This window comes from Ceratotherium simum, chromosome 16 (assembly GCF_057802395.1).
Source record: "Ceratotherium simum simum isolate JZ-2026a chromosome 16, ASM5780239v1, whole genome shotgun sequence".
Classification (NCBI taxonomy): domain Eukaryota; kingdom Metazoa; phylum Chordata; class Mammalia; order Perissodactyla; family Rhinocerotidae; genus Ceratotherium; species Ceratotherium simum.
Genome location: NC_141915.1, coordinates 9,639,577 through 9,927,934, shown reverse-complemented (window position 1 = coordinate 9,927,934; position 288,358 = coordinate 9,639,577). Strand labels below are relative to the sequence as shown.

Below are 288,358 nucleotides of genomic sequence, written 5' to 3'. Positions count from 1 at the left end.
CACGTAGAAGTCCTGATTCTCTGTTAACACTGTCCACTGTATTTCCTTTCCTACGAAGCTAAAGTAATGTGGTGAATATTTTCATGTTGTTCTCAGGCTCTTAACAATAGATTCTAGAATCTTTCCTGGCATGCATATTAAGCTAAGCAGTCTGGAGCTTCTAATTTAAAAATCAGAATTATATATGTGAGCCCGTCCCAGCCTTCTGGAAACTCCCCTTCTATGTAATACTTCAAAGACCAGAGGATCAGCAATTTCAATTGTGAGAATGTATTTGTTTAGATGAGGAAATATGGATACAATTAGAGAAGGAGTGTACTTTCTCCAATTTCTTCTCCCATAAAAGGCAAAGTTTGCTCATTCACACAAATGCTTTTCTGCATATAAAGATTATTCTTAACAGAAACACAAAACCAAAAACAAAGAGGCTGACGATTCTCCTTTCTCTATTACCTAACAACAATTTATCACAGCCGTTGCTATTTCTTAGTATTCTTTGTCTCTGAACCTAAGACAGGTTATTAAATTTAATCTTTTTTAAGCCTAAGCTGATTTTGGATAATGAACCTGTCCTTACCAATCTATGACACTATTCTAGTCTTGAAGTACTTCCTGTTTGCCTTAGAGGACCTGGTACATAACAAGTATCCAAACAAAACTTGAAGTAGGAAACGGATACTGCACTTTATTAATTCCTTCACACCACCCATCAGACCCAGTCACCAAGACAGCCTTTTCACAACCTGCAATTTGATGATGGTGGATGCAGCAAATTCTGTTTTCTGAAGATCACGGAACAACTTTATAAGTACTGCATAGATTATACCTTACAGAATTTATTTTTTAAAAAATAAAAGGAGCTGAGAGGGAGAGTTATAATTATACACGATTTCACATAGCACTAGGAAGTCCCATGTTTAATGCAGTCTTTTTGAGCAATAATGTTAAATGCATTCAAAACTTCTATATTCTGGTTTTCAAAAAAAATGTCCTCCCATAGACAACTATGTCTAAAGCCATGATTCAAATGAATGACTCTTCAAATTTATATTTCATTCTAAATCCACAAGAAAAAAGTGAAAATCAACCAACTCAACACAGGCTTTTTAACTTTTGTTGTTTCCTTTTACATACATATAAATCAGAAATATTTTATAATCTCTTTCCCCAGTGAAGCATCTACCTTTTCTATTATCCTTCCTGTCAGCTTTAACACCTAATGCAACAGAGTTTTGATTATACAGGCTTGTGGTAGAGGTCAAATGTATATAAAAACTAGATGCTTTTTAACATAAAAATTAACATGAAGTAGTTATGAAGCAACAAACACACTTACCAGCTTCCTATAGAAAATGGCCACACTTCCCATTCTAATCTTAAGAATTCATAATTTTTCTACAATAAACATTTATTACTTTTCTTTTTAATCTTTAAAAAAAAAAAAACCTTAAAGCCCTTTGTAGATGAGATTGAGACATTTAAAAAAACACTAAATTACATTTAAGAAATTCTTAGTATTTAGTGTTCTAACATTTCCAGTTACCTTGAAGCATGCATCTGTAAGCAGATTCAGATATAGCATAGATGTGTGGAGGCATCTCGTGACGTTTCTTCCCTCTGTACATTTCAATGATATTCTCAGAGTAAATGGGAAGATTCTTGTAAGGATTTATGACTACACAGAAGAGTCCAGAATAAGTCTAGAATAAAAATAAAATATAGTGTTAAGAAAAAAAACTGCATATATCAGACAGACAGAAACCACACAGTAATTTGAACAGGGGTCCTTTATCCTTTGGATAATTAATCTATCACCAAAATTAACTCTAGCCCATGATGGGCAATTCCAAACTACAAGTAGTTCTCCTACAATAGTTTATTAAACGGCACTCTCCTGGATTAAATTCCTTCATCTGTAAAACAGAAATAATAATATATGCTTCATGACTTCACAGGGGTACCGTAAGGTTCAAACAATCTGTTATTTGCCTTTTCACATTCCTTCTTTCCCAAGTGTACAAGATATCAAAAGTTCATTAATGTAGGAGCCAGCCCAGCGGTGTAGTGGTTAAGGTCACACACTCCACTCTGGCAGCCCGGGGTTCACCAGTTCGGATCCTGGGCACAGACCTATGCACCGCTTATCAAACCATGCTGTGGCAGGTGTCCCACATATAAAATAGAGGAAGACAGGCACAGATGTTAGCCCAGGGCCAATCTTCCTCACCAAAAAAAAAAAAAAAAAAGCTCATTAATGTAGTTTCAGATTCCACATCGCAACTAATCTTTAAGAAAATACCATTGGTTAAGTTTGGGTAGAGACTCCAAGAAGAATATCCACAATTATCTGAAAAGGCGATTATTAAAAAGATTTGCAAAAATGTAAAACTTTTTACTCTTCTAATTTTTTTGTTTTGGAAAATATAGTTTTTTTCATAAAAGATAACTTATGTTAACTTGTTATACATTTATTTAAAATGAATTTATTTAAATAAGTAATAAATGGTTTATTATTTTTAAGTGAATTGATAAATATTTTTAAAATATTTCTTGATTTCTAATACAGTAAATACTGATAAATATAACCCACATAAGCAAAAACTCTTTGGGGGGGGTCCTCAATAATTTTTAAGAGCTGCTAGTCTAGAAGATAGAAACTTTCCTGATCAGTATGATAATCATTACTCAGAATTGACACTATGAACACTTCTGACTTTTGGGTTTAAAATTCACATAGAATGATTTCTGAGAATAATCTACAAAAGTGACCGTGGGAATTATGGAAAAACAAGAGCAGTTAGAATTGCTGCCAGAATCTCCAGTCCTCTGAGGCACTGAAGGCATTTGAAAAGGACACTCAGTCGCATTATGAGGCAGACCTTTTTATTTAAGGTGATGTGGGTAGACCAAATCTAGAGGCAACAGGACACTAAAAAAGGTTGAGGATTGATGGTGTTCAGCATCACGGCCTGCTTCCCCAGGGAACACAAAGGGGAATTCTAACCAACAGCTGTGTTCATGAAGGCTGAAACCTTGGCAGTTACCACCAGAAGGCACTCTAGAGACTACTCTATTTTAGCAGTTACTAATGCTAAAACAAGAGAATGAAAGCCTGCCAGAAAAAGTTAAGTGATCAGAACCACCTCTCTAGCTGTTCTCCTTGTATCTTTCCTTAACTCACAATTGCAGGCTGGGATGTGGAGCACACTTCCTACCTAGGTCAGAGGTTTAGAAGAGGAAAAAAGGCAAAGGCCCCTGCCCTAAGGTCACTGATTTGGGCTGTCTGCCTTACTTCTGAACTGGCCAGATGGACAACTGTCCCTGTTTGCCTGAGGCCAGAGTAATAACTTGCCCCTCCTTTACCGACCACTTAGGTCTTCAGACTGCTGGCTTTCTCATCCGTCCGGCACATACTGCAGAGAACCTTGGCTAGCTCCTGGGCTGCCCACATCACCATCTTGGCACTTCCTCCCAAGCAAGTCTCTTGTCTAACTAGTCCAGCCTCTCTCTGACACCCATATGACAAAAAGGCAGCGAGAGACAATAAAAACAAAGGTTTTATTAACGGTGAGAAAACTAAGGCAAGGCAATCTCAATATTCTAATTTTTTATTGAGTTTAATATACAGTAAAATTAACAAATCATAACTATACACCTTGATGAATTTTTATATATACAACCTCACTTTTTCATTCAAAAATTAGATCACACTGTATCATGAAGCTACAGATTCTGTACTTCACTTTTATAGGAAGCAAATAATTACAGACTGGCAAAAAAAAAGCTCTAAGAAAGATAAAATATACAAATTCAGTTTAACTCCCATAGCATGTATGGCATGGTAACAGATCATAACAATGACACTGTTAATCAGAAATAATTCCAACATGTGTGTCTACCATGTGTTGGGTACTTTTTTCTAAGGACTAGGATTACAAAGATGAGTAAGTCTCACAAATATGAGTAAGTCCTCAAAAAACAAGGCTAAATAATCCTCAGTATTCTGTGATCGCCAAAGAGGGACAGTAATAAATGTTCGGGTGGAAATATTATTAAATTTAAGTGCTTTTAAAGAGCTAACTTTTGGGGCCGGCCCCGTGGCTTAGCGGTTAAGTGTGTGCGCTCTACTGGTGGCGGCTCAGGTTCAGATCCCAGGCGTGCACCGACGCACCGCTTCTCCGGCCATGCTGAGGCCATGTCCCACATACGGCAACTAGAAGGATGTGCAACTATGACATACAACTATCTACTGGGGCTTTGGGGGAAAAATAAATAAATAAATAAAATTATTAAAAAAAAAAAAGAGCTAACTTTTAACTATCTAGAAAATTAGCTCAAATGTTGGGCTCTTGCATAACTCATAATTGAACCAATACTGTATCACTTTTGTCTTCCTCAAGGCACATGGTAGGAGGGCAATACGTTGTTAAAATAATTTCTTTAAGATCTTAAAGTTCAAATTAAACTTCATTAAGTATTTGAATACACAGAAGATATTAAGCACTTCAAGAAACATATACTTTAGGTATGAAGACAAATATACACTAAATAAACAAGACATAATATAAAGCATTAATAAGAGAGTGGTACAAAAAGAGAAAGAGAAAGATGAACAGGTTTTAGAAATAGTAAAGACACTCTGGAGCAGAACACACAACAAACCCCAAGCACTGAAAGTCATGGCCATCTTGTCAGAAACTATAAAACTAGGTACAAAATTCAGACCTAGATGCTCTTTGATGTTCTTGTTAAAGACTTAGGTCAAAAGGAAGGATAAAGGAATTCCTATTAAAATAGTAAGAGCGTAAAACCTGGTGGCAAGATATATCCAAGGTGGAATGAGAAGACTAGTCTAGCTGAAAATCGTTTGTACCGTGGGATGTAAGAAATAAGAGGCTAGAAAATCAAACTGGACAATTTAGACTTTGTGCTCTAGAGGTGATTAGGTATTAGAGGTTCAGGAGAGAAGAGCGATCGAACGAAAGAAGCATTTTTGAAAAAGTATAAATCTGGCAGCCATATGGAAAATAGATTGGAAGGGGCAAGAGGTGAGAAGCGGGAAGTGAAGACGCTGGAACAGACCTGGCACAGTAACAAGGCCTAGATGAGAGAAAAGGCAGTACAGAAATGGGGAAGGGGTGAGTCACAGAGAAAGCTGGATGGAGATTCAACAGCACTCAGAAACTCGGAATACAGAACAACCATTTCAGACACAAGATAAAGATGACTCCAAAGTTTTCAAGCTTTAGAGACTGGAAAAGTTACTGATGGACAGGAAAATAATTTGACTCGTGAGAAAAGATAATGAATCCTCTTTTAACATATTGAGATTGCGGTATGTTAAAAGGGGATTGGACTCATTACAGTAGGTGAGCCCAGTCAAATGCCTAGTGAGCAGCTGGGAATACTGGATTGCTAAAGACAATATTTCAGACTCTGAAGAACTGCAAAGGCTTGAGGGAGAAGTTTGTGTAGGCTTGAGGGAGAAGTTTGTGTAAACTTTAAGACACCAAGTAATGTTATTATATACTTTACCTATGAGAAACAGACAAAAATATTTGCACAAAAAAACTTGCAATTTTTTAAACACACTATGCTGCTTTATGCCTCCAAGCTTCCTGTATGCTGATCCCTCTGCCTGGAATGCCCATCTCCTGTCTAGCACTGAGAAATTTTATTCATCCTTTAAGTGTCAGGCCTCTGTTTAAGAAAGGAGGAATATGTGTATACATTTTCACAGGGTGAAAGGATTAGAGAACCAGGAAACGGAGGCAGGTGCAGACGTACTGCAATGGAGCAGAGATCAGGAACAGGGGACTGAACTGGGAGCATCACATAAACCTACACCCCAACTGCAAGTCTCAGACGAAATCAGACTACCACCCAAAAGGAAAGGAAGAGAAGAAAGAGTAACTCACTCACACCATCTGCAAACACCACACGTGGATAAATTCACGTGTTTGGGGAAAAAAAAACCTATGTAACAAGGAAAACATTATCACCCAGGGGTTTCAGACAAAGAGATTATCTACAAAATAAGCTAAAAGGAAACTTTAGGAAATAGATTTACAGCTGCAACAGAATGTAATACAACATGGACTCTACACATTGGAACAGAAATGCATGAGGAAAAAAAAGAAGTGCCTAAGGCAAGGAGAGACTGTAAAGAAGGGATCATCTGAAACAATAAAAAATTAAAACCTACAGTGGAGGAAAAAAGAGCAGAACAGACATCAGGAAAGCAGGGGATATAGTGGACACATTTATTCTGAGAAAGCTTCCTTCTTAAAGAAAAACAGAACAAAGGCAAAATAATAAAAGAAAAAGAAGGCACAGAGGTAAAACCAAAAAAAAAAAGTACTCAGAGGACAGATGAATACAGAGAGCAGAGAAAGGATAACTAAAATGTTAATCACTATCGCTCCTCTGGGGGGAAAAAAGGCTAAAAGTCTGTAAAAAGAACAATAATCAAAAATAAACTTGAAGAAAACTGTGTGCCTGTGTGTGGGGGGGAGATAATTTATATCGAGTTAAAAAGAATTCATCAAGCTAATAAACACAGGAGTGAAGGCATTAGATGACCACCATTGTACAGCCCCTAATGAAACAATGGATCTGGACAATGCTCACCACTGGCTGCTGAAACCTTTAGGTGAATGACAAGGACACTCCTAATGCACGAATCAGGCTGACAAAACCCAAGTGACTCACTACTGACTCACCGGTCAATCTCAACATCATGAAGTGAGAGACAACCTGGCATTACGTGCCTCCTGAATCTGAATCTGATCAAGCCTCTGGATCCAATTACCAGTTGATAGGAAGCACCATAGGAATGCAATGAACAAAATCCAGAATATGGGAAATTCTACAGCACAACTGACCTTGTTTCTTCAAATAAAAAAAAAAGAAGGGGCCAGCCCAGTGGCATAGTGGTAAGTTTGCACACTCCTCCTCAGTAGCCCGGGGTTCGCAAGTTCGGATCCCAGGTGCGGACATACACACTGCTTATCAAGCCGTGCTGTGGCAGGTGTCCCACATAGAAAGTAGAGGAAGATGGGCACAGATGTTAGCCAGGGCCAATCTTCCTCAGCAAAAAGAAGAGTATTAGCAATGGATGTTAGCTCAGGGCTAATCTTCCTCACCAAAAAAAAAAAGAGAGATTAGAAACCTAAATTAGAAGAGACATAACACTCTATTACAATATATTGACCTTGTTTGGATCTTGAATTGAATAGACCAACTATAACAAACATTTATGAGAAATGAGGAGAATCTGAAAAGTGACTGAATATTTGATGATACAGAATTATTATTTCTTTTTTAGGCAGATAATAGTCACAAATCCCAAAAACTGTTGCTAAGAAGCAAGAAGCTGAGCAGAGCTTTCAGCAGCATGCAAAGCCAAGAGAACAAAACTTCAGAGTTCCAGCCACCCAGGAGGAGGGTAAACACCCTGGGTTTTCAGTCGGGACCCTCATGGCTACACCCCAAGTTAAGATATCCCAAAAACAGACCAGCCTTCACACAGCCTGACTCCCAGCTGGGAAGGATGTCAATCCCTGGCTGACCCATGTGTGCTGTTCCCCCTTGGCCCAACTGCCTGCCCAAAGCAAAACTCTAGAACGAGCTGAACGTCATCCAGAGCCTCAAATTACTGCCACAATTTCTTATATACCATAACCGGCACATAAGGGCAACAGTTATGACTAAAATGCAAGATAATATCTGGATCCCCTGTGAGTCTATTTTTATTGCCTTGTATTGTGATCTTGGATAATAATATGTTCAAGTAATTAAAAGACATGATTGAGAATTTTGGCAGAGAATTGGAAACTATTAAAAGAAAACCCAAATGAAAATTCCAAAACTGAAAAACAGAGTAACTGAAATTAAGAACTCAATGGATGTGTTTAATTAACAGCAAATTAAATATAGCTGAAGAAAGAATTAGTTACTTGACATTTTAATCAGAAGCAAATATCCAGACTGAAGAATAAGAGAAAACAGGATGAAAATAGACAAGAATGTGACAGATATAAGGGGCACAGTGAAAAGGTCTGACATAGGAGCTATTTGAGTCCAAGAAGGAAAAAAGAGAGAATGGAGCAGACACAGTATCTGAAGAGATAACGGCTAAAAATTTTCCAAAATTGACAAAAGACATCAAGCCACAAATTCAAAAATGCTACAAACTCCAAGCAGAATACAGAAAAGGAAATCTCACCTAAGCACGTCAGTGCAAAACTGCTGTACACCAAAGACAAAGAGAAGACTTTAGAAACAGCTAGTGGGGGAGAAATACAGATTACCTTCAAAGGAATTAAAACTATAAGCTGAATTCTCAACAGAAAAAGACGGAAGGCAGAACACAATGCAATGCTATCTTCGTAGGGTTGAAAGAAAATAACTGCCTTTCAGTTCTAAATCCAGGAAAAAACCAACTTCAAAAACAAAGGAGAAATAAAGACACTGTCAGACAAATAGAGAGACCCTTTCTAAAAGAAAAGATGGGAGCTAATAGACGTAGAAAAAAATGAAAAGCAATGAAAGGAAGTAGATAAAACTAAATGGATACCGACTGTATTAAAAAGTAAAAATATCGGGCCGGCCCCGTGGCTTAGTGGTTAAGTGAGCGCGCTCCGCTGCTGGCGGCCCGGGTTCAGATCCCGGGCGCGCACCAACGCACCGCTTCTCCGGCCATGCTGAGGCCGCTCCCGCATGCAGCAACTAGAAGGATGTGCAACTATGATATGCAACTATCTGCTGGGGCTTTGGGGGGGAAAAAAAAAAAAGGAGGAGGATTGGCATGGATGTTAGCTCAGGGCTGATCTACCTCACAAAAGAAAAAAAAAAAAAGTAATACTATCTTGTGGGTTTTAAAATGAAATATATGTAAATACAAATAAACAACAGCATGTAAGTTTGGGAAGGAGGAGTCAGTGGAGGCCAAGAGCTCTGAGGTCCCTTCATTAGCCACGATGGTGGGAGTTCTGGTTTATATCAGACTTCAGTAGGTCCAGGATGCATGTTAGGATAGGTAACCACTAAGAAAACAACTAGGAGAATAGCAAAAATGTATAACTAACAAGAGGTAAAAAGACAGAATAATAAAAACTACCTAATCCAAAAAGGAGATATAAAGGAAAGGTGCTGACAGCACGAGCAGGTGGGACAAAGAGAAAGCAATGAGTCAGATGTAGATTTACACTGAAATTTTAGTCACTACTTTACATGTACATAAGCTAAATAATCTAATTAAAATATTAATATTGTCAGATTAGGGACAAAAATAATAACTATAGGCTGTTTATGAGACACCTACCTTAAGTGTAAAGACACAGAAAAGCTGAATATAAAAGTTTAGAAAACAATAAACCATGCAACCACTAAGGAAAAAAAAGGCTAATACTAAAATAAACTTTGCAAGAAGCATTAATAAAATGAAGACCATTTTATACTGATTCACCAGAAAGATATAAAAATTCTGTATCTGTATACATGTGATAACATAGCTTCAACAGGTATACAGCAAAAACTGACAGAACTAAAGAGAAACAGATTTTAACAGTAACCTACACAACAAACAGATAAAAATAAAAAGCCATAAGGATATATAAAATTGAATGACACCACACATACAGGACACTGCATCCAACAACTGTAGGATATACATGTATTTCAAGTGCACAACAACCTCTTACCCTAATTGATCATATGATGGACCATAAGCAAGTCTAACAAACTTCAAAGGACTGAACTCATTCAGGGTATGTTTTCTGACCAAGGGGGGATTATATTAGAAATAACAAACTACATAAATCTGAAAATTCCCTTATGTTTGGAAATTAAGCAATTTACTTCCTAATAACTCATGAAGTCGAAGAAGACATCCTCATTATTTTGAATTGAACAATATTAAAAACACAACATACTAAAACTTGTAGAATACAGCTAAAGCTCATTACTTAAACCTCTGGTGAGACTCTTTAAAAAAAAAGGGAAGCAGATCAGGAATGAAAGAATACCACTACAAATCCTACAGAGAATAAGAGGGTATTATGAACAGTTTTATGCCAACAAATTTGAAAATTTAGATGAAATAGACAAATTCCTAGAAAAACACAATTATCAAAATGGATATAAGAAATTAAAAAATCTGCAAAGTTCTTTATCTATTAAAGAAAAACTTCCCCACAAAGAAAACTATATTGTTCTTTTAAAAAGAAATAACATCAATCCTATCCACACTCTTCTCAAGAACACACAAAGATGAAATAGTCCCTGATTCATTTTCCAAAACCAGCATAATGTTGATAGCAAAATATGACAAGGACATTAGAAGAAAGGAAAATTTTAAGCCAGTCTCACTCAGGAACACAGATGCAAAAATCCTAAACAAAATATTAGCAAACAGAATCTAGGAATCTAGTAATACATAAAAAGAACACTTGGTCCTTGCAAGGTTAGTTTAACACTGAAAAATATACACAATTCACAATAACAAAACAGCCAGAAAAATCACACTATCATCTCATTAGATGGTGGAAAAACATTTGATAAACTAACAGGCAATCAGGATTTTAAAAATTCATCCATTCAGGATAAAAACTAGGAATAGAAGGAAACTTCCCATAATCTGATAAAGAATATTAAAAACAAAACAAAACTATAGCAAACATCCTTCTTAATGGTGAAATGTTGAAAGCCTTCCCTCTGAGATCAGAAATGATACAAAGATGACTCCAGTCACCACTTCTATTCAATTAACATTTACTGAAGGTCCTAGACAGTGCAATAAAGCAAGTAAAAGAAACGCATAAAAATTGGAAAGGGAAAAATAAAACTGTCATTACACGCAGATAACACAAGTATGTTCACAGAAAATCCAAAAGAATCTTCAGTTAAATTATTATAATCAATAAGTAATCTTAGAATATTTATTTGTAAAAAAAACATAGCAACCGTATTTCTACAATATGGCAACAATTAGAAAACAACATTTAAAACGTCATTTAAATAGCATCTAAAAAAAATCAAATACTCAAAAATAAATCTAACAAAAGATGTACACAGCCTCCACAAAGAAAACCATAAAACATATCGAGAAAAATTAAGAACTAAATGAATGGGTAGGGCCGGCCCCGTGGCTTAGTGGTTAAGTGCACACGCTCTGCTGCTGGCGGCCCGGGTTCGATCCCGGGCGCGCACTGACACACCGCTTCTCCAGCCATGCTGAGGCCGCGTCCCACATACAGCAACTGAAGGATGTGCAGCTATGACCATACAACTATCTGCTGGGGCTTTGGGGGAAAAAAAATAAATAAAATTAAAAAATAATAATAATAAATAAATGAATGGGTATATCCATGAACTAGAAGATAATAAAGATCTCATTTCTCCAAGTTGATCTACAGAATCAACAAAATCCCAATCAAAATTCCAACAAGGTTATGTGAGAGAGTGTGTGCGCGTGCATGTGTGTGTGTGCGTGTATGAAAAACTGACAAGCGAGTTCTAAAACTATATTGAAATGCAAAGGATCTAACAGCCAAAACGAATCCTAAAGAACAACAAATGAGAAGACTTACCATCCTGGATACCAAGACATTATAAAGCTGTAATAATTAGGACAACGTGATATTAGCCCAAAGATAGGCACAAAGACCCATGAAACAGAATAGGGAGTCAAGAACACATTTATGAGCATCTGATTTATGACAAAGGTGGCACTTCAGAGCAGTGGAGAAAGGACTGTTTTAGTAAGTCGTCCCCTTATTAAACTCTCAAAATACCTAGTTTGTGGGCTTCTGTTTCCTGCGGAAAGTTGACTAAAGGCATTATGTAGAAAAGCTGAAGATATGAGTAAAAGATATGTACATCTTATCACCCAGGAATTCCACTCCTAGTTATACACCTTACAGAAAGGCATGCTTATGTGCACCAGCTACATGTCCTAGGCTGTTCACTGGAGTAATGTTCATAATGTTTGTTTCCAAACGGCAAAAATCAAATGTCCAAAAAACAGTTGAGTGAATAAATAAACTGGATCAAAAATCTTACAATGGAATATTATATTCCAACAAAAATGAACAAAATACTCAAACTTTTTTATTTCAGGGCCTTTGACACTCTTAGAAATTATTAAAGACCCCAAAGACCTTTTGCGTGTTATATATATATATGTTGAGTTTTTAAAATGTATATTTATTCATTTTAAAATAACAATAAATATATGTTAATGTAAATAACATTTCACATGAAAAATAACCTTTTGTTTTCCAAAATAAAAGTGAAAAGAAGAGAGGTACTGTTTTACATTTTTGCAAATCTTTTATTGTCTGGGTTAATGAAAACAGCTCAATTTTCCTATCTGTTTCTGCATTCAATCTGTTTGATACATTGTTTTGGTTGCAGCCCATAAAGAAATCAGCCTTACACAGATACTTAGTTGGAAAGGGGAGTAGTTTAACACCCTTTTCAAGTAATTGTAGATGTCCCTCTTTGATACTACACCAAAACTCCACAAGTGAGAATTTCTTAAAGATCAGATGCAATGTGGCACCTGAAACTCCATCAATGAACTTTTCATACTCTCTACATACATCAAATCCATTGGCCTATCTTGCATGTTGAATGAATCTTTTACCCAAGCATGATTTTGTAACATCATGTGCACATCATTTGGAAAACACTGGTTCACTGAATTACGCAAGCCTTCTAAATGATGACATTCCACTATATGACATTAAAAAAAATCACATTCATTAATATTGCTATCTATCTCATCAGAAAGGTTTTTAAGTATTGACAAGCTGTCAAGTTTACAGTGGTAGATACAAGTTTCCCCAAATTCTAATTATCATGTGAAAACTCAGATTTTATCACTGGCAACAAACACGGTCGGCTGTTTTCTCCGAAGTGACAGGTTCGCTTAGTTCATTTTCAAGAAAATGTCTGCCAAATACCCCAGTGTGAGTAACCATAGTTTATCTATCAGTCATTCTATCAAATAAAAATGGTGTTCTATAAAAACCGTAGCAAGTTTAGTTGGCAACTCAAATGACTACACACATGCCTCTCCTCAAGGCAATCATCACAGGTCAACATGCAGAGAAGTGCTTTACGCATACCGACCATTTCATCCCACAGGATATTAAAGAGACGTGTGCTCCAGGGTTGGGATTCAATAAAGTCATTCATTTCTCCTGTTTTATCACGGACATTCTTGAGTCAAACTGGATTACAATGACCACGAGTACAGTTTGGGGTCACTGCCTTCATTCAGGATAAGGTGTCAGCAGTTCTCCCCATCACTGCTTTTGTACCATCAGTACCAAGGTCAATAATGAAAGGGCAAATAACACCTTCATATAGTAAAGAAAATAGTTTTCACCCCACGGATCCACTGAAAGGGTCTTGGGGAAACTCTAGGGGACCACAGACCACACTTTGGGAACTAATGAATTATACCAACACAAAGCAATATGGATGACTCTTAAAAATGTAATGCTGAGCAAAAAAACAGACACAAAAAGCTATATACTATGAGATTCATTCATATAAAAATTCACAAATAGGGGCCGGCCCCGTGGCGCAAGCGGTTAAGTGCGCGCACTCCGCTGCGGTGGCCCAGGGTTCGCCAGTTAGGATCCCGGGCGCGCACCGAGGCACCGCTTATTAGGCCATGCTGTGACAGTGTCCCATATAAAGTGGAGGAAGATGGGCATGGATGTTAGCCCAGGGCCAGTCTTTCTCAGCAAAAAAAGAAGAGGATTGGCAGATGTTAACTCAGGGCCGATCTTCCTCACACACACACAAAAAATTCATAAATAGGCGAAACTAAACTACATTGGTTAGGGATGTATACTTAGTTGATAAAACACACTAGGAGATTTTAAGACACTTCTCAATAATCAATAGACCAGGCATGCAAAAATTAGTAAGACTACATAAAGATTTAAACACAATTAAAAAGCTTAGTCTAATGTGCTATATAGAACTCCACACCCAATCACAACAGAATATACATATTTGGAAACATATAGAACACGCATAAAAACTGACAATATAATACACAAAGCAAGTCTCAACAAAAACAAGAAATTATATAGATTATATTCTTTGACTGCCATGCAATTAATTTAAAAATCACTAACAAACTTAAAAACCAACATTTAGAAATTTTAAAAGTATACTTTTAAATGGTTCATAGGTTAAAGAAGAAATAATAGATATTAGAAAATATTTAGAACTGAGCAATAAAAATACTACATATCAAAACATGTGAGATGAGCTAAAATAGTATTAGAGGAGACATTTACAGTTTTTAAACGGTTTTATTAGGAAAGAGATAAAAATTAATGACCTGGGAAGTTGGAGGTCAGGGAGAATAAATCCAAAGAAAACATAAGGAAATAAATAAACCTGCTAGCAACCTAACTTATTTAAATGAACATACATTGTATCTTACCTATAGAAATATGTCCAAATAGGTCCTACCCAAGTTATTATAGTATCTATATCAAGGCACCTCAATTGATCAATTTCAAATGCCTGGTCAATTCCAAAGCCCAATACATATTTATCACAATCCTAGCTATTTGCAGCCCCCGTTCTCTTAGGATTTTAAAGTCAAGTTCTCCAACTTGAATCTTAGGTAGAAACTGAACTCTTTCTCCACCGTACTAATGGAAGATATGATCCTCCCAAATCCTTACCTCTGTTGTGACCTTAATACTTTGAGAAAAACTCAGATTCTTCTATAAACACCACGGGGGCCATGCTTTGAAAAGAAACTCAGAAATTCACTCAAGTTGTTCCTGAGTTAAGTTGGAAAAAAATCAAACTTAATAAAAGATACTTGCAAACTCAGAATTATCATGAGGAATGGCTACAGATAAACCGTCTCTTCTTCCATTCCTTATCTTTCACCTACAATCTCTTTCCCTTTTCTATTTCCCTTCTCCCTCCTACTTGCAGCAACCAACAAGGTCCAACGTGGGGAAACAAGGTGAAGACGACTCTGGCTCCTTTCCCCATTCCAGTTCCCCACGACTTTTTGGTGTGTCATCACATTTCCAGCCCTTCACAATTCACTGCACCAGGAAACATCCAAAATTGATCAGCCTCTCAAATCTTAAATGTCAACCTTACAAGCTGACCACAATCTCCTAATCTTCCGGTTTTCTCACTCCCTCACTCCCAACACCCTCCCTCCAGGCCCCTTCAACTTGTTTGACGAGGGAGGGAAGAGAAAGGAACTGTGCTAGCACAACAGTGAACAGGTTTCTCTGCCTTCACAGACCTGGGGCAAGCCAACATTCTGGCAAAACCACACAGCCAGACAAAAATGTGGTTGCCTCACACATTCTGTTATTCAGTCTCAACTGGATTCCCAATGCTGCTCTCCAATCATTTTCTTATCCTTGGCTTCTCCTCTTTTCCAAACCTTTTCCATTCTCCTCAGGCCACCTTCCCAACCGCGGTGCCTCTTACTCTCTTACTTTGCATCCTACCTCATACAGAAAAAAAAAATAAGCAAGGAGAAACCATTAGGCTTGATTAAGACTACTCTGGCAAAGGTCATGAATGAACTATTCATTTTTCAGATTTTCCCATGGCCAGCTCCCGCCTATCAGTCAGATTCCAGCTCAAACGCTACCTTCTCAAAGAGCCCTTCACTGACCCGCTGTGGAAAGCCGTTCTTCTACTAACTCTATCCCACAGTCCTGTTTCATTTCCTTATAGGATGTATCACCTAGCCTGGCCTGTTCACCACGCTTTCTCCAGCACCTAGAACACAGGAGGTGCTCAGCAAATATTCACTAAATTAATTAATTCTTACGGGAAAACTAGTTCTGATTTGCTGAAGTTTTGAATTATGCCTGAGCTTCAGCATCACATCCCTTGCATAAAATTCAACCACTCTTCCAAATTCAGACCATTGCAATGTCAACTTTTCTCTCTACTTCTCTTTATTCTAAATCTACATTCTTTTGTACCATCTTCTTTAAATCATTGTCGCCTGTGTCTACTATTCCTTCAAACCTATTTTGTCATTCTAGGCTTTTTCAGTATCTGGCTTGCATTTTTCCTCTCTACCTTATTCCTTATTATTTTCAGTGACTTCTTCTATATGGTCAGCGCCATCATCAGGGATTGCAACATATGTGTCAACTGCTAACCACAGGACAACCTCAACCTCAATCTCACCCTGAACTGCTTCCTCTTAAAAATCTCAGTATTCATCTTTCCCGCTTCCCTGTACCCAATGCACCTGTGCCTGCTCTTCACCGAAACCTCTAAAGCTTACAGCCCCTCCACTTCACACTCCGGGATATACACTGGTTTTCTTCCAGTGTGCTGTCTGTATCCTACTATTAACGCAACTTTTATTCCCATATTAAACTCCCTGGTCTTTCTGCCACATGCTGTCCTCCATCACTTAATTGCACACTAGATTATTTAAAAGTATGTGTTAAGATTTAAAGCAAAGCAAGACTTGGGTAAGCAAGAGACTATCTTTCCATCTTTAATAGAAATGGTACTGTTAAACAGAGAGTATGGGTATTCCACATTCTTGTGTGATTATGACAGTATGTATACTTTACATTAATTCCCAGTCACCACTTCACATTTAGAGGGAATACTTACATAGATAAGTCCTGAATAGTAACGATCCTTCAGATTATGTAAAACGGAAGCTTCGTTCAAGCATGTCAATTCTGCCATATCCTCTACCTTGGAAAATTTAGGTGGGTTCATCTTCTGAATGTCATCTTTATTGACCATTGCTTTCTTTCCATTCTCTGCCAACTCCACCATAACTTCATCTCCCCGCTCTTCTTTGATACTAGCTGCCTCAAAACCATGGCGTTCTGATGGAATCCACACTAGCTTTTTAGCCGTCCAATCAGCCTGAGTGGCAGGGTTGTAGATGACAGCCCTGTCCACAAAGAGATACCTCTCTGGATCTTCAAGTCCAGTTCTCTGTGCCATTGTAAACAGAAGGATCCAAGAGCAACTGCCTCTAAGAGAAGAGGAGGAGGACAAAGTTAGATGTTTAAAAATTTAAAATGATTCACAAATTTTACTTTTCTAAGAAACTTAAAACCTTTGGTAAACAGAAAGCATAAACTTTGAGTTAAGGAGCTGGGTATTCCTCTTCACAGCCATACTAACTGAGTTTCCAAGGTAAATTTCAGGAGTGACCACAAATTATGACTGGTTTTCTGAAGACCACTCAAGACATGCCCTCAGTTACTGAGGGCTGGAAAACAAGCAGAAGAAAAAAGCAAAGTTCCAGTTTGACTCTTTTTCTCTTCATCTCCTCTTTCACCCTCACCACAAATTAAACAGGGAGTTAAGAAGGGAAAGCAGAATAAAGAAAAAGAAAACAAAGATTCATGATAAAAGGTCCGGAGGGTGGCACTGGAATTAGTGTGACCACAAGGATGTAACTACAAAAATGCCAGAAGAGTAAAGCATCAGGTCTAAAATGTGCCTCTCATTCTCCCTTCAGACAACAGGCTCAAAGTTCTTTCTTACAAACACCCCACCTCAGTCCCCCTGCGGCTTCTCTATGTCCCGTGTGGTCATAATGGGATCAGCTGGGGCCACAGAGGACAAGCGTAACTGGGCTTCACACGATAGCCTTTCAAGTATGTGATGGTAGCTATTCGGGTCTCCACTCCCATCCCTGCAGCTGCTCCTACTCCCTCTGTCTCCTCTTCAGCATTCCATCATTCATCAAGACTCATTCCACTACCCTGATCTCCCGACTCGAAACAGACTCCAAAGTGCTTATGCCCCTCTACAGTGTGGGGGCCAGAAGCAAACATAATGCAGATATGGTCTGACCAGTGCAGAAGAAAAAGGAACCGTTAACAACCTTAGGCCACGTTGGGGAAAGTTCCGTTTCTGTGACTTTTATAATTAATGTATCTCAAGACCTAATTGGTTTATTTAGCACTCATTTACTGTTGACTCATAATAAGCTGTCAGCTAAAGCTCCATACACGTTGCTCTAAGCTACCTCTCCTCCTATACTTGTGCAATTGGCTTTTTGGATCAAATGACAAGATTTTACATTCATCACTCACCTTTCTGACGTGACTCATCATTCCTGCCTGACAATATCTTTTTGGAATCTGATACCATCATTAAACACTTTTGTTATTACTCCAAATCCCAAGTTATTACAAATTTCATAAGCATGGTTCCCATGACTTCAACCAAATGAATGCAAGAAGCCAACCGAGTACCTACACTTGCTCTATCTATCAAATCCTTCGGTCTTCTCCCTCCCCCCAAAGTGATAGGATTCTTTGTACGCAAGAGGATAGAAGGCTGCAAGGTTAATCACAAAGTAGTCCAAAGTTGTTAAGAGGTTCTTAACCTTGAGTTCACAGACAAATTTCAAGCTCCATGAAATCACTGAAATGGTAAAAAATGTTGTACACTTACTGTATATATGTGTGTGTGTGTGCTTTTCTAGGGAGAACACTCATAACTTTCTTCAGATTCTTAAAGGGATCTATCTGTAGTCTAAAAGATTAATCACTGATAGTGGGTACAAATACTAGCCCTTTCACCCCTAATAAGAATTTACTAGAATCAAATAGCTAAGATTCTTCAGAAATTATTTGTTACAATGTAAGTATTACAAACACTCATGTTCTAGAGCATGGTTCTCAAACTTGGGCATGTTCATCACAGCATCTAGAAGGCTTACTAAATTACAGATTGCCAGGCCCCATCCCTAGAGTTTCTGATTTAGTTAAGTCTAGAGTGAAGGCCAATAATTTGCATTTCTAACAAATTCCCAGTTGCTGCTGATGCTGCTGGTCCTTGGACCACACTTTGAGAACCATCGCTCTATAGTTCTCTGGCTGCCATGGTAAGCCACTGTATGTTGGGTTAGAATAAAAGGTTGAAAATCAATGTTCTAGACTAATTCATAACCTGACTTAAAAAATAGTTTTAAGGATTATGGACTTGGATAAAACAAAAATCACAAAACAAATGAAACCAAAAAAAAAAGTCACAAAACATTTAACATTAATACTTCTACAAACAAAATTCCTAACAACGTTTCATAACTAAACTAGCATTTGCCTTCTTACAGAAAATATTCATGGGCACAGGTACGTTCTGACAAATGGTTTCAAAAGCCCATTACTTTTAGGGACCGCACTAATAAGATTATTAACAGGCTTTTGTCTTTCCAACTTATATACTACACACTGCTAAGAAAGGAGGCATGGCTTTAAAGTGGGAATCATCCTAGATGAATCTGGAGACGGAGAGCAGGACACATGCTCTGCCTTTAGGAAGGACAAAGTCTATTAAAAGAGAAAATATCCAACTATAACAAAATATGATAACCAGTTACTCTCATTATTCTTAATAGATATGAATTGTATATCCCATAGAACACTTAGGAAACTGTCTTGCTGCCAGAAGGCACGCACACATTTCTTTAATTTTACGCTGGGCACGTAATTACACGCTTAAATTTAGCAGGTGACTAGAAATTAGAATAACTTAACAGGTCACTTCTAAAACAGGTCTTTTCTTAAAAGTAAATTATGTATTTAAAAATTACTTTATCAAATCGGTACATTTTAAATTTATCAGTACTTTTTCTAGGTGGGGAAATTCTCGTAATTTAAGAAAAAACCAATAGATCACAAAAGTGCAATTACAAAATGCTCCCGATTTTGTGGGGGAAAACTACATATACACATATATTTTTTTTAAAGGAACAAATATTCACTGGGTCTTCACTGGGTAGTGGGATTACAAATTACTTTTACTTTTCCGGAGTTTTCTACAACTAACTAAACACTGTGCATATGATTTCCTGTTCCTTGCTATATGGTAAGCATTTAGCCCTGTCCTTGGTCCTCTGGAGGGGATCTACACCTGCTGATCAAATATTACCTGAGTGGTCCCTACCTTCATAGCGAGCTTCACCTTCTCCTCCACAATCAAACACCTGCCATTCCTTCAAATCCTGACCCAAATGCCACCCTTTCAGAAGTTCTTTTCAGGTCAGTCTGGCAATTTAATCCTCAGCCTTCTCCTAACATCTTGTGCTGCTCTTCTGGCAGTCTTCTGGCCCTCCCTTGCACTGTACCAGAGGGCTTAGCAGGTAGTAGGTACTCAAATTCTTGTTTAATTGATAGCGTTCACAAGGCCAGGGAAGATGTTTTGTTCATCTTAACTCTTCACTTGTGATTGCCAAATATGCTGTTTTTCTTTCATTCCATTATACATTTGGTACCCAATCTTGATAATACTGGTATTTAACAGTGAACCACTCCCAAACGCTCTGCCTTGTGCAAATTCTAATACTACAATTTTTGAAACTGCAAACTCTGTTGTTACATATCACTAATTATGGCCAGACACTATTCTAAGCAGTTCACATATATCAACTCTTAATCCTCACAATAGCCCTAAGAGATAGCTATCATTAATATCTCCATTTTACAGATGAGGAACCTGAGCTACAGAGAAAACCAATAACTGGCCCAAGGTCACACAGCTACCAAATCGCAGAGCTGGGATTAAACCCAGAGTTCAGATGCAGACTGCATTCTACAACGATGGAAGGTGAGAGGGAGGAAATTCTGAAGGGCATCTTGTACACCATATACTGCCTCTCTACTAAATAAAAACCCTACCAATTACAGCTTTAAGAGTACAGGCTCAGCCAATGAATACACTTGCACAATCTGGCAAAAGCTTTATATTTTACAGAAAAATAGCTATACTTAGGAAAAAAAGGAATAAATAGAAACCTCTTTACAGGAGACACAACGATAATCTGAAGGCTCTTGGTGTCATTTGAAATAACTGCCTAATTATAGTTAAATCACTTATCTGTATATGAATTAGCCCCCTACAGAGTCAAAGCCCCATCCCCTTCATTCGATTTGGGCACACACAGCCCTGGGGCTCTGTGCAGCCAGGCCACTTTTTACCTCCAATGAAATGCCACACAGTAATTTTCTCAACTGCCTCCCAGGACCTATTATAGGTATAGATACAGGAAAACAATTCAATTTTATGAATATCTTGCATGTTAGAAGCCAAACAAAAATGACGGCTAAATTTTCCATGGTAGAGCATCCCTCTGAGACAGATAAACTGTAACAGTAGTGTCCCAATTTGTGTAACGCTATCATTGAGGTCACTTACGTTACAGATACGTGCAAGCCTGTTAATTTATCAAAATTCTGCTTAACCACATAAGCACAAATACGAACCAAATGCAAAAAGGACACTATGGCTACTTATGGCCTGCACCATCTCTCAGTTAATATCTTTACACTGTGTTCAATATTTCTGAAACGTGGACCCAACACCAGGAATTTTAATTCTTCATATATGATAAGAAAGTGCATAAACCACAGTAGCATATAGTCTTTCACCATAAAACATGTCCTTCAAAATTTCCTCCATCTCACCTTCCATCCCGTCTGTCTTCATTGTAATGATTTCCCTAAGGAGCCCAAATAAAAAGCCAGGCTCTCGGGTCACATCCCTTTGCTGCAAAAGCTCGCGCTATATCGCACAATTACACCATATGCTTTCTCCAGATAAGGACGGGGGAGAACTGAATTTAAGATGCAGAAGTCAGGAGACGCATAAAATGGCCACTTTTCCAGAATCCGAGACAGACAAGGCATACTTAAACATCAAAAGCAAAGGACTAAAAGAATAACTAATAAGGTCAGATTGATGAAAGCAATAAAACAATAAATAAATTAAAGTTTTCCAGAGTGAGATACTATCAAGAATAATGAAGCCTGACTCAAAGATTCCTCAGTTTCAATGCTAAAAAACAAAATCTCGGCAAAGCCAAAGTATTATACTTAGTATTATATTATTCAGCGAAAACAGCCGTCTTTGTTTCATTTGCAGTCTGGATCTACCCCGCCCGCCTTCCCCTACCCTACCCCACCACACCCCACCCCCTTCCATCAACCGCAGTGATCTTGAAGGGAGCTGCAGAGGCCCTAAGGAACAGAGATAACGGTCATAGGCAGAGGCCACGTTACCCAAACCTCACCAGCTCAGCTCATACCCGCCGAGCCGCCAACCTCCTTCCCGAGGCCCGAGTTCCCAGGCAGGCCAGGCTGGGGGCCTCCCGGGTCCCTGGGCCGCATCCGCCCACCACAGGCCCACAAAGCCCCCGCAAATGCCAGACCCCGCGGCTTCAACTTCCTTCCAACCCCATTCCAGTCTGATTTTATGGGATCGGGGTGTGACCCCCAACTGCAGAAGGCAAGGAAGAGACTCTACGGCGAGCCATTTCCAGATCACTTACACAATAAAGGGATCCCGAGCGAGGGCTGACCCTCCCCCCCGGCCGCCCTGCTGCAGCGCGCCCCCGCCACATTTCCCGCCTCGCCCCCCCAAACCGCCCGGGCCTCGCCAGGCGTCCACCCCCGGCCCCGCGGTTCACAGAGCGCGTTCTGAGCCTGCCCCCTTCTGCCCCGGCACCAGCGGAGCCCAACCCTCCAAACGCCGGCGGCCGGCTCCTCAGACCCCCACCCGCCGCGCGCTTCCCGGGCGGTACAGAGCCCCTGCCCGCCGGTCCCTCCACCCTACAAGCCCGGGGCGCGCCGCCGCCTTCCGAGCCCTCGGCGAACCCCTTACCGCGCCGGGTGTGCCGGACCCGGCCTAACCCACCCAGGGGCCCTTCCCGTCCAGCGCCCTGCACCCCCAACCGGGGTCGCGCTTTCCAGCCCCCCCCCCCAGGTTTCTCACCCCTCCTAGGAGACAGAGAGACTCGCGGGACACTTTGGGACCCACCAAGGCACCAGGCCCCTCCAACCCCGCGCCCCCAAAGATCCCACACACGAAGTACCAGGTCCCCACATCCCCACCTCCAGATCTCCGTCCCCAGCTCCCCGGGGGTCGTCCTCCCGCACACCCAGGCCCTGATCCCTGCAGGGGTCTCACTCTCAAGGACCTCATTCCCCGCCCCTCCAGGGGTCTCTCCACCCACTGGGGGTCCCGTTACCCCACCACCCTCCCCCAGGTCCTCCCTCACACGAATCTAACTCGCCCGCAGGACAAACCCTCTGCCCAGAGCTCCCTCTGTCTTCCCCCAGCTCCCGCGTCGGCTCTTTCCCTGCTCTCCAGAGCCGCCCCGGCCCCCAGCCCGGATCCTTCTCTCCCCCACAAGCCATCGCCCCGTCTCCGGCCGCCGCACTCGGACCCGGGCAGCCGCACCTCTCACCTTCAGCCGAAGATGGTGGCGGCGCACGTCCCAAGCCGCGACCACAGATCCGGCGCCTCAGTCCCAAACCCACCGCTGCCTCCGCCGGGCTCCTTTAGCACTGCTGCTCGAGGCTGCCCCACCCACTCCCACCGTCATTGGGCCAGCTCCACGCCCGTCACCGCCGCCCCCAGACCCACTGGTCCGTTTGCGCGCCCATCTCCAAGAGAAGACGTTAGCAACCCGAACGAAGCTACCTTCGCGAGGTCCGCTCCCTCCACCCACCTGAAATCATGCTCATTGGCTCCCGCTCCCAGCCCCAGCCCGCCGGGGCCCCAACCTCATAGGCTGCCCCGAACGCCCGTCATAGATTCCAGGAGGTGCGGCCGAGGCAGTCGCGGGCGATTGGCTGGCTCGGGCGGAGATGGACAGCTGAGGCAAGCTGGGCGGCCGGCGGTCCCGCGGGGCAGCGGGTGTGGACCCTGCAGGGGCCTGGGCTGTACGGACAGTAGGGCAGGTGTGCCGCGGCGGGAGTGCCGAGTTCCGCCTGGACGCGTCTCGCTCTGGCGTCGAACTGCCGCGGCAGCCCAGTCGAGCTCCCGGCCGTCTCTTCTGCTTGCCGCAGCCGGCGTGTCCCGCAGCGGGACCGGCCTCCACCGCGGAGTCGCGGGCCCCCGGCACTGCCTGCGGGGGCGGAGCGGAGCGCAGTCCAGAGGCCTTACGTCACCCCCGGGGCTGCGGGGGTGGGGGCCCCGGCTCACCTGCAGTGGGGGAGGGGAGGCAGGACTCGGGCTGCAGCTCTGCCCATGCGCACGGCTCTGCGGGGGCTGAGGGGGGGTCCCGGCTGCGGTCCGCAGTCCGCGCTCCAGCCACTGTCGCGACCCTGGGCTCTGGGCTGACCCTGCCGAGTCCCGCTGAGCGCCGGGCCCCGGAAAGCTTCCTCCGCTGCCGCAGTTTTGGTGTTTACGAGGGGAGGGGCCTCCTTACCTAGCCTCCTGGCTGGGCTGAGATTCCAGAATGAGAAGCGAACCCGCCTTGGAGAGAAGATTTGGGAAAAGGACTTCAATCATTCGTTCTTTCATTCATTCACTCACTCATCAAATAGAGCTCCCTACATGAGAGGGACTATGAGGAGGTTCTGCAGGGCTATCGTATCCTCTGGGGCCTATAAGCTTTTCAAAGGCCTTAGAAAACGTTTAAGACCTGGAAAAAAAGTGGCTCCAAAATAAGGAAAGGAAACTGGAAAAATCGAAGTTAAATATTTAATGAGATGTCTGCAGAATCTAGCCAACTGCAACACAATTCAAATAATTATATCTAAATATGATAAAATTTAAATCTCAAGAATAAAATGAATGATTTGTTCATACAAAAACTGAAAATTATCGAAATCCTTTCAAAAAATTTTACAGCAAGATGTAGTTATTTCATGTTGGATATGGGTGCGTTTTAATACATGTGATATGATGTAAGTGGCTAAGCCTAGGAAACTTCCAGTCTAGTACAAAGTGAATAAAGCAAAAAACAAAACAAGGCAGGAAATGATAAGGAAGGGTTGGTGGAATTCAGAGAAGGTTCCAAGGCAGCTGAGTGCAGAGTCTTTCCTGGGGAAGTCAGAATCAGGTTCTGTCCTTTGTCCTAGTGCATCTGGTCCCCCACCCTCACCTGCCTGCTGGGGTAGGCTGCCCCTTGTCCAGGTGTCTTGTGACTTGGCTCCATGAAGAAGTCTGTGCTTCTTAATGCAGTCTGCACATGGAATATGTTAGCTGTACAATATATGAATGGTATTCCTCTTCTGAATTAAAAATATTCTTTTAGAGAAGACCAAAGACTCCATCTCTAAGCCCTGAGTCTTAGCTTTGTCATCCACTGAAGTCGTTTCTGAATGTAGTGTTCCATGCTTAGAGCATCCACGTTCAAACAGCCTTGTTAGCCACCAAGTCTGCGGTTTCTCATAATTTTAAAACAAACTCAGTGGACCATCAGAAGACGAGGGCAGGAAGCTCACCAGAATTAAACATCACAAAGATGTTAGTCTTGATGAGAAATCAATAATAAAGAGAATGTCCCCAAATGTATCTCTAGCCCTGGAGTCTCTCCAGCACTCAGGCTCTATGTTTTCAACTGCCTGCTAGACAACTCCTCCTGGATAGGAGGGAAACTGCAAAGGCAGCATGTCCTGAACCTATTTTCTTCCCACTTCCACTTCCTCCCACCAGCCAAACTCTCTCTTTTCCCAACTTCCCTTTGTCTGTTAATGAAAGCAGTCTTGAAACCTCTTTGAATCCTTCCTCTCTCTTGTTCTCACATTGTGTCCCCCTCCACCTCTATCATCCAGTCAGGCTCTTCTGACTCCAGTCTCGTCTCACGCCACATAGCTCCATCCCAGAATCTGTTGCCATTTTGATGTGGAAAACACAGGATTTAGAACCAGATAGACCTGGCTTTGACTCCATCTCTGCCACTTACTAAGTCTTTAACCTTTGACAAATTCCTTAACTTCATCTCCAAAAAGGAGATACCAATATATACCTAAAGGACTCGTTCAATGAATATGTAACAGGATGATTTACTGGAGGAAAAAAGTAGCATTATGAACACAGATTGAAAATTGTCCTTTTTTCTAATCTACAAGTTCATTACAAAAGAGTAAGAAATCTTTCCCTTCTCTCTCCACAGTAAATTTTGCTGGCAGTCTAGGCTGCTTTTACCCCCAAAAGAAAAAGTTCACAGACCATTGTTTTGCAGAGTCTAGGTCAGAAGTCCAAACTGGTTCCCTCAGGGTGGTTCCGGCCCATGAATCTATTTTGTTCTAAATTGTTTTGTTCCATCTGTACAGCGCTGATATGGAGCTTTTTTTTTTTTTTTTAATTTGAATGAATTCCAACATTTAAAAATCAAGAGCTATCCAACATCATTAACCATTAGGGAAATGCAAACCAAAACCGTAATGAGATACCACTTCACACCCACTAGAATGACTATAATCAAAAAAGACAGACAATAACAAATGTTGGCAAGGATGTAGAGAAACAGGAACTGTCAGTCATTTCTGACAGGAATGTAAAATGGTGCAGCCACTCTGGAAAATAATTTGCTAGTTCTTAAAAAGTTAAACATAAATTTACCCTGTGACCCCCAATTCTACCCTTAAGTATCTACCCAAAAAACAAAAGCAAAAAGTAAAACATACATTGACACAAAGTCTTGCACATAAATGTTCATAGCAGCAGTATTCATAATAGCAAAAAGAATGGAATGTCCGTCAACTGGTGAATGGATAGGTAAAATGTGGTACATCCATACGATGGAATACTATTCAGCAGTAAAAAGGAACAAACTACAGATATGTGCAACAACATGAATGAACCTTGAAAACGTTATGCTCAGTGAGAGAAGTCAGACACAGAGACCACATATTGTATGATCCCATCCATATGAAATATCCATAAAAGGAAAAACTGTAGAAACAGAAAGTAGAACAGTAGTTGCCTGGGGTAAGGGCTGGGGTGGGGAAAGGAGGGACAGCACAGGAATTAATAGTAAATATACATGAGGAATCTTATTGGGATGATGAAAATGTTCTAAAATTGATTTATGGTGAAGTTTGCACAACTTGGTAAATTTACTGAAGAAATCATTGAATTTTATACTGTGAATTACATGATTTGCAAAATATACCTTAATAAAGTAACTTATTAAAAATAAAGAAAAAAGAGCTATCACATAAAAATCCAGATTTCCAGCTTTCCTTGAAAAATTGGAAGATCTGAAAATTCAGCATCAATTTTTTGATGCCTTAGCTGCTACTCGTTTTTAGACAAAGCATATTTTCCCCAGTGTGCCTCAGTCGCCACTACTCCCTGTTGTCTCTTATAGCCAGTCTGCTTTATTCATTGACATTCTTTGCCTGGTCTTTTTAGGCATTTATTTCAGTTTTCAGTCCCTGTCATGCCTGTTGAGGGATTTCATGTCAGATCATTCCAGAGAGGTAAGAAGAAGGGTGGTATTTCTTAGAAGAGCTGTTTCCCTGACAGGAGGTTTGGAGCGTCCATGAGAAGTATAGACAGGGGCCCCCTTTCAACATGATTCCTGGAAGTGGTAGGACCTTGGGGCACAGACTACTGTGATGACCATCTCACAGCCCACCTGAGGCAATAATACTTGACAGATATGAAGGATCAGTGCTCAAGTGTGGCACTTGAAACAGAAGGAGTAATGGTAAAAACAGAGACAGCAATGAGCTGAGAAAAGAGGAACCTTCCAGAATTTTCTTGGGCCCCTTAAGCTCTGGAGTTCTGGGAAAAAACCATGAGAAGAGGTTCCTGAAAATTACTAATTTAAGATTTCTCGCCAACCATGTGGGATAAGGCTAAATCAGATTTAATTTGACTTAGAAAAATGAAGGCATGAGAGTCCTTGCATCCTAATGTTGTAGAACAAGTCATACCTGTGGCAAAAGCTTATTGAGTATCTTTTGTGTCTAGAGGGATTGTGCCAGGTGCTGAGGAAATGACTATATCCACATAGGTGTAGTCTCTACCCTCGAGGAGCCTACAGTCTAGTGGGAAATACGAACAAATAGGCAGATAATTATAATAGAGCAGGGGTTCTTAATCTGGAAGCCATGGAAACCTAAAGGGCTTTAGGGGTTCTATGAAACCTCTGAAACTGTCTGCAAAATTTATTCTGTGCTCTTTTTTTCTGGAGAGAAGATCTACAGCTTTTAGCAGATTCTCACAGAGGCCTCTGGTCCCAAAAGGTTGAGAGAATGCAATGTAGGATGATAAGAGTACTGCATTATGGGAAGTGCAGCAAGATCCAGGGACACTTAACCCAGAATGGTTAAGGGGAGATGGTGGGGGAAGTTCCAGAAAGTTTGCTTAGAGAAAGTCATGTTGAAAATATAATCTGAAGAAAAAGACATTAACCAGACAAACAGAAAAGGAAAATTCTTTCAGAGAAAGCAGCATGTAGAAGAGAGAATGCAGGGCTTTCCAAGCTCGAAAGAAGTTCAGAATAGCCAGAGCAAAGAGAACAAGCACGGAGGAATGGTGAAATCTGGGACTGAAGATGGAGGCAGGGGCCAGACTGTACATGTAAACCATAAGGGAGAGTTTAGATTTTACCCAGAGGACAATGGGGAACAACGGGAGAGTTTTAATCTGAAGAGTAACATCACCAGGTTTGTGTTTTAGAAGCATCGCTCTGGTCATAACATAGAGAATGGATGGGGCCCGCCCCTTGGCTTAGCGGTTAACTGCACGCACTCCGCTGCTGGCGGCCCGGGTTCGGATCCCGGGCGCGCACCGACGCACTGCTTCTCCGGCCATGCTGAGGCCGCGTCCCACATACAGCAACTAGAAGGCTGTGCAACTATGACATACAACTATCTACTGGGGCTTCGGGGAAAAAAATAAATAAATAAAAATTGAAAAAAAAAAAAAAGAGAGAGAGAATGGATGGAAGTGGAGTTGGGGGAGACCAGTTAAGAGGCTGCTGCAGCAAACAGTCCAGCAGAGATGATGGTGACTTGGTCTAGGAAGGGAGCAGCAGGCTGGAAAGACATTGTGATGTCAGACTGTGATGACTGCTGTTGCAAGGATTAAGTGAGTGTTTAACGTGCGAAGCCAATGTGTGAAGATATTAAAGTGCCTGGCATAGTGCATAAGGATATCCATAATGCCTAGCACGATGCTTGACACATTATAAGTGGATTCTCTTCCTCCTTCTTCTCATGGCCCCCTGAATTAAAAACAATCTCTTGGGGCCAGCCCGGTGGTATAGTGGTTAAGTTCATGTGCTCTGCCGCCTGGGGTTCGCTGGTTTGGATCCTGGGCGCAGACCTACGCACTGGTTATCAAGCCATGCTGTGGCAGGTGTCCCACATATAAAGTAGAGGAAAATGGCCATGGATGTTAGCCCAGGGCCAATCTTCCTCAGCAAAAAGAGGAGGATTGGCAATAGGTGTTAGCTCAGGGCTAATCTTTCTCACCAAAAAAAAACAAAAACAAAAAAACCCTCACTGTATCCTGTACACACTTTTATAAAAGCACATATAAAAACTCCTTACACATTTTCATCTCCATCCCTGTATCTTCCCTCAAGACCAGTGTTGTCCAGTAGAAGTAGAATGTGAGCCACCAATGCAAGCCACGTATGTAAGTTTAAACTTTCTAGGAGCTACATTTAAAAAGTATAGAGAGGGGCCAGCCCGGTGGCACAAGCGGTTAAGCGCGTGTGCTCCACTGCAGCGGCCCGGAGTTCGCCGGTTCGGATCCTGGGCATGCACTGACGCACCGCTTGGCAAGCCATGCTGTGGCAGCGTCCCATATAAAGTGGAGGAAGATGGGCACGGATGTTAGCACAGGGCCAGTCTTCCTCAGCAAAAAAAGAGGAGGATTGGCAGATACTAGCACAGGGCTGATCTTCCTCACCAAAAAAAAAAAAAAAGTATAGAGAAATAATTGAAATTAATTTTAATAACATATTAACCCAATATAAAAAGAATATTACATTTCAACATGTAATCAATTAAAAATCATTAATAGAATGTTTCACATTCTCCTTCTTGTACTAAGAGTTCAAAATCTGATGTGCATTCTAGACCTATAGCACTTCTCACTTCAGACTAGTCACATTTTAAGTGCTTAACAGCTACATGTGGCAGGTGGCTACCATATAGGACAGCACAGTGCTAGGCTCTAAACTTGTAGGCAAGGCCCGTGTGTTCAGCTTGTATGCCCAGGAACTAGCTTAGCGCTTGATATATAGCAGATGTTCAATGTATGAATTGTTTGTTGGATAGAAAGATGGCAGGACGCACGGACGGATGGATGGATGGATGAGGAGATCCCTTCCAGCTTTCCAGGTGTCATTTTAGCTGAACCTGAAAGGTAAGCAGGATGGCAACAATTGAGGGTAGTAAGCTGTAAGTGCAGCGATGCAAGGAACCAAAGCATGGGCAAAGGAAGGAAAAGTGATGCCAGGAAACAGTGGAGAGTAATAGTGTTTGGTTAAAGTATGGGATACATGCTGCAAAAAGAAGGTAAGCAGGGATCCTGGATGTTCCTGAAAGCTGACACCAAACTCTATATACATCTGGGGATTCTCAATCTTCCGGTGTAATTTCTGCCAGTAAATATTCAAGGAACAAATGAAAAGAGAAGTGAGAGGAAGAGTTAACAGAAGAGAAAAGGATAACAACAACAACCAAAAAGGAAAATGTTAGCAAAGTGGTAATGATTGCTGGTGTGAATATTGGCAAATAAACAATAGGAAAGTTTAGTAGAGGGTCCAGATTGTCATCATCCTGGTGTTTGATGGAAAGAGGAACTGGTCACTGGAGGGAAACAGTTGGAGAAGTCTGAAGTCTGGTCAATGGTTAGAGATGGAAACAGAGTTCTTGGTCTCTGAGTGTCTGCTGGTCCCTGGCAGATCAGGCCTGGTGGGAACGTGGAGAGCCATGTGTTGGTGCAGAGGGCCCAAGTCTGAAATCACCTGTTGTCATAGGATGCAGCATTGTTGCCACCTGGACTTTAAGGATCCAGGGATGGTTTACTTTCTTCACATCAGTCCTACTCACCAGATGTAGAGAAAATCAAGAAATTGGATTTGCTGAAAATGGATATGATTCTTCAGGCAAAAAAGTGTGTGGGCATCTCACTGGAGATTGTCTTGAAAATCCAAATCAATCTATTCTTCTTTTTTTTTTTTTGATGGGGAAGATTGGCCCTGAACTAACATCTGTTGCCAATCTTCCTCTTTTTGCTTGAGGAAGACTGGCCCTGAGCTAACATCTGTGCCATCTTCCTTTATTTTGTATGTGGGTCACCGCCACAGCATGGTTTGATGAGTGGGGTAGGTCCGCACCCAGGAGCCGAACCCATGAACCCGGGCCACCCAAGCAGAGCACACCGAACTTAACCACTACACCACCAGGCCAGCCCCAAAATCAGTCTATTCTTGAAAGACTTTTTGTTTTTTTGCCTTAGGTATTTTTTTTTATTGATGTCTTAATAGTTTATAACATTGTGAAATTTGGGGTTGTACATTTTTGTTTGTCCGTCACCATATATATGTCTCCCTTCACCCCTTGTGCCCACCTCCCACCCCCATTGCCCCTGGTAACCACAATACAGTTTTCTCTGTCCATGGGTTGGTTTATATTCCACATATGAGTGAGATCATACAGTGTTTGTCTTTCTCTTTCTGGCTTATTTCACTTAACATAATACCCTCCAGGCCCATCCAGGTTGTTGCAAATGGGACGATTTTGTCTTTTTTTATGGCTGAGTAGTATTTCATGGTATATATATACCACATCTTCTTGATCCAATCGTCAGTCGAGGGACACTTGGGTTGCTTCCACTTCTTGGCTATAGTGAATAATGCTGCAATGAACATAAGGGTGCATAAGCCTCTTTGGATTGTTGATTTCAGGTTTGTTGGATAGATTCCCAGTAATAGGATAGCTGGATCATAGGGTATTTCTATTTTTAATTCTTTGAGGGATCTCCATACCGTTTTCCATAGAAGCTGCACCAGTTTGCATTCCCACCAGCTGTGTATGAGGGTTCCCGTTTCTCCACATCCTCTCCAACGTTTGCTGTTTTTTGTCTTGGTGATTCTAGCCATTCTAACAGGCGTGGGGTGATATCTTAGTGTTGTTTTGATTTGCATTTCCCTGATGATTAGTGATGTTGAACATCTTTTCATGTGCCTATTGGCCATCTGTATATCTTCTTTGGAGAATTATCTGTTCATTTCCTCTGCCCATTTTTTGATCAGGTTGTTTGTTTCTTTGTTGTTCAGTTGTGTGAGTTCTTTATATATTATGGAGATCAACCCCTTGTCAGATATGTGTTTTGCAAATATTTTCTCCCAGCTGGTGGGTTGTCTGTTCATCTTGATTCTGGTTTCATTTGTCTTGTAGAAGCTCTTTAATCTGATCAAGTCCCACTTGCTTATTTTTTCTTTAGTTTCCCTAGTCTGGGTAGGCATGTCATCCGAAAAGATTCCTTTATGACCAATGTCAAATAGTGTGTTGCCTACTAAGATATCACCTCACGCCCGTTAGAATGGCTATAATCACCAAGACAAAAAACAACAAATGTTGGAGAGGATGTGGAGAAACAGGAACCCTCATACACAGCTGGTGGGAATGCAAACTGGTGCAGCCTCTATGGAAAATGGTATGGAGATTCCTCAAAGAATTACAAATAGAGATGCCCTATGATCCAGCCATCCACTACTGGGAATCTATCCAACGAACCTGAAATCAACAATCCAAAGAGGCTTATGAACCTTTATGTTCATTGCAGCATTATTCACTATAGCCAAGAAGTGGAAGCAACCTAAGTGTCCCTCGACTGACGATTGGATCAAGAAGATGTGGTATATATATACCATGGAATACTACTCAGCCATAAAAAAAGACAAAATCGTCCCATTTGCAACAACCTGGATGGGCCTGGAGGGTATTATGTTAAGTGAAATAAGCCAGAAAGAGAAAGACAAACACTGTATGATCTCACTCATATGTGGAATATAAACCAACCCATGGACAGAGAAAACTGTATTGTGGTTACCAGGGGCAATGGGGGTGGGGGGTGGGCACAAGGGGTGAAGGGAGACATATATATGGTGATGGACAAACAAAAATGTACAACCCAAAATTTCACAAGGTTAAAAACTATTAAAACATCAATAAAAAAAAATAGTGTGTTGCCTGTATTTTCGTCTATGAGTTTTATAGTTTCAGGTCTCACCTTCAGGTCTTTGATCCATTTTGAGTTAATTTTTGTGAATGGCGATAGCAGATGGTCCACTTGCATTCTTTTGCATGTCGCTGTCCAGTTTTCCCAACACCATTTATTGAAGAGACTTTGAGAGACATTTTTTATCAAAGGCTTTTCTTGTTTAAAACATCCTGCATGATACTGGGCAAGTCCTTCACTTCTCTGAGCCTTAGTTTACTTGTGTGCAAAACAGAAACAACAATACCTACTTCGCGGAGTCGCTATGAGGATTAAATACAACGAGGTAATACTTATAAAGGTTTTAGCACAAATTATCAGTCAGTGATGTCACTCTTTATTATTACTATTATATTCCTCATCAGTATCATTACCTTTTGAAAGAACTTATACGCAGCCTATCACAGGAAGTTTATGGAGCTCTTCCGTTATTTTCTATAGATGTATATTGATGAGAGTGTCAATCCTGGCTTGGAGTTTTACATGACACATGAAGAATACATCACCTGCAGAAGAAGAAATCATCTGAGGTTATTAACGTTCTTATAAAAAGTAAAGAAAAAAATATAAGATAGAAAAACAATGCTAACTGGAAGTTATATACACACACACCACACAAATAGCCTTTATATAGAAAGGTCCACTCTGATAGACAGATACCTCTACACACTTAGGAGCATTTGCTCTGTATATCTAAGCAAGAGAAATGTGAAGGGTAAGGGATAATCCCAATACTCAGCAGTGCAACTTGACTGCACACAGGGCCTTCCACAGTAGGTAGTATGGCGCGATGGATAAACGTCTGGACTCAGCAATCAATTAAATTGGATCTACCACTTACAACTATGTGACTTTGGCCAAGTGATACAACTTCTCAAAGCCTCAGTTTTTTCATCTGTAAAATGGTGATGATGATAGCACAGATGAATGGGATTGTTTTAAGGATTAAATAAGATGATGTTTGCAAAGACTTGGCCCAGCATTTGACCCCTAGAATGTCTTCTCAATAGAATCTAGCTATTCATAAGTGCTCAAACTGGAATCTGATCAAGCCTCTGGACAGAACTACCAATTTACAGAAAATACAGAGGACAGAGGAACATGTTCAACCATACCAGAGGAAAGCAATCAGCAAAATCTAGACTGTGGGAAGCACCATAGGACAAAGAACCTGGTTTCTTCAACAAATACATTCCAAGGAAAAAATAAACAGCAAAGAGAGGAAGCTATGCTATGGATTGAAAGAGATTTAAAAGACATATCAACCAATTCCAATGTGTAAACCTTTTTTGGATCCTGATTCAAGCAACCAAACTGTAATTAATATATGTATGTATATAATATGATACAATGAATATTATATGCATATTATATAATATGTAATTTATGAAACTAGTAGAAATTTGAATATTGACTGAATATTGGATGATTATGAACTGTTATTTTTTTATGTGTGGTGATGGTATTGTGGTTATATAAAAATAGAGAGTCCTCTTCTTTTGAGATGTACTCTGAAATATTCATAGATGAAAGAATATGGTGTCTGGGATTTGCTTCAAAATAGTATAGGAGAGGAGAGGTGGAGAGGGTATAGATGAACGGAGTTTGGCCAATTGTTGAAGTTGGGTGATGGGTACAGAGGGGGTTCATTATTATTTGCCTTAGTCCAGTTGGGCTTCTGTAACAAAATTCCATAGAATGGATGGCTTATAAACAACAGAAATTTATTTCTCGCACTTCGGGACACTTAGAAGTCCAAGATCAAGGTGGTGGCAGATTCAGTATCTGGTGAGAGCCTGCTTCCTGGTTTACAGACTGTTGTCTTCTAGCTGTGTCCTTACATGGCAGAAGGGGGAAGGGAGCTCTCTGGGGTCTTTTTAATATAAGGGCACTAATCCCATTCATGAGGGCTCCACCCTCATGACCTAATCACCTCCCAAAGGCCCACCTCCTAGTTCCATCACACTGGGGTTAGAATTTCGACATATGAATTTGGGGGGGACACAAACTTTCAGTTCACTGCATTACTATTCTCTCTACTTTTGCATATATTTGAAATTCTCTGTAACAGAAAATTTAAAAATTATTTTTGTTGATATGATTTCTACTGGGAGAGCTGGATTCCAGAGAAAAGGAATTGAGATCCTAGAGAAATAAGAAACTCCTCAGCGTGATTTTCACAATGCTGCATAATCTGGTCTCAACCTACGTTCTCACTTTTCCTGCCGCTTCAATGCAGCTATTTCTCCCAAGAATCATCTCTCCTCGGTCTTCTCTGTCCACCTTGTTTCTTTCTTCCCGTCTTCTCCCGTTTGCTTGTCCTGTTTCCCGTTGGAAGGCCCTTTCTCCACAAATTCACCTGGCCAAGTCCTCCTGGCCCATCGAGGCTGAGCTCCAAGTTCACCTCCTCCCTGAAGCTTCTCTGAACACTCCACCCAAAATTCCTTTGGATTCCTGCTGTGCTTAAAATTGCTTTGTTTCCTGCCTGTTCATGCTTTCCCCTCTAAATTAAAATAGAAGCCTCTTCAGGGCAGAGCTCACCTTACCCTGAGAGCAGGGCACAGAGCAGGCCCTGACAAATATTTAAGCAATAGCAAATATTGGTTCAGCTTGTGATCCCAAATCCGCCTCTACTACCTTTGCTGTCTCATCTCGTCCCTGTCCTGGTGACCCAGCAAACTGGATTAATCCCGATTCCTTGAATGTACCCCCATCCTTTCCCATCACTCAGATTTGGTCACCATACTTCCTCTGCCAGGGCCTTCCCTATGTCTCCACCTATTGAAATTCTGCCTGTTCTTGCAGGCTTGTCTGATGTGCCTCTTCCCCCAAAAGGCCTCCCTTCTACTCCCCATCCCACCTCCAGCCCAACCTAATGTGATTATTTTCTTCTTTTAATTTCTAAAACAGTGGGTTTAAATTCTAACACAGTTTTGGCAGGAAAAATTACTGACCGCTTTGAGAATCTCATGGAAGCTATGGACCCTCTTTCCCCTCCCCATAGGCACATGTGCACACACACAATGTCATAGCTGATTTTGTTGGGGAAGCTCATGGACCCAGCTTACATTCCTGCCCAGGTCCCTTCGTTATAACACTGATCATAATCTTTCTGGTGCTCAGGTTATTGTAAATGAGACATGTTTTATTCTAGACTATGAGCATCTTAAAGGGAAAACCATGCCTTGCTTGACTTTTCATCCCCCATAGCACCTCGAGTGATGTTGCATACGTTGTGGGTTCTTGAAAAACATTTGTTGCACAGAGTGAAGTTCAACTGCTTAGATGATGGCTGTAGATTCCTGTTTAATAATCCTGTAATTAATCAACCACATGCTTTCTAAAAGCCGTTTTGGTTCATGTTAGCTTTTCCAATTTGTTTCTTTACTTCTCTTCTACTAGGGACTTAAATTGTGGCCTGACCAGGGAACAGAATCAAGATGTGGTTTTCAGATTTGTGCACCTGCCGAAAATCTTAGGGTATCTGTGAGGCATCTGTGACAGAGGCTGGAACACCAATTTATTGTTTATTAGACTGGGCTAAGTCCTTGATATCCTCTAGCCCAGCACTCTACTTCACCCAATAGTGGAGCAAACATAAGAACTGCCAGGGCAAATTACATCCCACAGGGGTGCTGGGATGCTGACTGGGCTCTCTCAACAATATTCTACATGAGGATGGATCTCTTGTCTTGGCAGACAAGATCCCTTGGAAGGAATCTGGCCACAGGTGCTTGGGAAGCCATGGAAGGGACTGCAGGGTGCAGTGTGTCGGGGAGCCTTGCCGAAGCTCTCTGGTGTGAGAAACACCACTGGGGAGCTCAAGTAAAGGCCCTCATTCCCCCCAAATTTACACTCAAGTTGCCTGGTTTGTTGTGCAGTGTTTTTGGCACATTAGGAAATGTTGGTTCCTGCTCTGCCCTTAGATGTGCTCATCAAACGAGATTTCCCAATTTCCTTCTATTGAAACATTGATGGTTGTGAGCCCACTGATAATAACCCTATTTTCCATGCCAGGTATACAAAAGTTGGCTGGCAGGTGGGAGACACAGAGGCCCTGCCCAGGAACCTAGCTTTCTCAAAGGAGCTCCTGACCCTGCGTCTGCCCTTCAGATGGGCATGTGGGAATCACAAAATCTAGACCTCTACAGATGGAAGAAGCTGCAGAAGCGACCTAGTTCATCATTTCACAGATGAGGTAGCCAGTTGGAGACATGCCCAAGAACACACAGCAAATCAGTGCAGAGCTAGGACTCAGCCCTAAGTCACCTGCCCACTCTCCATCCAGGATGCTCTGTGTCATCATTGCCAGCCGCAGAAATTTTGTGGTGCACCTACTGTGTGCAGAGCTCCTACTGTGTGTGGAGAAAAATAATACAGAGCATTTCAGGAAAGGATGTAGAATTCAGAAGATGCTGCTATGTCTAGGTGGAGGATTGGGGAGGGATGGAAAGAACTCATGGAAATGGAGCTTGTGCTCAGCTCAGACAGAAGTGTGGGGAGGAAGGGGCACGGTGTCAAGATGATGGGGAGTCAGATCTAGAAGCCTGAGGGAGATTTAAATAGAAGGATGCACATTCTTCTCCCTACAAATCATAGATACCTCCAGTTACCTTCTCTTCCCCATAATGCCTTACAGCCTGTGAAAATGCCTAAAACCTTTTCCAGGCCCCCAACTGGAGGGCCAGAGGTTCTTGGCTCATGCTATAAGCAGGTAACCTCCAGACAATGTCCAGCAAAATGGTTAAACAGAGACACTTTGGAGACACAGCCTGTGTTCAAATCCCAGCTCAGTAGTGACCTGACCTCGGATAAGCCACTTAACCTCCCTGGATCTCCATTTCCTTCCTAAGTGTCAGGGTCACCATGTGGGTTCAGGAGCCACTGTACATGAAGTGGTAAGCATGGTAATGTAAATGATGGCTGTTATCATTCTGGTACTTTGCTCCTCTGTCTCCCCAGTCCTGGCTCCTGAGTCAACAGGAAGTTGGCCTAGAGACAGATGAGCTCTCCTGGAACACACCTGGAGTCATGACCTATTAAGAGTTTCTCTATCTCTCTTCACAGCCACATCTTTCATTTCGGGGAAAATTTGGAAGAGCTAAATTGGGAACGGAAAATTTACATCTGACAAAAGGTATGTGCAAACACATGTTTGCAAATGAGGTCAAGGTTTCAAAATATCCCTTCTCTGACAGATGAGTCAAGGCTCACACAGTGGTCTTACTATTTACCACGCATGACAGCACGTTCTCTCAGCGACTGATAGGGTCCTTTGCCAGGAGTTATATTGGAGGGAGTTACTCATTGGAAAATGTGGCTGCATTGCCCAGACTGAGATCTGAACTTGGACTTCCAGGGATTTCACCCAAAATAAGCTGAATTCCTCAGTTATAATTGTCAAAGAAACACAGCCAAGGAAACTGTGTGCCAGACCAGCACTGGTTCCTGCTGGGAAAAGTGTGGGTCCACGCAGGGGATGCTCATGGCTTTTAGCAGGAGAGCTTGGGGCACTGGGCTTGTCTCACCTTCACAGTATTTATCGTTACTGCCAAGGACTATTGCCAATTGGTCAGTCATTCATCCTTTGATTCAGTTATTCACTCATTCCCTCAGCAACTATTTTATGATAGCCTAATAATAACAATAGCTAAGAAATGTTTAGTACCAGGCACTGTACTAAGCACCTTATATGCATTATCTCATGTCATCTTTCCAACACCCCTTTGAGATACCTATTATTATGTAGCAGGGTCGAATATTTTAGCTCAACTGCAACTGAGATGTGTGAAGAAAATGAGCATGTTTTGTTTTGTTTATAACTAATCAGACCTTCTTTCTGAGTCCCCTGCCCCCTCCACTCACATGTGCTGGGGGTGGAATGAACTAAGTGGCTAATCCAGTTGAAATCTTTGTCTGATCTGATTATTGAAATAGTCCTTTTAGGTAATGCTCAGTCTCAGACTGCCCCCCTTCCCCTACCCCGTCTGCTCCCTCAGATGGTGTTGGGGTGTGTGGAGGAGCATATGTGGCTCACTCCATTTTGTGGTGAGGAGAAGTTTTGGAGTTGTTGGTGTCATGTTCTCTGGCCTCTGGGGCAACGTCCAGTATTCTCTCATTTGATATCTCAGCACATCATTCTCCTCCTCCTGTTGCCTACCTAAGAAGACCATATTCCTCCACCCAGTTTTCCAGGTTCTCTCCAGTAGAAGTTGGATTCCCACCTTCCAACTTTCTCTCATATGTTTCCAATTTGTTCCTCAAGGCCCAGCTTAGATCTAACTATACCTTAATAAGGCCTTTTGGGCACCATAGCCTGATAATTCCCTTCTCTGAACTTATGGGGTCATTATATCCGGCAATTAATTCTGTACTCCTTTGAGATCTCTCTTTTCTCATTGTTTCATAAAATTACTTACATGTCTTGATGTTATGTAATTTTTTAAGCTCCTTTCGGGGGCATGGATGATGCCTTATATTTTGTTGAATTACCCAAGTCTAATTCAGAGTCAAGTACAGAGAAGGATTGCAGATGTTCACAGACAAGAGGTTCACATTCCTAGGATGTGAGGAGCTTCTGAAAACAGAGAAGAAAATAACCAGTAACACCATGGAAAATGGGCTAGAAATGTGAATAGAAAATTCACAGAAAAAGAAATGAAAATGGTCCTTAATCATATGAAAAAATGCTCAAACTCGCTTGTAATAAGAACAATAACCCTTAAAACTACCCAGATACTATTTCTAACCCATCAGATTGGCCTAAACCCAAAGTTTTACAACACACTCTTGGCAAGGTGGTAGGGAAACAGGCACAGTCAGCATCACTGGGGAACTATATTTCGTTATGCAAGAATCTATTGCATTTATGCTGGGAGGAAAGATTTGACGAGATAGTTTAGTGTCTTCGCTCTAACCTGAGCACTTACCTTGCTCAAATCCTCCCTGTACCTCGAAGTTGTGTCCATCTCCAATGTTGTCAGCAGCACAGCTCACACACATTCATGGCGTTAGATGTAGTCACCATTGCTTCAAGGCAAAAGTTGAGGAGAAGTGTTTCCCTGGGGCCTGAATGGTGTTAATCATGAGGGAGGATGTTTAGGGCCCAGCATCACACTGTGCCATGCTGAGTGCTGGCGGCCTAGTGTCTAGGGCACCATGGATTCTTTAGTGAGTGTACTGTTGTGTTTGTGATGTGTGGAGCCTCTAAGGCATGGATTCTGGAGCAGGGACCCTGGGTAGGAATCCCTTTTGTCAGGTTCTAAGGGAAGTCCTGCTTTGGAGTCATCTCCAAGGAAAAGAGCAAGGTGGAGAAAAGTATGTAGAGAATGTAAGAAAGAATGTGTCTTTTTTTCCCCCACAAAAAGAGCCATACATTTTGTTAAAAGTATCTATAGAGAGAGAGAAGGAATAGGGTAAAGAGATAAGGATAGAAGCTGGACTTTCTGAATATACTTTGTTTGTAGATACGACTTTGGAACCACGAAAATATTTTACATAACCATATAAAATTAAAGTTTTTAAAAATGGTCACCACTAAAAATCTAAAGTAAAGGAAAAAAATGAACCTAACTCTTTATCCAATTTGAGGCATAACCACACAGAGAAAATCTATTCTGTGTAACTTTAAACACAGAAATTTGAGTGTACATTCCTAGTGGGATACACCCTAAGGACAAAAAGAACTGTCAAAAAACAAAGGAAAGAAAGAAGAAAAAAAAGAAATCTTGAAGCATTTTCAGTAGTCATATTGTTGGTGGTAGTGTTGGTATTGTTATTCTGATACTGTTATGCATATACTGTGGCATAAAGCAAATGAGTAATTCTGTTATATTGTCAAGAACCAGGATTTTCAGTGTGGGGGAAAAGCAGGTACATATGCAAGATAAATGAGGTTAAGTAAAAACTTTGTAGTGCTGAATTTGAACTGGAAGTTTCAGTAAGAATTAATGATAATATTTTGTCATTAAAAAAAGTATTTCCTAGCTCTGCCCACTGAAAAGGCCTAGAAACAATGAGCACCCCCCAGGGCAACGAGCACTCCTTAGTCGCTACAAATTGTGGTCTACAAATAGTATTTTCCAGTAATGAAACCAGGGCTCTTTGGAGAAATGGCTGAGTCCAGGTCTGAGGCAGGAAATACACAAGATGAGTTTGGAATATCTTGTCATAACAGAAAGCAAGGAAACAAAGTATCAAAAGCTACTAAGTTGTGACAAAAGGACTCAGGAGCTAACTTGAAGAAGCTCCCTCTGGCCAAAGATGGGAGGCACAATTTGAGTATCATAATGATAACAATGGCAATGAATCGAAACATATTAAATATGTTTAAATACATGAATTCATAATGAATAAAACCAAAAAGCGAATTCATCAGTTAACTTTGAAGAGAGCAAGGGAACAATGTCATGATTTTGGAAACAGATAAATAGAAGTAAAAAACAAAATTAGGCATTTATCTTGCCTTTCCTATACAAACTGTACCTCAGGATAGCCAAAGAATTGTTGAGGGAGACGTTTTCTGTTTATTGCTTAAGTATTACAGTTAATAAATGACAAAGTAATGATGGAATTGGAACATCGTTGCTATATACCCCCTGAAAATATCAGGTCTAGGCAATAACCATCATTGGATGCTGATGTCACAAAAAGAAAACCAACCTGACGTGTACCTCCTGGTGGAAGTACATAATCCAACCTCCAAGCTATTCTTGTCAAAAAATCAAACCTAAATCCGATCAAGCCTTTAGATCTCAGTACCAATGTACCGGACATACAGAGGACAGAGAAACGTGTTAAACATCACCATAGGAAAGCAATCTAAAAAATCAGACTGTGGGAAATCTTATAGGACAACCTGATTTCTTCAACAATAAATTGCAAGGAAATTAAAAAGAAGGGAAAAAGAGAGATCTGTAGATCAAGATCAAGAGACAAAACATATCAGCAAACATAATATATGGACCTTATTTGGAACTTGATTCAAACAAACTGTAAAAAAAATATATGTATAATGATGTACACCTGAAATTTATATAATGTTGTAAACCAATGTTACTGCAATAAAAAGAAATATATATGTATATGTCAAAACATGCACACACACACACACACACATATATATAAAACAACTGGGAAAATTTGAACACTGATTGGATATTTGATATTAAGGAATTATTAATTTTTTTTTTTTTTGTGAGGAAGATCAGCCCTGAGCTAACATCCATGCTAATCCTCCTCTTTTTGCTGAGGAAGACCAGCTCTGAGCTAACATCTATCGCCAATCCTCCTCCTTTTATTTTTCCCCAAAGCCCCAGTAGATAGTTGTATGTCATAGTTGCACATCCTTCTAGTTGCTGTATGTGGGTCGTGGCCTCAGCATGGCCGGAGAAGCGGTGCATCGGTGCACCGGTGCACGCCCGGGATCCGAACCCAGGCCGCCAGTAGCAGAGCACGCGCACCTAACCACTAAGCCACCGGGCCAGCCCAGGAATTGTTAATTTTTTAGGTGTGATAATGATATTGTGGTTATTTTTTAAAAGAGTACCTATCTAGAGATACATACTGAAATATTTAAGACAAAATAATATGGTATTGGGACTTATTCAAAATAATCTGGGAGGAGTGCGTAGAGTTATAGCTGAAACAAGATTGTGAGTTAAGAATTGTTGGAAGCTGGGTGACAGATGGGTCATGGAGGGTCATCATACTATTCTATCTTCTTTTGCCTATGTTTGAATTTTTCCATAATACAAAGTTAAATAAGATCTAAAAGGTATTTTTAATTGCAAAAATAGTGCATGCTTTTTGAAGGACGTTAAAATAATATAGAAGTGTAGAAAGAGAAAAGGTAAAATCTCCCTCACTCCTCCTACACTCCAACCTCGGGAATAATCACTATAAACAGTTCAGTAGATTCTGTGGTAATATTTGTCAGTAGATTCTGTGGTAATATTTGTACTACTGCCCACATATGGTCACCATGCTACTCTGAGGAGGGAATTTACTCCCTCATCCTGTTGATTTCAGGCTTAGCCATGTGACTTGCTGGACCAATGAACTGCAAACAGAAGTGACTAAAGTCACTTCTGAGGAGACCCTTCAAGAGCCAGCACAGGGTTCTCTTTTCTCTCTGTCAGGAGAGGAGTGATGTCCCAAAAAGTTGGATCCCAGAGCGAAGACCACAGAGCCACAACCAGCACACCAGTGTACATGACAAGTAAACTTTTATTGTGGTATACATGCAGATTTTTGTGTCATTTATCACTGGGACCTAACCTCACCTATCCTGATTGATACAATATCCTTCCATACCTTTTGCTATGTATCTATGAACACAATTTTTTTCCACAAATGTTATACATATTACTCTTCAATTTGCTTTTTTTTTTTTTTAAACTCAATAATGTATCGTGGGCATTTGAGTCTACTTTGAAATAAAACTAATCTGAATTTCCAAAGGCCCAAAACCAGTTTCCTAATGCCAGAAACTTCTGTTTCTTTAACATAGGGGTCAATGGAGAGGTTCTCCAGTAAAAACTCAGGCAGGAAGTAAGCTGAATGTGTCAGAGTGTGAATTCCAACATTAGAGCCCTCCTTGTTACTGGAGTACTGTAATTGGCAGTGAATTGTGGATGTGCATGATTCCACATGCTTTTCCTGCCCAAGGAAGGCAGGAAATCTATGAGGTTGATAAAATGCCTGTCTTTCTTTTTGTAATCTCGCAGGCATTGCCTGTGGTTGGAAGTGAAATCCTGGATTTCCTCAACAGCTTGGAGTCAGAGGATCTGTTGCTGTGGTTATGATTACAGCTGAAGTGCTGGAAGAATTGGCTACTTAGTTTCTCGGTTATGCTATCAGATCTGAATTCAAATTGGCCTCCTGGGCTCCCTCTATCTGATAACGGCACCACTATGCTCCCAGGTACTGGAAACTTCAGTGCCACCTTTCACTCTGTAATCCATTAGCATATGAGCTCCATAGAGGCAGGGATTTTTATCTGTTTTGTTCACTGCCAAGTCCTCAGTGTCTATAACATTGCCTGACACGTAGTAGATGCTCAATAAATATTTCACGAATGAATGAATCTTAGCAGTTGTCAAGTCCTGTGACTTCTTTCTCTATAATTTATCTTCTATCTATCATCTTCTCATTCTCGTTGTTATTACCTGTGATGGATTAAAGATGGTCACAATTTTTTGACAATGTTCCCATTGAGATGTGGGTTATATGTCCCCGACATTTGAATCTGAGTGGACTCTGTGACTGCTTGAACCAATAGAATGCAGTAGAAGTGATGTTGTGCCAGTCTCCAGGCCCAGGATTTAAGAGGCTGGTGATTTCTACTTCCTGTCTCTTGAAACTCTCACTCTCAAAGCCCTGGGCTGCTGAACAGGCCCTGAGACTGCATGAAGAGGGAGAACAGCCCAACAGAGACCAGCCTTCCAGTTATTTCTGCCAAGGAACCAGATATAAGAGTGATGCTATCTTGGACCCTCCAGACCTTCCAAGCCTATGGAATACCACTTAGTGACTCCAACTGGTGTTACATGGAACAGAACAGTCATTCAGCTGAGCCCCAAACCAATCCTACACAATTGTAGCTGAGACCAAATTCCTGATCTACACAATTGTAAGATATAATAAAATCGTTATCATTTTAAGCCACTACGTTTTGGGGTGATTTATAAATGCAGCAATTGGGCCAGCCCCGTGGCTTAGCGGTTAAGTGCGTGCACTCCGCTGCTGGCGGCCCGGGTTCGGATCCCGGGCGCGCACTGACGCACCACTTCTCCGGCCATGCTGAGGCCGCGTCCCACATACAGCAACTAGAAGGATGTGCAGCTATGACATGCAACTATCTACTGGGGCTTTGGGGGGAAAAAATAAATAAATAAAATCTTTAAAAGAAAAAAATAAATAAATGCAGCAATTGGGCCGGCCCCGTGGCTTAGCGGTTAAGTGAGTGCGCTCCGCTGCTGGCGGCCCGGGTTCAGATCCTGGGCGCGCACCGACGCACTGCTTCTCCGGCCGTGCTGAGGCCGAGTCCCACATACAGCAACTAGAAGGACGTGCAGCTATGACATACAACTATCTACTGGGGATTTGGGGGAAAAAAAATAAATAAATATAAATGCAGCAATAAATAACCAGAACATTTCCCTACTTGGGACCTTACAACTTCTTACCTGGAAAACTGATCCTCTCATCAGTCTTCCGCCTTTCCAACCATGCCCTACACTGCTCAGTTTGTTTTCATAAAGAAACTGTGTGGGGCTCCTCCCTTAAAAAAAAAAGTCATTGTCAACGGAATACAGTCCAATCTCTTTAGCCTGCCCCCATTGGCCTTCCAAGATCTGTCTCTGAACTCATCTTTCCAGGCTCTCCTATCCCTCGCTCACATTTCTTATGTTCCAACCAAATTCAACTGTTGGCCTATCCCCTTGACACTCCATGATTTTGATTTTGTTCACGCAGTTCCTCCTCCTGGAACATCCTTCACCTCATCCGTGTATGTCTACATCCTACTTGCCTTCCAAAGATATCCAAGAATGTCAATCTCCCTAGTGAAAATGACCTCTCTCTCTTGAATTCCCACAACATTTTATCTGGGCCTCTCATAAAACTTACCCTTTTCTGTTAAAAAAACATTATAATTTGGAAACATGTCTTTAACATTCCTCACAGATCAGGGACTCCTTGAAGTCAAGGTTCATGTCTTATTTACTTATTTTAAACTCATTATCGAAACCAGCAAAGAACCTGGCTCTTGGCAGATCCTTAAAAAATATTTGTTGGACAAACAGGTGGATAAATGGATGAATGGGGCCCAGTCTCACTTCTCTGTTATCAGAGGTAAGGAGCAACAACACTATACCCTGTACTTTATAAACTACTGGTTCCATTTCCTCAATCTAGAACCGTGTCGCCAGGCCTCAAGTTCTCTCTCTCCATTTCTCGGCTCTATTTTCTTCTGTCTTAGTTTGTTTCAGAGGCATCTCTCCCAGGTGGTGGCACAGATGGTCCCTAGCAGCCTCATACTTACACTCTACCAGTTTAGCAACCCCCGCGGAAAAGAGCGCTTCTTTTTCCCAGTAGTTCCAGAAAAAGTCTAGGGATTAGGACTCATTAGACACAGGAGGCCTTTCCCTGAGCCAATCACAGTGGCCAAGGGGATGGACTGTCCTGATGGCCCAGTCCTGGGTTTTCAGGAGACCCCAAGAGCTGGAGCTGGAGGTGTTTATCCTGAAGGAATGATGGTGTTGTTACCAAAGGAATGGGGAAAGGAAGTTTGACAGGGAAAACAACAGATTCCACCCTATACATCCCGGAAGGAGACACCAAGCTCTACATAAAAAGAGTGCTTTTCCTCAAGCCTTGTGTTGGGTACCTGTTCTGCACCCTTTAAAGGGAACTGTCCCAAACAGGTAACAGGGTATCCAGGGCCCATGATAGCTCCACCCCACTGGCACTGCCCCCTTCCCCATCTCTGCTCCATATCCAAGCTACCTTTAATTTGTCTCTAATTTGCCCTTTCTCACCAATCATGCCTTGCTCTCATCTTTCCTGGCTCACTGTCCCTCTTAGCATCCATGAGCATGAAACACAATAGCTGTTTACTGCCACATCCCTGCCCAACCCCACATGTAGCATCCCCACATACTTGCATCCTTGGGCTGTTAGCGGCGATGAGGCAGACAGCCTATCTGAAAAGTAAAGAGACAGAGCCCTGGTGATATTGCTTGAGCCCCTGAAGGCAGCCGTACCTGAAGCCAGCTATCCCTCGGTTGTGGGTTGAATTATGTCCTCCAAAAAAATATGTTGAAGTCCTAACCCCAATACCCGTGAATGTGACTTTATTTGGACAGAGGGTCTTTGCAGATGTAATCAAGTTAAGATGAGGTCATACGGGTGTCCTTATAAGAAGACACTGGTCCTTATAGGAAGAGAAGAGACATAGAGACAGACACGTAGGGAGAATGCCATATGACGATGGAGATGGAGATGGGAGTGATGTGTACAAGCCAAAGAATGCCAAGTATTGCCGGCAACACCGGAAGCTGAGAAAGGCATGGAATAGAATCTCCTCTAGAGCCTCCAGAGAGAGAGAGCGCCTCCAGAAGGAACTAACCTTGCTGACACCTTGACTTCAGACTTCCAACCTCCAGAACTGTGAGAGAATGTTTCTGTTGTTTTACGCTACCCAGTTTATGGTAATTTGTTAGGGCAGCTGAGAAGGAAACCTGTACTACACCTGTGTTTCTCCTTTATTCTCACACTACTACCAAACTCACCATACTTCTGACACCAGATGTGTGGGGTTTTCTCCACACCAAGCAATTCTCTGACACCAGCTGGGTGTCTTACAATTCAACTCAATTCTGACACTACCTACGTGGCAATAGCGTCAGATCCCACAGGTTACCGGCTCAGTCCTTATCTGAGGACTGCCCTCTCTCCCCCAAATTCAGATGTCAATTGCAAGTCCAGGTTGTCACCTGTGCTCCTGATGGACTGGCTATAGATCGGAAGTTCCAACGACCCCTTCCTTGGGTTCGATTAATTTGCTAGAGTAGCTCACAGAACTCAGAGAAACATTTTACTCACTAGATTACTGGTTTATTATAAAAGGACATAACTCAGCAATAGCCAGATGGAAGACATGCATAGGGCAAGGTATGGGGAAAGGGCTTGGAGCTTCTATGCCCTCTCTAGGCAGACCACTCTCCCAGCAACTCCATGTGTTCACCAACCCAGAAGCTCTCCAAACCCCATCCTTTTGCGTTTTTATGGAGGCTTCATTACATATGCACGATTGGTTAAATCATTGGCTATTGGTGACTGGGCTCAATCTCCAGCCCCTCTCCCCTCCCTGGAGGTCAGGGGTGACGGGATGGGGGATGGGACTGAAAGTTCCAACCCTCTAATCACAAAGTTGGTTCCCCTGGCAACCAGCCCCCATCCTTAGGTGACCTAGGGGCTTTCCAAAAGTCACCCCATTGACTAACAAAAGACACCTTTGTCCCTCTCATCACTTAGGAAATTCCAACGGTTTTAGGACCTCTGTGTCTAAAAGGAACTGGGATGAACAAATATATACTTCTGATTATAAATCACAATATCTCAGCAGCCCTAGGAAACTAATACACTCTCTCGTTCGCATCTCCCTTCCCCATGAATTCCCTGGTTGCTTAAGCAAAATTGTTTCTACTACTTACAGCTAAAATCCTAAATAAGACAACATGTTCCCTACTCTATGTGCTGAGGATGCAAAGACAAATTAGATCCTGTCCCTACCTTTGAGTCATCCATAAAGTGGCTCTAAGCCTAGCACCATCTAACACTACTGGGGCCAAAACCAGTGAGAAGGACGAGAAGAAACCCAAAGCCATATTGGGAAGACAATTTCTGACCCTGACTAATGAAAGTAATTTATCTTAAGCACAGTTCAGACTCTGACCAAAAACACGAATGGCTTCCCATCCCATACAAGAGAAAGGCCAAACTCCTCAGCCTGGCACTCAAGGCCGCAGCCTGTATTTCCATCATCTTCTACTCTACTTGGCTCCTTCCTCTCCACCTCCTTTGCTCCAGCCACATCAAATTATTAATTATTCCCCAAGGACACCATATGCTTTCAAAAGTTGTTACATTCACTCATAGTGGCTCTGTCTACACATAGTCCTTTCCTCTATCTCAAAGTCCTACCCATCTTTGTTGGTTCCTCAGGGCTGTCATAATAAATTACCACAAACTGAGTGGCTTAAACTGACAGAAATTTATTCTCTCATGGTTCTGGAGGCTATACTTCTGAAATCAGGGTGTCAACAGGGCCACGCTCCCTCGCAGGCTCTAGAGGAGGACCCTTCCTTGCCTCTTTCTAGCTTCTAGTGGCTGCCGCTAATTGTTGGCATTCCTTGTCTTGTAGACACATCACTCCAATCTCTGCCTCTGTCGTCATATGACGTTTTCCCTGTATCTGTGTTTGTGCCCAAACTTCCCTCTTCTTATAAGGACACCAATCACTGGATGGGGGCTCACCCTAATTCATTATGACCATTATATGACCTATAATTCATAGGACTGGAGTAAATCTTTTTGGAGAACATCATCCTTCAAAGCCCAGCTCAAATGTCACTTCCTGCAGGAAGCCCTCATCACCTGCCTACAGCACGAATGTCTAGGGCTCCTGAGCTCCACTGCAGCCATATCACGTTTGGCCCTGCAGTAGAGACACTTGTGAACTGACTTACACTCATGAACGACAGGACTAGGATTCAAGCCTCGTCTGCATGGTCCAGAGCCCTGGCTCAGTACCTGTTTTGCTAGTCAGAAATAATCTATACATGTTTCTCATTTTGAATTGAGCTAATAAGGAGAAAATTGATCAGATGAGGGAGAAAGCAGCTGTATGGTGCATGCTGGCATGGTTTTTAAGCCATGTGAAGAAAGAGAATAAAATTAAAGCCGTCCTGATAAGAACTGAAATGTGGTCACAGTTTTCTCTATCCCTCTTCTGCAGCTCGTCTACCTCAGTTCCCTACTTGTAACAGTCAAGAGTTTTGGTCTCTTGCATCCTCTAGATAAGAGGGCTTTGAAATGCTCTGAGGAGCCGAGAAAAGTCTTAGAGACTCAAGAATGGCCCCTGCCCAGTGGCCACACTGACCTCGAGGCTCAAGGACACTGAAAAATCCCCCCCTCCCTATGGTTCTGTGACAGCCTCCAGCCCCAGACTTTGACTGCTCAATTGAAACACAAAATCAAACACACACCAAGAAGACCTTCTGTGTCAGACTGTCCAGTGGGGCAGTCTGGGTCCCCATGGTGCTTCATGGAAAATTGTTGCCCAGTGACTGGGCCCGGATAATGCTGATCCCAGCGCTAAGAGGAAACAGCACGACTGGCCCAGAGCCCGGCCTCGCTCCCTCCGTGGTCTAAGCACTTGACAGAAGTGGAGCTACTGCAGTCTGCCTCGAGACAGGAATAACACTGCAGCCTCCTACTCCTCCTGAAATAGCTGAGAAATCATCGCCTGGTACCTTGACGCCTGTCTTTCAGGGAGAGAGTTTCAAAGAACAGCCCAGCACAACATAGCTTTATTTATTCCTCTTCGTTAGAATGTCTCAATTAGACCCCAGATCAGGCTTTGGGGCCCAGGTTCCAGCAACATCTTATTTAGGGTTGCTGTCTGGTGTTCTGGTGGTTCTTGCTGAAATGGGCAGTTGATGTAGGGACCGTTCCTAAATCAGAGTCTGAGAGCGACTGGCCTCCTTAGGAAAACTACCAAAAAATTCAAGAGGAAAAGGAAGTATTAAAAACAGTCCTTATATAGCACTTACATGGCCTTATCAAGCACTATCTTAAGCACTTTACATAGGTAGGTGTTGCGGTAGACTGTATTATTGTCCCAAATATTCTCTGTCCCTCCTTATGAGAGAATTATATCTCTTCTATCATGTTGACATCAAGCTTATCCAAGAAAATGTAAACAGAAGTGACATATGCCATTTTCAAGAACAAGACTTAAGAGCCATCGTGTGGATCCACCATCAACCACTCTTTTCCTGCTGCCCTGGAAAAGAGTAGAACAGGGCACTGGAACAGGGCACCAGCAATGTTCCGGGTAAGGGCTGCTCCTTCAGTCTGGTCCCAGGGGGAAAAGCCACAGCCAACTTGAAATGGACATGTGATATGAGCAAAAAATAAATCTTTGTTGTTGGAAGCCACTGAGTTTTTGGAGCTGTTATTGCCGTACAACTTAGCCTAAACTGACTATTATCAACATCCTCATTTCACAAATGAGGGAACCAAGGCACCCAGAGATTGTGCAACTTGCCCGAGGTCACACAACCAGGATTCAAATCCAGAGAGTCTGGCTTCAGAGTCCATGCTCTTAACCACTTCACTATATTGCCTCTGGAAATGTCTTTGTTGTTTTCTTTCAAAACTCCTTTAGCTGGCAAGATCCCCATGTATGTTCTGTTTTCCTTCATTTCCCGTGGAGGTAATTAGGAATAATCGCATATCCTTTGGTCCAGGTAGAAGAGACCAGGTAGAGAGACCCTGTACAATAAAACATAACTGGTCATTGAGTGAGCCGGACTCATTGGTATGCAAAACAGAAAACAACTTTATTTTTCCTACACTGCAGTCTTTCAGGAATTAACAAACAATTTCATTATTAGAGATTTAAAAACTAAAATCAACTCTAGTAGCAAAACTCCAATCTCTCAACCATTTGAAAGCTTCTCTCCTGCCCCATGTTTGGAAATTTGCAACAGGGAAGGGGTCATGGTTGGCTTCCTCCTGACTTCCCTCTTCCACACCTTCTCCTCTCACATTACTGCCTCAGGCTCTTGTGGAATTAGAGTTGGGGGTGGGATTAGGGGGATAAGAGACAGGAAAAGTCTTGCCCTTTGTGTGTGGCAGGTAGGCAAACGCCGGCTCTTTGTGACAACGGCTTCTTTTATGAATTCCCCACAGAGTCTCCCGCTGGGGATACCCCACAGTACCCCTTTCTGGCCCCGGGAATGTACTACCTGGCTAACAATTTAGGACTTAGCCCTCCTTCCCACCAGCTTCTGCATCCAACCTCCTTCTGCTGGGGTAGCCTGGCTCTCGGCAGAAGGCCCTCTCACATGGAGTCCTTTTTTGGTTAAACAGCTTTATTTCGATATAGTTGGCATACAATAAACTGTGCACATTTAAAGTGTACTACCTGATAAGTTTTGACTTTTGGAGAGGCCCGATGAACCAGAATCAAGATAATGAACATTCTGTCACTGCCAAAAATTTCCTCATGGCCCTTAGTGTCTCCTCTCTCCTGTCCATCTCCCACTCCCAGGCAAACTAAGCTGCTTTCTGGCACTATAGATAAGTTCGCATTTTCTAGAATTTTATATGAATGGCATTATACGGTATGTACTCGTTTTTGTCGGGCTTCTTTCACTAAGCACAAATCTTTTCAGGTTCATCATGGAGTCCCTTTTCAAGAGAATCTAAGCCTGGCCACCTTCCATGGGCACACAGGGCCCATAGGAAAGTTCGCTCATCCATGTCTTGTCACACAACACAAGTGCAGCCTGTTCCTAGGCAGCGGACCCCAGCCACTCCACCTTTATTTTCCAGGTGTGGCAGGCTCCAGCGCGAGGCCACCCCAGCCACATAGGCCAGGCTCTCTAAGCACTTGAAGGTCCACTTCTCTTAGCTTTAGGATAGGAAAGGCACCCCCTCTTGCCCTTTGCACCCAACCCTGATGACTTTGGGGAAACCCTCCCTTTCCAGTCTCCTAGTGGATACCTCAGCTCCTCTCGCACAGCCTCCAGTGGCTGATGCTCTACGAGTCCCCCGACTGGTTTTGGATCACTCTTTCGTGAGTTCCGCGTAGATGGAGGCTTTCTTTACAGTATGTGGGCACCTAACATCTTATGTTCTCAGATTGAGGGCCTCAGCTGAAACAGAGACCACAGGAAAAGTTGCATGTTAATACCCTGTGTGATAACTTGGAGGTTAAAGGATGTCCTTGCCTAGAACTATCCCTCACCTTGATGCCCCAAGTGGACTTGTAACCCAGGTGTCCCAGACTTCACCAGTGTATGAAGTCACGCTGTCCTTTAGTGTCCAAATCACAATAGCCCAGGGCCCCAGCCTCCCTGACCATGCGCTTTCACCAGGTTCTCCACCGCAAGTTTTCTAGGACTCCAGAAGAAATGCTCACAAGAGCTACAAATCTGCCCTGACCTCCACTTCCACCCCATCAGCCCTGTGATTCTGGGTCACTCGCTCACTTGCTTCTCCACAAGGACCCCTCCTCCGTCTACAGCCTGAATCCTCTGGCAATGGCTACCCTCCCTTCAGTAAGGCTTCACCCCAAGCATGGCTCGGACACCTTCCTCAAGTGCCCCCAGCGAGGCTGAGCCAGACTTATTTATTATTTAAAACCAAAAACTTGGAGGTAACAGAAAGGATGGTATGGAGGGTCTTCACAGAGCTTCCCTTCTTAGAGTCGCCAGATTTAGCAAATAAAAATATAGAACGTCCAGTTAAATTTGAATTTCAGATAAACAACAAATAAATTTTTAGCGTTAAGTATGCCGCGTGCGATATTAGGAACCATTCAATATTTGGGACATACTTATGCTAAAATATCATCTGTTGCTTATCTGAAATTCAAATTTAACTGAGTGTTCAGCATTTTATCTGGCAATTCTACCCCCTTTGGTGTCTTTCTGTGGCCCTTGATGTGTCCCCCGTTGTAGAATTCAACATAACCTCCCACAGTGGGAGTATCCTGGAGAAACCCTCCCTTCCCAGGGTCCAGGCTTTTCAATCTTCAAGGCTTCAAGAACAAGAAACAGTTTTCCCGCTCAGAGGGTTTAAGGCTCCTTCCAAGTCCCTATGTTGGGCCCCAGGATGACTGATCATGAGAACTTTCACACCTTTCAGGGGAAACCCCACCCACACCCAGAAGAATGTGGTCTTGCCCTTTGCCCCCGAAGGGTATCAGAACAATACTCTGGAATCAGCACATTTCCTAGAGTCTAGGTTGAACACTTGTTCTAGAATAACCCTGTCTGGGGGAATGTCAGTGGGAGAGTCTAGTTTGCCTCAGGCCATGCCCGTCTGGCTGCCTTTACAGGACATCTGTCAGCTGCAGTGAGGATACAACTCCAGGTATCTTTCCCAGACCTTCAGCTAACTCCCCAGTCTTGGACAAGACCGCATCACACTACTCCCCAGAAGAAACAATAATTTTAGAAACAGCTGTGATGTGGCTCGCCCATGAGAAGACACTCATGTACATTTCATGAACAGAAGTGAACCTCACCATTTGTAGCAAGGTAACGCATTTATTTCACCTTTGCAGAATCAAAGGCCCACTAAAGCATTTTCCCTCAATCTACACAGCAAGTTGCCCTCAGGCTAAAATCCCAGCCTTCACCTAAACAAGAGAACTGCATGTGCATTTAAAATGTCAGTTTTTCCTACACAGAGCCATCAAATTTTCATAAAATCTAGGAGTTCAGTCTTAGCCAAGACCTCATCTTCTCCCCTACCCAGTGAACACCACTACTGATTCATCCAATTGACAGATTTTAAATCTTTGGATGCCTTGCTAGGTGTTTTGGTTCAAAACATAACTATGCTTCAGTTACGTAGCTCTGCCAGCACCGAATTCTTCAAAAACAAATGAGTTTTCCAGATAACTGAGGCTTATCTCTACAAAAACCGACACTTTATTTTAGCCCATTTTGATTGGAATCTGTCAAAAATGTCACAGCACAGTACTACACAGCTTTCTAAAGTTTTTGTCTCCTTTGTCCTCAGGCTACCAGACGGTTTAACTTGCTGCTAACGGTCTGCCTCTAGCAGCCCCCTCCTTGGTTTTTCACTCTGTTGAGAACGATGTGTTAAAAAAGTAAATAGAATTTCCGAGTCTAAAGACTTTTCTGAAAAATAAAGCTCTGGTCTTTAGTGTGGGACTTTGTGAAGGTTATTCCAGGGGCTCAAAGGGTTTTGCTTTGCTTTGTGGCTTAATTTTAGATTTTCATCGTTTTGAAAGGTTAAGATTTCTTCCCTTCCAGATCACTGAGATGTTATTATCATGAAATCTGCAAGTTCCTTAAGAACGAGCTTGGGCAAGCTATAAAAGTTAGAGCCGTTGCTAAGGGAACCATGCAAAGCTTGCTTAATGTATAAACCTGGTTATTATGTTTAAAATTCAAGTAGCAGCCAGAGATTCCTAATGGGAGAGTGAAGACTGCTTTTGAAGAAGAAAGTGGAAAATTACTCCTCTCTCCTGGGAAAGAGAAGCTCCTGAGGTTCATCGTTTGTGGCCTAGAGACAAATTTAGGCAACCACTCTTTCTTTTGTGTTTCTAACGGTGGAAGAAAAGGAAACCCACTCTTCCAACAGCAAAGTGGGAGACGAAATACAAACAGGCCTCTCTTCCCCACTAGCTGTTTGGCTGACTGAGGAGGGAGAGACTGAAAGAGCAGAGGAAGTCCACAACTATGATACCAGCTCTAGAGCCTTAAAGCACAACTCTGAGATAGAGAGAACTAGCCAAGAAGTATTTGGACCCTGAAGCATGAAGGCAAGGAAAGAGATAAATATCGTTTCCTTCCGTAAAAGGAAATGGGTTTTAAAAAATTAAAATGTTGAGATTGAAGGACAAATTAAACCGTCCCTGGTTGCTTGCTATTATCTCCTTCCCAGACTCCCTCCACCCACCCACCCTTCACTTTCCATCCTGATGCCACATCACATGGGAGGGGGACCACATTAGGTCAGAGAATCTTAGATTTCAAAAGATCATCTAGTTTATCATACTTAATTAACCACTGCAGAGACTAAGGCGCACAGATGTCCTCATTAGGGAGGAAGGCAAGTTCTAACTCCTAACCCAGGATGTTTTCCCACTGCATCATTGAAGGCAGGAATATCCCTGAAAAATTCGGGAATTTTCTCACTTAATAGTGCCCCCTCAGAGCGATAAAGAATAAAGTTTCCAAAGTGTGTTCCACAGAACACTAAGCCAAGAGATGCTCCAGCAATTCCACTGCTGGGTATATACCCAAAATAACTGAAAGCAGGTACTCCAACAGATATGTGTACACCCATGTTTATAGCAGCATTATTCACAATGGCCAAAAAGTGGAAATAACCCAAGTGTCCATCAATAGATGAATGGATAAACAAAATGTGGTCTATACATACAACGGAATATTATTCAGCTTTAAAAAGAAAGGAGATGCTGACACACACTGCAATATGGATGAAACTTGAGGACATTAAGCTGAGTGAAATAAGCCAATCACAGAAAGACAAATACTGTATAATTCCACTTACACGAGTCACCTAGAGTGGTCAAATTCATAGAGACAGAAAGTGGAAGGGTGCTTGCCAGGGGCCGGGAGGAGGGAGAATGGGGCGTTATTGTTTAATGGGGACAGAGTTTCTGTTTGGGAGCAGACAAAAAAGTTCTGGAGATGGATGGGGGTGATGGTTGCACAACAATGTGAACATACTTAATGCTACCCAGTAGTAAATTTTGTTTTATGTATATTTTACCACACACATACACAAAGAGATGTTCCATTAATTAGTGGTATCACCAGACAAACCAGTCTGAGGAGGTCTGAACACTACCCACTCCGACCCCCCTCACACACAGCCTCAGCTTTGGCAAGCCACAGTGCACATTCAATAAAAGACTTAGAGAAGCCCTAAATCAAAGACAGTTTAATTCAATTTAATCAAGCATTTCCTCAACTGAATACAGACCCTTTTTATTTTCATGGAACACTATTAATAGCCCACATCCATGGCAAACACTTCGGGAAATGCTGATAAAGGGCTTCATACTGTTCAAAGTACTTCTTCCATCAATACCTCACTGGATGCTGCCAGCAAGCCTAAAAGATAGTCCCTAACAGTGAGACCTCAGTAATACTTATGGACTATTGGACAATCACTGAGCTTATTAATTGTCCCCATTTTACTGATGAAGAAACCGGGGCCCAGAAAAGTCAAGCCCTGGCTCAATGCCCCACAAAGCTACCGTGCCAAGATCAGTGGGAAAGACCAGCCAGAACCCCCGTTTCCTAGACCCTGGTCTGGAGTGTGGCCTCCAACCCCCGTGCTGATTTCCTGCTCCCCATCTGGGGTGCCAGACATGTGAGCAAGTTCACTAAAGACCCTCAGAGCCTGGGGGCTGCTGAACAGCAGGTTGGGGACACCAAGGGGGACAGAAGGCCTCAGGGAATGCAGGCTCCAATTTCTGACATCATAGAGTCCTTAAAGGCCAGCATTCCCAGCCTCAGTTTGCCTTCACTCTTCCTTTCTCCAAAATAGGGCCAGGGTTGTTCAGAGATTTCCTATCCCCTACAGCAATTCCTGAATTTTCCTAATGTAAGACTCATCTGGGGTGTTGATTAAAATACAGATTCCAGTGAAGTAAGTCAGATAAAGACAATACTGTATGATTTCACTTATATGCGGCATCTAAAAAAACCCAAAACTCATAGAAAAAGAGATCAGATTTACAGTTGCCAGAGGCGGGCGGGGTGGGGGTGGGGATGAGAGGTGGAGGAATTGGGTGAAGGGGGTCAAAATGTACAAACTTCCAGCTATAAGATAAATGAGTCCTGGGGATGTAATGTACAGCATGGTGACTACGGTTAACAACGCTGTATCGTATATTTGAAAGTTGCTAAGAGAGTAGATCCTAAAAATTCTCATCACAAGGAAAAAAATTATTTTTTTTCTTAACTATATAAGTGATAGATGTTAACTAAACTTATTGTGGCAATCCTTTTGCAACATACATGTATGTCAAGTCATTATGCTGTACACCTTAAACCTACACAGTGTTGTACGTCAATTACATCTCAGTAAAACTGGAAAAATAAATAACTAGTGCTTCAGTATCTTTATCTATAAAAAAATAAGTAAATAAATAATAAAATAAAGTACAGATTCCCAGGCCTTTCCCCCAGAGATTCTGTCTGAGTAGGTCTGGGGCAGAACTTGGGAATATTTGAGTAGCCACGACCTTAACATTAAAAGGGACCTTAACGGAACATCCTCTGGTTTAGATCCCCGTTCCACAGATATTTCGGCTGAGGTTCAACAGAGCTGAAGTGATTGTCCAAGTTCACACAGCTGCTTTTTCTAACCTCTTTTAAAACAGACACAAAAGCAAAATACTCCTTTCCTCAAGGAAAGATGCAGGTTTGTCAGTTTTTAAGCAAAAATTGATCTGTACGTTCCCCTCTATTCATCCCAGCAAACCCGACCCCTGTTCCATCCCTCCCTGCCCAGTGGAGACCATCCTTCTCTAGGTTCCCCTGCCCTTCTCCTGCTCTTTTGGGCAGGTCCAGCCACCCCAGAAATTGTCCTGGCTGCCATCTCCCTTGCTACAGACCCAGCTCTGACTGCAGCCTTGACCCAAGTTGCTTTCTGAGCACTGATGGAGACCAAATGGTGTTTGGCTTTGCTCGCCCACCCCATTTCCTTCTGAGCACACAACTATCTCAGGCTCTAACTATGCTGCAAGAGGGAGCTGGCAGCCTCGAGTTCTCCCTCCCCAAGGAGCTCACCCCCACCCACCCCCGCCGCGGAACCTGCCTCCCCAGCCCAGCACAGGAGACGGATGAGCCACGACGAGGCTGGGCACACACACAGCATTCCGTCGTCACTTGGCAGGGCCTTGTCAAAGAGCAGATGGAAAAGTCTGAGGACACTCAATTCCCCAAATTCCTTTTCTGAGAGCTCCACTCCATCTCAGCTTCAACAAGTTAGTCTTCTCAAATGAGTTAAAACCCAACTCCTCCCTACCCACATTTGCACCAATTTTCTTTACTTCTTTACATCATAGGTCACAGGAGGGGGTACTAAGAGATCAGTAGATCACGGGTATGTTGTGGTCCACTTAATTGTCTGCCTGGTTTCCCTGGTGAGGTCACTGCTTATGATCAGCAGGGCCCAGGGTCATAGCTTCTCTGTTTGAGGGGGTCTTAACGGGCCAAAGGCTCCCCCCCAGGGGGTGCATGTGGCCCGAGAGTCCTTGCCAGCAACAGGCTCACGGCTTGCAGTCACAGACCTAGCTCCAAACCCTGGCTTTCCGGCTGCTGAACCCCTTCGGGGCTGCTTCCATATCTGTAAAATGGGGATGATAGTGTCTACTTCAGGGGGTTGCGGTGGGAATTAAACAAGATGCTGTGTGTAATGTGCTTGGCACACAGCTAAATGCTCAGTGAATTGCAGTGATTATTGTTTCCTGAACTCTCAGGACACTGTTGTACCTTTCCAAGGCTCCTCTTTGCCACAAAGAATGCCACCAAGTATACCGAGATGGGACCTGGACTCTGGCCATCACAGAGCAAATAATGGCCATCCAGAAATATTTAACTAAATAAAAATTTACTCCACACACACAAAAATAATAATGGCCTTTGGGGGTCTTAATTTGTGGGATTTTGTGTAAAATAAACTTGGAGGATCTAAGAATACCTGAAATTTGACCCAAGAATGTATAATTTGATCTATATTGCTAAATTGCTTTCTAGAAAGGTTGTGTCAACTTACACTTGCACATACAACGTAGGAAAATGCCTACTTCCCTATCCCCTCCTCAACACCGCCTATAGCAATATTTTTTAAGGCATTGCCAGTTTGACGAATGATCTCAGAGTTGTTCTGATTGGTGAATCTGTGATGATTGGTGAGGTTGAAGTTTTTTTTCATATTTATTAGACATTTGTATTTCTTCTTTTGTGATTTTGTTATTCATGTCCTTTCTTTCCTTATTTTTCTGTCTTCCTCATTTTTTATTAAATTACTATATTAACTTACAACTGATTTCTTAATTTATAATCATTATATATCAAAAATATAAATCTTTTATCTGTCGTATATGAGGTAAATTTTTTCCGACTTTGTCTTTTATTTTATTGTATTTCATGCATTCCAAAGTTTCACATTTTTAGGTAGTCAAAGCCATCTTTTTTTTATGATTTCTGCTTTGGATATGACACCAAAGGAGACGTTTTTTACCCTAAGATTATATAAATATTTACTTATATTTTATTGTAGTACTTTATTATTTTCTTTCCTATATTTATACATTTAGTCCATCTAGAACTGTGCTGTTCAACATGGTAGCCACCAGCCACAAATGGCTATTGAAATTTCAACCAATTAAAATAAAAAATTCAGTTCCTTGGTGCCCTGGCCCCATATCAAGTGCTCAATAACCACATGTGACCAGTGGCTACCATTTTGAACAGCACAGATACAGAATATCTCCATCATCAAAGACAGTTCTATTTGACAGCACTGATCTAGAATTTATTTTGTGAATGATGGGGAAGGGTAGGGAATCCAACATTTTTCAAAATAGTTCGAGTAGTTGTTCCAACAAAATCATTTGACTAATCCATCGCTTTGATCCTGATTTGAGATGCCACATTTATAACCTTTGTAAGTCTAGTAATATATACTTGGACCCATTTCTGTACTTCCTCTTCTATTCCTTTATCTATCTTTCTAATCCTCACTAAGAACGCACAATTCCAACCACTGTGATCTTATAACATATTTTAATATTAGTAAAGCAACAGCTTTTCTTTCCTCATTATTCTTCTCTAAAAAAATTCTTGGCAATTCTCACACTTATTTTTCCAGACAAACTTCAAAATCATTTTGTAGTTTGGAGTTGGATTTATACCCATATAATAACTCAACTCATGAATATTTATCTGGCCCCTGTTTTCTCAACTTCCTCCATTTTCCATCAAACTCTATGCTCCCACTAGACTTGGCCGTTCACCCTCCCACGAACACGCTCATATTCTGTCCCCTTGTCACTGTGCACTGTGTCCTCCACCTGGAACTCACTTCCCTGCCTGGTCCACTGGGGACTTTAACTCGTTCTCTTGGTTCAAAGCTCCCTGTCTCTTTGAAGCCCTTTCTGATGCCCCCAGGCAGATTTAGGTGCTTCTTCTCCTGCTGTACTTTGTACATTCCTCTTAATGATTTTGCATTTGTTTACAAGTTTGTCTTCTCACTATGAAAAACAATTTGAGGACAAAGACAATGGCTTTTCAATTTTGAATTCCCATAACCTACCACAGTACTTTGGCTCAAGGTCATCACTCAACAAAAATGTATTGAGTCAAAGAGCATAATACGGGCAACTCTGGAAAAGTTGGCTGTGGTGTGCTGTGGAAGGCCTCAAACACAGATACTGGTGGGCTTTGAGCTGGCTAGGACAGAGCTGTACTGTGTTCATTTAATCTGGCAGTGATGCGATAACTGAATTGGAGCGGGGAAGCAACAGAAAGCCAGGAGACTAGCTAAGAGGCCATTATAAGAGTTCAAGGCAGACAGAGTAAAGGCCTGAATAAGGGTGGTGTCTGGGGCCTGGAAAGGAGGCGACATTGTTGAGAGATGACGCAGGGTTAGAACTGTCAGGAGACAGAGGGTGGACAGAGCCAAAACTGTGACCAGGAGTCTAATAGGATCTTTCTGCAATTTATTCTCATGAAATTTTCAATACCTGTGTGTTGTGTCATTCACAAACATTACAATGAGATTTTACTATAAAATCTAAATGAATTATTATAATGTCACCAATGATTGTTCTAGAACTAGCTGAGTTACTCTGTCAAGTCACTTAACCTCTTTGTAACTGCTTCCTCACCTGTAAAATTGCTGTCATCATGGTACCTCCCTTACAGGGCTGTAGCGAGGATTAAATGAGTTGCTACTTGGGATGTGCTTAGAGCAATGTCTTGCACATAGTAAGCGCTCAATTACTGTTGGCTATTTTAAAAACAATTATTCATATATTTCCATCTGGAGAAGCACCCATCTATCCTTGCACCTAAGGTAGCTCCCTACTTGTGACAAAAAGTGACCAGTCATCCGATGCCTCATGGAGCCTTACATGGGGCAACTCATCAAAGACTTTTTGAAGGCGAAATTCTCTTACATGGATATGTGTATGCAATCGGGAGAGACACTATCCTTCCCCCATCAAGTCAGGTTTATTCAAGGATATCATAACCTCACTCTGTTCCATGGTGTAACTGGTAAAAATTGGTCTCTCTGTCTCCTTTGAGGGGCGATGTAGGTGCAGCTAAGCAAAGAGCTAAGGAGATCTTGGGGTGTGTAGGGTGTGATTAGAGGAGGAAGCGCCATGTAGATGGCGAGTGAGGGGAGGCTACCCCAACTGAGACCCACTCATGTCCCAGAGGCACGGCAGGACACTATTTTCCCACACGGCTCCCATCGTCCACAGGGAGAATGTGAGTTGAGAGGGAGGAATTGGAGGTCGAACCTGTCTTGTTCTTCCTACCCACAGAGAAGGGTGCAGGAGGAGCCAGAAACTCCTACTGCCAGCAGATTTTAAAATCACAAGGGTTCAGGTCAAAGGCATCTCATCCTGGACACTGCTTTGTGGACCCCTCGGAGTCTATGGGCCCAGTGCAGCTATTGGCTATGTTGGCTTCATTTCACCCATTTTTACCATTAATCCTGCCATCTTGCCCATAAACAAAGTGACATGTGCCAATGTGTATAGTATAGCTCTTATCATCTTAAGAGAAGAAAACGTACTCTCTCAGGATGTCTATTATAGATTTTCCCATCTTGTTCACAACGGAAGTGAGCATAGCGTAGTGTTTATTATTGATTCTGTTCTCTTACCCGGATGAGAGTGAGAGGTGCCACTGTCTTTATCAAAGCTTCTATTGGTCCTCCTTGTGAATGGAGGTTAGAATGGCAATGCCCAAAGCTGTATCTGTCGAGCTATTCTGGAACTCTCTCTCTCCATCCATTCTGCCCTTGCCTTCAGACTTGCCTGTCTCAGTCCTCTAGGACAGGATTCTTAGGCTTTAAGGTCTTCGGTTAGCATCACTATGTTTGTGAGGGGTCACACTAACAGTTAATGCCTTTGTGCTGGAACAAGGTCTCCACTGTGCCTCTCTGGGTGAAAACAAAATCCCTGAGACACAGAGCTGACTTCCAGAAAAGGCTCCCGTGCTAAGTCAGCCAACAGACTCCAGAGCTAATCGGAACCAGATGTGAGCTCTTTCACTGAAATATATTGCAGGTCACAGATTTATTTTTTGAGAGCACCTATAATAACAATTAAAATCATAAAATGTGTTTTCCCTAGATATTTTCTCCTAGTCAACCAAGCAATATAGTCTGATAAGTTGGGGCTAACCTATGCCAAAATCAACATATTTGCTTTGTTAGAAATCTGCAGAATGTGTCTGTCTGCGGAGGTGTGCTCTGGTCAGGCCAGGGACAGCCGCCAACATACAAACAGTTTCCTAAAATATCCTGTGCATGCAGGAATGATAAGCAGACTCCATGGATTTGTGGCTGAGAGGTGGAGAGAGAAAAGCCTGGGGGAGAGGCATAGAATGAGTGGCATCAAGCATAATTCATGTAATGTGGCAGATACTTCCTCCGTTTAAAAAATGGAGTCTACCGAGAGTTCACGACTGCCGACAGCCTTCTCCATACCAGCACCACTGCCAAAGTTCAAATGCTGGGCTGATGTCCACCTCTGGGAAGAACCGCTAGCAAATTCCCGGGCTGTTCTTTCATCTAAAGTCTTCTACCAAGCACATTAGTGTTTTGGAGATGATGTCAGGCCTTCCTAGGAGCTGATTCTCTGCCCCTGCATAGCCCCCTCAGCCAGGTGCTGCCAATCGTCCCCACTTGGGTCCCAACTCCAGGCAAAGTGGCCTGGCTTCCAATGAGAAGCGCCAGTGAACAGGGGCCTCACACCTCATGATTACCCTCCGGCCCGACTTGTTCATTTACTTGCTGGCTCCCATTTCCATTCCAATACCCGTATTTCCCAATAGTGGATTCTCAACGCCCCGAGTCATAGCCGCTATTCTGTGTTTTGTTGTTTTTACATCCACTATCGTCTTTGATGTTCAGTTTCTATTCTCCCTGCTTTTGGTAACAGTCACTTGTTTCTATGTGAGGAAATCCTGGCAGACACCACTTTAATAAAGTGATTAAAGTTAGCATCATCAGTATCATGGGACAAATCAAAATCATGTGCCACCCGAAAGAACGCAATGGGAAGATCATAGATCACTTCTGTGATATTCCTGCCCAAGATTCATAATCTGAATCTAATCGAAGAAACATCAGACAAACCCAAATTGAAGGACATTCTCTAAGATTACTGGCCTGTAATCTTCAAGATCCTGAAGGCTGAGGAAACACTAAGGACTATTCCAGACCAAAGGAGATTAAAGGCAACAAGTGATTATGAATTGGACCCTTTCGTTTTTATAAAGAAAATTACTGGGACACTTGGTGAGCCCTGAATGGTGGAAATGTAACAATGTTAATTTCCTGATTTTGTTGATTGTATTGTGGTTACATCAGAGAAGGTCCTTGCTGTAGGAAATTCACACTAAAGTACTCAGGGGTGATAGGGCATCACATTTAGCATCTTACTCTCAAATAGTTCAGGAAAACAGGGTGTTTTTACCATACTTGCAGCTTTTGTGTAAATTTGAGATTGTTTCAAAATTAAAAAATTGTTTTAAATTATCTAGTAAAAATTTTGCCTCTAATCCCTGACCCCCATCTCCTAGCCTCCCCCAATAACAGATAACCATATTCTTTAGAGATTTTCTTTCTAATGTGTCTTTAAGAATGATAAGCCAATGCCCACAACCTAAGAGGCACTCTTTAATACAAGGGTCTCTGAATCACAATCTGCTATAGGATCTTGAAAGTTTGCCAGGGTGCAAGATCCAGTTCTGGGTACCTTGCCCCTCACCCCATCGCTGTGGGGGATCCCCAGCCTGGGGGTGTGGCACACCCAGCTCACAGCTGAACTTACCCTAGTCAACAACTTGTACTCTTGGTCAGTTCTCTTTCTCTCCTCTGTCATCCAAAGTCACACGGCTCTGCAGAAATCAAGGGGATTCCTGCTCAAATAGCTCATGTACCCAAGACCACCAACCTATGGGAAACATATATGTAACAACCTCATTTGAGGACATTTAGATCTTTTTTGAGAGTGATATTTCAATGTATCCAAACTTTGATTAACATCAGGTTACTTCAAACAAATACAATCACCAATGAATACGTTCTCTGTGAAGACAGAGAGAGATAAGGAGGGAAACTGGGACTGTGAGAAAGAGAAAAAGGTTCAGACAAAATTTCATGCACAGTCTGGGCGCCGGTGGCCCGATGGGTCTCCTGACAATAGTGGTCTCCAGTTAACTTTTTATGCTCTAACCTGTGGTGTAGAAAGAGGAAATCTCTCCTTTCAAGATCGAGTCACAGGGGCCCATCCCACAGCCTCTTCTGTAGTAGAGCTTTTTTCCTGACCTCATCCACTGTAATTTCTCATCAGCTCTCAATTCAAGAGTAAATTATTGTTCCCCAGGAAGGAATTCCGGGTGTACATTCTCTCCAGTTGGAGGTCCGTCCCTAGGACAGGCTCTTGTTACATATACTTCATGTTTTACAAGTTCCTCTCACAGACATCCTGTTATTTTTCAGTCCACAGTTCCTCTCTGTGGCTCTCATCATGCCCGTGGCTCTGATTCTTCTGTCAGTTCACACTGCTGTCATCCCCTGGCTTGGAATGAACTCGGCCTTTCAGGGACCTCACTCCATAGGGAAGCAGGGCCTCTTTTGTTCAATTATTCATTCAACAAGTGTGCTCGGGATGCCCACTGTGTGCCAGCACTGGCTAAACGCTGAAGATACGATGGGGCAACAAGATGGCACCCATGCCCGCACCCTCTTCCTGGAGCCTGTTGAAGGGCATGGGAGACAAAGATTTAATTTAAATTATATTTTTAAATATTTAATTACAGTGGTAGCAAGTGCCATGATGTAGATATCCAGGGGACCATAACAAAACATATCATATCAGAGGTTCCTCACTTTGTCTGAAGAAGAGAGATCTGAGCTGAGGGAAGATGATGAGTGGGAGTTAACCTGGAGGAGGGGCAGTGGTAGGAGAGGGAGGCAAATGTGGAATCATTGAAAGGTTTCCAACAAACAAGGTAACCTGATCCAATTTACGTTTTTAACAGGTCATTCTTAATAAGAAGATCAACAACCCAATTTAAAAAATGAGAAAAAAATCTCATCACAAGAAAAAGAAAATTTGTAACTATGTATGGCGACAGATGTTAACTAGACTTATTGTGGGGATCATTTTGCAGTTTATACAAATATTGAATCATTATATTATGCACTTGAAACTAATATAATATTATATGTCAATTATACCTCAATTAAAAAAAATGAGCAGAAGATTTAGATAGACACTTTCCTGAAGAAGATATTTGGATGGCAAATAAGCACATGAAAGTTTGCTCAACATCATTAGACATTATGAAAATACAAATTAAAACAATGAAATATCCCACTAGAATGGGTATATTCAATACTGACAATACTAAGTGTTGACAAGGATGTGAAGAAACTGGAACCCTCCGTCATTGTTGACGGGAATTTAAATGACACAGCCATTGGAAAACGGTTTGCAGCTTCTTAAAAATTTTAACATAAACTTACCATATGACCCAGTAATTCCACTCTTAGGTATATACCCAAGAGAAATTAAAACATACACTCATCCCTTGGTATCCACAGGGGATTGATTCCAGGATCCCCGTGGATACCAAAATCCACTGATGCTGAAGTCCCTTACATAAAATGGAGTAGTATTTGCATATAACTTTCACACATCCTCCTGTGTACTTTATTTATTTTATTTTAAAATTTCCATTTCTTTTTTTTTTTTTTTTTTGTGAGGGAGATCAGCCCTGAGCTAACATCCGTGCTAATCCTCCTCTTTTTGCTGAGGAAGACCGGCTCTGAGCTAACATCTATTGCCAATCCTCCTCCTTTTCTCCCCCCCTGAAGCCCCAGCAGATAGTTGTATGTCATAGTTGCACATCCTTCTAGTTGCTGTATGTGGGACGCCGCCCCAGCGTGGCTGGAGAAGCGGTGCGTCGGTGCGCGCCCGGGATCCGAACCCAGGCCGCCAGTAGCGGAGCACGTGCACTTAACCGCTAAGCCACCAGGCCGGCCCCCTCCTGTGTACTTTAAAGATTTTATTTATTTATTTTTTCCCCCCAAAGCCCCAGTAGACAGTTGTATGTCATAGCTGCACATCCTTCCAGTTGCTGTATGTGGGACGCAGCCTCAGCATGGCCAGAGAAGCAGTGTGTCGGTGCGCGCCCGGGATCCGAACCTGGGCCACCAGCAGCGGAGCGCAGGCACCTAACCGCTAAGCCACGGGGCCGGCCCCCTCCTGTGTACTTTAAATCACCTCTAGATTACTTATACCTAATACAATGTGAATAGTTGTTATACTGTATTGTTTAGGGAATAATGACAAAAAAAAAGTCTGTACCTGTTCAGTACAGATGCAACCAGTGTAGGCCTTTCCGTCTGTGGTTGGTTGAATCCTCGGATGTGGAACCCAGGGATATGAAGGCCGACTGTATGTCCATACAAAGACTTGTAGCAAGTGTTCATTTTTCATAATAGCCCACAACTGGAAACAACCCAAATGTCCATCGGCTGATGAATGGATAAACAAAATGTGGTATATCCATGCAATGGAATGTTATTCAGTAACAGTATGAATATGATAGCATGAAGTACTGATACATTCTACAACACGGATGAACCTCAAAACTACTATGCTAAGTGAAAGAAGCTAGACTACAAATGACTACATATTGTATGATTATATTCATATGAAATTTCTAGAAAATACAAAACTTACAGAAATTTGATCAGTAGTTGCCTGGGGCTTGGTGTGGGAGCAAGGATTGACTGCAAATAGGCACAAAGGAAATTTTGGGGGTGATGAAAATATTCTAAAACTGGATTCTGGTGATGGTTGTACAACTGTATACATTTACTAACTGGTCTCACTGTACCTTTAAAATGGGTGAATTTTATGTTATGTAAATTATACCTTAATAAAGCTATTTAAAAAGAAAAAAGTCATTCTGAGGTGCAAGGTACAAGATAGACCATTTAGAAATCTCGGAATTCCTTCTCTTGTGCTTTGTCCCTTGGATTCTCACCTCCAGAAATCAAATCTCCCTTAAAAAATAAACACAAAACCACCTCTCCATAGAAAAACCCAGAGTAGTGGCACCTTCTTACACACTCTGATTCAGCAGACACAGAGACTGATACGAGGAACTCCCCACAATTAATAAATGTATTCAGGTTTTGTTGACCTCACAGTTTGTCTAAAAACAATGGATGGGCACCTGCTTTATATTTGGGCAATAAGGGGTCAATTCTAGTGTATTTTGCAAAACAAAAATGATAGAAAACAACTGGCCTTAAAGGTAAATTGAAAACTCCATCTTTGGAGACAGAACATTTTCCCATCTTTTAGATTACAGTCCTCACTCTCACTCCCACAAAGTTTCACAATTCACAGGGTCTCTTCTCCACTCCTCCTTACACTGGTATTCCTCACCCCACTTAGCAGAGGGAAGGCATGGTGAGCCTATATTAAGGATCTGGCGATGGAGTTTTAGAAAGTCTCCATTTCCTTCTTCCCTCTCACTGTCTGTCTCTTCTTCCTCTCAATTCATCTTTCCAACGTCTTTTCTATTTTTGGTATCACATCTTTTTCTCCTGGATTCTATTATTGTTGGGCTGTCCTTAACAATTGTGGGGCCTGGGCCAGGAGCACTAATGGAGGCCTGGCCTGTTATATTTCTAAATATTTAGAAATTGCAAACCAAAATGTCAAGCCATTAAATAAAATATGTTCTTGTCTCCTACCTTGACATTTACCTTCATAACAATCTTGGAGGCCAGGTTTGAATTTAGAATTTGTATACTCCTTGGAATATCATGCTAGAATATATTCTCACAGAGAGAGCCTGCCCATCCTCCAATCCCCAGGCCACAGCCCACCATCTATCTCTTCCTACCCCCAGCTCCGTCCCACATGGTGCAAAGCTGTGCACACCCCAGCCCACATATCCAAGCTCCTCCTGACTACACTACAAAGGGCCTCACCTTGGCCATCCCTCCAGCCCAGGGGTGTGCTCTACTCTGGTAGCAAGATCCCCCTCTTGAGGAGATGGACCCAGGGAAGAGGCCAGTGTAGGCCCTGGGAATGGGCTTGGGGCCATTTGGGCAGGCAATTTTGGAGTCCTGATACCAAAAGTGTGGTCTAGTAGGAAGGAGGAACACAGGACAAGTCTTGACCCAGAGGAACCCTTTACCCTTTGGGAGAAGCAGGGTGGGAGGGGGGGGCCTGTTGCCCAGGTTCAAGGGCAGTACTGATGGTCCTGATAAATCTTAATAGATTTCATGATATCCATTCAGCCTTGTGATTCTGGAATAAACCCTGCTTAGTTATGGTTTTTAGATACTGCTGGATTCCATTTGCTAATGTTCTACATAGGAATTTTCCATCCATATTCATAAATGACATTGATCTCTAGTCTTCATTATTTGTGCTAACGTTGTCAAGTTTTGATAGCAGGGTTATGCTAGTTTTCTAAATTGAATTGGGAAGCTCTCCATCTTTTCCTATGTTCTGTAACAGTTATTTTGTTCCTTTTAATATGTCAGGCGTTTATAAAAACATTCTCATTATAAAAAATTCAAACCATACAGAAAAAGCAAAAATTCCCCTTGACTCTCCCTTCAAATCCTAATTCCCTCCCTAGATAAGACCACATTATCCATTTGCTGTGCATTCTTCCAGATCTTTTCATTTCCGTACATATATGTACATATAGATAATTCGGTAATTTTCTTTTTTACATAAATGGGATTAAATTCTACATACTGAATTGCAATATTTTGTGTTTTTTGTTTTGTTTTTACTTAAAACATTTATGTCTTGGAGAACTCACCGTGTCAGTACATATAGACCTAGCTCACTCTTTTTAAATACTATATAATAGTCTATAGTATGGATATATTTATTTCAAACTATTTCCCATTTGAGGGACATTTTAAGTGGGTTCCAAATTTTCTTCATTATCATGCTGCAGTAAACGTTTTTTCATAGCACTTATCACTGCCTGACTTTATCCTATTTAGTCGTTTGTCTGTTAGATTGCTCATTTGTTTATTGTTCTGTCTGCCCCCACTAGGACTTCAAGTTCTTCAAAGAAAACACTTTTTCTGCCCTGTTCTTGCTGTGCCTAAAATTGTGTCTGGTACACAGTAGGCACTCAATAAATATTCACAGAATAAATGGATGAATGAAAGACCATCTTTGTAAATGGCTCTTTGGGCATACGGACTCTTATTTCTTCAGATCAGCTACCTAGAAGTGGAGATGTCAGTCAAAGGTATTTAAAATTTCAATAGGTATGGTCAAATCAACCTCCAGTCTGACCAATTTATACTCTCACAAATAATATACAAGAGAATTCACTTCTTCACACTCTTGCCAACATTCGTTTTTAACAAACTTAACTTTTTATCCAATTTCTGAGTGAAAAAATATATCTAACTGCTGCTCTAATTTGCACTTCTTTGGTTACTACTGAGGTTGATCATGTTTTTGTTTCTTGGCCAACGTGGAAATTCTTATTTGTGAATTACTTTCCTATTTTTGGCCCTTTTCCTACTTAGTTGCTTACATTTTTCTTATTGACTTGTGGCAGATTTTTATTTATTTGAAAAAAATTGGGGGCCTGCCCAGTGGCATGGCAGTTAAGTTCACGTGCTCCGCTTCGGCAGCCCAGGGTTCATTGGTTGGGATCCTGGGCACGGACCTACTCACTGTTCATCAAGCCATGCTGAGGCAGTGTCCCACATAGAAGACCTACAAGGACCTACAACAAGGATATACAACTATGTACTGGGGCTTTGGGGAGAAAAAAAAAAAAGGAAAAAAAAGGAAGACTGGCAACAGATGTTAGCTCAGAGCCAATCTGCCTCAAAAAAAAAAAAATAAAAAAAAAAGTACTCAAAGAAAAATATTGTTAAATATGTGGCCAATATTTTCTCCTAATCTGTTGCTTTTTTGTGTGTGTGTGAGGAAGATCAGCCCTGAGCTAACATCCATGCTAATCCTCCTCTTTTTGCTGAGGAAGACCGGCTCTGAGCTAACATCTATTGCCAATCCTCCTCCCCCCCCCCCCCAAAGCCCCAGTAGATAGTTGTACGTCATAGTTGCACATCCTTCTAGTTGCTGTATGTGGGACTTGGTCTCAGCATGACCGGAGAGGCGGTGCGTCGGTGCGTGCCTGGGATCCAAACCTGGGCCGCCAGCAGCGGAGCGTGCGCACGTAACCACTAAGCCACGGGGCCGGCCCCTAACCTGTTGCTTTTGACTTAACATTATTTACAGTATCTTTCTAGTCTGCATTAAATACATTATATTTTAATGAGTCAAACTTATTAGTCTTTTCCTTTATGCTTTTTTTCCAATTTCAATCTTAATATCTGACTCACCTCTGTGAATAATGAGAAATTTATTATATCATGAAGAGTACCCTTTCAAATTGATATTCTTTAAATACTTAGACTTTTATAAATAAAAGGACAGAAAGAAGCTATTTTTCTTGTAATTATAGTGGAATATGGCTTTCTTTATATGCCAAATAAGGGATTTATCCCATGCACAATATCACAAAGCATTTTAACCTATTGGCATTATCTTTCATTTTAGTCTTTCTCTTGTTCACAAATAGACTCATAAAGGATGAAACTGATCTGCCGTACTAAGTAAAAGCCAGCTTCAAGGCAGGGGGCCTAGAATACAGAGAAAGATGGGCGCCTACATGGTCCACAGGAGAGCAGGCTCCCATTCTGGGCAGAGTCTGATTTCCACTGCCTCCTACATTCCCATCATAATCTGGTGTCTCCCAATTATGTTTGCTTGGGAGGACAGGGAGTTAAAACACGGGCTAGGTCTTGGACTTGAAGTCTGTTGCATTTTTAGAGTCAGAGTGTTGGCTCCCTGGTCTAAACTTTTAAACCAGTAAGTTGAACTTCTTTTATTTCTCTCTCAACAACACCGCCATCCCAATCTAAGTTAGTGCTCGGTGCTCAAGAAGTATATGTCAGCAGCTCCTCCTCCTCCCTCTCCTTCTCCTCCCGGATAATCAGTAGCGCTTTTGAGACAAGCCCAACTATTGGGGTCAGTGGTTCTCAACTGGGGAATGCACATCAGAATCACTCGGGCAGCTGAAAAGAAATAGACCCCTGAGCTCTAGCCTACATTTGCTGAATCAGAATCCCCAGGGGCAAGGCCAGGAATCCTGAAATGTTTAAAATCTCCCCAGGTGATATTGACGTGCAGCCAGCGAAGATACAGTCAGCCAGTGTGACTAAGTCTACAGGACAAATGACCCAGTTTCTTCAACAAATACATGACATGAAAAACAGCAGGAGAGCAGAAAGTGTTATAAATGAAAAGACTTGAAACATGTCAACCAAATGCCATGTATAGACATTGTCTGGATCCCAATTTGAAGAAACTAAAAATAGGCATTTTTGAGACAATTAGAGAAAACTGAACAGATTATTTTATATTAAAGAATTATTATTAATTTTGTTGGATGTGATATTGGTATGACAGTTGTGTTAAAAATCCTTATCTGTTAGAGATAAATACTGACGTATTTATAGGTGAATTAATATATCTGAAATTTGCTTTTAAAGACTCCAGAAAAAAAAAAAAAAACATGTGGCAGGAAATGAGGAAGCAAGAATGGCAGTGTTGTCAACTGTTGAAATTGGGTGATAGGTACTAGGGTGTTCTTTGTACTATTGTCTCTACTTTTGTACGTGTTTGAAGATTTCAATAATGAAAACATTTTAAAAGAATGTCAGGATTTGAAGACCCGAGCTCCTTCCGAGTGTGGTTTTCCTGACCCTGCCTCACCTGGGCCTTATCAGCATCAATCTGGTGGTTTCTTATTTCCTCTGGGAAATGTATTTCCTTTGGCGTGCACCTGATTGGATCAGGAAGCTTTGTACAAGCTTTTCCTGTGTTCCCTCACCTGCTTCTTCCCCCTCGGAGGGAACTGAGAAAATAAATCCAGAGGGGCGCTTTGCTGCCGTGTTTCACATCTGCCATAACATAGTGAACCCCGGGTCAGCGCTGGAGCAAGAAGCCGCGTCATCAGAGCGTCAGTGAGCAGCTTCCCTCTTTGACCTTCAAACCCAGCCCATATTGCCCCCTCCGTCAACTCTATCGGTGTACAGGGAAAGAGCACTGGATCAGAACGACAGGGATGGCAATTCCAAGCGCAACTTGAGCTGAGCCTCTCACGGGAGGGAGGAGTGTGGCCATTAAATCAAGCAAGTGAGACGAAAAGGCAAGGCTTTCTCTCCCCGGCTGAAACCATCAGAGGGAGAAGAGCAAGAACCGTTGGAGTCTGGCCTTAGTGAAGAGGGAACCACGGGGTACCTAGAAACTGGTTTCTCTATATTCTGTCTTATAACTATTGTTTTTCAAACTTGGTTTTCTTGATTTTTAACTTATGAGTTGTGTGTGTGTGTGTTTACTAAAAACGATGAGAGGAAAGGTGATTTTATGTCTATCCATGCTCTGACTGCAATCAGACTGTTCAAACACCACAACAAAGTCCCACGGGTGGCACTTTTACCCTCAATTCAGGCAAAGTACCTCAGAGGCAATCAATAACCTCTTGACCTCTCAAGTCTCAAGTCCAAGTTCCACTAAGTCAACAAACGACACACAGTACAAAACCATTTCTCTGCCCTCTCTCACTTGGCCTCCTGGCTCTCCCTGGACTTGCCAATTCTAGTTACCATGGCCCAGTTTTCTGATTCAGGTTGCTTCACTCCCTCACGACACTAACCTCGTCTTCCACTCTCTTCTATGTTCAAATTCCTTTTCCTTCTGATTTTGCTCAAAAGAAGGCGGAAAGTGGAGTGGTGGGATGGAGGGAGACCTGAATCCACAGGCTACTGACTTTCTGGGTTGGAGACAGGCCCATTGTTCACTCTGCCATCCTCCTTTTGTTTTGTTTTTTCTTTCCTTCCTGCTGGGCAGAGAAGGCTGCTGTTCTCTCTCAGCTGGCTGATGTCACCTCATCTTTGGGCCAACCACTATCTTGTGCTCTTAGTAAATGAAGAACGCTTTGAAACCCATTCCTTGGCAGCCCGTGATGGAGGGCGGGGGAACACCACGCTGCTACGCCAGCATCAAGGAGTGTGCTGGGGGCTCTTCTCTGCACGACCTGAAGCATCCTCCCAGAGTATGTCTTGGCAGCTTTAGCCTTGACCTCCCAGGAAAAGACAGCCAGCAGTGAGGCCCTTCATATTCAGCTGGTGTGTAACTCAATGGTGGTGCTTAGGCACGTAAGCTCTGGAATTGTATTCCAGCTCCCTCGTGTAGTTAGTGGTTATGGGACCCTGGCCAAGTGATTTAGCTTCTCTGAGCGTCAATTCTCTCATCTTTAAAGCGGGCAGAGTAGTAGAACCAAATGAAATAACATGTCTTCAGCACCCAGAATGGTGTGGGCGCAGAGTAATTGTTGAGTAGCATTTCTACTATGAAAACAATCTCATCGGGCTTTATAAAACTTCTCTACCTCTTGATTTTGTGGCTGAAGAAATTGCGGTTGTACGAAATTAGGAGTATTGAGTAGGCGGTCCTGGTAATTCAGGGCAGAGCCAGATGGGAGTCAGGATTCTGACTCCCAGACCAAGGCTCATCCTTATCAGCCAGCTAGACTCCTCAGCCCCCTGGTTAGTGGCTTTGTTTGGGGGACCTGAGGCTGCCCCAGGTTGGAGTATCAGGAGCTGGTGGGCTCGGGTCAGATACTCCAGAAAGAGGCAGTCTGGTTTGCAGCTGTGCACACATCAGGTCACCAGAAAAGCTCGGGGGAACAGATATACATCACATCACGTGCCTGAGACCTACGCCAAACCATTGCATCAGAAGGTACTGCGCCTGGACACCAGTAGTTTGTCAAAGCTCCCTCGAGTTTCTCGTGTGTAGCAGGGTTGAGCTCCCTGTGTACTAGAGGCAACGCCGGAAGAACCAGTCTCTGTTATTTAGAGCGAATTAGAAGACAGAGATCACCAGAGCCACATTGTACCCAGAGTGTGCTCTCTCTGAGGATGGCTTCTGGACACTGTGCGAGAGGCTGGCTGCCTTCCTTGCCCTTGACGTTGGAGGTTCAGCTGCTCCTGTGAACAAACATCCTCAAGTTTGCGCCCACCCCTCAGAGTTGGTCTAACTTTGCTCCATCTGTCTTTGCTTTAGGCTTGCGCCACCACCCTGGCAGGTAAACGGCACCACCTCTGAGCCGTGAGTCTGGAGCTCGGAGAAGATGTGGGCTGGAGGTGTAAATCCCGGAAATCTTGACTGCCTCAGGCTGGAGGTAGAAAGTGAAGTCCCCACAGTGGCTTGTAGGGATCACCAAGATTTAATTGGGTCTCTTATAATCTCAGGAGTTGTCTTCCTGTGCTGCCATTTTTGCCACCTTCAGGGCCCTGGAAGGCTGGGGCAGCATCTCTTGCTAGGTCAGGCCAGTTGAGGAGGGCAAGCCACCAACACTTGGAAGGGCAGGTTCTGGGAGCAGGGGGGATCTTGTCTGCTGTGAGTCCACGCTTCTTTGAAACCCGCCCAGCCTCAGGCGCTCATCTGCACCCGGCCAGCTTCACCAGGGCTGCAGGGGTGCAGGGAAGAAGGGGATTCTAGGAGAAATGAGCAGAGTCAGAAGAGGAGGCCTTCTGGGGGTGGCCACCATGGGAAAGACTTCAGGGGAGCTATGAGAGAGGAAGGGGAGGGGGGCGGGAGGAGGGGAGGGTCAGAGGATCAAGGAAGGGAAATGGCCAGCAGATCTCTTCCCCCACATTCCTCCTGGAATTTTTTCGTTCCCTTGGTTATAGAGAATAGCAATTAGCAAATTCAGTAAAAAGAGCCAGAAATGGAGATTGTTTGAGCATTTGGGGGCCAACATGCATTAGCGAAGGAATGTGACCAGAACTATATATAACCCCTCTCTTGGCCCACCCACCTGTCCGGCCAATTGAGCGATGGTCTGTTTGTTCTGGGCTGGTATGTAGCTCATTTCACTCTGGGAGCCCACCATCCGGGCCCGAGCCTTGCTGCCAGTAGCTCTCGGTGACCATATATGGCAAAATGATATATGTGATAAAAAGAAGCCAAATTCTCCAGTTGCGTCAGCCCCCACAGCACGCAGGCTGCCTGGCTCGAAATCCCTTCCAACCCCACTCCCTGCCCCCCGCCCCCGACCCTTGCTCCGGAAACCAAAGGGGCTCAGCGATTGGCTGGGGGAGTAGAGGGGGCCGAGGGGGCGGGGCCTCCCTCCCTTGAATGTCTTCCACGACATTCTCAGGCCGGGACTGACTTCAGCGTGTGTTTGGGGTGGGGAGGATGATTAGCGAGGGTCAGAGCTGTGAGTGTGTTTGACCCTGGCCTTAAGCCAGGAAGATTATAAGAGTGATAACTCATTCTTTCCAGAAAACAGCCTGGTGAGGTGCCAGTGTGTGTGTGGGTAGGGAGGTAGGGGGCACAGTCCCCCCTCAATTCCAAGGAAAAAATGAACCTGCGCTCCCCAACATCCCTACAATTCCCTCGAACCTTATCCCACAGGAGAAAAGTTCAGTCTAGATTGATTTGCTGGGGGAAAGAAAAAAACCCATATATATATATATATTCCCCTCCTCCAATTCTATCTTCCCCTCTGCCCTGCCCCCAGCAGCCAAACCCCACGGCTGCAGTCAGCCCTGAAGCGAGTTCCCACTCTGGGCCAGGCGCCGTGCTGGATGCTGGGGGAAGGTGACCAACACAGGCAAAATCCTGGCCCTCAAGCAGCTGACCCTGGGGCAGAGATGAGGCAGTGGCCATTGCTGCAGGGGGCATCCAGCTCAGACACAAGGCCTCAAGGAGACTCCTGGGAGGAGGTGACACTTGAGCCCAGCCTTAAAGGACAAGCAGTAATTTGTCTAACAACGGATGGGGATTGGGAACAGAAACCCTAGGCTGAGGAGAGAGAGAGGACAGGAGCTGGGTGAGTTCCACGGAGGTGTGGTGAGGTATGAGGCTGCGAGGTAGGCAGGGGCCAGAGCAGGGAGGCCTTTTCCAGGACCTCTGCCTACCTCACAGCTGAGCCCACCGCCCCTGAGCATATGCATATACTCATACGCCAGGTCTGGCACACACACCAATATCCAGTGGTGTACACACACGCACACTTAGGAATGTGCACAGAGATGTGTGCTCATGCCCACCCATTGCCACATCACATAAGCAAGGAAATTTAGCAAAAGGGAAGAAAAGAAGACCAATGTACAAATGAGAACCAGGGAGGGGAGGCAGGCCTGGTGAAGACACTCTGCTAGGAAGAGAGCAAGGAGAGTGGGAAGTGTGTGGGCGAGAGAGCCAGGGGCTGTTGTTGGAAGGGGAGGGACATTCTAGTATGTTCTGGGCTCCCCCTTTGGGGAAGGCACAGGCAGGAATGGAGACAGCTGGTCAGCAGAGGTGGTGGTGGGGTCCGAGCACAGGCTAGTAGTGCAGCCTCCCCCCACCGACAGCTCAGCTCGCAGGATGTGTGTGCCTGTGTGTTTGTAGAAGGTCAACACCTCCTCTCCGACACCCCACCCCCCACTTTTGCCTGTGGGAACTGTGGCTCTTCCTTTAGCTCCACATCTCTGAGCTGACCACAGAGGCTGGGGCGCTGGCTGCAGGGGTCTCTGAGAAAATGCTCCTCTGTGGCCCAGCAGGGAAATAGGGTCTGGGGGTATTGTCTGGTTTTCTCCCCTCCAGGGTGCATACATTGACCAGATGTGTCTTTTGACATCCTGGAAGGCATGAGAGCCTGTCCTGTACGGGTGACTGTCATCACTGAACATGCCTTCAGACACCTGTGTCCACTGAGCATTCAGAGGAGAGGATAAGATTTTAGAACACAGCTGGCCCCGTGGCTTAGCAGTTAAGTGTGCACGCTCTGCTACTGGCGGCCCGTGTTCGGATCCCGGGTGCGCACTGACACACCACTTCTCCGGCCATGCTGAGGCCATGCCCCACATACAGCAACTAGAAGGATGTGCAACTATGACATACAACTATCTACTGGGGCTTTGGGGGAAAAAAGGAGGAGGATTGGCAATAGATGTTAGCTCAGAGCCGGTCTTCCTCAGCAAAAAGAGGAGGATTAGCATGGATGTTAGCTCAGGGCTGATCTTCCTCACCAAAAAAAAAGAAAAAAAGAACACAGTTTAGTCACTGCTTCCACCAGGCCGCCCGCCCTGGCTCCCCAGGGCTAGGCCACGTACCCTCCTGTGTGCTCACTCAGACATTACAATGCAGTGGGATGTGTCCAGGGGGAGCAAGGTGCAAAGTGCAATGCCTCTTATGACCTTGCCTGGAAGTCACACTTCGTCACTTCCACTATATTCCACCTTGATAGGATATGGGAGGAGACTACATAAGGGCATGAATACCAGGGGGTGAGGATCTTTAAGGGCCATCTTAGAGGCTGGTTACCGTAGTCACTAAGTTTAGGGTAATTTGTTATGCAGCCATAGATAACTAACACAGCAGTGGATGCCCTTGAAAGGGTACTTGGGCCCAGGGTGACGGGCAGATAAGGTTGGGTGCCACTAAACTCTGGGTCTCTGCATTAGACAGGATTCTGTCCATTACTAGAGAAAAAAATTCATTTCAAACTAAAGTATAGAAAGAAATCTATTGACTCACATAACAGAAAAGCCCAGAAATAGTGCTGGTTTCAGGAGTAGTTGGAACTAAGATTTCATGAGAAAGTACACATTTAATTGCCAAATGGGAGGCACGGTCAAGTCAGAGGTGTTTGGAGGAGGAAGAGGTCAGTAGAAGTGAGGATGATGGGTCATGGAGGTTCACCGTACTATTCTCTCCATTTTTGTACGTTTTCAAATTTCTACAACCCAAAGTAAAAAACCACAACAGAAAACCAGAATGGGCATGCTTCCCAGGAGGGTGTCACTTTGTTGGTCTGTCTGTCTTCACACACATATAGTCAACTACAACCACCTGCACATCACAACACTCTCAGAGCACAGAGTGATTCTCTGCATTGAGTTGCCCCGGAGAATATCTGGACACACACACCCCTTCCCCAAAGTCCCCAAGACTTTCCAGATCACAACCCCTATCCACCAGCCCCCTTCCTATTATGGGAAGTCCATCTTCCTCTGACCCCCATATCTGTTGCTTCTATTTGCTGCTTTTCAGTAAATCAGTCCAAATTGAGGGCCCCTGCCTTGCCAAAGTGGTGGGCCACTTGGCTTCTTTGGATGCAGGAATAGATTCTGAGGACAAGGATGGCATCTGTCCTGTTGACTGCTTTATCCTCAGTGCTCAGGACTGGCTTGGCACACACCAGATGCTCCATAAATATTTGTCGAATGAATGAAATATTTTCAAGAAAAAGGGAGTTGTTGTAAGGAGACAGAAGGTTGAGAACTAGTACTGGACATCAGAATGGAAGCAGCCCCTGGGATGAGCAATAGTCTGCTGCCGATTTTCTCCCTCCTGGTGTCTCTGCCTATGCGTTCGCTCCATTCTACTTCCTCTCCCTCTGCTTCCTCTGCCGACTTGTCTCCACTCACACTACCGCAGCTTGCCACAGCCCCGGCTGCCACCTCATGGCATCCTTCACTGCTGACTTTCAAGTCCCGCCTTCCAGGGACTTGATACTGACCCTGACTCCCTTCTCTTATATATTTAACCACTTCCCCCGAACTAGATCATTCCCATCAACATGTAAACATTCCTTAGGCTCTCCCATTGAAATGACAAACAAACCCTCTCTGAACACACATCCTCTTCCAGTTCCTGCCTTCTTTCCCTTTACAACCAGCTTCTTAAAAGGGTGTCCATATTCCGTTTTCCTTTCTTCACCTCACGCTCAGTTCTTACTCATTTCATTCTGGCTTCTACCTCCATCACTCCACTGACACGAGTCTGGCTCTGGCACCAATGACATCCTAGTTGTTCACATCTGCATCTTACATGACCCCTCAATCACATGAGACGCAGTTGGCCAATCCCTTCTGGAACTCACCTGGCTTTTCCCCCTTCTCTCTCTGGTTGATCCACCTCAGCCTCCTTTGCAGACTCATCCCCCTCTCTCAGGCTGGTGGCATGTCTTAAGGCCAGGCCCCAGGGCCCCCGTGTTGTCCACACTGTACTCTCTCACTGGGCAAATCATTCATGTGACTTAGTTAGGCTCTTCTGTTGCTACAGATACCTCTCTGACTCCTGAGATAAACACTATCCATACTCCTCTCCTTCCAAGAACGTGTTAGCACTTCCCCTTCTCCTTGGGACATGGTCGTGAATATGAGTATAAGTGACACATGTCACGTTAGGGTAGAAGCTTTAAAAATCAGTATGCAATTCACTATGTCTCCTTTTTCTGCCTTAATCACAGTGGAAGCACATATTGAGATAGAAGTTTCGTCAGCCTAGTCCCTGAGTGTCTACAACGAGCAAAGCCTTCTTCATGACCTATTTTGGATATGTAGCATCGTAAGAAATAAATGTTGTTGAATTAAGATACTGAGATCTGGATTCTATCTATCTACTTACAATGTCTTTGTTAAGTTTTGGTATCAGGATATTGCTGGTCTTATAAAATGAACTGGGAAGTGTTCCCTCCTGCTCTGTCTTCTAAAAGTTTGCGTAAGTCTGGTGTTATTTCTTCCTTAAATGTTTGATAGAATTCACCAGTGAAAATATCTGGGCTTGAAGTTTTCTTCATAGGAAGGGTTTTGATAATGAATTCAATTTCTTTAACAGATAAAACTATTTGGATTTTCAATTTCACCTTGTGTCAATTTTGGTAAGTTGTAATTTGTCAAGCACCTTGTCCACTTCATCTGTGTTGTCAAATTTAGTGGCATAAAGTTGTTCGTAATATTTTATTATTCTTTTAATTGTCTTATTATTTTTTAAATGCTTTTTAATGTCTATAGCCTCTGTGGTGATATCTTCTCTTTTATTCTTTATATTCATAATTTATTTTCCCTCTATCTCTTTCCTTGATCAATCTAGCTAGGAATTTACCAATTTTGTTGATATTTTCAATGAACCAACTTTTGGCTTTGTTGATTTTCTGTTTGTCTGTTTTGTATGTCACATGTATTTGCTCTTGCCATTATTATTTCCTTCCTTCTACTTATTTGCTTTTCTTTTTCTAGCTTTTTAAAGTGGAATCCTAGATCATTGATTTTATGTCTTTCTTCGTTTTGAATAAAGCTAAATCTTTTCCTTTAATTATCCCTTTAGCTGTATACCACAAATTTTTATAGATTATATTTTCATTTATCATTCAGCTCAAATATTTAATTTCTAATTTTCCTTGTGTTAAAAAGAAGACAACGGGCCCAAAATGGAGTTGCTTATGCTAAGCCCCACATCACCAAACTGAGACTTGACTTAATTACAGTTTCTGCTCTCCCAGAAATGAAATTTTAAACCAACCAATAAGCAATCGCCTGATCAGCATTAGTTAGGTCATCTGCCTGATAGACGCTGCCCTTCCCTAAAGGAAAGTGACATGCAATAACCAACCCATTTTTTTGCCTAGTGTGACTTCCTTGTTCCTGCGCCCTTTTGCCTAAAAAAGTCTTTCATTTTGTACAGCTCCTCGGAGCTCCTTTCTATCTGCTAGATTGGATGCTGCCCGATTCATGAATCATTGAATAAAGCCAATAAGATCTTTCAAGTTTACTCAGTTGAATTACATTTTTTAACAGGAAGCAGATGCAAGAATGACATGAAGGATGAAGGGGAGTGAGGGAGCAGGAGTAGGTGGGGAGAGTCTTCAGGTCTGACACCTGTGAAAGGAGAGAGGGAAGGAAGAACTTCAGACTGCAGTGCCACTCTGAGAGTCTCAGTCAAGCCACAGAGAGCCCAGGGCAAAGCCTGCGCGTCAGAGTAGTCCTGTGTCAGCAGAGAAGAACCGCAGTAGCATCCCCGCTGTGCTCAGTCACTGGCTAGGAGCTACCTGGGGAGGGAGCAGCCTTGGTGTGAACACTCAGGCTGATCTGGAGGTGCAGCAGTGGGGGGTGTCAGCCACCCACATTCCTCGCAAGAGGGTCTCTTGGAGGGACAAGTGAGTAGTGCCCCTCCATGGCCACACAATGCCTCCCTAAACTAGATCATGTTCCTTTGATACATGTTGTCATAGAACGATGTTCCTTCCCTTCAGAGAACTTAGTTCCATTGTAGCTATACCGTTTGTGAGCATTATTTTTGTTTAAGGTCTTTCCCTCCTTGAGAACAGGGACAATGGACTTGCTCACCATTGTGTCTCCATGCATAGCGGTGTGTTCAATAAGTGCTCCTTAGAGAAAAGAAAGAAGGAGTGAGTGACTAGTAACTAATTCTGTCTCCAGAAATTCCCTAGTAGCAGACTGGCCACCTAGGGCCTGATGCCGACCCAGTCCAATCAGCTATGTTGGGGAGGGGAGTTGTGTGGCACAAATCTGTGTGCAACAATGGATATTTCTAGAATGGGCATCTCTGAACCTCCACAAGTCTTTGTGTATTTTCTTTGTAAAGGGAATGACACTCCTCCACCTGACTTACTCCACAGACTGGTTCCAGCTGTGAGGAGCAGCATAGATGCCTGTGAGTCCCCATCCGGCCCGAATGAGTTGTCCCCAGGAAACAGCTACAGGCCCTACACCTGAGGCTTTTATATGCACATAAATGGTGCCCCCTTACTATCCCCTCTCCTTCTCCAGAAAACTGCCCTTTGTTCCATTTTCCCTGAGGTACTTCAGCTGGGACAAAGGCAGCCTCTCAGGGCCAATAACTTCTTTCTGGAGCTTACTAACATGGGAGGAAAATACAGCCTCATGTCAGGAACATGGGCTCTAGATTCAGATCCCAGCCCCTTCACTTCCACGCTGCAGGACTCTGGGCAAGTCACTTAACCTCTCTGAGCCTCATTTTTTCATCTGTAAAATGGAAATAGCAAAATGGCAAAAATGAAGGCTGTTATGAAGGATAAGCAGAATGTCTGTAGCGAGGACTCTAAATGTAAGGCACATTAGCCTATTAAAGGCCCTGAGAAATCCTGCAGTAAAGAAACCCAGCTTTCTCCAAACTTATTGGACAATAGGTTGGCAAAGCCCAAGAGCACACAGGATCCTAGTGTTCTATGGAAACATAGAAAAATGTTCTATACGCGAGAAACACTGCTCTAGAGAATTTAGCTTTTAACTTGAGAACGCTGTGGACCTTCAAAACTATCACAGATGAGATCCAGATGGCCTTGGGCTCCTGCAGAATCGTTCCGAGTTGAGTTTGGGGGTTATGTCTCTGGATTTCATCGAAGGATGCTGGAATGCTCTAATGCATTCCATGACTGTTGCTCTGCAGGGATGTTGTGGATGAAATTGTGTGATGCACCTCTCTTTAATGTTAAAAGGACCCTTTCTCTCATAAAAACTAGTCATGGTCATAGAGGCATGGAATGTTTTAAGTGGGGTGGACCCTAAGGTTAGAAGCCTGCTCATTCCACTCTTCATTTATAGACGGGAAAACAGGCTCAGCTAGAAAGTGACCTGCCCAAGGACATAAGGAGGTGGGAGGAAGTGCCCAGAACTCAGAACCAGCTGTCTGCTGCACATTGGATGGATGGTGCTGGACTCTGAGGGAGATGACGTCTCCTCAGTTAGAAACGGACATATGAAGGACTACCTGGTAGGGACTGGGAGGTCCCTTGGCTCTTGTCTCCTTCTCCCGACATGGGTATGTAGAAGGAGGAGAGGGGAAGGATTATGGCTGAAAGTCAGGGGTTAATAGGCCTGAGTCCAGATGGCAAGCAGCCAGGCCAAGGCACAAACCAAGGACTGCTTCCTCCCCTTTCTGGTGATTCCAGGGATGAGAAGGCAGGGAAGGAACTTGCAACAGATGGAAGGGAGACCAGAAGAATTTGGAATGGGCCCAAGGAGCACAGCTCAGAAAATGAGGGGTAAACATTTTCTGCTCCAAGAGAACATTATTCACAAGAGAAAAGCAGGGACAGGGTCCTACCGGGGTAGACTGGTGGGCTCTGGCTTACATATCTTGGCTGCGACCGATCATACCAATTCACGTTTCTAAGACAACTGGAGACCCAAATAGGAACAACAGTAATAGTGATAAGAGGTGGCTGTTGCAGCCTGGGCCAAGCCAGACAAGTTGAGCTCAAAGATCAGAAGTTTTGAGGCCAGTTCTAAATTTAGAGTCCAATTTCTGAGGGAGCCAAAATGAGCTCTCCCTGCATGAAGTGTGTCAGAAGAATAGAAGATACAAATCCCAAGGAGCAACTAGTACAGAGGGGGTGGGGAGCCCCCTTTCAGCCAGGGATGCTAAGAATGAGATCAACCAGGCTTCTTTTTTCAAAAAAAATTTAGTGTCTTTTCAAACTAAGAGCTTTGAAAGAACTGTGTATCACATCCTCTCTTCTCTCTTCCCTGATGCTTTTTAAAAATTTTATTACTCAGAAAGACCCTCAAAGCAACTCAGGGTATATGTGGAGGCAGCAAAATTCAAGCCTCCATTTCCCCATCCACACCCAGCCCCCGCCTAACCCCGAATGGACCAGGCCTCACAGCGGGAAGAGTGCAGGTTTCCCACCAAGGAGGGCTCTTTCTGTTGGCTCAAGCCAAGTCATCTCCTCATTAGACGATTCATGAGATTGACACCCACGCCATGGTGCTGCCAACGTGCCCCACAGATAAGTCACCAGAGCCTCAACTTTCCTGGTTCCCACCACGAACATTCTCATTGTGCTTGAATGGACTAGGAGTCCAAAGACTTGGACTCCTGGGCCCCGCCCTCCACTCATTCTTTTGCCCACTGACCTCTTACCCTCTGCCTTAGCCATTTGCTTTGCTAAGAGAGCCTAGAGGGTTAACTTCTCAGAGCCACAATTTCCTCATCTGTAAAATACCGAGTTGCCAATTTGCGTCAAGTCCACCCTTGTGATGTTTCCTGCGTTCATACCCACCCCTCTGCTCCCACATATGCTATCTAGGTCAGGTCTTCATCACTCCTGCAGGAGTCTCCTCACTTATTGGGCTGCCTCCATTCATCCACAGGGCTGGCTTAATCTCCCTAAAGCACAGTCCTGATCAACTCACTGTCCTGCTCCAAACCTTTCCATGGCTCCCACTGCCTACAGGATCAAGTCCAAATAGTTGAGCTTGGTGTTCAAGGTCATCCGTGGTCTGGCCCCAGCCTACCTTTTTTGCCTCATTCCTGTCTACCTACTTCTTCCAGCAAACTGAACAATTATAATCCAGGTTTTCGTGTCTCTGGGCCGTCACTCACATCCATCATTATATCTGAAATGTCCTTCTCTACATTTCTGCATATCTGATCTTTACTCCACTAACCCCCCACCACAGCCTAATTATTAGCTGTAGGACCTTGAGCAAATTATCTAAACCCCATGTCTATGTAAGATTGTTTCCAAAGGCGGCCACAGAAATTCCTTCCGTCCTGCATGCCCTTTACAATGTGACTTCGCCACTCCTCCCATGTCAGTTTCCCTTCCACTTGAACCTGGGCTCGCTCTGTGACGTTCACTGACCAATTGAATGTGGTGGACGTGACGCTATGTCTCTCGCGGCTTCTGTGTTTGCACTCTGGGAAGCTGGCCGCTGCCTAAGAAGTCCTGGCTATCCTGCTGGAGAGAGAGGTCACATAAGGGACAGCTGAGGTGCCTCAGCTGACAGCCAGCCCTGAGGCCCCAGTTATTTGACAAGGCCATCTTGATCCTTTTGCCTCAGCCAAAAGCCCGGCTAACATTGTGGAGCAGAGCTGAGCTGTCCCTACTGAGCCCTGCCTGAATTCCTGACCCACCAAATTGTGACAAAATAAAATAATCACTGTTTTAAGCCGCTAAATTTGGGGTGGATTGCTATGCAGCAACAGATAAATGAAACAGTCTCCTCACTTACAAAATGGAGATATTAATGGTTTCCTGCCTCACAGAGGGCTGGGAGGATTAAACGAGTCAATCTATGTGAAGCACTTAGAACAGCGTCAGTGCGTTGCAAGCGCTCAATAAACTATAGTTCCTCACAACCTGAAATTACCTTGCTCATCCCCAACCCTTCCCCCAAGTAGTGCCAGGCATATAGGAGGTACCCAGTAAACCCAGTCGAATGTCAAATGTCCCCTCCTTCATTGAGCCTTCTTACCTTCCACCAGGGGGAGGTTAATCCCCCTGCCCTGACCCCCACTGCACTTGATCAATGCCCCTGCTACAACATGGATTCCATTCAACCCTGAGCTCTGGCTGGTGGTCTCCTTTGGATACTGTGAGCTCCTTGAAGGCAACGACTTGCCCATAATACATGGGCAATAAATGTTTGTTGAATGACTTAATGAAAAATGGGAACAATGCCAGCTGCCCTATCAGCCTAACCAGGCTTATTGTAATTCAAGAGGAGGTGAATAAAGAAGCACTCAGGCACCTGTGTGCTTCCTCCAGAGGAGCACCTCCAGCTGCAATTTTGCTGCTTCTGTGTCTTCTGATTCCATCTGTGTGACCTTTATCCTCTAGAGCAGGAGAGAATCCAACACAGAACTCCTGGAGGAAGTCTCCCTATTTCCTGCCCTAGAGCTGGCTGACCTTGCACGCAGGCCGGGGAAGCAGAGGGTGTGATGTCACAGACCTGGGAAGGAACTGATGACCCCCAAGTCCGTTCCCATTGTTGATGGATGCCTGAAGTTTCACTACTAGATAAAAAACAGCTGATTCCTAAGCCACGCTTCAATCAGATATGAGTTTCGTATCTCTAAGACGTGCATGGCCCAAAGAGACAGAAGAATGTGAAAGAACGCAGGGTTCCATCTGCTTCAAAGATCTTTAGCTTTAGATAGAAATGACTTGACTAATCTTAAAAGCCAAAGACATGCAAAATCAAATCAGGCAGTCGAGCTTCCTGGGGAGGGGTGTGATATATAACTTAGATCTAGGCATCCTAGGCCCTGTGGCACCTCCTTTAAATTATGAGGTCATTGACACGACAGTGATAGACCGGGCGGAGTGGTTGTTCTGTAGGCTCAGAAGAGTGGAGAAAGCAACCCCCTGAACGGTGTGAAACAAATATTATAGTTTCCTTGGTGAGTGAGCACCTTTAAAGATTCAAAATTAAGCACAGAAAGTTTAAAGGAATCCACATCACGGTATTAATGTTTTTATGTAAAAGAATCTGTGCACATTTGGTATTTATGTATTTATAGCTCGACAGGATTTGGCCTATTTAGAGTCAAAATCTTGAAATCCCAATTGAAAATTAGTAAGTATGTAATTGATTCAGATTTATAATTTTAAACTGAAAACTTCTTAAACTTTATATACAGTATTGGAACATTTAAGAGAACTCAAAGTTCACCATATTTGTAAGTTTAACTTATTGGATGAATAATTTAAATTTAAATACTTGGAAAGGTTTTGTTTGTTAAGTCAGACCATTAAAGTACATAAAAAGAAACTGAACATAATAAATGTTTAAGTGCAATTTAAATGTTTAAAGGAGTTTAACTTGGTAACTGGAATCAAACATCCAAAATCCTTTTAAAAGTGATAGTTAAAATACACTGGACACAAACAGAATAAGATTTGTAAGCCGAAGCTTAAAGAAGAACTAGGTTTTCTGAACTGTGATTTCAATAAACTAAATATTAGTTTTAAAAGTCAGTTAAATCTCTGAATTGTCTTGGTCTAGAAAATGAGATTTATGGCAATGTCGGGCTTGTAGGACTGTTGAGAGGATTAAATGAGACACTGGGTTTAAAGTGTCTGGCACTATAACTGTTACATGCAGAGCTTTCAATATGCCATGCCAGCAATTGTTAGTAGTATTAACTCTTTCTTCCAGGAGAGTATAAAAATGTTCTGAGATAAGAGGGATGTTCTGAGATACAGGATGTGACACAGAACACAGGTAATCCTGGTGGTGGGGATAAGACACCCACCACACACCTTTGCCCTTCGGTCCCTCTGTGGCTATAGCAAAGCTCAGCCTCACCTTGTCTGGGTCTCCCCAAAACGCAGCAGACTCCTGTTCAGATCGTTATCATTATACCACCAAGTGTCCCCTCTGCCGGGGCCCAGGGGAGGCATTTCTCTCAGTTCACTCTTTCGTTCACTCATCCATCCATCCTACACATATCCATTGATGTTTGTACCAGGCACCATTCTAGGCGGTGGGGACACTGCAGTGAACACAGATGACAACCCCTGTCCTCACGGAGCTGACATTCTAATAGGGGAGACAGACATTACACAAAATCACCAAGTAAATTACGCTGTATGTTAGAAGATGATGCGCTTATGGAGAAAAATCTACAGGGCAAGGGGGTGGAGTGCCAGGGGTGGGGAGTGCAATCTTAAAATGGGTAGCCATGGTAGACCCCACTGAGGAGGAGACATCTGAGCCATTTGAGCCAAGATTTTTAAGGAGGCAAGAGTGAATTCTGCACACGGGGAACACCAAGTGCAAAGGCTGTGAGGTGGGAGTGTGCCTGGAGTATCGGAGGAACATGGAGGAGGCTGGTGAGGCTGGAGGAGTGAGCAAGGGGGAGGGTAGGAGATGAGATCAGACGGTGACAGGGACAGGGCGCTGACCAGGGAGGGCCTCGTGGCCTTTGTAAGATCTTTGGCTTCTACTCTGAATGAAGTGGGGAGCCATTGGGATATTTTGGGGACAACTGGAGAAATTTCTGAACTGTGTATTAGACATTATTTAATCAATATTCGAATTCATGGGTGTGATAATCTGTAATTCTTAAGTGTCGTTGTTCTTAGAAGAAACATGCTGAAGTATTTAGAGCTGACGGGTCATGACGTCTGCAACTTATTTTCAAATGATTAGGCAAAAAAGAAAAAACCCTAGCTATTTGTAATAGTTATCTATTACTGAGTAATAAATTATCTCGAACTTAGGGGCATAAAACAATAAGATCACACACATTTTATGAGGGATTGTGAGATTACCACTGTTTATTTTTCACTTCTTTACTGTCTTATAAAGTATATTAATTCAGTCTGTAATGTTAATTGAATTCCAATCATGTTCAAGGTACTGTGTTCAGAATTGTAGAAATCCAAAAAAGATCAACATAGCTCCTTCCATTAAAGAATATATACTTCATTCATTTTATTCACCCAACAAACATTTAATGAGCACCTACTATGTACTGGGCACTGCTCTGGACAATGAGGACACATTCTGAATAAGACAAAAACTATTCCCGCTCTCATGAAGCTTAAATTATAGTGGAGCTAGTTAAACAACCAACAAATAGGAAAATTACGTGGTAATAGGTGCTATAAAAAATATAATGAGCTTATATACTAGAGAGTGATTGGGTGGCTACTTTAGATTAGGTCGTCAGCGAAGAAAGAGCTCTCTGAGAAAGTGAGGTGACAAAAAAGAAAAAAAACCCAAAAAACCCAATAATATCTTTATCTCACATGATTTCTGAGGATGGGAAATCTGGGAGCAGCGTATCTGGGTGATTTGGCTTCGGGCCTCTCGTGAGGTGCAGTCAAGAGGTTGAGCAGGCATCTGATGTCTCGTCTGAGGTAGGAGGATCCACTTCCAGGATCCACTCACATGGCTGTTGGCAGGAGGCCTCAGTTCTTCATCATGCAGACTTCTCTGTAGGGCTGCTTGAGTGTCCTCATGGCGTGGCCGTTGGCCAGAGAGAGAAGAACCCAGAGAGAGAGAAAGGAGGAAGCCACAGTACTTTTTATGACCTGGTCTTGGCTGTCACACACATTCACTTCTGCCATAGTCTAGTCTTCAGAAGTGTCGCTAAGTCCAGCCCACACGCAAGAGGACAGGAATTAGTTCCACCGCTTTGAAGAGCAGAGTATCAAAGAATACTCTTTGTAAGTGCTATACAAGATTTGTTATTGTAATAATAATAATTATCAATATATTGAACTCTGCTGGTACCTCCCATGGAGGAGAGGTTCTACATAGACCTTCCTCTAACCAGTCCTCAACTCTCTCTCTGTGATTAGGGGCCTGAGAGGAGCCTGAGAGGACAGACGCAGGAAAATTTTGTGGGGAAAGAGAGAAGACTGGGCAAAACCTCGGCATGAGAACAACCCTTAACCTCTCCCTTCATCACATTTGCTGTGCCTCAGGCACGAAGAGGCCACCAGGGGTTACCTCCAAATTCTCTGGGATTCCAAGGATGGCTTGGCAGCACAGCTAAATGGGCATTCCCTCTCTGGCGCCTCACATGTCACACTTGTGGGTACTGCAGGCACTATAAAGATTTGACGAAGATGATGTTGAAGATTCTCACACGTTTGCTGTTGTTTATACGGCTGAATCTTCCCACCTGCCTGTGTATTCACTCCTGATGCTTGTTGATGAGTTAAGGATCACAATTTTGATGCGAGACTGGCATCATGATCCCAACCACCAGGCTTCTCACGAGCAGAGTGAGACAGAATGAGGGCTTGTGAATTCATTCACTCACTAGAATGACAATGATAGAAAATACTTAATACTTCCCATGTCTCAGATTCCGTTCTAAATGATGTACATATATTAACTGATATAATCCTCAAAGCAACCCAGTGAGCTGCTATTATCTCCATTTTACAGGTGAAGAAACAGAGGCACAGAGAGATTAAGAAACGTGCCCAAGGTCACAGAGTTCAGAGTCTGATTCCAAGAGTCTGCGTTTAAAACCACCATGCTGGATCGCCTCTTAAAAATTGCACAATTCATCTTTAACATTTTAAGATGTCGAAATACAAGCAGAAGGTGGTACTTAAAGAGTATATACATCATTGAGAGTAAACTTTGGGGGACTAGAAAACCCAGGTATTGCAGAACACTAATCAGGCAGGAACCTAGGAAATACCCAGGTCAAAAGTTTTCAAACTGGATTCTGAAGAGTCCCAGCCTTCCTGAGGTGTCCCAGGATCTGCTTGTCAGGAGCCAGGGGGATCTGCAGGCCCTCTCTACCCCAATTCAACCACAGCTCCCCACTGGGATCTGTTTTGCATATCGTTCCTCTGCATAAATCTGGGTGTGCGTGGACCCCAGCATCAGCTCCAGATTATCAGCGAAATTTGTGAAAGACTTTGAAATAGGTAAAAATATTATTGTGTTTCCTTTCAATGGTGGTGTCTCTACAGAACCCTTCTAGGATTATCTGATTCTACAGGGGTTTGTATCTTTCTTTTCCTTTTCTTTTTCTTTACCATTTTGCAACTCTGTAGAGACAGAAGTTAACTTATGGAGGTGATGCAAATGATTTCTGTTCATAGAAATTCAAATGAATTTTGTACAGGGAAGAGGCAACTGACTTCTGCCCTGTGGCAGAGATCATTTTTGTATCTATTAGCAAATTAATTTCAGCATTCCAGATTGTCTCGAAATGTGTCTGTTGTTTGGATTCTCCTTTGAACTGGGTTTTAGATCATACTGGTTCTCTCAATTGATGAGTTCAATAAAATCTTTAAGACGTATCTATTTTGTGTTTACATGGCAGTCATAATTTTACTTTAAAAAAAATTATCCTTTAGCAAGACGGTCTCCCCACCTGTACTCCGGCCTCCCTCTGTTCTTGCATCCTGTCCAATCCATTCTCCACACAGGAGCCAGAGCCACGTTTTCCAAGGGCAAATCTGACCATGCTCCTCCCCGGCTTAAAACTGACATGCTGTGTAGACTGCTGAGAGCAGTGCTGGTCTGGCTTCTGCTGAGATAACGGCATGCCATCAGCCTGAGTCGGCCACCTTGCCTTGCGTCAAACTGTGAGACAGCCCCCAAGGAAGGCGCTCCGTGTAGGGGACGGAAGCCATGTGCCCACCTGATTAAGCCCAGATTTCACCAGCAGCACTCAGAGACTTGCCTTTCTAGCACAGGACAGAGAAGGTTTCTGAGGGTTGGGTTTTTTGTTTTTTTTTTTTTTCCCAGATTTAAAGATCTACTCCCTTTTTCTTCCCCCAAACCTCATTCCCCAGGTCCTAGACTCTGTGCCAAATTGGGTTTCTAAGCCTGTCACTATAAAACAAAAAACAAATAAACTTCTATTCAGAGTCCAACCTTTGGTCTCTTATTCTTTAATTTTTTCTTTTATAAAATTCTCCAGTGCTCTTCAGTCCCCTTAGAATAAAACACAGATCCTTGGAAAGACCTACCCAAGAGGCCTCGTGGGATCAACTCCGCCTGTCTCCTGTCCTCACTCTCTGTTCCAGTGACACTGCCTTCTGACTCGTCCCTTCCAGACGCAGGGGCTCCCCATTTTGTGTTAGGAAAGCCCTACTCTCCCTCTTCCTCCTCCTCTTTCTCACCATTGTCTGGCTTAAAAAACACCTACTCATCCTATAAGTCTCTTCCTAAAGATCACATGGCTTCCTCAGAAAGACTTGGCTGGTTCCCCACCTCCATCCTCTTAGATGATCTCAGCACCCAGCACTTCTTGACAGCTGTGCAGTGATAATTATTTAACTATTTATAACTATCAGTTTAATGTCTCTCTTTTCCAAGAGACCATAAGCTCCAAGAGGCAGGAGCCATATCAATCAATTACTATTCTGTCCCCTTTGCTTCTGTCAATGCTTGGCATATAGGAGGCACTTAATAACGCCATTATTTGTTGATTGACAGAAGGGTTCTTAAGCCCAGGTGTGAGGTGGAGGATGGGGAAGACGGGTGGGAATGGAGGATGGCACATGTGGGGGCTGTGAAGTGAATTATGGGTACGGCTGGGATGCCTACCTGTCTCTAATTCATGGTCCAGCCTCCTTCCCTTGAGCCTGGGCAGCCTGTAATTGGGTACCGTATTTGTCAATCTTGAACTGTCCTAGGTGGTTTCTTCATCAAATCCTGGTTTTTCTTCTGACCATTCCTTGCCAGTTGGCCTCCTTTTTGCTAATTTGCCATTAATCTCTGAAATGAAAATGCTCCCAGAGTATCTCAAAATGTAGTAGTTCCAAACAGTCTGGCAGTTTCTCAAAAGGTTAAACAGAGTTACCATATGAACCAGCAATTCCACTCCTAGGTATACATACCCAAGAGAAATGAAAACCTCTGTCCACAGAAAAACTTGTACAACAATGTTCATAGCAGCATTATTCATAATAGCCAAAAAGCAGAAACAACCCAAATGTCCACCAGCTGATGTCCAGATATATAAAACGTGGTATATCCATACTATGGACTATTGCTCAGCCATAAAAAGGAGTGATGTACTGATACATGCTACAACACGGATGAACCTTGAAAACATCATGCTAAGTGACAGAAGCCAAACACAAAAGACAACATATTGTATGATTCCATTTATATGAAATGCCCAAACAGGCAAATCCAGAGAAACAAAAATTAGATTGCTGGTTGCCTGCAACTAGGGATTTGGGAGGAAATGGGAATGACTGCTAATAAGTATGGAGTTTTTTTGGGGGGGGTTGATATAAATGTTCCCAGATTGATCGTGTTGATGGTTGCCCAACTCTGTCAATATATTAACCACTGAATTGTACACTTTAAATGAGTGGGACTGTATGGTGAGTGAATTATATCTCAATAAATCCGTTAATTAAAAAAAAGCAGGGGCCGGCCCGGTGGCGCAAGCAGTTAAGTGCGCACGCTCCACTGCGGCGGCCCGGGGTTCACCGGTTCAGATCCCGGGTGCGCACTGACGCACCGCTTGTTAAGCCATGCTGTGGCGGTGTCCCATATAAAGTAGAGGAAGATGGCCACGGATGTTAGCTCAGGGCCAATCTCCCTCAAGAAAAAAGGGAAGGATTGGCATCACATGTTAGCCCAGGGCTAGTCCTCCTCACACACACACAAAAGCAGTAGTTTCTAATCTTGTTGGGTTAAGATTCTTGGGAGAATCTACTGAAAGATATGGCCTTTCTCCTGCCCCCACCCCAGTCCCCTCACTCATGAAAAATCCATCTGTGCATGCAAATAAAAGCTTCATAAAACATCAGGAGACTCCCAGACTGACTCAAGTCCATTTCTTGACTCTCTAGAGGGCTATATGCCCCAGGAGAACCCTGCCTTGATGAAACTATGCCTAGTAAATGTTGGGTCAGGTGCATATCTGCATGATTTCTTTCCATCCTCGCCTCTTCTTGGCCTTTGACCACCCTTGTCACAGTCCCTCTTCTCTCTCCCTCGCCTCCTCTTCCTTCTCAAGCTGTTTTGATGTTCCTTCTTGATCAGTGTGGTAGGCAGAGTTTTAAGATGACCCCCATCACCTTCACACGTTGGCGTTATTCCCATGTTATATGGCAAGATGGAGATTATCTGGATGGGCCTAACATAATATCATGAGCCCTTTAAAAACTAAGAGTTTTCTGGGGCTGGCTGGTGGCGTAGTGTTTAAGTTCATGTGCTCTGCTTTGGTGGCCTGGGGTTTGCAGGTTCAGATCCCAGGCATGGACCTACACACCGCTCATCAAGCCATGCTGTGGCGGTGTTCCATGTACAAAATAGAGGAAGATTGGCACAGATGTTAGACAATCTTCCTCACCAAAAAAAAAAAAAAAAAAACACTAAGTTTTCTCTGGTTGGTATTGAAGAGAAAGTCAAGGGATTCAAAGTGTGACAACGATTCGGTTGCTGGCTTTGCAGATGGAGGACACAGCACATGACGAGGAATGCGGTGGCCTCTAGTAGCAGAGGGCAGCCCCTGGTTGGGAGCCAGCAAGGAAATGGGGACCTCAGACCCACAGCTGCAAGGAACTGGATTCTGCCAACAACCTGACCTGGTTTGGAAGTGGATTCTTGCCTAGACTTCCCACGTAAGAGCCCGGACCCACCTGATTTTATCTTGATTTCAGCCCTGAGTAGAGAGCCCAGTTGAGTCCACATGGACTTCTGACCTACTACTGTGAGATAACAAGCGGGTGTTGGTTGTGCTAATTTGTTGTGCAGACTGGAAAACTAATGCAGTCAGTTTCACACCACTATGCAGCTGGCTTTCATTCTGTTGGATGTTTCTAGATCCAGCTCATTTCCTCATAAAATTTCTAAAACGGGTATTTGCCCCCTGGGGGTGGTATCATGCTCTGGATGCCTCCGAGCCTGGCTCTTATCATTCCCGACTCTGTGGTCTTCACTGGGAACCTTCTCAACTTCAAAACGTTAAAAGTTTCAAAGAGTTAAAGTGAAGAGGAACATCAGGTCATTCATTGCAGGTGAGGAGAGCTGAGGTGAGGCCCACACTCTGCCAGCCTCACAGTCCTCAGCCGGTTCTTACCTCCCAGGAGAAAAGCAGCTGCCTGAGGCAGGGGCCTTGCGGGCCTCCGCCGCCTTCAGCACCCGGCTTTGCACACACGGCACTTCTGATAGACATTGCTGGATCAAAAGTCCCAGAGCAAAGGAGCTCGCTCAGGTGCCTGAGTGATCAACCCTAAGACGGCTTGAAATGAGAAGAGGAAGGTTCCAGAGCCCCTCAGCTGGCTGAAAGCCTTGTACACAAGATATACGACCCCAGCCTGGAGTCTGGGAAAGGGCTGTGAGGTAAAATCGTGTGAGGGAGGGGATTCCAAGAGCCAACAGCTAATCCCACAGAAGCCCAGACTCTAGCTACTCCAGAGAGACAGAGGTCACTCCGAAAAGCTTTCAACTTTGTTCTAATCCCGTCCTCACCAGCAGCCCCCAAGGACATCAATTGCTGTCTGGGGGCTGTGGGATGACGCGGCATATGTGACAGACACGGGGATGTCCCTCTACGGGCTTCTTGCAGACGGGGCTCCTCCACACCTGAGGCCCAACACCTCCCTTTCCTCCCTCCCTCCGTCCCGCTCTCCCTCCTCCCTTCAGGAAGAGCTAGCAGGTTTGGAAGCATTGAGAGTTCTGGCACTGACAGCGACTCTCCGAAGGTCTTCCCTCCTCTTGCCTCCCTTTGCCCATCAAACACCTGGAGGCCTGCTTCCTGCCTTTGCTGATGAGAACCATGCATTTCCGGAAGCAATCCGTTATTTCTGCCTTAATGAGCTGGTGTTTTTCTTGCTGGGAAAACTCCAGTCAGGCCCTTAACTCCATCTTCTTTTTCTTGGAATGTGATCTCATGCATCGGGGAGCCCAAATCTCTCTTGATTGGGCAGTCTTGGGCTTCTTTATGTGGGTCCAGGGCCCAGGGTGGACACGCTGAGAGACGGGGGGTAAGGAGTGAGGGTCTGTCTGTGACTGCTGCCTGCCCCCACTCCTGATGGGACGCCCTCTCTCTCAGGCTCACGAGAATCCCTGGACCTTCTGGATTTGCTCTGCTCCTTTCTGTGGGCTTGGGAATGAGTTTGTGGATTTGTGGCTTTGCTTATAATCAAGAAATCTGCCTAGACTCACAGAATTTCTTTTGCCCCAGGGCTGGGCCCCTTATGAAACCTGAAAAATGCAGTAATATCAGAGTGAGTTATACACACGTGGGCAAACATGTGTATGTTAAGCTTGTGTGTGATCACAGGAATTCTAAGAGTGACTCTTCACCATTGCCCATTTCAGTCAAGCAGGAAACCTGACACTCCAAGGCAAGGAGGAGCCAAGGAGGGAGGGGAAGAGAGGGAGGGAGAGACAGGGCCTCTGGCTCTCTGGCAGGGCCTTGGGGCGGGGCTGAGCACCCCCCCACCCCGTCCCCCCAGGAAGTGTGTTCAGTCCTTACAGGCTGAACTTCTCAAACACCACCTCACAGACACAGCGGAAAAGAGTAGGGGATCTGGGTACACGGGGATTGGGGGAACTGTCTGTCCTGCACCCTCTCCTGCCTCCCAGGACACAGCTCAGGAGGCTCAAAGGCCAGGGGAAGCTATCTTAGAGGCATATCCTTCACCCAACAGACTGTTTCTGGAGGGCCCTGACATCTCCTTCCAGTGAGAGACTCTACCCACTCCCCTGAGAACCCCCCACCACCCCGCCACCCCCTGCTCAACTTGCTGGTCCCAGGTACGCGAGATGACCTCTGCTCTCCATTCTCTTCCAGAGAGACGTCTGTCCATTTGGCTGGGGCCAGCCAGCTCCATTCCCTCCTCTTTTCCTCAGCTGTGAAACAGAGATAATGGTAGTGTGGAGGCTTGGGGACTGGGCAGCTTGGCTAGGCTGAACTGTATTTCCCAGAATTGCTTTTCCTGGGTGTTGCTGGGGGTGGGGAATCACAGAGAGACCCCCGTGGGAGGTTTGGAGGGTGGAGGGGAAGCGGCAGCCGCTCTGTAGCTCTCACACGTGGCGCCGCTCTGCCGGCTTACCTCATCGGTGTGAGGCAGCAGCGGCTGCAACTGCCCCACCCTCCCTGGATCCTCCTTCAGCGGCTCCGACCCCTGGGCGAGGTGTGTGCTCAGCTCCACAATGAGGGGGCCTGGCTTCTGCAGACGCCCACACCACCAAGCTCAGAAGCAACAAGAACCGACATGGGTGTCTGTCCGTCCTCATGGACTCCAGCTTGTGCATATGGATTCTGACTTCCTCTTGCTCTCCCCACTTTACATCCACATTTCTTTCCCAACAACCTCCCCCGTGGGCTTCAAGCTCCAGAGTCAGAAGTGAAGACATCAGCTTTGCAGAGACGGCTTAACCAGTGCCCACAACAGTCTAGGGTCAAATTCCTGTAAGAAAGTCCTTTGTATACATCTATATCTATCCTCTGGGGGTTCTGCTTCTCTGATTGCATGCTGACTGGTACAGGCTGTATTACTGATATGCATTACCCTACATGGTAGGAGATGAAAGGAGCCAGGTCCTTCGAAGTGTTTAGTTCACTATCAAGCAGTAGTTCTCAAACTTGAGCCAGCATTGAAAGCACCTGGAAAGCTTATTAAAACCCAAATGGCCGGGTCTCCCCTCTCCCCCACTCTTTTTTTTTGTGAGGGAGATCAGCCCTGAGCTAACGTCTATGCTAATCCTCCTCTTTTTGCTGAGGAAGACCGGCTCTGAGCTAACATCTATTGCCAATCCTCCTCCTTTTTTTCTTCCGCAAAGCCCCAGTAGATAGTTGTATGTCATAGTTGCACATCCTTCTAGTTGCTGTATATGGGACGCCGCCTCAGCATGGCTGGAGAAGCGGTGCATCAGTGCGCGCCTGGGATCCAAACCCGGGCCGCCAGTAGCAGAGTGCATGCACTTAACCACTAAGCCACTAGGCCGGTCCCCACGTCCCGCGTTTCTGATTCTCAGGTGTGGAGTGGGGCCTGAGAATTTGCAATTCTAATAAGGTCCCAGGTGACACTGATGCTGCTGGTCCAGGGAGCACGCATTGAGAACCACTGCTGCAAGGTGGTGTACACAAAGGTGAGGGGTTACGGCTGCCCACAGCAGGATCCCAGCAGAGGAGGCTGCAGCAGTGCCGTCCCCTGTAGGTAACGAGGGCCCTCTAGGATCATAGGGCCAGGGAGGAAATGAGAAGCCTTGTTCGGGCCTGCTCTTCAGCCTGGTTTGGAGGGAAAGCAGTGCCTCTGCCTTCTGAGAGGCAGCCTGGCAGAGGGAGCCGGAGCACAGGCTTGGGGCAGGCCGACCCAATTTGAATCTGGCCCTGTCATCCATTCGAATCTGGCCCTGCTGTCCATGGCCAGTGTCCTGGGCAAGTGTCCTATTAGGTAAGACAGGGATAATAGTGCCGCACAAGTTTTCACTGGGATGATGGACATGAAGTGTATGCTCAGTAAATGCTGCTTCCTTTGTCACTAATACCCCACTGGTCTCTGACTTGACTTTTGTCATTGATGATTTAGAAATGTGCAATTGAGTTTTTGACCCTAAGTGCAAGACTTTACATTTATCTCTATTCAGTTTAATTTTGCTGTTTTTTTTTTTTCTCCCCAAAGCCCCAGTGCACGGTTGTATATCCTAGTTGTAAGTCCTTCTATGTGAGCTGTTGACACAGCATAGCAACTGACAGATGGGTGGTGTGTTTCCACAACCAGGAAACGTGAGAGTGCCGAACTTTAACCACTAGACCATCAGGGTGGGCTCTAGTTTTGCTGGTTTTAAGCCATCATTCCAGCCTGCTAAGATGCTGTCATTTGGCAGCCTGCCTGCAGTTCCTACACGAGCGTTGCTGGCACCATACTGTACGGTTTAGCGTCCATGGCGGGTAGGGAGGTAGGAGAGCAGGGCTTGCTCCTGAGGTCATGGAAGAGTTCTTGACTTGCCACCTTTGTAACTCTGACTTGGAAGCTGCCTTCATAGTTTCTAGTGAGTCTTTGCACCCCAATTAGAAACACCAACTTTTAAAAAACTTTGTGAAGTGGTAGAAAAAAGAAGGGTCCTGTGTACTCACCCCGCTGGTCTGTTGCCCATGTGAACACGCACTGTGTGCAAGTCCAAAGCCTCAGAGATGCCAGACCCAAGATCTGGTTTCTAGTCCCTGGGCAGCCTAAGTGACCGGCTTTGAGAGGAGGTGCTGTTAGCGGTTCTCCCCTCGATGGACTCTCTTCCCCGTGAATAAACCACCAAAAAAGAGAGAGAACTTAGGAACAAACTTCTTATAGAATTTAATGTTTTCAGGGATGGGATGGACCAAACCCAAGAGGCAAAATGCCAGGGTGTTCACCAGCAGAAAGGCACAGGGGTCCCAGAGGGCTGGGCTGGGCTAACTGGACTGTAAGCTTACCAGGAACTTATTCTCTCTCAGTCCCTCTCAGAACATTCTGCAGCCATCGCTGCTCCTTAAACCCGAATTGACTGTGGCTCCTTCTTCTTCACCTCTGCCCAGATGTCTGACAGGTCTTGGATAAACTGCTGGATCTAATAAGGCAAAGTGACCGGAGTTAACCCCATTCAGCAGGAGGCCACCGCATCCAAATATGGAGCATGTCTGGGCGTAACCCATAAGGAGTCACTATTTTGCTGTGACTGACTTCTTGAGGCCACTTTCCCTCATTTGACAATGACTCTAGTTGAAATGGAGTATCAGGCTTAGCAGACCAGAAGCAATAAGTAGAAATGGAGTTGGGAATTCCTAGAGGCAGACACAGTGATACCGTGAAGAAGTAAGGCTGACAGTCTAACAGAAGGTTGAAGAGAGGGAGAGGATCATGATCAGACTCTGGGACTAGGAGCATTTAGTAGGCAGGGGCCATCCGTGTCAGGGGAAAGGGCTTTCCACAATTTAACAGGCTTCAATGCGGTCATTTACTTGAAACCCAGAACTGATGCTCATTATGATAATCTTGAGTCATTAAGAGAAGTTTAAATTCTATTTGATAGCTTCTGTTTTAAACAACAGGCAATCAGTATGACATAGCAGAAAGAGACTTGCCTCTGAAGTCAGGAGACCTGGGCTCCCAACACAACTCTAGGGAAATCACTTCATCTTTCTAGGACTTGGTTTCTTCATCTTTAAAAAGGGGAGAGGGAGGGAGAGGATCAAGATGGCCGAGTAGGAAGATCCTGTGCTCACCTCCTGCCATGGACACACCAAAATTACAACTACATACAGAACAACTATCTCTGAAAACGACCTGAAGACTAGCAGAACAGATTTTCCACAACTAAAGATATAAAGAAAAAGCCACATCGAGACAGGTAGGAGGGGCAGAGATGTGATCTAGTCAGGACCCACACCCCCAGCGCTGCGACTCACAAGTGGGAGGGATGTCACAGTCGTGGAAGTCCTCTCCAACAAACGAGGGGCCTGAGCCCCACATCAGGCTCCCCAGCCTGGGGACCTGCACCGGGAAGACGAGCCACCATAACATCTGGCTTTGAAAACCAATGGGCTTACGTCCAGGAAAGCCAGGGAGCTATAGGAAAATGAGACTCTGCTCTTAAAGAGCAGGTGTACAAACTCACTCACTCCAAGTCTCAGCACAGAGGCAACAGTTTGAAAAGTGCCTGGATTATATGTGGGAGAGTTTCATTGATTAATTTTAGGGCATGTGCCGGAGGGGCAGGGATCTGTTGGAACTTTCTCCAGGGATGGAAGCACTGGTAGGCACCATTTTTTTTTTTACTCCCCTTCTACCTAGCTGCCCCAGCTCTGGCAGGCACCATTACTGACACTCTCTATCTATCTTGCTGGCACCGTTCACCCCACTCTGGCATTCCCCTGCAGACTCACTCCACACAACCTGCCTGCCTTGGCTGATGCTCCTCCAAAGTGGCTCCTGCCCTGGTGGGACCAGCCCCATACACCAGCGTGCCTGCAGCAATCACAGCACAAGCACCAACAGAAGGGTACATGCAGCCTACACAGGGGACATATCTGGAGCATCTGGCTCTGGTGACCAGGGGGAATTGTGCTACTGGGCCTCACAGGACACCTTCTACATAAGGCCACCCCTTCAAGACCAGGAGCTATAGCTGATCTACCTAATACATACAAACAAACACAGGGATTTAGGCAAAATGAGGAGATAGAGGAATATGTTCCAAAAGAAAGAAGAAGACAAAAAAACTTCATAAAAAGAACTAAATGAAATGGAGATAAGCAATCTACCAGATCTCTACCGAACTCCAGAGAAGAATGGATGAACATAGTGAGCACTTCAACAAAGAGATGGAAAATATAAACAAGAACCAATCAGAGCTGAAGAATATAATGACTGAAATGAAAAAAATACATTGGAATCAGCAGCAGATTAGATGATGCAGAAAAACAGATCAGCAATCTGGAAGGGTAGTGGAAATCACCCAATCAGAACAGCAAAAAGAAAAAGGAATAAAAAAAAAAAAAAGAGGATAGCTTAAAGGACCCCTGGGACAACATCAAGTGTACTAACATTTGCATGATAGGGGTCACAGAAGGAGAAGAGAGAGAGAAAGGGAGAGAAAACCTATTTGAAGAAATAATGGCTGAAAACTTCCCCAATCTTGCAAAGGAAACAGACATCCAAGTCCAGGAAGCACAGAATCCCAAAAAAGATGAATCCAAAGAGACCCACACCAAGACACATTATAATTAAAATGTCAAAAGTTAAAGATAAAGAGAAAATCTTAGAGGCAGCAAGAGAAAAACAACCAGTTACATTACAAGAGAACCCCCATAAAACTATCAGCTGATCTTTCAGCAGAAACTTTACAGGCTGGAGGGAGTGGCGTGATATATTCAAAGTGCTGAAAGGAAAAAGACTTACAACCATGAATATTCTACCCAGCAAGGTTATCACTCAGAATTGAAGGAGAAATAAAGAGTTTTCCAGACAAGCAAAAGCTAATGGAGTTCATCACCACTAAACTGGCCCTATAAGAAACGTTAAAGGGACTTCTTTAAGTGGAAAAGAAAAGGCCATAACTAGAAATAGGAAAATTATGAAAGTAAAAGTCTCACTGGTAATGGTAAACATACAGTAAAAGAAATGAATCAACCATCTATATAGCTAGTATGAAGGTTAAAAGACAAATGTAGTAAAATCATCTACATCTCAATAATTAGTTAAGGAATACACAAAATAAAAAAAATGTAAAATACATCAAAAACATAAAACGTGGAGGGAGGTAAAAATGTAGTGCTTTTAGAACACACTCAAACTTAAGCAACCATCAACTTAAAAGAGGCTGCTATGGGGCCGGGCCGGTGGCACAAGTGGTTAAGTGCGCACGCTCCACTGCAGCGGCCTGGGCTTCACCGGTTCGGATCCCGGGCGCGCACCAATGCACCGCTTGTCAAGCCATGCTGCAGCAGTGTCCCATATAAAGTGGAGGAAGATGGGCATGGATGTTAGCCCAGGGCCGGTCTTCCTCACCAAAAAGAGAAGGATTGGCAGATGTTAGCTCAGGGCTGATCTTCCTCACACACACACACAAAAAATTTAAACCAAAAAAAAAAAAAAGAGAGAGACTGCTATATACATAGGTTGTTATATGCAAACCTCATGGTAATCACAAACCAGAAACCTATAATAGAGGCACCAAAAATAAAGAGAAAGGAATACAAACATAACACTAAAGAAAGTCATCAAATCACAAGGGAAGAAAGCAAGTGAAGAAGAAAGGAATAGAGAAGAGCTACAAAACCAAACATAAAACAATGAACAAAATGACAGTAAGTATGTACCTACCAATAATTACTCTAAATGTAAATGGTCCAATCAAAAGACACAGAGTGACAGAATGGATTAAAACACAAGACCCATATATATGCTGCCTATAGGAGACTCACTTCAGATCTAAAGACATGCACAGAGTGAAGTGAAGGGATGGAAAAAGATATTCCATGCAAATGGAAATGAAAAGAAAACTGGGGTAGCAATACTTAGACAAAAAAAAAAAAGGGCTTTAAAACAAAGATTGTAACAAGAGACAAAGAAGGGCATTACATAATGATAAAGGGGTCAATCCAACAAGAGGATATAACACTTGTAAATAGCTATGCACCCAATATAGGAGTACCTAAATACATAAAGCAAATATTAACAGACATAAAAGGATAAATTGACGGTAATACAATAATAGTAGGGGACTTTAACACCCCACTCACATCAATGGATACATCATCCAGACAGAAAATCAACAAGGAAACATTGGTCTTAAATGATGCATTAGACAAGATAGACTTAATAGATATATACAGAACATTCCATCCAAAAACAGCAGACTATACATTCTTTTCAAATGCACATGGAATATTCTCCAGGATAGATCACATCTTGAGCCACAAAACAAGTTTCAATAAATTTAAGAAGACTGAAATCATATCAAGCATCTTTTCTGACTGCAACAGTATGAAACTAGAAATTAATTATAAGAAGAAAAATGGAAAAAACACAAACGTGGGGGGCTAAACAAAATGCTACTAAACCACCAATGAGTCATGAAGAAATCAAAGAGAGAATTAAAAAATACCTTGAGACAAATGAAAATGGAAATATGATGTTCCAAAATCTATGAGACATAGCAAAAGCATTTCTAAGAGGGAAGTTCATACTGATACAGGCCTACCTCAAGAAATAAAAAAAATCTCAGATAAACAATCTAACCTCACACCTAAAGGAACTAGAAAAAGAAGAACAAACTAAGCCCAAAGTTAGTAGAAGGAAGAAAATAATAAAGATCAGAGCAGAAATAAGTGAAATAGAGACTAAAAAATCAATAGAAAAGATCAATGAAACTAAGAGCTGGTTCTTTGAAAAGATAAACAAAACTGATAAACCTTTAGTCAGATTCATCAAGAGAAAAAAGAGAGAGGGCTCAAACAAATAAAATCAGAAATGAAAGAGGAGAAGTTACATCTGACACTGCAGAAATTCAAAGGATCATAAAGATTACTACGAACAATTATACACCAACAAATTGGATAACCTAGAAGAAATAGATTAATTCCTAGAAACATAAAATCTTTCAAGACTGAATCAGGAAGAAATAGAAAATCTGAACAGACCGGTTACTAGTAATGAAATTGAATCAGTAATCAAAAAATGCCCAGCAAACGAAAGTCCAGGATCAGATGGCTTCACAGGTGAATTCTACCAAACATTTAAAGAATAGTTAATACCTATCCTCAAACTATTTGCCAAAAATTGAAGAGGAAGGAATGCTTTCAAACTGATTCTATGAGGCCACGATTACCCTGGTACCAAAACCAGACAAAGACACTATAAAAAAAGAATATTATAGACCAATATCCCTGATGAACATAGATGCAAAAATCCTCAACAAAATATTAGCAAACTGAACTCAACAACACATTAAAAGGATCATACACCATGATCAAGTGGGATTTATCTCAGGGATGCAAGGATGGTTCAATATCCGCAAATCAATCAACGTGATATACCACATTAACAAAACGAAGGATAAAAATCATATGATGATCTCAATAGATGCAGAAAAAGCATTTGACAAAATTCAATATCCATTTATGATAAAAACTCTCAACAAAGTGGGTATAGAGGGAACATACCTCAACATAATAAAGGCCATATATGACAAACCCACTGCTAATAGCATACTCAATGGTGAAAAGCTGAAAGCACTTCCTCTAAGATCAGGAACAAGACAAGGATGCCCACTCTCACCACTTTTCTTCAACATAGTATTGCAAGTCCTAGCCATAGCAATCAGATAAGAAAAATAAAAGTCACCCAAATTGGAAAGGAAGAAGTAAAACTGCCACTATTTGTAGATGATATGATACTATATATAGAAAACCCTAAAGACTCCACCAAAAAAATACCAGAATAGATGAATTCGGTAAAGTTGCAGGATACAAAGTCAATATATAGAAATCTGTTGCATTTCTATATACTAATAATGAACAATCAGAAAGAGAAGTTAAGAAAACAATTCCATTTACAATTCCATCAAAAAGAATAAAATACGTAGGAATAAATTTAACCAAAGAGGTGAAAGACTTGTACTCTGAAAACTATAAGACATCAATGAAAGAAATTGAAGACAACACAAATAAATGGAAAGACATACTGTGCTCATGGATTGGAAGAATTAACTTTGTCAAAATGTCCATACTACCCAGAGCAATCTACAGATTCAATGTAATCCCTATCAAGATACCAATGGCATTTTTCATAGAACTAGAACAAATAATCCTAACATTTGTGTGGAACCACAAAAAACCCTGAATAGCCAAAGCCACCTTGAGAAAGAAGAACAAAGCTGGAGGTATTACAGTCCCTGATTTCAAACTACACTACAGAGCTATAGTAATCAAAACTGTATGGTACTGGCAGAAAAAGAGACACATAGATAAATGGAACAGAATAGAAAGCCCAGAAATAAACCTACACTTTTATGATCAATTAAACTACAACAAAGGAGGTAAGAATATATAATGAGGAAAAGACAGTCTCTTCAATAAATGATGTTGGGAAAACTAGACAGTGCAAGCAAAAGAATGCAACTGGACCACTTTCTTATACCATATACAAAAATAATCTCAAAATGGATTAAAGACTTAAATGTAAGACCTGAAACCATAAAACTCCTAGAAGAAAACACAGGCTGTAAACTCTTTGACATGGGTCTTCGCAATATTTTCTTGGATCTGTCCCCTTAGGCAAGGGCAACAAAAGCAAAAATAAGCAAATGGGACTACATAAAACTAAAAAGCTTTTGCACAGCTCAGGAACAAAATTAAAAGGCAACCTACTGAATTGGGAGAAGATATTTGCAAACAATATATCTGATAAGAGGTTAATATCCAAAATATAGCAAGAACTTACATAACTTAATATCAAAAAAACCCCAAACAATCTGATTTAAAAATGAGCAGAGGACGTGTGTAGACATTTTTCCAAAGAAGACATACAGATGGCCAACAGACACATGAAAAGATGCTCAACATCACTAATCACCAGGGAAATGCAAACCAAAACCACGAGATATCACCTCACACCTGTCAGAACGGCTAATATCTAAAAGACAACAAATAACAAATGTTAGTGAGGATGTGGAGAAAAGGGAACCCTTGTGCATTGATGGTGGAAATGTAAATTGGTGCAGCTACTGTGGAAAACAGTATATAAAGTTCCTCAAAAAATTAAAGATAGAACTACCATATGACCCAGTAATTCCACTTCTGGGTATTTATCCGAAGAAAACAAAAAAAAAAAACTAATTCAAAAATATACAAGCACCCCTATATTCATTGCAGCATTAATCAAGATAGCCAAGATATGGAAGCAACCTAAGTGTCCATCAATAGATGAATGGATAAAGAAGATGTGGTATATGTATACAATGCAATATTACTCAACCATAAAAAAGAATGAAATCTTGCCATTTGCGACAACATGGATGGACCTAGAAGGTATTATGCTAAGTGAAATAAGTCAGATAGAGAAAGACAAATACTATATTATTTCCCTTTTATGTGGAATCTAAAAAACAAAAATGAACAAACAAAACAAACTCATAGATACAAAGAACAAACTGGTAGTCGCCAGAGGGCAGGGAAGTAGGGGGATGGGTGAAACAGGTAAAGGGTATTAAGAGGTACAAACTTCCAGTTATAAGATAAATAAGTCATGGGACTGTAATGCACAGCATAGGGAATATAGTCAATAATACTGTAACAACTTCACATGGTGACTAGTGGTCACTAGATGATTACCACTAGATGGTTACTAGTGGTAATCATTTCACAATGTATATAGATGTTGAATAACTTTGTTCCACCCCTGAAACTAACATAATATTGCATGTCAACTATACTTCAATTAAAAAAAGAGAAAGTAAGTTAGGAAGGAAGGAAGGGTTTAAGTAAATATGGAGGCCATTAGGACTGACGAGGCTCTAATGCCACGGAGGCCTGTGTATGCAAACCAAAATCTCAGCCTGTAAACGCCTCGAGGTTATGATATCAAAAGGCTAAGGACAGCCAATCACAAACAGCCAACTAGGCTTTAAGCTACAGCCAATCAAATCATTTCCTTTCTTTGCTTTGTACCTTCTCTATGCAAGGCTCTATGCTGACTCCCGTCAGGGGAGTGCTCCTAATCACTTCTGCTTTGGTGCTGCCAAATTCCAATTGATTTTTGCTCAAATAAACTCTTAAAATTAAAAAAAAAATTAAAAAGGAAGAGGGAGAAAAGGCTGAGCTAGATGGCCTCTTAAGATCTCGTTTCTAAAATGTCTCCTTTTCAAGAATATTCCTGGAAATGGGACTACACGGACTATCCAAAACTCTCAACAACCCTGCTAGGTGCTAATTTGTTATTATCACTGATATAATTCCCACTTTTCAAAAGAGGAGACAAAGAGACAATGAATTAAAGCAACTTTCCCAAGGTTACAGAGAAGACAAGTCTAGCATTTCCCAAACTATGTGCTTAGAATAAGCAATCACATCCCCATAAAAAGGTGTCTGTGGTCAACTAAGTTTTAGAAACGCTATCTGCTTGGAGAGTCTCAGGGTAGAACCACAGCAAAGACTCTGCAAAGTCCTGTATTTAAAAACAATCTAACTTTGTTTAACTCACAGTTTTCTAAATTTATTCGTTCACAGAGTTCTTTTATTCCCCCATAGGAAACTTACTAACATCTCGGGATTCTAGGATTTGCCAAGCACAGTATGGAAAATGCTGCTCAGACAGTTTGGGCTTTACTCAGGGATCATGCTGGACCTTTCATGACACAGTATATTGAATTCAAATTGTCTTGGCCTTTTGCAGAATCATTTTCCCTAAGCTGTCCTGTGGCCCCATGCTCCTAGTTCTAGATAAGTGGCTGCCTTACGAAGGCCGTGCTTGGATCTGCTATAGGGATGTTGTTGAGAACATTACTCGTTGAGTGTCTCTGTAGCCTCCTTGAGAAATTTCAGTTAGAGCTAAATGCTTGGAAAAGGTTTGCTCTCTCTGAGGAAACCTTATGTTTTCTGATTTTGGTACTCTGCTTTGCTTTTCCTTCTGGTTACCAGGAAGCTCAGAGCCAACAACAATCCCTGTTGGAGGCCCTTATAATCCAAGAATCCACAGTCTGTATTTCTCTTTTGCCTTGACCTCAGACTTTAACTCATATTTTCCTAGGTCCTCATTTTTAATTTTTCAGGCTACTTTTCATGTGTATTTCTGTCAGTAGGCTCATATCCTATGGGAATGAAGTGGGATATTTTAAAATAACATTTGGGAAACATGAGGCATTCCTGTAGAGGCAAATCAAGGTTGAGAGGGAGTCAGAAAGCTCAAAATTTGGAGTGGATAGACTGGAAGCTATGGTCTGTGCAGGGAATGCTCGGGCAGGGGCAAGGAGCTGGAGATCACCACCGCCTGCCCCCCCTGTCTTTCAACAGCTGAAAGACAGGCGCCTGAGGACCTCCGGGAGTCCCTGAGACTCTACTGCAGGGGAGAGGGGTCTGCAAGGCCAAAACTCATTTTACAATAATACTAAGATGTTGTCTTTTTCGCTCTTATTCTCTCATGAGTGTACAGTGGCTTCTACCAGAGTGGGATGTTTCCACGACAGAGGCCGACAACAGAACGAGCACAGAAGCAGGTGCGAGAATCCACCTGTCCTCTATGAAGCCAGATGTATTTGCAAAAGTGTCGAATAATGCCACTCATCCCACAAATATTTTTTGAAAATGTATTTTTCATTAAAAATGCTATTTATGTTGCCCTGCTTCTTGTCATTTAAAAAGGAATGAATTAAGTATTTTTAATTTTTCTGTTTGAGTTTCTAATATGGTAAATATCAATAGATGTAACCCATATAAACAAAAGCTCTCTGGGGTCTTGGAGAAATGTTAAGGCTGTATAGGTATCCTGACACCAACAAGTTTGAGAATTGCTGCTTCAGAGCAAACTTGCTTACAAATTCCCTTACAGTTTTTGACTGTTAATAATTCTGCTCTAACACGCCTTAAGATGCAGGCTGATTCTTTGATTTGGGGAAATCCTTCTTCTGGCTGGTCAGTGGGTAAAATCCTTTACATTTCACAAGTTTCACCTTTTTTTTGTTAAATAGGGGAAGTCCCTCTCAGTTAATTGCTTTTATTGGCTCATGTTTTATATTCATTCACCAAACACTTATTGAGTGTCTACTATGTGTCAGGCATTGTTCTAGACGCTGGGGAGACAGCAGGGAACAGAACAAACAAAAATCCCAGCCTTTAGAAGCAGACTTCCTACTACTTCACAGCAGAGCTACAGGCTTTTGCCAAAGGAATCAATAACGTGTCATGGTCCTCTGCACATCACAAGAAGCATGGCTGATGCATCTGCTGGTGCGAAGGTTCCCAAATTGTGGGACGTGTGTGCTTTGGTCAGAAGTGAGATGATTTTAGGCGGCACATGGACATGACATCAGATAGCTTTGAATCATACAATGAAAAAAGTTATTTCCTTTTCAGTTTCCTTTCAATTACTTCAGAGAGAGAATACTAATAGGACTCTTACACTTCCCTAAACTTGCTGATTTCCCCCCAGATTTTCTCTTTCCCAAAGAGTAGGCCTTGGGTACAAGCCTTTAGGATCTCACTAGAAATTAAGAAGACTGTTTTGCATAACTAATAAATTCAATAGTGGGTCCCTGCTACTGCCCGTGTTGACTGGGGCCAACGGGGTCTTAGCTCTAATGCAGTGGTTCTCAAAGTGTGGAACCCAGACCAGCACCACCCCCTGGGAACTTGTTGAAAATGGAAATCCACGGGTTCTCACCCCAACATGCTGAGTCAGAGACTCTGGGGGTAAGGCCCAGCAATACTCCCCTGCCCCCAGGTGATTCTGATCCTGTTCAAGTTTGAGAACCACTGCTCTGTCGGGGTCATTCCTCCCTTCAACCAATGGAGAACCACCTTGATTCAGTAGACCCAGCCCGCTGACCCTTGTGCCTTCTCTTACCATGTCCAGCTGTTTGTGCGTGTCCTCCAGGGACACATGGGTCGACTCCTTCAGCTGCTTGCTCACGATCTGGAAGAGGTTCAGCGTTGCCATCTTAATGGTGCCAAGCAAGAGGGTCTTCTTGGCGGCAGTGTTCTGGATGTGCGCCCAGCGAGATTCCTGGGGAAGGGAAAAGGGCGGGGCGTGAGCACGGAGGGCGAGTGTGTGTGCCCCTCGCTCATCCAGCGCCCTGAAGTCCCTGCCCCGTCCCGGGCCGCTCACCCAGACGATGACGTCGCTGCGGGCGCGGTCGAAGCGCATCTGCAGGCGCGCCAGCTCGTTGTTGTGCTGCAGGGTCTCGTCGTCCTTCTCCTCCATGTAGCGCGCCAGCCGCGCCTTGGCGCGCTCGATCTTCTCCTGGCCCTCCTGCGCCGACTGCATGAGGTCGTGGTGCATGCTCACGAGCGTCTTGTAGCGAGCGATCACCTCGTGGATCTCTTCGAACTGCAGGGAGGAGGGGCTCAAGTCACTGCACGACTGCCCCTGGGGGCGCGTGCAGCCGCCCGCCCGCCAACTCCCGGCCTAGGTGTCTCGGCCTGGCAGGGAGGCCCTGGGCCGCGGTCAAGAGGCAGAGGCTGTGAGGACGTCGGAGTCACGCTGCCCGTTCTTCCTGGGTTGGTATGGGCCATGTGCTGAGGCGCACGTGCCACTGGACCTGGGGTTCTCAATCTTGACTGCACGTTAGCATCACCCAGGAGCTTTAAAAAGCACACCTGCCAGGCTCCACCCCCAGAGATTGGGTTTAATAAACAGGTCTGAGGTGGTCCCTGGCATCTGATTTTTGCAAAAGGTCCCCCAGGTGATTCCAAGGTTGAGAAATGCTGGCAGAGGTCAGGTGGGGGTTGGGGGCGGGTGCATTTTGAGATGTCTACCCAGGCGATAATTATCCTATTCAACAAGAATGTACCAAGAACTACTTACAAGCCAGGAACTGTGCTAAATACTTGGGACAGAGCAGGAGATAAGAAAGCCAGACCCTGCTCTTATGAAGCCTCCAACTTGGAGTGGTATGGAGGACAGACAGACAAGCAAGTAGTCAGTTACAACACAGAGTGATAAGCCCTATCTCTGACTGGGGGATGGGACTGGACAGAGCCTGGAGGGTAAGATGTATAACACGGTGCTCTGGAGTATCTGCCCACCATTGCTGAGCTCTCCCTCCAGCGTGGGCTGGAGAGGGTCCCAGTGGGGCAGGTGGCCTGCCAGGCTCAGCCACCTCCTCCAGCATGGGGCAGAGCCATGCCACTGGCCCTCACTCGAAGGCCCCACTCAGCAGAACAGAGGCCCTGCAACCCTCCCTCTTTAAAGGCCGTGTGAGCACCAGCTCCAGGACGCCAACTCACTTCTCCAGGGGTTTATCAAAGTGTGCCTGCCAGCCACCCAGGGGACACTCCCTGAGCACTTTCTCCATCTCATGACATTTCCAGTGATAGATTGGTGTTACGGGAACTGCCCTGCTGCCCTTTCCCCAAATATACCTCTGTGGGGACGGGCCACCCAACCCAGCATTAGAGGAGGTGGGAACAGCCAGAAAAGGTTTCCTGGGGGAAGAGATCGCTGAAGTGAGACCAGAGGTATGAATAGAAGATAGCCAGGCTAAGGCAGGTGGGGGAAGGTAAGGAAGTATTACAGGTAGAGGGAACAGCCTGGGTAAAGATGATGGTGGGTGTGTGGCATGTTCAGGATGCTCAAGAGAGCTTAGTATAAATGGCCTGAGTTCAATGAAGAGGGAGAGATCGACTTGGAGAAGTGAAAAAAAGTGCCTAGTAAACCCTGAGAAGGAGTGTGGACTTCATCCATTGAAGGATTTCAAGAAGCAGAGAGAGAACTTCATAAGAAGCATTTCTGAAAGTTCACTCAGCACACGATACAACGGCATACAACAGTTAAAATGAACGGACTACATCAGAGCTACGAGGAGCACCTCTCCAAAACGTAATGCTGATGTCAAAAGGACTCAGGGGCCAATTTGAAGAGGGTCTCACTGTCCAAAGATGGGACACTTTGAACATTAGTAAGAATAAGTGCAAAGGATTGAAACATATCAAATATGTTAAAATCCATGAGTTCATAATAATACTAACAACAGTACAGGCCACTTTTGGAGGATGCTGGAGAATCAACTCATTATTCTGAAAACTGTAATAAAGAATCAAGCATTTAACAATCTTTTCGTCAAATAGTTGATGAAGGGAAGATTCTCTTTACGAAGTCCTTTTCTTTATGGTAGTATTCTAGCTAATATGTGAGAAGGGATGATTGAATGTTTCCAGCAACCTAGAAGGGTCTTCTACCCCCTTTCAGTCAGTATTTGCCCCCACTACCAAGTATACCAGCATTGTGACTTCTATCACCAAAGATTTATTTTACCTGTTTTAAAACACATTGTTGCAATCATACAGTATGTCCTCTTTTATGTCTGACTTCTTTTGATCAGCATAATTCTGCAACACTTGAGAAGCATATCAACCAAATGCAGTGTGGGGACCTTGTTTGGACCCTGATTGGAAAGAACCAACTGTACAAAAAGGCATTTGTGCAATAAGTGGGGAAATTTTAACATTGACTGGATATTTGATATTTAGGAATTACTATCAAATTTTTACTAGGTGTGACAATGGTATTGTGGCTAAGACGAGAGCTCTTATCATTTAGAGTTATATACTGAAATACTTATGGATGAAAAAATGTCATTTGCTACAAAATGGTAGAGGTGGGAAGGTATGGAGAATATGACCATGAGTTGATAATTGTTAGAATTAGGTGATGAGTCACGGGCATTCAATAGACTATTCTCTCTACTTTTGTGTATGTTTGAAATTTTCCATAATAAACAAGTTTTTTAAAAAAAAATCATTGATTGGAAAAAGCACGTCACAAAAGGACGTGCACGATACTATTCATAGTTTATGGATATGTCATACGTTGTCAAAATAATAAAAACAAATGTGAGAATGAGAAATTAAAAAATCAGGATACTGGTTACGTCTGAGGAGAGGGGACGAAGAATGGGGTTTGGAAGGGGGCACGCAAGGGGCTTCAATTACCGGCAGTGTTTTATTTAAGAAAAAAGAATTGGGGCAAATGGGGGAAAATACTAAGATTTCACAAAGCTGTGGTGAGTATTTGCGTGCTGATATATATTTCTCTATACTTTTCAGTATGCTTAAAATATTTTGAAAGAAGTAAAAGAAGAAGGAAAGAGGGAGAAAGAAAGAGAGCGGGGGGGATCACCCTGGCTGTAGAATGCCAGACAGGCTGGTGGCCAGGAATAAAGCAAAGCTGGACTCCACACGAGGTGCACTGGTGGTCTGGATGAGGAAGGGGCAGGGGCTGGATTCCAGAAATACTTAGAAGGCAGAACAGACCAGATCTGCTGATTGATGGCTGCGGGGAGAGAGAGAGGAGGAGTCAAGGATGAGGCCTGAGCTCTGGTGAGGCTTTGGGTGGGTGGCCGTGCCATTCCCCAGCACTGGACACATGAGCAGCAGGGCTGGCCTGGGGATGGCAGGAAGCAGATGAGATACAATACAGCGAGATACAGTCTCCTCAGTTCTAAGACATAGTGCTATATGGAAATTGCCGGGACTTAGAAAGCTGTGCATCCTTTGTCTCCCTGCGCCCCCTCAGGACAGTGATCCACACTCCAAGAGGGCATACTTCACACCTCGCTCCACCCTGGTGAGGGGCCCTACCTACCGCTGTCACATGGGGCCTTGGGGGAAACACAGTGGATAGCCACTGACACGGGTGGCATCCACGGGAGGCTCGGGTAATCGCTCAGGGAGAAAAGTGGAGTGTCTAGGACAAAGACCCGAGGAACATTTAAAGAAGGAGCTAGGAGGAGGAGCCCCCAGAGGAGCCTGAGGAGGAAGGGCCAGGAGCAGCGGGAGGGAGGAGTCCCAGAGGAAAGGGCAAAGGTATGTTTCAAGGAGGAGCATCAACAGTGTCCAAGGCTGCAGGATGTGTGTGGGAAGAGGGCAGAGAGGTTCCCTTAGCTCTGGCATCAAGGCAACTTTAGAGGAACAATTGTCAGTGGCATTGTAGGGCCCACAGAGGAATGGTCAGAAGCAAGGAATGTGCCACTTACAAGGTGTGAGACCCTGAGAAGATTTTTTTTTTTTTTTTGTGAGGAAGATCAGCCGTGAGCTAACATCTGTGCTAATCCTCCTCTTTTTGCTGAGGAAGACCGGCTCTGAGCTAACATCTATTGCCAATCCTCCTCCTTTTTTTCTTCCCCAAAGCCCTAGTAGGTAGTTGTATGTCATAGGTGCACATCCTTCTAGTTGCTGTATGTGGGACGCGGCTTCAGCATGGCCCGAGAAGTGGTGCGTCGGTGCGCGCCCGGGGTCTGAACCCGGGCCGCCAGTAGCGGAGCGCGCGCACTTAACCGCTAAGCCACAGGGCCGGCCCCAGACCCTGAGCAGATTACCTAACCTCTCTGGGCCTCCATTTCCTCTTCTGTCCAGGGTGATATGCTGGCTTTCTTCTGGATGCCAGTGAGAGGACTGAGTGAAACTACAGTGTGCAGCACCTAGCCCAGTACTCAGCATGTACGAAGCTCTCCAGCTCTGCGTTAGGGTGGGTGTTTTCCCAGTTCCTCTCCCTCCCTCTCCTAGTTGCTCTCAAGGAAACAAGAGACGTCGGGGAAGCGGGGAAGCAGGGATCCATGTGGCTACACCTGGAGGCAGGCAGTGCACCAAAACGAAACCTCGTTCCCCCAACAAACACACACACGTGGACATAAACACACCACCCATACTGAGACATTTACACAGATGTCACTACACAGACACAAAGATACACCGTCAGGTCCCAACCCTTGAGAATCGAGGCCAGCCTGAGACGAGCCTTTTCCAGCTGCCCTCCAGGGTTGGAGGCATCCCCTCAGAGCAGGTGACCAGCCCTGCAGAGGGTCCCCACTCCCCCCATAGCCCCAGGCCCTGGGGAAGAGGAGGTGGGGCTGAGGAAGGCACACCCCCCGCCCCCCATGCTCACCTCGGAGTTCTCCACCACCTTCTCCAGGAACTTGTTGAAGATGGAGTAGTCCTGCAGCTTGGTGCTCAGCTGCTGGAGCTCCAGCCGCAGGGCCACGATCTCCTGCTTGGCCTTGGCCAGCTCGCGCAAGCGCTGCCTCTTGAGCTCCTGCTCCTTGTGGGCTTTCTTCAGGGCGCGGATCCGTTTCTGGTCGTTCTCCTGGGCCGGGGAGGTGGCACCCGTCAGGCACGCGCCCTGCCCTCCCTGGGGCCCAGGCCGGTGGTGCCCCCACAAGGCCTCTGTCTGCTGAGCTCGGGCCACCATGAGGATGGGCAGAGGTCACTGGGCCACCCAAGTGGGCGAGGAGGCCCGAATTTTCTCCATTTGGTACTTGGTGCCTCAATTTCTCCTCTCTTCCTTCCAAAACCTGGGGCAGCAGTGCTCAAGCTACAGGGAGATGAGACGGGAGGTGGACCTGGTCCAGAGGGCCTGGCGGGGCAAGGCCATTCTGGAGAGCATGTTCCGTAGCTCAGACTGGAGCAGGAGGAGATGGTGCAGGCAATTCGATGCCCAGAAAGACACGAGGCTCAGCTGCTACAATCCAGCTGACTCCCCTTCTGCTAACCACCCCCGCCAAGATTAGGGGCAAACCCACCCTTCACAATGCACTTGTGTGGCTCCTTTCCCTCTTCAGGGGCGCCTGTGATTCCACGCGGATGGGCGTGTGTGGTGTGGAGGACGTTTGGAGGCATGTGGGGAAGGCACAGGGAGGATTGCACTGTGCCCCGCAAGCCCAGGAGAGGACTGTGGGGCGCTAAACCAGTGGTTTTCAAGTCCAACTGTGCAGCACAATCCCCTGCGGAGCTTTTTAAAAACACAATTGCCTCCGCCTGACCTTAGGCCTGCTGAAAGCAAGGAGAGAGGAGAGAGCCCCGGGGGTCTGTATTTGGAACCAGCTTTCCAGGATTCCGCCGCTGCGGGTTCTCTGGTAGCCATTTGGAGAGCCGCTCACCTCCAAATCTCCTGCCGCCCCAACCCCTCCACTCCTGAAGGCTGTCTTCAGGCTCTCCCAGAGCTCTTCTCTGGCCAGTAACAAGGACGGGACCTCAGGAGAATATGCCCCGTCCCTCAGCTTCCCTTCCCACCTGGTTTAGGCCCAGAGCGAGACAGAAGAGGCTCAGGAGCAGGGCTCCCCCGTGGCAGAGGCCAGCGATTCCCCGCTGGAGCTGGGCCAGGCCCTCAGGGCTCCATGAGTGCTGTCTGGAGCCGGTCTGGAGAAATCTGGGTTTTAAAATGGCTAAATCGCTCCTCTAAGGACCGCTTGAGAGGCGCTGTCTCCGAATGGACTCTGGTGCTGGTCCTTCCGCCACCCCCTGCCTGGACCCTCAGCACAAGGATGGAGGGCTGGGGTGAGCTGGGGGGACTCAAACCCTGTCTGATTCATATTTGTATTCCCAAGTGCCCAGCCTTGACTGTGGCAATTCAGTCACTCATCACCATCCATCCATTCATTTATTCACTGAATAAACCGTACGTACCAGGTGCAGGCAAGGAAATGGTAAACAGCAGTGTAGACGGGGCAGACTGGTAAACAGGAAATTCAAACAGCAATAAGTGGGGACATAAAGGGAGAAGCCCCAGCATTGTTGAGCACTGAAGAGACATCTAATCCAGGGTGAAGAGTCAGCAAAAGCAAGGCGGGGGGGGGGGGGGCGCGGGGCGCGGCGGGGAGGAGTGGCAATTTGCCCAACCAACGAGTGTGGGTGCCCCTGGCCTGCTGCAGCAGGCCACACCCCCTCCTACCTGGATGAATTGCTCAAACTTCTGGATATGGGCCTTCAGCTGGGCCTCCTTGACGCCCAGTTCCTCCCAGCACAGGTTCAAGCTTTCCATTCTGCGCTGAAATATCTTGAGGCGGGGGGAGCAGAGAGGTCAGAAAGGCCCCTGACGTGGGTATGGAGGAAGGCCCCAGCATCCCCCGCCCAGTGCCTCTATCCTCAGGCCTCCTACTTCCTACCCCATGCCCAATTCCAAGCAGAGCGTCCTAGGACACTGGTACCCCCAAGGCTTGGATCTTTTCTGTCTCTGCAGAGGGAACACAGAACCACCACCCAGGACTCCTGGCTCTAGCCACCAGCACCCACAAAATGGAAGGCTGTCTTCAGGCTCTCCCTGAGCCTGTGGCCCTTCCTGCACCGCATCCCCTAGTCCCCCACCTTCTTCTTCTGCTCCATAGCCTGGTGCATGATCTTGGCCTCCTTTTTCTTCTCCAGCAGCTGGATGGATGGGGACTCCCACTGCTCCTCACTGGTGGGGAACTTCCTGCCCAAGACACGGGCAAGAGGGGCCTGTGGGTTCTGAGCATCTGGGGCAGGCTGAGAGTGGGAATAACCCGTGGAGACAGATACCCATGGGGAAGGAAGGGGGTCCTGTCCCCCATCGGAGGAAAGGAATGGTATGTTGAGAGGGAGAGAGGGCTGTGTTGGCATCCAGGGAACAAGCTGGGGCAGGGTGATAACGGGTGGGGATCTGGGTGATGGGGGTGGATTGGTGCCAGGGCCATGGGGCAGGGTGATTGGGGCTCCGGGTTCTAGGAGCAGGAGGGGACAGGTTGGAAGGTGGGGCATGGGGTGGGCGTGGGAGGTCCCAGGCATTGGGGTGGGGGGGTCCCCAGACCCTCAGACACTCACTGCAGCAGTTGTAGCAGCCGCTCCCCATACTGCAGCCGGAAGTACTCGGCCAGATCCTCCTCCTCCATGATGCCCAGACTCATGGTGGTGGTGACCCGCTGGCCCAGGCAGCTGAATCTTCACAGAAAACAGTGGGTGGTGGAGCCGCAGGTGGGTCTGCAGTGGTGGCTGAGCTCCTGCTTTTCCCTTCCTCCTGCTCTTCAAGGTCCCACAGAGGGTGGGTGTCTGAGAGACTCAGGCGAAGACGGCTGGAGGCTGACGAGCGGCAGCTCAGGAGGATGTGTTCAGGAGGCGATGGGAGATCTAGTTACCTAGCAACAGGTTGTCTGGTTCTGTGGACCACACATAGAACCCAGGCTTTGTCCTCTGGCCCCTGTCCACACTGACCCCACTTTGGCTGGGTTCCCACTCTCTGCTCTTGCATTTACCCCTCAGGAACTCTGGGAAGAAGTTAGGCTGGATTCGATGCTATTGTCCAGGGCCAGGAGGCAGGGTCTGGGTGTCCAGGGCTGAGAAGGGGTTTTTGTTAGAGGGGTGGCCTTGTGAGGGAGTCCTGCCCCTGGAGCCTCCCTCCTGGGTTCAGCTATGTGTATCAGGGTGAGGGAGGGGGCTGGGGCTGGGACAGACCACTGAGAAGAAAAGGAGCCAAGGAAGGGAAGTGCTGGGGGGCTGGGGGGAGCGGGTCACCGACAGGGAGGATGGGAAGAGGCCTGAAGCTGAGAACTAAGTGGTGGGTGACGGATGTGTAGGGGTATGCGTGTGTGAGGATAGGCAAGAAGCCTGGCCACTAAGGAGGCCCCCCTGGGGATATGGAGGGGGGCACAGGGTGAGGCCCCATTGAGGGTAACAGACTCAGGGCCAGTGCCATTTTTTGAGATTTTCGGAATATTAAAATATGGAGAAAAGCCAAAACATGGTACCATAAATGTCACATATTTTACATGTTTACTGTATGATGGCTGCCTTCTTTGATCCTGTCAAAGCACTGTGCATAAGCTCATTCGGTCTGAGGTCCAGCGTGTAAATTTGAGACCCTGTGTATGAGGCGGGCGCCCTGGGGTCCTGGCCGGAGGTAACGGCCGTGACCTCGAGCTCGCTGCGGCCGGGCACGGCTCCGGGCTCCCTCTGTTCTCTCCTTTCCCCGGCCCACGGCGGCGCGCGACCTCCGTCCCCTCGGTGTGGGAGGGGGAGCCACTGGGGGTCCCTCCCCGGGGCGGCGTCCCGAGCTCCGCAAGCCCACCCTCGCGACACTGCCGGTCCTCTGGCGCCCCCTACTGGCCCCCCGAGCCCGCCCTAAATCCTGGCCTCGGAGGAGGAGGAAAGGTTAGGGGGTGGTGGGGGACGCTGCCTACCCCGGCCCTCTCCATTCTCACCCCCCAGCCTCCCCTCCAGGGCCCGTCGTTTCCAGCCAGGCCGGCGGGCTCAGCAGAGGCAGCAAGACAGTCCCCACCCCATCCAGAACATACCCACCCACCCCCTCACCATCCCCACCCCACCCTAAGCCGCTCAACCAGAGCTGGTTCTTCACCTGGAGCGCCCCAAAGAAACAGAAATTGACAACAGGAACACCAATAATGATTGTAAGCTCCTCAGAGGGGTATGTTTCTCTTCTTGTTTATTCCTAGAGCCTGGCACAGTCAATTTGGGGTTTCCCTCCTTTTTCCCTGAGGGGGCTGTGTAATGCCAACTCTCCAAGAAGAGGCTCTCTGTTGCTCAAATCACCTGTTTGCCCTGGTATGTAGACACACCCTCGGTTGCATCTGTGGAATCAGGGGGTCCAGGGCCAGGCTGGTGTATATGGGTAGCTGCTAATGTCACCAACTAGGTGCCTCCAGAAACTCAAAGGTGGGTTTGGAAGCAATTAACTGTTTTTCCAAGTTGTTTCTTTTCCTTTTGTGTGTTAAGCAGATGTAACCACCAGCCATCCTGAAACTGACCAAGTGAGCTACTCAAGGGAGATGTAACCACCAGCCATCCTGAAACTGACCAAGCCTCACCACAAGAGCTGCGCCCATGACCTTTGCCTTATTTTTAATGCAAAGATCTCTCTAGGAGGAGCTTAAGCGTTATTATGTGGAAGTGTGTTCTCCAACTGAGCCTGTGCAAGTGAATTCCCGGCTCTCCCTTTTGAATATTCATTCCCCAACCAAATAAAAGTTCCTGTTTTCCTTTGTTCTGGGACACCATGGCTTTGGAAATGATTCCTCATGGCCTATTTGCTGCAAATACACTTTACTTTGTGAGACAACTTCCACTGGTGTAGAGTCTTATTTAAGTCACCAGGAGGCGAGCCCACTTGTTTCGGTATCCCTAGGACATCCTCTTCTGCCCGTGTACTCCTCACCTCTGGGAACTCTTTCTGCTGCTTCCTTTGTGCCTCGCATGAGAGTCATGAGAATGTTCATCCCCATCACCCACCGCCATCCCTCTCTGGGGTCTCACTGCCTTCCCAGGGGCTACAGGGCAAGATGCAGGGCTCTCTGGGATTCACAGAAGTCTGTGCTCTCCCCAATTCCCCTCGTCCTCCCTCCCTGTGTGAGCCCAGCTTTGTCCCCCTACCCCTTTCCCATCTTAATATTTGCCTCTGAGCCACCTAGTAAAATCTCCTAATGGATTTAGGTTGTTGGAAACCAACAGGCATAGTATTTTCTGTCCTGTCCCATCCTCCCTCTGAGACAATAATTTGCTGAAAAAGGGGGAGGGGGTAAATATTAGCAGAAAAAAAGATGTGGGTTAATATCTCAAAAATATCATGGTGCCATACAGACTGGCCTAGTGCTGGGACACAATAGAGGCCAGTTTGCTGAATATTGCATGAGAATTGGGTGTGAGGAAATCACTTTTTGTCTATGTTATATTCCATTCCATATATGTCTTATATTCCACATCAGTGGAATTGTGGATAAATTATATTAAGTATGTTTCAAAATGGATGTTATGGAAAACTCCTTGTATTGGTCAAGCGTGTTGATGTTAGTCGCTGTAACAAACAACCTCAAGTCTCAATGGCTTATGAAGTTCCACTGTGGATTTTCCTGGTGGGGCAGCTCTCTTGGGAGACTCTCTTCCAAGCAGTGATCAGTGGTCTAAGCAGCTCCCTGACCTCCAAGGTCTCTGTGGAAGGGGAAAGAGAAAGCACAGCAAAGGCTCTTCTGCTCTTAAACTCATCACCACTTCCATTCACTGACCTTGGGTGGCAACCCGTCACACGGCTAGTTACATTGCAAGGGGCTAATGATGCAGTTTAGTTGTGTTCCCAGGAAGAGGAAACTAGTCTGATGAACATCAAACCAGTTTGTGCTGCACTCCTTTGAGAATTAAAAGGATGTTTGGAAGTAAGCTGAAAGCAGAGCTTTATGAAGAAACTAATCGTAGACAAAGAAAGGAAAAAAACCCCAGGCTAATCACAATCTCGTGTATGAAAATCTTAATGGAAACATTATCAAATTTAATTTAGTGCAATGTTAAAAGAATAATTCACCAGGACCATGAATACAAAAGTGGTTTAATATTAGGAAATCTATTAATAAAATTAGTTCTATCAGTATGTCTCAAGAGAAGAGACTTAAGATCATTGTGAAAGATGCCAACATAGCACTGAAAAACTCAACATCCATCCTAATTTGAAAAAACAAACAATTAGTATACAAAGGCACTTTATTAACATGATAAAAAAATCTGAACCCAACAGATAATACTAAAACTTACGTTAAAGATATTCTTGTTAAAGTTGGGGACATGACAGGCTTTCTTCTGTCACTACAATCATTTAACTTCGTTTTGGATGCTCCAGCAATTGCAATAAAACAATAAAATTAAGTTTTTCTTTCTTCTTTTTTTCACATAATGGCAGATGCTGTGATCATGTACTGTGAAAATCCAAGAGAATGGTTAATTAATGAAAAATGATTGGAATTTAATGTAATACGATGCAATTTATAAGAAGAGTGAAGTTGGTTAATATGCATGGATATGGAGAAGTATCTATGATAAATGGCCATATGACAAAAGCAAGATGCAGAACAGTATGTATAGTGTGATCTTGTCAGTCTGTGTATGTGTTTGTGTGGGTGCACACACGTGTGTGTAGGGTTAAGTATAGAAAAAGCTCTAAAAGGATATTACCATACCCCTGGGGACAGAAATGGCATAGGGGAGGGTTAGTTTGAATGGTTCTTTCACTTTTTACTCTTTATATTCCTGTATTGTTTAAATTTTTCTTTTATAATGACTTTTTTTTTTATATGTTACTTTTGTAATCTTGAAAAAAGAATAGAAAAAGATATCCATTTGTATTGGCAGCATCAAAAGAAAATTCTTAGAAGTAAATCTAAAAGAAATATGCAGGAGTTTTAACAAGAAAACTTAAAATTTTTACTGAGGGATATAAAAAAAGAATTGAACAGAGACTTACAAAATTTCTTAATGATGACTCAATATTGTCAAGATGTAAATTCCATCCAAATGAATTTAGGAATTTGATGTGATTGCAAAATCCCAGAGAGATTTTTTTTCTCCAGAAGCGGACAAAAGAATGTAAAAGTTCATTTGGAAAATTAGAGTACTTAAGGAAATATTGAAAAAGAAGAACAACGAGAGAGAATGTCCACTGCCACATACTAAAAGAAGTTATAAAGATACAAATATTAAAACAATATGTTGCTAGTGTCTCTCCAGGCAGAAAAACTCAAATGCCCTCAGGGCTCTGGCAAGTAACTTGGTCTGAGACAGGACTGACTCTGTGAACTGCCTAAAGGCGTTAAATTCACCGTTTAAAAAACACCTCGGCCGGCCCGGTGGTTTAGCCGTTAAGTGCTCGCGCTCTGCTACTGGCCGCCCGGGTTCGGATCCTGGGCGCGCTCCGACACACCGCTTCTCTGGCCATGCTGAGGCCGCGTCCCACATACAGCAACTAGAAGGATGTGCAGCTATGACATACAACTATCTACTGGGGCTTTGGGGGAAAAATAAATAAATAAAATTAAAAAACACTTCGGCCAAAACCAAAACAAGTCAAAACACACATCTGGAAGTCTGATTGGATTCACATGGCTCCAGTTTGTGATCCTTGATACAATGTAACAGATAGAAAGCCCAGAAATAGATGCAAATTTATATAAGTAGTATGTGTTATATTGGGACATTCAACCAGTGGAGAAAGTGTAGATTATTCAACAAATGGTGCTGGGGTAACTAGCTAATTATTTGGAAAAAAGAAAAATATATACAAATTTATTCATTTTATTTTTTAAATAATTGTATATATTTAAGGAGTACAACATGATGATTTGATATACATAGACAGTGAAATGATCAAGCTCATTAACATATCTCCTCACAGAGTTATCATTTCTGTGTGTGGTGAGAGCACCTGAAATCTACCCTCTTAGCAAATTCAATACAGTATTATTAGCTACAGTCACCCTGCTGTACATTAGATCTCTAGATTTATTCATCCTACATAATTGCAACTTTGTATCCTTAGACCAACATCCCCATTTCCCCCACATCCCGCCTCTGGTATCACGGTTCTACTCTCTGCTTCTACGTATTTCACTTGTTTAGGTTTCACATATCAGTGAGATTATGCAGTTTTTGTCTTTCTGTATCTGGCTTATTTCACGTGGCATAATGTCCTCCAGGTTCATCCATGTTGCAAATGGCAGGATCTCCTTTTTTTAAGGCTGAGTAATATTCCATTGTCCATATATATACCACAATTTCTTCATCCATTCGTCAGTTTTTGGACACTGCCTTGTTTCCGTACCTTGGCAGTAAGCATAGGAGCACAGATATCCCTTTGAGGTACCACTTCCATTTCCTTTGGGTGGATTCCCAGTAGAGTGATTGCTGGATGATATGGTAGGTCTATTTTCAATTTTTTAAGGAAACTCCATACTGTTTTCTGTAATGGCTGTACCAATTTACATTATCACCAATAGTGTACAGGAGTTCCCTTTTCTCCACGTCCTCAACAACACTTGTTATCTTATTTTTTTGATAATAACCATATTAATAGGTGTGAGGTGATATCTCATTGTGGTTTTGATTTGCATTTCCCCGATGATTAGTGATGCTGAGTGTCTTTTCCTATACCTGTTGGCCATTTGTATGTCTTCTTTGAAAAAATGTTCAAGTCCTTTGCTCATTTTTAATTGGGTTGTTTATGGTGTAAAATAAGGATCCAATCTCATTCTTTTGTATGTGGATATCTAGTTTTCTCAACACCATCTATTGAAGAGACTATCCTTTTCCCATTGTGTATCCTGACACACCTTGTTGACCATATATGCTTGGGTTTATCTCTGGGCTCTCTATTCTGTTCCATTGGTCTGTGTGTCTGTTTTTATGCCAGTACCATACTGTTTTGATTACTATAGCTTTGTAATATAATATGAAATCAGGAAGTGTAATACTTCCAATTCTGTTCTTCTTTCTCAGGATTGCTTTCGCTATTTGGGGTCTTTTGTGGTTCCGTACGAATTTTTTAAATGTTTTTTCTATTTCTGTGAAAAATACCGTTGGAATTTTGATAAGGATTGTGTTGAATCTGTATATAGCTTTGGGTAGTATGGATATTTTAATTGTATTAATTCTTCCAATCCATGAACACGGGATTCCATTTATTTGTGTCTTTTCCAATTTATTTCATTAATGTTTTACAGTTTTCAGTGTATAGATCTTTCACCTTCCTGGTTAAATTTATTCTTAAGTATTTTATTCTTTTTGATGATATTTTAAATAGGATTTTTTTTTTTTAATTTCCTTTTTGGAGAGATCATTGTTGGTGCAAAGAAATGCAACTGATTTTTGTATGTCAATTTTGTACCCTGCAACTTTACTGAATTCATTTGTTAGTTCTAACATTTTTTTTTATGGAGTCTTTAGGATTTTCTAAATATAGGATCATGTCATGTGCAAACAGAGGTAATTTTACTTCTTTTCTCATTTGGATGGCTTTTATTTCTTTTTATTGTCTGACTACTCTCGCTAGAACTTCTGGTACTATGTTGAATAGAAGCGGTGAGAGTGGGCATCCTTGCCTTGTACTGGATCTTAGAGGAAAAACTTTCAGTTTTCCTCCACTGATTATGATATTAGCTGGGGGCTTTTCACAAATTGCCTTTATTGTGTTGAGGAAATTTCTTTTTATACTATGTTGTTGAGAGTTTTTATCATGAACACATGTTGAACTTTGTCAAATGCTTTTCCTGCATCTATTGAGATGATCATGTTTTTTATCTTTCATTCTATTAGTAAGGTGTATCATACTGATTTTTGGATGTTAAACCAGCTTTGCATCCCACGGATAAATCCCACTTGGTCATGGTGTATAATCTTTTTGATGAGTTATTCAATTTGGTTTGCGAGTATTTTATTGAGGATTTTTGCATCTGTGTTCATCAGAGATGTTGGCTTGTAGTTTTCTTTTCTTGTGGTGTCTTTGTCTGACTTTGGTATCAGGTTGATGCTGGCCTTATGAAATGAGTTTGGAAGTGTTCCCTCTTCTATTTTTGGAAGCATTTGAAAAGGATTGTATTAATTCTTTGAATGGTAGAATTCAGCCAAGAAGCTGTCTGGTCCTGGGCTTTTCTTTGTTGGGAGATTTTAGACTACTACATCAGTCTTATTTGTTATTGGTCTGTTCAGGCTTTCTGTTTCTTCTTGATTCAGTCTTGGTGGGTTGTATGCTTCTAGGAATTTATCTATTTCTTCTAGGTTGTCCAATTTGTTTGCATATAATTGTTCATAATAGTCCCTTATGATCCTTTTTTTTCCTGAGACATCTGTTGTAGTGTCTCCTGTTTCATTTCTGATTTTATTTATTTGAGTCTTCTCTCTTTGTTTCTTAGTTAGTCTAGCTAAGGATGTGTTGGTTTTATTTTTTCAAAAAATCAACTCTTAGTTTTATGATTTTTTCTGTTTTTCTATTCTCTATTCGATTTATTTCTGTTCTGATCTTTATTATTTCTTTTCTTCTGCTAACTTTGGGTTTAGTTTGTTCTTATTTTTCTATTTCTTTAAGGTGTCAAGTCAGATTGTTTATTTCAGATCTTTCTTCTTTTTTAATGTAGGCGTTTGTTGCTATAAACTTCCCTCTTAGTACTGCTTTTGCTGCATCCCATAAGTTATGATCTCATTTTCATTTGTCTTGAGATATTTTTTGTTTCCTTTTGACTTTCCTCTTTGACCCAGTGGTTGTTCAAGAGTATACAAATTTAAATTACAGATGGATTAGAGTTAAATGTAAAATTAAATTGTGTAGCAGGATATCCAATGAAAATGACACTATTCTCTTTTCTGCCCCTGGTGAGAGAGCTGCCAGAATATGGCCTTGATGCAATGAGGGGCATAAGTCATGTTTGAGTCTCTGAAGACTTTGCAAGTTTAAATTCTGACGAAAGGCACATGGAATCTTTATTTACCTGCATCCTCACCAACACTGTTTATTACCAGCCTTTAAATTTTTTGCAAGTCTGATAGGTGAAAATGACGCTTCATTGTTGTTTTAAATTAATTTCCCTAATACTAGTGAAGCTATGCATCTTTTCATATATATAGACATTTATTCTTGTGTGTTTCTTGTTCATATTCAATGCACATTAAAAAAGTTGAGTTGTTTTGTATTTTTATTGATTTATAGGAGATATTTATGTATTCCAGATAGTAATCCTACAGTTTTGATGCTCTCTTCTACCCACAATAATGTTTTTGAGTGGATTAGACCTGCATTAGATGCAACAAGAGGCAGGGAAGGCAACCAAGGGCAAGCTGACCAATTTCTAGTAAACTAAGCCAACTCACCAAATCACTAGGAGAATGAGCTTTACCTTCATAAAAGCAGAGATGGCCCCAAGAAGAAGAGGGGGAGGCAACTTTGGTCTTTTTACCCTGTGACCACATCACAGGAGATATAGCAGACCTGCAGTCCCTGAGAATGTTTTCAGCTCTCAGACTCAGTGCAGACTCTTATAAACAGCCTAAGTCCACCCCTCTGTGGGCTCATTCTTTGACATTGCACAAACTTTTCCCAAACTCCTCTTAGACTTTACTTGCCTTATTTGCATGTGGTTTATATCAGTGACATGAGGGGAGGTCTCGTGATGGAGCTGGTCTGCAGTGGGAACTGCATAGTTCCATTTGCTTGAACAATTGTGTTCTCAGCTCAACAACTCTTGTGATTACAAAAACATCAACACTATGCAGGCTCCTCCTTCTTATCTTGTTTGTTTCTCCCAGAATGTCCTCTGAATTCATTGACTTTTTTCATTCGATTTCTACTAACTAAACCCAATACACTTCCCTCCTCCCATACAATAGTTTTCTCTAATGATCAATACTGCCCAATGTATATATGCAAATATTTTCTCCCAGCCTATTGTTCATCTTTTATTTTGTTTATGGTTTCTTTTATCACGGAAATTGAGAATATTTATCTAGCCAAATCTGTTGATCATTTTTTTATTTTGAAGGGACTTTTTTGTTTTGTATTAAAAAGTCTTCCAAACTTAAAATTATAAATGTATTCCAACTGATTTACTTTTAGAATTAGGTTATTTTAAATTTTTGTTTATTTTTAATTGTGGTAAAATACACATATAAAATTTACCATCTTCACCATTTTTTTTTTTTGTGAGGAAGATGGGCCCTGAGCTAACATCTGCCAATCCTCCTCTTTTTGCTGAGGAAGACTGGCCCTGGGCTAACATCCATGCCCATCTTCCTCCACTTTATATGGGACTCCGCCACAGCATGGCTTGACAAATGGTGCGTCGGTGCATGCCCGGGATCCGAGCCGGCGAACCCCGGGCTGCCACAGCGGAGCGCGCCCGCTTAACCGCTTGCGCCACTGGGCCGGCCCCCATCTTCACCATTTTTAAGTGTACTGTTCAGTATTAGGTATATTCATATTGTCATACAACCGATCTTCAGAACATTTTCATCTTGCAAACTGAAACTCTATACTTATCAATCAACAACCCCCTACTCCCACCTCCTCCTTAGCCCCTTGCAAGCACTATTCTACTATCTGTTTCTATGATTTTGATTACTCTCAGTACCTCATTTAAGTGGAATCTTACAGTATTTGTCCTTTTGTGACTGCCTTATTTCACTAAGGATGATGTCCTCAAAGTTCATCCATGTTGGAGCATGTGACAGGATTTCCTTCCTTTTAAAGGCAGAATAATATTTCATTGTATGTATATACACCACATTTTATTTATCCATTCATCTGTCTTTGGACACTTGAGTTGCATCCACCTTTTGCCTGTTGTGAATAATGCTATGAACATGGTCATGCAAATATCTCTTTGAGAACCTGCTTTCGGTTCTTTTGGATGTATACCCAGAAGTGAAATTGCTGCATCATATGGTAATTCTATTTTCAATTTTTTGAGGAACCTCCATACTGTTTTCCATAGCGGCTGCACCATTTTACATTCACACCAGCGATGCACAAGGGTTCCAATTTCTCCACATCCTCACCAACATCTGTTATTTCTGTTTTTTTGATAGTAGCCATCTTGATGGGTGTGAGGTGATATCTCATTGTGGAATTATGTTGTTTTTGAATTAGAAGGATAATAAGTGAATACATTCTCATTATACATCATTCAAACAATATAGATACAGCTGGAGCCTTATTTATCTACCATGCAATAGCGTTTCTCAGAGGTGACCATGCATGCAACAAATACTTATGTTGAGTACCTGCAATGTGCCTGACACTCTTCTAAGCTGGAGATGCTGCAGTGAACAAAACAAGGTCCCCACTGTTCCGGTGGTTGAAGGAGAAAACAGAGAATCAACAGACAAACGCTGGTGATCTGGGGATGTTGTCTTCAGAGCGCTCCCCTCGCCACCACCTCCAGTGACCATGAGTGGGGAGGGGTGGGGAGTTGGGAAGAAGGAGCCAGTCAGTGTCCACAGATCCAGGTGCCTCCCATATCTTCCCAACTGGGTTGTTTATCCTCCAAGTCTTAAGGGCCCAGGGCCCAGGGCCCAGGGTCTATGAGCTTTCAAGGGCCTGCAACAATGTTTGAAGCCTGGAAATGATTATTGGTTCTAAGATACAAAAAGGAAACCATAAAATAGAGAATAAATGTTTAATTAAATGCATACAAACATAATATTCCAGCTTCATGAGTTGTTATCTTTAGCATTCATACAGCATTTCACACATTTGAAAGTAATCTGTGGATGTGATTTCCTCACTTCTCAAGAATTCCCAATTATGCACAGATTTTGGGGTAAAAAAATCAAAGCAAATTGTGAATTAAATGAGTTATTCATAGACAATTTCAAGAGCAAAATTATAAAAATTCTCTCTTTTTTCCCCCAAATTATATTTAGTGTTGATGGGAATGTATTTTAATCTGTTTGCTAACACAGATCCAAGGGCTTAGTTATGTTCTCTGCAGGATTGGGTTTCTAAAGATGGCCCAGGTGAGTTTGCACTAATAGAATTGTGCAAGGCTGTGGCCTCGCTGAGCCCAGCCATCTTTTCATGGAATGATTCTATTATTTGATTTTGGCAGTTTGCTGAGGCCGAGGATGACAGGCCAGGCCCCTTCAGAGGCAGTTTTAAGGGCCTGTTACAGGCAGAGGATGAGGCAGAACCATGGTTGTATTCATTTCACTGGCTAGTCATGGGCCAACTCTCATCTTGGAGCCTGGCCCCAAACCTCAGCCTGCTCCGTGGCTTGTCCCTGAAATGGTAAACGACTCCCTGCTGTGTTTTGATGCCTGATTTCCCAATGCTGGTGTTTCTGGGAAGAGAATTCCCACTAGTCCAAACTAAAGCTCTGCTGAGCAGCTCTGAAATCATCCCTTTCCTTTTGACCTCAATGTTCCAGGAGCGTGGCCCTCTCCCCACATCAGGAAGTTAGCCGATGCTCTCAGTCCATCTATGGGAGCTTCTGCCAGTGACCTCGTCACCTCTGAGAGACCTCAAAGAGTAGGAAGAAGCTTCTCATGCTCTAATCCAAGTTATTCCATCCATTTTATTATTCTCCCAGCCAGGGACCCCTTCAGCAAGGACACTTTGCTTTACCTCAAACAAGTATGTCTATAATCATACTTCTCAGTCTTCAAACATCCTTAAAACTGCCTCAGAAGGGGCCTACTGTCCTCAGCCTCAGCAAACTGCCAAAATGAAATAACAGAATCATTCCATGAAAAGATGGCTGGGTTCAATGAGGCCACTGCCTTGCACAAATATCAAACCTGATTTTTTTTTTGTGAGGAAGATTAGCCCTGAGCTAACATCCGATGTCACTCCTCCTCTTGTTGCTGAGGAACATTGGCCCTGGGCTAACATCTGTGCCCATCTTCCTCTACTTTATATGGGATGCCTGCCACAGCATGACTTGTGCACGCCCGGGATCAGAACTTGAGAACCCCGGGCAGCCGAAGCAGAGTGTGCACATTTAACCGCTACACCACCAGGCTGGACCCTCAAACCTGATTTTTTTAAAGATAAAATATTGCCCGTGGATACATACATATGAAGTAAAAGTATAAAGAACTACTGAGAATTATAATAAATTCAGGATAATGGTTACCACCTCTTGGTGGTGATAGAGGGAAGGTTCTTATAAATTGGTAATGAGTAATATTTTAGATTGGGCACTGGGCATACAAGTGTTCATTATATTATTCTGTGTATTTTTGTTATGTCATAAATATTTATTAATAAATTAAAAAGAAAATATTGTATCTGCTCCCATGGTGGTTAATTGTGTCTATCATTCTCAACATTTATTGCTTCTCCTCTAAACCTCCCTTCAATCAGCGGTTTTCCCTTTATCTTTTGAACCTCTGCCAACATCCTCCTTCTTCTCTGTGCTCCTTGAAACTTTGACATTCCGCCCTCCAAACTTGACATCTATTCTTGCTAATAACTCTCTCGTTGGGTGTTCCCCCATTATGTCTCTTTATCTCCTTGGAAACTGTGTAGTCTTAAAATATCTCAATGTCTTTTACCTGCCGCCTCTTCATTCACTGCATGGAATCACAGAAGTTTAGAGCTAGAACAACTTGAGATCATCTCTTCCAAACTTCTCATTATATAAAAGAAAAAAAAATAGACTTAGAGATTTCACTTCATTTTTAGCAACGGCAAAGCCAGGATTCCAAATAAGGATAACTTCAAGTTTCCCACAAGACTGACAACCAGGAGAGGCTCTGTGCTTCTGTTCCTGGAGATGCTGCAGAGGTGGGAGGAAGGTTGATGGATCCATGAACAGAGCACAAAAACTAAGAGGGAAACCCTAGGGAGGCAGAAAGTGGTTGGATGCATCTCTCTCTCTTTCTCAAATGGCAGTCTAGAGCAGAAGAGGGCTACATACCAAGATTAGGGGTCAGACTGTGCCATTTCTCTCCTTTACATTAAGGATAAGAAGTTTTCAAATTCTAGAATTTTTTCATGCATTTTAACTATTATTAAATATGACCATGAATTAGAAATATTGTCAGGCATGTAAATCATCAAAAAGTTTGCCACATCAAGACCTTCTTTGAAACCATTTAACAAATTATTTTCTTAGTGGCTATCATGGGGATTACAATTAGCATTTTAATTTAAAACAATCTAGTTTGGATTGATACTAACTTAATTTCAACAGTCTACAAAACTTTTGCTCCAGTATACCTCCATTTCCTAACTTCTTCTTTGTGCTATTATTGTCATACAAATTACATCTTTATACATTATAAGCCCATCAATACAGTTTTATAATTATTGCTTTATGCATTTTTTTTTATGAGGAAGATTGCCCCTGAGCTAATATCTGTTGCCAATCTTCCTCTTTTTGCTTGAGGAAGATTGTCACTGAGCTAACATCTGTGCCAATCTTCCTCCACTTTGTATGTGGGATGCCACCACAGTATGGCTTGATGAGCAGTGTGTAGGTCCACACCTGGCATCTGAACCCACAAACCCCAGGCTGCTGAAGAGGAGCACATGAACCCAACCACTATGCCACCAGCCTGGCCCCGTATGCAGTTGATTTAAATCAGATAGAAGAAAAGAGTTATAACGAAAATATGTTTATACCATCTTTTATATTTACCTATATAGTTATCTTTACTAGTGCTCTTTATTTCTTCACGTGGGTTTGAGTTACTGTCTAAAATCCTCTTACTTCAGCCAGAAGGACTCCTTTTAGTATTTATGGGCAGGTATGCTAGTGACAAGTTCTCTGTTTTTGTTTATCTGGAAATATCTTAATTTCTCCTTCACTTTTGAAGGAGACTTTTGCTGGGTATAGAATTGTTGATCAATGGTCTTTTTCTTTCAACACTTTGAAGATGTCATGCCACTGTCGTCTGCCTCCATGATTTCTGATCAGAAGTCATCTGTTAATCTTATTGAGGATCCCTTGTACATGATAAATGGTTTTTCTTTTGCTGCTTTCAAGATTTTCTCTTTGTCTTTGACTTTCACCAGTTGGACTATGATGTGTCTAGATGTGGATCTCTTTGAATTATTCTACTTGGAGTTTTTTAAGCTTCTTGGATGTGTACATTAATTGTTTTTATCAAATTTGGGAAGTTTTTAGTCATTATTTTTTCAAATAGTCTTTAGCCTCCTTATTTTTCTCTTCTCCTTCTGGGACTCCTATTGGTGTATGTTGGTAAGCTTGATGGTATCCTATAGGTCTCTGAGGCTTTTTTCATTTTTCTTCATTCTTTTTACATTCTTTTCTTTAGGCTGGATAATCTCTATTGACCTATCTTCAGTTTTGCTGATTCTTTCTTCTGACAGCCCAAATTTGCTATGAGCCTTGTTAGTGAATTTTTCATGTCAGTAATTGTACTTTTCAACTCCAGAATTTCTATTTGATTCTTTTTTGTAATTTCTATTTTTTTGTTGATATTCTCTATTTGGTGAGATATTGTTGTTATACTTTCTTTTATTTCTTTAGACATATCCTTTAGTTCTTTAAAGGTGTTCATAATAGCTGGTTTAAAGTCTTTGTCTACTAAATTAAGCATCTGTGCCCCCTCAGGGATATTTTCTGTTGGCTGTTTATTTTACTGTGTATGTGGCATACTTTTCTGTTTCTTTGCATATTTTGTAAATATTTGTCAAAAATTAGACATTTAAAATAATATATTGTTAACAACTTGAAATCAGATTCCCTTTCCCCAAGTTTGTTGTTGTTGCTGGTTTTTTGTTATTGTTTTTCTTGTGGCTGTGTCTTTGTTTAGTGAATTTCCTGAATTGATTCTGTAGATTCTATATTCCCTGCAGTGTGCAGCCCTTGAGTTCTCTGCTAGCCCCCCTTTTTTTAAAGTTTTTATTTTTAAGTCTGGTTTCCTAGGGTTCACTCCAAGTTCAGTATAATTTAGTGGTGAGCCAATGATTGGTCTGAATATTTCCCTAAATGCCTTGTCTATATGTCTTTTACTCTTTGACAAGGGGATCTGTGTCTGAAAACACACATTCAAACTTCAGGAAGTTTACAAAACTACCTTAGCTTTCGTGTCCTGAGTGCACAGGGCATGAAGGTCAGCAAGAGGTGAGTGACTGGGGCTGTCTTCTTTCCAAGGTCTTTCCCAAGCATGTACATTGCACATCCCTCCAGATCCCCAGGAGTATGTTGGAGCTTTTCAAAGTTCCCTGTGGTTTTCCAGTTCTCCAGGGCTTACTTCTAAACTTTTGTTGTTGTTGGCCAGGCTCTTGTTTGCTCCAACCAAAATCACAGCCTTAAGCAGCTGAGATATTGCCAGCAGATTGCTATTGTTTTTGGTACTGCCCTAGGGATAATTTTTATTCCCCCCCTGAGCTGAGCTGTGAGTCAAACTGAATTGCCACAACACCTTGGGATTGGAGATTTTCCAGGTAGCTAATGTAGACAAAATATTGACTGTGACTAGAGATGGGGCTTTTAACAGAGCTCCAAGAGAGGTCAGTCTTCTCCATTAGCTTTGAGACTGCTGACTTTTCATGGCTCCTGGGCCACCAAGCTGGGGAAGGAAAGAGGAAGGGAATAGTGCCAAGTTAAAATGTGACAGACACCACTATCTTATTGAAGTTTAGTAGTTTCTCTTAGATAGATGATTTTCAGTTCATTTGGTGGCTTTGGTATATTTCCAGAGTTCTGAAATGGGTGATTTTGTCAGTATTTTTGTTGTTTTTATGGGAGAGTGGTTCACCAAGGTCCTCACTTCACTATTCCAGAAGTTGATCACCCTTGAAAGCATTTTTAAAAGAGAAGTACCTCACGAGGATGAGAAATGAATCCAGGATGAGGCAATGAGGTATGCAAAGTAAAGGGGAGAACATATTTCAGAAAAGTGTCATGTTACCTAAATTAGCAATGTTTCTGTCCTGCAAATATATATGTATATCAGATAATTAAAAAATAAGGCCCTAGACTATAAGCATGGTGAGGAAGGGAAATGAGGAATGGGCACAAGGAGGAAAGACTGGAGGGTGATGGAAGTATACTAAGGTACTTGTCTTGCTTAAGGAAACATATAGATTTCTTAAGCTTAAGAAATTGACATGGGAAAGAATAAACATAAGTAAGGGTCATAATAAGTCAGGGTTAGCAACAAGAAGGGTATAAATGGAATGTATTATTTTCTACAGAATAAGTTGATCTCATCATGAAAAATAGAAAAATCCAAACTTTTCAATTGAAGAAAGGAAATTTTGAACTATTTCAAAGATGGAAAGGAGTAGAAAGAAAGTACAGTAAATAGAAAACACAAAATGAGGTAGCAGAAATACATCCTACAATAACATTAATAAATATAAATAAGGATGAATTAAATTCACCAATCAAAATACAGAGACTCTGATTGGATATAAAAACAAGATGCAATAACATATTGTTAGCAAGAGACCATTTAAGCAAAATTGGAAAATAAAAAGTTAAAAAATCCTGGGACATTAAAAAAAGAAAGAACTCCAGGGTAGAAAAAACATCAGAAGAAAAAATGAATTTAGGGTGAGAAATTACATAATGGACAAATAGAGATGTTATATACTAATAAGGAATAATACATCAAGAAGAAATAATAATCATAAACATCTATGCATCCAGCAATGTAGCCTTAAAAATGCATAAAGCAATAAATAGCTAAAATGGGGAAATGGATACGTCAACAGTTATATTTGGAGATTTTAACACAACTCTCTCAGAATATGCTACATCAAGCAGACCAAAAATAAGCAGGATAGAGTATCTGACTAATACATTTAATAATCTTGAGCTAAAATATATGTACACACACACACACACTCACACACACCTCTTTATACATAAAAAACAAAGGAAATCTCCACAAATTGCAAATAATGATATTGGTTACATTTTCCAATGAGAATGAAATAAAGTTAGAATTTAATAAAAAGAGAACTTAAAAATTCCATATTCCTAGGAAAAAATTAAAATTACCTTTGGGTTAAACAGGAAATGACAAGGGCAATTATGGAATACTTAGAACTAAATTACAATGCCAAAGTTTGTGCTGAATTGCAATGTCAAAACTTTTACTAAAGCAATACGTAAGGGAAATTAAAATTTTTAACTATATTCATTGGAAAACAAGAAATACTGAGAACAAAAGAGGTAACTATGTAACTCAAAAAGAAAAAAAAAAGCAACAGAATGAACCCACAGAAATAAGAAGGAAATAACAAAGATAATGGCAGAAGTGAAAAGAGAGAACAAAAACAATGGATAAAATTAACGAAACCAAAAGCAGGTCCTTTGGAAACTAAACACAAACCTCTGAGAAGAGTAACTCAGCAAAAAGAACTGTGATCAGCTGAGTATGACATTTTTTTGCTCGTGCTTGTCAACTTATGGTTGCAAGGTGGCTCTTTCTCCTCTAAGGAAAGGGGATGAGGAGGCAATGGAGCCTATATAGGAGGCGGAGTCTATGTCTGGGAAAGCAAAAACTTGTCCAGACATCCCTCACAGATTTCCACCTGCAAGGGAATCTGGGAAGGTAAGCGTTTTACTTGAACACAATTGCTGCCAGGAATACAATTTGGGTAAAAAAAGAGAAGACTGGATATTTGGTAGGCAAGCAGCCATTTCTGCCTCAACAACTATAAACCAATACATTTGAAAACTTGAATAAAAAGGATAAATCTCCAGAAAAATGTAAAATGTCTTATGAATAAATAGAAAACTGTATAAACACTTGTATATAAAGTTTTCTTGTATACAAGAACACTTGTTCTACTGACCTCCAGTTACAAACAATTTTACCATTTGTTGAACAGACAAGACTCATGTTATACAAGTTGTTCCATGAAGTAGAAAACATAAAAGGGAAGGAAAGCTGCTTTACTTATTTTATGAGGCTAGTAAAACCAAAATGACAAAACTGGTTAAGGGAAGTGAAAAGAAAGAAAACAAAGTGAACATTAATGCAAAAATCTTAAATAAAATATTGGCTAGCCAAATCCAGTATAATTCTGAAAACATAATTTATCAAGATCAAATAGAGGTTATTTAAGAATTCATGGCTAGTTAAAAATCAAAAGCATATTGACGTAAAATTCACCACACAAATGGACTAGAGAAGAAAAATCACATAATCTGCTCAATAGATGTATGAAATTACTGATAAAGTTTATGATAAAAATGTTATGAAAACTAGGAAGAAAAAGGAACTTCTTTAACTTAATAAAACCTTCAGTGAACATCATACTTAAAACTTTGGGTGCATTCTTCTTAAGGTCTGGAATAAAACAAAAATGGTTACTTTACCATCAATATTTAATATGGTATTAGCAGTCCTTGCTAACACACCAAGACTGCGAACATCACCACCACCATCAATGACAAGAAAAGTTCAAGTGCCAACAGGGTAAAGACAAAACTGCTATTATTTGCAGATGATATGCTCATTTACATAGTAAACCCAACTGAGTCAAGAGATATAGAACTAAAAAGAGGGTTCAGCAAGACAGCTGGAGACTGTGCCCAGCATACGAAAACCAGTAGGGTTTGTTTTGAATAGCAATAGTGAATGACCAATTAGAAAAAATAAGAGAAAGTAAAATAATCTTCACAAGAGCATCAAAAGCTATCAAGTATTTAGGACCTTATATAATGAAAACTATATAAGATCTTTTGGAGTAAAATTTAAGGCTCTATTAAAGGACATGAAGACCTGGATAATGGGAGAGATATACTATATTCATGGATACAGTGACTTAACATTGCAGAGATGCCAAATTCCTCCAAATGAATGTACAAATTTAATGCAATTCCAATAAAACTTCCCGAGTTTTTTGGGGGATGCTGACAACTTCTTCTAAAATTTATAAGGGAAAATTAAGATTGAAAAAGAAAAGTGAAGAAGAGGGACTCACCTTACCAAATATTGAGGTATATTACAAAGCCAAGTGCTAAAAACAGTGTGGCATTAGTGCAGGAACAAATTGATTAATGAAACTAAATAGAGAATTGAAAATCAGATCTAGGTTTACAGAGGTAGTACCATGAATCAGCTGAGGAAAGGGTGGATTATTTATTCTATGGTATTTTAAAAGTTGGCTAAATGAAGAAACAGAAAGATGGATCCCTATCTCAAACATATATGAAAGAAACCCCAAATGGATTAAAGACCCAAATGTGAGAGATCAAAATTATGAAATATAGAAAAATGTAGGACATATCTTTTTAACCTGGGACTGGGGTATAGTAAGAGAGATTCTTAAGCAAGGTCCTCAAAACAAATTGTAAGGGGGAAAATTTTAAAGTTTGATTATATCAAAGTCAAGGATTTCTGTTCATAAAAGAATACCAGAGACAAAGTTAACAGACAGGTGACAGACTGGACAAAGACATTTCCAGCATGAAAATCAATAAACGATTAATATCTAAAATATATAAGACACTCCTGCAAAACAAAAAGAAAAAGACAGAAATCCTGACAGAAAACTGGACAAAGGATACTGTGGAAATGTGAGCTGTAAGCTTCAAATGCTTTGATTTAACCTTGGTAAAAACTGTAGTTGGAACCAAAGGTCACAGATCACAATTAGAAAACCTTGGGAGGAAAATACTTTTGAAAATACAAGGCATTTTCCTTTCTCACACTCTAGAGATAAATCTAGCAGGGCTGTGGGTCCCCTGAAATCCTGCTATTTTCCAAACTGTTTAAACTCCTCTCAAGGTGAAGAAAAAAGGCTCTCCTGGCCTATAATGGCTCTCCTGGCCCTACAATGGCTTTCTTGCCCTTACAATGGCTCTCCTGGCCCTTGGTAAATCTTCTGGTAGCTGGAGAGAGAAGGAGCAGCTGCTTTGCCGAATGAAGGAGGCAGCTCCTCTCCTCCTCCAGGGGAATCTCAACCTGTCTTAGCCCTGAAGGACCAGTGTTGGGAATCCTACTCCCCACCCCAGAACCCTCAGCTCCAAGAGCCAAACTCAGGCAGAGACAGAGTCTTTCTCCATTAGATCTGCCTCTTATTTTTAAAAAATTTTAATTGTGGTAAAATATACATAACCTAAAACTTACCATTTTAACCATTTTTAAGTGTACAGTTCAGTAGTGTTAAATACATTCACATTGTTGTGTAACCAGTCTCCAGAACTCTCTTCATCTTGTAAAACTAAAACTCTATACCTATTAAAAAACAACTCCTTACTTCCTCCTCCCACAGCCCCTGGCAGTCACCATTCTACTTTCTGTCTCTATGAATTTGACAACTCTAGGTACCTTATCTGAGTGGAATCATACCGTATTTGTCTTTTTATGATTGCCTTATTTCACTTAGCATAATGTCCTCAAGATTCATCCATGTTGGAGCATGTGACAGGATTTCCTTCCTTTTTAAGGCTGAATAATATCGCTTTGCGGTTTTGGTTCTCATTTCCTTAACGATTAGTGACATGGAGCATGTTTTCATGTCTTTGTTGGCCATTTGTGTGTCTTCTTTGGAGAAATATCTATTTAAGTTCTTTGCCTATTTTTTAGATTGGGTTTTTTTTTTGTCGTTGTTGAGTTGTAGGAGTTCTTCATATATTCTGGATATTAACCCCTTGTCGGATGTATGATTTGCAAATTCTCTCTCGCATTCTATAGGTTGCCTTTCTGCTCTGTTGATTGTGTCCTTTGATGCTAGACCTGCCTCCTTGCAGCCTTTGTCCTCCCCCTGTGAACCCATCACTCATTTCCATGGGTGGCGGTCATGGTGGTGTGGGGCCCCAGTTTGATTGTAGTAATGATACCAGGTGGCTCTTCTCGCCCAGGTTGCTCTTAGATTCCTTTGGCTGCAATGTGACAAAGATTTCTGGCTACCAATGAACAAAGAAGAGTTAATTTTTAAAAATTTTTGTTTTCGAAATGCTTCTTCAGTCCCTATCCAAGACAATGCTAAGCAAAATTCAGATATTACCCACATCACCTCTGGCTGTCTGTGGCAGGCAGGATGTCTGCAAATGTCCAAACCTCCTGAGCCCCTGAGCTGCTCTGACTCACCAGCCCCCGGGACAGACAGACCCAGGTTTGTTTGCTGCTCTGCTCTGGGGCAAAGTGGGCATGTTGTGAAGGGGGAAGGCATTCAGACCCTCTCACAACTTCCCTTAGACACGGTGGGCCCCTGGTGGCATCCATTCACAGCTCTCTGACCTCATTTAAGGCAGGTTCAGTGGTGAAAACCAATCACAGCTCTCTCACCTAATTCACCTCACTAAGGGCACATCTCACTGTTCCCCAACAGAACCCTGGAAAGCCAGCCAGTACAGCCTCCAAGAAAAGAGGCTTTAAGCAAAAGCACGTGCTAGATTCTCTTCCTGGAGGTATGGTCTCTTTTCTGGGAACAGGGCACGCAGATGTTGATGTACCTTGCCTAGAACAAAAGAAAGAGGCACGTATGTTGATGTCATCTGCTTCCAGGCGGAAAAGAGGACATTGTACCATGGTGATCTCAGAGGGTCTCTGATTTGTGACAAATCCTCTCATCTTTCATTGGCAAGGGGGACCTGGTAAATGCCTGCTGAGATCAGACTTACTTGTAAACACTCGTGAGGCCCTCCCTGCGGGCACCCAGATATAAATTGGTGAGACTTTGGGCAGCCGGGCTGGAAGAGGATGGGGGCTGAGGAGCAGGAGCTGAGGACCTGTGAAATGATGTTATTATCGTGGCCCTGACCCCACGTGGCTCCTTTTCAGCCCTAGATACTCAAGTGGAACCTGCAGTCCTTTCTTCTGTTTCTTTCACACTTACACTGACTCCCACCCACCCTGACCAAGACGAAAGCAGCGTTACAGCAGCCTGTCTCCTCAGGGAGAAATACCTGGGGCTGCCCGGGGCTGGCGGGGCTGGTGGGGCTGGTGGTACCTGTGTTTCCTACTGGCCAAGTCCCGCGCAAACCCTTGCAGCCGCCCCTTTTCCCAGGCCCCTCACCTGGAGGTGTCTTATCTCTCTCTCAAAACCAGCCCAGCAGCAGCACCTGATCCTTGGGGTTTTCTGTAGTTCCAAGCTCCAAGAGCTCAAGGGTCTTCAGAGAGCCGGCCTCACCCTGAAGTGGAGCTTTGGGAAGGGCACAGGACCAGGTTTGCCCAAGGAAGCCCGCCCGGAGTTTTCCCAGTGTGTTGGGTGCCCCCTGGTGGAATGCTTCTGAACTGCTGGTTGAATCCCTCCCTCCCTCCTTTCTGTCTTGGTTTGCTCTCAGAAGCCTTCTTCAGGCCCAGCTTATTGCCCTCCTACCCCTATGTGGGGGTAAAAATGGCTTCTCAGGCCTGAGCGATGCCCTCACCCCTTGCAAAGGGCAGAGGGGATGCAGGAGTCCAAAGCTGCAGCCTGTGATGGCTGACATGAGCAGAGCTGCGGGGGAGGAGTGGAAAGTTGGAAGGCGTTCCCTATCTAGGAAGGAGTTCCCTGCACTGAAGGTGCCTCCCCAGGGGGAGGAGGTGAGGGAGCCCTTCCACAACAGACCAGCACACTGGAGGCCACCCCAGTCAGCAATTCCAGCCCCCACAGATTGCCCCTCTGGTTCATCCCACCACCATTGGGCCTTGGCTTTGAGGGCAGGTGGGTTAGCCTAGGGCTGGGGCTTGGGGCTCAATATGGCCACACTGCTCACCAGACCAGGAGTTTAGTGCCAGGGAGGAAATGTGCATTCATTCAGTGCCCCGGCATCCCTCGGGTTCCAGAATGCCATGCTGGGTGAGATGGGCCAAGGAAGACTGACCATGGCTCAAAGGAGGGAATCGTGTCACAGTCCAGTGGCATGAATTTGGAAGATCATGGGGACCAAGTCCCTTGTTTTTCAGGCTTGGAAGCTGAGACCCAGTGAGGTAAGTGATTTGCCCAAGGGGTCATATCTTAAGCTTCACTTCTGTAGCAGAAGACACCCCACCACATCATGCTCCCATCACAGACCACAGGCTCCCAGGATGGAAAAGAACTTCAGTCCAGTCCAACCTCACGTCTCCAAGCTATTTCCCAACCAGACTTAAAAAGAGAGTGAAGTTTCATAAACGTGGCTCTGGAAAAGCCTCTGGATATTGGGAATGTCTTCTGCTCTGCCCCACATCACAAGTATCACCAACAGTGATGTCCCAGGTCTCAGTGACAGTCAGCGATTGTAGCAGGAAGCCAGCAGGATTAGGAGTAACGTTTTCGCTGTGTTGTCTTTAATTTTTATAATCTATGCATTGTTTTTATGTCCCTCGGCACTCTGTCATTTCTACAGACTTTTTCCCTCATCATTTGGATTCAAAATTGCAAAATCATCCATGATCCTTGATACCGCCTTCAAGGAAGAAGGCGGTATCAAGGAAGAAATGATGACGGCAAGGAGCCCCATTATCCAATCAATAACTAAGGGCTATATTATTGATTCCACCTCTGAAACTCTTTTGCATACTGTATTAGTCTTCTCTGGCTGCCGTAACAAAAGACCACAGGCTGGGTGGTTTAAACAACAGACATTTATTTTCTCACAGTTCTGGAGGCTACCAGTCCGTGATCAAGGTGCTGGCAAATTCAATTTCTGGTGAGGCCTCTCTTCCTGGCTTGCAGATGGCTGCCTTCTTGCTGTGTTTCCTCCATGGCTTTTCTTCTGTGCACTTGTTGGGGAGGGAGAGACAGGGACACAGGGAGACAGAGAGAGAGAAAGAGAGAGAGAGAGAGAGAGCTCTCTGGTGTCTCTTCCTCCTCTTAGAAGGACGCTAATCCCATCAGATTAGGACACACCCTTATTACCTCGTTTAAGTCTAATCACCTCCCAAGGGCCCATCTCCAAATCCCATCACCTTGTGGGTTAGGGTTTCAATATATGAATTTGGAGGGGACACAAGTCAGTCCATAGCACATACATTATCTTGTCATTAGATCCTCACACTCTTTTGAGATGCAGCCTTTTCCTGCTTGGACAATTGCAATGGTCTGTCCAAAACAGATGTCCCAGCCCCCAGAAGCTCCCCCAACTCGGCCCCATTTTTTACAATGCGACCGGCAAGAGAGAGTCAAAAACTTTCAGAGCCACTGCACTGGCTGTAAAATCTCCACTTCCTAGAAGCAGCGTGCTCTTCAGAGGAAGGACCATGGGATTTGCAGTGGTCAGATCTGGGTTCAAGCCATACTCCACCATCTGATAGTTTTGACCCTGGGCAACCAAGTTAACCTCTCTGAGCTTCAGTTTCCCTGCCATAAAATGAGCATTAGTGCTGTTTCGAGAATTACCAGTGTTACCATACGCAGGTGTTAAGCCCAGAGGGGCAGGCACGGTTCCACCCGTGTGTTTCCTTTCCCTTAGGTTGACATTTAGGGAGGCCACAATCTGGTTCCAACCCATGTCTCCAACCTTATTTTCCATGACTCCTCATACAAAATCCACATGCACACTGAGTGTCTCGCCCTGGCCATGCCCCTGCCTCTGATCATTGCTCCCCTGCTGGGAGTAATCTCTCTATTTATCTGAATCAGTTTTAACACAGAGGTTGAGAAGTTGGGCTCAAACAGGCCTGGTTTTGAATTTTCACCTTTCCGAACCTTAGTTAGTTCACCTGTAGAGCGAGTTGCTGCTCTGATTTAATGAGATAAGCTTTGCCAAGTTCTTAGCACAGACACCCAGGACACTTGCCAGTCTGGGTGTGGGAGCCCAGATTTGTCACTGAGCGCTGACTCTGCTGAGCTGAAAAGATCAGACAGAAAACTACCAACATTGGTGTTTTTCAGAGTATCTTCTAGGGAATGCTAGTTCTGCAAGACAGTGGTTGGGGTTACCTGGAAGTAGGTTGTGCTACCAGATATATAAGGGGAATTATAGGTCACAGAGGGCTGAACAAGTTTGTTGACTACAGGGCTTTTTAGAGCCTTTAATTACTAATGTGTATTGTAAATTTCTAAGAGGTGACAGTAATTTACATCATTTTCCAAACTGGTTAGCCACAGAATCCTTTTTTAATGCGCCCCACCCCACCCCGCTAGGATTAAGTGTTCTATGCTCTGGAAATAATGGTTTAAGGAAGCCTGAGCATAAAGGTTAATGGCTCATTCACTATTTACTTTCTTCTTAGCTGGAACCAAGATATGTTAGAACTCAATATCTCTGATAGCCATGAGGCTGAGAGCTAAGAATTTCATTGACGTTTGATTTTACGAGGCTTACCTGACCTACGTGCTAGTTAATGGAGGAAAAGTCACAACTGGAAGTCCAAGTCTTCGGGACCAGTCCTTCCTTCCACATGCGGGCCTGCTTGACAGTCTCCATGAGGGCTTCTCCGTCCTCCGTCCCAGCGCTCACCCACATGCCTGCCCAGACTTCCCGAGAAGTGGAACTTCCCACTTGACGTTTAGCGTGTCCCATCTTGTTCTGTTTGTTTGTATGTTTTCTGTTAGACCTTCTGGCCAGCTTTTGTTTCTGGTTCCTGGGAGGCAGCCAGGAACCTGGCTAAATCCTAAATCCTCGGAATTTTCTGAGTTATAAGCGTGTCTTTGTTATTCAAGGTGGGTTTCCCAGACCCCCCTGTGTTTACGCTAGGGAGGTGACCCAGGATGGGGGCTGGCCTGGCCAGAGAGACCAACCACGTGGTTAGAAGCTCAGAGCTGTGAGCCACTTGATATCAGCCTGGCTTCTGGGGAGGAGGGGGGACAGAAAATTGAGTCACAGGCCCATGAGTTGATGACGATGCCCCGGTAGAAACCTTGGACACCGAAGCCTGGTGTGTCCCCCTGGTGGGTTCCGTGTATTGTCACACGTCAACGTGCTGAGAGTGTGATGTGTCCTGACTCTAGGGGAGAGGACGTGACACTTCACATGTGGGACCCTCCCAGACCTCGCCCTACGCGTCTCTTCTTTTGGCTGGCTCTGATTTGTCTCCTTGGGCTCTAATCACACTGCAATCGTAAGTATAGCACTTTCCTGAGTTCTGTGAATCTTTCTAGTGAATTATTAAACCTGAGGGGGGAGTCAGAACCCCCAGATTTGTAGCCAGTTGGTTAGAAGTGAGGGTGGCCTTGGGGGTCTGAAGTGAGGGGGTCTGAATTGAGGGGGTCTGAATTGAGGGCAGTTGTGTGCCCTTAACCCGTGGAATTTGGCCTGACTCTGGGTGGGTGGTGTCGGAAGTCCGTGTGAAAGAAGTCAGACACAGAAGAGTATATACCGTCGTCTTTAAAAATGCCAACGATCCTATAGTGACAGAAAGCAGATCAGAGGCTGTCCAGGACCAGGGCAGAGGGAGGGGGAAAGGAGAGATTACGAAGGGCAGAAGGAAGTTTGAGGGGTGATGGATATGTTCCATCTTGATAGTGGTGATGGTTTCATAGGTGTACATATATATGTCAAAGCTTGTCAAATGGTACAATTTAAACATGTACAGTTTATTATATGTCAATAATACTTCAATAAAGCTAACTATTTTTTTAAAAAGCTCAGTGCAGTCCTCACCTGTCATGACCCTTTCCAGAACCTTCCATGGTATACCAGTCTACAGAATCCAGGCCTTCTGTAATCTGGTCCTAAGCTATCTTTCCAGCCTTGCCTTTCAGCACTGTCCTACACAAATCCTTTGCTCCAGCCAAGCTATATTTCTTGCTATTCTCCAAGTAGAGTCCATGCTTCTCCCATCTCTGTAATTTTGCTCATGCTGTTCCCTCTGCCTAGAATGCCCTTCCCCGAGTTATCACCCTCTCTCTACCTATTAGGTCTACCTATCCTTCAAGTTTGGCTCAAATGTAATCTCTACGAGATCTTCCTTGAGTTCTCGAGTCAGAAATGACCTGTCCCTTTCCTAAACTCCTGAAATGCCCTTCATAGGCATTTTTCACGGTGTCCTCTGCTTCCTAATGTATGTGTGTGTGTTTATAAGTAAATCTCCCAGTTAGACTATTAACTTCTTGATGGTAGGGGCTGTGCATTTTATTCATTCTTGTATTCCCAGGACAAGTAGCATAATTCTTTGCAAATAGAAGATACTCAAATATTAACTAAATGGCCAAAACACAAACTCAGCATCCTTCCCATAAAATCTTTAAATCCTTAAACCATTACATCACGCGGTCTCCTCCTGTTGCATCTCTCCCTCCTCCTCCATCTCCTGCTCCTCCTTCTTCTTCTTCTTCTTCTTCAGGCTAAACCACACTTACTAACTTGACTCTTTTCTCAAGCCAAGTCCTGTTCCTTGCCCTTTTGTTTATTTTAGGGGGATACACACGTGTTTGTATTTTGGCATTATTGTATGTTCTGTCTACATGGTAAATACTATCTACTATCCAGTAAATTTCAAGTGATAGCTGCCTTGATATTTATTTTTTCCCTCTTTGTTCAGTTTCTTAGCCATAGAACATAGCGATGGAAGTCTCAGGCTCCGGTGTCACTGGGCTGGATCTGAATCCCAACTCTGCCAACTACTAGCTGTGAACCTCAAGCAAGTTGCTTAGCTGTCAGTTTTGTCATCTGTCAGTTGGAGGGGGTGGTAGTGGCTACATCCTAAGACTGCTATGAGGATTAAATGAGCTAGTACATGCAAAGTGTTTAGAATACTGCCTGGCATATGGTAACCACTCAATAGCCATTATTCTTTTCACTGTGTGCTAGAAGCATTCGGCAAAGAAGTTGCGAGATGGGTAGGGCTGGAAAGGGTAACCGAGTGGACTAGTGCCCCATTAGCTACATCAGAATCACTTGGAGACTGCAATAAAAATACCCATTTATGGGCCCTACCTGAGAGATTCTGATGGAACCCAGGAACCTGTCTTTTTGGATATGCTCCCCAGGTGACCTGGATGGCCAGCCAGGCTTGGGAACTACTGGAATAGCAGAAACTGCATGAAATTTGGGGTGAGGAGATCAGGGCTCTGGTAGTGTTTCCACCAGTGATCCAACGAGTGGCTTTTCTAAGACTCCGTTTTCTCGTTTGTAAAATGCAGTTAACAAATCTGATTTATTCATAGGGTTGTTGTGGGGTCCAATTGCTAAAGTTATTTCTGTGGGGAAGCTGGCTTACTGTGTGGAAGGGGACACAGCCTTTGAAATCAGACAGGCCGGGATGTGAATTCCACTTCTGATACCGCGCTGGATGTTGCTAGTTGACGATCCAACATCCAGGCCCCTCTTCTTCCTAACAGAGCCCTGATTTTGCTTGGGGTGTAAATGTGCCCAGTGGAAAATACTCCACCTCCCCGACTCCTTTGCAGTTTAGAGTGGCCATGTGATACAGTTCACTTTGAAGTCTGCTGAGGATTTCTGGGAAGGTTTTTGTTTTCCTGAAACAGGCACTCATTCCTGTTTCTCCCTTTGCCCTCTTCTTCCTGCCTGGAACATGGATGAGAGGCCTGGAGGTGCAGCAGCCATCTTGTTATTATGAGTGGACAAATCTGGGAGGGAGGCCTATAAGCCGAGGATGAGGGAGCAAAGAGATGAAAAGATTTAGGTTCCCAGTGCCATCGCTGAGCAGGTGTAACAGCTTTGGACTGCCTACCCCTAGACTTCTTATGTGAGACAAATGAATCCCTAGTTATTTAAGGCAGAGGTAGTTTTTTGTTGGTTATTTGTACCCTAAAGCTTCTTAGGGAGAATTAAAAAAAGAGTCAAGTTCTTAGAACCATGTCTGATCCAGTGGATATTCATGTGCATTCCCCTTTTTCAGCTATGAGATATTTTCTGCATTTGTAAAATGAGGTCCCCTTTAAATCCACTATCCTCTACTTACCTGATTATAAGGTAGAAGAACTGAGTTCTGGGAGCTGGCCTCTGGAATAAAGGACCCTTTCTTGGGGGATTGGAAGAGTTCGAGAAGGACCCACACAGTGGCTTGGCACAGGTACAGTGTGGACTATCTGTAGCATCCAAACCCTAGGGAGCTGCTCACCCTAATCAAGGCTGATGCAAAAAATCTCCATGTGCTCTTGCTATGTGGAGCACGCGAATTGTGGGGTGAGTCCAGAGGGCATGAAATTGCCCTTGCTTGTAAATATGGAAGACGAGTCTCAGGATCCTTTCCCTGGTGACACACACATTTGAGAGTAAGAATGAAAACCTATTAACCTCTACCTCATCTCCCCCCAACACATATTACATTTCCCATCATTTTCTCTCGCTGGAAACCTAAGTCCCTGGGTGAGTGTGGGCGCCCGTGTGGGCGGGGGGGTGGAACAGTTTTGGTTTCATTACCATCTTACCTGCCCACAGCATGGCTTTTATAGGATCAGGCTCATGCCGTTAGGACGCATGGGAATGTACATGACTCATCAAGCCAGCTGCCCCCTCTGCCAGCTGAATCCTGCAGGTCCCCATTGCCTTCCTGGTACTGCCACTCCAGCCATGGCTGAAACCAACAGCACCAAAGTCAGTACTAGGAAAGCTCTCGCAAACCTCATAGACCAAAATATAGTGAAGACAAGGGGAACTTTTTTTGTTTTTTAGCAAATGTATTCTTCCTCCATCATTTAAAAAAGATTGAACAGCAAAAAGTTAAGTCTCCTTTTACTATAAAAGTAAAGAAAATCATGCAATGAGATGATCCTGTGGGGCTCGGCACAGACGTGCTTTCTCTCTCCCAGGCTCCCTGCAGCCCGGGCAGGCCTTGTGGATTTCGTTCTCAGCGGGCTGAGCTTCGTCCAGTCCTTTGGGTCCTTCCCAGATCAACGCATCTTGACTTGCTCTCAGCCCTTCCAGTCTGAGTGTTCCTCGCTCATGGCCTTCACCAGCCAGTCCCGTTCGGTCTCCTGCTCGGAGTCACTCGTGTCACTTGCCTCCACGGCCAGCAGCCTCGAGTAGTTGATTTTCCGCTCTTGGGGCAGTCTTGGCTGGAGGGACAGGAACAAGGCCAGCCAGAGCAACAGGACCACGCAGCAGGCCTGGTAGAGCACAGCCAGGCTGAAGCGCATCACCACGAAGCCCCCCACAAAGCTGCCCAGGCTGGACCCGCCCCCATAAAAGTGGCCTCGGAACATGGCGCTCAGAGGTCTCTCTGTTCCGGGAGTGGCCAGGTCCTCTACTGAGGCCCTCACTGCCCACCACAGAGCCCCACCACTGATGGCACTCAAGACCTGAGCAGGGAGGACGGACCACCAGCTCCAGAGGAAAGAGTAGTAGAGCAGCTGCCCCACGAAGCAGCCCAGCCCCAGCCCCACCGTGCCCACCCTGGACAGTTTCCTAAGCAATGTAGTTTTGAACGGATGAAGTAGAATTTCCCCCAGCCAGCCCAGAGCAACTGAGAAACCCATAACCAGCTCACTGCTGCCGTGGTCCTCCATGTGCCAGAACAGAAAGTTCTGCACCGTGCTGGTGGCGGCTCCTATCAGAAAGACGGTGAAGGCTAGGAGAACAAGGCGGGGGTCGCCCCCTACCAGAGACAGTGCTTTGACGGTTTTGTAGCTTGGCTCCCGCCGCCTGCAGACGGGGATGGGAAAGGCAGTGCTCACCAGTAAAGCCAGGGTGCTGACCAGCGAGTAGCCGTAGAAGTGCACCACACCCCGGGGGCGATTTGTCGTCAGGAAGCAGTCCAGCTGCCCCACCAAGGCTGCGATGCCACACAGGCCTGCCGACATGCCCAGCATCTTCCAGATCCACAGGCTTCTGTAACGGTCAGTGGCGTCCACAAAATCCAGGTATTCGTAAAGGCTGTCGTCCGCCACCTGCTCCAGAGGGGCTGTCAGCAGCTCCCAGAACACCATGAACCCCAAGGAGAGGAAGAACGTCCACTGCAACCCTTCCAAGGAGAGGTGGAGGGCCCGGGCAGTCCCCTTGGCTGCCGACGAGTTGGCTGGTCTTCCCAGCGCTGTCCTCCCAGCAAGCAGAGGGAGGGCAGTACTGCCCACCTTAAAAGACCCTTCCCAGGGAGTACTGTTTACCCCTGAAGAGATAGGATGGAGAACTCGGGATGTGATCCTGGCTCCTTCAACGGAGCCCACAGAGTAACCTGGCACATGAGTGAAAGGTTCTTGGGCACTTTCCCCAGGTCCTTTTCTGAAGCCAGAGGCTTCCCCGATCCCAATAGTACTCATCTCGGCTGGGAGGCTGGGCGCCCCCGTTGGGTGGTTTGAGGCCGGCTCCTGGGCCGAGGTGACGGTCACGGTTAGTGCGACCCCCGGTGGTGGGACTGTGGTGGTCACGCTGTGGCTTCCATTACAGGAGCGGTGCACCAGATCCTTGTCCACCTGCGGCACCAGGACCATCAACAGGCTGGCTCCCGCCGAGCCAAGCAGCGAGGCTATCAGAAGTGCCCTCCTTTTCTGGTAGCTTTTGGCCAGGAAGGCACAGACGGGAGCCCAGAAGGCTGCGATCAGGTGCTTGGTTCCCATTAGGATGCCCACCCAGGGCGCGGCCAAGCCCAGCTGCCTCAGGTAGAGGGTCAGGAACGGGGTCACGCAGCCATCCCGGACCCCACACACCAGGTAGAAGAGCCTGGCCACCCCCAGCGCCCTGCTGATGTCCCACTGGGGGTTGGCGCTCATGGCTGCCCGGCTCCGTCAGACTGCGGCCGGCGGAGGGCGGGGCTGAGCGCGCGGCGGGCGCGGCGGCGGCTGGGGAGGGCGCGGCGCCATGGCCCGGGGGGAGGCTCGCGGCGAGGAGCGAGCGGGGCAGGCCTCCGGCCGCGGGCGGCGCCGCGTCACCGGGTCAACGGCCGCCCCGCCCCGCTGCCTCCACGTCCGGCCACCGGCCCGGAAGTGGCCCCGCCTCGAGGGCTGGCGCACCTAGGGGGCGGGGCCGGCGCACCTGCGGAGCGCACCTGCCGCGTCCTGGGGCCTCCTCCGCCCCGGGCCTGGGCGCGCTCTCCGACGCCGCGGCACCTGACGACGTGCGCAGGTGCGCGAGGGCCGCGGCGGCCTGTGGCCTGCAGGGTGCGCTCCAAGCTAGGCCCCAGGGCCCCGCCCGGCCCTCCCATCACCCCTGCGCCTGAGTTAGATCCCAGAACTGCTTCAGGCACGTACAACAGTCGGGGTTGGGGGAGCGAGGATGGGATGCCTGACATCCGCGAGGCTCCCTCCCTCATCTTCTTCAGGTCTTTACTCAAATGCCCCCTGATCAAGGACCGCCCCGTAAACCTCAGGCACCGTCCCTGTCCTCACTGAATAGCAAATCCCACCCCTCCCCAGACTCACACACTCCCTACCCTGCTTTATTTTTCTCCATAGCGCGCGCGCGTCATCATCAAACACACCACCGGTTTCTATTTCGAGTGTTTATCTTGTTTATTGTCCGTCTCCATCAGGATCAAAGCGCCAGGAAGGCAGCTATGTTTGTCCCCAGGGCCTAGAACTGTTTCATCGGATGCGAACTGCCCCTGGAAGAGGCATGACTTTGGGTAACAGTTTTCTTCAGCAGAGACGATCCCCAGAGAGGGACCAACAGCTGAGAGCTGTGTTGGAACCGCACTCCAGCAGCCATCCCAGCCCCTGGTAACAGTATGTGTGTATTGGGTGGTTTAATCCACACCTAACAGTATGTGTGTATTGGATGGTTTAATCCACACTCCCAGTTGGACAACTGGGAGTACACACTCCAGAGGTGGTTAGCTAACCTTTAATCAAAAAGCCACACTCCAGAGGCAGTGAATACAAGCATATCAGCAATCTTAGATCAACAAAAGTGGTCTCATTGATTAGCCTGATACGTATTGGTGAAATTTCACTGGTGAAATTAGTGGTGTCCAAGTCACATGGATTGGTTATAAATTTTTCGGAGGCATTTCCTCCCTTGGCGAATAGGTTATAAGAATCTAGAGATTGCAGTAGTCCAGACCCCTTGGAATGGTGCCCTAGGCTTTAATCCAAGATGGCTTTAATCAGTGTCCAGCCACTGATTCAGTGAACTGTTCATGCAGGGTTTGTGAGCACCTAATTTGGCTGGGGGTGGGGGGTGAAGAAAGGCACTTGCCAACACATGTCTGAATGTTGATGAAAATAAATAATAAGTTTTTATATATTGAGGTATATGGGGAAGCCGTTCTGGTTTAAATCTGATTCAGCCTAAAACTTGTTTTTCCCAGAGCAGCCTGACTTATGGCCCACCAAACATGCATTGTACATCTTCAAACATCTTCCCAAAGCAAAGAACGCACTCTTTAAAGATAGGGATGAATGTCTCCCTTTCTCTGACACCAGTACCAGTACTTCTTTGAAAACAAGCTGTTCTTCCCGGAGAACCAAGTCAAGTTGACCTGCTGTGTATGTGCTAAACTGCGGCAAAACATCTCCTTGTGACTTTGGAATAATAAATTGTATTCCTGTTGTGCTTCATGTATGTTCTTTGTTCTGAAACGGTATATAACCATGCTGTGAACTACGCTTCTCCAGAGTGCTTTCTTCCCTGGGGAAGAGAACACTTCTGGGCTAGTCCTCACATGAGCTCATTAAATATCTCTCTTATTGATAGATTGGTTATTGATTATTTGCATTGACAATGTGTAGCAAAATTTGGTCTACAACTTGCTTTCTTTGTAAGCTGGTAGAGAGATTGTTGGGGGAGGATGCCCAGAGCCCTCACCTAATCCTAACAACTGGTAACCTCTGCAAATGTTTACTTAAAGAACATAGTAATTGTGAATGCCCAAATTATTATGAATCAGTTTGCATCACCCCAATGGCAGAAAAAAATTCTAGCTGTGTTCGGGTAAACTCACTCAAATTCAGTGATATCAGTCATTTCTGGTTTAAAACCACCAGTCACATTGGGGCTGTCCCTAGTCCCTCTCCTCCCTGGGTTCTGCAGGGGGGCCGCTTCAGTGGAGGCTCTCACATCCATCCACCCCTTGGTCTTCCCTGTCCAGGGCTGCTCTCCACTGAGGGGCAGGCACTCCACCACGTTGGTGTCCATTGGGGTGCCCAGGGTCCACATCTGGGCTTCAGGGCCTGTGGTCCCCACTGCCACTCACAGCTGCACCTCTTCCCTTTTACTGTGAGACCCCTGGGGCTTGTTTGCTTTTAATTACCCGAGAAAACCTTACCTGCTCCCCATGCCCTGTGGGGGCACAGGGACTCTCTCAGGCTGCCCTTGGGCCCATCTGCCTGGGCTCCCCAGGCAGCCCCTCTTACACCGTTCCCCAGGCATCGAGAATGTGCTCTGGGACTTGCCCCCACTCCCCTGGCAATGAGGCCAAAAGTGAAGTGCCTACCTCTCTACTCGTGGATCCCCAAACATAAAAGGGATTCTTCCTCTCCCCATCCCCCAGGACCCTGCCCAGGTGATAGGGATGGACCTAAGTCCAAGCGTTTATGTTCTCTCTGTTGCTCAACATCCCTAGTCCCCCCCGGCCCCTGAGTCCTGGGAGTGAGGGAACTGGTTCTGTGACACTGATCTTCCCTGTTTTACATCTGGATGTATGTTTTTGAACTCAAAAGCCAAGAATTTTGAAGTCTTTAATCTCTGGCTCCTCTGCAACTACCTTGCATTCCCACCTCCCTTTGGGACAGTGCTGGTCAGGAGGCCCTAGTCAACGTGAATGAGGAGAGGGGTGGCAGGTAGACAGAACACATAGGTCAGTTCTTCACAAAACGCTTACATGCCCTGAGCAGATTCGTTAGGTTAGTTAAGTATTGCCCCGATCGCTATTAGAATACAAATATTGCTGGGTATTAGAAGAAAGCGGAAACACTTTTAGTGTGTATTTACCGAGCCTGACATTTCGTCTCCACTGGGAGAAACGCCTCCCTGGGCGTGGGTGAGGCGGGCTTTGGCCTGAGAGACCGAAGGGGACAGATTCGGGAGGAGGGAGGTGCAGTTGGTTTGGCCTGCGTCCCATTTCCCCCAGGCCACAGGGCCCTGGACAAAACAGCAGCTCTCACCTTGGTTTAAGGGCTGGCTGGGGAGCCGGAGTGGGAGAAGACAGGGGGAGAGGTGGGAATTGAAAATCAACAAAGGAGTGGACATTTGTGCAGGGAGCTGGGCTTTGTGTGTGCGCAGCTTCGCCCGGCCATCCTTGGGCTTCGTGTGGGCCCTGCTCCATCACGTGCCCACGGCCAGTCTCCCTGTGCTCCGGGCACTCACTGGCTCCTAGACACGGCCAGAAGCCGCCCAGGGTAGCCGGGCCTGTTGGTGTGAGTGTTTGGGGGCAGGTGGGGTAGTGTATCCTTCCTCTGGGGCCCGCCATGCTTGGACTCAGTGCTTCCAACGCCCCTGCGGGCTCACTGAACAATGCCGGAGAAAGTGTTGATGGGCATTAGAAGGGGCTTGCACTTGGCCGTGGTCCTTTCCATCTCTTGCTGGTGTGAACTGACCCACAGTGCCTTGGACTTCTGGGTTCCAGAACATGGTTCTGGGCAGGGAGCAACCTCGAATCTGTGGGTGGAGAGAGGCCAGCTCAGGAGACCCATCTCAGGGGGCCAATCTGCCCGGGCATTTTAAAGGTAGCCCCTTTATTGTAGGGCATGGAGGAGGGGGCCTCGCAGAGGGAGGAGGAGGAGTCAGGACAAGAAAGAGCACCCTGGACTTGGGGTGAACACTGGGAGAGGAGGCCATGGCTGGACGGGTCACTCTGTGTCTGTCTGCCTTACCTAAATACATCTCCCCGGGGAGACCAGTAAGGGTTGCAGCAACTGGGGCACAGCTGCCACACAGCTGGGTCAGCCTGTGTTGGAGAGGCCAGTGCCAGCACGGGGGGTTGGATCGGGAGGGCTGTGGGCCGATTGTACATAGAGGGATCTTGGGAAATTGTACTATCAGCTGCTGCCCAGGGCCAGCCATTCATTTGCTCTTCTTCCTGGATCCAGCTACCCGAAGGGCCCAAGTCCATACCCACCAGGGACACTGCCTGGCCACAGGATCTGCCTCTGACAAGCTGACCTGGGCAAGAGGCAGGAGATGGCAGGGCCTGGCTGCTACTTAGTGGGGCACGGAGCCCTAATGGTAGCGGGCCCGGCCTCACCTGACCACATCCCGGAAAGTGCGCCGACTGTCCTTGTCTAGCAACAGCGTCAGCAGCCTCTGGTCCTGGCTCTGGATCCGGATGTCGGCTGTTCGGAAGGTGTTTGTCACCATCTGCAACAAAGAGAGCTCGTGTGAGTGTCACCTTCATGACAGATGGCCCTGCCAGCATCTCCTACCCTGGACTCTGGTGTATTTCTTCAGGCCAGCACTCGGGGTCCCCAGCTCTCTTCCTGCAAGTGACTCTGAGCAGTGACAACTCTGCAGAAACTGCTTCTAGGCTACCCTTGCCCTCAGGTCTCTCATCGTTCCTGTAGTTCATTTCCCAATCCGTTGTTTTCAGTTTCGAGCACAACCTGGAACGCGGTGGCCAGGGCTTGCCAGGTTATCATGTTATCTGAGCACCTCCTGTGTGACAGGCCTGTTGTTATGTGTGCAATTTGGGGATATGTCAGGGGTTTTAAAAGTCCTGACCCCAGTTCTCAGTGTTGAATTACATACACATTACATATTTCCATGGGGCAGAGACAGGGTCTAGAAAGTGGCCACCTAGCCCCATGACTCAGACCAGACCAGACTGGGTATAAGTTTGTACCACGGAATCGTCTAGGGACCAGATACAGGTGGAGGACATCCATCCTCTGTACAGACCTGGGGGAAGGTGTTCCTCCCTTCCACACCCTAAAGCCCTGGCTGCTTCTCTAAAAGTACCCAGGACCACAGGAAAGCAGCCCCCAGGCAGCCCTCTAACCCCTCATCTGAGGGGGTCACTCCTGAGAGGCCCCCTCTCACTGGGCAGAGAATTTAGAACATTCCAGGTGGGGCTTTCAGAGGCCCTTTCCGGGTCACTGTCCCATTCCACATGCTTTGGGTGATTCAGCACCCCAGAGCCCTCAAGTTTCCAGAGCCTTAGAGTCCATCTCATTCAAGTTTCCTCAACCCCGGCTGCTCATAAGAATCACCTTTCCAAAACATAACGTCGGAGATTCTGATTTAAGTTGTCCAAAGTCGAGCCTAGGCAGGGGCATTTTTAATAAGCTCCCTATTGTAGGCAGGGCTGAGAACCACTGAGCTAATTCACCTTGTCACATCTCAGAGCAGACCCACAAGCACAGCCCAAATTGGGGATCAAGCATTTTATGGGGGTGGAGTAGACCAGCCAGAAGCCTATGGGCAGAGTGTGCAAGAATCTCCTGGGAGGAGGGTCAAAGCACAGCCTCTCTGGCTAGACTGCTCGGGTTCTATCCTGGCTCTGCCACTTATTAGCTGTGTGCCCTTGGACTGACTTCTTAATCTCTGTGCTTGAGTTTCTCACCTATTTAGAAAAAAATATGGTATAATAGCAACTACCTTGTAGGACTGTTGTGAAGATGAAAAGAGACAGTATAAGTTAAGTGTCTGGGACATGGTAAGTGCTGTATTAGTGTTCGCTGTTTATTATTACTATTAACTATAATTTTCCAAGAAGGAGCCAAATATGAGGAATGGCCTCAGTTGTCGGGGGAAGGGGAACCAGAGTGGATCCCTTCACTCCTCGGTCTGTCTCCCAGCCCAAACCCCCTCCCACCATCACTCTATTCATAGACCCATGGGAGTCCAAACAGGCGGGTTGTGAGTAAAGACAGCTTTACCAAGATCTCAGTAAGACAGAGGGTAACACAAGGGGACAGGGGCTTCTCCCCCGCGGTGCATCAGCACCTGCGGCAGCTGTGGAGCCCTGGAGCTCTCAGTCGTGGCGGGCAGTTGTGGCGGGGGGTGGGGTGGGGACAGCCAGTGGAACCTAATGGACACTAACCAGACAGCTAGCTGGATGATTGTGAGCACTGGGATGTCATCTGTGACCTTTCAGAAATACCCGGAGAGACTGCAGGAAGGCTGAAGCTCTGCATGAGCTGGGGGATGGGGAAAGCCGGGTGCTTTCAGGTCATGCTGGTTACTGGGACCCCAGCTGGACTGACCCCAGCTGGTGAGAGAAACAAGGTTGCCATAGAGGAGGGACTGAATGCGACCCGCTGAAGGTTCCGCAGTGGTAGCGTGGGACCAGCTCCCTGACTCCCGACTCGGTGCTCTCTCTCCTGCATCAGGCCGCTCTAGGGGTCTCCCGGTAGGATCTGGGCCTCCAGGATCCTGCCCTCTAGATAACCAGAGGCCGTCTCGGGCCTCCTCCACCTGCCGGCAGTGCAGGCCGATGCCTTCGCTTCCCCTTTGTGGTCTGCATGCCTCGACGCCCGACCCGCCTGGCTTTGGCCCACGAGGACCCCAGGAGTCTTGGATTTCGGTGCAGCCGTGGAGGCCAGCTGAAAAGGCCAAGTGCATAATCTGCAAAGAGCCCCAGCCTCAGCTCATGAGGGGATGAGCAAAATGCTGCTGGTTGTTCTCTGTTGCTGGCTTCCTGCCTTCCCCACCCCAAAGCCCCATTCTACCATTCCTCACTGCTTTTCTAGATCAAACTTCCAATCCAGTCCAAGTAATATCGTTACTGCCCCTTAAACTCACCAAGCCAGCCACAACGCCCGTGCCCTGCTGCTCTGCAGGCCTGGCCTGCCTTCACTCTCGCTTACCATGGACTCCTGCGCTCAGTGTTTATCATCTGATCCACTGGGACAGAACACGCAGACAGACATGCCTGAGTTCAGAGGAAAGCACTGGAATTTCCCCCAGCAAGTCAGTGCAGGGGTGAAAGGGAAGTTGCTGGGGCGATAAGTTTAGATTTTCAAAAAGCCTACAACCAGGTTGTTTAAAGAGGTCATTAAAAACAGAAACTGTTGTCAGGAACTGACTTCGAAAGAGGAAATACGTAAGGGTAAGTGGGTCCACCTCGAGGCTTAAAGCCTGAATACAGAGCTGTCCTCTAGGAAGGCAGATTTCAGCTCAGTACAGTAAATCTCTTGGCCAGTCAGAGCTCTCCTGCAGTGGACAGGCTGCCTCAGAAAAGTGAGCTCCTGTCCTGGGATGAGATCCTGTGGAGGTACAGGTTGGACTGGATGACTCAGCAAACATCTGGTGAGCCCCTGGTGTCGACCAGATACCGTGCTGAGTGCTGGGGAGAACATGAGGACTCAGAGAGCGCCTGAGCCCAGGGAGCTCACAGTCCACTGTCACATAGAGATCGTTTCATTTATGGTGTTGCAAATGCTTCCATGGCTGTGTCCCCAGGGCCCTATGGGAGCACAGAGGTGGGGCAGCTAGCTCTCCGGGGAGTGGGGATGGGGTGGGGTGGAGGATGTGGGGGAGAAAGGGGAAGGGCATCAGAAGGGCCTCAGGGGGAGATGACACCTGAGTTTCATCTTGAAGGAGAAATAGGAGTTTTGAAAAGAAGGGGAAGAGGAAGGGAGGAATGGGGTTTCAGGCCACGCAAAGCGCATGAGCAAAGGCACAGAGGTGTGATGCGGGCACACCTCCAATGACCACGGTGTCAAGGGCCTACAGGGGATGGCCGGAGTTGTGGATGGAGAGGAAGAGGACCCATGCTGTGCAACACTGAAGAGTTTTTCTGTCCTTCTGTCATGGAGAATGGGAAGTGACAGAGGGGTTTTAAGCACAGAGCGACAGGTCCAAGTTCTGTTTTAGAAAGGTCGCTGGGGTAGAGATGTGGACGGTGGACCTAAGGAGCATTGGAGTGACAGCAGGGAGACCAGCTGGGAGGCTCTTGTGTTTGTTCAGGAAAAGGGGACGGATGATGGTCTGGACTGAGGTGACCAACTTGTCCTGATTTGCCTGGGACTTCCCTGGTTTTAGCACTGAAGGTCCCCTGTCCCAGGAAAACCCTCAGTCCTGGGCAAATTGGGACATTTGGTCAACCTAGCTGGACCAGAAGAAGGAGGATGAAGAAGAAGGGAAAGGTTTGAGAAGTGTTTGAGAGAGAAAACCAGCAGGATGCAGGGAAGTGAGGAAGAGGAGGCATCTGAGATGACTCCCAGGTTTCTGGCAGAGGTGACTGGTTAGTGATGGACCATTAACTGAGAGACAGGACATAGGGGAGGAGGGAATGAAATAAAAACAACGGCTAATACGTATAGATCTCTGACTTGGCCAAGCACTCGTCTAAGAGCTTTACATGTCGCATTTAATCCTCACAACAACTGGATAAGGTAGGTACCATTATTATCCCCATTTTACAGATAATGAGACTGAGGCACAGAGCTGGAGTAACTTGCCTGAAGTCACATAGCTGGTAAAAAGGCAGAGCCAAGATCTGAAGCAGGCAGTCTGGCTCTCGGGAGCTCCTAACTAAAGCACTGGCTTTGGTTTTGAATAGCTTGAGTTTGGGGTGTTGTGGGATACTCAGTTCATGCTAACTTAATTGAATGCAGGAGTCAGAAACTCAAGGAGGGGAATGTCAGAGCAGGTGATATAGATTTGGGTGTCCTTACAAATTGGACTAAAACTGTACACGGATTTTATAGTCTGGGGAATGGGAAAAGAAGTGGGCCATGGATAGAAGATGAGAACAGTAGCTATTGAAGGAATTGTTTTAGGAAAAAGAGTGCAGGGAAAGGAGCCAAAGAGTAATAGTCAGGTATGTAGAAGAACTATGAGAAAGTGGTGTCTCAGAATTCATGGATTCAGGGAGTTTAAAGGCTCAGAGAATAGGGCTTCAGTTCTAGTGGTGGAACTCATTCAAAATTGATCAAGGAGATAGAAAACTAGGGAAAACATCTATGACAGTGTTGCAAGCCAGCTTTATTGGAGTATTAACATAAAAATATAATTTCAAATTTAAATATTTTCAGTTTAAAGGTAACCACTGATAGAAAAAGTAGTATATATAACTTCCAAATCATCAGAGGGGGAAAAATAAGCAATCAAAACCTGAGCAAAAAGAAACAAAAAAATAACAAAAAGCATTTAAAAAATCAGAAAGCACAACATAAGATGGCAGAGTAAGATCAAGCAGTGTTTAAAGTTAGCGTTGATGGATTAAACTCTCATTTGTTAAAAAAAGACTTTCAGACTGAGTCAGAACAAAATCCAATTATATACTATTTACAAGAGGCATATCTAAAATAAAAATAAAGGGATGAGGATTTCTGATTTCAAAATGACAGAGTATATATTTTCTCATTCCTTTCCTCTTATAATTTGCCTCAAAACAAAGAGGGGCATCTTTAAGAAAACTAGAAGCCACCTAAAGCCCTAAACCACAATATGAGTACAGACAGAGGAAGGTAAAACATAAGGACCAAAACTCTGGAGAGACTTATGAACTGGAGGCTAAGGCTTCACAGATGGTGGGACGAGATGGAGCCTAAAAAAGGGAATCGACATGAAAAGTGGTACGAGGAACAGTTAGATGATTCAGGTTCCCACTCCTCACCTCAGCAGCCAAGCCATGAACCCTCCCCCTGCCACAGAGATCAGAAAAACTGAGCCAGAGAGACCCTGGGCTTGGGGACACCCCAGCTGGAGGAGGATGGAGCACTGTACTCCGTATAGGTGGATGACATCAAGGTTTGCTCACTGAATGGTGACAGCCCTGATCCCGTCACCCAGCCCAGCTCCATAGTACAGACACCAGCAGTGCTATACCTGTTGCCCACCTCATGCCCCAAGGCAGGAGCCTGAAGAACCCTTCTCTGGAAAACAAGACTGTCCTAACAAAGAGATTTGCAGATACTGACATTTGGGCTTTCCCCCCGGAAAGGACCATGGCCTTCTTTCTGCCCACTGAGAAGGCCACCATTGACTCAGCTTTTTAGTGCCCTGCTCTTAAATTTGAACAGATGGCCAAGGATCACTAGATATTTGGAGACAGCCTCTAACATTAAAAAAAAAAAAAATGAGAGAGACCTAATCAAGCAAACAGAAAACATGAATTCAGAGGAAATAGGTGCAATGCAGGGAGTGGAAGAAAATTCCAAATAAACCATAATCAATATCTTCAGAGAGATAAACGACAACGCTATATCAATGAAGCAAGAATAGAATGCCACTAAAAATGAATAACAGAAAACAAGGAACAATTCTTGAAGTTTAAACATTCAGTAAATGAATTTGGAGAAAAATCCCAAAACTTGAAGGAAAGAAAGAGAAGGACAATGGGAGAGAAAACATCAGAAAGTTAGAGTATCCCTCTAGGAGGCCTAACACCTGACTGTCTGTAGTTCCAGAAAGAGACAACAAGGAAATAGAGGGAAAGAAATTATTTTAAAAATTATATTAAAAAATGTCTCAGAACCAAATGATGTGAGTTTCCAGATTGAGAATGTCCTTCAAAGGTCCAAAAAAGTGAATGAAATGTCACAAGGCATATTCTTGTGACATTTGAGAGCCCTCTATGAAATGAAGTACATATATGACAAATAAGGGGTTAGATGTTCTCATATTATAAAACAGGGATACTACAATATTAATATAGGAAGAGAATATAAATAGGCAATACACAAATGAGGAAATAGAAGTTATCGATAAATATAACAAATTCTTCAACTTCATTAATTGGAAATGAATAGAATACAAATTGAAATAATGAAAATTTTGACAATCAAACTTGCAAAGATGAAACAATTAGTCAATGTGTTAACTGTGCAGTGAAATTGGCACTCTTAAACACTATGGTGAGAGAGGAATTTGGTATAGACTTTCTGGAGGGCAATTTGGCAAAATATATCAAAAATGTTAAAATATGGAAGCATTTGACTGAGTGATATCACTTCTAGGCATTTTTTTAAAAAGGCATAACCATGACTTTTAGCACATATTTATCCCTAGGTATGTTCCTCACAGTAATGCTTATAATAGCGAAAACTGAGAACTTACTTAAATGTGTTATAAGAAATCAATTAAGGGGCCGGCCCCGTGGCATAGCGGTTAAGGGCATGCACTCCGCTGCTAGTGGCCCGGGTTTGCATCCCGGGCGTGCACCCATGGACCGCTTGTCAGGCCATGCTGTGGCAGCGTCCCATATAAAGTGGAGGAAGATGGTCACAGATGTTAGCCCAGGGCCAGTCTTCCTCAGCAAAAAGAGGAGGATTGGCATGGATGTTAGCTCAGGGCTGATCTTCCTCACACACACACACAAAAAATCAATTAAATAATTATACAAGCATATGTAGCCATCATATAATAAGTATTGAATGAAATATATTTCATGACATAAACAAGATCCTGCCAAGACATATTCACAATGCCTTAGTATATTTTTTAAGTAAAAACATCAAGTTACAGACCCGTATGTATGTAGCTATCAATTATGCAAAAATATAGAGAAAAAAGGCTGGATGTTTACACCTGAAAATGTTAATAGTCACTCTCTCCTGGTGATGGGACTGCTAGTGGATTTATTTCTTTGTGCTTTTTTGTATTTCCCAAAATAAATACCTAAACTTTTGTTTATAGGTTAAAACATTATTTTTAAAAGGGTGGATAAAGAAATATAAGGACTAAAAAGTGACCTTTGGTCTTGGCGACATGGAGGTGACTTTGCCACAGTGGGGTGGGCTGTGACAGTAGTGGGTAGGACAGTCACTGGTAAGGGACTGGAAACTCTTCTAGAAGGGTCTTTCAAGAAGCTTGACTGAGAAGGGAAAGAAGGAGATACAGTGGTAGCTAGAAGGGTAGTTGGGTCATGGTCGAGATTTTTCTTTCTAGGATGGAAAAGACCTGAGCATGTTTATAGGCTCAGAAGAAGGAGCAGTAGAGACAGGGAGGGCAAAGCTGGAGAAAAGAGAGCTGAAAACAGATGGAGAAGAGCCCAGAGGAGACGGAGTAGAAAAGGGTTGAGTGATGCCCAGGATCCAGTTAAGGTGGGAGGTCATGGGTTTGCTGTGGCTCTAACTACACGGATGTGGGATTTATTCCAGAAGCACTCAGCCACCTGAGCATACAGATGGAGTAGACGGCTTGATCTGAAGGGAGTGTCTGCCTGGTAGGTGGTGTGGGGAGGTGAGGGTGTCTGAGCACAGGGCTCAGGTGTAATCATGGGACCCAAGGTCCAGCTGAGCAGGGAAGTGAAGTCCAGAGAGGCCATCAGATAGGGAGAAAATGAATGGGTCCTACGTCTGTACCAATAAGGGAATCTAAAGCAATAATTATCAATAAGGGCAAAGGCAAAGGGCAGCAGAAGGGGCAATGAGGCTGAAAGAGCTGGTTAGATTTGGTCAAAGGCTGGGCTGTCGCTGTTTAGGAGTCTGACTGATGTGTAGTGCAGGGGAATGCCAGAACGTGCGTGCATTTTATAGTTATCTGGGTGTCTTAGGTCCTCAGATGGCCAGTAGGTGGATATTTCAATATCAATAATCCAATATTCAGTCAATATTTCAAACAGACTGATTGGAAAGCAGATTCATTCCGATAGGAAGACCCATTTCAATAGCAAAGGCTCTGAAAGGCTCAGGAATACCTTTCTCTGAACACTCTGCCCCCTGGGTTCCCACCCACCCACCAGTTTGAATATCTCCAGTTCCCACTCTACCCAGTACTTACAGAGAAGGACCTTCCTGCCAAGTTGGAGGTCTTGACAACCTCTGTCACACTGACGTTCAGGCAAGTGTAGTCTGTAACAGGGCAGTGGGTGGGCCCTGAAACTAAGAGAAAGGAGATGTGGGGTGGGCGGCTGTGAATGGGCCTCCAGGGAAGTAGGAGAGTTTGAGATTCTAGGTCCTAAGAAGACCTCCATGAACCCATCTTGACCCCGCCCCATTTTAAGCCCGGCTCATACCCTGCTCAGCCCCCACTTCCTGACTCCATATTGGTCCTAGCGAAGTTTCAGTTCCCTCCTGATTATCCATCTCCCTTCCCTGGTGAATCCACAAAGTTTTTGTGTCCTCGGGCATAACAGCCATCGCCAACCCCAATCTCTTTCTTCACCTCCTTCTGCACCCCTTTTTCAATGGAAGAAACTTACGTTGAAGTTCCCTGCAGCTCCCGGGCATGCTAAGAACTGAAGGAACACCTAGCCCAGGAGGTTGTGTATGGCAGAGACACCAAGGAGGTGTAGGAAGGCATTAGTCCCAACAGGTTGAGAGCATTTCCTTAACTTTCATAAAAGTGTATAATGTGTCAAAAATCACTAGTGTGTGACTGCTACCAGACTTTCCCCTTCTTGTCCTTCTCTTTCTCTCTGCTCTGCTTTCCCAGCTCCTCACCTTCAATGTCACTGGCTGGAAGGGCCTTCAGGACCAGCCCAGTGGCCCGCAGGGAAACGGTGACCTCTTGGGCCCGGTGGCTGAGCAGGGCCTGGGGAGGAGGATGCAGGCACAGATAGGGGTCCTCAGGACAACCCTGTCCCCAGGCATCCTCATGTCAACAGTCTCACTTCCCAGCCCTGCCCCAAGAGTCTTGTCTGTGTCATTAACGTCCAGTAAGGGGCAAAGGGATAAAGGCTTAGAGCACTTAGCGCCAGGGAGCATGCTCAGCCTTCTAGACCCAAAAGATCATATCTCCAATGCAACTGGTCAGCTAGCGAGGAAGGTATTTTTGACCGGGGGGACAGCTCCCTTGATGTCCTCTTTGTCTATAGGTAAGGCCAATCGCATAACCCTCCCATCCCCGCAAAACTCTCCAAAGGCTTGGAAACTGGGGGCAGGGTCAAGGAAAGGGCAGAAGTTTCCTCTGGCTCTGTCTGCTTCCCCGCCCTCAGGTCCCTGACAACTGCTTCCATCCAGCTGTACCTCCTGACCACACCCATGCCCACTGACCTTCTGGTAGCAAATGGAGAGCTCAGCGCCTGGGCCCTCAGCCACGCCTCTCCTCCTGGGTGAAAAACCATCTGAGGGATGATGAGAAGAGGTGAAGGTGGGAGGTGCTGGTCCCTCCCCGTCCTGGCTTTCCTGGCTTCCCCACCTCACCGACGCTAAGCTGCAGAATGTTCACAGCATCTCTCTCTGGATGGAAAGGCAGCACCTCAGGGGTGCAGGCTGCCCTTCAGTCTGGGCGAGCTTGGAGGGAGCCGAGGGCACACTGGTATTCAGCAGAGGTGGGGTGGGGGGATCACTAAGTGAGAGGTGGGAGGACTTTCTGGAAATGGGGCTTGGGGAAACTGAGTCAGGGTGAGCTTTGGAAAAGGGAGAGCAGATGCTCACCCTTGGGGAGTTTGGAGTCTTGGATCTTCACTTTCAGTTCAGTGAGGAAAATGTCCTCTGCAGGGTCTTGGCTCAGGTCACTGAAGAAGATCTGGAGGGAGGGAGGGAGGAAAGAAGTTTGGGGAAGGCCCGCTCTCTGCGAGAGGCAGCTCCTCCTGCCAACCCCCAGATCCCAGGGATGTGGATGGTTGGGAGACTGTCAAGAAGCAGGGCAGGGGTTCCCCCACCCATCCTGCCAACGCTAGATTCTGAGCTGCATCCATTGATTACCTGGATCTGACTCTGTCCATGTCGACAGAAATATAATATATGTATAAATAGTGGGCTAAACTATTACTGAAACCCAAACTACTTATAACCACTACTGTTTAAATGGTGTGGGGGGAGGGAGGACAGGAGCGGGGCACAAAATTCACATGGATGGGTAATAAAATCTCTTGTAGACACTGGTAGGGGAGATGAAAGTGTGAGGGCCAGAGAGGAGAACCAGAGAGGATCTTGACACACACAGAGAAGCCTGGGGCTGCGTGAGGGAGGGGCTCGGGAGAGCTGACTGCTCTCGGTGAGACCTGGAGGAAATCTGGGGGGAGGAGGGGCTCTGAGAGAAGAGGGGCAGAGAAGAGGGGAGAGGCAAGGTGTGGATGGGGCGAGAGAGAGGATGTTGGGACAACAGGGAAGAGTGGCCACAGTTTTGAGAACAGGGATGAAGAGAGAAAAGCGGCCTTGGAAAGCTGGGAGCTGGCCTGGCACTCACAGTGAGGCCTTGGTGTCCTCCTGTCGCCCGTGAACAGTTTCACAGATGCCAACATTGTTAGGCAAGGCCACTCGGTGACCGTGATGGGTCAAGACAGAAACCAGGCCACGCCACAATTCCATCCAAACACAGGCAAAAACGGGAACTCTGTGCAGACCACACCTTCTACCCTCCCATCCCCGCAAACATGAGCGACTGCTGCTCCCTAGAATCAAAGTATTACGGTGAGAGGACCGAGATGCCCAATCGTAGAACCACTTCTGTTTCCCGACAGTGTCCAATCCAGAGCAAGTCCTGCTTTTTGGAACCATTCCCAAAATCACCCAACACGAGCCCAAATCCTATAACAGGTTCTTTCTAACAGCCTCCCCCCGAGATGTCCATGGTTCTCCACGGTGTGCGTCCCCTCACTGCAGCAAGTCAGTGAACCCAACTCTGTCCAGCTGCAGGGGTGCTTGCGGGGCCTCTGGCTGAAGGTGTCGAGGGACGACTAATCTTCAATTTTAAGTGATTTGCGTTGCTGAGATGTTTACTCCCTTTACCAGCTTGAGAGGTTTTTTCCATTTGGTTGTTTTGTGTTGTTTTGGTTTGTATTTTGGAAATCAAGAAAAAGGTCGAAATCCCTCATTTAGGTCAAAACCAGGAGGCGATAAAGAAAAGACCTACCACAGGAAGCAGAGTGAAGAACAAGAATTCAGTGAGACAGGAGGCTGGAAGAGAGCTGCCATGAGAAATCCGGCCCCAGGCGCTCACAGAAACCTCAGGGGGACGGGGTGGTACTGGGCTTCCCCTGGAACATGGACTGGGGAGTCAAGCAAATATTCATTGAATTTCCACTAGCAGGGTGACCCCAAGTGAACTCCGGGATCACCTATCTATGTCCGAGTGTATATCGCAGAGGTTTGCTGTGAGAATGTGAGTGGATTGGATCTTTGGGTGAACAGGGGCACGATGCATGAAGGAACAGGGGACCGAGACCCAGGGGGGCTCAAGAGTCCCTTTTGTTGAGACCTTATTCTGCGCTGGACCCGCTGGTTGGCGCTTGACACACACGATCTCATTTACCCCTCACAGCAACCCTTGGAGGGGGGATCATAGCCTTATCTTAGGGACCTTGGAACTGAGGCTTAGGGATGTTAATAACTTGCCCAGGGTCACACGTAGCAAAGCTGGGGTTTTAATCCAAGTTCTCAAGGACCACACTGGAATCCTTCGTGTGCTCACCTCCTGGCCCTCATCTCCCCTCTCCTCTTTACTATATTCTTCTACTCATTTGAATTCTCACAAAAAACCTAAGGTAGGTGAAGATTATTATTCCCATTTTAAAGATGGGAAAATTAATTGTAGAGAGGTAGAGGGGCCCATGATCATACAGCTAGTATGCGGAGGAACCAGGAGGCAAAGCCATGAACTTTTTATAATCCCACACATTCTCTAACTCTACACCCACTCCACTCCATCCATGGATACATGGATGAATGGATAACCGGATGCACGGAGGAATGGAGAAGGAAGGAAGAAGGGAGGGAGGGAGGAAGGAAGAAAGGAAGGAAGGAAGGAAGGCAGGCAGGCAGGAAGGAAGGAAGAATGGTTCTGGCTCTGGAGGGTGGAGCATGGCTGGGCAGGGCCAGGCTGACCAAACAGCCAATCCCTCAGTACCACATTGAGCCATTCTCTGATTTGCACACACACTATTTATTGTGTTAATAGCAGGAGATTCAAAGACAAATGAAGTACAGTCCCTTATCTCAAGGGACTCACAGTTTTGGTGGGGTATGATGCATGTCTGCAGGTGTATGACAAAGTGGGAGATGAGATGCTAGGGCTATGCCCAGAGCATTACAGAATCACAGAGGAGAAGTACCCAATCCAGTTGCGGGGTGAAAGGAACAGAGGTGAGGCAGTTCTGCTGGAGGATGTGAGGAGGTGAGGTGGGGGAGAGGCCGGCATTCCAGGTTATGGCACAGCATGAGCAAAGGCTTGGAGGTGGGAGCATCAGGGCGCGTGTGGAAAACGAAGACGGAATGAAGGGGCAAAGAAGCATCACTGAATGTGACAGAGGAGGAAGGTCAGAAAGGTGAGAAGAGAACCAGGAGAGAGGGTCACAGAAGTCAAGGGAGGGGTGGGCTTCACGAAGGGGGAGATGTGTGCTTCGATTCTTGTAACTGTGACACAAACATAGACTTTTTACATTTAATTGTATAGACAAAGGAAAACAGTGTAGTGGCCTACAGTGTAGAGGGGCCCGGTAAGAAAGGACAGAAGAATGTCCTTTGGGCCTGGCAATTTGGACGTCACTGGCAAGAATGGTTTTAGAAGAGCCAGACTGCCACGGAGTGGGGATCAAGTGAGACATAAGGAAATGGAGGCAGTGAGTCAGACTGTCTGACCCCACAAGTCCGGCCTCAGGTGGATGTGTGACCCATCTCCTTGGTCACAGTGACTGGTGTAGGGATAAGCACTTGCCTCAATCCTGGGACTTTTCCTGCAACTATTGGAAAAGGGAATCCGTCCTTCCACTAGGGTTGCTAATCTAGAAAAATGTAGAACTGCTGGTGTCGTCTTGTCACCAAGATGAATGACGAAGTGAGCAAAGGAGGGACCGTCCTGATGACACTCTTTGAGCTCTCAAATCCAGCTTTTCTGAAGCCACATCAACCCCGCCCTTTTCAGCAATGTCAGCCAATAGATTTTCTTCTCTTCTTAAACCAATTTTTAAGATTTCTGTTACTTGCAACTAATAGAGTCTTCCCCAGCACCAAACTGGGGTGGGGAGTGGAATTTTGCAAGTGAAGAGGCCAAAATGAGGAATTGGCTGAGTCCTAGTCAGGTGGAGGGCAGTGAGGATCCTTCCACCCCTGGCTGGAGATTGGGAATCCCTGTTGTACAGCAGCACCGTCTGCTGTGCCCCAGGACTCAGACCATGTGCCTGCTGAGGCTGGGGCTCCAAGGGGCTGGGTAGAATAAAGCCAGGATGTAGGTGTGTGTTGGCCACTTCTGTGGTCTGCAGTAAGGGCCACTAAGAAAGTGACAGTGGTCAGCAGAAGCTGGTCAATCTTAGAGCAGAGAAGGGGGAACCACAGCCTTCCAAGAGAGGTCCTCTCTGCCTATATCAGCCGACAAGAGCTGGACAATCTTGGGAACTAAAGGATTTAAGAAGCCGAGTTCCCTGCCATCATTTAATGCCAGTAAAGGTATGGAGCTTGAAAACAAGTAGGAGATAAGATTGAGACCTGAAAAAAGTCTGACTCCAGGGGCCTCCCCTCCCAAGACCCATTACTGTGCACATCCTCAATAGGAAAATAAACGGAAACTTCACAGCCTGGAAAGGTTGTTTTGTTTGTTTTAGGTTATAAAGACAGAATGGAGGGGAGGGACAAGGAGAGAGGGGATGATTGAGGGGGAAGGTCCAGGAGGAGGTGGTCGCAGATGGGTGAAGGGCACACAGATGGAGGGGTTTTACCTGAACTGGAGGCAGGGCAGACCTAATGCCCTCCATTTTTTTTTTTTTCCGGTGGACTGGGTGGAAAAGTCATGGGCTGAGAGTGAAGAACTTGAGGAAAGTGGTAGAGATTTTAACAGCCATTGTGCCAGGGGAGGAGGGAGCTTGCCAAGGGAGCGCTGTGGGCCCGGCTGAGCTGGACACCACAAATGTGTAGAGATGTCAAGCCAAAGGGCTCGAGTTTTTTCCAGGTGGTGCTCAGAAGCTGGCGTTTAGCCCAAGGTAAGGCACACAGCAGCACTACTCTGGGCATGGGTTTTGCTGGGAGGGGAGACGGTAGGGAAGGGATGCCAAGGAAGTGAGGGGTGAGGAGAGAGAGCGGGTCAGACTGGCAGGAAGGGAAGGGAGGCAGCAGGCAGCTGCTGGACAGTGAGAAAATGGAAGGACCTGTAGGTCTCTATCAGGTTGATGAGAGGTGTAGGGGGAGAGGTGAGGGAGCCTGGGAGGGATGGGAGTTTGAGATCAGAGACTAGAAAAATAGAGATTAAGATTTCTGAGGTAAAGCAGTTCCTGGTGATAACGTCGATACTGGCCTATCCCCGATTCCCCATCCTCCACAGGAATCAAGGGCCAAGGAGAATCCTTCCCGATGAAGAAGATCTGCTTCTGCTTGGACTTGAGGTCTTAGAAGTTAATAATGGTCTGACTCATCCAGAGATTAAGAAGGTAAAGTTAATAACCAAGAGTGTCCGGATGACTCTATGACTTGCACCTTAGTAACTTGTGTCTCCCCAGAGCCAGGGTATTTAGGTTGTGGGGTCCTGGGGTCCAGCAGGCTGGTGTGGTATCCTTGGAGCCCCAGGTGGGGAGCTTACCTTGACTGTGTAGATCTGGAAGTAGACGGGTTGGGTGCCCATGCGAACATAGTAGGTGATGACATCCAGGATGAAGGGGTCCACAGTCCGGGATGAGTCCAGGGAGGGAGGCTGTGAGGGAGACAGAGAATGTCTTCAGCCATCTCTCTCCATGCTGCTGTAGGAGGTGCCACTTTCTCAACAGAGAAACTCCAAAGCCCCCACATATCTTTTGTGATGCACTAACCCAGCTGGTCCTTCAGCACAGTCCAAGCCTTTCCTACCACCCAATTTCCACTCCTAATGAAATCCAATACCTGTCCAAAGCCCCATCTCCCCAGGGACTCTGATCCATTTCAATTGCACAAAGACATATCGGGCACCCCTATGTGTAAGGCACGTGCTGGGTGCTCAGGGTAGACAAGATGCTTGAGAATATAACTAATGATGAGAGAGTCTGGACTGGGTTCTGGGTTTGGATTAGCTACTCACTAGCCAGGTAACCTTGGGCATGAGAGGTTGAACCAGATGATCTGATGTCTCTTTCAGTCCTTGTGGCATCTGAATATATTAATAAACTAATTAATGTTTACATCTTATGAGAAAAGGACTAGTGCCATGTCCTACAGGCCTTCCTCATATGATTATAAAGCATAACGATAGGGTTTTTTTAGATAAACAGAACAGAATGTCTACAAAGAATCTGATAGCATCAGAGTCAGAAAGAAGCTCGGAGTTTATCTCATCCATCTCGTATAGGATCCTATAATACCTCTTCTGGTCTCACATCTGGTCTATTGGAATACTGTTCCCTTCAGAAAGGTCATGCCGAGGAACTATGAACTTATTCTAACGATGCTGTCACTGCTCACGCTGTTTCCAGTCTCTTCACATGGGAACTGCTTTTAGAGTAAGCGTAAGGGCCACAAAAATTGTTAATTATAAAAGAAAGGAGAGCAGGGAGAAACCAAAGTCCTACATGTGTCCTGGCAGCAGAAAAAGCTACTAACAAAGGATCATAAATGAGACCTGCATCAGATGTTCCTCCTGTGACATCTGCCAAGTTGAGGAAAAGGCATTTTTAATACCCAGCTAAACAGTCTGTCATATATATGCAAAGATACTTTCAGATAAGCAATAATTGAGAAAACATGCCTCCTTCCAATATCTTATCAGAATAAAAGATATGAGAAGGCACCCCAATCAATCAGGCAATAAAGCAACGTGGAGACCTCAGTAGAGTGGCAAGTTAGAAAATAAATACGTAAAAATAGACAGGTTCCTTTTAAAGTAGCAGTAACTACTACCCAAATATAATGGGAGAAAGACAACACCCACAACTGCAAGAAAAAACTATCAAACATGAGGAGTAAATTTAGCAAGAAATGCGTAAAAGCCTTGTGATGAAAACTGTATGACTGTACCGAGGGATACACAAGAAGACGTCAATAAATGAAGAGCTATACTTGCTCCCAGCGAGGGTGCCTTCACATACTAAAGACACTAGTTCTCCTTCCAATTTCAATCAAAATCCCAATGGGATTAAAAAAAAATCTTGACAATGAAATTCTAAAGTTTATGTGGAAAGATAAATAAACAAACATAGTTTGAAAAGTTTTGAAAAAGAAAAGTAACGAGGTAGGCCTACCCTGCCAGATATTAAAATACAAAAGTGCTTATTTGTACAGAAATGAATAGATCAGTGAGAAAGAATAGGTATCAAGAAATAAACTCAAGCACGTGTAAGAATTTAGTAAACGATGAACATGGCATTTCAAATTGATGGGGCAAGATAGTTTATGCAATCGATAGCTTTAGGACAACTGGCTAAACACTGGAAAAAATAAAATTACATACTTCACACTAAATACTGAAATTAATTGCAGGCAGGTTATTTAAATGTAGAAATTGAGACATTGAAAGTGTTAGGTAAATTATCAGTGACTATTTATTTAATCTTCAGTATAATTTAATCAGTGGATAAGGCCTCCCAAAGCATGACTCCAAAGGCAGGACTGATAAGGAATAAAAATGCTGTCGATGTGTGACTACATAAAAATATTAAACTTCTGTGAGTCAAAAAACACTACTAACAAAATTGAGAGGCAAAGAATAAAGTGGAGAAAAATGTCCAGAACACACATGACAGCAAAAAGGGTAAGATTCTCTTAACACATAAAGACCATCTCAAATCAGTGAAAGATGAGCTCCCTCTCTGCACCGGCCAGGGTTGGGGGGGCACCCTGGCTTGTGGTGAGGATGACACGCTCTGGAATCAAGCTGCCTGGTTCCAGGTGGGACTCCACCACAGATTTTGTTACTTTGGGCAAGTTCCTCTCCTCTTTGTGCCTCAGCTGCCTGATCTGTAAAATGGGGGTACATGACAGTAGCGGACCTCCTCGGCAGGGCAGCTGCATGTAAGTGCTCAGAGTGCTGGCACACAAAAGCGCTCAGGAAGCATTGGTTATTACGATCATAGATCATAGAGAAATTAGCACAGGAGACTCCCAAAGGAAGGACTATAAGTGGCCCTCACACTTATGAAAGAATGTTTTATTGCATCTTCTCCACAGTGGTTCCATCCAAAGGAGGTACCCGGTAAGTGCTCCCAGTGAATTCCAACCACTAGCTGGTTCGGGGTCCTCTTCCTGTCTCATCCCATCGTGGGGCCCCCTGGGGCTGACTCTTGTAGTCAAAAGTCAAGGGCAATATCTGGCACAGCCCCCTCCCACCTCCCTCTCCCCTCCCTCCCTTGTTGCCCCTACCATCGCTGCCAGCTTGTGGATGGCCGGGCACAGGGTGTTGACGGTGCTTCCGTACCACGGGTCTGCGCGGCCCAGGAACGTAGCCAGCTCCCCGAGCTCTGGCTGCCCGGATGCTGCGGGCTTCTGAGGACAAGGGGATGGGCAGACCCGTCAGGCCCTCTCTCCGGCACTCTCTTCCTGGTCGGAGGGCCCTCAGGTACCAGTCCCAGGCAAACTAGTTTTGGGAATGTAGTCAAATCACTTAACCTCTTGGGGCCTCAATTTCTGCCCCATGAGAAGACTGTTCTGCTTTACACCTCAGATGAAACTGGAATACACGTCACTGAGGGGCACTGAAAAATGATCATCAGCCTTAAAAGGGGAGAGACAAGTATTCCTTTGAATTTAAGGCTCCCCAACGAGAAGCAGAGTAGGCAACAAAATGAAAATCAGCACGTGCGGCTCCATCTCCCCCAAGAGATCCATGTGCTCCCTCTGCCTGAAATTTCCTTTTATGTGACCCCAGGAAGTGTGTTGTGTGTGCGTGTGTGTGAGCCCCTGTCTGAGGAGAAGCTTGCAATTAAGTCCACTAGAAAACAGAAATGAGAACCAGCCACGGCAGGCTGCCACAGTGAGAGAACATCTCTCTGGCCACATTCAGCCCACAGCCCACGTCTGTGGCTTCTGGAACAGAAGACCTCTAAGGTCCCTCCCAGCTCCACATCCTAAGGAAGGGTGATCCTAGATCCTAGAGCCAGGGGACACGAGGCTGCAGTGTGTCCCTGCCCAGCCCCTCACCCAGACCTCCACTCCCAACACCCCCTCCATTCCTTCCCCCACGTTCCCTCCCTCGCTCCCGCCCTCCCCGTCCAGCCACCTCAGGTGCCAGCACAGGGATGTAGTACAGCTGCAGGCTGAGTCTGGGAGTGAGGCAAAACTTCTGGGTCTCCCGTTTCCTGGCAAAGGGCAGCAGAGCACAGGGATAAGGGCAGGGGTTTGGGCTTCAAACATCCTGGCTCTGCTCTTTATTATCTCTTGACTTTGGGTAATTTACCCAATCTCTCTGAGCCTCTGTTTTCTCATCTATAGAAGGGGTGCAATAAAGCAGTGAGTGAGTGCAGGGCTCCAGGATGGCCGTGCCCAGGGCGGGGGGAGCACCACACACCATCCCCCCCAGCCCACCCTGGCCTCTGCCTCCTGACCCTCCCTTGCCCCTCCTTGATCCTTCACTAGCCCACGCCAGGCTCACCTGTGCCCCCAGCAGCCCCAGCCCCCAGCAGCCCTCCTCAGGGCCCTACCTGAGGCTGTGGTAGGCCTGGGCCAGGCGCCCCAGCATCCTGTCGTCCCCCAGCACCAGCACCCGGGCCGTGTGCAGCCGGGAGACCCCGGGCAGCAGCTCCCCATCCCCGCTGGGCCTGCCCGTCCTCCGATGCAGCCCTGGGGGCCCGTCCCAGCTGCTGAGCATCAAGATGTCCAGGGGCCACGCCCGCTTCTTGATGCCCCCTTTGCGCCGCAGCCCCGCGTGCTCCATCTCAGGGCTGCTGGGGGCGGGCGGCTCGTCGGCCCCCCAAGGAAGGTCCCGCTCGATGCCGCTGTCAGTGGACAGCACGGACACCCGGGCCGACTCCCGGTCTGGCAGGAGGCCCTGCAGATCCAAGGCCTCCAAGTCAGCGCTGAGGCGCAGCTGGGATCGCGGGCGCAGGAAGAGCACCAGTTCCTTCCCTGGGAGGCAGAGAACAAGGGGACCGTCAGCGTGGAGAGGGTACATGAGGCCGGCAGGGCCTCACCCCAGCCAGGCCTGTGTTTCTGTTGCTCAAACACTGTTTAGCTGAAGAGAAGCCTCACAAGATGCTCCACAAAGCAACAGAGGTTCTGTGGCTAACTAAGATTGAGAACTCTGTCCACTCTTGCCACCTCTTGTTGAGTCCCATTAGTAAACATATTAAAGGCTCTGAGAAGTCCTGCAGTAAAGAAGTCAGCTTAACCCAGCACCTCTGCCTTTAGCTGACCCTGGAGCCCTCTGTTTTGAATTTGCTCATTAGCATCCTCCCATTCTCCCACTCCCCATGGCTTCCCCTGGGACACAGATAACAGACCATCAGCTCCTGGAAAACTTCCAGGCTTTTCTAATCCACCTTCATTTCGTTTCCCACCAGGAAACTGAGGCCCAGAGAGAGGACTGAGTCCGTCTAGGGTGGCCCAGCCCATGAAAGGAGGCACTTGAACACAGCTCACCGGTCCAGCACCTCCCACTACAACCTGCGCCTCTCTCTTCCCCTCTCCCTTGAGAAGAGCCGGGGGGCAGCGGGAGGGGAACATCAGCGTGGAGGGGAAGTGTAGGGTGAGTGGGTCTCTCTGGAAGGACCCCTCCAGCTCCGGGAGCCATGACTTTCTGTGACTGCTTCCTTCTGGGGGACATGAACTACCTGTTTGCATCATCATGGGCACATGGCACTTTCTAGACACATGAGGCCAGTGGCTAAGGCACTGAGCTGTTCTGACATGGAGAACATGTGTCCTTCCAGATGTGCAGAGCAACCCAGGGAACAAGGAGCACGCACACAACAGATAGACACACAGACACACATAGATACACATAGACACACACACCAGATATACGTGCAGAACCACACACACACACACATAGATACACATAGACACACACACAACAGATAGACATGCAGAGACACACACAGAGACACACAGACACACACAACAGATATACACGCAGACACAGAGACACACACACATAGATACACATAGACACACACACAATAGATACACATGCAGACACACACAGAGACACACACAGACACACACAGATACACATGCAGACACACATAGATACACAGACACACACACAATAGATACACACAGATATACAGACACACAGAACACAGACACACACAGATACACACACATAGACACACACACAGAGACACATATAGATAGACATATAGACACACATACATAGACACACAGAGACTCCCAGAAACACACACACAGACACACACACACATGCCACTATTTCCAGCCAGCCCCCCACAAGGAGGTCAAAGGCCTGTCCCTTACAGAGCTGCTCCTCATCCGTCCACAGGTGGAAGGTGATGTAGGGGCTGGGCAGAGGGATGCTTGGCGGCCGGTCCTGGAGGGCGTCATGACCTGAAGGAAGGAGCAGGCTGTGGAGACCACGAAGGAGAGGATTGTGGGGTTCTCCTCGGCCCTTCCCCCGCTCCAGCTCCTGTCCGGGGCCCAGAGGGGATGCAGAGACCCTCTTCCCCGCCATCAGCTCATCCGGGGCTGACACTGCAGCCGCCCCCTCCCTGCCCAGGAATGCTCAGCGGCTCCCTGCTTCCTGCAAGCTCCCGAGCCCAGCCTTCGGCGCCCCTCACAAGCCAGCTCACCGCGTCTGTCCCACCCTTTTCACCCATTGCTGGTCCCTCCCCCCGGCCCTGCGCTGCAGCCAGGCTGCCGTTCCCATTGCTCTGAGATGCCCTGCCCATATCCAGACGGGAAAAGGCCTCTGTGTTTCCCAGGGCCTCTTCCAGTAGCTGGCACACAGTAGACACTCAGTTAACATTTGCTCCTGTGGCGATGCTGGAGAGAGCTCATCAGCCAGGTGCCAAGGGCAGCAGGAACCCTGCAGTCCCGGGAGAGCCGGGGCCAGCTCCTCCCCCTCTCCTCCTTCCGGAAGCCTTCCTGACCACTCTGCCCGGTGGTCATTCCTCCCCAGCAGACCTTCTTGGCTGCACGTTGGGCACACCTGACGTGTAGCCTAAGGATTTCACTTCTATATAGCATGGCTCCCTCCCTAACGAGGCTGCAAACTTCCTTAAGGGAGAGCAACCAACATTCACAGAACTTACTGCTGCCAGGTGCTGTCCTCCTCACCTTGCACACACTGCCATCATCTCACTGGATCCTGCCAGCGACCCTGAGCCACAGGTAATGTTATTATCCTCACTTCACAGAGGAGGAGCCAGGGGCACAGAGAGGTTAAGAAACTGGCGCAAGGTCACACAGTAAATGGCAGAACCAGAATTTGAGCCCAGGCGTCTTGGCTCCAGAGTCCACACGCTTACCCATGACACTGTGGTCATAACCACTGTCCCTTGCTGCCCCCGTAACAACAGGGGCTCAGTGGGGGTGCTGGTTGGTCATTAAGATGTGAGAGGCAGGTGCCTGGATGTGGCTGTGATGGTGGGGGTGGCCGAGTCCAGGTCATGTCCGGTCCATGCAGAGTTCCTTCTGTGTTAGCAAGTGGTACCCTGGGCAAGCAAGGCCAGATTTGCCCTGGGTTGTGTCCTAGCTTCAGGGGGAAGGAGGCTGCATGAGCTGACACTTCCATGTGGTAATCAGAGGCAGGATAGCATATTAAAGCAAAACAGAACAGAAGACTGAGAAGATGGGGGAAGTCTTTAGGCTGAGGCCATCCTACTGTCTCACCCTCCCTTCGGCAGCCTCCACCCTCCCTCGGCTGCCCACGTCAAGCCCCAGTGCTGCCACTGTGCCCTCTGCCCTGGTTTCCAGTCCTTAGGCTGGTGCCATGTACCTATGGGTGCACTGTGTGTTCTGGGACCTGCGGGCTGACAAATCCTATGGGTGCTTTGGACGACGGTGAAACAGGACACAAATCAGAACCATCCTCCAACAGCCAGAAAATACATATTCTGGGACACTTCTCTGGGCCCTTTAGGGTTTCCCAACCCACAGGGGCTTGCTTCCCATCAGAGCCTGGCATTGTCTTATGAAAATGCAAATAGAAAGGAAACATGTGGAATAAAAACCTATGATACCAGATTTAGTGATGTTGGCTCAGCTGCTATTTTAGATGCCCTGTAGAGGATCTGTGGACCACCAGATCCTTTGGTTACTACAGCATCGTGGTTAAGAACCAGACAGCCTGGGTTTGAACCTTGCCTCTGCCACTTACTAGCTGGGTGATCTTGGGCAAGATTTATAGCCTCTTTCTAACTCAGTTTTCTCATCTGTAAAATGGGGATAATACTTTCTGCTAACTTTAGTGTGAGGATTAACTGATTTAATATATGTAATATATTTAAACATATGTAAAGTGCTTAGAACAGCAACTGGAGTACCGTAGGTGTCCTGTAGGTGTCAGCTGTTATCAAGACCAAATTACCTGCCTTCTTAGCCCAGGACCTTCTAAATTCCTGGGCTGCCCTCAGTCGCCACACTCCTAGGAGCTGCCGAGAGTCGCACCCCGCCTCAGCCACGCACCCAGACTCCAGGCAGGTCCCGCGCTGCTCTCTGGCGCCCCCTGCGGGCTCGTCACAGGGTCCCCGGGCCGCAGCTCCCGGGAGCGGGGCGGGACCTCGCTGCCCCCGCCCGCCCGCCCGCCGCTTACCGCCGTAGCGCCCCCTGGCGGCCGCCGCCGGTCCCAGCAGCGAGCAGTAAATCTCCTCCAGCCTCTCCAGGTGTCCCTCCCGGCTCGGGCTGGGCTCGCTCGCCATCTGCTCCACCGCGGCCACCACGGCGTGGAAGTAGCGCTCCAGGGCGCGGCGGGGGCTGGCCTGTCGGGGAGGGGCGCCAGAGCCTGAGTCCCGGCCCAGCCCCCACCCACCCCGGCTCCGACGCCAAGTCCGCGGGGCACGGACGGCCCAGCGTGGCTGCCCCTCTGCCCCTGGGGCCGGGCGGAGCGCCCCCGCGAAGACTTCCGCGCCGCACGTCCAGGCCCCGCTCCTGCCCGGCCGCAGCTGTCGCCCGATGCCGCCTGCGACTGGGGGTCCCCTCTGCCCCGCACACCCTGGCGCCCTACAACGTCGGAACCCAGAGGGGCAGGGACGGCCGCTGGCGCCACCCTCCTTGGAGCGTCCCCAAGCGCTTGGGTCAATGTCCTGCCCCCACGAGGATGTACACTCCAGGAATGCAGGCGCTTTGTCTGTTTTGTTCACAGCGGCATCCCCAGCACCTAGAACATCTCATAGCACATACTGGGGGCTTGATAAATATTTGTCGAATATTTCCTAAACTTCTGTCATTCCTATACCACCTTGAGCTACCACCTATATTGTTATTTACTCATTATTTTTCCTTAAATCAGCTCACTCTTTTGGTTCAAAATTATTTCAAAAGGAAATTTTATATTGCTACTCTAAATTAAAAGGCTAGTGTCAGTTGTCATAAATAGAAAATAACTAAGATGAATATAATGACCACAAAGCACTGTTATTCAGTTCTAGCCAGGTGCCGTGGCTGCCAAGGCTCTAGAGCTGGAAGCTTGCTTTCTCTTTCTAGAAAGGGAGATCAGCAAGTGTTATAGAGGTTTGGGGTAAAGCACCAAGCCGAGCCTTTCTCTCTAAGGGAAGCAGGGTTTGAAAGAGTTTCTCACTGTGCCATCCGGTGCTCCAGCACCGCAGCCTCCTGCCTCCAGCGGCACGGCTCTGACACCCTGGGAAGAACTGCCCCAGATCACGTTCTCTGGCTGTCTTCCCTCACCCCCAGCCGCCACCAACTGATCCCATCCCCCAACTGAAGAGCCAGCGCCCGCGCAAGTGACATGGGCGGGCGCAACGGGCTTGCTCTCCTCTCTCTTCTGCGCTAGGGCTCTGCTGAGCAGTGTCTTATCTTCCTGGGCTGAGGGAGAGTGGGTCATTCTGACCAGCTAGGGCTCCAGTATATATTTGCTGAGCCATCAACTGAATGAACAAAAGCAATTAGAGGGATATGGGATCGGAGTTGGAAGGGGCCACTGGGACCATCTCTTCTTGCTTCATTTTATAAATTAACTAAATATGTATCCAGCGCCTACGATGTGCCATGCACTGTTCTAGGTGCTGGGGTACAACAGTGAACAAAACAGACCAAAATTCCTGTCCCCGTGGAGCTTATATTCTAGTGTATCTGTGTGTGTGTGTGTGGGGGGCAGATAACAAGATAAGTAAAATTTATAGGATGATAAATAATACGTGCTGAAGAGAAAATAAAGCAGAGCAGGAAGATGTGTGATTTTTGGGAGGGGCTGAAATTTTAGAGAGTATGGTCAGGGAAGCCTCACTGACAGGTGACTTTAGAGTGAAGACCTAAAGGAAGTGAAAGATTGAGCCATGTGGATATCTGAGAGAACATTCCAAGCATAGGGAACAGTAAGTGCAAAGGTCCTGGGGTATAAACATCTTGCATGTCTGAAGAACAATAAGGAGGCCTGTGTAGCTGGAGCAGAGAGAAAGAGAGGGAGAGTGCATGAGATGGATCAGTGATGGAAATGAGGTGGTGGGGGGAGGTCATGAGGGTCTTACAGGCCACTGTAATGACTTTGGCTTGGACTCTGAGTGAGATGGTGTAGTAGAGGCCGTGGTGGCTACCCAGATTCCCACTTTCAGGACTGAGGCTCTCATTAGCCCTGCTGCTGGGAGCGTTGGCAGCTGGCAGCTCTCAGCTGAGTCTCTCTCCAAAATTGCCCTCAGCTGAAGACATCCACCTCTCCAAGGTCATACTGCCTTCCTGAGGACAGTCCACATCCAATAACTAGTAGATGTGGAGGTGTAAAGGCCTGGCCCTCACCCTAATTTGGGACAACTCTGAAAGGCCGGCTCAGCTCCAGAGCTTCCTACAGGATCAGCTGTGGGCGAGCTCTTTCTGGAACTCAGTAGAATGAAGAAATGAGGAAAATTAGACCCTGAGAAGCTGTGGCTGGTTTGCAGTCCCGCTGCCAACCCACTGAGAGCTGACTCTCAGAGCTGTGTCTCCAGGCTCCTTCCTTGGTCTTGTTCCCATGTCCCTCTGGAAGTCCCTGGCTTCAAGGCTTCACAAAGAAGCCTCCCCTGACCCCACACGGGGCAGCCCTACCCGGAGACACCCACCTCTAGCAGAGGGGCAGAGAGACGGGTTGTCCCAAGCTGACCTCTCAAGATCTCGTCAGCTGGTCTCGACATGCGGGGAGACCAGTCTACTCCCCACCTGGGCCTTAGACCAGGCTCTCAGCAGACAGGACGTGGGCTGGCAGTCAGGTAAGGCCTGCCGGCTGATCGGTAACTAACTGAGCCACCTCTCCCAGACCCCACTTGTCCTCGAGCCAGCAGGTATGACTGGGATGGCATCTCTAAAGCTGCCTCGAGAGAAAGAATTCCAGATAAGGAAGCTGGGGGTCTCAGGTGGGTGGGGAGTGGCGGTTGACATGCTCTGGAGAGCCTCAAGCCAGGCCAATGTCTAGGAACCCCAGCACCCAGTGGGGAGGACGGATGCCAGGGGACCGTTGAGAACCCCTTAATTCTAAGCTTCCCAGGGTCTCTAACTGAAGATCAATGATGCATTCCCTATAGTCTCTCCCTGCTCTTCCTCGGCCCCTCCCCCAATTCTCCATACACAAAATGGGGACTCAGAGCAGTGGGCTCTGGATAAAGTGAGAGGGGGCATAACACTGTGACTCTGCCTAAAAGATACAGCTTTTACTTTCAGCATTTCTTTTTTCTATTGCAAAACAGTGTATGTAACAAACTCGTTAATTCCAGTGTATGTAACACACTGGTTAATTACACCCCATTCCTGACCTGGTGCCTCCTGATCCTATCCCATTCCTGACACCCTCAGACCCAGCCTAGCCTCATTCCTAAGCGCACCCCTAAACCCCAGCTGCCTCCAGCTCGGGCTGGGGTGAGGCTTGGGGCCGTCTATTCCCCACATCACTGAGAAACAAAAATCAGTGTTCTTGCACATTTCACTTGGTTATGTCAAAATGGCACTTCTGAGCCAGAAACAATCACCAGGGTCGCTGGCGGGGTGGTGGGGGCTGCTGGGACGACAGATAAACTGTGGACAGGAAAGCTCCTCCCTCCCCACCGGCCCAAGAGCCACGGCCATTGCGGGGAGAGGGGACCGTAGCCCACATTAGGGGCCATAGGTGTCTGTACTAAAACCAAGATGGGGCTTAGGTACGAGTAGGGGGGCTTTACTCCGCGATGCGGCTGTGTGCTGTGAACTCCCCAAAGGGGGAGTTGTAGAAGGACAGACGTCCGGGACGGCGGGGGCTGGGGGTGGGTCAAGGTCCCTCGACAGGTGGGCAACCACAAAGGAGTGGGAGGTATTCTAAAGGTGTGCAGGGCACTTTTAGAGGAAAGGAATGATAGAAAACAATCGACATGGTTTAAGGAGGGACCTAGCGTTACATAAAAGACACCCATCAAAGGAAGGATGCAAGATGTAGGCTCAGAGTGCGGATGATTCCAGATGGAAGAGGCCAGGAGGGAGAGGGACGCATCCCCGCGTTTTGATCGGCAAGCAGGGAATGAGACATGGGCTGCCGAAAAGACTGACTCACTTCCTGGGCAGGACAGGCAGGGGAGAGCTAACCCCTCGAGGGCACCCTCCCTTCTGGCGCCTGCCCCCTCCTGCAGGGGCAGCACCGCAGCCCTGAGTGGGGTAGCGCGGTGCCTTAGCCATCATCCCATCCAGCATTCCCGGAGGACAGGAGCTTTGCCCGCAAAGAGGTCACCTCCAACAGTGCCAGACTCCGCCCCAGGCGGCATCCTCCCCCACCCAGAAACCCAGCACCTGGTGCAACCCTGGGCCAGAGACTCTCCAACCCGCTGGAGTCTTGGCTGTGGACAAGGGTCGAGGCTGAGCCAGAGAGAAAAGCTAGGAAATAAGTGGGTAAGTGTTGGAAACAAACTACACACCCACAACAGGAACAGAGGACTATTTAAATAGATAACAGCAAATTCACAAGAGAGAATATTGTGCAACCATTAGAAGTACATATTTTCTAAGGAAAAGATTTCCATGTGGTGTGATTCCAATGGCAAGGGAAAAATAAAGATGATATCTATGCGTATATCCATGCAGTGTATAAAATCATAAGCGGGGTGTCATATGAGTTTGTTAAAAAGGAGTGGCTGGGGAGTGGCGCTGGGAGGTGATTGAACACAGGCTTGAAGTCAGATCTGAGTTCCAATCCTGGCATAGTCACTTTGTGTCTGTGTGACCACCTGTAGGTTATCAGCTTCTCTGTGCCTTAGTTTTGATTTCACAATGTTGTGGGGAGAATTTTTAGATGGATACATGTAAGGTGCTTAACAGAGCGCCTGGAACACAACGGACATTCAATAAACAGTTATCATTGTCAGTTATCATTGTTAACGTCGATAACATTGATCACCCTTGTCATTATTACTAAGGAAATATATCACAATGTTAATTGCTAACATATCTGGGTAGAGGGGTGTGAGTGATTTTTATTTTCTTTTTTGGCTTATCTGCATTTTTTTCAGATTTTCCTTAATGGACGTGTATTCATTTCTGATTTAGGGGGAAAAGGTGATATGGAAACAGGAGAAGGGGGAAGATGAGTGGAGTGAGCATCGGCCTGGGCATGCAGGGCCCTGGGCTGGAACCACCTGGGCCCAGGGTGGGGCAATTACCTGCAGCTTCCTTTGCAGAGCACCTGCGTGGCAGGCCTCCCCCAGAGCCGCCTGCAGGGCATGGGAGACCACGTGGCGCATGCAGGCCTCTGGCGTCTGCTGCTCTTGGGCTGCCTGGATCTCCAGCAGCAGGGCACTACACACGGAGGGAGATACCAGCTCAGGATCCACAAAGAGGAACACTCTGAGGACAGAGATGGGGGGAGAGGGACTGATGAGAATGACTACTGGGAGAAGAGCCACTGTAGGGGCGCCCTCAGAGCCTTGCAGCCCCCCAAGTTATTTAGTTCTTCAAAAACAGGAGCCTCAAATTCAAAAGTCTCTAGACAGGACTACAATAGGGAGTGGTGGGGACTGTGGCAAATAAAAGCAGCTGTGGCTCTTCTAGAGAGGTGGCTGGTCCCTCTGGTCTCACGTCTAGGTAAATTCCAACCTAAATCCTGCTCCCTCTCTCAGCGTCGTGGCCCATTGACCACATTGCCGTCTAGGAGGGACTCTAAATCCTTCCTGCCCACACTGGAGCTCTGAACCCTGAGTGCGTCCCATCTTCTCTCATCACCCCTATCACACCAGAAAACCAACCTCATCCGCCTTTTCCTCCTTGTTCAACTGTGTCATGCCAACGTCTCCAATGCTAATTCCTCTGGACCCCTTCACCTCCCTGTCCCTCCATGAACACAGAGCCTCCATGAACTCCTTTCAGTTCCAGGTCAGCAGAGGTACCTGCAGCGGAGGAGGCCATGCACCCCCAACACCATCAGCCCCTCTTCCCAACATGAACAGTGGACATTTCCTCCATCTTATCTAAAGGGCTGGGCGCCCAGAGGTGAAAGCCCCCAGATTTCATGGGGTGATTGTGACCTGAACCCCCTCCACTATAGATATTCTGGGGCTGCCTCTGGCGGCCTGGCTGGTTGGTGCTGCATCATGGTCAAGGGCAGGATGGAACAACGGAAGTCCAGGGTGGCCCAGTGGTCACATGCACCCTCTGCATGAGAGCAGGACAGCTCTGAATCCAGCACAGGAAGAAAGACGGATCCTGCTTGCAGTGACTCCAGAGAGGGACACGCCCCGTCCACTGCTGGACAAATGTCGTGGATGGGAAGCCTGCTGGGGCTCCTCTCAGTCCAGCCTCCTGTCAGTGAGCAGTCCCCCGGCCCAACACCTGGAGGGGGCAGGGGCAGCACCCTGTCTGCGGCCACTCACCTCTCCTGGTAGGGGTACAGTTCGCTCGGCAAGTTCTGTTCGGCAATGACCAGCCTTTGGTACAGCGTCCCTGCAAAGCAGACCACTTCAGCCAGCCAGCCCCGACTCTCTGACCTCCATTCCCCACTTTCCCACAGGAGGTGCTGGAAGTTTTGAGCTCCCCGGAACCCTGGAGACAAAGGCAAGCCCTTGGGCGGAGCTGGGGTTGCAGCATGGGAGACGAGCCCCCACAGCTCTCACCTGGGACGGCCGTCTCTGTTTTCAGCCTTATGGCGCAGTCCAAGGCGACCGTGCAGTAGGGGGCGGGCAGGGTCAGTAACCTCATGCAAAAGGCGTAGGTTCTCCGGTAGAGCTCCTCCGCGACGCCCGTGGCCTGAGTGAGAGGGGGGAGTTGGGGTGCCCAGAGCCCTAGGTCATGGAGGGTCCTGGGTGGGGTGGGGTGGAGTGGGGTGGGAGAAGAGGAAGGCGGGCCTGACAGCCAGACCTGGACCCACATTTCTCTCCCAAATCTACACCTTCAGCCTCTTTGCCCAGCATCTGTAAGACCTCCTCTTTGACCCCCAGTCAAACTTACCAAGATGGAAAGTCATCTCATCCTGTCCCGCCAGCAGATCAACTCCCTCCCAACCCTTCTGCTCTGCGGGGGCAGCTCATTTCTGCACTTCTCCAGGCTCACAACGTGAGAGTCACGTCTAGAGCCTGCTTTGCCCCTCCTGGCCTCCTGCGGGCGTGAGATACCCCAGAGTGCCCCGAAGGCTCCCCTTCTCCCAAGCCCTCTGCCTGGGCTGGAGCCCAGCCCTATCCTGACCGTGGCTTCCAGCAACCCCAGAATTGCTCTTGCCGCCGCTCGTCTGCATCATCACTGTCCCCCGCTCTGCGGCTACGCACAGCTCCTGCTTACTCTTCTCAAGACATTTTCCTCGTGTCATGTCCCCTCTCTGTGCAGGAATCAACGATGGCTCCCACTGCACATCTGAGCAAACCTGAGGACCTCATTCTGCACACTGCTCGACCTTCCCCATTGTCTCCCCAACTTCACTGTTTTTGTGTTTGGGGGAGGGCACAGCTAGTGCAGAGGAGCCAGTTTGGGGCAGGCAATCCAAGACTTCTTCTAGGCTCGCCTTGACGGAGAGTGGGCGTCCACGAGGGAGAGGACAGTGTCCAGCCCAGTCGCTCGTGGGTCACCACGACCACGCTGACCCTCAGCCCCAGCTCACCTTGGTGAGCACGTACATTAGAGTGTGCAGCAAGGGAATGATGACGTGCCGGAGCTCCTGGCTTTCTGCCTGGAAGACAGGAGATCACACGACAGTTACTGGGCTGGGGCCGGGGGTGCTTGCCACATCCTAGCAGGATCAGATGGGGTGTAAGTTCCACTATGAAAAGGGGAGTGGAAAAGAGACACTGTCTGCCTTGGTAGAGTGGTAGAGGGGTGGGGAGGCGCACAGGTGTGGGAGCCGGGCTGTGAGGGCGTGGGGGAGGGGTGCAGGGAACTCTGTAGGGGAGGAGCAGCATCGACTGGGGCAGGAGCTGGCAGCAAAGTGACAAGCACGTCCCCGACTTGGAGGCTCTCTTGAGTGCAGCATTTCCCAAACAGTCGCACGCAGAGCGTGGGGTGGCATGGAGGATAATTTTAGGTTGTACAAGGATAATTTCGACCATTTTTAATAGTTATGCATTTATGTTTATAGGTGTTTTCCGTTTCTGCAAGTGATATGGGTTTTCCATTTATGGCCATGTTATAGAGTTTCTTTTCAAAATATGTTACCTCAAGTCAAACAACGGGAGTCAACGTAAAGAAAATATTGCTTATAGAAAAGTACGGGAGGGAGAGAAATAGGGTAAAAATCCTGCAGGCTGTCCACAAATGACCAAAGTTTGGGGGGCGCAGCGCTGATGGGATTGAGTCCCCAGCGGGATCGGCCTCTCTTCCTCTCACCCCGCCTGCCTCCCCGAAGCACGAGAACCCACCTTCTCCAGTTCCCTGAGCAGAATGCGCACCAGTGCAGGACTCCTGCTGGGATCTCGCTCGACCTTCTTGTGCAGGGACCACCTCCACATACCTGGGTCGGGAGAAAGGGGAGCCCGCACAGCCAGGCGGGGCGGGGGCTCTTAGAGGAGACCCCTCGGAGCAGGACCCTGAGCCCTGGAGCCCTAGGCAGTGACGGACCATCCACAGGTCTGACCTCTCAGCCGGGCTTGGCTCCAGGTGTACAGGGGTGGGCTTCTTACGTGTGGGGCAGTTCTGATCTGCTGCCCTTTGTGGACAGCGAATTCCCAGGGCAGAAAGGAGGGGAGGCAGACACTAGTGGGGATGGGTGTGTGTGTGTGGCTTATGCAGCAGCATCGTTTGCAGGTCAGCACCCCGAGCCACACTTATGGAAATCATGCAGCCTGGAATTTTGTTTGCAAGGGGAGTTGGGGAAGGCGGTTAAGAAAGAGGGCAGAGGATGCCCAGTGCACTCTGCCCCAGTCGCTGGGATGGTGAGCCAGGGGACAGAGAAGTCCTATTTCCAGCAGAAAGGGGGCTTGGCTAGAAGCGCCTCACCCCGTGAGCTCCAGGCTGGGGCACTTTCTGAGAGCACGTGGGCAGAGATGGCTGGGGTGGGGTGGGGGGAGCAGAGGGAGCAGACAGCCTGCCTGTTGGCTCTTACCTTGGTTGCTGTGCAGTGCTGGGGCCTGGGCGCTGAGCTCCCGGAGCACAGCCTGCACGCTCCGCTCAAGGTCCAGCTCCACATCTGGGCATCAGGGGTGGGGGTGGGGGGCTTTGAGGCCAGGAGCTTTGGAGGTCAGCCCCTCTGACCTTACCCTCGCCCCCACCTCCACTCTCCCTGAGAATGTCTTTAGCACCTTCTACGAGCCTCAATAGGTGCCTGGAAGTAATCAACTTAGAGCTGGCAGCCAGCATACTGACCAAGACTGGAATACTGCCTTTCAGTCAGCATTTCTGTGTTCTTGGTAAAACCAGCGTTTCCCAAAGTACAGCATGTCTACCACTGGGGGTTGGCAAGACAATTTTAGATGGTACACAAACGATCCTAAAATTTGAATAATCATGCACTTATCCTAATGTGTATTAGAAAAAACAATATATCTAGTTCTTCAACTGATACATGAAGCTAAAACTTAAAGTTAATTTAAAGACGCAAATCAGATAAATACTAGGACAGGAGGTGACAACTCTATCCCTGACCAAACTTTACTCAGGCTCCTCTGAGCCCGCTTTTCCATTAGGGCCAGACCTTGGCCCCTGTCCTGTCTTTGGCCTGCCTAGCCCAGTTTTAGCAAGAATCCTGCCAAGTCAGTTTACAGAGAATCCCCCACCCTTGATATCTGATCAAGTTCTTCAGCCCCCACCTTTGATGTCTAAGTCGTTGACCACCTCTAGCAAGAATCCTGTTAGGTCAGGTTAGCAAGAGCCCCACACTTATGTCTCCTCTGAGTCGTTTTCCATGCACTCGCCCTCTCACTCTGTTCGTTGGCTGTAAATCCCAGCTCTTTGCCTTATTTGGGGTTGAGCCCGATCTCTCTCCTCTATTGCAATAGTTTTAAATAAAGTCTTCCTTACTGTTTTCAACAAGTGTCAGAATCATTCTTTCTTTAACAGTAGTACGTTGTCATAGCAAAACTGTGAAGGTGGCACAAGAATAAGTAATTGACGTTGGAGAATGTGGTAGCCGTGAGAATGCACCTCGCTGATGTCCCACTACAGGGGGTGAACTGACGGAGGTCGGGGGCATCGTGCTGCTGTGCTGCGGAATCCATCACTTGGTGCTGAGGCTGTGCGTCAAGGCCACTGATCACCTGTCAGTCTAAGACATTTCCACCGAACCCTCCTTCCCTTTCTCCTTCATCCCGAGTCAGATTCGCACCACAGTCTGACAGCTGGCTCTCCTGGCCTTCACCAGCTCCCTCTCCGTTTTCTGTCCCACAGGTGTTTCCCCACACAAAGCCTTGCATGTCTAATCCTGTCTTGGTACCTGCTTTTTCGAGGATCCAGACTAACACAGGATGTGTTGGAGACACTCTCCACACCATAAATTCTTCTTCATGACGAGTTCCAACCAAGAGTTTGTCTTTTTAGACGAGTGTGCATTCTCTGATTGCCAAGCAATACAAACCACATGCCTCAGGGGTTCCGCTTTTGACTTAGCTGTCAGGAAACTTACAGCCAAATTGGGGCCCAGCCTCAAAAATCAGCTCTTCTCAAGCAACAGGAACCTCTCTTCTATGCTCCTCTTTGATGCTCCTGATTTATGTTCTACTTAACATATATCTCGATTGTCTCAGTTGTCTTTGGAGGTAGGTAGGATAGAGATGACAAATTAAAAAAATCAGCAGGTTGCTGTCCAGGAGTCAAAATGTATTTAGGCCAAGGCACCCTGTGCACTTGTGCTCAGACTGGCCCCTCCATGGCTCTGGTGTGGGCCTGTGCAAAGTCTGCTGGGGCCACTCGGTGTCTCTGAAACTCCCACTTTCCTCGTGCCTCTCACTTGTCCCCCCCGGACCACGTCAAGGCCTGATGCTGAGTCTCCTCCAGGCTGCGAGCGGGCAGCGAGTGGGCAGGCTGTTACAGCCCACGTTTGCCCACCTGGCCGCTCTGCTGGGCAGAGCAGCATCTCTCCAAACTGGCAAGGAGATCATTTAGCATGGCGTGGAGGCTGGTCACAGGCTGTGCTTCCATCTACCCGTCTCCACCTTGCATGAAGATTCAACGAGTTAATGCAGGGTGAGTTATTAAAAACTCAATTGGTGTTACGTCTTCCTTCCTTCCTCCCTTCCTCCCTTCCTCCCTTCCTTCCTTTCTTCCCTCCCTCCCTCCTTCCTTCCTTCTGCCTCCCTCCTTCCTTCCTTCCCTCCCACCCTCCCTTCCTCCCTCCTTCCTGCCTTCTGCCTCCCTCCTTCCCTCTCTCTCTCTTTCTCACTTTGTGCGGACTGCACACAAAGACTTAAAACTGTGATAACTGTGATTTCCTCCCTGCCCCCTCACTGGAAGGGCAGCCAAGCCTTTGTCTTCCGAGCCCTAGTTTCCCCTGCTTTGCAAAGGGAGTTAAGTTTTTATGTTTCAGAGAAAAATAGAGAAGTTGCCAGTAGCCCCGGGAGAAAACCCCAAATAAACTTTGTTTTCGAAAGTCTGGGCAGCCGGAACAAACTCTCAAGCTTTGGTCCGCATCTGGCTTGCAGATGTGTTTTGTTTGGGCTTATAGAGTGTCTCGAAAAAAAATTTGCATTAGCTGCCAACACTTACAAATCAGGAGATTTTGCAGAAAAGTTTGGGTTTCTGGATTCTCTTGCAAGTCTGTTGACACTGGGCATGCATTCTTCTCACATGCGACAATTGACGGGCTGGCGAGCAGCTTCTCGCTTGAGGTGGGGCACAGCGACTACAGCCCTTCACAGTTCCCGCTCTCCTTGTCTCACTTGTTTACATCCTCTACCTGCCCCTTGAGTTTGAGACCCCTGGCTATCTGATTGGACAATCAAGCTGGATTGTGTAAAAGGTTTGGGGAGGAAGGCTGCTGCTTTTAGTTAAAGAGAAGAGTGGCAATCCAAGGGTAGGAGGTTGGATTCCCCAAGACCGTGAGGGCACAAGAGTTATGGGGACCCAGGGAATGAGGAAGACCGGGTTGGCTGGGACATAGCTTACCGGTGGTGGCAAAGATCTCAGATGAGGGCAGCTACACACTAAACTCTATGCCCTTGAGTGCCACAGCAAAAGTCTCCTGGGTCACTTTCACCAGAGCACAAGAACATCCCCAAAGAAGCCCCCTCTCTTCCTATGGACCATACAAGCCTGGGCAAGCTGTTCTGGGGGCTGCAGCCACAGTGGACTGAAGACCACAGACTTTCCCCACCATCCAGACTTTGTAAGCCCTGGACTTCTCACAAGATCCCAAGGAGCGGGGAGGCATCCCAAGCAAATGACATTGGAATTTGTATTGACCTTGGAAAATGAGAGCCTGAAGCTGGATTTTATTTGATTAAGCAAAAGAAAGAAACAGGATATTTCTTGTGCCTTAAGTGTCTCATGGTTGTTCATATATGATATGCACTTCTAACGTCATTCTTGACTCAGAACAGCCAATAAATAAATGACATTCATTATTATCGCCCCTCCATCCTGGCATGTGGGATATTACTATCAGGTATCCATATTATTATTAACATCTAACATTTAAATAGCACTCGAAAGGCATACACACAGAGAGTCTTACATAGGTGTGGCAACACCTATGTTATGTGTTCACCAAACCAGTTCATTTTTGTTGCAGGTAGATGGGAAGACTACATTTCCCAGACTCCCCTGCAGTTTGATATGAGTCATGTGACTGAGTTCTGGCCAATGGAATGTGGTGGAAGTGATGTATGTCACTTTCAGGCTTGGCCATACTTCTTCACACTATCCTCCATGCTCTCTCTTCCCATTCTATGGTGACCTTGGAAGATATGTGTTGAAGATGATGGTACCATGAAAGGGAAGAAGCCTCATCCCTAAAAGAATGTTTGGATCCCAGATTGGATGGGGATGTAAGTGAGAAATAAGCATTTGCTGTGTTAATCCACTGACATTGGGGTCATTGGTTATAGCAGCTAACAGTCTCTGACTGACTCACAGGTACGCAAAGTGTTTTTTAATATATTATCTCACTGGATTCTGAGCAGAGCCCTGTGACTTTGTCAAGACAAATACTGTTCTCCCTGTTTCATATATTCTAGGTCAAGAACCTTTACCCTGGCCTCATATTGCCCCTCCAATCACAGAAGGTCAGACCCAAAGGGAACTCAGAGTCTCTCTTCCCGTTTTATAGTTGGGGAAATGAGGCTCAGAGGGGAGAGGTGATTTACACAAGGCCACAGAGTTTTCTCTTTGTCAAATGTTGTTCCTCTAAAGCTGCACTCGTACATGCGACCATTCACCTGCTCGCTTGGAAAAGAGAGCAGAGGGTATACTCAGGTGAGACTATGAGCATGTGTCTATCTACGTGTGCCTGGGGTCTGAATGCAGAAATAAATGCCTCTGATAAAGTTGCCTGAGAAAAGGTTCCCAGCTCTCAAACCAGGGTAGGTGTTATTACAGCTAAAGAGACAATTGGGAGGGAAGGAGAAAAAAGGCTGACAGGGTCCTGACCATGGTAGGACCTCCATAGTTCAGGGTGTGCTCCTCAATTTCAAGCCATTCAAATCTGTCCTGGGACTTGGCAATGCCAGGTGTCCATTGCCCTGTGATCCTAGACAGAGTTGAATCTCTCCCAAGCCCCCCTTAGGATGTTTGTCTTTCCCCTAGTTGCCAACCTTGGCTGCACGTTAGAATCACCTGGAAAGTTTTAAAAAATACCAATGCACATCTCACCCCAAACCAATTAAATCAGATCTCTTTTTGGTCCACTCCCTTTTAAAAAGTCACTAACCCAGGTCCCATTATCTCATGCCAGGTGAGCCATAATACAGTTGAGAGGAGAATGGTTTGTTTATGTGTGTTCCAATTCAGACTTGGAACTCCCGGGGCAGGTTAGTTCTATACAGGTGAATGTCATTCGGTACATGTTGTGTTCACTAGTTTTCATTTCAGAGGGTGACCTTTCCCTGACCTTGACCCCTGAGTTGGGGTCCATCCTCCTGGAGCCCATGGGTCCTCACGCACTGACCACTTGGACCTCACTGACTGCCCTTCCAAGCAGGGGTGAGGACTTGTCTGAGAATCCCTTGGTGTACAGACAGCTCCATCTCAGCATCTGGGCTGCTCGTTGAAATCATGGGCTCAGCACCCAGATGCACCACTGGCCGGAGTCACACGGCTCACGCGCCTCTTCCATCCCATGCCTGATCCCCTCTTACCCCATACAGAATAAAGACTCAGATTGTTCTAAAAATGTTTGCCATCTTGCCCGTGTTTGCAGGGATGGCAAAATATCAGTAGCTTTGCTGCCCTTGAAACATTGCTCTTTTGCTTCCCTCAAAATAAATATCTTATATTTCAGGTACCCCTCTTCTTAATTCTAGGATGAGAGGACTCCAGGGGCCACAGGAAGCTTTGGGAAAGTCCAAAACATGTGTGATTTGGGAAGACAGCCAGGACAACTGCAGTCCTGGTCCTGATGGGAAAACTCCCCTTCAGAGCTGAAGCTAGATTTCTGGGTTCAAATCGTACGGTTTGACCGTACGATATCTATGTGACCTTGGGAACAATACCTGTCCTCTCTGTGCCTCAGTTTCCCCTTCTGTAAAATGAGTGCAATAATGATACTATCTTATGGGGTCATTTTGAAGACTAAATGAGTTATATTGTCAAGTACTTTTATTACTACTTGTTATTGTAGGTGCTATATAGATTTTTGTTAAATAAAAGCAGGCATTTGGTAATAAATCTTGGCTATTATTGTCATTATGCCCAGTGTCCAGCTCAGTGACCTGTAAGCAGCTGGGGCTTACACAAGTGTGTGGATGTCCGTCTCTCAAGACCTTCTCATATTTGGGCAGCCGAATTGGGGTCTCACAGCCTGGCTGGGTGGAGATGGTCCTGTCAGCCCTGGGAGCATTCTCGCCTCCGAGAGGGGCCTTCCCCACTATGCAGCCCAGTGCACTAGACCCCTCTCCCCCTGACCATACTGACCTGAGCTCTCCATGGAAGCCTGGGGTGTGTGTGAGGAGGATGTGGTTGTCTCAGGCAGCAGAATGGAAAGTAAAGTGGTTGTTTTTCTGCACAGAGGTGGTTCTGCAAAATAAGAGGCAGTTAGCGTAAGTGGCGGGAAGGTGCAGAAGCATATTTGGGGAATGAGGGGCTCCTGGGTGACCTACGCTTCTAGTACACTGGAGGGAAGTCTAGATTTATTTAAGAAATATTTATATGGTGCTTGCTCTTCTAAGCACTTAAAAACTATCAATTCTTTAATATGAATATTAACCTCATGAGGTAGGTATAATTTTCTCCTCATTCTACAGATGGGGAAACTGAAGCACAGAGAGGTTAAGTAACTATTCAAGGTCAAATAGCTAGTAAGTAAAGGAATGAGCGTTTGAACTGAGACCATCTGGCTCTAGAGTCCACGCCCTCAACCATGACCCCAGGTTGCCCCACTGTGACCCAAATGGGAGGGGCTCCCAAAGTCTTCTTCCCAGAGCAACAAACTCTATGACTGAAAAGCAGAAGAATTCTGAACAAATCTAAGAGCTTCTTCTTTGAAGAAAAAAAATAAGCATATACCCGGGAAAGCTAATCTAGAGAGACAGAGAACAGAGACAATATTGGGAATGATAAATGTTTGTAGCCAAAAAGAAAATCTGAACCTTCTATATCATACGTGATTTTCTAGGAAAATAAAAATGACTCGAAAGGCTATAGAAGAGTTAGAAAAACTGCTATATTAGAAACCAGTGAAGAAACAGAGAAAGCTGTCAAAGAACTAGCTCTAAACAAGTGTCATGTCTTGCTCAGATGGTTCCTCTCGTAAGTTCTTTCAAACCTGCAGAGTAAAGAAAATTTCTACGTTGTTTAAGCTGTTCCAAAGCATAGAGAAAGAAGGAAGGATTCTCTGAGAAAGCCAGCTTACTCCTGATACCAAAATCGAATAAAGATAGTTAAAAAAAAAATAGATGAAGCACTTCACACCCCTTGGGATGGCTATTTTTTTTTTTTTTTTAAGATTTTATTTATTCATTTTTTTCCCCCCAAAGCCCCAGTAGATAGTTGTACATCATAGGTCCGCATCCTTCTAGTTGCTGTACGTGGGACTCGGCCCCGGGTTGGACGGAGAAGTGGTGCCTCGGGGCGCGCCCGGGATCTGAACCCGGGCCGCCAGCATCAGAGCGCGCGCACTTAACCACTAAGCCACAGAGCCAGCCCGGGATGGCTATTTTAAAAAGAAAAACAAGGGAAAATAACAAGTGTTGGCAAGGATGTGGAGAAATTAGAGCCCTAGTGCATTGCTGGTTGGAATTTAAAATGGTGAGGCTGCTGTGGGAAACAGTATGGCGATTCCTCAGAAAGTTAAACATGGAATTACCATATGACCCCGCAATTCCACTTCTAGGTAATACCCAGAAGAATTGAAAATAAGGACTCTAAAAGATACTTGCATACCAATGTTCATAGCAGCGTTATTCAAAATAGCCAAAAGGTGGAAACACTTCAAATGTGCAGCAACAGGTGAATGGATAAATAAAATGTGGTATATACATACAAGGGAAAATTATTCAGCCTTAAAAAGGAATGAAATTCTGATACATGCTACAACGTAGATGAACCTTGAAAACATCATGCTAAGTGAAATGAGTCAGACACAAAAGGAGAAATATTATATATTTCCACTTATATGATGTACCTAGAATAGGCAAATTCACAGAGACAGAAAGCATGATAGAAGTTACCAGGGGCTGACGGGATGGAGGAAGGGGAAGTTATTTTTTAATGGGTACAGAGTTTCTATTTGACATGATGAAAAAGTTCTGGAAATGGATAGTGGTGATGATTACACATCATTGTGAATGTACTTAATGTCACTGAATTGTACACTTTAAAATGGCTAAACTGGCAACTTTTATGGTATTTATATTTTACCACAATAAAAGAATAGGTCAGGCTCACCTATAAATATAGACATTAAAGTTTGAAATAAATATCAACTAATTGAATTCAATGTATTAAAATTATACTGTGAATAATTTTAGCCTGTGATAATCATAGAAGTGAATATTAAAATGTGAGATACCACTGGAAAAGATTAGAAAAGATAATGTCAACTATTGGTGATAATACGAGAAAATTTGCTCGGTCATACTCAGCTGGTGAGAATGGAAATTGGCGTAGCTTTTCTGGAGGGCAGTTGGGCAATAAGTATCAAAATTCAAAATGTACATACTCTTTGTCCAATCAATTCCACTTTTCGGAATTTATCCTAAGGAAATAATTGGACGAGTGAATAAAGACTGTGTACAACGATGTTCATTAAAACATTGTTTATGGGGCCGGCCCGGTGGCGCAAACAGTTAAGTGTGCTTGCTCCGCTGCGGTGGCCTGGGGTTCGCCCGTTTGGATCCCAGACGTGCACTGATGCACCGCTTGGCAAACCATGCTGTGGCGGCATCCCATATAAAGTGGAGGAAGACAGGCGTGGATGTTAGCCCAGGGCCAGTCTTCCTCAGCAAAAAAGAGGAGGATTGGCATTGGATGTCAGCTCAGGGCTGATCTCCTCACACACACACAAAAAAACATTGTTTATAATGGGGAAAAAAACAGAAGAAACTTAAAGGCCCAATTATAGGGTATCAATTAAATGAATTAGAGTAATCTGTACAATGGAATAGTAGGCAGTCACAAAAATGATGATGTATATCTACATTTACTGAATAGAAAATATTTTCAGAAGTATTACAGTAGGTAACGAAACAGTTAACATTTCTAATACATTCATTTTTAAAAGTATATTTCTAAATTTGTATGTATGCATCGAAAAAAGTCAGGAAAAACTAAACATCAAAATGTGACATTGGAGGTTCTAGTTCTGGTTAAGACGGAGTGAGTACCTCCACTGTAACTCTCTCACTGAATGCAACTAAAAACTCTGGATGGTATGCTTAGAACAGCTATCTAAGGATTCTGAAAAGTGCATGATAGCAGGCAGAATGGGGAAGGAAACCAGTACTTGAAGTAAGAACAATCTGGCAATGAGTTTTCTGCTTTTCCTCCTTCTGGTATACCCTGGCCTAGATACAAAGGCAGCCTGAAACTCAGAAGTGCACACTGAGGGCAGACAAAAAGAGCTAGAAGAAAATCCTTTTTCTGGTATGAGGGGAGAAAAGGGGCCCTAAGGATTAGAGAGATGGGGTAATTACCTTTTTCTTTTCCATTTTCACCTGCTATAACCCCCAGGCAATCCTGTGACAGCAGTAACAGCAACAGAGGCCATGCAGGTGCCTAAAATTCTGATGAAGGGGAATTCTTCTTTCTGACTAAAGGAAGTATGGTTCCAAGGGCATGGGAAGAATCCTTATTGCTTTTTCCCTCTATCAGAGGAACAAAACCCAGAAATAACAAATAGAGAATGCATAATAAAATAATAGACCTACATGAAAACGCATAAATAATTACACTAAATGTAAATGGTCTAAACACACCAATTAAAAGACAGAGATTGTCAGCATAGATTTAAAAAAAAAAAAGCAAAACATACCAACTCTATGCTGTCTACAACAAATTCACTTCAAATTTAATGCCATAAGTAATTTAAAGGAAAAGAACAGAAAAAAATACTATGCAAACACTAACTACATGGATTACGTGATGTAATCCATGCAGAAATAGAAGTATAATGATGTACACCTGAAATTTATACAATGTTATAAACCAATGTTACCACAATAAACAAACAAACAAACAAACAACCACAAAAACACTAACTAAAATAATGCTGAAGTGGCTATATTAATATCAGGCAAAGTAGTTTTCAGAGCAAGGAAAACTACCAGGAATAAAGAGAGTCATTACATAATGACAAAAGGGTCAATTAATGAAGAAGACATAACAATTCTAAACATGTGTGCACCTAACGACAGGGCTTCAAAATATATAAAGGAAAAACTAATAGAACTAAAGGATGAGTGGTCAAATCTACAATTATAGTTGGAGATTTTAACAGATCTCTCTCAGTAATTGATAGAACAAGCAAATGGAAAATCAGCAAGGATATAGAAAAACTGAATAATACCATCAACCAACCGAATTTAACTGGTGCTTATGTTCATACAAAAATCTGTTCACAGATATGTATAGCAGCTCTATTCATAATGCTCTCAAACTGGAAACAACCCAACGCCTTCAACAGGTGAATGGATAAGCAAACTGATACAGCCATACAATGGAACACTTAGCAATAAAAAGAGACAAACTATTGATACGTACAATGACATGTGTGAATCTCAAAGACATGTTGAGTAAAGGAATCCAGACTCAAAATATTACATGCCATATGCTTCCATTTATATGATATTCAACAATAGGAAAATCTATATGGTCAGAATATCGATCAGCGGTTGTAAGGGGTTGGGGGTAGGGAGAGGGGTTGACTACAGAGGGGCAACAGGGAACTTTCTGGGGTGATGGAACTGCTCTGTATCCTGATTGTGGTTATGGTCACATTAATCTACACATGTGTTAAAATGTATAGAACTGTATAGCAAAAATAGTCAATTTTACTATATGTAAATTGAAAAAAAAGAGAAACCCATGTCTTAATTTGTAACTGGCATCAATGTTTATATACTTATATAGTTTTTACCAAATTCTAGAATTTACAGAAAAAAGGAATGCTCTTTGTGTCTTTGAACTTACAAGAATATTTTAGTATGTTCAATGGTGCTCTCACAGCTTTATAAAAGGAGATCATTTACACACAAGACACCAGCACTTCTGAGGAAGACTTCTGAGGAACCACGGTGGGAAGGTGACTGACATTTTAATATACACCCCTTTTAACAATTTTAATTTCTTAAAACTTGTGCAAGTTTTTATATATTCTAAAAGCAACTAAACCTCTATATCCAACTACCAATTCATAGGAAATACAGAACATGCTGACACATACTACCAGGATGAAAAATCCAGTGTCTGAGAAACGCTACATGACAAATGCCCTGTTTTCTTTAACAATAAATTGCCAGGAAGATGGGGTGGTGGTGGTGAGGAGAGGCAGGAAGATAAATGGGAGGGGGACCTATAGATTAAAAGGAACTTACGAGACATTATCAACCAAGTAAATGTGTGAACTTTGTTTGGATCTGAATTCAAACTATTACAAAAAGCTATTACATTAGAGGCAATTGAGAATTTGAACACTACAGAAATTTGGGGGTAGAGAGATAATAGCATTGCAGTTATGTTTTAAAAAAAGAGCAGTTCTCTTTCTTTAAACTAACCTTTAAGTTTTGAGATAATTGTAGATTCTTATGCAGTTATAAGAAATAAAATAGATATCCTGTGATCTTTTACCCAGTTCTCCCAATGGTAACATCTTGTGAAGTCGCAGTGCAATACTATAACCGAGATATGGACATTGGTACAATTATGTTCAGATTTCCCCAGTTTTACTTGTACTTATTTGTGTGTATGAGTCTCGTATCTTTTAATGATACACACTAACCTACCAAAAAAAAAAAAAAAGTGACATCACTTACCCATAGGCAGTGGGGTTACAGGTAATTTTTATTTTAATACATTTCTACATCTTATGATTTCTTAATACTAAGTATTAAGAAATCAGAAGATGATTTGACTTTATTAAGTATCAGATGGCACACAAAAGAGAGAGATAACGTATACATAAGTTGTGAAGCGTCATAATAAATGGACACCTGTGAGCCCACTGCTCAACTTAAGAACATTGTCATTTCATTGCACTGTGTGTGTAACTTAAAATCAGGAGGAGAAAAGGATAAAATAATTGCTCTCCTCTCCCTTCTTGGGCTCCCAGTGCTGCTGAGCTGTGAGGCGGACCCATCCTGTGCTGTGGGCTGTCACTGACTGGAGTTTGAAGAACTGTGTTTGAGCCCTGGCTCTCCCACCCTCTGCTTGTGGGCCCATCACTGGCCGCTCTGAGCTGCAGCCTCCCCCTTTGAGAGATGTGCACCCAAAGGGGCCAGAGAGACTATTTCATGACACCATTTTGATGAAGGGTTGGGCATGGAGAGCAAGGACCCAAAACTCGGCTAAAGAGAGGAGTGTCAAGCATTCATGCCCGTTCGCTATCTCTAAAAATGCTCCACGGCATGTTTTTGTGGGTAAGAGGAGACATCGAAGTTTGAATGAACTAGGAAAATTTGACCCTGAGTGAAAGACTGTGGCTGACCTTGGGGCATTCTCAGTCTAGAGGGAGGAGCTGGAAAATGGCAACATGGTGTGGTCAGAGCCACGGCACAGGGGGACAAGCAGTGGGGGCAGGGCTCTCACCTCATGGCTGTTTGTGTTACTCGAACTTGCCAAGTTCAGTCCTACCTCATGGCCTTTGCATGCCTCTGCCTGGGACACCTTTTCCCACAGCTGGCTCCTTCTCAACATTCAGGTCTCATTTTAAGTGTCACCTTCTTAGGGAGGCCTTTCCTGACCACCCTATCTAACATAGCCCTCCTAGTCATGAACTAGCGCACTCTTTTACTTTATTCATAGCCTTTATCAACATCGGAAATTTTCCTGTGTATTGACTAGTTTTCTTGGCTACTATTTAGATGGGAGCTCCACAAACCCTGGGTCCTGGTGTGTTTTATTCACTCCAACAACTAGGGCACTACTGGCACCTAGTAGACAATGAATAAATATTTTGAAGAAATGGTGGATGAACGAATGAAGGTGAAGTATCTTGCCAAAAGTTACCTGGCCAGTGAATGATGAAACCAGGGCTAGAACTCAGATCTCAACCTGGGGTATGGGGTTGCGGCCACCTCCCTTGCCCTCGCACCACTTCTTCCCCTGCTCTGAACGTCGCAGAGCACCCTCTGCCCTAGTAAAATACAATGAACACACAGGCAAACTTCTGTCCAGGTGGATTCAGCCAATAACGAACATCGAGCAGCCTCGAAGGAATAGAAATCACAAAGATATCGATTAAAAGAGGAGTGTATGTCTCAGCACTTAGTGTGTAAAGCTGAGGGTGTTCTGAGCTGATTTTTAATTGAAAGTAAAATTCTAAAAAAGTTTAGAAAGCTTCCTCATTCATTTGTTCATTCTTTCTTCTATTCATTCATTTGCTCACTCATTCATTCATTAAACATTTATTCAGCGCTTATATGTATGTATATTTGTGCAGGGGCTGGGATGCTGCGCGCTGCCTCCTTGCTCCTCTGCGGAGACCTCTGTAATCTATTTCCTGTCCTTTGGGGCTGCTGACCACACCGGTGTGGGGGAGAGCCCTCAGGGGACATGCTTGCACTGAGACAGGAAATGGAAACAAGCAGAACCTGGGTCATTCTCAAAATGCATCACAGCTCATTGGTCTTCACTGCAAGAACAGCGTGAGTTTCTCAGGAGATAAAGCTCACCGGGTTAAGCACCAAACACGCCTCTGAAGTTGTTCTCGATGGGAGCCGATGGCATGTACCATGCACCAGCATGTGGTGAAGATTTCAGGAGCTGCTGGCGGGTGAAGGAAGCCCCCATCCCACGCTGACAGCTCCTACTTTCTGACTCCTCAGGTAGGATTCCTGTTTCAGCAGGGCCGGCTGTGCCTTGCACATAGTAGGGGAACGGAGGCTGCCTTCCAACTCACTGCTTCGTTGGCCTTTTTGTAATTTTCCCAGCCAGGGAGGGCGAGCTTTTGTAACTCATCTGTCCAAAGAGGCGTTTGCTGTAATTCATCTGCTCGGAGTGGCTGCTTCTCCCTAATTCGAACACAGGCCCCTCTGTGTGGCAGGAGCCCAGTGAGCCGTCTCTGCAATTCCACCCAACTGCCAATTTGCTGAGGGCTAGAAGCCAGATCAGCTCGTGGGTTTGTCTTGTATGTAAAATATGGAAACAAAGCCTGAGAAATTGATCTGTGAAAAGAGTGTGAAACTTCCATCCACGGATTTGGAACACCTATTTGGGCAGCTCCTCTGGCTCTCTTCTTAGTTCCTGTGGTATTTCCAGTGGCTGAGGTTGCTGAGTAGATCAAAGAACATCTACGGAACACTATCCACGTGGCAGAAATTGTGCCAGGCCTGAGAGTTTAGACACAGGCCTCGCCCTTAGGAGCTGGAGTCTACCAGCCTGTGACTTCTTAATGACTGCAGAGTGGCCCTGCTTGCCACCCTCCCGGCCCATGTTGCCACACTGGCACTCTCACAGACCCCATGCTCACGATACGTTTGACAACGCACCCATTTCACAGATTCACAGGGGGGACCTGGAGACGCGCTCTGCCTAGTCCATTGCCAAAATTCAATTTTCGCATTAAAAACCATGCTGATGGTAAACATCTAAAAGGTACACGTGGCTGCACGGTGAAAAGCAAGAGTTCTCACTCCACCTCTGGTCCATTAGTTCTCTTCCCCAGAAGAAGCCCCAGTTTTAGAAAGTGTGACTCTTCGCCCAATATTTAAAAGTCAGATTTCACACAAAAATCAAGATTTCCAGCTTTTATTTAAAAGGAATAACTGGAAGGTCTGGCAACACCGGGCCCACGATTCCGTGTGGCGACAGCCAGTGGGCTCCTGTAGAAGGGCCAGGTGCCCTCGAGGCCCTTGGTGCCAGCCCTTCCCGACTGTGTTCACCACTGTCAGCATGTCCACCGCATCATGCATGCTCCCTGCTGGCTCTTGGAAGCAGACAAGTTGGCAATCCATGAGCCGTTCCATAGCTCAAGTCCTGGTTCTCAAAGAGGAGTGTTAATTACAGAATGCCTGACGTGAGCTGGGCGTTGGGGTTGCCCCATGGTGCCCATGTGAGTCACTCGAGAAACATTTATGGTGCATCTCTCTCTGCTTCTCCATGGCACCTGATGAATTGAATCATGACTGTCAGGCCCTTGGATGAAGACAAGACAGAGTCACTGCCCCAAGCCGCTCTCGGGCTAGAGGGCAGAAACAAGTCTGTTGGGCATGGCTGGTATGACAAAATGGCACAGGAAACAAGATTATGTTGATGCTCAGAACACTGGCAAATGAGACAGCAGTCCTGTGGGAAGGGGGACACAGATACAGTGGTGAGAAGGACATTGTGCTCTGCCACAGTCACATGGCGGGCACCTCTGCCACCTGTGCGTGGGGATGTCGCAGGTCCTATCTTGGACAACCTGGGCTACAGTGTTCGACTGCAGCTTTTGTGCCACCGACCAAGCAAACAGCACGTCAGAGCTTGGCTCTCACGCCCCTGCCCTCTCCCATTTCCACCAGTCACAGCAGGAACGCGACATCGCAGGAAAGAAATACACCAGCCTCTGCCGCCAGTTGGGAAGATTCCCAGCAGCTGGAGAAGGCAGCATGGAGAGCAGCTGAGGGGCGAATCCCAACAACCTGGAGCCCCCGGAGCCCCACGGTCACCTCACTGTGGCCTCTCACTCTGCACTGCCCGCAGCATTCATGCATTGTGTCATTTGTTTGATAGTTGTTGAGCCTCACTATACGCCGGACACTGTCCTATAGACACAGGGTGGGAAAACTCGGTCTTCAGTTGAAGACCTAATAAATGGATGGATGGTCTCCTTCATTCATTCATTCACTCAAGGAATATTTATTGAGCACCTTCTATATAGTAGACACTGTTCCAGGTCCTGAGGATGTGGCAATAATTTAAAATAGACAAAAACGCCCGCTCTCATGAAGGTTGTACTCGAGTGGGTATGCAGTGAGGGTGAAGGGGCAGACAGTAAGCCCAGTAACTGAACTGTATATTAGATGATGATCAGTGCTGTAAGAACAAGGCTGGGAAGGGGAATGTGGGTTCCAGAGCTGGGGAGTACGGTGTTTAAAGGAGTGATCAGGGAGGTCTCACTGAGGAGGTGACATCTGAGCAGAAACCTGCAGGAGGCATGGGACCACGCCAGGCGATATCTGCAGGAAACACGTTCCCAGCGAAGGGAGCAGCCAGCTGAGCACTGAAGTGGGAGGGCCTGAGGTTGTCAGGGGACAGTGCAGCTGGGGTGCAGGAAGCAAGGGGACAGTCGGAGGGTGCTGGCAGACAATTCTCTGCAGGTTTGTGCATGCCTTGTGAGCTTTTGGTCCGCATCATATCTTCAAGGTTTGTATTGTGAAAGGCCTTGGACAAGAGAGCTAGTGTCTCCCTCCAGGGCAGAGAGGAGATTTATTTGCTGTCTAGTATAAGAGAGACAATGTCTGCTTCCAGGGCAGAGGTGGGCAGGTTTGCTTGCAGCCCATTGTGAAAAATGGGGTTTCCTAAGCTCAGGGCTCCTCAGCTGTGATGCACAGTATCCACCTCCATGCTGCCCCTGTGGGACCTGAGGGACGGGGAACCATACAACGTAACACTCAGGATGCTTGTTGTGCTATGTGATAAAGTCCTTTGTCTCTGACACTAGAGTCTCGTGTCTTCTGCCAGCATCCCTGAAACTGTGGCAGGCTACCTTGTTAGTTACAAGTAGGGTGAAATCTTGGACCCTTCACAGTTCTTGACAAAAGGGCGAGATCAGAGACAAAGAGTGAATGCATGAATGCATGAGTGAATCAATGAATTGGGATTTGGAGGGCATTCCTCCCTAATTACAGAAAATTAGCAATGAGCAGTCCTCAGGGCAGGTGCACACACACAGCTGGTCACTGCCTTGGGGTAAAATAGGCCCCAGGACTGTCCACAGGACCATGAGGTGGCTCTATGGGATACAGCAGAAAGAAGCCAATGGGATCCTGTTCACAGCTGCCGCTACCCATAGTTGGTGCAAGATAATGTGGGGAAGGTTTCCTGGCCAGATAGGAAGGACTGAAGAAAGAATACAGAGGAGGATCTGAGGAGGCCTGACTCAGGGTCAGGGTTTCACAATGACGATCCCAGGCTCTGACTATCCCCTGCCCACCCCAGCACCCCAACCCCCCATTGCTGGCTCCGAGGGCAGGCTGTTCAGACACAAGAACCTATCATCCAGACCTCCCTGTGTCACCTCTTCTGACTAAAACCTGGGAAGAAAGACACGGAGTTTCCCAGGAGCACATCTCTGCCTCCCTCCTGCCCTCCCATCCCCACTCTGGCACAGAGAGAAGGGACCTCCCCACCCCTGCCCACTGCTCCGCTGCTCCCCACATAGATCCACTTCCCTCTCCTCCCACCGGTGCTGCCTCACGGCCCCAGGGTTTCAGGGACAGATGCTGTTTCCAGGACTCAGCTTTTCTCTCCGTGGAGATAGGCATTCTTGCCAGACAACACCGGTTCTTGGGTTTAGAGCATGTGATCAGTGGACTCACAGTGAGGGGTGAAAGGAGTGGAAAGGCAGAGCTCAGAGTTCTGTGGGGGCCCCTCAATCCTCAACCCTCATCCCATGAGGCCTACTTGGGCTTTCCAGATTCCCAAGGGGCTGGGAAGGTGAGGGCCCTGCTTCCCTGTGGACAGGGCAGGCCTGTTTCCTCCCCTGTGTCTGCCACTGGCTGGGAAGGAAACACCTGGATGTGAGAGAGCCAGTCTGGCGGGGGGAGCATTGTTCCCAGGGGCAGGGAGCCTGGGAGGAATGTGGCAGGGCCTGGATGCAGACCAGGAAGCCCTGGGGACAGATGGGATGACCGCAGCCTGGCCCTCGTGTCCACTGTGTCAGTGAGGAGCTCTCTTGGAGACAAGAGGTGAGTAGCAGGCCCTGGGGAGAGGCCGTATGGCAGAGTGGCTGGGCAGGTAGCATACAGTGCTGGACTGTCTGGGTTCCCAGCCTCTCGGTTGCTATGGCAACTTGGGCTAGGTGCTTAAAACCTTTGTGCCTCAGTTTCCCTATCTTTGAAGGAGACCAAGCAACAGCGCCTACTTCCTGGGGTTTTTGTGAGGACTAAATGAGATGATATTCAAAAACCACTTAGAGCTAAATAAACTTACAGGCCCACGCCTGTAAGTCCTTCACAAACTCCACGGCTGAGCAGCCAAAGGGAATCTCCAGCTGTTCTTTCCTTTAATCCCGACTTTCGCACCCACTTTCCTGCTCTGTGGGTTTGCACACTGCTCACCCCACCGGCTGCCTGTTGCCTCATCTCTGCACACAAACTCTCCCTCTCCCTCAAGGCTCAGATCCCACCTTCCACAAAGTCCTCCCTGATCCCGCACCCGGAGGTCTCTCTCTCCAACTGGGCATGCTGCCTCGCCTTGATGAGGGCCCTGGCGCATTTTACTTTCAGTTAGTCACTCGTAGCGGTGTCTCAACCTCCGCACCAGATAGTCAGCTCCTCGAGGACGGAGACCCAGCCTTGGTCAGACCCTGGGGCTGGCTGCACATGTAGAAGATGCTCAATCCATGTGTGTGGAGAGAATTGGCCAGACCAGCATGAGCGTCACCAAATTCCCCAGAAGAGGGATGGACAGACGATGCCTCAGAAGCGGTGCAGACGGGGACCCAGAATATTCACTCTGAGTCCTGTGCATTGCTTACCCCTCTGCAAAATTTTTGGCAAGGTGCTTCATCTTCTAAGCCTCAGTCTCCTGACCTATGAAATGGGTATTAAAACATGGACCCAGCCTATCTCCAATTGCTCGTGAGACTCCAACAGGATGATGAGTGTACTCTACAGAACTAGGCATATATAATTGGTCCTATTATTACTGGCGTTTACAGGATTCGGAGGAGAAAGGAGAGGTCTTCTCCCAGTGTCCCGTGTCCTTTCTTCTTGTGAAAATGAGTTGAGCAATCTTCACTTGGTCACAAGTGAAGTGGTCCCAGTAGCCACCACATCTGGGTAACCCGTCTCAGGAAGGCTGGGCCTTGTGTTCACAAGAGGCAGGGGTGTCTCAACCCCCACGGGCTCCCCTTCCAGCATCCCTCCTCTTAGTCCCTCCATCTGCTCTGCTCAGATCTGCCTCCCAGGTCCCTCCCTGGAGACCCTACCCTGGCCAGCACCTACCTTGGCTCAGCTGCAGCTCGGCTCCCCAAGTTCTTCCGCCGATCAGCTCCCCTCCGTCCTGCCCAGGGAGGCTGCCAGCCCTTGACAACCCGGTATCTTGGAGGAGCCCTGACGGGTGTCTTCAGTCTCGCCTGCAGCCTCCAGACCTGCAGAAAAGAGCGCAGGCCTGGCTCTGTCCCCGCCTCTTCCTTCCCCTTCCCATGGCCCTCAAAGCTCCTCCCAGAACACATCCTGCTGTGAGGTTGCTTCTAGACAAGTGTCTGTGGGTCTGTGGTCACCCACTGTCCCTGGAGGTTCTTCATTCTGATCCGGCGGGAGGGGGCACCTCCATAGGGGCCCCCTCTGGTGCAGACCGGGCAGTGTTGCAGGGAGCCCTGACCTCCCTCTCGAGCTCCAGACACACCAACCACCCCCATCCCCGGACACTGTCACCAGATGGCCCTCAAGCTCCTCCAACTCGATGTGACCAAACCAGGCTCATCACTTCCCCCTCGAAACCCACTTCTCTGCTCCTCACCTCAGAATCAGAAACCTGGGCGTCACCCTTAACGCCTCCCTCTCCCTCACCTGTTACATCTAAATGCACAAGTCCTGGCACTATCTCATCAGTTGTCCCCTTCTTCTCATCCCCACGGCTGTCCTTGCTCCATCAGGCCACCATCGTCTTTCTCCTGAATTACTGCAACAGCCTGCTGTCTCCCTCTCATCCTGCCTCCACCTCACAGCCAAAGGTCTCTTCCTGACAGTGAAACACAAATCTGATCACATTACACCCTGTTACAACCTTCAGTGGCTCCCTATCACCTTCAAGAGAACGGCCAAACTCCTTAGCTTAACTGGCAAGGCCCTTCTTGATGTGGCCCTTCCTTAATCCCCAACCTCAGGCTCTATCCCCTCACTCTGACCCCTCCCAGAGTTCCTGCACGAAGGTGGTTCCTTAACAATCCAGGCCTTCACCTCCAGGCCTTCACATGTGCTGTGGGATTCCCTTCCCAGCCCTTCTCCTGGCTCACCCCTATTCATCCCTCATTCAGCAGAGAAGACCGAAAAAACAAGTCAGAGAGGCACGAGGGAAAGTGGAGCGCCGTGGAAGCAGGGAGAGGAGAGAGGGTCAAGGAGATGATGATCAACAGTGTCAAAGACTGCAAAGCGGACACGAGTGAAGAGAACGGAACAGCATCTGCTGACCTTAGTGATTAAGAGAGAGCAGTGCTGGGGAGCAGATCACCTCCAAGGTGACACATTTGCTAGTTTGTCATATTCTTCCTTTTTTTCACATTTTGAAGCCAAGCAATATTTTGGGGAGTCTCCATCACATTTCTAGACCTTTGAAAATCTCACAGACTCTATGCTTTCATCTAATTTACCCTAATGGGTAAATGGCTCTAGAGAGAGACAGATTGCCGACAGCATTGTTTGAACACCTGGATTCAGCTGTGCCTGAAACCCTGATGCCTAGATCTACTCTTAATTGTGATCCAATAAATTCCCCCTCTTTTTTAAGTAAGATCATTCGAATTGGGCTTCTGTCACTTGGGTTTCTCCTTTGCAACCAAAGGAAAGGTCACTGATCTTTTTCTGCGAGGACTTGAATTGGTTCTCTCCCATCCCCTCATTTTGCAGGAGAGGCCATTTGAAAAAAAAAAAAAGTCCAGAAACTTAAATCATTTGCTCTAAGGCTCAGCCTCCCTCCCATATCTACTTCTTTTCTCTCCCCCTCATGTGACTGGAATCACATTCATTCTTTTTTGTTTGTTTGTTTGCTTGTGAGGAAGATCAGCCCTGAGCTAACATCCATGCTAATCTTCCTCTTTTTGCTGAGGAAGACTGGCCCTGAGCTAAAATCTATTGCCAATCCTCCTCCTTTTTTCCCCTTTTTTCTCCCCAAAGCCCCAGGAGATAGTTGTATGTCGTAGTTGCACATCCTTCTAGTTGATGTATGTGGGATGCCGCCTCAGCATGGCTGGAGAAGCGGTGCATCGGTGTGCGCCTGGGATCCGAACCTGGGCCAGCAGTAGTGGAGTGCGCGCACTTAACCGCTAAGCCACGGGACCGGCCCCAAATCACATTCATTCTTGCATCTCTGCATTTGAGTTCTTAGGACACATGTCTGCCTCATCCCTCCACCCTCCCCCCGTAAGTTCTGGAAAAGCAAAGGCTAGGTCTTATTCATTATTCTATCCGTCACAAGATAAGAGAATGTTAAGAGAATGTTTGGCTCATTAAATAAAACAAATGGATGAATAGCTGAATGAATGAGGGAATGAATGAGTGAAATGAATAAGTCCAGGACAGGATAAAGGACCAAGAACTCAGCCTTGCAGGTTCAGGACTCAGCAGCAGCCGGGCAGCGTGGCCATGGTGGGCGGCCCCCTCTCCTTATCAGCTTTGGCCTAACGGAATCGGAAATCACAAGCTGATGTTGGCCTCTTGTGGCTGTGCTGCTCCTCTTATCATCAGCTGCTGTCTCTGCAACTACAGTGGGTGTGGTAGCCACGGAAGGGGCTGCTTGGTGACCGTGGACGGCCCCAGAGCTGTTCCCTGCAAGGAGGAGCTGAGGCGCCTTCATTTTTGAGGGCACACAGCTGATAGCCAACCAGGAACAAAGAGAGAGTGAAGAGGAGGTGGAGGGAGGAAGGACCGAGGCCCCCATACCTGCTCCCAGTGCACCATCCAACTATCACCACGGAGGGGTGACACCGCCCTTTTGATCCCAGGGACGCCTTTCCTCTCCACACGTTCTTCTTAGGGTTTGTTTAATCTGGGTTTTCCAGGCTGTGCTCTTGCCAGGTTTCCCATCTGCACCAATCTCCCAGGAACAGCCCCAACAAGTCCACATGATCCATCAAAATCGGAACTGAGAGAGTTAGGGATCTCCGCATTTACTGCTCTAGGTCCCAGATCACCCAGTCAGCTGGTGGAAGCAAAGCCACTCTGGAGTGATCGGTGACCAAGACACAGAAGCAGAAGGCTTCCCATCTCCCCAATGCCTCCTCCCTCTGTCACCCTCCTCCCTATCCTCCGCCAAGGGAGCGCCCCCCCACTCTTGGCTGGCCCCTCCGGGCACAGCCGTGATGACTCTTCAGGTTGCTCTATCCCAGCCTGGGCTTTTGGAAGTCTGTCCACGTAACTCACCTTGGGGCTACACAGTGATTTATCTTTCCTGCAGACAATTGACTGCTTCTGTTCCAACCTCATTCCTCTTCTCAGGAGAGCCCCTCCCGTCCCTTCTATTCAGAAAAATATTTCTCATCTATTTTCCTGTCTATCACAAAACAGCTGAGAGCTTTAAACTAATTAAATTAAAATTTTAATTTTTAAACAAATTAAAACAAACTAAACCCTCTTGTAACTTTGTTGTTACAAACTTGGATCACTCTGCAGGACCAGAGTATTGGAGTCAGGAGAGAGATATTTACTTTGAATACAGGAAACCCAGGGTCACCCGTGCCTTTATTCCAGCTCTGCTTTCTGTGGGATCCACCTGTCTCTGGGATGGTTCAGCAGCAGATGCAGAATTCATCATCTCTGAGTTTTCTAAGGAATCCACTCAGAGAAAATCCTAATAAGCAACGTAGATTTTACTGAAGATAACATTGAGAGGATGAAAAAGGAGTGTACATTACACATCTCTTAGCAAACTATTTACAAATCCTCCATGGATATTTCTGTCACCCAGATGCCCTTCCTTCCCACCATGCCATTGGCCTGCTAGGCTGGGGTAGGGAGGGTTTTTCTTTCTTTACCTTTCCCTATTCACCCCAAGAGACCCTGACTTACTAACTCCTGGTTCCTCCCATCCAGACTTTTTTCACAAACATATGAAAGTCCTCTTTGCAGTGCCTTCGGAGCACTTCAGCTGCACTGTCTCCCCCTCATCAACAACCCCCAAACCTCTGGTTGGTCGGACCTATTCTTAGAAAGCTGTGAGAGGTAGTAAACCAGAAAATAGCTGTTGTAGAAACACATTTTACTTCACTTATAGATCACCCCATGAGTCAGGACAATTATGGAGATGGGTGAACTAGAGTTTATTAAAGGCTCACGTAACTGGGGGTGGTGGGACTTGAAGGAGGGAACGCCTAGTCTGGGGGCTTCCCACTGCGCCCCAGGGAGGACCTGCAGGCTGAGCCCCTTGGCTCTCAACTTCACTTCAGGAAAACCAAGGCAGTGGCATGGCCGGTACCCACCTGATAGGGACCTCTGCTTCCAGTGAATTCCCTCCAGCCCTCACACCCACGGTCCGGGGAAGCAGCAGCAGCAGGACCACGCCATGCTCTAAATCAGTGCTTCACAGTGTGTGGTCCCCGGCCCAGCAGCATCAGCATCATCAGGGAACTTGTTAGCAACTAGTACTGTCTGCTGTGGGTGTGGAAAGGGAGGAACAGTACACGTGTCGGGAATTTTCCATCCTTCACCTGTGGCAGTGTCGTTCTGTGGGGCACGTACATGCGCAGAGTTGGGACTAATGGGGTGATCGCCAAAGGAAGTAGATTTGTGCTTAATAATATCTGTCCACTCACTCTTTCAGCCATTCTTCTTATTTTGGGGGGAGAAGGAGTTTTGATTTTAAACACCATCAATGTTCTTATTCTTTTTTTAAATCTTAGTGTTTAAAAAATTTACTCAAACAATTCAAAAATACATTTTCATTGTAAAAACACTCCAACATTATAGGAGTATATAGAGTAAAACAGAAAGCCCCCCGTCCCCAGTTCCTTCCCCGCCCTCCCCCAGCAGCAATCACTGTCCACAGCTGGGGGGGGGGGTTATATGAACTGTTCTTTGACTTGCTTTGTTTCCTTAGTGATCATTATATATCAGTACAAAAGGATCAACCACATTCTTTCGTTAAATTTAAATGTCATTATTTTCTAGACTAGAAACATTTACACGGGTCAAGAAGGGAAAGAGACAGAGAATAGCAGCCCACTGCCTCTTCCACAAGCCGCCCTTCAAGTGATGGAGAAAGCTTCCCTACCCAGGCTTCTCGTCGCAGGTGCTGCTGTCTCCCTCCTGAACTCCTCGGTACCCTCAGACCTGGGCTGCGGGGCAGAGAGAACTTGGGGTTGCTGTGGAGGGTGGGGCCTGGTCTCCCCCTATGTCCCCTCTTTTCAGGTCAGCCTGGAGAGGGAGGCCACGTGGACCCTTCTTCCCCGCCCCCAGCCCCATGTCTTTACCTTCCTAACACAGCAGGTTCCACCCGGGGCTGGAGGAGCTGAGCTGGGGGGCTGGTCTGCAAGTTTCCCAGAATGCCGAGGAGGCGCTGGAGCCTCTTGTCTGTATAAAATATCTCCCACAGTCACTGTTTCCTTCTCGAAAATGAATTCTCACCAGGAAGAGGGACTGGCCGGCAGGTCAAGAGGCTGGAGGTCGACTAGGATCAGTGGGAAAACTTAAAGACCCCAACTCTTTATTATCTATGCAAATTGCCTCCCCCCATGCACATGTGCATGTACACACACACACACAAACACACACACACAGGAGGCACACCCCAAAAAGGGAGACCAGCAACCCGGCTGGGCTCTCGCTCCAGCGTGCCTCCAGTTGCACAGGCCCCTCCTCCTCCCTGGGTCTGTTTCCTCGACCGTAACCTGAGGGACTGGAGAGTGTATTTGCAAAGCCCTCGCCAGCTTTCTCAGTCTCTAGACAATCCCGCTTCTGGCCTCTGAGACTTGGGGCTACAGTTTTGCTCAGAGAGGGCCTCTGGTCCCGGTGATGAGAGGCCCCTTCCCTTGGGTGTGCAGGGTGGGGGTTGGGATTGGGGGGTGGAGTAGGGCCACTCGGCTCCGCTCCCTCCACTCTGAACTCCCTCTCTCCAGAGTTCTCAGGGGACCCCTTGGGCCAGCTCTTGGGCCTGGAACGACATTCCCCTGAGGGCTTCCTTCCTGACTGCCTCTGCCTCAGCAGCAGACGGCACAGACTTGCCTGGAGCCCTGCCAGCCCCCTGGGCCCCCAGCTTCCCTCTCCTACTCCAACGCCGCCCCTCCCCGCCACTTCTCCACCCCCATCTGAGGGTGCCTGAAGAGTGTGGCTTCTGTTTTGAAGCCGTCAGAGCTCCTCCAGAATTCCATTATAATGAAGCATCCCTCTCGGATATCCGTGTGAACTTTACTCTTCTGGGCCTCAGTTTCCCTACCACTCACACGCGGGGGTTGAGGGAGCAGCATAGCTTGCTGGTTAAGAGCAGGGACTCTGGGGCCTGGCTGTCGCGGCTTGAATCCTGGCTTCCCCTTTTCACTGTCTCTGTGACCTTGGGCAAGTCCCTTAACTTCTCTCAGTTTCCCCATCTGTTAGATGGGGCATAATAGTACCTACCTCGAGGTGCTGTTGGGAGGACACGCATGATAACACAGGCAGGCACGTGAAGTGCAGAGACTGTGCTTGGCACGTGTATGGTAAGTGCTGTCAAGAGTCTGCCGATGTCTCAGTTTGCGCCAGCCTGACTTCCGGGGAGATGCCCCGGTCAGGCTGCAATGGCTACAAGGCTCAGCCTTCCAGCTCTGAATTTCTGACTCTCTGAACAGGCACTGTTTCTTCTCACTCATCACGTGCAGACAGGGACACAGGCAGGTGGCTGCTGTGGCCACAGCGGCGTTTCCAGGGACCACACACTCAGAATTGCCGGGTGTTACAAACTGAATGTTTGTGCCCACCCAAAATTCATACGTGGAACCTTCAATGTGCCGGTATTACGAGGTGGGCCTTTGGGAGGCAATTAGGTTTAGATGATGTCATGAGGGTGGGGCCTCCATGATGGGATTAGTGTCCTTATAAGAAGAGGAGGAGGAGACACCAGAGCTTCCTCTCTCCACCACATGAGCACACAGTGAGATGGTGGCCGTCTGTAAAGCAGGAAGAGAGCTCTCACCAGTTACTGAACCTGCCAGCACATTGATCTTGGACTTCCCAGTCTCCAGAACTGTGAGAAATAAATGTCTGTTGTTTAAGCCACTCAGCCTGAGCAGACGAAGACACCTGGGGCTGTGGTTTGAGCCTGGACATAGGTGTGCCTGCCACATGGAAGAGAGAAATAAGGTGGTACAGGTGGGGACAGCCTGCCACCTGCCTGTCTTTGCCCCCAGAGAGATGCGCAGGGCACCCATCCCTCTTTCCCAGGAGAGCTGGCTTCCTTTACCCTGATTTTACTGGTAGGTTTGGGGGAGGAAATAGAGGGATTCAGAGACTTGGTAAAGGAGGGAGCAGCTTCTCTCCCAAGAAAACCGAGACGCCCTCTTCCCAGGGCAGCGGCTAACATCCCAGTGCTGGAGAGTGTGCTGGTGTGACAGTGGGGGAGGGGGAGTCTGAAGGCCCTGGCAGGCACCCAACAGGCCGCGTGCGCACACATCCCCTGTGTGTGTGACACTGCAGGGGCTGGAAATCTCTCTGCTGCCTCTGCTTTGAGCAGACTGGGGGGCTATAGGTGTTCCCTGCCCCAGGGGTTGTGGGAGAGCTATTCTCCAGAGGAGGCATGACTTGGATGTCAGGGACCTCAGGGAGAGGTCCGAGGATGGTGACAAACCACTACGTTCTGGACCTCAGAGGAAGCTCCAAGCCGGCAGAGGAGAACAAATCGATAAATCTGACTTCATTAAAATTAAGACCATCTGCTCTGCAAAAGGCACTGCTAACAGAATGAAAAGACAAGCCACAGACTGGAAGAAAATATTTGCAAAACACGCTTCTGATAAAGGACTGGTATCCAATATATACAATGAAATCTTAAAACTCAACAATAAGAAAACAACCCAATTAAAAAATAGGCAAAAGAGGGGCCGGCCCGGTGGTGCAAGCGGTTAAGTGCGCGCACTCCGCTGCAGCGGCCCGGGGTTCGCCGGTTCGGATCCCGGGCAGGCACCGACGAACCACTTGTCAAGCTGTGCTGTGGCGGCGTCCCATATAAAATGGAGGGAGATGGGCATAGATGTTAGCCCAGGGCCAATCTTCCTCAGCAAAAAAGAGGAGGATTGGCAGATGTTAGCTCAGGGCCGATCTTCCTCACACACACACACAAAAATAGGCAAAAGATCTAAACAGACACCTCACCAAAGAAGATATACAGATGGCAAATAAACACTGAAAAGATGCTCCACATCATATTCATTAGGGAATTGCAAATTAAAACAATGAGATACCCCCACCATTAGAATGGGTAAAAGCCAGAACACTGACAACATCAAACGCCAATGAGGATGTGGAGCCACAGGAACACTCATTCATTGCTGCTGAGAATGAAAAGGGCCCAACCACTTTGGAAGACAGTTTGGCATTAAAAAAAACAAAAAACAAACAAAAAAAAACCTAGGGGCTGCCCGGTGGCGCAAGCGGTTAAGTGTGCGCGTTCCACTGCGGCGGCCCGGGGTTCGCCAGTTCGGATCCTGGGCGTGCACCGACGCACGGCTTGGCAAGCCATGCTGTGGCAGCGTCCCATATAAAGTGGAGGAAGATGGGCACGATGTTAGCCCAGGGCCAGTCTTCCTCAGCAAAAAAAGAGGAAGATTGGCAGATGTTAGCACAGGGCTGATCTTCCTCACAAAAAAAACAAAAAAACAAAAAACTAAACATACTTGTACCATATGATCAAGCAATTGTCCTCCTTGGTGTTTATCCAAATGAGTTGAAAATCTATGTCCACACAAAAACCAGCACAGGAATATTTATAGCAGCTTTATTCATAATTGCCAAAATTGGCATCAACCGAGATGTCCTTCACTAGGTGAGTGGATAAACAAACTGGGGCACATCAATACAATGGAGCATTATCCAGCAACAAAAAGAAATGAGCTATGAAACCACGAAAAGACGTGGCAGAACCTTAAATGCATATTGTTTAGTGAAAGAAGCCAACCTGAAAAGGGTCCATAGTGCATGGTTCCAACTATATGACATTCTGGAAAATGCCTAACTATGGAGACAGTAAAAGATGCTTGGTTGCCAGTCTAATTAAGAAAATAATGGTTTCAATTTCTTTAATATATATTAGCCTACTCAGAATATCCATTTCTGCTGCCAGATTGGCAAATGGAGAAGGGAGATCTCAGTTTAATTGATGATCCTTCGAAGATACAGCGTTATTTTTTGCCTCTGGCTGTCTTGAAGATTTTCTCATTACCTTTTTTTCTCAGGAGTTTGACAATGAGACAATGAGGTGTGTGTGCACGTGTGTGTGTGTTTTAGAACGAAACTCCAGACTTTATTGAGATTTCACCAGTTTTTCCATATTATCCTCTTCCTGTCTCAGGATCCAATCCAGGGCACCAGACAGCCTTCGGTTTTCAGTGGTCTGTGGGTTTCTCAGCCTCTCCTTGTTTTCAAGACACTGACCGTCTAGAGGGGTACTGGTCAGATCACCATCTGGGTTTGTCTGATATTTTCCTCATTAGACCGGGGTTATGGGGTTGTGGAAAGAATATCAGAGGTGAAGTGCTCTTCTCATGTGATTTTGTTTTTATCCTGTGTGAGATCTGCCAAGTTTATTGAATCTACGGGTTGATGTGCTTCATCGATTTTGGCCAATCAAATGTTGGCCAAAGAGATACTGTGCCAGTTCCAGGCCCAGGCCCTAGGAGGCATCGCATGTCTCTGCTTACCCCTCTTGTGCTAACACGCTGGCCTAAGGTGCCCGAGAGACCCACAGCACACCTGAACCCAACCTGCAGCTTGGAGTCAAGCCACTCTGAGCCTAAAGGGATCCCTAGATGACCTCTAGATGCAGGAACAAGAATCAAAGATCATAGTTTTGGCCCATTGAGTGTGAGGTGTGCTTTATTGTTTGCAGGAGCTAGCTGGTGCAGAGCTAGAGCATCTCATGGGTCCTTCTTCCTCCATCCCCAGCAGTTGTGCTGGGAGCCTGGTGCTTACCTGCTTCTCCCAGGGCACAGGGGTCCTGCACCATCCCTTCACCTCCTCCTCTCTCCCTCCCTATGAGCCAAGTTTAAAAACAGCCCCAGATCCAGAGGGCCAGCATGAGCTCACTTCCCTTCCTCTTAGCAGCACGATGAGGCTTAAATGCAAGTCCCAGGGAACATTTCAGCACAGATATATTTTCTACAGAGAGGCAAATTACAAAAAGATAAACAAAACTATCCCCCAAGAATCCTATTTCTGCTATATGTGAAATGATTTAAGTGAACCATCCAACTAGCACTGAATTGTCATGCAGCAAAATAACCGTAGGTCATTAAACACAGGACAAATCAAGTTTTATTTGACAATAATATTAAATTCCATTTGCTTATTTTTGGACGTCTTTTGATCGTGTAGGACAACCTGCTCACACAACAAAAAGCATTGAAGGTTTATGGCCGACCACCCTTCTGGAGCCTGGAGTAGGTAGAGACGGCTAGGACAGGGGAGGAACGGTGATACAGGGAAGGAGCTGACTCTGTGCACTTCTTTCAAGTCATGAGTACTGGGGGCTGGGCTTTCATGGGCTCCTGTAAGCCCAGAACCCTTGGGGCAGGATGGAGCAGGAGAAGGAAGGGAAGGAGGGACTCCATGCAGGATACAATTGTCTGCGTCCATGTTACTTTCCCCAGCTCTCCCAGTCCAAATCCCGGGCCCTCGCCCCACCCTCCACTCTAGCACCCCAGCCCACGCGTGCTTCCGACTCCTCAAACCACTCCAGCCTGGCAGTTTTATGTTTTGGGCTCTCACGCTATCATCCATTTACCCCAATCAGTTACTAAGCTCCGCGAGGCCAGGCACTCCATCTGCTGCTCCTCTGGGGTCTTGCCTAGGTGCCAGAATGGTGCCAGTGGACTTTGGGGCTGGAAGATTCCACACATAATGTGCATCAGCCCAAGGAGTGAGGTGGGAGTGGGGGCACAGGGGTCAACCTGGGACAGAAGGAGATGAAGGCTGGGGGCACCTGGGCAACCCTCCTCTTACTCTGACAAAGGCCATTCCTCCTCTGGAGGGTAAAACCGATCACTCCTTACCCCCTCTGTCTTGGTCCTGCCTCTTCAGTGAACTGGAGAGGAGTGAATGAAGAGCATCCCAGAGGCTGTGAGAGCACCCCAGGACCAGGCGGGGGAGTCAGCGTTTAGTGGGAAGGGCCGCGAATCTTTACTGAGCGCCTGCCCTGAGCTAGCCACTGGACCAGGAGCTTAGCAGATAATTTCCCTCCCACCCTTTGAGAAGGCGTTATTTCCCCTCATCTTAGTGCTCAGGAAAGGGAGGCTTGAAGGAGCTAATTAACTTCCTTCTGGTCTTTGGGCTGGAAGGTAACCAAGGCGCTAGTGAATCCAAGCCTGTCCTGTCTCCCACAGTCTCGAGCCAGAAGTGGGCTCCAGAGAGAATCTGTTCCGGGTCCTGACAGTAGACAGGTAAAGTGTTAGTGCTGTTTTCAAAAAGACCCAGGGGACTTGAGGGAGAGAAAGAGTGTCTGTGCGTGTGTGTATGTGAGAGAGAGAGAGAGAGAGGTGGGGAGGATGGTACTGAGGTCAGGAAAAAAGAGTCTCATCCATGTTTCCACCACCTGAACCCCAGAGTAGGGGGACTGAACTCCAGACACAAGTCTTTGACCAAGTAAGGGGTGGGCCCGGCCAAGGGTTGGGAGAGGAGGCCTAAACCACACCCTAGAGCACCAGAGCCTCAGACCTTTCTTCTAGAAAAGATCCTAGAGCACACTAGTAGCCAGGGCCTTCAGAGGTGAGCCCCCCATCCCTCTCCTTTCTACCGTGAGGAAGCTGAGGGGCTGTGTAGCCAGGCCCCTCTCCCCCTAATGCCTGTTTATTTCCCAGAGCCCTGAGGCCCCAGAAACCATCACCCCCCTGCCCCTTGCCCATCGCAGGGCCCAGAGCAGGACCCTGACCCAGCAGAGGGCCACTCAGTTCTCCATGGGGAGCAAGGCCCTCACAGCGACTGTCCTCTCCGGGAAGGGGGGCTCAAAGGAGGCTGCCCCGGGGCTTCCTGTCCAGGCCGGTGCCAGGCTGCGCTAGGGCAGGGCTCCGCTGAAGGTCATGATGGGCAGGCAGAGGAGGGAGCAGATGTCGGGCGCGGCCTGGGCCGGCGGGTAGGGGGGCCTCTGGGTTGGGGAGCAGAGGCTGCTCTTCTCCGGCTTGTAGCAGGGTGAGACCTCACACCTGTGGGGCAGGGCAGGAGTAAGGGCAGGCCTCCCATCCCTCCAGCTCCTTCCAGGCCTCCGGGTGGGGGTGGGGGTGGAAACTGACCCCTCCCCTGGGACCCCATTTTGCTGAAGCGGAGCTGGGGGCCCCTTTCCTACCTGACCACACTCTGCAGGATCTTCCTCTCATCCTGGTCCAGACAGACGGCAAAGGGGCAGCTGTTGGAGCCAATAATCTGCACCTTGTCCACTTTGATCTGCGATGTGCTAATCTGGAAGGAAGGCCCAGGTCAGTCCCCAGAGCCCCGGCCACAGAGCTGCCAGCCCTTGGCAGTTCCTTCCCTTGGACCTGCCAGACCAGGTCTCAGGGGAGAGGGGATGGGAGTTTGGCTGGCAGCTCTCCAGGGCTAACGGCCAGCTCAGGGGAGGGTCCCCAGGGCTCCACCAGGCCCTGCCTCCTCCAGCCTCTGCCCTTTCCTGTCTGGAAGAAGCAAGTCTCCCTGAGGAGAAAGTGCACTGCCCACTGCCCTCACCACGAGAGCCCCAGGGTTCCCTCTGCCTTGGACCCAGGCCCCTACTGGCATCCACCACAGACCCTTTCCACACAAACATATCCTCTCACAAGGGCACCCATTCCTCCTGACACACCACCGCACTCCACACATGTGCACCCCCCCAAACCACACCCCTCCCCTTGCCTCTCCTCTCCCACCCACAAGCCCCATCGAGGCCCTCAGACACGCCTCCTCTCTCTCACAAACACACATGCACACGTGCACACGCATGCGCAGTAAGTCTCCCGAGGTGCGGCGGAGGAGAGGGAAGCCCTTACCTGGTTAAAGCCCTTCTTGGATTTGGAGTTCTGCCTTTTCACCACTTCTGTCAGGTTTAGCGTCAGGGCCTCCGTGCTGGAGTCTGAAGGGCAGGGGCGGCTCAGGCCAGGCTCAGAACCCCGCCCCGCCACCACCCCTGCGCCCTGCCCTCCGCTCACCTAGCTCCTCCTGCTTCCGGCAGGCCTTGTGGAGGTTGACGGAGGTGCAGACCTTCTCCATGTTGCTCCAGCGACTTCGTCCACTGATGGCCCCCTGGAAATGCAGCAAAGCCAGAGCTTCTCAGCCCGCAGGCCCCCGGCGCCTGCCGCCTTCTCTTCAAAGAGGAGGCTCCATACCCGCCAGCGACAGGGAGCTGCCTGCAGTCAGCACACCCCAGCAAGCTCCCTCTCATTCTCCCGAGTCTGCTGGCTTCTTCTCCAAGAGTCCCTTGACCCCTGCAGAGACCTTGGAGACTCCCGGGAGGAGCATCAGGTTACTGGCTTGGTCCTTGAGCACAAGAGCTGACAGCACCTCAAGGGGTGGCCTTGATGATCTCCTTCTAAGCCCAGAGCCAGGAAGAGACCGGCCCACGGGCCTGGAGCTCCCGGCAGAGCCAGGCTGGAGCTCCTTCTTTGGATCCTTGTCTGAATGTCTCCATGTTGGCAAACCCAAGAGCGTTACTCAGTGCTCAGCCTACTTGGCCTCATAGGAGCCTGATTCTGCTCACCACTCTCCCCTCCTGCGCTCCCGTGACCGCATGCTCCCGGTTTCTCCACCGCCTCCCTGGCCTCCCTGCTCTGTGCCATCACCCTCCTCCGTCCGCCATAACATGACGCAGGTCTCAGGACCTTCTCCCAGGTCTTTCTCCATTAGGGACCCTCCCCCGTGCCCATTTTCCACGACCACCTAGGCACCCATCTTCACATTTCACCTCTGAGTTCAGGCCCATCCATCCAAGTGCCTATTCTGACTTTCTCCTTCTACCTCTCAAGGGCACCGCAAACTCAACACATCCCAAACCAAACTCTTGATCTTCCCCCACTGGACCTGGGCTTCTTCTGAGAAAATGGTACTACCAGCTGCAAAATCCAGGAGTTTGGGCCTCTCCTCTTCCAATCCATCACTGAGCCCTGCCGCTCACATAATCCACATGTAACCCTCATTTCTCCATTCCCAGCACCAGCACCAGCACCCCCCAGTGCAGACTGCCCACATTTCTCTCCTGGACAACCACCAGAGCCTCCTAACTGGCCTTCCCACACCCCCTGTGAACCCTTCCAATATGTTCTCCACAGAACTGCCAGAGGGCACTGCCAAACCTCAGATCTGATCATGTTGCACTCATTCCCAGCCTCACCCCAAACTTAAACCCCTTCAAAGGATACCCCATGCTCTTAGGACAAGGACAAAACTCCTCTCATTGCAGTCCAGGTCCTTGGTATTCTGGCCCTGCCAAGTTCTTTAGCCTCACTTTATCATCACGTTCCCATTCACTCTCTTTGCTCCAGTCCCTCTGGCCTTCCTTCAGTGCCCTTTGATGTTCAAGTTCGCTCTCACCACAGGGCCTTTGCACATGCTGTTCCCACTTCCTGGAGAGCACATACCTCTCTTCTTAGCTTAATTAACTAACTCCCGGTTTTCTTTCCAAAATTGACTCAATGTCTCTTCTCAAGAAAGCCTTGTCTAACTTTCCTGACTGGGTTGAATAATCCCCTTAGGGGTTCTCACAGTTCCATTTACCTCTTCTTCATCTGTTTGTCACAGTTGTAATTATACACATTGTATGATCATCTCATCCATGTCTATCATCCCCTCCAGACTGGAAGCACTTTGTTCCCTCTTGTGAATACTCCTGTGCCAAGAACAATGTCTGGGACACAGCAGGTGTTCCACAAACACCTGGCACACAGGACTCAGTGAGTGTCAGTCCCTCCTGCCCACCTCCTTGGCCACCAAACATAAAGTAGCCCCGTTGTCACTAGCCCATCAGCCCTTTACTGCCTTGTCATCACTCACCACTCTTTGACATTATCTCAGCCATTTTTTGTTTCCTGGTTTCTTGTCTGTCTCCCTCCTCTAGGATAGTTAAGGGGGGGCCTAGCCCTCCCTGCTGACTGCCCCTTCCCCTTGCCCAGCATAAAGCCTGACATGAGCAGGTGCTAAATAAATCTTTTTTTCTTTGTGTGTGAGGAAGATCAGCCCTGAGCCAACATCCGATGCCAATCCTCCTCTTTTCGCTGAGGAAGATCAGCCCTGGGCTAACATCCGTGCCCATCTTCCTCCACCCTATATGGGAAGCCACCACAGCATGGCCTGACAAGCAGTGTGTCGGTGCGCACCCGGGATCCGAACCTGCGAAGCCCGGGCCGCGGAAGCAGAGCACGCGCACTTAACCGCTGCACCACCAGCCCGGCCCTAGATAAATATCTTTTGAATGGCTGAAGGAAGGAAACCAGGAAAGGAGGCAGGACAGAAGGCAAGAGGGCTCCCTCTCTGGGGGGTCAAGCTTCTGTGGCCTGTACCCGGAGGGTGTGACATGCTCAGAAACTCATGCCCTCTGTTGTGCTCATGGGCACCCCCTCCCGCCTCTGCCCCACAACTCTCCCCACACCAACTCATCTCCCACGCACCCAGCCAGGCACACCAGCCCCACAGACCCTGGTCCCTCCCTCACTCCCTTGCCCCACTCTCCCCCACAGCCCTGTAGCCAGGCCCTAACACTTCATGGGAGCTGCTGAGCACACGAGCACATTCAGGTCGGGGGAGAACACAGTGGAGGGGGCTTTGGAGGCAGAGGGGCAGAGAGATGTCCACTCCCTCCCCTTCGCCCTTCTCTTAGCCTCCAGGAGGGCCTGGGGAGCCCGCTGCGGCCTTCCAGCTTAGAGGCGCGAAACACATGCGTCTGGCTCTGACTGGGAAGGATCAGGAGCAGATCCCGGAGGCGAACGGGCCCCAGCATCAGCCTTACCTTGCTGTAAATAATCTGTAGTGTTAGAGGGATGGCCTCCCGGTCACCATCGATGCCCAGCCGCTTGCTGCCAGGACCTGTACCACACACAGGCAGACCCTTGTTCCTTTTCACTTCCGGTGCCCCGCACAGACCCTGGGGCTCCGCCTCCCTGCCCCACCTCCCTGATGACCCCTCCTTCCCAGGGTCCCACCTCCCAAGGCCCCGCCTCTCTCTAGCCCCACCTCCAGGGGGCTCCACCTCCTGGCCCCTCTAGCCCCTTCTCCCTTGGGCCCCTCCTTCCGGCGCGCCCCCCCCAGCGCCGCCTCCCACCCATTTCCACCGGGGCTGAGGCAGCACCCACCTGAAGCCTTGATGGCGCGAGTGGCAGCAGAGTGGCCCAGCTCCAGGGAGTGGATGAAGATCTCCGTCGTCTTCTCCCCGGTGATGAAGGTCAGCTAGAGAGGGCAGGAGCGTGGGCATCAGTGTGGACCTCCCGGAGGGGCCCGCCAGGCTCCTCCAGCACAGGGCTGCCGGCTGCCAGGGGTGGCGTGGGCCCCGCAGGCGCAGCAGGGCGCAGGCTGGGACCTGGCGCTGCTGACTGAGGCCCGCCGGTGTGTGTGTGGGAGCAGAGGCGGGGGGCGCGGGCGGCCTTACCTCTGTCTGATAGACCTGCAGCAGCACCGGCCGGGCGGCGAAGCGGCAGTAGTAGAGCAGCATGTCCGCCAGGATAGGCAGCTGGGCAGGGGAGCCCTCCAGGGGCCGGGAGTCAGCCTTCAGAGACTGCTGTGGCGGTGGGCGGTGGGGGCCCAGCCAGAGGGACAGGTGGACAGAGAGTGAGAAAGGGAATAGAGACAGAGGCAAAGACACACACACACAATAGAGACGGAGAGGCAGACAGCGCCAGGGAGAAGGATGGTGAGTTGGAAGCAGGAAACAGAATGGTCAGAGGAGGACCCACAGCCCAGCCCCCGTGCCCCTCCCTCACCCGGCACATAGCCCTCCAGGGAGGCCTCTGGCCAAGCTGTACAAGGCTGGGAGTTGAGGGAGGGGGCTGAAGCCTAAGATCCCCTGGACCCTTCTGAGGACCCTCCTTGTCACGGTAGTGACCCCAGCCCTTGCCCTCAGTGCCCTGGGTTCAGGCTCAGTCCTGCTTCTCACCCACCCTCCCTGCTCCTTTCCAAATGAGCCCTGGTGCTCCATGGAGGCCTCAAACAGATCCTCCAAACTAGGGCCTTCGAGTGAAGCTGGGTGATGCAGCCCAGGGGCCCACCCCCACTCCCACCCCCAGGGGCCACTGACTTGCCTGGCACAGGACTTCAGGGGGCAGGTGCATGAGGCCCAGCACGTTGCGCTCATACCAGGGGTCGAGCATGCCGAGGTAGTGGGAGATGTCATTGGTGCTCTCCTCCCATGGGGCTGTGCCCTGCTCCTGGGGCAAGGGGCGAGAGTCATTCCCAGCCACCCAGGAGGCCTGCCATCATAGCTCCAGGGCCCTCGATGGCACCTGCAGCCCCAGTCTGAGACTCGTCTTCCTGCCCCTGGAGAAATCTGACAACTTTCAGTCTATGTCATACAGCAAAATGCCATCCCCAAGAGCAGGGCAGGGACCACTCCTGGGAGTAAGGCCCAAGCTGGAAGAGGTGCCCCATAAACACAGGTGATTGCTTTTGGTGACTTCCAACCAATCCCCTTCAGGTAACTGGAACCCGCTCATGACCACTTTACTCTCCCACCCCGTTTGGTCCAGGGCTGGGGACGTACTGCAGGGCTGGGGTGCCTTGGGGAGTCTGTGGGGAGTGGGGGCGTCTGGCTCCGAGGGGCTGGGCAGGTGCTGGAGCTGGTCCCTTGGCTTCGCTTCACGGGCACATAGAAGAACTGAAGCTTGAAGAACCGTGTGAGGAGCGGGTGGTTGTTCTCCAGCCGTCTGGCAAGAAGAAGACGGTGAGAAGGAAGCTCCTTGGTCCCTCTCGGACCCTAAGCCTCACGCCCCAGGTTCCCCCAGCACCACCAGCCTGCTACCCAGGGCAGAGTGATACCCCCATTACAGCTCTCACCGCAGGTTGCTATACGCCCGAGCCACCTTCCCTGAAATCCGATCGGAGCCGAAGACCACGACACGTAGCGTGGAAGCCTTGGGGTCCTCATCCCCGCTCAGGAAGGGGCGGCGGCGCTGAGGGCGTGAGGCGGGGGCCAGGATCCAGCTGGGCAGCTGGGTGCTGAGCTTGGGCTGGGGCAGGGAGCGGGAGCGCTGGGCCCGGGTCGGGGGCAGCGCCGGGCTGTCCAGGGGGCTGCAGAGGCTCCCTGCCCGTCGCAGGGGCGGTGTTGTGAGCGAGCCGCCCTCCAGGCTCCGAGAGTCCCTCCGTAGTACCAGCTGGCTGGTACTCTTGAAGAGTTTATAGATCCTGTTGAATTTCTGCCCCGGCCTGCGGTGGCCCCGGCACTCCTGGCTGCCAGGCCTCTTGGGCCACTCAGAGGAGCTCTCCTCGCTGTCCTCTACGTAGCCACTGTCCATGCCATCCGAGAGGCCGGAGACAAAGGACGTCAGCAACCGGCGGGAGAGGGTGGGCCCTGAGGCCTGGGACAAGGCGAGGGACAGGGTGGAGTCTTGGGAGGCTGCCGAGCTCGTGGAGAGCACTGAGTCCCTCTCAGCACAATGCCCGTCCGTTTCCAAGTCCTCCTCCTCCTCCTCCTCTTCCTCCTCCTCATCATCCCCCAGGATTCCTGGCTGGAGCAGCTCCTGTTCCTTGAGCAGGATTTCCTGCAGGATGTCTGCAGGGAAGCAAGGGGAGGCAGTGTCTGGGTGTCTGGGCCCTTCAGACCCCTCTTGCACACCCTTGGGAGGGGTGACAGGCTCAGACAGAATGGACTTGAGAAGAGGGCAGAAGGAGGGGCAAGGCCAGCCCAGGACTCAGAGCACTGCCCCCTGCTCCGCTTAGAGTCTGCTCAGGTGGAGGGCTGGTCGGGGGTGGGAGGCAGCCACACAGACCCGGGACTGGGAAGAGAGCCCGGGCAGCTTGGGTGGTGGGCACCGTGAGGGCTCCAACCGCTGCTTACCAAAGCTGTCCTGGTTCCAGCTGTAGGTGTAGCACCTGGCGACAGGGATGGGGATGGTGCGGAGCTTGCCAGGTTTTGCAGTGTCTGTAAGAACAGGGCGGGCAGGAGGTGAGGGCTGGGAAGGGCCTTGAGGTTGGCCCTCATGCTAGAGAAGAGACCAGAGTTGGGAGAGGACAGGCCAGGGCCACACAGCTGGGTGGGCTGAGGCTGAGTTGGAAGCCGGGATGCCTGGCTTGCAGGAAAGCCCACCGTATAGACGCCATGCCTTTTATAAGCTCTGAGAATGTGGCCAAGTCACAATGTCTGCGTCTCATTTTACTGGGTCCAAATGAGAAAACACTGGCACTATCTCCGCAGGTGACTGTGAGGAACACTGTGTCCCTTCTATAATGGAGCTGTAGAGGGGGTGTGTCCCAGGCTCCTTGGTGCAAGATGTGGCCATGTGACTAAGGTGGGCTCAGAGGGATACGTACAGACGTGATGTGAGCAACTTCTGCATTATCTTCCGTGTAATAACAAGCCCCTTGCCCTCAATTAGCTCTCTTTTCCTCCTCTCACAAGCCGCCACATGATGGCAACCCAACCCTGACCCTGCAGACAGGAACCCCACCCTCGGGGATGGGGGAGCCACGAGATGTTGAAGAACCTGCGTCCCTGAATGACTGTGGAGCAGAACCACCTGGACTGCTCACGCGGGGAACTGGAACAGGCCATGGGGAAAGGGGCCCCGCCCTCTTGAGAGCCTCACCTAAGACACCGGGGAAGCCGGCTTTCTCTGCCACTGCCTGCAGTTTGGTCCTCAGCCACTGCCGGGCCTCCGCTGCATCTCTGATGCCAGAGGCCAGCTCCTGGGCCTCTGCAGTCCCCGTGAAGATGTCCTCAAGCTCTGCCAGGGTCTTGGACTGAAACCCCAGGAGGAGACAGGCTTGCTCCTGTACCACTGCCTGGCCGCCGACTTCTCGAGCTCCCAGGGTCTTACCGAGGGCAGCAGTGACCAGGCCTCATCACCCACCTCTACCCACAGCGGCTGACCAAGGAGCCAGGTCTGTTCCCCCATCGTACACTCTCAGGAAGCGGTTCTGAGAGAAAAGCCCAGAGCCAGAACACTGCAGAGTTGGGAGGGACTTCGGGGGTCATTACTGCAGCCCAGAGAGGGCAAGGGGCTGTCCAGGGCCACCCAGCCGACCTACCACAGAGCTAGGACTGGAAGCCAGGTCTTCCAGCTTCAGTCTAAAGCTCGTTCCTATATCACTCAGCCCATGCAGGACAGCCCATGCAGTCCTCTGAGGCTCCGTGCCCAGCCCCACTGCCCAGGGTGCCCTCCACCTCGGTCGGGACCCAGCATAACAGAAACCCTCTCAGTGAGGCCAGCCACGTCACTCAGGGTGAAGGAGGCCAGTGTACCCCCGAGACTGCAGCGCTGAGATGGAGCAGAGGGGGGACCCTGCCTCTCCAGAGAAGCGCCCCCAGAAGGTGGCAGTGCTAAGCCCCAGGGCCCCAGGCACATACCTGCAGCCTACAGTGCAGACCCGGGAGGTCACAGTGGGCCCCAAAGGTGGCCTGGAAGGCGTGCAGGAGCAGGGTGATGTAGGCGCTGTGGGGCGAGTGCCCGGGCGTGCTCAGCTTGTCGGCCACCGCGAGGAACTCGGCCTGCACCTCCACTGGGTTCAGCAACAGCACGGTGCTGGGGGCACAGAGGACAGGCTCTGGGCACTGGGCAGCCACACCCCTCCTGCCCCACAGAGGCCCGAGCCTCCTCACGGCCCAGGCAGGGCCCGAGGCCAGGAGAGAAGCTGGGGGCTCAAGGGTCCCAGTTCCAAGACGAAAGCTTATGGTCTAGTTTTGGTTATTTTTAAGCTGGTGTTTTCAAAGCCCTTTTACAAATTGAAATTAATTTTCAAAAATAAATTTTACCTTAATTTTTATATAAACATTTTTCCTATAGGACATCTGAATGGATGCAAGATTACTCAAAAGAGGATTGTATTTTAGGTGAGGTGGCTTGAAGCTGGGTGGTCATTTTCGGGGAGCAGGGCACCTACAATGGGTCATGCAGTGTGGCCTGAAGTTTCAGCCTGTGCCCTGCTCCTCAAGCCAAGGGTCATGGCTTAACAAACCCCTCTCCATCCCTGAGTGCTGGACCATTCCTTCCATGGACATGCACCGAGCTCCACTGTGTGCAGGCCCAGACCAGCCAAGCCCATGCCCTCACCACCCACACGCTTTCTCTGCACACTCGTTCTCAACTTATAGATAACAAAAGTGACACCATCTCCCGCTCTAAGCTCTTTCTACTAACCTCTCCGTACCTCAGTTCCCTGATCTAAAAAATCCTTTCTCCTAGGGTTGACATAAGGATTGAACGATGTAGCAATGCTTACAACAGTGCCTGGAGCTCAGTAAGTACCCAGAGCCCAGTAAGTGCCCGAAAGGTGTGGGTGATTACTCACTATCCACCTGCCCCGGCCCCTTGCAGGTGTCTTATTTACTTACTAAACTAACATTTACTAAATATTTTTATGCCCTTTCTGTCTCTTTCAAAATCGACCAAGGACTTTTGTGTTTGTTTTTACGTAGAGAGAACTCCACAGATGTTTGCTCAGGGGTGTGACTGTTGGTGTAGGGTGGGGCAGGGTAGGAATGGTGAAACTGGGGCAGGGAGCCACCCCCCCGCCCCGTCCTGTCCCTCCCTCCCGGAGGGCACTCACACGGTGGAGCTGCGGTGACTCCTAATGGGCAGGCCCTGCTCGGCCCTCACCAGTCGCTGGTAGGAGATTCCTGTGGCCAAAAAAAAAAGGGCTCATGGGTTTACCTGCTCCTTCAGCAGTCACGGCTCTGCGCCTCGCGGCCAGCTCGGCACTGGAAAGTTAGGTTGGAGACTCCTGGATGAGGCTCAGAGCAAGGGTAGATCAGACCTGTGGCCTCCGGGGCCTTTAACAGTCTATGGTGCCCAGGCCCCACCTTGGCTTGACCCGCCTGGCAAAGCTTCGCTCTTCAGAGACTGTCGGCAGAGCACCCTGGGAGGAGAACCAAGGCCCCCGAGGCGGCCGGGTCCCCTGCTGTCCAGTTGTTCCTGGTTCCTGTCACTGTTACCCTCTCGGGGTCCCAGGTGTCCTCCTGCAGTGGGTGTGCCAGGCACCCTTCGGCCTATTTGCTCAGCCTCAGCACCAGTCAGGTGGCAAGTTTCTGCAGCTCCCGCCTTCCCCTCAGCGTCCCACATCCTCTCGGGACCTTCAGGGGATGGCTGTGTTGCCTGATCTCCCTCTCCAAGGCTGAGCCTCTGCACCACAGTCCCCCTCCCAGCCGTCCTCCCCAGCTGCTTCTACCTCTCCACCTCCTCTGACTTCAAACGTGCGGACAAGAAATGAGCCCAAGTTGTTCTTTTTTTCCTGCAACTTGACTCAGTTCTGTAGCTGGAAAACAGACCCTTCCCGGTATGTATTCAGTGCTGGGTCAACCACGGTGAGATTGAACAACAGTTCGCTCTCCTCCCCGACACGGGTAACAGAAGCAGGGGCTGGGATTCAGGGGGGCAGGCAGCCTCCTTGTTAGAGCTTGGAAATCGTCACAGGGGTCCCTGTCGGGGGCAGGGCCACCAGGGACTGGGGAGGAGCTGGGAGCAGGAAGGCAAGGCCCTTGGGTGTAAGTGCAAAACCAAGACTGGGCTTAGACACGCTGTAAACACAGGGCCGTGATTTTTGTTTAGTAAATAGCAGAAAATTCCCAATTTATGCTATTCTAATTTAGAACCTAATTGCTTTGATTTGGGGCCTTTTGTTTGATGTTTCTTTCATGTAATTGTCACATGTTTAGAAGCTAACGTTAGGTCTATTTTGATATGCAAGTCCCTGACAGTGGCTGTTACTACCAGGACTTGGGACACCATCTGGTGGCCGCTCACATGCATGACAGAAAAGCTCCCCTCGTGGCCCCCTTTAGCCCCCCAGTGAAACTCTGTAGTGGAGACGAAGGCTCATCCCCCCGTCTCCCTGACCATGAGACACACAGACCAGCAGAGTCTTCTCTTGACCCTTCTGCACTTTTCTTTTACTACGAATGTTTTTGGCGGGTAATGCACACCCCGCTGACCCATCGCTTCACTCCCAATTCTGCCTCTACTGGCCCAGGCCACACGGCTGGCCACACTCCTGGGGGCGGCAGTGGTGAGATCACGCTCCCTCCACATCACGTTTCCCCCTCAACGCCAGCCGGCCTTCAGCTCCCAAGCCCACCGCCCTCCTGAAGCTTGACGTGGCTTCCCAGTCACAAAGCCCAACGCCTCGACCTTACCATCATCCTCCTCGAATTGTCTTTTTCTCAAGCGTTTGGACTGTTGACCACTTTCTCCTTGGAGCTCGCTCTTCCCCATTAGTCTCCATGACAAGGAACGTTCTTTAGTATCATATTTCTCTACCTGTCTGGTGATCTTACGATCCTTGAATAGTCTCATTTTGGGGCTGTGGTGCAGTTGGAGCTGGGGGCTGCTTCATGTTAGCTATGTTGACTCCACATAACCCTGTGTTTGCCTGGTTTTGCTGCTGGGGGACCTTTAGGAGGACATCTGTGTCTCTCAGTGCTCCCTCCCCCAGGGGGGAGCTGTTTCAGGAGTTGAATATCCTAGATACAAGGGTTCCCAAGTGGAGCAGAGATCACCAGGTGGAACTCCCTACCGCCCCCAAAGACACCCATCAAATCCACCCTCCTTGGCTTCACTTGATAATGGACCCCCCTGCTTATAACAGGGTTTGGGGATAATGGACCGCTCGACTGCAGCCAGGGCTGGGAACCCATTAGAAAAGACTGGGCAATGTGGAGGGGGCTTTGATCCTCTAAACTTGTGTGCAAACTGACTCCTTTGAGCCGGGCCAACTCCCTACCTGCTGGTGTATGGAGTGAGGTTGGAAATGTCTCCCTGTGTCTGTAAGCCAGGCGGGCCTCAGTCTTCGTTATGTTCCCTGGTGACCCCGGGAGGCCGCCACTGCTAAGGGGGGTGTGTGGTATCAGTCTCAGGACCAGCCTTCATCCACCCTCCCTTCCTCCCTCCACAGGGAACCCGTATAGGGAGCCTCAGAGTGATGGGCACCTCTCTCCTTGGATCTCATCACCACCCCCACTTCCCTGGGCACCTCAGCAGATGGGAACAACTTTCTGGGACAGGCTTTCTCAGACCAAGGCTGGCCCAAGGGCCGAACATAAAACTTGCGTAGGTTGTTCCTGTGTCAGGTCCTAGCAAGTAGTAAGTAGAAAGAGCCACCTCATCTGGGCAAAGGTGGGTACTGGCGGGCGGGAGCAGGCAGCGGGTAGTCACAGTGAAGTTCAAACGCCTTGCCCAGGCACGCAAGCCCCTTCACAATCCCGGCCTCGTTTACCCATCTAAGCTTCCGGCCGTTTCTAAGTTGTGACTCAAAATGGCCATTCTGCATAGGACAGCTGACTATAAAGACAGAGGATGCATGACAATCACTGCTTGTGTCACCAAGCAAGAGCTGGTACTGAGTTGATGATGCTCTTACGGACACATCCGTGCTGAGGACGTGGCATGGTACGTGGGCTCATGTGAGGCAGGCAGCAACACCTTGACCCAGTTGCCTGTCAGTCTTCTCCTTCGAAGGCAAGCATCACGATTCCCTGGAGTCAGCAGTGCTCACATGAAGTGGGGGAAGAAGCCCAGCCTTAACTGTATCACAATCCAGCACGAGACGACCCTGCGTTCCTCTCCAGGATCCACGGTTAACGTCAGCTCCCGTGTGATAGCTGGAGAGTCTGCTCTACATCATACCCTGACACAAACACTCCAGCAGATGGGTTTCTCTTATACTTTCCTCCTTTCTAGGGGTCCCTTGAGTGGCACTTTCCTGTCCCCCAGCTCTGGGGTCCAGGATTCCAGAGAGTCTGGGGGAATTGGGGACTGGGGCCCTGGGCAGGAAGGGAAGCACAGCCTTCATTGTGAATAAATAAAGGTGGGGGAGGGCGTAACAAGGAACACTCAGAACCCCGACAGCGGATTCTGGGAGCAGAGAGCTGCAGGCTGGGAAGGGATGTGGCCTGTGCAGGTTAGGAGGCGAGAGGAAGATACTGAGGGGAAGGAAACCACGGGCAGAACTCCACGCAGGCAGAGTGGATTTGGTTCTTGGAATAAATAGGCCAATGGTGAAAAAAAGACATGCTGTTCTGTACAAGTGCAGCAATGCCGCGAAAATGCCTGTGGGATGAGGCCGCCAGCCTTGCAGAGCCACCAGGCCTGGGGGTGAGTGACGTGAAACCTGCCACCCCAGCCCTTTCGCCACCCGGGACCAGTCCGGGTCTTCCAGGCCAATCTTATAGTAAGTCATATACGGCAGAGACTTCTAGGCATCGACCCAACACCCATCCCTCTTCTTCTTTACTAATAGGACACTGGGCAATGGATCTAGTTGATAAGTCACATCTCTCATCCTCCCATGTAGGTGTTGGGTAAGGCTTCTGAAAGACCCCTTTTTACAACCCCTCCCCCACTTCCTCCTTTCTCTTAACTGGAATGGGGACATGATGGTCAGAGCTCCAGCAGCCATCTTAGATCATGAAGTGACCTTGAGAATGATGTTTCCTGCTAAGGGTGGCGGAGCAGAAAGATGGGAGAAGGCTGGTCTGGAAGGTTTATGGGACCACTGTGTCAACCCTGGACTGCCTTCTGGATTTTGTGTTTTTAATGTAAGAGGAAAATAAACCCCCATAAGTTTAAGCCACTGTTATTTTGGGCTTTCTGTTATAGGCAGCCAAGTTAGTCCTAGCTCATCACACCCTGTGATTCTGGAACAGCTGCCCTCCACTCCTTTCCCTAAATCTCCCTCTGATACTATGATATAATAAGAAATATATATTTGGTCTTAATGTCCTTTTCCAGCTGCAGGTTCCTATCCAGGATCCCATGTTGCACTTAGTTATTTCTCCTTAGCCTCCTCCAGTCTATAACAGTTCGTCAATTTTTCCTGGTCTTTCATGATCTTGACAAGAGTCCTGATCAGTTACTGTAGAATGTCCCTCGATTGGAATGAGGTTAGGCAAGAATACCATATAAGTGATGTTGTCTGCTTCCTAATTACTGCTTTTAATTGTAAAAATCTGTTTCATTGACATTGTGCTATCAAATACTCAAATTTTTAAGCATTATTTTTAATCCTTTTTTTGAAAATGCTTTTAGTCAATCATGATTAAGACTTTAAAAAGTAGAGATTAGATTTCAATTATACAGTTTCCCCCCTGCCAGTTGTGTGCCTCACCCTGGCTTCTTATCAGAAAAGGGTCAAGAATGAAACGGATCTCCCCCTGTGACACTGTGATATAAGAAGAAATATATATTTGGTCTTCGTCCCCAGTTCCTGGGACAGAGCTCCTAAAACCCTTACAATTTCCTGAGTAATAGTGGTGAGAGGACCATCTTTTGTTATTTATCACAAGTTCCTTTTAACTGGACCTGAGTTTATGCCACTGAGGTGACTCTCGGTGGGCCCCTAGACAGCTTCAGGATGGAGGCTGGTCCCCTGAAGGAACCAACCATGTGATGAGAAGGTTGGAACTTTCAGCTCCACCCCAGTCTTCAGGGAGAAGCGAGGGGCTTGGAGATTGAGTTAATCACCAATGGCCAAGATTTAATTAATCATGCCAACTTAATAGAATCTCCATAAAAACTCTAAATAATAGGGTTTGGAGAGCTTCCGGGTTGGTGAATGCATCCACGTGCCAGGAGGATGGTGTAGCCCAACTCCACAGGGACAGAAGCTCCTACACTTGGGAACCTTCTGGACCTCACCCTATGTACCTCTTCATCTGCCTGTTCCTCTGTATCCTTTATGATATCTTTTATAATAAACCAGTAAATGTAAGTAAAGTGCTTTCCTGAGTTCTATGAGCCATTCTAGCAGATTACTGAACCTGAGGAGGGGGTCATGAGAACGCACAATTTGTAGCTGGTTGGTCAGAAGTAAGGGAGGCCCGGACTTGTGACTGACATCTGATGTGGGGCCAGTCTGTGGGACTAAGCCCTTAACCTGTGGGTCTGCGCTAACTCCAGGTAGTGAGTGTCAAAACTGAATTGAATCATTGGACACCCAGCTGGTGCCCAGAGAGTTGGAGAATTGGTTGGCGTGTCAGAATGTTCTGTGAGTAAAAACAACACAGAACCCCCCCTACTAGTCAATGATGTTTGACTTTCTTTCAAGGCGTCTAAACCTTTCATTCTATAATCAGAGACAAGAAGTAGAAAATGCAAATGTCCCAAGTAATATCCCAAGAGAAACTTATTGCCACTGAAGAACACCCAAAATTCACCTGCCACCAGCTGAATTCACTGGCCACCAGCTGATGGCAGGTGTGTTCAAGCTTGGACAGGAGGTTGGAGGGTGGGAAGGCAACAAGTGAAAGGAAAAGGGGCAGGAGACATTGCCCAAGGGCGGAAAGTGCTGGGCAGCCAGGGCAGCGCAGGGTCTTTCCGTCACGCACAGTCACCTACCTGTGCCTCTTGGTAGAAACAGCTTGTTGCAAACATGAGGATGTAGTTTTTGGAGTCAAAGAATATGGTTTTTGGAATCAAACAAAACTCTTGTTAGCCATGTGACCATGGAAAAGCTACTTAACCGTCTAGCCTTCAGTTTAATCCTCTAAAAGATGGGAATAACAGTAACTACGCAGGGGGATGTTCTGAGGATGGAGGAGACCGGCCCTTCGCAGTGTATAATGCACCATAAGCACACAGTAAATGCAACCATCGCCATCACTGCCATCATCATCATCAACAACAATTACAGTCCTACTTTTGACAAGTAGGCTCAGAGAGCTTATGTAACCTGTCCAAGGTCATCGGCTAATAAGTGACGAAGCATAGGTCCTTGTCATACCAAGGCCCATGTTCCTTCTCTCACAATTGACTTTATCGCTTGGGCAAGAAACACTGAATTTCCCTGAGTCTTGGTTGTCTCATGTGTGTAATGGGAATGGTATTGCTTTTCCCTCTCACTCCTAGGGCTGTGGCCTGGATGAGATGCAATCATGGAGGTCTGCATGCTTTGAAAACTGCAGAGTGACCCACACATATGACGCCTGCTGTTGCCCCTCAGGGTTACAGATAAATTCTTTGTAGGCAAGTATTATGGTCTGCACAGCTGTGTAGAGTAAGTATTCAACAAACATGTGGGCTGAACCCAAGAGGGCTGTGGTGGGCAGGCCCCGACAGCACTGACGTGAGGTTTCCTGCCACCCCCAAAGTGGAGGCAGTAGGCGACCCTGTTGGGGGTGGAGTCAGGAAGAAGAGGGAGGCCCACAGGCTTGATAACCCGCCAGCTTCCTCTGCCACCCAGCCACATCAAAGTGGGAGAAACTGTTTCACTCATCTCCATGGCAACTGACTCCCTAAGGCTCCATGGGTGGAGGGCCCAGCTCCCCAGCTCCCTTGTTATCTTCTCCCTGTGACCTTGCCAGGACCCGTCTCTTGAGCTAACACCACTCCAAACCCTACTGCCCCCAGCAACGCGCAATCAATGTAGGCCAGCATTACCCTCACAAACTGCTCTGAGAGGGAGGCGTTATTATACTCTCATTTTACAGATGAGGAAACCGAGGCTCTTCTAAGTTAAGTGTCTTGCTGAAGGCCCCACGGCTCCAGGATTTGAAACCACAAAGGCCTGGTACCCAGTACTGGTAAGGACTACGTGATTCAGCCTGTCTCTCCTCCCTGAGCTCTGTCCCTGGTCTCCCTTCCTGCCCCCCCCCCCACTTCTTCCATTGCCTCCCTCAGTGGGGATCACTGGGGGTGGGACAGACAGCAATAAGGCAACGATATTACCACCTTACAAAGTCACACTAAAGCATTTTCTAACAAGCCCACTTAAAGGTCATGTAGAAGAAGGTAATTTGGTTTAACTTTCTATTTGCTACTGATGAGGGCTCAGGTTCTGTGAAATTAGAACCTAACTTGTGGATGTGAGATGGTTAGTTTTTATTTGTAGAAAATATAACCTCAAAGGTTATGGTTTTATTCCCCTATACAGTATTAACTAATTTTGCAATCTTATTCTAGCTTACATAAGAAACTTCTATCAGTTTCTTATCCCCTCCTTTAAACCAGCTCTACCGTCTTGCTGGTTCCCTCAGCAACGAGTTGAATTGTCTTTGACCCCAGCTCACGATACATTTGCATGTGTTGGGTTTTTTAACTGTTTGAAATTGACTCTCTGACATGAGGAGTTAAGGGTTTCCTATTCCAGTTCTGTGTTCCCTGGGAGAGAAGTTCCTAGCACAGGCAGCCTGGCCAAGCCTCCCTCTCTAGGCTTTTACCTTTTCCTCAGTCACCGGGTATCTGAGGCCTCACCTGGTCACAGGGGCAATGTTTAGAGGAAGGCCCTCGGCAGTTAGTGACGAGGGTTCCTAGGGTCCTCCCTGCTCGAGTACAAAGGACCCTCATTCCATTTCCATCTCCAGTTGCTGCTCTGCCTGGGTCTTGTTCCCCAGCCTTAGAACCCCATTGTCCCAGAGTCTGGGCTTCACCACAGCCCGCCCCTCTGCCCCACATCTGCTTGCTGGGCTGCCCAGAATGGAGTTCCTTCTCAGCTGCCCACAAAAACATCTCAAGGCATGGCATGCATTCAGCTAAGGAGAGCCAGTTGGTTCTATGTGAAACTGGGAAGCGGTCTCCTCGCACGCAGGTGACAGCCTTCCCCCAACCCAACCTCTCCCTTACCCATTACAAAGTAAGACAGAGTCATTTAAATCTTTAGTATAGACTAAAGGCCCTGCCAAGGTATGTGCATTTTAAATCCTTTCCGTCTAAATTATAGAAGGGAAGAAAAGCTTTCCATTCTTGTTGAAGGAATTCTGGTCACCAGCAAGAAGCCCAGAAGCGATCTAGATCTGTTCGTTTTGGAGGGCAGAGGGGAGGAAGAGAATGAAAGAGATTAACCATAAACTGGGTTGTTCATTTCGGTTGCCTTAGAAAGTTAGGTTGGCTGACTGTCTATTCATCATGTGCCCAAGTACCTTTCCTAGTCCAAGCCCTTCTCCTCAGGGCCTTCCTAATTTAATTTTTCCACCCAAGTCTCTACCATGAGGCGAAGTCTGTGTAATAGATAGATGTTGGGGATAGCCTGCTCTGCTCCTTTGTAACAACAGACAGCTGATTGGTTGGGGGAAGAGGGATCAGCTTATTGGTTGGGGGAAGACAGATCAGCTGACTGGTTGGGGAAGGAAGTCATGCACCCCCCAAAGGAATTGACACACAAAGCTTCAGTCCCGAGCTTTCTAGGGTTCACGAGTTGTTGGGGAGTAAGATTTGGTACTTCTGTCCTGTGTGTGTTTAATGCGTATATGAGAATGAAGTGCTGTAAGTACTAAACAGGGCCTGGTGCGTATACAGATTTAAAAGAAAAAACAAAACTGGAATTGCAACATGCATAGTATTCAGGGGCCTGCTTTTTTTACTCAAGTTACTCAACCTCTTTTGATCTCAGTAACTCTATTTCTACAATATCATTTTTAATGATTGAATAGCATTCCACCAAACGACTTTGCCACAATATGCTCAACTACGTACAAGATTTAGGTTTTTTGGAATTGGTCGATTATTAGAAAGAGTGCAGCGATGAACATCCTTGTAGATAAATCTTTGCACATCCATAATTATTCATCAGGATGAATTTCTAGGAATGGAATTACTGGGTGAAAAGATATTCTTTGTAATGCTTTAGAGAACACAGCCCCCTTTTCCTGATCAACACTGGTATTTTTGTTCTTTTTTTATCTTTGCCAATTTCACAGGGGAAAAAAGGTGTCTCACTGTTTAGTTTTGCATCTTCTTCATGACGAGCGAGGGTGACTATTTTGGGGGTGTTGCTCAGCTGCTTAGGGTTCGTTTTTATGTGTTTGAGTCATGTCTTTTATTCATATTTCCATTGGTGTGTTTGCCTATTTTTAAATTGACTCAAAAGAACTCTTCATGGGTGTGAATATTAATTTTTATTGCAAATATTTTTCTGTTTGTCATTTACCTTTCACTTATAGTGAGTTTTGCCATATAAAAGCTTTAAATTTTATACTCTCTAATGTGCTGGCCTTTTCTTTTATAATTTTTGCCTTGGGGGTCATGTTTGGTAACTCTTCTCTGCTGTAGGCTCATGTAACCTGTTTTTCTTCTATTACGCTTATGGACTTGTTTTCCACACTTAAACCTTTAATCCATCTGCAAGTTATTTTTATGTTTGGTATAGAACTCAATTTTTTTTTGGAGATAGAATTCTAACTCATTTTTTATGGTCTGTCAATCATCCTGACACCACTTATTAAATGATTGGTTTTTTCCATCACTGATTTAAAAGGATGCCACTTTGTCATATAATAAATTTTTATATATTTAACATTTCTAGCTAGTCTATTTTGTTCCATTAATTTATCTGTTCTTATACCAATAGTGTACTATTTTAATAATGATAGCCTTAGAGTACCTTCAAAGACCCAGTAAGGGACATATCCCATTCTTACTCTTCTTTAAGAATACATAAATAGGGGCTGGCCCCGTGGCATAGCGGGTAAGTGCGCGCGCTTCGCTGCTGGTGGCCTGGGGTTCGGATCCTGGGCGTGCACCGAAGCACTGCTTGTCAGGCCACGCTGTGGCAGCGTCCCACATATAAAGTGGAGGAAGATGGGCACGGATGTTAGCCCAGGGCCAGTCTTCCACAGCAAAAAGAGGAGGATTGGCATGGATGTTAGCTCAGGGCTGATCTCCCTCACAAAAACAAGCAAACAAAAAAGAATACATAAATAGGGGGCCGGCCCAGTGGTGTAGTGGTTAAGTTCACGCGCTCCATCTCGGGAGCCTGGGGTTTGCAGGTTCAGATCCCAGGCGCAGACCCGTGCACTGCTTATCAAGCCATGCTGTGGCAGGCTTCCCACATATAAAGTAGAGGAAGGTGGGCACAGATGTTAGCCTAGGGCCAATCTTCCTCAGCAAAAAGAGGAGGATTGGCAACAGATGTTAGCTCAGGGCTAACATCAGATGTTAGCTCACAAACACACAAAAAAGAATACATAAGAAATGCTACTGTAGAGCATTTATTCTTTCAGATAGACTTTATCTATTTTGTTAAATTTTAAAAGATATTGTGGGTATTTTGATTGCAATTACATTTATTTCCATAACACCTGATGTTACCACAATATTGACTCAATCTAGCAACATGTCTCTTAAATTATTTACCCCTCAGTTAAGTTGTTTTAGGTTATTCACATTTCTTTTATATTTTTAGTTGCCATTGTAAATTGTTTTTCCCATTATGTTTTCTTACTGGTTAGTGTTGTTATATGGGAAAGCTCTTAGCTGCCTGTCTGACTATCTTTCAGGTGATTCTCTTAGTCTTGACAGATAAGCAATTGTTTGATCTCTATGTAATTAAAATGTTATCTTCCCTGAAAGAGGAAATATGCTTTATTATTTTTTTTTGCATAGGCAAAATACTTATAAGCATGAAGAGGAAGATTATTGACTTAAATGGAAATGCCTCTAGTATTTCACTGTGGGCTGTTGCCTTATTAAGCACACTTCCATATATTAATAGTTTCCATATATTAGAGGGGTTTTGAATATCAGGAATGGATGCTGAGTTTTATCAAATGTTTTAGAGGCATCTACTGGGATGTTTATGGGACTTGATTCCTTTAAGCTACTGATGTGATGAATAACTTTAGTATGGGGCCACCTCTCAGTAAATCATACTTAATTATGTTTTCTCTTGCTCTGCAACAGTTTTCTTAGAGCTCGTTTTCATGTCTATTATAGTACCTGCAATTTCTCAAGAACTCCTACTTTCAGAACCCATGAAAACTTAGCACCAGGCCCTGTCCACACTTGTCATGGTGCCCACCAACCTGTCCATTCCCAGCACCAGCCTCCTTCGCCGGCCAGGACCGAATCTATCCACACATGCATTTCCCTATTTGCTCCTGAGGCAAAGAGAAGAAACAAGGGCCTCTGTCAATATTGTGGGGGTTTCTCTGCCTGGCCTAGGCAGCCTCTGAGGCCCCTTGGCTAACCAGAGCACAGGCACAGACCAGGTCGTGGGATCTCCTTGCCTCGAACCTCTGCTCAGCTTCCCCTAAGAATTCCTCCTGGAGTTACCGCCTGTGTTTGCTGCTTTCAGCCATCTGATACTGATGCGCGCATGGTACACACAGCACCACGAAGAGGAGACTCCACGGGTTTGAAGCAGGCCATGGGCAGAGATGAGCTGAAGGATATGAGGTGAGGAGAGTCGTGGCCAAAGAACAGTTTCAGAAGAGCTGGAAACCTCCTGACCGCATGATTCCTGCCCCACATACCTGCCGCCTCAACACTTACCTGGGGCCTTGAGTTCAGCATCGATGAAGGTGAGTAGTTCCTGGCAGATGCTGCAGTAAGGAACAGGCCAGGTCAGGAATCGGTGGTAGGTTCTGGCTGCTTTCAGAAGGAGATCTGAGTCTGGCGGGAAGTGTGGTGTCTGGGATGGAGAGGGAGCGGCAAGCAGAGAGGTCTGGGTGAGAGAAAGCTCACTGATATTCCAGAACAGACCCTGCTCTTTTTCTGGAATGTTCCACAAAGGGCACACGTTTCCTGGCAGCAGTACATCCAAGGACAAGGTCAGGAAGAACTGGAAGTTACCCACAGGGAGTGAGTTACAGATGGGCAAGATGGCGCCCAGGGGTGTCTCTATTGTGAGGGCTTTGTTTTTACCAAACATAGCACTTACCCCATACGTGAGAGTGACTCGCTGAAAAGCTGTCACCTTGGTGGTCACCCAAATGAGTGGCAGCCAGGTGCCACTGCTGCCACTCATTTTGGGGAATGGTCTTTAGTGCCTAAACCACCTTTATTTAAATATCCACACTAGAGGCAAATGTTTGCTCTTTGAAGTGGATTGACTCAATGTACATGGAGTCATTTGGTGCCACCGGTCTGGTGAATACAGGATGAGCACATTGGGTGAAAATGACCCCTGGGGTACAAATTGTGGTGGACATAAAATCTCTCCACAGAATCTGTTTCGTGGCTTGTGACCACGCTGTGACAGCAGTTCCCCTATGGGAGCCCAGATATGCTAGGCAAAATGGTGTCCACGTGGAGTTAGTGGAGGCCCCTCAAGACGGCTGCTCTGAAGCCATCAGAGGGTTGACACGCATTTCAAGCATCAGTGTTTGACAGTTTCTTTCTCTGTGTTAATCTGTAGAGGTGTGAGGGCTACGGCCCCCATGGTGTTTGTTCTTCCCTCCCCTCTTTGCCTGTAGTCCCTCCCCTCTTCCCTCCCCCAGCCTGGCCCACCCTGGAACTTACACAGAGGACAGTGGAGTAGAAGAGCAGGGCCAGGGGGGCGAGGAGGTCATAGGTGCCCTTCTCTAGGACCTGTGGGGAGGACAGGGGAGGAGGGGTGAGGCTCATTCACAGGGTGCAGAACAGAGCAGCACTTTCTTGTTCTATTCTTTCTTTTCTTTCTTTAAGTGAAAAGCAGCGTAACCACAAGACAAAAAATAGAAGTTAAAAAAAAAGAAAGCACTCACAATAACCCCCTTCCAAACTCAGCCACAGCTAGTGTTTCAATGTACTTCTCCTTACACCATTTTCCTGTATATATTCTCCTCTACAGAGTTGTAATCGTAGTGTATATATTTTTAATTTTAATGTCTTTTACATATAATATTATGAATTTCTGTTTTGCTACATGGCCTCTAAGATCAACTTTTTTTCTCTTCTGGTTATACATTTACCTGTTATTTGTGTTGTAAATATTTTTTCCAATTTGTTGTTTGTCTTTTGTGTGTGTGTGTGAGGAAGACTGGCTCTGAGCTAACATCCATTGCCAATCCTCCTCTTTTTGCTGAGGAAGATTAGCCCTGAGCTAACATCTGTGCCCATCTTCCTCTATTTGGTATATGGGATGCCGCCACAGCATGGCTTGATGAGCAGTGTGTAGGTCTGCACCCAAGACCCAAACTCACAAACCCCAGGCCGCCGAAGCGGACCACACAAACTTAGCCACCGTGCCACCAGGCTGGCCCTGTTGTTTGTCTTTTAATTTTATAAAATTTTTTTATGTACAGAAATTACAAGTTTTAATTTTTTCCTTTATGGAGTTTTGCTTTTGCATGCAAGGATCATGTAAATATTCACATATTTTTTCTTTTTTTCTTTCAAGCTTCATTTTCTTAAATTTAAATCTTTAATCCACCTAGAATTCCATCTGCTGTATGGTGTGAATGGGGACTCTCACTCTGTACTTTTCCAAATCTTTAGTCAATTTCCCCTAAAACAATTAATAAATCTTACTGGTCCAATTTTATTATATATTAAGTTTTGTTTATACCTTTGGATAATATCCATCATTTTTATTAGCTGTATAATATTCCTTCCAGTAGATCTCCATAATCTATTAGTTTTGTTTTAGACATTTAAGATTATTTTCTTGCTATTTTAAATACTTTTGCATTGAAAACCTTTGTGCACATTCCTTTTTCTATAATTTGGATTATTTATCTAGGATAGTATTCAAGAAGTGGAATCAATGGATCAAAGACTATAAATATATTTATGATCTTTGAAACATATTGCCAAATTGCTTTCCAAAAGGATTTTGCAATTTATCATATCTTGTATGAAAGTACCAGTTTCACTATAACCCTTCCCTGCATTGGTTATTATAATTTTTTTGCTAATTTGCTAGGCAAAGGCTGTCTCATTATGGTTCCCTTTTGCATTTATTTTATTATAATTGAGGCAACATTTTCCCGTATTTGTTTACAAGTTCTGCTTATTCCTTTTTGAATCATCTCTTTGATAGAGCCCACCCACCACACCACATACACACACGATTTAGAATTCTTTGGTCCAAATGATAAGGGTCTCTTGGCCCATTCTGGAACTCGTCGGGGTTGAAGACACACAGAAAGCCTCACCCTCTCTGCTGTGCCTGGTGACCTCAGCAGGCTCAAATTTAGAATTCTCCTTCTCTTTACCCTGAATAGACCATGTGTCTGATACATCTGCTGCTCAGCCCTTTCTACAGAACCCTCCCCTATTGATACACGGTAGTTGATCCTTTATATTGGAGTTTATAAGTTAAGCACTCCAGAGCTGGTTTGGCTCTTCTGAGTTGGTCTGCTTGTGATCAGGGGACAACAGCACCAGGTAAATGGTGGTGCCAGAACAGGCACCTTGGGGGTCTTGATAAACCAAGACTTGCAAAGGGACAGCTGACTGAAAAAGTCACATGTTTTCCAACTCAGTCATGTATTCAAAACAAAACTTAAAAGAGAATTCTCTACAAAAGAGCCAGAATCCTCTTTAGGGACACACAGCTGTTCTGGAACCCCAGCCCAGCTCAGCATTCAATGCACTCCTTTTCTTAGTCATAAAAATCTACTTATTGAACTGTTAGAGGAGGTCTCAGTATACTTCCCAATCAGTTTTCTCTGTCATGTCTTTGTTTTTATGGATCTTTTTGAGAAAAGGAATTCGGTAGAGCTTCCTCTTTCCTTTCTAGTCAATTCCTTGTCTTACAAGCAATGTCTGTCTTAGGAAGCAGCTTAAACTCAGGACCTTGCTTCATGTGTCTCGTGTTCTCATTGAAAGGACCACACCCCTTCCTAGCAACTTCCATTCACAAGCACCCCTGAAACAGAAAGATTCTAGGTTCCCAGTGCCTTTGCCAAGCCCTTTGGTGGGACAGGCACCCCAAAACTGACCTTCTCTGGGAACCTATCTGTCGACTCTACGAGGCCGATCCCAGCTCTGCCCTTCAACCCCTCACCTCTCGGGTTTTCTGCAGGATCTGTTCGAGGAGGATGAGGAAGTGGCCCGGGTCCCTGCTGACCAGCTCCTGTAGGCTCCAGCAGTTTAGACACAGCCCAGCTGGGAAGGGAGAGAGAGACCAGTCGTCAGTTTGGGGTTGGAGAGACGTGGGAATCCCTGGGACTGTACTGGGGCATCCCTTTCTAAAGTAAGAGTCAGAAAATTCTGGATCAACACTCAACCCTACCATGCCCCATCAAGACACAATGACAACTTTCTTACTCCTGCGTATACAGGAGGCTCAGGGACACCGAGATGGGCTAGGATCCCCCGCCCATCCCAGAGGACAACGAACGGGCCGGGGTTCTGCTCCCCCAGCCTCTGGAGAGCACCTGTGCCCACAGCCTGCCCTGCCCTGCTTTCCTACAGGGGGAGCCAGAACCTCCGAGATGCAGGGAAGGAGGGTGAACGCAGAGATCTCTGCAAGAATCAGGAGAGGAGCCACAGGGCACTCCACCCCAGGACACAAGGCTGAGTCTGCGACAGCCATGGGACTTCCCAGGACACCTGGCAACGGAGCTTGGGAAGGGGAAGCTACATTCATTTATGTTTTGAAAGCTACAATGGGCGCTTCGTCACTCTGCAACTTCCCCAGACTCTCTTATTTTGTCAGTCTCTGTTTCCCTGCAGTCAGCAAGGGTAAACCCCTAAAAATTAAAGGGGTGATGACAGAGGCCTGTGTGTGTGTGTGTGTGTGTGTGTGTGTGTGTGTGGTGTGTGTGTGGCGGGGAGTGAGAGCAGCAGGGACGGACGTGGCCTGACCGTGAGTGTCACCGAGTTTAGGCTCCAGGCTCCCTCATGTACTCAGGCTCCTTCCAAGGTCGTGGAGGCCCAAACAGTGTCACGTGGTCACAGGTTTTTGTAAAATTGGCAAAAGTCAGTTATTTTTGTATTCTTTTACTGAATGATGGCCCCTCAATTCTATAAGCTTAGGCTCCATCAAAACCGGGGTAGGAGGCAAGAAAGAAGAAAACCGCCATTTACAGACTGCCTACTGTGCGTCAATAAGGCGCAAGGCCTTTGCATACATTATCTCCATTGGGTCTTTCACCCTCCCTTCAGGAAGCGGTTCCTGTTATTATTCTCATTTCACGGACAAAGCAGGCGAGGTCCTGAGAGGTTAAGTGACTTGCACAAGTTTAGACAGCCAATGAGAGACAGTTTTAATCCAGATCTGTTTAATTCCAAAGGCCAAGGAAAGCCTCTCAGAGGAGGTGACATTTGAGCGTAGACCTGGATGAGAAAGAGCCAGCTATGCGCAGTTCTCAGGGAAGAGTTCCAGGCAGCAAGTGCAAAGGTCCTGAGGTAGGAAGGAACCAGGTATGTTCAAGGAGCAGTGGGTGTCTATCTCATGGGGTAGTTACAGAGGCAAGTGAGATACGGGTGGTGAAAAATCTTTACAAGCATAAGGAATTATTACAACTAGGCACCAGCCTTCAGAGACACAACTGCCTCAGCTTGTGGATACCCCCATTTCTCAGGCCTGGGGAACATGGAACATGGAGGCTTCCTGCTCCCTGAAGCTCTGCTGAGATTCTCCCTTGTTCTACAGGGAAGAGGAGGATGGGGCTGTGGAGGGAACTAGAAACCAAGTAAACAGGAGAATTCTGGGGAGAGCTGTCTATGAATTCACAGCTGCTCTTTCAGAATCAGCAGCTGTGGTTTTTCTAAGCAGGTCAATACCTTCTTCAGGAGCTGTGCTTCTAGCACATGCTAAGGAAGCGAGCTACAGGTCTGAGGAGGATGAGGAAGACAGCACGGGAGACTGGAGAAACTGCCACACACTGAGGGCCTGCCCTCCTTCAGGTGTGCGCCGAGCACCTGCCCAGGTGGGGTCCAGGGCCCTGCTCAGGTCACACAGACAGGGTTGGAGCCAGAATCTGCCAGCTTCCGTGCCTGGTCCAGTGCTCACCGCAGCCCCTGAGGCTTCCTTGGGCCCTAAGGATGCCTCCCCAGCTCCCTGGGACCTACCTGACCAGGAGGTGGTGCAGCGGCTGAGGCTGAGCCCGTGCAAGCAGCGCTCCAGGGCATGCTGGATGCGGTCCTCCGTGCACGTCGTGGCCCCTGGCTGCATCCTGAGTCATCGCCTGCATGGGGGACAGACACTGGTCGGCCTGGAGAGCCCAGGCTCGAGGAGCACATGGGCCAGCAGGGCAGATGGCAGAGACAACGGGCACTCATAGCCCAGTGCCACCAGCCCTGCTATGGCTGCAATGCTGTGGGCGCCACACGAGGGGGCCTCCGGCTGCCTCCAGTGCTGGACTGGCTCATGGAGGTGCTGCCTGAGGGCAGGACTGAGCACCCCTGCAGCCCCACAGCACAGAGCTACAGGAAGCGAGGGGTCAGGGATGGCAGCTGAGAGGCGGACAGGGGCCGGCCTGCCCCACTGGGCAGTGGCCGGGTCTCCAGGAGCCCAGGGAGTGCCCAGACCACAGTGGGCTGGGTAGGAGGATCCCAAGGGAAAGATCAGAATCACGTGGGGGACTTTTTCTGAACTTCCAGGCCTGCATCCCCCATCCCTCAGGGACGGGCAGGGAGCCTGCTCCTGATGAGAAGGCCACAGAGTCTCCCTCAGTGTGCTGGGTGCTCCGACGCTGAGGCCCGGTGGGGGCTGCCTTCACACGTCCCCCACCCCGCCACACCCTCTGCTTGGATGCCCAGGCCACGGGCACCTGTTCCTTTTCTGCCCTCACTTCCACTTTGGCCATTTTTCTTTGCTTTCTCTGAAGCTTGGCAATGTTACGTTATTCAGAGACCTCGCTTGGCCTCTCTCCTTTGTTTTCCTGAGGGGAGAACAGGGGTGCTTAGCTCGGGCAGGGGGGCTGCTGAGGAGGGGATTTAAGAAGGGGTTTTAGCACGAGATGGGGAACTGTGCGAAGTGCGAAATTCTGAGAGCCTCCAGCAGGGCCAACCCAGCTTCTTAGTTATGTGGGAGGGCTCCTGGGTCCCTCGGGAAGCCGTGACAGGTAGTTTAGCACAGTGAATGAGCCTGGCCTCTGGCATCAACAGACTTGGACTCAAATCTCGACTCCGATATTTGCCAGCCGTGCGACTGGGCAAATTCTTCAACTTTCTGAACCTCAGTTTACTTATCTGTAAAATGGAGATGACGATGGTCCTAACCCCACAGGGCTGAGGGAAGGTTAAATGCCAGAGTGGATATGCTGAGCAAGCTTTCAAGACACGAAAGCTATCATGCTACAGTCTTTGCCACGATCAGTCTCTGCCACGATCAGTCTCTGCCTTAGGCATTTCGCTGCGCTCACCCCATCCAGGCAGACTCCGTCGCGGGCCGGGCAGGTCAGGTCACAGAGAGAGGCTGAGGAAGCAGCAGTCCAGCTCTGTGGACCTGGGGACGGACCAGGAAACCACAAGCAGAAGCACGGAGCTCAGAGCTGAGCCATGCAAACGACATGCAAAGAGCTATGAATCCTAACGTGGATCCAGCCGCACGACTGCAGCATTCAGCTCTCGCGGGCCCTGTAGGCAAATCCCCCTACGTCCCCAGACTGGGAGGAACTACGTGTCCCCCGAGGGAAACAAAAGCCCTTTGTGAGCTGTGCAGCATCACTTCATGTCATCCCTGGGATGGGGCAGTGGTGGGCGCACAGGGAGCAGCTTGCAGGCATTCATTCTTTCATGTATTTACTGAGCACCTACTATATGCCAGGCACGGAGGACACGGCAGTGAATGAAGCCGGCATGCTCCTTGGAGGGAGACGTAGACATTAAACAATGTAACAGACAAAGAAAGAGCCATTGCAGGAGGTGACATATGCTGTGAAGAAAGTGATGGTGCTGTGCAGGGGCCGAATGGGGAGTCCACTCCAGATCGCTGGGAGGTCAGGGAAGCCTCTCAGAAAGGGACATTTAAGCTGGATGAGGAAGCCAGGAGAGAAGTGAGGGGGAAGAATGTTCCAGAAAGAGGAGAGAGCATGTGCAAAGTTCTGCACGCAGGAACGAGCCTGCCAAGGACTGAGACCCTGGAGCACAGGGCCAGGGCCCAGGACCGACCAGCCTTCCAGGTCCCACACCTTCCGGCTGCTGAGGTGGTGGACTGAGTTCAGAAAAACTCTCCCTGGTGACTGAGGACCATGGACCTGGGGTGTTCCCATTAGTGCAACTGGATGCCCAAAGACATCCTTGGGTCCTTCCAGGGCCACTTGCCCAGTCGGCTTTGGGCCTTTTGTCTGCTGACTCCTCCAGGGGTAGCCCAGGCGGTGAGTCTGCTGACCCTGAGCCCGACCAGGCAGATGTCAGGTTTCCCGGACCCTCCCTCCCTGGACGTGCCGGAACCTGGCTGTCCTTGGGAATGAGCACTGTGAGGAGGCCTCGCTCTCCTGCCTTCAGTAGCAGCCCAAACACAGGACCCTCTCAAGCTTGGTCCTATTCAGGCTCAGGGCTAACGGTGCCTGCTGGAAGGAGCTAGAAGACCAGGCGCCTTCAAAACCATGAGTTGGGCGCATGAGCGGCTGGCCTCTGTCCCCACAGGCTGATTTTTCTACTATTAGCCTCAGGGGAGGTGCTTGGAGGGAGCTCAGAGGTTGGCCCCCCACCAGTCCTTCATTTTACAGGAGGAGAACTGAGACCCAGAGAGGATAAGGGGCAGCCTGGGGGTAGGGGCCAAGCTGGGAGAATCGACACTGGTATAAACAGACCAGAGTATCGGGTAGGACTTCTATTTTCCCAAATTAGCTGAGGCCCGAATCTCAGCACAAAAGGTTCTCAATGACATACAAGCTAAAGTTCTAAGAGTCTCAGTGAGCTGTCAGGGATGGGGGCAGGCAACTATGCTGGGGGCTCGCTGGGAGGTATTGGTACAGACCTGGCACAGCTCCAACCTCCCTGGCAATACAAGAAGACTGGGAAGAGGTCAGGCGTTCCTGGGGGCTTTCCTTCCTCTCCCCAAAGCCAAGGGCAGAGGGGCTTGCAGCGACTCCCTTATTCAGCCCAGATGCCTGCCAGGTGGGGATGCTGCCATTTGGTTTTCAGTTCACTCCATTCAGCCAGCAGAGTTGCTCTGTGCCACCTGTGAGCCATGGGAGGGCTAAGAGGAGGAGCAGGAGGGGCAGCTTGCAGGCCTACTGTTGGGGAAGGCAAAGGTGTGAGCTCCTTGTGTGTATGTGTGGGGTGGATACTAGGAATAAAAGCTGGACTTGAGCTGTTTTGTTGATACTGGAGGGCCCCCAGAAGGGAGAGGGAAACAGCAATAAGAGGCTGAGGATTGGACCACCTTTGGGGGAAGCTGGAGGGAGCAGGATGAAGAGATGGACAATCCGTGGCACAGAGAAGTTAAACAACTTGCCTAAGGTCACACAGCTAGGAGGTGGCAAAGCCAGGCTATGAACCCAGGGAGTCTGGCTCTTGACCAGTACAGGGCACTGCCCCTCGGCACGGTCAGATGCAGTCACTGGAGGAAAGGTAAAACCAATTCATGTTTCTACCCCAACAAGCGACACTCAATTAACTGTAACATGATCTTGCTCTAAGAGACCTAGACTCCCAGTTGCTGGGAATCTCGAGCCCACCATCTGTCTACACCAGCTGCCCACTACAGCCCTGCCTCCTGCAGAGAGGATGAGGACTCACAGAAGCAGCACTCTTGGCTGGACCGGGCCATGACCTGAGGTGGTGGCTTGAGAGGCTCAGGCCTTCTCTAGCTTGGAGCAAGGGCTGAACCATGTCAACTGGGTTTAAAGATCCCTCCATCCAGTCCCTGCTGAAATGGACAAGTTGGTTGTGTCACGAGGCAGGAATGAGTCACTCTGCCCTATTGTGTCCCGCTGTAACTGATGCAAATGAAAGATGGAAATGAACATTCTCAGCCAACACCACCTCGGCCACACCTCTATCCTTAGGGGGTCAGGACACAGTGTCCTGGGGCTGCTGTGAGCAGCCTTCACAGAGCCTAAAGGCTGCTCCCCAGCACCCCCTCCAATGCCTGCTGGCCCAGGTTTCTTCCCTGCCCCCTGTGACTTTCCCATCTTCTGGCCTCAGTGTCTCTGGCTGTTCGTTGGAGACAATCAAGACCTTCTCCATGGATGGGCCAGATGTACCCAGGGCACTGGGCAGAGTTCTGGGTGTGCCAGCCTCCCTGGCCTCCTGAGGCCATCCAGAGCTGCCTCAAGCTCTTTTCAGCGGCAGAACTTGCCCAGGGCACTGGGCCCTGGGAGCTGAGGGAAAGAGGGGCCCAGCCCGGGGATCCTCAGCTGAGCTGCCCCGGGGGTTAACCCAGCACACCGTGGCTCACCGCCTGGCCCCTTGGCACGCTCATTTCCGTTTGATGAGTCAGTCATCAGCCGTTTCTTGTGACTTGTCAGCAGAACCCCAGTGGCTTTGGGGCGGAGATGAAGGGGGAAGAAGGTGGCACCCCTTCCTCCTCAGGGATGATGCCTTTTTTCAAAGGCTTGGCAAGCAAGGCCTGGCTTCCCCTGGCATCCCATTACCACCCCCTGTTGCCACTAGCTAAGAGGAGCTCCTATTGTGAAATTCTAGCTGCTGCCGGGAATGCGAATGCCCCCCTTACCCGCGGTGAGGTAGTGTTGAAACGTTCAACAATGGTGCCTGCCCCGACCTCCAAGTTCCTCTTCTGAGCAAGTAAGGATGAGTCCTTACTGGGGACCCTGAACAGGACAGTGAGGCCTGGAGTTGGGGGGGGACCCCAGAGGGCACAGAAGGAGACCTCTTCACATGTTGACATGATCCGATGATCAAGATAGGGGTCATCTTCCCTTATATGCAGGACTAGTCAGAGGGGCAGGGTCTGCCTGGGTACAACGTCCTGAGGCAGCCCCACATGGGGCAGGGAGGAGGAGAACAGCAGAACTGGAGGGCCCACATCTCATAGGCAGGGAAGCATGGGCCTCCTGGCTCTGGTGGGTACCCCACACTGCTTCCCAGGTGTTCTGGAATATTCCACGCCCATGCTTTGAAGCCTTAGTCCCACAGGTGGGAATAAGAGAAGCAGCAAGGTGTGTGGTCCTGCGCTGACCCCACGCACTTTGGTCCTAGTCACTCCTCCCTCTCTCCCGTCCTGTCCTGTCGTCCTCTGTGGCTTGACCTCCTTCTCTGCCACCTCTCCTCCTTGTGACTGCTTAAAGCAGAATCTCTCCTGCCTTAGTTTTCACTTCTTAGTTTTCACTTCCAATGCAGGAAGGATACACCAGAAACTAAGGAGATTGGAGTGAGAAAGGGGTGGAAAGGATAAGGGAATGAGATAAGGCAGATGATGAGGAGCAACAATCCGGGGTACCTTTATGCATGGCTTTGACTCTTAGAACCACAGAAAAATATTTTACATACCCCAAATTAAATAAATAAATCGACCAGGATATGGGGGGGAGGTGACAAAAATGGAAGAGAAACAATAACAAATTAACCTAACTGTGTTAGAAATGATTCACATGACCACAATGAAAGGGATGGCGAATGAAAGAACTAAACTGAGTAACTTTGGAAAACAGTATCTTGACTGGATACTGTAAGGCTGAAGACAAAAAAAAAAAAAAACATAAAATACTGTTTTCTAGTTATTAAACCTGTTTCTCATGGGGACATGGGATAAAAATCCTGAAACTTCTTTATCTGTATGCTGGGATTGAACAAATAAGTAAATATATCATAGATAATGAGAGCTGGTTTCTCACTGTTGGAGGAAGAAGTTACAGATAAGGAAAGGGAGAAGTCCAGAATGAACCCACCTTATGGCGTTGGATTGGAATTAGAGAAATCAGTATGAACTCATGGATTTTAATGTATATACAGATAGATACATATAGGAGTGAAAAAAAGGTGTGTATGTGCTTGGATTAATAAGCACACACGTATTTTCTAGCTCCATCTGCTGAGAGAGCCTAGAAACAACGATGTCCCAGGAGCAATGAGCACATGTGGCGCCCAGACCTTGGTTTATAAATACCATTCTCCAATCAAAGGGACCTGTTCTCCTTAGAGAAATGGCTGATTCTAGGACTGGCAGGAAATATACAAGATAAACCTGGAGCATCTTGTAGAGCCAGAAAGTAAGTCAACACTTGAAAATGGATGGGGAATGTCAAAAGGACATGGGAGGAGCTTCCTATGGCCAGAGCCAGGACAATCTGGACAACTAAATAATGAAAGTGTTGGATTATAATTCATGGGATGAAATAAATACCCACAAGTCTACATTAATGTTATAAATAATAAAATAAAAAATAAATAAATGGAGGAGAAGGGATAGGTCTTCTTTACAAAAGAATTCCAATTAATAAATGTGAGAGGAATGAGAAAAATACAAAATCACCGTTAGACAAACACCACAGTAATAACTGTTGCAGATCCACCGATGGATGCTAAAACCTGTGGGTGAAAATATGAGAGAAAACAGGATATCTGCATCGTCTCAGAATACTTCCCCCCAAAAATCGATCAATTACAAAGAAGACAATAATCACGTCACAGCGGAGAACCCAGCACTACCTTAACCTCATGACCAGAGTGAATATGGCCAACCATAAGACATAGCAACATCACGATCTCCTGATATGATGCTGAGAGGGATATGACATCACTTCTGTGGGATTCTCACCAAAAATGCATAACCACACAATCTAATCATGAGAAAGCATTATCCAAAACCCAATTGAGAGAAATTCTATACAATAACTGATCAGTAACTTCCCAAAGATTGGAGGAAATGAAGGAGACACAAAAACCAAATGGAATGTAGGACCCAGGGGTCCTGGCCTGGGTTCTGGAACTGAAAGGGGATATTGGGGGCGAAAATGGCTAAAATCCAAATAAGGTCTGTAGTTTAGTGAACAGTATTGTATCAATGATCATTTCCTGGTTTTGATAACTGTACCATGTCATGTTAAGTTGTTAACATTAGGGGAAGCTGGGTGAAGGGTGTACGTGGCTCTAAGACCCTTTATATAGTTACATAGCCTTACATACCCTTTCTGTATTTTTCTGGGTGGTTATCCAATGCCTTTCATGAACTTGTTTAAAGTTGCTATTTCATTTATAGCCACAGTTCTAAATTACTGGTGGGCGGACCAGTGCAGGGCTGGCTGCCACAAAATCCGCGAACCTGATGTTCCTAAACTGGGGTTGAGAATTTCTGGGGCTCTTGCAGGGTCTCTGAGGGCTCTCTGTGAGAATGCTCAAACCATATTTTCATTTTGATGGCAATCTAGAAAAAAAGGTAGTAGTTAAGGTATCCTGGAACATCTGGTTATCACCTACGATCAAACGTTACCATAAGATGTTGATGCCCAGTTTGCATTCGTGACTTATCACCAATTTGGTGTCACCTAAAAGAACAGGACATGCCAGGTGTGTTCTTGGGGTCTATGAGAGCTCCAGGTTGCGCACAATGAGTTAATATATGGAAAATGTTTAGGATAGTGTCTGGCATGTAAGAAGCATTCAATAAATGCTATCTACTAGCTATCAGAGTGCTTTCCTAACATACACATTTCTGCTGCCCAACTCCGGATAGCTTTGAGATTGGGCCAAGAAAGAAAACACTCCCTGGATGATTCTGATGCACAGTCAGGCTTGGAAAGTAACATTTTCTATTTTACCAATACACCCCCTCTGCCACACACACACACACACACACACACACACACAGAGTAGAATATAAGACTAGGAAACCACCTTAGAGACCATCTAGTGCAACTCTCCCATTTTACAGATAGGAAAATGGAGGCTCTAAGCAGTGAAGGGACTTGTTCAGATTAGAAAGTGGCAAATCTATAACCAGAATCTGAGCCTAGAAGCCCAGGACAGTCACAGCACCCTCTGGCTTGGATGGGAATCAGCCTCTGCTGCCGGGCAGTGAGTGACCTCAGCCCCTCTCCTCAAGGTTATTTTTGGAATCCTTTTTCAAATTTCTTTTGGAGTTTTTGGGCTGTTTAGGTATTCACCTTGTTTGCGTATCAACTTTGTGATTAGGTTTTCTGATCATATCATTCATTTTAATCAGATTTAAAAATTTGTTAGCAAGGATCTGGATCTAGAATTCCTCTATAATTTTAAAAATTATTTCTGAATCTGTGATTTTAGCCCCTCTCTTAATCTTAATGTTGTAACATTACGTTTTATTTTAATATACAGATCTGGATTTGTATTAAATATCTTTACAGTACATCACAATTCCTTAAATAATTATTTTTGACATTCACAGTAAATGTAATAACTATGATAACTGCAGTTTTCTTTGGACAGTGGCTTTAAGTTTGATTTATTTCATTGCTTGCTGTTTCATATCTTTGTTTTGTACCATCCCATCCCTATTTATGAGTTCTTTATTTTGATTCATTTCTTGCTCAGCTGGGGTATTTCGAGTAACTTCAAGATGAGTGTGTGGGTGAGGTACTTTCTAAGACTTTATATGTCATGTCATTCATTGAAGCTCACTATGAATTATAGCTTTGCCAATTATAGAATTGGCATAGTTCATATTTTTTTCACCCTCAAAATGTTCATAGAAAGCCAAAATAATCAACTGAAAAATGGCTATAACAAAGAAGAGAATTAGGTAAGGTGGTTGGGTACAAATTAAAATAGAAATCAATATTGTTCAATTATACAAAAAAACACAAAAAACAGACATTGTGTTGGAAAAAAGACCCCACATATATAGCAACAAAAAGAAAAAAATAAGAGAAAATAAACTTTAAAAATATGCAGGATTTTAATGAAATAAAACTCTTGAGGGACACAAAAGAAGGCAAATAAATGGAAATGCACACCCTGTTAGATAGGAAGATTCAATAGCGTAAAGAATTAATTCAAAATGGATCACAGACCTAAACATTAAGTGCTTAAACTATAAAACTCTTAGAAGAAAACATGGGGGAAAACTTCATCACATTGACTTTGCCAATGATTTCTTGGATGTGACACCAAAAGCACAGGAAACAAAAGAAAAAATAGATAAATTGAACTACATCAAAATTTAAAACTCTGTGCATCAAAGGAAATAATCAACAGAGTGAAAAGGCAACCTATGGAAAGGAAGAAAATATTTGCAAATCATATATCTGATAAGGAGTTAATATTCAGAATATATAAAGAACTCCTACATCTCAGCAACAAAAAAACAACCCTATTGAAAAATGGACAAAGACCTTGAGTAAACATTTCTCCAAAGAAGATATATAAATGGCCAATAAGCACATGAAAAGATGCTCAACATCACTAATCATTAGGGAAATGCAAATCAAAACCACAATGAGATACCACTTCACACCCAGTAGGATGGCTATTATTAAAAAAATGAAACAAAAGGAAAATAAATGTTAGTGAGGATATGGAGAAATTGGAACCCTTGTGCACTGTTGGTGGGAATATAAAACGGTGCAGCCACTGTGAAAAATAGTATGGAGGTTCCTCAAGAAACTAAAAATAAAACTGCCATATGATCCAGCAATCCCATTTCTGGGTATACATCCGAAGAAAATGAAACCATTATCTCCAAGAGATATCTGCGCTCCCATGTTCATAGCAACATTATTCACAATAGCCAAAATGTAGAAGCAACCCAAGTATCCATCCACAGATGAATGGATAAGAAAATGTGGTATATACATGCAATGAGAAATTATTCAGCCTTAAAAAGGAAGGAAATCCTGTCACATGCTCCAACATGGATGAATCTTGAGGACATTATGCTAAGTGAAATAAGCCAATTGCAAAAAGAAAAATACTGTATGATCCCACTTATATGAGGTATCTAGAGTGGTCAAATTCATAGAGACAGAAAGTAGAAGGGTGGTTGCCAGGAGCTGGGGGGAGAGAGGAATGGGGAATTGTTGTTTAACGAGTATAGAGTTTTAGTTTTGCAAGATGAAAAGAGTTCTGTAAGTTAGTTGCACAACAATGTGAATGTACTTAACATTACTGAACTGTACACATAAAAATGGTTAAGATGGCAAATTTTATCACAATTTAAAAAAAGAAGAATTAATGGACATCTTTGTGATATTACATAGGAATGCCAATTCTCTATAAGTTTCAGCCTAAGAACAGGAAGGGAGGATAGAGGGAAGGCAGGCGGGCAGACTGGCTATTACAGAGTGGCTGTTCTGCATCAGGTACCACGCCGGGCACTTTCACTTGATTACCTAGTCTGATGATCATAGTCACCCCACGACATAATCACAGTTATGCACAATTCCTGCAGCTCAGGGAGGATAAGACATTTATTTGGCCAAATCCTGTGGCCAAATCCTATGGCCTGAGCTGGAAGCACTTCCAAGGTTGGCCTGACTCCCAAGGCCCATGTTCCTTCCTATGCCATGCTCACAGGAAATCAGTTCTGTTTTCTAGACACCCAAAGGGCTGAGTACGCGGTTTCGCCTCTGTGCTATAATTTGACGCTTCCAGGGAAGACGTCTTGCACTAAAACTGCCTAAACTCTCATTGTTGGTGATTCATTCTCCATGGGTTAGGGTTGCTCACTTCCTCTGTCCCAGCTTATTTTTCAAGATGTAAGATTCCTGGAGGGATATTTAGATAACAAACGAGTCTATCACGGTGGCAACAGTGGATAGTGGGCAGTGGATAGTGGGCAGCAGATAGTGGGCAGCAGACAGCGGGCAGCAGAAGGATGCCAGGGCGAGGGGAGGGAGGAAATGTGCAAAGGTATGTGGTGACGGTGTGGGCGGGGTGGGTGGGATGAAGTAGAAGTGTGCAAGGAGAGAGAACCGCTGAGGAAGCACAGAGAAGCCCTTTCCTGCTTCCCAACTTCGCTCACGCTCTTCTTCACCAAGGAAAGGGCACAGGAATGCTCAGGAAGACAAAGTTGTGGTTAAGAACAAGAAAAGATGAGATGAGGAACGGAGGAGGGAAGGAGAAAGACGCTAACATGTAGGCAGCACTGACTCCATGCCAGATACTGAGCTCATGGCTTGACGCCCACGATCTCATTTATTCCGAACAACCCCATAAAACTCAGAACGCACAAGGATGAGGAAAGTGCAGCTCCTGTGGCCAAATGACCTACCCCAGGTGGCACAGCCAGCAAGTAGCATAGACAGAATTCGAACTCAGGTCTCTGACCCCCTTCCACCCAGGTAATCCTCTGGAAAAGTACTGAAAAGAAAACAAGATGCATGGTGTTGCCTTTGCATATGGTAATTATCATAACAGCAGCTAACGCTCACTGAGGGCTTACTGGGTGCCAGGCACTGTTCCAGGTGCTTTCTATGAATTAACTCATTGAATCCATAGGAGGCAGACACTCTCTTATACCCATCTTACAGATCAGGAGACTGAGGCACAGAGCATTCTCTCAGCTGGTAAGTGATGTGTTTCCTTTCTTGGCATGCCCTGTCATCTTAGCTCCTCTGTGCACATAAAGGAAACTATCATGGAGCTAAAGATGGGCAAACTGAAATTACTACCAAGATGGGGAACCAGAGAAAGACTATAAGAATTTACCAAGGTATAAAGTCCAGACAGCAACCAAATTCTATGGGCCCCGGGGCGAAACCGTGGGCACCTGGCACTGGAGACTGTTTAATCCTGCCATCTTACAAATTTAGAGCCTGTCTTATTTGCCAGCAAATGCTCACAGGGTAATAAAGTGGCAAATGAATGTAAATGTGAAAACTCCAGAAAGGCCAATTACACATATATTGGCAGCTTTCTGATTTTTCTGGATGTGGAAAAAGATTGTGATCGTGACAAACTGCATTCATTACAGGCTGCTCACTTTCTGCAGAATCATTTCTAGTTTGTAAGACAGATGTGAATATTTCATAGTTTTGGGCAAAGAAGATTGTATGGAGCACTGTGACTTTCAGATGCTTTACCACTGGAATAAATTTGGGACAGACTGTCTAATCCATTATCTCTTCCCTCGACCATCTTTTCTTCCCTCCCAGAATGAAAACCATTTACCACCCCATCTTCTCTCCATTGATCCAACAGCAGGTGATTGCTGTCAGACACTAGCACATCCATCTTCTTTAGTCTCCTTCTTTTCATTCTCTTTAAACGCTTGCCCAATTATATATGAAAAATCTCTCGCCTTCTCTGTCTCCATCCCATTCATGAATATGGTTTATTAGTGCAAAAGAAACTTCTATAACAAGAAAAGAAATCATCAAGGTTTGTGAACAGAACTGAAATCAGATACTCCTCCTGACACTTGGCCAGGTGTGACTTTTTATGAAATAGATACTGATTTCAAGAGTCCCATTTAGCTCCATCTAGAACTCTCTAGGACTCTAAAGGGCTATTTACTAAGACGTTAGGACAGCAGGCACTGATGCAGTCTTTCCCAACTTCTTACTAAATATACTCATACAGACATAGAAAAAAGGAAGACATATGTACACAATCCAAACTGAAAACCAGTGTTGACAGGCCAGAGTCAGAGACTGACATTATGTCTAAATCAGATGGAAACGGATTAAGGAAATCCAGGCTTCACTTCAGGCCAAAATCTCCACAGAAGTTAGGCGGGGCTTGCATCATGGCTGATTAAAGTTTGGCCCCTAATGGGATGTACACCCTTTTTGGATACTTGATCCCCTTTTGCCTTTTCCTTTAATGAAGATTGGTGGGTCACATTCACTGAGATGGGGAAATTTGGGGAGAGGACAATTTGGGAGGGGAAAACAAGAGTCCTACTTTGTCCAAGTTACATCCCATTTTGACCCAATGGAGAGGTCTGGGCTACAGCTCTAAATTTGGGAGTTAATAGAGTATAGTGGTCACCGAGACCATGAACCGTGTGAAGAGAGAAGATGAGGAGCCTAGAGTTTGGCCCCAGAGCATCCAATGTTAAGAGGGCACATACAGAGTCAGCAAAAGGACACTGAAAAGGTGCAACTCACAAAGTAAGAGGAGAACATGTCACAGAAACTCAAAACAAGAGTGTTTCAGAGAGGTAGTGTGTGGAATGCTGCTGCAGGACCCATAAAATGAGGGCAGAGAGGTGGCCACTGGACTTGCTGACACGGAGGGTTTTGGTGACCTTGGAAGAATAAGGATAGGGGAAGAAGACCCAATGGAATAGGCTGAGGCGAGAAAGAGAGGTGACAGAGAGGCAACCCCTTTGAGAAGTTTTGCTTAGAAGTATTAGGTTTTATGAGATGCCCCTGTATCCTTCTGCTAAGTTCCTCTTTTTTTTTCTTTACCTAGCACAAGTTCATTTCCGGTAATTGTGAGCAAAAGGACCCTAAGATGCTTCCAATTATGTTTTTTAAAGATCTATATATACATCTAATAAAATGCTACTGTATATGGTTACCTGCCAAAGAGTGGTTATCTCTGAGAGGCAAGATTAGATATAATTTTTACTTTTTCTATAAACATTTTTAAAATAATATATATTTTATGCATTATTTTTTATCACACAAATAGTAGGTGTTAAGTATATTAAAAATAGACAACGGTTTTGGGAAAGCAGAGTAGATGTACTTTTCCCTATTCCTCCTGCTATAAACCCTGGACATTACATACAAAACAAACATAAAAGACTCTGAAAGGTGGAGAGAAGGCAGACCAGCTAGGGAACTTGAGAACAAGAAGTGACATGGTGGTGAGCTTCCTGGGTTTTCTTTTTGCCTTGTATATCCCAGACTTGGAGCTGAAGAGCCAACAATCTGGAAACACCAATGGGTATAGACCAGAAAAGCCTGCTTTATCCAGCCAAAGGACCAAGAAAGGGGCAGCTTAGCAAGACAGAACACTTTTAGACAATAACAGCTCTACTCCAGCAAAACACCACAGAAAAAATCATGGCGCCATCTCCACTAGCAAAAGCCAAATGGGGAGCCTAGACTTCACTCCGGCCGGGCTATAATAAAATGCCCCAACTCCTCCTCCCAACCATGGGTGGTGTCTGAGAAAGCCAAGCAGGGAGCCAGGCTTTTCATCCCCACTGGTGGTAATGAGCCTCCTCCCACCCTGTGATGTGAGTGGAGACCACTGGGGAGCCTGGACTTCCAGCCCCACCACACAGTAAAGAGCTTCCCCACCCAACTCTGGGGTGATGTCAGAGGAAGCCTAGGGAGGGCTTCAGGACTTTCACTACTGCCCAGCAATAATGAGGTCATTTCCTCCACCCCATGGGTCAGTGGAGCAGTAATGAGGCACTCCTGTCCCTCCCAGTCAGAGAGGTATCCGTGGAGGCCTAGTGGGAAGCTGGAGTTCCCACTCCACCCAGCAGTAATAAGGAACATCTCCTGGATGTCAATGGAAGCTGAGAATGGAACCCAGACTTCCACCCTCACCTGGCAGTTAGGAGGCAACACCATTCCCACCTCCCCACCCCCACCCCCGCCACTTCCCCTCTCAGGGAAGTGTTAGAGAAAGCCAGCTAAAACTGAAGGTTTAAATAAGATCCAGAGCCTCATAACTCTCATAACATAATACCCCAAATGTCCAGGTTTCAACAGAAAATAACTTGTCATATGAAGAACAAGGAAGATCTCAAACTGAGTGAAAAAAGGCAGTCGATGGATGCCAACACCCAAATGACAGATGTTAAAATTATCTGACACAGATTTTAAAGCAGCCATCATTAAACATGCTTCAATGAACAATTATAAACAAAGGAAAACTAGGAAAGTCTCAGCAAGAAATAGAAGAGATGAATAAGTACCAAATGGAAATTTTAGAACTGAAAAATATACTAACAAATAAAAAACTCAGTGGATAGGCTCAACAGCAGAATGAAAGGGACAGAGGAAAGAATTGATGAACTTGAATATAGAACAATAACATTACCCAATCTGAAAAACAGAGAAAATAAACTGAAGAAAAATGAACAGAGCCTCTAAGGCCTGTGGGGCTATAACAAAAGGTCTAACTGAGTCCCAGTGAGGAAAAGCAGAGCTAAGAAAGTACTCAAAGAAATAATGGCTGAAAACTTGGCAAATTTAGCAAAATACATAAAACTACAGATTCAAGGAGCTGTGTGAACCCCAAACAAGATAAAGCCAAGAAATATACACCAAGACACATCATAGTCAAACTTCTGATAACTAAAGAAAAGAAAAAAAATCTTGAAAGCAGCAAGAAAGAAACACCACCTCCCCTTAGAGGAAAAACAATTAGAATGACAATGGATTTCTCGTCAGAAGTCACAAAGGCCAGGGGCCAGCCCAGTGGGGCAGCGGTTAAGAGTGCGTGCTCTGCTTCGGTGGCCCGGGGTTCGCAGGTTCGGATCTGGGGCGTGCACCGACGCATCACTTGTCAAGCCATGCTGTGGTGGCATCCCATCTAAAGTAGAGGAAGATGGGCATGGATGTCAGCCCATGGCCAATCTTCCTCAGCAAAAAGAGGATTGACATTGGATGTTAGCTCAGGGCTGACCTTCCTCACCAAAAAAAAAAAAAGTCACAAAGGCCAAAAGGAATGGAACAAGATTTTTCAAGTGCTGAAAGAAAACAATCGTCAACCCAAAACCCAGTGAAAATATCTTTCAGGAATGAAGGGAAAATCAAGACATCCTCAGGAGAAGGAAAACTAAGGGAATTTGTCATAAACAGACCTACCCTAAAAGAATGGTTAAAGGAAATTCTCCAAACAGAAAGAACATGATAAAAAAAAATCCTGACACATCAGGAATAAAGAAAGAATATGGCAAGCAAAAATCTGGGTAAATACTGTAGACTTTCCTTCTCCTCTTGAGTTTTTAAAATTATGTTTGATAGTTGAACCAAACATACACTTCTACACTTCATTAGAACTAATAAAATTATGACATCATTAGACTGTGATATGTTATGTATATATAATGTAGCACCTAGAGCAACCACTAAAACATTATAGACAAATCAAAATGAATTCTAAAAAATGTTCAAGTAATCCATAGGAAGGCAGGAGAAAAAAACAGAAACAACAACAAAAACAGAGAACAAAACAGAAAACAAATAATAAAATAGCAGACAAGCCCTAATATATCAATAAATTACAAGAAATTTAATTGGGCTAAATATACCAATTAGAAGATAGAGATTGGTAGCGGGTTACAAAATATGACCCAACTATTTGCTGTCTACAATAATATCACTTCCAAATATAATGATACTGGCAAGTTGAAAGCAATAAGTGGGCAAAGATATATCATATAAATGTTAATCAAAAGAGAGCAGGAGTGGCTACATTAATGTCAGATAAAGTAAACTTCAGAGCCAGGAAAATTACCAGAGACAGAGAGGGACATTATATAATGACAAAAAGGTTAGTCTACCAAGAAGACACAGCAACTCTAAATGTTTTTTTCACCAAACAACAGAGTTGTAAAATATGTTAAGTAAAAACTGATAAAATGGAAAGGAGAAATAGACAAATCCATAATTATTGTTGGAGACTTCAACATCCCTCTCTCAATAATTGATAGAACAACTATATAGAAAATCAGCAAGGATACATAAAAATTCAGTAGCACCATCAACCAGCAGGCTCTAATCAATATTTATAGAACACTTCACCCAACAACAGCAGTATACACATTCTTTTCAAGTACCCACGGAACATATACCAAGATAAACCATATCCTGGGCCTTAAAACCAACCTCAACACATTTGAAAGAACTGAAATCATACAGAGTATGTTCTATGACCACAATGGAATCAAACTAGAAAGCAACAGCAGAAAGATACTAGGAAAATCTCCAAACACTTAGAAAGTAAACACATGTATAAATAATCCATGGATCAGAGAGGAAGTTTCAAGGGAAATTAAAAATACATTGAACAGAATGGAAATGAATACATAACATACCAAAATTTGTGGTACACAGCTAAAGGAGTTCTGAGGGGGGGAAATTTATAGCACTAAATACATACATTAGAACTGCCATATGGCCCAGCAATTGCATTCCTGGGCATTTATCTCAGAGAAATGAAACTTACATTCACACAAAAAACCTGTACATGAATGTTTATAGCAGCTTTATTCATAATAGCCCAAAACTGGAAACAACCCAGTCCATCAATAGGAGAATGGATAAACATATTTGGTATATTCATATACATTACTACTTAGCAATCCAAGAAATAAAAAAGAATAAACCACAAATGCACGTAACAATATGGATGAACACCAAAAACATGCTGTGCAAATGAAGCTGGGCACAAAAAGATAGAAACTCTATGGTTCCATTTACAAGAAGTTCTAGAACAGGCAAAACTAACCTATGGTGAAATAAATAAAAACGGTGGTTGCCTCTGGAAGGTACAGGGGGAGAGTTGACCAGGAATGGTCATGAGGGAACTTTCTGGGATGAGGGAAACATTCTATATCTTGATAGGAGTACAGGTTACATGGGTGTATATATTTCCCGTAACTCACCCAACTGTACAATGAATTTGTACATTTCACGTATATAAACCATACTTCAATAAAAATGTTTTTTTGAAGACTTGCACAATACATAGATAAGTAGAATAAATCTTTAAAGTTTTAGCCTGATCACTTATCTGCACCCCACTTTCCCTTTTCAAACACACACACATTCTCCACCTCAGTTGGCCTGTTATCTTTCCAGTCCTTTCTAATGCATTTATATATCCACATACACACACACACACACATGTCTTTTCTTCTTACATACATGGGATCACAGCATTGACACTGTTCTGTGCAGAACTGTCTCTGAAAAAGCACATCTGATTGTCATTCCCTCCCTGCCCCTTAAAGCTTTCTAATGGTTTTTCGTTGCCTTAAGACAAAGTTCGACCCCCAAGCCGTCTTACAAGACCCCGAGAGGTCTTTCTCCCTTTCTCCCTGGCCAGCCTCACAGGCTCAGCTTCTGTCTCCACAATGAACTTCCTCCTGCCTGTGCTCCCTCTGCCTGAAACATTCCCACTGCCTTCCCCTGCTTTTGATGTGGCTCCTAATATGCATTCTTCTGTCTTCCGTTGACAAGGTCACTTCTTCAGGGAAGGCCTCCTGACCCCGAGGCTCGGTTGGATGCCCACCCCACCCTCTTTGCTTCCCCTGTGCCTGCGTTGTAACTGTTTCCTCTCCTGGACTTTCCAGGGCCGGTCCGCCTCGCGAACCCAGCGTCTAGCACAGGGCCGGGACAGATTCTCCCTGGACAGTTAGGCGAGTGTGCTCTGCAAACTGAAAGCCCCGCCCAAATCTGTGGCCATGACGTTATGACCATACGAGCAATAGGGGATATTCCTCAGGTCTCGAGGGGAAATCACGTCTATTGTAACTTCCCGGTGAGTCAGTCCTCAGAGGTGTTGAACGAGTCATTTTTGGGCACCCACGGGTGGGCAGGCTGCCTCACAGACCTGCTTCCTCCTGTATTTCCTTTGCCAGAGGCCAAAGGAAGAGATTCAGGTCAGAACGCTAGCTTTCCAGGAGTTCTTGCTAAGGTCACAGAGTATGAACACAAGATAATTTATGGTGCTATTAATTTATTTCTTTCTGTACATTGTTCCCTCCCCTCACTCTGTCCCCATGCTAAGAAGGCAGCCACCTTGGGGAGGGTTTCTGACAGGAAAGAGAAAAACCCTGAGCTCCTGGACGCTCCTGGCAGGATGGGCAGGGCTCAGAGCTCAATTCCAGTTTATAGAAGAAGATCCAAGAAATGGTTCTTTTTTTCTTTATGTAAACTTTAATTCTTAGAGCAGTTTTAGGTTTACAGAAAAATTGAACAAAAAGTACAGAGAGTTCCCATGTACTCCCTCTGTCCCCCGTCCCCCTCCCACCCACGGTTTCCACTATTATTAATATCTTCCATTACTGTGGCATATTTGTGACAACTGAACCAATATTGATACAATAGTATTAACTGAAGTCCACAGTTTACTTTAGGGCTCACTCTTTGTGTTGACAGTTCTACGGGTTTTGCCAAAAATAAAATGTCCTGAATTCACCACTACAATATCATACAGAATGGTTTCACTGCCCTAAAATCCCCCTATGCTCTGTGTATTCATCTCTTCCCTTCTCTCCAACCCCTGGCAACCACTGATCCTTTTATTGTCTCTGTAGTTTTGCCTTTTCCAGAATGTCATATAGTTGGCATTATACATTATGTACACTTTTCAGACTGGATTCTTTCAGTTAGGAATATGCTTTTAAGGTTCCTCCATGTCTTTTCATGGCTTCATAGCTCATTTCTTTTTATTGCTGTATGATATTCCATTGTCTGGAAGTACTATAGTTTGTTTATCCATTCATCTACTGAAGGACATCTTGGTTCCTTCCAAGTTTTGGCAATCAAGAATAAAGCTGCTGGGCCGGCCCAGTGGTGTAGTGGTTGGGTTCACACGCTCCGCTTTGGCAGCCCAGGGTTCGCAGGTTTGGATCCTGGGCGTGGACCTGTGCACCGCTTATCAAGCCATGCTGTGGCAGGCGTCCCACATATAAAGTAAAGGAAGACGGGCACGGATGTTAGCCCAGGGCCAATCTTCCTCAGCAAAAAGAGGAGGATGGGCAACACATGTCAGCTCAGGGCTAATCTTCCTCACCAAAAGAAAGAAAGAAAGAAAGAAAAGAATAAAGCTGCTATAAACATTCATGTGCAGGTTTTTTTTTTTTTTTTATAAAGTATTTTTAATTAAGGTGTGTACATTTTTTTTTTTAGATTTTATTTATTTATTTATTTTCCCCCCCAAAACCCCAGTAGATAGTTGTATGTCATAGCTGCACATCCTTCTAGTTGCTATATGTGGGACATGGCCTCAGCATGGCCAGAGAAGCGGTGCGTCGGTGAGTGCCCCGGATCCGAACCTGGGCCGCCAGCATCGGAGCGCGCGCACTTAACCACTAAGCCACGGGGCCGGCCCATGTGCAGGTTTCTGAGTGGACAAAACTTTTCAACTCATTTGGGCAAATACCAAAAAGTGTGATTGCTGGATCATATGATAAGACTTCTTAGCTTTCTAAGAAACTGCCAAACTGTCTTCCAACATGGCTGTGCCATTTTGCATTCCCACCACCAGTGAATCAGAGTTCCTGTTGCTCCACATCCTTGTGAGCATTTGATGTTGTCAGTGTTTGGGATTTTAGCAATTCTAGTAGGTGTGTAGTGGTATCTTATTGTTTTCACTTCCATTCCCTAAAGACATATGATGTTGAGCATCTTTTCATATGCTTATTTGCCATCTGTATATCTTCTTTGGTGAGGTGTCTGTTCAGATCTTTTGCCTAATTTTTAATTGAGTTGTTTATTTTCTTATTGTTGAGTTTTAAGAACTCTTTGCATATTTGGGACACAACTCCTTTATCAGATACATGTTTTGCAAAATCTTTCTTGTAGTCTTTCTTTCTACTAGCCTCAAAGAATGAGTTAGGAAGAGTTCCCTCTGCTTCTATTTTCTGGAACATATTATAGAGAATTGGTATCATTTGTTCCTTAAATGTTTGGTAAGATACACCAGTGAGACAATCTGGGCCTAGTGCTTTCTATGTTGGAAGGTTATTCATTAGTGATTAAATTTCTTTAATACTAGATACAGATCTCTTCAGGTGATCTATCCTTGTGTGAGTTTTGGTAGACTGTGTCTTTCAAGGAATTGATCCATTTCATCTAAGTTATCAAATTTGTGAGTACTGAATTGTTCATGATATTCCTTTATCTTTTTAATGTCCATAGGATTGGTAGGGATTCTTAAAACTTTTAAAAATTTAATATCATTCATGTAACAAAAAATTCACCATTTTAAAGTGCACACTTTAGTGGTTTTTAGTATATTCACTATGTTGTACATCACCACAGTCTAAATCCAGAAGATTTCCATCACCCCAAAAAGAAACCTCATACCCTTTCAGCAGTCGTTCCCATTCTCCCTTCCCCTACCATCTCACAACCATTAATCCATTCTGTTTCTATGAATGTCTTTATTCTGGACGTTTCATATAAATGGAATCATATAGTATGTGGTCTTTTGAATCTACATTGTTTTTTACTTAGCATGTTTTCTAGTTTCATCCATGTTGTAGCATATAACAGTACTTGTTCCTTTTTATGATTGACTAATATTCCATGGTGTGGACATACCATGGTTATTCCTAAATACTTCAATTTATGGACCAAGATTCATATTGGAAACCTGGGCGCTACCTGCTCCCAGCCCAGAGCAAAAGAAAAAGATGAGAGACACTATCCAGATATGGTCCACATTTTCCCTTTGGCATGAGGGACAGTAAGAAATGAGCCTAGCCTGCAGTTTTGTCTGTAATAAAAAAGAATCCTGCTTGAGCCTGGTGGACTTGAATAAACTGCTGCTATTACCCTCAGCTAATACCCATGATGGAGTTCCCACTGCCTGCCAGGCACCGGACCAGGGAGGCACATGCACATGGAACAATGATTCAGGGTGGACTTTCTTTTACCTCCATTTATACAGAAGGAAACCATAGCTCTGAGAGATAAAGTCACTTTCTCAGGGTCTGCAGCAAGCATGTCAACTCGGGTCTGCCTAACACCAGAGCCCTCCTTAGCTGTCAGGTAACTCCTGGAATTCCTGGCCAAATTGCTCCAGTAGCAAGAATTCCTACCCTTTTCTATGCCCCAGACCTATTTGGCAATCTGGAGAAGGCTACAGACCTCTCTTCAGAATAATGATTTCAATGCACAAAATAAAATACACGGAACTGCAAAGGAAATGGCTTACACAATTATAAATATAATTATCAATTTTTAAAAATAATCGGACTTGTGAAATGGTAATATAGGTTCATCTCATTAACACATTAAATAGCAAAATCCAGCCGTGGGTCTAACCACAGTTATCACTCTGAAGTAGTAAAAATCATAAACGACCTTTGAGGTACTTGCAGCAACTGCAAAGTGACATGAAAACATCTGGATTTCTACTGGTGACCAGCTCACAGGTGCTACTAACGTGACTAGGTTTGTTGCCAACACTCATAATGGAAGGAAATGTGAGTGAAAACTAAGATGTCACATGTTCCCATCCAAGTTGCCGGACCCCTGGGTGACAGTCTCTGCTCCCCAGAAGGTGCGTGACCCAGAGGAATGAGAATGCGGGCTGGAGGGGAGGGAGGCCCGCCCTCTCCCAGGGCCTGTTGTTGCCTCTGGATGTTCACCATATTCAGAGTCCCCGTGTGAGGAGGATCCCCTTCCTGCCTGCTCTCCTTCTCTAGTCCAGAATTCCTCCAATCCGCTTCTTTTCTGGGAAGCTTCCCATATAGTATTTCGGTTTCTCACGCTGGTCCCCCTTTTTAGTCTTACACATCCCATCTCTCTTGGGACAGTTTATTGCCTTGTTAAAACAACACCCTGTGAGAGGCTCGGGGAGTTTCTAATCTCTCATATCAGACTTCTTGTATGACTTCAGAAGGGCAGCCCCTAAGTGCGGTTCCCCCGGGAGAGGGGGAGGCCCCGGCTGAAGGTGTGGTGCAGAGGCTCTGAATGAAACCCAGGGCAGAGCCGGCACAGGGGCCCCGGGGGCAGAGCAGCAACCTGTGCAGAGAGGCACCAGCCTTCTCGCCGTGGGGGCCTGATTGGGGAGCAGAGGACAATGGGTTAAGCCACATAACCTCTCTGGACTTCCGTTTCTTCAGCCATAAAATGGGAGATGGGCCTCTCCATAGTGGGCCATGTGGGGTGGAGAATGGACAGCAAGAAGGCTTGAGTACACCCCCAAACCAACCACCAGACATGCTCAGAGTCCACCCCTGACAAGATGAGACCCAGGGACCCCAGGAAGCAGCAGTGTTTTCTGGCACTTTACTAAAGGCCCAAAGGCACAAAATGACCACAGCCCCCCACCCACCCCAGCCTCCTGCATTTCTGAGACACAGTCAGGGACTGGATGGTCTGGGGCGGGGCCAGAGCGTGGACCTAGACCTCCTCACCTCCTTCCTGTTCCTCCTCTTTAATCAAGGCATCCAATCTCCCTCAGCCTCAGTGTCTCTGTGGATAAAGTGAGTTCTGAGGGCCCCTCCAGCTCCAGCCTGACCCCGGAGGGATGAGGATTTCCCTTCCCAGCCACATCACCCCTGTTTGTCAGCAACAGGACAGCTGTCCCAGCTGCAGCAAGTCCCGGTGCACGGAGACCACTCTGCTTCCTGTCTAACCACCATGATCAAGGTGGGGGGGACACGGTGGAGGGGGCGGAGAGAGACAGGTGCGGGGGAAGTCAGACTCCACAGAAGCACATGGCCGAAGTTAATGCATCACCAAGACAAGACACCTGTTTCCATGGTTTCCTAGACCTGCCCCCCTCCCCGCAGCAGTGACTGGGGGTAGGGGAGAAGGCCGCAGAAGGCAAGAGGGAGAGAGGACAGGATGACCCGGAAGGGGAGGAATGATAAAGAGAAGGCTTGAAGGGCAGGTTGAGCAGGAACACCCCTAAAACGTCCTGAGAGAGAGACGGATGAAAGGAGCTCAAAAACAAAAACAAAAAAAGTCAAAATGTACACCAACAGCCTCAAGGTTTCCTGTTTTTCTAACAAATCACCAATGATTTCCAAGAAAAGCAAGCTGTGCTGCGCTCGGCCCTGGGCACAGCCGCAGAATTTGCACATCTGGCCTGTGCTTCGAGAGCGCGCCCAGCAGCACCCGGGCACAGGATGTGGCAGAGCCGCCCTCGCGAAAGGTCTGCAGCTCGAGGATGCTCAGAGCGGGCCAGGAGCTCTCCAGGGAGCCACCTCGGCCTGCCCGCGCCATCACCACGCCCAGGGGAGAGCGGGAAGAGCCCCGGAGCTTAGAGGACCCTTTCGGAGGGTCTATGTGGATGGGCTTCCCCTGCCTGTGTCAGAATTCTCTGAGAATTTCCAGTCAGGAGGCTGTGGGGGCTCCAGGGAGGCCCAGTGGGGCCAGGGTTCCCGAGAGACTGGGAGCAGACAGCTCAAGGAGCGTGAGGGACCCTGCGACTCCTCACGAGTGAGACCAGGCGGCCATCCCTCTCCCACCCAGTCTCGGCTTCTCTCCCTCTTGCTGGAGAAGGTCTCACAGGGTCCTGAGCTCTTCCAAAAGCCCCTGGAGGGACGGGCAGACCCCGGAGTGGGGGCTGAAGATCAGTCTCCTCAGCGTGGGACCCCCACCCCTTCTCACCTCGGCCACATGCTCCTCTCCCGGCATCCCCAGAAACCACACCCTGCCCCTGCCTGCCCGACCCCCTCCAGGAATACACACATGCCCCCTGGAGAGCCCCTCTCTGTCTCCTACCCCCTGCCTTCTTCCCTCCCCCACCCATAACCGGAGCATCCTCCTCAGCCTTCGTCTCCCCACTCCTGCCGCCTCACCCACGTCCTGATACCCCAGGTCCTGAAAAAAGATGCTACCTTCCCTGCTGGCCCTTCCAGGCTGGGGAACCAGGGTTTCATCTGCACAGAAAACTGAATGCACTCACCTCACCCATTCAGGCTGGGGGCATTTCAGGCCTGCATGGATCCAGCCGTCAGAGGCCCCACTGAGCCCCACCAGCAGCCCCAGGGGGGTGGGGCCGGGAGGCAGCCTGTGGGTGGGAGTCGTGGATGGAAGGAAGGGAGACAGAAGTGCCCCAGCCGCAATCTGCCTTCAGCCTTATTCCTATTTGGCTGCTACCCCAGCTGGGCAGACCCGATCCTCAGGGCAACACCACACATACATTCATGTTCTTTTTGTTTTTGTTTTTGTGAGGATTAGCCCTGAGCCAACATCCATTGCCAATCCTTCTCTTTTTGCTGAGGAAGCTTGGCCCTGGGCTAACATCCATGCCCATCTTCCTCTACTTCATATGGGAGGCCGCCACAGTATGGCTTGACAAGCGGTGCGTAGGTCCGCGCCGGGATCCGAACCTGCGAACCCCGGGCCGCCGAAGCGGAGCGTGCACGCTTAACTGCTGCGCCACCGGGCCGGTCCCTACATACATGTTTTGCTGAACCATTTGAAGGTAAGTTGCAGGTTGCAGACATCATGACAAGTCACTCCTAAATATAAGACTGAACCATGTTATACACAAGCAGATATCAGCAAGTTTACATAGTTCAATCTAATACTTTAGCATGCATCCCTTAAGAACAAGAGGAAACCATTATCACACTGAGCAAATGAACAATAATTACACAATGTCATCTGCTGTGTCCCAGGGGACAAACTCCTGCAGAGCACCTGCTCTGTGACCGACTTCCCACCATCCCCACGCCTCAGGGACCTCATCCATACAGGCGACAAGCAGTGGAGGAGGGAGGCTGCTGGTGCCAGCGACCACTTACACTGGAAGTTTATGCTGGGCAGGGTGCAAGCAGACATCTGAAAATCCACCACAGCCCAGTGACAACACAAATGAGAATTCCTCCCCAGGAAAACAGAAGGCACATTATGAGATTGTATTTGCAGAGATGGTCACAACATCTCCTACCCCATGGCCTCTTCTACAATGCAGCCTCGCCACTTCCCCATCAAGAGGCGGTATCTCATTCCCCTCCCCTTAAACCTAGGTGGGCTTGTGACTGCTTCAGCCGTAGATGACAGTGGAGGTGACACTGTGTGGTTTCCCAAGCGAGGCCATTAAGGCAATACAGCTACTGCCTCATTTGCTAGAAGGTTTGCACTTGCAGCTCTGAGTTGTTGTGTAAGAAATCTGACTATCCATCTGGAGGTTGCCATGATGCGAGGAAGCCCAAGCCACATGGAGAAGCCACTTGTCGGCACTCTGATTTACAGCTCCAGTCCCCAGCTGTTCAAGTCTTCTCAGCTGAGGCCCCAGACATCGTTGAACACAGACAAGGCATCCCCATTGTCCCCTGCCTGAATTCTCGGCCCGTGAACCCCGGAGCACACTAAAATGGTTGTGGTCTTCCACCACTACATTTTGGGGTAGTTTGTTACACAGCAGTAGTATCTGGAACATACATATCTGGTGTAGGCCCCACACCCTGGCAGAGTCCAGGCCACATGGCTGGATGTCACTAGATCATGTGTCCAGAAGGGCCCAGATGGAACAGCTAGAAAGAAAGATACTCAGAGATGGGTGTCATCCACCAGGCAGCTAAGATAATCACAGCTATTCAGAGGTGAAAGGGCCCTTAGAGGTTGTCCGACCTAAAATCATTTACATAAAAACTTTTCTTATCAAGTGTATATGACAAGATACTTTGTTGGAGGCTGCGGTAGATACCAAGATGACTAATACACCGTCCTTAATTTCAGATATTGAGCTTCCCCGATGCCAGTATGGAATTTGCCAAATTCAGAGTACCAGAATGACCATAGCAACACACCAGGCACCCTCCTGCCTCAGGGCCTTTGCACTTGCTGTCCCCTCTGCTTGGAGTACTCTTCTCCCAGATGTCTGCTTGGCTCACTCCCTTACTTCTTTCTAGTCTTTATGTTACCTTCTCAACAAGGACTTCTGGCAAACCCCACCTCCAGCACATCCTGCTTTATTTTCCCCCCTCTCTTATTACCAACTGACACACTATACGTATTATTTATTATTTATCGTGCTTATTGTCTGTCTCTGTCCTCCAGCCCATTAGAATGTAAGCTCCAGGAGGGCTCAGAAGAGTGCCTGGCACATGTTTGCTGGATGAATGAATGAATAATGAAGGAATAACTGAACGATAAAGAGGTTTGAAGGAAGAGAAAAGAAGAGAGAAGCACATGGGATCACACACACCTAGCTGGACTGAGATGGACGCTGCTTTTCTCATATGAATCATAAAACTGACCTACAGCAAGGCCTGGGCGTGGCAGTGTGCTTCGCCTGGACGCAGCTGGAAGTCTCCTTAGGTTAAAACCAGGCCATCTGACAGACGCTTATCCTCTGATCATCTCATCTCTTGGAAGGTCGAGGAAGCAAGGAGGAAAACTACCACCCTGTCTGGTGTCTTTGATTCTGACCACGAATAATGAAAGGTTTGTAAAATAGGAGTGAGTGGAAAACAGGGAGAAAATGACCACATCACCTCAAAATTTGGACTAATCCTGGAAGAAAATGCTGGGCTTAGTCAGACACGAGTCTTAGACTTCAAGAAAGCAGATTTCTAAGAGGCTGGGAATCAGAGAGGATGGCTTAACAGAGAAAGAAAACTCTGAAAATTAAATTCTGGAGGCAAGTCATAGAGTCTCATGAAAGAGAAAAGAGGGGGAATGTAAAAAGGCCAGCGGGACGTCGCGGGGCATACGTAAGAGATGGAAGCAAGGTCCCCAACTAACAGTGAACACAAGAGAGCAAGAATGAGCATGCCACAAAAGGACAGCTTGAGAAACACATTGAAGACATCAAAAAGGGCCTGTAGAGGCCCACCGTAACAAACAAGAAAAATTTCAAATAAGCAATCTTAAACTACACCTAACAGAACGAGAAAAAGAAGAACAAACAAAGCCTAAAGTCAGCAGAAGGAGGGAAATAATAAAAATTAGAGCAGAAATAAATGAAATTGAAACCAATAAAACAGTAGAAAGGATCAATGAAACGAAGAGCTTGTTCTTTGAGAAGATAAACAAAATTGATAAACCCTTAGCCAGACTCACTAAGAAAAAAAGAGAGAAGGCTCAAATAAATAAAATTAGAAATGAAAGAGGAGAAATTACAACAGATACCACAGAAATACAAAGGATTATAAGAGAATACTGTGAAAAACTATATGTCAACAAATTGGACAATCTAGAAGAAATGGATAAATTCTTAGACTCATACAACCTCCCAAAACTGAACCAAGAAGAAATAGAGAATCTGAATAGACTAATCACAAGTTAAAAAATTGAAACAGTAATCAAAAACCTCCCAAAAAATAAAAGTCCAGGACCAAATGGCTTCTCTGGAGAATTCTACCAAACATTCAAAGAAGATTTAGTACCTATCCTCCTCAAACTATTCCAAAAATTGAAGAAGATAGAACACTTCCTAACACATTTTATGAGGCCAACATAACCTTGATCCCGAACAACACACACAAGGACAACATACAAAGAAAACTACAGGACAATATCGCTGATGAACATAGATGCAAAAATCCTTAATAAAATATTGGCAAACAGAATACGGCAATACATCAAAAGGATCATACACCAGGATCAAGTGGGTTTTATACCAGGGACACAGGGATGGCTCAACATCTGCAAATCAATCAATGTGATACACCACATTAACAAAATGAGGAATAAAAAGCACGTGATCATCTCAATAGATGCTGAGAAAGCATTTGACAAGATCCAACATTCATTTATGATAAAAACTCTCAATAAAATGGGTATAGAAGGAAAGTACCTCAACATAATAAAAGCCATATATGACAAACCCACAGCCAACATCATACTCAATGGGGAAAAACTGAAAGCCACCCCTCGGAGAACAGAAACAAGACAAAGGTGCCCGCTCTCATTCAACATAGTACTGGAGGTTTTGGCCAGAGCAATTAGGCAAGAGAAAGAAATAAAAGGTATCCAAATTGGAAAGGAAGAAGTGAAACTCTTGCTGTATGCAGATGACATGATTTTATATGTGGAAAACCCTAAAGAATCCACCAGAAAACTATTAGAAATAAGCAACAACTACAGCAAAGTTGCAGGGTACAAAATCAACTTACAAAAATCAGTTACATTTCTATACTCTAATAACGAACTAATAAAAAGAGAACTCAAGAATACAATCTCATTTACAATCACAACAAAAAGAATAAAATATCTAGGCCTAAATTTAACCAAGGAGGTGAAAGACCTATACAATGAAAACTACAAGACATTATTGAAGAAATCGATGATGACATAAAGAAATGGAAAGATATTCCATGCGCATGGATTGGAAGAAGAAACATAGTTAAAATGTCCATACTACCTAAAGCAATCTACAGATTCAATGCAATCCCAATCAGAATCCCAATGACACTCTTCACAGAAATAGAACAAAGAATCCTAAAATTCATATGGGGCCACAAAAGACCCCGAATAGCTAAAATAAACCTGAGAAAAAAGAACAAAGCTGGAGGCATCACAATCCCTGACTTCAAAACATACTTCAAAGCTATAGTAATCAAGACAGCATGGTACTGGTACAAAAACAGACACACAGATCAATGGAACAGAATTGAAAGCCAAGAAATAAAACCACACATATACAAACAGCTAATCTTTGACAAAAGAGCTAAGAACATACAATGGAGAAAGGAAAGACTCTTCAATAAATGATGTTGGGAAAACTGGACAGCCACTTGCAAAAGAATGAAAGTAGACCATTATCTCTTGCCATACACAAAAATTAACTCAAAATGAATTAAAGACTTGAAGGTAAGACATGAAACCATAAAACTCCTAGAAGAAAATATAGGCAGTACACTCTTGGACATCAGTCTTAGAAGGATCTTTTCGAATACCATATCTACTCGGGCAAAGGAAACAAAAGAAAAAATAAACAAACGGGACTTCATCAGACTCAAGAGCTTCTGCAAGGCAAAGGAAACCATGAACAAAACAAAAAGACAACCCGCCAACAGGGAGAAAATATTTGCAAATCATATATCCAACAAGGAGTTAATATCCAAAATATATAAAGAACTCATAGAACTCAACAACATAAAAACAAACAACCCAATAAAAAATGGGCAGAGGATATGAACAGACATTTTTCCAAAGAAGATATATAGATGGCCAACAGGCATATGAAAAGATGTTCAACATCACTATCAGGGAAATGCAAATCAAAACTACAATGAGATATCACCTTACACCTGTTAGAATGGCTATAATTACCAAGACAAAAAACAACAAATGTTGGAGAGGATGTGGAGAACCAGGCTCCCTCATACTCTACTGGTGGGAATGCAAACTAGTGCAGCCACTATGGAAAACAGTATGGAGATTTCTGCTAGCCAACTGCTAGATGGCTATTTCCTCCATCTTTTTTCTCAAGGAGAATGATTATCCTACTGGAAAGTATGGATCAAAGATGGTTTATTTAGTCAACAGCAAATATGTATTGAGCATCTATACATTTGAGGGACATACTAGGCACCGGGGGTCCAGAAATCTCAAGGAGCTCATGATCAGAGGGGAAGACGGGCTCCTGAGAGGTCACCATGTAATGTGGTAGGACCAACAACAAAAAATAGGAAAAAGACAGACAACTCGAAAGAAAAATGGGCAAAAGACTCGAATACACCCTTCAGAGAAAAGGATCTACAAATGGCCAACAAACATGAAAAGGGGCTCAATTTCATTAGTCACACGGGAAATGCAAATTCAAACCACAATGCAACACCACTAACACACACCAGAATGCCTGAAATGAAAAAGGTGGAAAACACTGTTTGTGAGGAAGTGAAGAACCTTGAACCCTCACGACTGCAGGTGGGAGTGTAAACTGGAACAGCCACTTTCCGAATGGAAAACTGTTCATCAGTACTCACTAAAGCACAACGCGTGTGTGCCCCATGACACCGCAATCCCACTCCCAGGTATTTGCTCAAAGGACACACACCAGAAGGTTCAGAACAGCACCATTCAAAATAACCTTCAAATAGACACTACCCAATGGGTGAGGCATCCCAGTGGAGGTTAATATGGGACAGGTGCAACAGGAACTTGGAGGAGGGAGAAGGTCAATTGGCAAAGCTTCTCCAAGAGGGTAACTTCCGAGACGACTCTTCAGGAAGGAGAAGCTGCCCCGGGATTCAGATATGGTGGTGGGAAAACGGACAGAGGCAAGAGGCATGAGCGCGCACGGTTCTTTTAGGGATTGGCCAGGCATTCAGCCCTACTGGAGGATAAAGCGTGACACGAGGTGCGCTGGGAGATGAGGCTGCACAGGCTGGAGTGGCAGATTGTGAATGGCCTTATACGCCAAGCTAAGTGCTTAAGGGTTTACTCAAGGGCCATGTGCAGCCTTTGCCAAATTTTCAGCTGGTGAATGACACATGGGCCTTGGAATTTAGATCCCACCAGCAAGGTGGGGAGGAGGACTAGAAGAGAAGAGTCCGACACAGAGGGCTCTGAAGTCAAATAGGGAGTTCGTTGCTTAAAATGAGTTGAGAACTGAAGATGAGGATAAATACATCTCAGAGTCATAAAGAAACTTGAGGTTGTGAAAGGGAACTGCTACTGATAATCTTTGAAGAATCGAAGAAAATGAAAGATGGACGAGAGAAAGACGGAGAGTGAGACAGACAGAGACAGACACTAATAAAGGCTGTCCCAATTTTGGAGAACATAAAAAAAAGTAGAATCTTGGAAACTGCAGTCTCTGAGCCTGCCAGCCCCCAGCAACGTTCTCTACATGTCATTAAGAGGCAGCTTGTGAACACTCAGGAAAGGATCCGGGGACCACCAGGGGCTAGTGGATTCACTAACTAAACGGGTAATACAAGAAAATGCGCAACAATATCATATCTGATTTTTGGCAAGTCCTGCTAGAGTCTCATGACAATGTAGAAAAATGTGAGCTGAATGATAACAGAGATGGATGCATTCACCACTGGCTTAAGAACCTCACCCAAAGGGTGTTGAGGATCTTCATGTGTAGGGACATCTCTCCTAAAATGCCACAGAACTCTGCTTTTGGTCCTTTAGAGCATGCCATTTTTTAAATTGTAGTAAAATATAAATAACATAAAATTTATCATTTTAACCATTTTTAAATATACAGCTCAGTAGCACTGAGTACATTCACATTGTTGTGCAACCATCACCACCATCATCTCCACAACTTTTTCATCTCCCTAATGCGAAACTTACCTATTAGACACTAACTCCCCATTCCCTCTTCCCTCAGCCCCTGGTAACCTCCACTCTACATTCTGTCTCTATGAATCTGACTACTCTGGGCACCTCATATAAGTGGAACCATACAGTATCTGTCCTTTTATTTCACTTAGCATAACGTCTTCAAGGTGCATCCATGTTGTAGCATGTGTCAGAATTTCATTCCTTTTTAAGGCTGAATAACATTCCACTGCATGTATATACCACATTTTGTTTACCCATTCATCTGTAGATGGACATGTGGGTTGATTCCACTTTTTGTATAGTATGCCATTTTTTATTAATGGTTTTCAATAAGGCTTAGAAGCCATGCTTCTAACAGAAGGGATAAAGAACATTTATCTGACAGTGAAGATTCAGAAAGATCTCAAACTATTAGAGTTCAAATGTGAATGAAACTCATAATTGTTCTTCCATATCCATTCCCCTTTCTTCTATAGTAACATAATTTTTAAAAATTTTAGATTACATTTCCCAGATTCTCTTATAGCTAAGTGTGGCCATAAGACTACAATCTGGCCAATGGAATGTAAGTAAATGTTGATGACTGCAATTTCCAAATCACGTTTTTAAAAGGAAGAGGCATGCCTTCTTCTTCCTTTTTCCTCCTCTTACTAGCTGGAATGCAGATGTGATGGCTTTTGCTAGAGCAGCCATAATGCACCATGAGATGACAGCTATATGTTGAGGAGGGCAGGGCAACAAGATAGAAGGAGTGTAGGTTCCTGACTTATGAAGCTGTCATATAAAGTCTGGATCACTTATGCTCAGACTGTTACATCAGAGAGAAATAAACCTCTATCTTGTTTAAGCCACTACCATTTTGGGCCTCTCCGATACAACAGACAAACCAATATACTAACTAATATTTCAGTCAATACTGAGTTATCTAAGAAGCAAAATTATGTTTTTGTTTGTCCATTATGGTGTCATTTAGGTACAGCTAGTGGGATTTTCCCCAAATTTGTGGAGTACGTTTTACAGTCTGACCTTAAATGGAGACCACATGGTGTACCCAAAATTCCCTTGTAAGGGGACACGTCATAGAAGCTGAAGTCATCCTTCAGAGAAGCAGTAGACATTTTCTATATGGCATGCCCACCTCCGCGTAGCCCACTCCAGGAAAGAAGCAGCAGGGAGTGAGTTATTTAAAGCTCAGACATTCTTCGGAGCTAAATGGGTGGGCCAGCTAATACTAGAGCAATTGAGGTTGACAGGGTTCTGTTCTGGTAGATGAATTAGAGATAATCCGTTACTGGTCGATAAGAAGGTACCATGAGAATAAAGTATGGGCATTACAAAACTTTTCTCCTTAAACAAGATTGAATAGTTTAGAGACAAATTATGTCTCCAAGGCAAAACTATAGAGAGAATAAAAAGATCAATGATTGCCAGGGGTGGGGGAAGAGGGAGAGATGAATAGGCAGAGCACAGAGGAATTTTAGGGCATTGAAAACACTCTGTATAATATTATAATGATGGATACATGTCATTATACATTTATTGAAACCCATAGACTGTACCACACCAAGAGTGACACCTAAAACCCACCTGGATTTGAGGTGATTATGTGTCAGTGTCGGTCCATCCTTGGTAAAAAAAAAAAAAAAATGTACTATTCTGGTGAGCGATGTTGATAATGGGGGAAGCTATGCATGTGTGGGGCAGGGGGTATATGGGAAATCTCTGTACTTTCCTCTCAATTTTGTCATAAACTTAAAATTGCTCTAAAAAATGAGACTTTATAAAAAAAATAATATTCTCAATTCCATCTACTGAGCAAGTCTTAGGAGTAATGCAGCCAATGGGAAGTAATCTCCCATTTTCGAAAACGCGGGATGGGTAGGGGCAGGAGAGGAAATGGGACTCTCAGAGGGGACTGAGCTCCAGACCAAGGTGGAATTGAACCGTGGTCCCAACCCAAGCCCTTCAACATTCCCTATGCAGGAGCCATGATGGGAACCCAGTAGAGTTGACCATAGCCCAAGAAGGGGCATTCTCAGCCAGCTACATCCACCTCCGAGGAGAATGCTGGACGGTGATAGCACCTTGCCTTGGGCCCGGGTGGGAGAATAAGAGGAGTAAGAAGTTGCTGGCACCTCCTTCTCTATTCATTGCATCCAATACATGGCCCAGTATTGAGGGCTTACGTCTATCAATTCCCACAAGTCCCCACCATCTTGTTTTGCCAGCTGACTCAGGTACCTTCTAGAACAAACTCCTCTCACGACCCCCAAATAGCTCACATGCCTTGGACCTGAGCTCCTTGGCCTCACTCATTCAGAAAGGTGTTTTCTTGATGCCACACAAGGCTAGTCTTTGCTCAGCTCCACCTCTCACGTCTCTCCTCAACCCCACCCTCAATCCAGCCTCTGCCTCTCTCAAGCAGAAGGCTTTATTATCAGTTTCTTTAAAGGGCCATGCTCTTATTTTTTTTTCCCTTTGCACTTTACAGCAAACCTCCCTATGCAAACCAATATTATCGCACTACGACCCACTGGCTAACGTGTTGACGTCCCAGGAGTCTTTTGCACCTCTGCCCTGTAGCTGGGCAGCTCATGTTCTGCATCCTTTCTGTAATGGGTTCACAGAAAGAATTCACCACAGAAAACAATCTCAGGTCATTAGAAGTCATGTGGTGATCCCACGATGGGGATCATGACCCCACTCTTGGATCACCCACTCACTAGAGAGGGAACATAGAGTATTCCTATCCCCAGGGCCAAGAGAACCTGGAGCACTTTCCCAGACCTTTCCAGATGCTTGTATTGGAGCCCAGAGATAGCAAGTGGCCCTGGACACAAGTTTGTGTTCTATGGGAGCCATGGCAGTGGTTCTAGGCTGGTGGGTGTGTGCCCCACGGCTGCCACAGCCCTTTGAGGAGGCAGGGAGGCAGATCTCAGCCTCCTCAGCCCATTTCTCAGGTAGTAATGGGAAGGAGTGTCACTCTCCATCTTCGGTGATGGTTCACCACTCTGATTCAGAGTGGGAGGGTTCTCTCTCCCGGAGAGTCCTTTCCACTGCTCTCTCCTTTGCCTAGAAAGCCCTCTTTCCTCTCCAAAACATAACTTCCCTTCAAAATTAAAAAGAAAAAAAAAACCTCATCCTTGCTTACCCTGACCCATGCACCCTGCTTGGGAAAGAGAGAAGGGAGCCTCTTTTTGCTCTAAAGCGTTCTACATTAGCCTAGAAGGGCCACATTCGTGAAAAATGCTTTGTAAGCTGTAACGGACAATATGCAAATTAATAACAATTATTAGTAATACTTTATTTTCTCCTAATTTAAGAACTTGAGTTCTACATCTCCCTTGACCTTCCCCAGGGTCAGCATGGCCAGGCACACCGGGGGATGTTTGAAGAATCCCCAGAAATCCTCCAAGCATTTCTTTGCCCCACTCCCTCTGTAAACACAGCTCCTGATTGCCCCACAGCCGGCCGGGTAGGCGGGACAGGAAGCCCCTCTGCCTTGTAAACACCGTGTTGCAAACAGACACTTCCCCAGGCTCCTGTGCAGCAGGGGTCACCAGCCTGGAAGTGGCTTGTTTGAGGGTAGTTCCCCAGGGCTTCCCTGCTGTCAGGCTTAGAGAACTGCTGTCTTAAATGTGAGTAACCTGGAGGATGGGAAGAAGATTCTTAAGCAGCAGGGTCTCAGCATGTGGAGTTTGCCAGGTCTAAAGCAGTTCAGAGGAGGACCCCTGCCTCGTCCTGTACTGGAGGGCAAAGACACAGGGTTTCGCCCCTTCAGATGCCCAAGGAATCCAGTGAGGTGCCCAGAGGGTTCGGTCCCTGGGGCTGGGGGGAGGATGACTGAACCCCACAGAGATCTCAGATGGGGGGTAGCCCAGCCTGCCAGCCCAGGCCTCCTCTGTGCTGGCTGCTCAACCAGGCAATCATTCATTCAGCAAACACTGACTGAACACCCCCAGATGCTGGCCCTGCTAGGCACTGGGGAGTCAACGCTGAACAAAATGATTGGGAAGTTTTCCTTATCGGGAGGGGGATGGGAGAGGCAAGAACTCACAGTTAGGTCTTGGAGGAACTGAGTCAGGCGATCTGGTTGGAGGAGAGGGTGAGGATTCGTGGAGAAGACTCAAAGAGCGGGATTTAATTTTGAAACGTGAACACAAGAGCAAGGACTCTGGACTTTCCCTGTGAGGTAAGGTGGCATCAGAGGCTTCTGAGTATGGTAACAAAAGAGTTTTCATACGAAGAATTTGGTGAAGCAAGGGGGACTGTGGCCCGGAAGGCCCATGAGCAGGCGTATGGTGACGAAAGCTGAATCGGGTGGCAGAGAGAACAATGGGGAAATGAGAGAAGCAACAACGCTGAGGAAAGGAAGCACCATCAAAACGGGCTGGAGAGTGGAGAACAGGAAGACAGAGGGAGGACTCAGAGATAACTCCAAGGTTTCAAGACAGGGAGTCTGGTTTCACCAGAGACAAAAATGGAGAAGTCTGTAGAGGAAGCCTGCTTTGTGGATGAAGAGTTGGGCTCTGGACATGTGTTGAAGTTGAAATAGTGGGAAAAACCAGTACGGACTCGGAGACAAGGGTTTGGGTGAGGGAGATAGGTTTATTGGGGACGGCAAGAAGAGGGCTCTGCGGAGGAACGGTAGGAGGTGTACATAGAAAGAGAAATAACCTCAGGTAAAAGTGTTGGGCATCAAATGCTACAGAAACTTCCAAGAGAATGCAGGTTGGGAGGAGGCCATTGGAATTTGCCATTACAAAGCCACCAATGCCCTTAGAGGAAGCCATCAGTAGAGAAGCCTGGGCAGAGGGAGGCATGGCGCCACTGTGGTCTGAAGAAGGATTTGTAGTCTCTGGGAGTTCTGCTGTAACATGAGCACCATGAGGGAAGGAACAGGCCATCAGCCCATCAGAGTAGCTCCTACAAGTCTACTCTTGGAGACTAGACTTTGAAAACTCACAGGATGTCAGAAGAACAGAATCCATTTGATCTAGGAGGGAACGGGCTCAGAGAGATGAGGAGGTACGCAGGGGAAAGCTGGACTAGGGATCACGTCTCCTAGAGTCTGAACATCACACCACAGACCTCTGGGTTCTCTTAAGCACAATAACAAACCAAGGAAAGCTCTGAGCTTTTAGTTTTCTCAAAATGAAACTCCCAAGATGTCAGTACAGAAGTGAATGCAAAATGCAAAGGCCTATGAAACGTTGGCTTGAAAACAAGAACGCACAATTAATGAATTCCCAGCTCAACTGGGAGGCTGGGTAGGTTGGCCCTGAGAGCTTATCTGGCACAGCCACAAAGGAAGGTGATTCTGAAGTGGGGCTCAACTAGTTTATTTCGCCAGGTCTTGGAAGGAGCCAAGAACAAGAGACCACGCTCCAGCATGGGATGTGGGCCAGGATCCTGGTGTCCCGTGGTGGCCCCAGGGTCTCACCATGAACGGCTATAGTTTTCTAACCACCCAAGTGCTCCTGCTCTGGGGGAACAGGCTGTGAGGCAGGGCTGTGGGATTTGTGAGGGAACTGCTCAGCTTTGGGATTTGTTTATTCAAGGCCACTGAACTTCTTAAATTCAAATTATATTCTCAGAACAACCAATTTTTATACAACCAGTCAGACACAGCCACTACGATTTGGAGAACTAGAGACTCTCAGAAATGGAGCAATCTTAGTCTGCATTCTCACGGCTATCATTTCTACCTCTGACATGTATTTTCCCTGAATGCTTCCCCCAACAGGGAACTCACTACCACAAGGCCACCCATTCCACTGTTGATCTGCTCTGAATTTCCCCAAGATCTTCCTTGTAGCAAGCTGAAGTCTATTTCCTTACAATTTCCCTTCAGTGGTCCCTTTTCCTTCCTGGAGAATGACCCCCACAGAGCAGGTCCTCACCTTCTCCAAAGGATGCTGCCCTTCAAATACTTAAAAATAGATATTACTTCTCCCTGTGTCTTCTTAGAGGAAAACATCTCCACTTCTTTACTCATTTTGTGTTACGTCAACACCATCCTGGTTCCCTTTCTCTGGGTATAGGGTGGTTTACCAGCATCCCCACTAAATGCAGCACATGGAGCTGAATGGCACTCCAGATGGATCTGAGCAGCTCAGTGCGGAAATGGGCCTTCTCACAGCTGAAGGGCATAGAAAGTACGGCCCCATGGGGATTAGTGGCTGACCGCTGGAGGCCAAGAATTAAAGATGACTCTCAGGTGCCAGCTTGGGAGCACTGAGGTGATAGGTGTGTCCCTGGAGGGCTGAGGAAGAGAAGAGAGGAAGGCTTGAGGCATGGGAAATCAAGAATCTGGCAGCCGAGGACCTGATGACCAGAGCAGTTCTCCCCGCTTTCAACGAACAGGTCATTCCCCTGCTCTGTAAGCGGTCCCAGGGTGTGGGAGAAAATGAAATGCCTCCAAAATCACTTTGCAAAGCCAGCACATCAAAACCTGACAACAGCAGTCTAGAAAAGGAAAATACAGGCTGACCTCACTTAGGAGCATAGATGCAAAAATCCTAAAGAGAATCACAATGAATCACACCTAACTGTATTAAAAGCATAAAATGCCTTGACCAATGGAGTTTATTCCAGAAGTGCAGGCAGCGCTCAGTATAAGGAAGTTAATGATATAATGCGTCACACAAATCTATCCCAAGGTGAAAGAACACAAGAAGGTCCTAGTAGGTGCTTAAGCAAGTATTTGACAAAGTTAACTCACATTCCTGCTTTTAAAAATCCTTAGAAATGAGAATTGAAGAAAACTTCCCTCACACGTGGCACTTGACTTCAAGGTCCCGGCTCTAAAGAACTGTGATCATGTCAGAGAACAAACTCCCAGGCTCATGACCGCCCCTGGGAACTCAAGGCTGTGAGAATATTCGTGGCAAAACCAGCAGTGGCTGCCTCTCTGCTTCCAAGACCGTCCCTGTTCGTGCGAATAGCCACAAACACATTTTCCCGACTCTCATTCCTAGCCTTAACTCTAGTTCTCTAGTTGGGGGCCAGAGCAGAGGGCTTCTTGTAAGGACACCACCAGCAAAAGTAATGCCCTTTAATCATCTTGGAAGTGGGTTGAATTCAAGACTTGATGAGAAATCCAGAAAGCATACACATGGCGGTGGCTCAGCGAGTGGTCGGGAGCTCGGCCCCCCGCACGCCACCTTGAGATCTCACCAGTGAGTCACCAGTGGCCTCCTCTGCAGCCTGCAGGTTTTCATTATCCATCATCACCCCTAGCTTGCCTCTGACAACAGCTTACTCCCGTGTGGAGCCGTGCTGGGGGTTAGCCAATGAAATTGGTGTAGAGAAAGTTCTGTTTTCTAGAACAGGAGTTATTAACCTGGGTTCCCTGGTGGACTGCAGAGGTCTGAGAAGACCCTGAAGTTTTATGCCAAACTGAAAGAGAGAAGGAGAGAAACCGTGTGTGTGTGTGTGTCTGTGTGTGTGCATGTATGTGCACACGTGTGCTTTTCGCGGGGAGGGGGAGGAGATGATCTACCACCTTATCCATTTTTTAAAGAGGCCCATTCTCTAGAGAGAGTTGGAAACTCTCCTTTAAGAGCTGTAGGTGTAGATTGATCTAATGAACCCAGAAAATGCACCGAGCACATGGGCTGCCTCCACCAGGCTGCGTGGAGGTGGCTGTGTGAAAGTTTGCCTGACTAGAGTCAAAACCATTGAGCCATTCAGGAACAATGGCTCAGACCCCAAACCCAGAGATATGTCTGCAGAGACTTGGTGGTTCTGGGAAGACAACTTTTGGTGAAGACGAAGGATGGGGTGGCTGAACAGGTGACTTCTTAGATGACGCAGAAAATCAGGGTTTCTTAACCCTACAAGAAGAGCAGCTCCTGAGAGGGACAGAAAGAAGGCCTAGCAAACAACGCGGCAGTTTTCTGTGGATGGGAGCCCCTTCGCTGTTGACGGCCAACGTGAAGGCACAAACGCAGAGGACTCTTGTGAGGAGCCCGCAGAGGCAGCAGTGAAACATGCTCTCCGGTGATGATCAGTGAAAACAAAAAGGGAGGCACCTCAGAACAGTATTTATGGCCTTAATGCCATTAAGCTGGACCTTGGAGTATGGCGGAGGGGCAAGGAAGGAGGAGATGGGGAGCAGGGCATGAGCCCCGGGGCTGTGCCAGACACTGGGTGAGGTACTTGCCAGCAGTTGTCTCATCTAATTCTCACCCAAAGAGCGCTTAGCACATGTCCGCTAAATGTTAGATATTATTATTATTAGCATCACTATTTTCTTTTATTTCATATCTCAAGCCTCAACTAGAACATGACCTCTTTAGGGCAGCCTTTCCTTAACTCCCAAACTATATTGGGCTTTCTTTACATGATCTCACAAATCCCTGTAATTCTCACAATTGTAATCAAACGGTCTGTGTGTCTAGTGTCTCGCCTACTAGACTCTAATTTCCACGAGGGCAGGAACATTATCTGCCCTGCTCAGGATCCTCAGGGCCCAGCGCCTGCCTGGCACACAGCAGGCACTCCACGCAGAAGTTCGGAGCCAGTGCCCGCAATGTCGGAGGTGAGGAAGGGGCCGCAGAAAGCAGCTAGTGCCACTCTTCTACACAGACGGGGAAACTGACACCAGGGAGGCACATGGACTTACCCCAGGTCATACGACCAGGAGTGGAGGACTCAGGCAGAAACAGGGCCCTGACGCCACAGGCGGCAGAGCCTGGAAGCCACCTTCAGCCCTCACACCCCAGCCCTGCCCCCCACGAGGAAACCACACAGGCTCATTTGCCTAGGTCAACAACAGCAGCAAGACGACTCCAGAGGACACGAAAATGAAAAGCACACCACTCCCTCCCGACCCCACCCTCCTGCCCCCCGCACTGTTGTGCGTTCGGGCAGCTTCCACTGTTGGTGTGCATGGACTTCTTGCCTATGAGATCCTACGGAGTGTCATGGTGACAGCTCAACAGCCACGCTGAGCATCAGGTAACTCTGGTGAGCAAGCCACCAAGTCACTAGTCAGACCCTGTGGGCCGGGGCAGTCAGTGCTCTGGTAGGAGGCATGGTGGGGACAGAAGGAGGGGTGCTCAGTGACGTGGAGTGAGGAGGGGGGTTGGAGAAGACTTCAAAGGTGAGGAAGTTTGAGCTGGACATCCAAGGATGGATTCATGATCCACCAGGCAGGTAGAGGAAGTGAAGGGCAATGTGGGGGGAAAAGGAACAGCACGTGCAAAGGCACAGGGGTTTTCCCGAGCTTCAGGAGATGGAGCACGCAGGGTGGACCTGGGCTGGGTGGTGGGAGGCCTTGCTAGCCATGCTAGGAGGTATGGGCCGTCTCTGGAGGGCAATGGCTGCTCGGAAGGGTTTGTAGTTGAAATGTGACTTGCTCAGATTTGTTGTCTTACATCACCATGGCAGCAGGAGAGAGGCTGGACTGGGAGTGGGGGGAGGCTGGAGGCCGGAGGCAGGAGTCTCGCACTGAGGCCAAACTCTTAAGTCCAAAGCCTGGTATCCCAATTGGTAGACTCAAGAAGGACCCAGTGTCTGCTCTGTGCCACCAAAGTCACCTAATTCTTCCCATTTATCGGCCCCACCCTCCTACTGGGTACACCTTGCTCCAGCTATATCTCACTTATCCAGAAGTCACTTAACTGATAACCCCAACTATCCAGAACCTAGCTGCTAGCCTAGAAGCAAACAGAAAAGACCTGTGGACAGCCACAACTCATGCCTCAAAAGTCATGCCTTGCAGAGCATGCACTTCACACCCAAGGGCACATGCAGGCTGCCACTCAGGCTTGGTCATCTCTGGTCAAGAGTTGATGCCAGAGTCAGCCCAGCTCTGACACTTTCCAGCAGTGTGGCCTTGGCCCTCAGTTTCCTCATGCGTAAAATGGGGGCAATAGTTGTGGCTTCCTCAGAATGTGGCTGTGAAGATTAAAGGACATGAAGTACTTAACCCAGTGGCCAACACCATGAAATTATAGCTAATGGGGAAAAGGACACAAAGAAAGGTGAAAGAAAAAGGGCAGAAAATGTGTCCTGAGCAGACTCAAGCTACAAAAGAGAATGGCAGGTAGAGCCATGTGATAGTTTCAAGAAATTACTAAGTCAGACACAATGTGCTACATTTATAAAGGCAAGCAACACATTTTACAAAGATTCCCTTTAAAACTGGATACATTGAAAAGTTTTGGTGTTTAGAAGGTAGAGCTACTGGAAAAATTATGCACGCAAATTCACTTATGGGAATGGCATAATTCTGTGTGTACCTGTGTACACCTAAAGTGTCCCCCAAAATTTGTAAAACATACATCATGTTTAATAGACTCTAAGATGCCACCAATTCTAAGATGCACCATTATTTTGTGTGCCACTAAGAAAGAAATATTGCTGTTATAATGGTAAGATGCATCTTGATTTCAGAGTTGTGAAAATATGTACATCTTCAAGTCGTTGGAATATCTTAATGTGCAATATACATTTGCTATGAAAGTGTCCCATCTCCCCCTTGGGTGGAAGTCAGAGCAGTCTTTCCTCCCCACCCTCCCACCCCTTTATGCCAGAGGCTCAAAATTCAAACTTAACACCTCTCCCTTGACCTGCTGGTAATCACTCTATCTTGCCCCTCCAGAAGCTTCCTCTCTTAAGAAGCTGATCCAGGCTTTCGGCCCACCGACAGCTGAGCCAAACAAGTCTTCTGGTTCACAGGGGTCCACCAGGGCCACCAGCTCAGCCCCTTAGCATGAGCCTCTTTGAACGAAGGCCAAGTTTGCACAGCTTGAGTGCTCAGCTGAACCCAAGCTGGGGTCTCCAACTCCAGGCTGCCCAGGCCAAAAGGCTACTGGCTCTCCTCCTCTTCCACTTTTCAGCCAGCAGACCCATGATCAATGACTCAGCTGGGACTGTGGAGCAGCCTCCAACAGCCAGCCTCCTCCACAGCCTCTACTGTGGAGCCCCCTCCTCATCACCCCTCCAGTAATCCCAGACATTTTTCACCCAGTACCACCTACTATTCTTGAAAGAAACAAAAAGGGGTGCATGGGAGGGAGGGAGGGCAGGCAGGGGAGGCAGAGATGGTCAGCTACCATTGCAGCTTGGGGAGAGAAGATAATTAACCAGCCCCCACCTAAACTGGACATAAGGGAGAGGGATTTCTTAAAACTCCAATGTGGCCCAGAACCCAGAGACTCAAGCCTTTTTGCCCCACAGTCCTGGCTAGCTATGCTTCACAAAGCAGGGGAGGGTATCCTGAAGCAGGAAGAGAGAGCTTGACCACCTGAAGCTGTCTTCTTTATCTTCCATAGACCCACACCACCCTGGCCATGCTAAGGAAGCAGGTAAGCCCTTGACACCCACTCTCCTGTTCTGTAAACACCCAGCGAGCAGCTCCCATGTGCAGCCGCTCTCATCACGATTTTCTTATTTGATCTTCCCACAGCTCTGTGAGCTTGCTTTTAGAGCCCATTTTACAGATAGGGAAACAGGCTGGGAGAGGGGCAGTAAGATGCTCAAGGTCACACAGCTGGGCCTGGCTGGAACTCAGGTCTCCTTTCCACAGCACACCAGGTTCCCAAGCAACGGCTCCAGGGTCATCACTGAAGGAGCTTATTCAAATTTTAGAAAAATACAGATTCCAGATCCCACCCCTGGGATCTGTGCTGTAGGGCTGTGCCTGGAGAATGTGTGTTTTAACAAGCTCTGGGAACCAGTGCCTTACCAAGAAAGTGTGGATGGGAAGATACAGTGACCACGGGAGAGAGGAAGAGAAGGGCAATCCAAGAAGGGCTCTTCAAGGCAGATCTTGCCTACTTTTAGCCCTCATTTTGCCTAAACCCACCCCTCCTCTCTGCACGAGGCTTGTGAGCTCACTTGATACCACATCCTGCTGCTTTCATCGTGCCTTCCTTTTCCCTCTGAACATCTCCTTCCTCCTACTGACCTGAACTTCTTGCTTATTTACCCCAGGCCTGGGATGGGCCAGCCCGCACGCGCAGGCGCACGCACACACAGTCACGCAGGGACACCCAGGGTGTAAACACGGATCCTGTGACAGCGTCAAGCGCGTAGTTCTCTAGAGGAGCAGCCCCTGTCTGGGGCCCACGCTCGCTAGCAGGGGACGGGCTGAGGCCGGATGGAGGGCGCCTTAGGCAGGCCCTACGACTCCCAGGTCCTGATGGCAAAGGACTCTTGATGCCAACACTCACCGAGAGAGTTCTCAGGCGGAGGGAACTTGACCCCACGACACAGGGTGGCCTGTGAAGGAGGCAGGAGACTGCAGCCGCTCGCGGACCGCACAGAGGCGTCCAGCAGTGGCTTCCTGGATAACCATGGACGGTCTCTGGGACGCCCCTTCTGTCTCTGGGATTATTGGGAACGCGAGTTTGCGGACCCCGTGCCTGGGCAGTGGACCGGATCCACGGAGCCGGAAGACAGCAGGATCTGTCCAGCCTACCCGCTGCGGCCGCTGCCCTCAGAGCCCACTGCTCCCCGACGGTCCCCAGCGCGCTCCGGCTCTGCCTTGAGCCCCCGCGCGCGCCCTCGGCGCCCTCCCGCCCCGGCCGCCCGGCCACACACCTGCAGTCCCCGCCGGGCGCCGAGCCCCTCTCCAGCGGCGGCTCCCTTCACTTCGGGGTCCGGTCGCGACCCCCGTGCCCGGGCTGAGGCCGCACCGCGAGTCCCAGCATCTGCCCAGGCTCCGGTCCAAGGGCGGGCTGGGGGCGGGGCCGGGGCGGGGCCATTCCGGGGGCGGGGCCGGGCGGGGCCGGCGGCCCAGCCGGCCTCTCACGCCTCCTGGTGGCCGGGCAGTGTCGGCGAGGGGCCGGCCCGGCCGGTGCATCTCTGAGTCGCGCCTGAGCCCGCAGAGCGTCTGAGAAGCAGCCCCCCAGCTCTGAGGCCGTCTGCCCTCGGAAGGAACAGGCCCTGGCGAGTGGGCGGCCGCGGGCAGAGGGACGCCAGCACCGAGCACCTGCGACCCCCCAGAAGTCAGGGGCAGTTGTCCAGGGGAGCGGAAGCGTGGCGTTGGCCCCTCAGGACGGGTGGGCGGAGCAGGAGAGAGGCTTGGGGTGGGGGCTTCGGGGAAGGAGGAGAAAGGGGAAGCTCGGCGAGCTGCTTCCTTCTCTCGCTGCGACCCAGCGCCCCACTTCCTCCTACTACTTCTATTTTCTTTGGGTGCTCTTAGCCTTTAAAATGCCTGCACCCCTGCTGTGCAGACGGGCGCCTTGAGCCCCACCCTTCTGCAGAAGCCTTCCTCGTCATGCCAGCCAATCCAGACTTTCAGCACTGCACCTCCAGCCTCTGGTCTGAGTTTCTCACCTTCCTTGGCCGGTGGCTATCGCTTCAGCCGTTTCTAGCCTCTGAAGCGGGGACGACTCTGGTCGTCTCCAGAGTCAAGGCACTCTTCTTGCCTCCCTCTTCCTCCCCACAGACGACGT

The 288,358-nt window shown here is 46.4% G+C and overlaps 5 protein-coding genes and 1 long non-coding RNA gene across 12 annotated transcripts in view; 1 reads left to right on the top strand and 5 right to left on the bottom strand.

The window, feature by feature from the left end:
* Window positions 1–23,807, bottom strand: part of MYH10 (myosin heavy chain 10) — a 140,570-nt gene extending 116,763 nt beyond the window's left edge. For 2 of the 5 annotated variants that reach the window (XM_087440425.1, XM_087440430.1), the window contains exons 1-2: window positions 16,657–17,032; window positions 1,544–1,700 (exon numbers count right to left, since the gene is read on the bottom strand). In XM_087440425.1, coding sequence (XP_087296551.1) covers window positions 1,544–1,700; window positions 16,657–17,001 — 502 coding nt within the window. In that variant the 5' untranslated portion in view covers window positions 17,002–17,032. Of the gene's footprint in view, window positions 1–1,543; window positions 1,701–16,656; window positions 17,033–23,260; window positions 23,396–23,524 lie in introns of those variants that run through there. The other 3 variants (XM_087440429.1, XM_087440428.1, XM_014789522.2) reach the window with 3 other exon arrangements.
* A 75,213-nt stretch (window positions 23,808–99,020) lies between these two features.
* On the bottom strand, window positions 99,021–117,528 carry CCDC42 (coiled-coil domain containing 42). Of its 2 annotated transcripts, XM_004433075.2 has the most exons (7): window positions 117,446–117,528; window positions 116,972–117,077; window positions 116,559–116,663; window positions 114,777–114,974; window positions 110,001–110,222; window positions 109,740–109,898; window positions 99,021–99,249 (listed from the first exon to the last, which is right to left on the bottom strand). In XM_004433075.2, the coding sequence occupies exons 1-7, from the start codon at window positions 117,526–117,528 to the stop codon at window positions 99,172–99,174; spliced, it is 951 nt and encodes a 316-aa protein (XP_004433132.1). In that variant the 3' UTR covers window positions 99,021–99,171. The 2 variants fall into 2 exon arrangements, with proteins under 2 accessions (XP_004433132.1, XP_087296297.1); XM_087440171.1 differs by lacking the exon at window positions 110,001–110,222.
* A 29,811-nt stretch (window positions 117,529–147,339) lies between these two features.
* On the bottom strand, window positions 147,340–149,449 carry MFSD6L (major facilitator superfamily domain containing 6 like). The gene has a single exon (XM_004433074.3). The coding sequence runs from the start codon at window positions 149,328–149,330 to the stop codon at window positions 147,537–147,539; it is 1,794 nt and encodes a 597-aa protein (XP_004433131.1). The 5' UTR covers window positions 149,331–149,449; the 3' UTR covers window positions 147,340–147,536.
* A 1,696-nt stretch (window positions 149,450–151,145) lies between these two features.
* PIK3R6 (phosphoinositide-3-kinase regulatory subunit 6) lies at window positions 151,146–204,795 on the bottom strand. The gene is made up of 20 exons (XM_004433073.3): window positions 204,638–204,795; window positions 191,748–191,849; window positions 185,791–185,874; window positions 185,108–185,199; window positions 184,354–184,422; window positions 183,377–183,509; window positions 183,137–183,206; window positions 181,931–182,114; window positions 176,923–177,088; window positions 174,627–174,716; window positions 172,853–173,276; window positions 172,432–172,510; window positions 171,576–171,698; window positions 168,832–168,942; window positions 163,761–163,851; window positions 163,377–163,447; window positions 162,825–162,915; window positions 162,163–162,263; window positions 153,740–153,852; window positions 151,146–153,153 (listed from the first exon to the last, which is right to left on the bottom strand). Exons 2-20 carry the CDS (start codon window positions 191,758–191,760, stop codon window positions 153,000–153,002), a joined length of 2,259 nt encoding a protein of 752 aa, XP_004433130.1. The 5' UTR covers window positions 191,761–191,849; window positions 204,638–204,795; the 3' UTR covers window positions 151,146–152,999.
* A 10,030-nt stretch (window positions 204,796–214,825) lies between these two features.
* PIK3R5 (phosphoinositide-3-kinase regulatory subunit 5) lies at window positions 214,826–287,626 on the bottom strand. Of its 2 annotated transcripts, none has more exons than XM_004433071.3 (19): window positions 287,502–287,626; window positions 243,331–243,446; window positions 241,319–241,419; window positions 238,849–238,917; window positions 237,880–238,018; window positions 226,232–226,301; window positions 225,033–225,207; window positions 224,272–224,425; window positions 223,524–223,607; window positions 222,524–223,238; window positions 222,231–222,393; window positions 221,773–221,898; window positions 221,124–221,252; window positions 220,831–220,924; window positions 220,488–220,564; window positions 217,699–217,792; window positions 217,540–217,622; window positions 216,867–216,979; window positions 214,826–216,726 (listed from the first exon to the last, which is right to left on the bottom strand). In XM_004433071.3, the coding sequence occupies exons 2-19, from the start codon at window positions 243,431–243,433 to the stop codon at window positions 216,579–216,581; spliced, it is 2,637 nt and encodes an 878-aa protein (XP_004433128.1). In that variant the 5' UTR covers window positions 243,434–243,446; window positions 287,502–287,626; the 3' UTR covers window positions 214,826–216,578. The 2 variants fall into 2 exon arrangements, with proteins under 2 accessions (XP_004433128.1, XP_087296550.1); XM_087440424.1 differs by having other exon boundaries at window positions 221,124–221,249.
* On the top strand, window positions 220,819–224,278 carry LOC147914882 (uncharacterized). The gene is made up of 3 exons (XR_015554625.1): window positions 220,819–220,919; window positions 223,881–223,974; window positions 224,085–224,278. It is a non-coding gene; the product is annotated as an uncharacterized LOC147914882 (long non-coding RNA).
* Window positions 287,627–288,358: the final 732 nt, after the last annotated feature.

Bases quoted from the DNA above. Each gene is read 5' to 3' on its own strand.
- PIK3R5 (XM_004433071.3), bottom strand. From the start codon at position 243,433: ATGCAGCCAGGGGCCACGACGTGCACGGAGGACCGCATCCAGCATGCC. The intron at 222,394-222,523 runs GTGAGAGCTGTA...TCTTCTTGCCAG, and splicing joins CGGGCGTATAGCAACCTGCG to ACGGCTGGAGAACAACCACC. The intron at 220,925-221,123 runs GTAAGGCCGCCC...TGCCCTCTCTAG, and splicing joins TGCAGGTCTATCAGACAGAG to CTGACCTTCATCACCGGGGA.
- CCDC42 (XM_004433075.2), bottom strand. From the start codon at position 117,528: ATGAGTCTGGGCATCATGGAGGAGGAGGATCTGGCCGAGTACTTCCGG. The intron at 117,078-117,445 runs GTGAGTGTCTGA...TGTCTTGGGCAG, and splicing joins CGGCTGCTACAACTGCTGCA to GAAGTTCCCCACCAGTGAGG. The intron at 99,250-109,739 runs GTAAGAGAAGGC...TTGCCTTATTAG, and splicing joins CGCACAAACAGCTGGACATG to ATCCAGCAGTTTATCCAAGA.
- MFSD6L (XM_004433074.3), bottom strand. From the start codon at position 149,330: ATGAGCGCCAACCCCCAGTGGGACATCAGCAGGGCGCTGGGGGTGGCC.
- PIK3R6 (XM_004433073.3), bottom strand. The intron at 183,510-184,353 runs GTGAGCTGGGGC...CCTCTCACTCAG, and splicing joins TAATGTACGTGCTCACCAAG to GCCACGGGCGTCGCGGAGGA. The intron at 177,089-181,930 runs GTAATTGCCCCA...CCTCCCCGACAG, and splicing joins CTCTGCAAAGGAAGCTGCAG to GCCAGCCCCCGCCGCGCCCT.